General features: G+C 41.0%; 14 protein-coding genes, 1 long non-coding RNA gene and 1 pseudogene across 25 annotated transcripts; 8 read left to right on the top strand and 8 right to left on the bottom strand.

The window, feature by feature from the left end:
* Positions 1–5947: 5947 nt before the first annotated feature.
* Positions 5948–27320, top strand: LOC101169833 (atlastin-2). 2 transcript variants are annotated; one of them, XM_004065604.5, is made up of 14 exons: positions 5948–6493; positions 13290–13582; positions 17854–17988; positions 18089–18193; positions 18438–18488; positions 19690–19746; positions 19928–20020; positions 20181–20319; positions 20490–20617; positions 21133–21189; positions 22372–22443; positions 22522–22953; positions 24015–24029; positions 25218–27320. In XM_004065604.5, the coding sequence occupies exons 1-14, from the start codon at positions 6433–6435 to the stop codon at positions 25326–25328; spliced, it is 1749 nt and encodes a 582-aa protein (XP_004065652.1). In that variant the 5' UTR covers positions 5948–6432; the 3' UTR covers positions 25329–27320. The 2 variants fall into 2 exon arrangements, with proteins under 2 accessions (XP_004065652.1, XP_011478256.1); XM_011479954.4 differs by lacking the exon at positions 24015–24029.
* Positions 27321–28556: 1236 nt separating this feature from the next.
* On the top strand, positions 28557–53766 carry mark1 (MAP/microtubule affinity-regulating kinase 1). Its single transcript, XM_023954312.2, has 18 exons — positions 28557–28956; positions 39093–39296; positions 41912–41965; positions 42056–42104; positions 42213–42278; positions 43679–43749; positions 45674–45730; positions 46512–46646; positions 47084–47185; positions 48264–48383; positions 48548–48647; positions 49072–49184; positions 49579–49714; positions 49809–49942; positions 50751–50836; positions 50905–51054; positions 51133–51399; positions 53094–53766. Exons 1-18 carry the CDS (start codon positions 28912–28914, stop codon positions 53434–53436), a joined length of 2232 nt encoding a protein of 743 aa, XP_023810080.1. The 5' UTR covers positions 28557–28911; the 3' UTR covers positions 53437–53766.
* A 3530-nt stretch (positions 53767–57296) lies between these two features.
* On the top strand, positions 57297–61077 carry LOC144992213 (uncharacterized). The gene is made up of 6 exons (XM_078947707.1): positions 57297–57517; positions 58934–59248; positions 59370–59739; positions 59862–59946; positions 60018–60511; positions 60595–61077. The coding sequence occupies exons 1-6, from the start codon at positions 57429–57431 to the stop codon at positions 61003–61005; spliced, it is 1764 nt and encodes a 587-aa protein (XP_078803833.1). The 5' UTR covers positions 57297–57428; the 3' UTR covers positions 61006–61077.
* Positions 61078–61180: 103 nt separating this feature from the next.
* LOC111947362 (uncharacterized) lies at positions 61181–64852 on the top strand. The gene is made up of 6 exons (XM_023954253.2): positions 61181–61350; positions 61418–61754; positions 61871–62492; positions 62763–62951; positions 63034–63500; positions 63603–64852. The coding sequence occupies exons 1-6, from the start codon at positions 61196–61198 to the stop codon at positions 64806–64808; spliced, it is 2976 nt and encodes a 991-aa protein (XP_023810021.2). The 5' UTR covers positions 61181–61195; the 3' UTR covers positions 64809–64852.
* A 6668-nt stretch (positions 64853–71520) lies between these two features.
* Positions 71521–77891, bottom strand: LOC101169907 (creatine kinase M-type). Its single transcript, XM_004065526.4, has 9 exons — positions 77765–77891; positions 77428–77474; positions 76443–76641; positions 75551–75708; positions 75310–75442; positions 74467–74620; positions 74228–74351; positions 73065–73254; positions 71521–72325 (listed from the first exon to the last, which is right to left on the bottom strand). The coding sequence occupies exons 1-9, from the start codon at positions 77778–77780 to the stop codon at positions 72165–72167; spliced, it is 1182 nt and encodes a 393-aa protein (XP_004065574.1). The 5' UTR covers positions 77781–77891; the 3' UTR covers positions 71521–72164.
* A 1515-nt stretch (positions 77892–79406) lies between these two features.
* On the bottom strand, positions 79407–91228 carry traf5 (Tnf receptor-associated factor 5). 3 transcript variants are annotated; one of them, XM_004065606.5, is made up of 11 exons: positions 91020–91228; positions 88398–88688; positions 88132–88195; positions 87888–87989; positions 86989–87153; positions 85912–85989; positions 85754–85828; positions 85588–85680; positions 85378–85518; positions 82881–83046; positions 79407–80513 (listed from the first exon to the last, which is right to left on the bottom strand). In XM_004065606.5, exons 2-11 carry the CDS (start codon positions 88682–88684, stop codon positions 79930–79932), a joined length of 1755 nt encoding a protein of 584 aa, XP_004065654.2. In that variant the 5' UTR covers positions 88685–88688; positions 91020–91228; the 3' UTR covers positions 79407–79929. The 3 variants fall into 3 exon arrangements, with proteins under 3 accessions (XP_004065654.2, XP_020560866.2, XP_020560889.2); XM_020705207.3 differs by lacking the exon at positions 91020–91228 and adding an exon at positions 90769–90900; XM_020705230.3 differs by lacking the exon at positions 91020–91228 and adding an exon at positions 90164–90877.
* Positions 91229–93080: 1852 nt separating this feature from the next.
* Positions 93081–108615, bottom strand: rcor3 (REST corepressor 3). 2 transcript variants are annotated; one of them, XM_023954320.2, is made up of 12 exons: positions 108224–108615; positions 108040–108096; positions 104706–104783; positions 104566–104618; positions 101791–101952; positions 101449–101573; positions 99262–99340; positions 98853–99068; positions 97601–97678; positions 96894–96951; positions 95403–95647; positions 93081–94919 (listed from the first exon to the last, which is right to left on the bottom strand). In XM_023954320.2, the coding sequence occupies exons 1-12, from the start codon at positions 108504–108506 to the stop codon at positions 94533–94535; spliced, it is 1821 nt and encodes a 606-aa protein (XP_023810088.1). In that variant the 5' UTR covers positions 108507–108615; the 3' UTR covers positions 93081–94532. The 2 variants fall into 2 exon arrangements, with proteins under 2 accessions (XP_023810088.1, XP_023810090.1); XM_023954322.2 differs by having other exon boundaries at positions 104508–104618; positions 108224–108453.
* Positions 108616–111891: 3276 nt separating this feature from the next.
* On the top strand, positions 111892–190690 carry kcnh1b (potassium voltage-gated channel, subfamily H (eag-related), member 1b). 4 transcript variants are annotated; one of them, XM_078947686.1, is made up of 12 exons: positions 111918–112130; positions 113234–113357; positions 113724–113830; positions 115227–115355; positions 117334–117452; positions 130419–130811; positions 135065–135488; positions 150416–150615; positions 162841–163093; positions 169215–169411; positions 189518–189665; positions 190132–190690. In XM_078947686.1, the coding sequence occupies exons 1-12, from the start codon at positions 112058–112060 to the stop codon at positions 190299–190301; spliced, it is 2337 nt and encodes a 778-aa protein (XP_078803812.1). In that variant the 5' UTR covers positions 111918–112057; the 3' UTR covers positions 190302–190690. The 4 variants fall into 4 exon arrangements, with proteins under 4 accessions (XP_023810050.1, XP_078803812.1, XP_078803815.1 ...); XM_078947689.1 differs by having other exon boundaries at positions 189518–189658; positions 190132–190257; XM_023954282.2 differs by lacking the exons at positions 189518–189665; positions 190132–190690 and adding an exon at positions 172024–177150 and having other exon boundaries at positions 111892–112130.
* LOC111947367 (uncharacterized) lies at positions 151275–156446 on the top strand. 3 transcript variants are annotated; one of them, XM_023954349.2, is made up of 12 exons: positions 151304–151432; positions 152798–152858; positions 153184–153281; positions 153418–153552; positions 153843–153991; positions 154065–154201; positions 154288–154381; positions 154521–154644; positions 154896–155116; positions 155192–155369; positions 155730–155854; positions 156010–156446. In XM_023954349.2, exons 3-12 carry the CDS (start codon positions 153188–153190, stop codon positions 156349–156351), a joined length of 1599 nt encoding a protein of 532 aa, XP_023810117.1. In that variant the 5' UTR covers positions 151304–151432; positions 152798–152858; positions 153184–153187; the 3' UTR covers positions 156352–156446. The 3 variants fall into 3 exon arrangements, with proteins under 3 accessions (XP_078803868.1, XP_023810117.1, XP_023810122.1); XM_078947742.1 differs by lacking the exon at positions 153418–153552 and having other exon boundaries at positions 151275–151432; positions 156010–156444; XM_023954354.2 differs by lacking the exons at positions 151304–151432; positions 153418–153552 and having other exon boundaries at positions 152735–152858; positions 156010–156444.
* Positions 164096–168373, bottom strand: LOC144992235 (uncharacterized). Of its 2 annotated transcripts, none has more exons than XR_013656132.1 (4): positions 168296–168373; positions 166982–167029; positions 166801–166902; positions 164096–164228 (listed from the first exon to the last, which is right to left on the bottom strand). It is a non-coding gene; the product is annotated as an uncharacterized LOC144992235 (long non-coding RNA). The 2 variants fall into 2 exon arrangements; XR_013656131.1 differs by having other exon boundaries at positions 168242–168338.
* Positions 190691–192360: 1670 nt separating the features above from the next.
* LOC101170398 (histone H1 pseudogene) lies at positions 192361–193260 on the top strand (annotated as a pseudogene).
* A 1102-nt stretch (positions 193261–194362) lies between these two features.
* On the bottom strand, positions 194363–195090 carry LOC101170646 (histone H4). The gene has a single exon (XM_004065527.5). It carries the CDS (start codon positions 195045–195047, stop codon positions 194736–194738), a length of 312 nt encoding a protein of 103 aa, XP_004065575.1. The 5' UTR covers positions 195048–195090; the 3' UTR covers positions 194363–194735.
* A 3423-nt stretch (positions 195091–198513) lies between these two features.
* On the bottom strand, positions 198514–198978 carry LOC101170898 (histone H2B 1/2). The gene has a single exon (XM_023954407.2). The coding sequence runs from the start codon at positions 198937–198939 to the stop codon at positions 198565–198567; it is 375 nt and encodes a 124-aa protein (XP_023810175.1). The 5' UTR covers positions 198940–198978; the 3' UTR covers positions 198514–198564.
* Positions 198979–199988: 1010 nt separating this feature from the next.
* On the bottom strand, positions 199989–200495 carry LOC101171134 (histone H2A-like). The gene has a single exon (XM_011480632.4). It carries the CDS (start codon positions 200429–200431, stop codon positions 200045–200047), a length of 387 nt encoding a protein of 128 aa, XP_011478934.1. The 5' UTR covers positions 200432–200495; the 3' UTR covers positions 199989–200044.
* A 233-nt stretch (positions 200496–200728) lies between these two features.
* Positions 200729–201311, top strand: LOC101171054 (histone H3). The gene has a single exon (XM_020705953.3). It carries the CDS (start codon positions 200785–200787, stop codon positions 201193–201195), a length of 411 nt encoding a protein of 136 aa, XP_020561612.1. The 5' UTR covers positions 200729–200784; the 3' UTR covers positions 201196–201311.
* Positions 201312–205394: 4083 nt separating this feature from the next.
* LOC111947380 (histone H2B 1/2) lies at positions 205395–206122 on the bottom strand. Its single transcript, XM_023954411.2, has one exon. It carries the CDS (start codon positions 206031–206033, stop codon positions 205659–205661), a length of 375 nt encoding a protein of 124 aa, XP_023810179.1. The 5' UTR covers positions 206034–206122; the 3' UTR covers positions 205395–205658.
* Between the last annotated feature and the right edge of the window lie 10132 nt (positions 206123–216254).

The following is a 216254-nucleotide window of genomic DNA, read 5'->3' as shown; positions in this document are numbered from 1 at the left end:
TGTGCCTCTGGGCATTGGGGGGGCCCCTGTAGGGGGGCCCTCCTGTTTTCTTCCAATGTGCTTCTACAGAAACCAGACAACCTACTTGTTGCTGCCAAAGAAGCTACATTGGCGTACGACAGAGTTTTAGGGCCAGTTTAAAACTTCTTTTTTTTTTAATTACGACTTTTAAGTTGTAAATTTACGAGTTTATTTTTGTCATAAATTTACGACTTAAAATCTCGTAAATTTACGTGGAAAAATCCCCAAAGTTTTCTGTTTAAAAAACAAAAAACAAAGAGATTCAGAACCCTTTGGCGACTCAAAATCAGAAATATTGTCACTGAGTGTAGCCGGCTTTCCGGGGTTCAGTGTCAGTAAAGCTGAGTTTCATCTGTAAAATAAGGAGCTCAGAGACCCATTTGGGTGTAGAGGACCGCTGCAGCCTTTATTTTCCTTTTCATTCACAAACCCTGAAGTTCATGTGTCACCTTACGTCATGAACCTGTCATCCGAACACCAATGCGGTACGTTGAAAATGGCAGAAGTGCTGCTCCTCAGACGGAAGTATCACACAAACGTAGAGATCTGGGTTTATTGGAGGAAGAAAGGATTCAAGTGGACAGGTGGAGGGACACAATGGCTTCATCGGCTGCAGAGACCCTGCAAACCACCCATAGATAAATAAAAAATGTATAAACCGTAAAAAAAAAAAAAAATTGAGCTTCCAAACATTTGGAACGATCAATAAAAAATCAGCTCACCTCACCTGTTCAATTGAGTTTAGAAGAGCAGCTCTGGTGCTGTGCAGCGTTCACTTGCTGCTGCAGTGTATGCTCACTTCCACTTTAATTTCGTAAAATTACAAGTTTTTTTTCTCAGAAATTTACGACTTAAAATCTCGTAATTTTACCTTTTTTTTTGGTGGCCCTGAAACTCCGTCGTAACCGAGAGCCACCATTGCAGCAAAAAAAGAGCAGCTGCAAACAAAAAAAGCAACCCTTTAAAAGTACACACTTCAGGCTTCAGGCATGTCCAATAACAATAGACAAAGAGGACAGACTACTCGAGATTAGATATAAATCATTAATGGATGACAGCATTGAAGAAACAATTTCAATCTGTTTTATTTTTATTTGTAAAACTTTCAAAAACAAACAAGTCGACTCGGGAAATCTGAGAGTTCTTTAACAATTTCTCACAGTCTGACCTTTCATTAGATCTTTTAGTAACTCACATATCTTCACAATGCGGACTCGTACCTTCATAATATGTATCACATGACATTTTAGGTACCGAGTTTTGCCATGGCTCGACATGCAAACCTTTATTCACTTCAGCTTCGATTAATTGTTGTTATCTTGTGTTTTTTTACTGCCACATCTTTTAGCTTTTGGTACATTTCCTGTACTGGTTCTCTTTTTTATCTGTCACTCAGGGAAGATTAGTGCAAAGTCAAAATAAAACGATCATAATAAAGCTGATGTGTGTTCTCATCAGTTTCTGTCATATGCAAAACAGAGCTCAAGTGTCTGAAACTACCAGGTTTTATCTTGTAAAATAAAACAATTTCACCTCATAACATATTAGAATTTCAGGATAATTTGTTCCTGCTTTTTTCTGCATTTAGCTAATAACCCTCTGCACTGCCGTCTGATTTATTTTCCAAATATTTATGACAAAAAGTCCCAAACATTTAAGACAGAGGCATCTAATTTCCTCAATTTCTAAAATGCTTAGATTATTTATTATGACTTATCAATAGAAAAACAGATAATTCGTCCAGTTTCTTCAAACTTCATTCTTACCAGAACCAGACTAGAGTATTATGACAATTTGTGAATCAGCTATAAAAAAATAAAATAAAAACAGCAAATATAACTTGACTGCACGGCTAGCGCTCTTGCCTCACAGCAAGAAGGCCCCCAGTTCAAGTCCTGGCTGGGGGACCTGAAACAGAACATCAATGGGGGACCTTTCTGTGTGGACTTTGCATGTTCTCCCCGCGCATGTGTGGGTTCTCTCTGGGGTCTCTGGCTTCCTCCCACTGTCCAAAAACATGCACAACGTAGGTTAATTGGCGTGGGATTGTGACCCTGTGACAGGAAACAGTGTGTCCCCTGCCTTCGCCCATAAGTGGCCGGGATAGGCTCCAGCAGCCCCGTGATCCAAAATGGAAGAAGACGAATGAATGAAAAACTTGACATGTGATTTCTTTTCTCCTTTAAAAAATGTGTAAACAACCATTTTTAGTGCTTACAAAATAGTAAAAACCAAAAGAAATCCTTCTTATTTCATTAAAGTTTTTCACATGTACAGTATTTAAAAAAAAGATTCTTGATGAAAACCTATGGATAGAATTAGTTGAATTACTTGAAAAATTTTCACTGACAACCATTTCTTTAAAAAACGTTTTAGAGTTGCATTTTGTACACAGTCTGCAGACGCCACACCTACATTACACACATTACACAAGATATGCTGATGCAGTCACAAAGACAAAACAGGTTTCAATAAGTAAAAGAGGAAGTGGCAGTTGAAATAGTTTTGTTTGTTCAATTATTTTTAACTGTTTGGATGATGGTAAATGCAGCTCATGTTATCAGGCTGCAGTGCTTCACTGCAGGCAGGAAACCAGCACAGAGGCTGTCTGACTGGACTACCATCAGCCGCACTGACTAACAGGTGTTTGTGCAGATTAGCATCTGAACTGTGGTTGATGCACACAAGAAAGGAGATCGGAGCTTAAAGCTGTTGCAAACTCTTCTTCTACATGACAAGAACCGACTCTGCTGTTTCCAAAAGCATGAAAAACACTGAAGTCAACTGAGGACGAAGTCAGGATGATTGAGGACGAAGTCAGGATGATTCCACTTTCACATGGGGATAATTTGTATCTACATTTTCACTGAGAGAAACCAAAGGACTGCAAAGTCTTTTTTATGAACTAAACTGGACATATAGGCAGAACCTTTGTGGTTTTGAATTGACATACATCCTTCTCTGTTAAGAAATTGTTTAACAATTATTAATAAAAAATAAAGACTAAACTAAAACTGCTCAGTTTTAGTTTTGAACCCTCAACCACAACCATGGGAGAAACACCATGTACAAGAAATGAACAAACAAAGATTCTTTTTACTTTGTGTTTACTCTTAAAAACAGTAGCTGTCCTTTCAGCGCTCAGCTGTCCATTTGGACTGTCCCTTTAAAACAGTTGTTTTCTTTGCTGCTGCTTCTTAGCAGCAAGTACTTTATGGGTTGGGATCGCATGACCATGACGATGCTACGTGACCATCCTCACCACATTGGAGACAATACCGCAGCTTTGGTGTGACAGTCAGTGTACAACCCTCAGATGGGTTCAAAAATGGCTCAAAATAAATGTTAGCGAAACCCCAAAATGAGCGTAACTCCTTTAGGTTCTTAAAAGTTAGCCGGGTTTTAAGGGCCTCCACTTTCTCTGGATCAGTTTCAACAATGCTGAGACACAATGTGTGTCTTTTACTGACTTTGGAAACAAATTTACATTTTTCCAGAGTTAACCTTAACCCATCTTCCTATAGGCGGTTCACCGCTCTTAAAGTTGCTCTCCAATCATTTTGAATGTTTTGTAAAAGTTTCTAGTGGTCTTTTAATTATGATTATGGCATTTAAAGCCTTGTTTTTCTTTTTTTAAAGTGTCGTTTTCTATGTCATAGTTTCTGCCGAGCGGCAGGAGTGTGGTGAGCCTGTACTCACTTCCCATCATCCTTTCTCTCCTTCTAGCTTACAGACCCTCACACCCCAACCTAACGTTAGCGGTGTAACAAAAATGACAAGCATTATAGGAGCTGTCCAGTTTTCCAGCTGAGACGAGGAAAACAAGGACATCCATGGATCTGTTTGTCTTCAAGTGGATGCATCAGAATGGAGCAGAGCAGGGAGCTTGTGGCCCTACATACTTTTCCCATGCAGATTCAGACTTCTGGCTGGGAGCTTATTCCATAAAAACAGGGGCTTGGTGGTTAAAGGCTCTACCTCCAACTGTAGCTTTAGAAAGTACGCCAAATATGACACCATCTGTTTACTACAGTAAAAACCTAATAACTGAACATTTTAAAAAGACTATTTATGAATCAGTGACGTGCAGTCAGGAGAGGCAGGTGAGGCTGTGCCTCACCTGTCATTATGGGAAGAAAAGAGAAAAAATAAATTCAATTATTATATTTAATCAGTAATTTGTGCTTTGCAGTCATTTTCCATTTTAAATGTACCATTTTTTGGTGTTTTTCCTTTTCAAAATCGCTGAATTTCCGCATCTGCCATTCAGATACTAAGTGACGTGCGATGAGGCACCAGCCCGCTGAGCCTCACCTTGGATTGCGCAATACCTATGCAGTCAGACGGTACTGCTGTCTCTCTGTATGTCGGTTCAATCACTTGTACTATATCAGCTGAGTTTACATAATTTAGCAGCTGTATATGATGTACAGTGTTTGTTTTTATAAATAACTGTATGTGAGGGACGTGTTTCTTGTGCTGAGCGCTAAACGCCGGCGAAAAAGCCGCTGGGTGAGGCCCGACATTATCGTGCCTCATGTTAGGGGGCGCCGGTGAGCCCTGAGATTATGAAGAAAAAAAAATAATGGAACAAGTGATAGCAAGCGGCAAGTCATTTTCTTCAGAAGGAGCGGCGTATGGACTTTATTTACAAGTAAAGGTAAGACGATAATAAGGTTTGTGCTTTTTTCTATGCTGCAGTTTATATATGAAAAAAACACATGTTGAAATGATATTTTAAACAAAACACGTTAACTGTTGTCAATCAAATGGTGAATAAGTTACTCAGTATGGTTCCTATGTTTGTAAATCTGACTGATGACGTCAGTGCCTCACCAGCCATTAACCTCACCGCACGTCACTGTTATGAATCCACTTTGTAGTGCGATTCAATGCAGTCTATATTCATTACCTTTTGCAAAAAGTAGTCTATTTAAATGTACAAGTAAGCATACTTGAAGTTTACTTTTTAGATATTATCTATATTTTGTAAACTTCAAACACTAATCTGAGGAAATATTCAGTTAGTTTACTTCCTGCATAACATGTACATGGTCAAGTGCATGGGTCTGCTATAGATCATGAGTAGCAACCTTTAGACCACTTTCTTACTCACCAAAACCCAGCGACAGCCACAAAGTCCCAAAAAAATACACTTTATCTGTTTTTTTCTGGCCATTAACCAACCATTTGCATTAAATGGCTTTTAAATATTACAATAATTGAATAATAACACTGTTATATTGTTCTTTAGTTAATCATTTTAACTTCCTTTACTTTGGCAGCAGCACATTTGAGTTCCTTTCTAAATAAAGTACACCCCGTGTCAAATAGGATCCTCCCACTGAACTAAAACTGTAAGAGAGCAAAGTCAAACATGGGGTTTTCTGTCATTATGACTTTGATGAGCTGTCATCCTCTCTCGAATTTTGCTATGAATTATAAGTATGATAAAATAATTCACATTTTAAAAACCTCATGAACATAAAACAAAATGTGTGTTAAAAACAATAGTAAACCACTCTGAAACTAATTTCAATCTTTTCAGTTATCTTTAATGTGAAATATCTAAACAGAAGTAAAAATTAAACGAATTGAATCACAGCAAAATAACCAACATTACAAACCTATTTTTTAATTCAATTCATTTGTCTTTATATCCAACAAGCCACAATAGAGGGATAAAAAAGCAGCACATGGCTCCATGTTTCATGGTCTAAAGTGTACTTGCTATAGTGATACGTATACTCTTGTGTATTAAATTAAAATAACCTTCAAGTATATCACTCGTTTTTCATACTTTTGGGAAAGTTCTAGCAAAAAGCACTGGATTACAGAATTGTATATTTGGACACCCCGAAACACTGGGAAACACCCTATACACTGTAATAAAAAGTATTTAGGGAGTAAATTCAGGCGCAGCCTCAGTAAACAAATACAAATAAATGTATTATAAATTTAGGGTTCAACTCAACTCAAATCTTATGTAATTTTGCCACCACTTTTTAAAAATTAATTTTGTAAATATGCTGCAAAGCATAGTGACACAGTTTCTCTTCCTTATTAATATTATAATTATTTTTATTATTAATTCATAAGGATTTTTCTGCACACAAAGCATATTTTGAGCAGTTTCTACCACTTCCCGTTACAGGACAGTTCTGTTTGTTCTTTTGGGTGCCCTAACCTTTATTCTCACTGCACAACTTTAGAAAAAAAAAAGTTGAACTAAAAAGAGCTTCATGTCTTTTTTTAAATAATTATTATTTTTTAAAAGATGCCATTGTTACAGTCGGCGAAAACCATGCCCAGGGGCGGGGCATCACCTGGCCTTTTAAAGTCACGTGGTACGTGTCTTCGTTTGGTCACGTCATCGGGGGGCTGCGTGCTGCTAGCAGCGGGTAAGGAAAGATGGCTGCAGAGGAGAGCAGGTTGAAGCAGCGGCATCACAAAAGCAGCGTCTTCAGAGGAGGTACTTCAGCTTTTATCTTGACGGGTTTTTTTTTTTTTTTTTTCCGAGGTCACGTTTAACATTTTGGTTCTTTGTGATTGACATTGTATTGTAGTCACATTGTTTCTGGATTTTAGACGGTACCCTATAATAATAACACTCCGCCTCGCCATCGTTTTGCTGCGATGCGAAGCGGGTCAGAAGCCGAATTGGTAAAAAATGTCAATAAAAACTGGTCTAAAAAAGCAGTGGGAGGTCACGTGCCCTCACGTGGACTCATATCGTGCGTTGGGTATCGTTTTCCTTTTTAAAAAAAAATATATTTTCTATTTTTTAATGGTCTCTGACTTGTGACTCCAGCTGTCCACACATGCAGCTGAATGTTTGTTGTTAGCGGTTTAGCTAACATGGCTAACAGCCTAATCAAGGTAATTCCTCCCTAATGAAATTACATTGTGCTGTGACAATAAACACTGCTATTGAATTGTTCTCGCATATACATGTCCATTGTGTTTTAATACAAATGGGGGGGGGGGGGGTACACGTGGGTACAAAATTATGAAGGTAACGTTTTTACCAAATTATTTGCTTTTTCATGCCTCAAATGTTAGCTTGAGTGTTTTTTTTTTGTATGAAACTTTATTTAAAAGCATTTTAGCTTTTCTTAGATGTTTCTTGTTGAGTTTTTAAATTTGCCTCCTTAAACGTTCAAAACAATTTCTTTAAACCTAAATGAAGTTTTCCTGAATTAAGCGTATGCTTTGAGTTCATTATATGGATGTAGGCATGTGTCTTTTTCTAGATGTAAACTACTACTACCTAACTGCATATCTGTTTATGTGGTAGAATGTCTAGTATTACTTGTGGACTAGGAACATAGAAAATCTGCAAGTGGCCTAAATATCTTTTCCCCCTAGGAAACACGACGCAGAAGTAATGTGGATCTGAATATTTAAAACCTTTTCAAACTAGCTTTCTGAATCAGAATACCTTTATTTGGGGGGTAGTTGCTGTGTCTCAGTCTTTTTTTATTCTTGTCCGTAATGACCTTTATTGCCTCCGAGAGGGCAACAGGTCGAAGGACATTTGATGCTTCACCTCTGTTTTTGCGCCTGTCCAAAAATGTTCTGATTGATTTTAGCCATAACAATTTAGTAACCCGAGAAAATGAGCTCAACACCATAACACTGCTTTTGCCTTTAGACACACCACTATATCTGTAGTGGGACATTCAGATGGCTGCTTTTGGGTTTCGAAGGTGTCAGTTGGGCAAAACCTTTTTTCAGGAGTTTAACTCATTCATACGACTCTTCCCGTCCTCTGCCAACAAACGACTGCAGGAGGCCTGTGCACAACTTGGCATAAGATCATTAGCTAAACTCCTTGACTCTATCATCATCACTGTTATGAGCTGTTCAACTTTACACTTGCACCGGAAATTCAAACAAAATCCTATAGACTAGGCTCATTTAACCCTTGTGCTATCCTAGGCACTTTAACATTGGGAGTCGGGTCATCTAGACCCACTAGACAGAGCTCTGAACCTTTTTTCTTCAGTGATTTTTGATCTTCACTGGTGTCCATGGATTACATGAAATCTTTCCACCTTTATCCACCTTTGTCATGGTAGGGAGAACACGTCAATGGAAGGGTGGGGTCATAGGATAGCACAAGGGTTAAAGCTTCCAGTGCACAGAAAGGACAAGCTAACAAACAACAAAGTATTCAAAGTATATTTAAAGTAATCCTGATTTAAAGAATTTCTGTACTTTCTCCTTGATATTACTTATGGCCAAGACAGGTGTTAAGTAGGTCAGTTGTGTTTGTTATATGCAGCCTTTGTACGTTTCTGTGGACAAATATTTGCTAGAAGTGAATGTAACTCTATCCACCAGAGAACGTCATCAGTGTATCTAAGAGTCATTTATGATAATATAATTTGTAAGGAGGGAATAACTAAAACATCAGTACTTCTACACTTTGTACACTGTAAGAATTCATTCATTGTATCCCAAAAGTCTCACAACTCAGTTCAAATGTGTGACTCCTAATGAGTCTTAGTTGTGTGATATATTAGTACAAACTAGATTAGGGAGAGAACATTTAGGGGTATTAAAAAAAGAGGAAAACAAATCAACATGGTGCAGACGAGGAACTATGGGAAATCGAGTCTTGGAATTGTGTCTTTCGTGTTTAACCTCAACGGATTCCTTGGAAGGCAGATGAGATGATGTAGAAACTTTACTCAGTAGACGGTAATTTAGTATTTAAGGAGAGCCATTCATGTATCCTTCTGTTTAATTACATTTTTGTCAATCCTAATTCAGTTTAAAATAAAAAAAATAGATAACAATTAATATAAAGTAGCTATAAATATTGAAATTGGTTAATAGTTTTCTTTTTTACGCTGCGTTCTAGTGTTGCTTATTTTCTGTAAGTGATGCATTTGCTATGAACAGAACTGTGGATAAATGCATTTTCTGGATCATTGGTTCTTGTAAGGGCTCCAGTCCACTACAGTCTCTACATGCACTCATGCATTTTTAACATTTTTCCCAGTGATGACGTACGATCGTGTCTCTTAGTGGTACAGTTTGTTACACTGATGCGGGGTCATCCTCTTCTTCATCACTTGCTTGTATGAGGACGTCGCCTCCTGTGAGGCTGCATGCTGCTCACTCTTTCTGCCAGAAAGATCTCACTCCAAACAGCACAATTATTAAATAAAACTGACACTAGTTTGTGTTCTTGGCATTTAAAATTTCCAAATTTTTAGTAACTTTGTTTTACAGCACTTGTTAAAGTTGAGTTGGTATCATACTTAGTATCTTTCCATAAAAAGTGTTTTTCCTTCCAAAACTGTTACCCGTTTTATGACACAATAAATAAATGAACTAATATATTTCTAATATTCTATTTCTGGAAAGTAGACTTTACACGCATGACTGTAGCAGCCTACTTTTTAAATGTGCCATGTCCACTTTTTTTTGTGTGTGTGTGTGTCTGTGTGTGCTTGTTGTGCCAATATTGCTAATTGGATAAAATCTTTTAATAAAACTTAGTGACTTGTGCTCTTCTAACTGTTCATATTTCAAGGAAAAAAACAACTTTTTCCCTTTTTTCTTTGTCTTTCATAAAGTATGATGGGAATAAATCCAGATTTAGAGGAATGCTTGAAGCGTGAACATTTCCTTTCAAGGAGGGTTAAAACCGACTCAACAGTTCAACTGTGTTTACTGTAAATCTTAATGTTACTGTGTCGTCCTGCAATTTGAAGGCTTTTTCTTTTCTTTTTCCAGGCTTCTCTAACTTAAAACTGTCACGGTCAAATCCCATCTGCTTGTGGGTCTGCAACAGTAGTGCTCTAGTGTAGAAATAAGGTCTCCTGACTGGCTACAAGCAGAATTCTTTGCACTGAAAGTTGTTGAGGTTTCTTTAAAAAATGTCATCCTTTCTAGCTGTCTTTTGTGGCGTCTTCTCTCTCTGTGGTATCTTCCTTCTTCCTCATTTTCTGCGTGAAGCGACCTCACAACAGAGCGCTTTCTTTGTGTCTCTTACTCAGTTGAAGATGTTTGTATAGAGTAAGGAACCGTGTGTTGCTTCGGCTGTATATGTCCAGCAAATGAAACGTTTGTTACTGACCTACATAAAATACATGAAGTAAATCTGAACAATGCCTTTGGAGATGGTCTGTAGCTTTCCTGTTTTTCTCTGCATGCAGGCGTTCCTGTATGTCAACTACAAATGTAAGAGACACAGATGGAAGTAACAGCAGTATTGGTTAAAAACCACACATATAAACAAGAATATGTTGGTAAAAAGGTTAATAACCCGTTTCTGACAACCTCTGTCATTTTCTCTTCTTGTTGTCTCTCTACTGTTTTTGCCTTTTTATGTACGTGATGTAAACAAAAAGACGCCCAATCACAAGCTTGCTCCTACCACACACTTTGGTCACATGTCTTTGCAAAATTCAAAGTGTTTCCACACATTGGAGTGTCATGATGGCTTGATCATCATGCTGTTTTTACATTATAGTAAAATAAACCAACTGTGTCTCAATCCAAATGGTATCTTCCAATATCCATTGCAAACGATTTATTTTATTTTAAAACATTTTTTAATCGTATGGTAAATGGCGTATACTTATATAGCGCTTTCTACCCTCTTTTGAAGGCTCAAAGCGCTTTACAGTCACAGTCCCATTTACCCAGTCACACACTGATGGCGGCTCTGCTGCCGAACACTGGCGCCAACCACCCACTAGAGGCAATGTGGGGTTCAGTGTCTTGCCCACTTCGACACATGGGCGTGCAAGGCGGGACTCAAATCTGCAATATTACGATCGTGGGTCGACCGCCCTGCCGCTGCACCACGGCTGCCCATTCTATTCAATTAACAACTTGCTTCAGACGGATCAATCTGGTTGGATCGTAAGAATATAAATCCAGTCATTGATTAAGCTGATTCATAGTTATACCCCAACAACTTTCCTTTTCTCTCTTCATGGAAGAGATTCTGCCTAAAGCAGTGACCAGTCACGATAAAAACGACACAAACAATTGAGTACGTGTTTACCACAAACACATGGTGTTCTAGAAGTCTGCCGCACGCCTGAAGGCCGACGCAAAGATCCCTTTTATTTTAAAGTACACATAATTTAATTTTAAGTAAAAGGTTTTGGGTAATGTTGGCAAACTGGAACAGTAAAGATGTTATATTCTTCTGTTATAAGGGCTTACTCTCTATATTCTATTTTCCTAATGATGTTCCCAAAGGAATTGTGGTAAAATGTGTATAAAATTAAACTCTTCTTAAACAAACATTGTCATCACAAAGAAAGGAAGCGCTGACATTTAAGTTCACATTTTGTGAATTTTTAAATCCAAAATAGTTCAAAACTAATCCCCCAAACAAAATGAGCAATTTAATGAGCCACTCCAATCATATTCTGATCTATTTTGAAGGTGTAAAATGTAAAAAATGTTGTTTTCTGGTTCTTCAGAGCGGCAGTAGTTTATAAGAAATTCACATCTGAGTTGTTGGTGTTGTGTAAGCCTACCCACTCTTCCCATCCCTTTGTTTACACCTTCTCCCACTATCTTACAGCCCCCTCACACCCTCAACCTAACATTAGCGGTGCAACAAAAATGGTCAGCAATATCGTAGCTATCCAGCCGTACAGTTTGGAACCAGATGTCAGCTCAGACGAGGACAACAAAGACGTACACAAATCTATATGTCTGCAAGTGTATATGCATCAGAATGGAGCAGAACAGGAAGCTTGTGGCCCGCTGATTCTACATCACTGAACAAACCTTTTCCACACTGAATTTGTGTTTTTCTGATTCACAAGGATTCAGTCACAGATACACAATTTTTAATCTTAACTTTTTTTATACATGTCCTCCATTGTGGTACAAGAACAGGTTAAAAACACAATTTTCATTGAAGCGTGTCTTTAGCTGTAATATCTCTTCCACATTTGTGCACACGGTTACAATTATTTTCATTCATAGCCGCTCTTGGCCTGCTCCACTGTTTACCATCACTGAGATGAATGAAAATTGTTCTCTGTGAATCCCTCTCCTCCATTAGCGTTGAAAGGCGGCTGTTACTGAGGCTTTTGCTGCTTTCATTCAGTCTTTCATGGTGTTCACTTCCAGTAATGTAACCAGAATCGTCTTCAACACATGTTCTCCTCTCTGATCCAAATATAGGAATGGAATCTCTGTTTTCTCCTTAGGGCATAGGACATTTCACTATCTATTGCTTTGATTTGATTCCAGTTGCATTTTATCAGAAATTTTTGTACTTGGAGGTTAGAACGGTCGACCTCTGATCAGAAGATTGAAGGTTCCGTTCTCGCCTTTCCTGTCCATGCACACAGACACACTGGACCTCACTTTGCTCTTGGTGGTTGTAGGTTGGTGCCATTATTTGTATCGGAGAACTGGACTGAGTGTGACGTCATCATAGAAAATGGTTTTAACAAAATAAAGTTAATTTGGTCGCATTTTTTTCGCGATAGACCATTCCATGTTGGAACAAGACATTGTCAGGAAGCAGTGTTTGGTCGGTGGGTTTAAGTCCATGTTTCACTCTCACCAATCAGGAGTGAGCATAGTTGGAAGACCACACGCCTACCGAATTAAAATGGGCTACATGATGAAGTCTGTCAAATGTTTTGACCATTGGACGTGGGGGCCAGCGGGCTCCACTTACTTTTATTGAGGCATCTCTTTGGTCAGTTTATAACTTGAACTATTGAAAAGAAAAAGATTATTAAGAACACAGGAGAAAAAAAAAGAACAATGGTTATTCTGACAAATAGAGTAACAGCTGTTTATTTCTCTATAACAAGTCTATGGGATTTTGACTTCTTGGAGCCAGGAGGTACTTCCTGTTTGGAACACAAGGAGGGAGGAGTCACTCAGTCCAGTTCTCTGTCAACGGTTGGCACCAGTGTTAGTCAGCAGAGCTTCCATCCATGTGTTAATTTGTGTGCGTGTTCATGGGTGTATGGGACTGTAAACGGCTTTGGGCCTTAAAGCAAGCAAGAAAAGTGTCATATAAATATACATAATCGACAATTTGTGGCATATTTCTTGCCGACTTATAAGTCAGGATATTTTCTTTAGAGATTGAGATTTCACAAGTCTTTAAGTTAGATAAAGATAAATTTTATTACATAGATTTTTCACTCACAAGAAATTATGTTGATCCAATAAATGTTTTTCATTCGATTTTGAATCAAATCAAACTCATGAATCTAAATCAAATCGATTCATAAAATGTTTTGTTCCTGTTGTCGCAGGTGATGATGGATTCAAATTGGACAAATCTCACCTAAGACACAAAGAGGACGAGGATGATCTGCTAGATGAAGAGGAAGAAGAGGAGGAGGATGTGGGCACAGCTCGGCCGCTGCAGATTGTGGTGGCGAATGAGGAGGAGCACTCCTTCTCCCTGCAGGAGGCGGCGCTGGAGCAGCTGCTGCTGCAGAAGGAGGTGCAGGACCTCCACGTGGTCGTGGTCTCGGTGGCCGGAGCTTTCCGCAAGGGCAAGTCCTTCCTGCTGGACTTCATGCTACGCTACATGTACAAAAAGGTACTGTTCAGGTGGATAGATGTTAAGTCAGTTGATCGGGGAATAACTTTTCTATTTCTATGGGGCTTTTTTTTTCATCATCACTGATGTTTTTATTTTTTAATCTTTTGTACTATTCTTTTAACTGTTCCAAATGAAGAAAAAACTTAATAAATTTCTTTGCATCAGAAACAAAAAGTAGTATTTAGACTGTAGCAGCATAGGAGATTATACTGTTAGGGCTGTAATGAGTATCCGAATTAGGGCTGCAGCTATCGATTCTTTTTGTAATCGATTAATCTAGCACTTAATCGATCGATTAATCGAGTAATCGGATAAAACGACTTGTGTGTGTTTTTGAACGACCAAAACAAATAATGCATAACGAAAATGATGTGGCTGTAAAATGAACAATCATTTGATTTCAAAGATCCGCTCTGATGCAAATGTTACTTTTGGTGTTTTTAAGTTGGTCTTGAGAAGTGGCGGAGCTAGAACATTTTGCATGGGGGGGGGGGGGGGGGGGGGGGCACAGAAGACTGTGAAAGGGTGGCACAACACCAAAATGGAAGGCCATTAAAAATAAAAGAATCAGAAAAACATATGATCATTATCATTGTTTATATTTTGTGTAAAAATAATGCTTTTGTTATTTTTGCAATGCTTAAAGAAGCCTCGCGGTCCTCCGAAAGGCGAGCTACCGCCTGTCCCAGCCCCTGCCTCTCGGCGCCCCCTCCGCGGCCCGCGCTGGTCGGGGTTCCAGCGGCGCGCAGATGTCTTCTGTTCAGATGCTGAATAGAAGATGTGCTGTTGTGGTGTGCCAGCTCCATTTTTCCGTAGAGACACTGCACCTTGTTCTCTTCTTTATTAAGTGTGTAATGATCCCACACTTTAGACAATTTCTGCCGTTTATTTATAGATCTGTTCTCCGCCATCGCGCCAACTAAATTCAAAAGGTCCATGTGAATAAAAGGTCTGTGTGACACAATCAAATCCCTGCGCCGCGCGTATAGTGCGCGTCACAGGAATTTAACGAGGCTTCGAGGCAGAGTTTTTGCCTCGAGGAATTTTTGTAATCGAGAAACTCGAGTAACTCGAGGAATCGTTTCAGCCCTAATCCGAATATTCGTAAATTCGCAAACTGTTCTTCAAAAATTGAGTATGAATATTTGTGATGTCAAAGATCAGGATACACAATCTTTACATGATCTTCTGAACTCATTTTGTGCCTTCCGGGGCCGCTGCTGCCGCCGCCTACCCGGGCCAATCTTTACAGATATGATATAGTAAAACATACGCTTCAGACAATGTAATCATCAGGGATGCATCAATTCACTTTCCCTACAATTTGGTTCAAACCTAAAAAAAATTTTGTCACAGTTTTGTGTTGGTTATATATGTCTAAAAAAACAACAACAACAAAAACTCAAACTTTTATTCCCTAGTAACTATTACTCTGAACTTAAATGTGCTCCACGTTGGACCACATTGCAAGTCCTTCATCTAATAAAACTGAGTAGAACTTTGTTTGAAGCAGTAGTAACATTGCCAACAGGATTGTTAAGCAGGGTTTTATTTGTGAGATGTTAGACTGTTCACTAATCTTCTTTTCAATCAAAAAACAAATTTTATTTCTTCTTTTAATGGGACGATTTTGGTTTTAATATAGATGTTTGTATGAAAATGACCTAACTTGAGTCAGATCATTTAGAAAAGGGAGTCAGTCCTCGTTCACTCTAGTACAGTGATTTAAATTTACCACAAAAATAAACAGACTTACAGTCTGCATTTTCACCTCTGTGGGGAGATTTAATATCTGTCATAATTGTTTTTTTTTGTATTATTAATTTGATCATTTTTCTTTTTTAATTGACATTAAAATGTAGAAAAACAGAAGCCTTGTCTCGAGCCTTTTTGTATCCGATGTCTTTAAATTTCAGGTTGAGGTAAGATAGAGAAGCTGAAAAACCTGGTTTTAAATCAATCTAATACAAATTATCTACTCACTGCAGCTATTATATTTTATATATTGTTTTTTATTGTTGACATTTTAGAGTTCTCACTACTTATTCTTTTGTCAAACCTAAGCTAACGTGAATTTGTGAGGAACTGTTATGAGGTGTTATGTTGTTGTTAGGCTTTCCTTTTTATTAAAGCAAAACAAAAAAAACAGTCCTCTGTTTTCTTCACCATTAGTGTTTCATTTGTGATTTAAAAAACGACAAAGTTCTGCTTTAGGTTTGTTCATTTCCGCTTAATGAACTGGATCCCTGCTCCGTTTAGCTGCATGTCAGATCATGTTATCAGTGGGAGGGAGAGTTGTGTGTGGAACAGCCTTTAACCATGTTAATGTCCAACGAGCACCGAGGAACAATCTGGAGGGTTTGGTGAGGCTTTAAAGAGGATTTTAGTCTGGCACAATGCTGGCTGTGTGGCTGGGCCTCTGAAGCTCTCTGCTGCTTATCCCACACATAAAAGCTATCTTTGTGTGTTGAAAAGGCCTGATCTGACCATGCCAGGTCATGCTAAGGTTGCTGTTAGCTCTACCTCCACAGATCTGATCCAAAAAAAACAGCAACATTACAGTCATTTCTCTTATCTTAACTAACAACATAAATGGATTTTATTACATTTGAGCGATTTTCTTCAAAGATTCATCTCTGCTGTTGTCTCTCCGTGTTGCTCATTGTAACAGAAAGGAGACCAGCTGTCATGTTCATGTGGTCCTCTCACCCGCCTTTATTTTTGGCAAAGAAGTGTCACGTCTTAGGTTTTCAACTGTGTGGTCACACATTCATTCTAGTTATTTTCAGCCTAGTCTCAAATCAAGAATAGCAGAAAATACAAGGCAGCATTTGGTACATTGAATCTGTTTTTTTAAACTGGCTTCAAACTGGCTCTGACATAACTAGACTTAATTTATGACTGAAGTAGCTGTAAATGTGTTTTATTCTTTATTGAAGTCACTAAAACTTGACACCTTAAGGATGATGATGTTGAGGGGGGTTTGACAAGGAAAATGTCCACGATGAGGGCTAAGCTCCGGCTTCTCAGTCCAAACTTCTGCCTCGCTGCACAGTATTTCTTTCCTTCGTCTGCAGGTTTCCCAGGCCAAACAAAGGATAAATCAAATACTCTAGCAGTGACAAACTTCCAATTGCACACAAATGACGCCGTCAACAACTTATGTGACCACGGCGGGCTCACCCCCCCTCCCTCCTCATCCGTTCGTTTTACGTCACCAGTGAGCACCTTTCACAGTGACACGCCCACAGGTGATGACGCCGCGCTTCACCTGTGCCACCTCCATTATGGCTCCGTCAGTCCAGATCATTTCTGGCTTTTTACGTTTGCGTTCTTGTTTTTGGAGTTTCTGACTTCCAAAAGTTCGGGGTTTGTGCGATCAGGGGTTTCTCAGTCTAACTTTATGGTCTCCGACCTTTTTCAGGCCACAGGTCGGTTTAATGTCGGACAATATTTTCAGGTCCCGGTGGATGTCTGATTTTTATTCATTTGTTTATTTGTAGCCTCCAGTTTCCCTTAACTTTTATCTCCAATTCGTCTTCTGTAAAATATCTGCAGCTGGTTTAAACTTTATTTGTACACTAGATTTTGGCGTAGAAACCCTTAAAACATGAAAGTTTTCCCTTAACCCCAAAATGGAAGCTTAGAAAAAGGGTCAGGGTTTTAAGGTGCAATGATCACAAAAAAAAAAAAAAAAACAGTCCACAAGCCTGATATTTTTTAAATATAATATTAAATTTGTGAACATCTTTATTGGCAGCATTCGTGTAACAGCCGGCTGCTCCATTGTTATTATTATTATGGTCTGTGGGAACGACAGTCACGATAAATCCATATTTGGATTGGTGGGGGGTTTTCATTTGGTGGTCAATGCAGCCGCTTAAAGAAAGTCGTGGATGCATTTTTGATACAAGCGACTGAGAATGAGTTGGGTGTTGCGGATGGAATCCAATCGTTTTCCTAAATAAAACTTGAATCTGAATCCAATTGTTTAAAAAAAAACATTTTTTTCTTTGCCCTCTGCGGACCGGTACCAAGTGTCCCTCAGACCAGTACCCGTCCGCAGCCTGGGAGTTGATGACCACTGGCCTCAAAATGACGGCAGATCTCATCCAGATGTTTGTCATGTTGCCTGGATCACGCATGAAGCTCAAGTTTGTTCAAACTGCTGCAACCATGAGTCCAATCCAGTGCATTGACTTTTACCTCTTTTGATGAAATGTATATATTTTTTTTTAGTTGACAAATCTGTTTCCTCCATATTCTAGTCGGAGGACTGGTGGATCGGTGGGGAGAATGACCCTCTGACTGGGTTTACCTGGCGGGGCGGCTGTGAGCGGGAGACCACGGGCATCCTGGCCTGGAGCGAGGTGTTCGTGGTGGAGAAACCAGACGGTCAAAAGGTTAGAGCTCCAGCCAATGTTCAGAGTATCTCTTGACGTTATTTTGAGTTTGAAGGTTAAAGTTCTGCTTTTTAAATAATTGGAAAAAACAATGTTGTAGGTTGCAGTTCTACTGATTGACACACAGGGGGCGTTTGACAGCCAATCCACCATTAAAGACTGCGCCACACTGTTTGCCCTGAGCACCATGACCAGCTCTGTTCAGGTAAGACGTTACAGAGAAGAACAAGGGTTGATGCCTCCTTCACTTATTTTGAAGCTGATGTTTCTTCATCTCATCTCTCGAAATGATAAAATCTCTTTAGGAACAGGAAAAACAAACCTACAAATAATACACTTTTTGTTCTTTCTTGTAGTTTCTACAGAAAAATAAAACGCATTATTGAGTGTTTTAGGTGTACCGGTAATAAGCAGGTTGACGGGTTGATTGGTTTGTTTTTTCTTCCCAGGTGTACAACCTCTCCCAGAATGTGCAGGAAGATGATCTGCAGCATCTTCAGGTCAGTTGATGTTTTGACCCACATTTAATTAAAAAGTAGAATAACGAGACAAGTCTAAGGTTTATTGCTCATTAAAGGCTAAATGAGTTTCTGAGTTTAGCTCTTTTCACACTAGACCTGCTTTACAAAGGTTTCAGCTCAAATGAAAAATAGATGCTGACAATAAAATTGCATTTGTTTATTTCAAGCAATATAACAAAAAATGAAATAAAAAGATTTATTGGACCTGTTACAGATGTTAATTCATGAATTAATTGGAAAATAAATGAAGTGGATGCTGTCTTCTATACCTCATAATTACTCTTAATCATAGACGTATTTGGACTTGCAGAACAGTATATGAAACATTTGAATCCATTCTTTATAATGATTATCAAAATAGGTTAATTTATTGTTTGAAAGAGAGTGGGACCTAATTAATTTGAACAAAGACGGCAGAAAAGACTGTTGAGTTTTGTCTTAAATGCAGCTTTATCCTTTCTGGTTCAGACTCGGTTCTACCAGCTAATAGCTTCCAGCAGATCCAAAGAGTTCTGTTGGGTTTGTGAACCACATATAGATCAGAAAATGAGTTCTACACCGTTTAGGGAATTTGTGTGCACAGCTTCTCCACTAAACATTACAAAAACATGACAAACGTTGTAGCCTTTTTAAAGCAATCGTCTGCTGGGAGTTTCTCCAAAACAGATGTGTGGTTTGGCTCCCAAACTGAACCCAACAGGCAAAAGTAGAAGAAAAAAAGATGCAATTGAGAAAATGGAACTTGTATTTTCTGTCCTAATAATTTACAGCATATTCAAAATTAAATAAAAGAAACTGAAAGGAATCAACACTCCAATAATAGGAGAGGACACTCACACTACAGGCAGATTACAAGAAAACAGTCAAATCTGCTTTCCATCTGGATCGGTTTATTTAGTTTATTTAATTGTTTATTTCATTCATAATTTTAAGTTTTGTTTAGAAAAGAAAAAGTTAAAGCCTACATCTTTTAAAAATAAATGTGTTTGTTTGGCTCAAACAAATGAAGCAATAACAGAAAAAAGCTGTATGGGATTTGAAATGCATTTTAATTTTGTTCTCAGTAACGTTTATCAGTAGAATTTTTTTTTTCTTTTCTTTTTTTTTTAACTAAGTCAGTATTTGGAATCGTGCATCAACTGTAACGATTAAAAAATGTGATTTGTTTGCTGCCCTTCAGCTCTTCACTGAATATGGAAGGCTTGCCATGGAGGAAGTCTACGAGAAACCCTTCCAGGTCTGCAGAACTCTCTGTTACCTTCAAACTGGGACATGGAAAGGCCAGTTTGACTAACTAAAGAGAGCTGCTCAGTGAATTTCTTTATTTTCACTTTAAAGAAATCTAAAACCGTTTTTTTTTAAACAGATGAAGCTAGAGAGGACAATAAAATGTCCGTGTCATTATTTTCTCCTTTCAGACTCTGATGTTTCTGATCCGAGACTGGTGTTACCCCTACGAGCACCAGTACGGTTTGGAGGGAGGCCAAAGTTTCCTAGAGAAGCGGCTGCAGGTGAGTTTTACCCCAGAAGGTTTTCTGGAAGACACTTCCCAGATTCCACTCATTTTTTCCACAAGACTTAGGAACTAACAGCCCTCCAAACTAATCCACATGGAAATAAAATGTCTGCACACCAAACATTAACGAGGTTTTCTTGCGTTGAAATGATCAGGTGAAACAGAATCAACACGAGGAACTGCAAAATGTCCGCAAACACATTCACTCCTGCTTCTCCAACATCAGCTGCTTCTTGCTCCCACATCCAGGCCTCAAGGTGGCCACCAACCCTCACTTTGACGGCCGGCTCAGAGGTAAAACCTTAATGAAAGCTCAGCAGCTAGGGAGACTTTTAAATGCAGCTTGCTATTAAAATATAATTCACGTTTCTGAAGCCTTTTGGGGCATTTTCCCTGAATGTTAGTTTAAAAACTAGCAGAAGTTGAAAGATGCTGCTTCTTCTGATGCACTGACTGCCTCACAGATATTGATGATGAATTTAAGAGGGCGCTGCAGGATCTCATCCCGACGCTCCTTTCTCCTGAAAACCTGGTGGAAAAGGAAATTGGAGGAGTCAAAATCACATGCAGAGACTTGCTGCACTACTTCAAGGTGAATTATAGTTTACTCTCTAGGAAGAAGTACTTTATACTGTTAACCTGCTAAATATTGGATCTAAAATCCAATATTTTGATGAAGAAAAAGTAATTTGTGTGCAAAAATAGAAAAAATCCAGAGTGGGAAAAAATAATTTGAAGTTTTGTTTTTCTAGGGGTATCTGCATTGAAATGTTTAGTTTCTAAGGTAGTAGATGTGTCACATTTAGGAGCCATTAACAGTTTATAATTACAATTGAAAGTTTTTCTCAGCTGTTTTATCTTTTTTTTCTTTTTTTTGGAACGAAAAAAAAAGATTTTAAATTAAATAATTCTCTTGTTTTTAAGCAAAGCCTGTCTGCCCACTGATTTTCTTATTTTAATAAGTCAAAATAAAGCTCACACAGCCCTCTGCAGCACACGATCAAGTGTTTTGTTTGTTTTGTAGGCTTTCCTCTAAGCTTCTTATCTATCTTGTTTTTGGTTTAAAAAAAAAAAGTGTCCCATCAATGGTTGTTTGTTCATCTCCAGGCCTACATGAAGATCTACCAGGGAGAGGAACTTCCTCACCCTAAGTCAATGCTGCAGGTCAGTTCATACAACCTTACTGTTGGTGCGACAAGTTCAGAACCAGACCATGAAAATCCCTTTTAGTAAATCTGATGTGATTGTTTTTGCGCAAATCAACGTCTGTAAATATTCACAAAAGACTATTTATACTTCGTTGTTGAGTAAAATATTGGGCTGAATAGATTCTGTTTTGAAACATAAGCAGTATCTGTAGGGTTAAAGTGTTTAATTTGCTTTTAGATGGTATTATAATTTTTTTTCTATAATTCCATTTAAGAGTAATGAGCCTCATTTCCACGGAGCGTGATGATCGGGTCCAGTCCGGTCCTGTATTTTGAGTGTTTCCATTATGAAATACACCAATTTAGCCAGATTAAACCCTATTATTTATTGGCTCCTGTTGTAGGTACATAGAAAAATGGAACGGACCGGTTAGGGCGGAGCTTCTGTCGTCACACGTGGAAATCGGCGGAAGGTCGTCACGACAGTAGAAAGCGCCAAACCAGCTACAACATTTCCAAACATTCACTAGTCGTTTTTGAGTAAAAGATGAGGAAAAAGACGTATTTGACGTTGTTCGCTTTGGCTGTAGCCGACGAAATGCCTGAATATGAAAAATGGACTGAGTGACCCCCCCCCCCCCCCCCCCCCCCCCCGACGTTCCAAACAGGAAGTACCCAGTGTCTTCAAGAAGACAAAATCCCATAGACTTCTGTATAGAAACAAACAGCTTTCATTCTATTGGTCAGAATAACCATTCTTGCTCCAATACCGTCTTCTAACGTGTTCTTGATAATACTCGTGTTTTTTTCATATTTTTTTCTGTAGTTCAAGTCATTCAAGTTGTAAACTGACCAATCAGGTCAGTTTACAATGTAAGTAGGCGGAGCCTCTGGCCCGGGTGTCCATTGTTCAAAGCGTTTGACAGATTTTGTGTAGCCCAGTTTCAAGTTGTAGTGATGTCGTCTTCCAGTAAGCTCATTTGGTTGGAGCCAGAGGTGAACCATTTTCTATGTATGGGTGACATCAGACACTCAGTCCAGTTCTCACGTACAGTCAATGGTTCTCAATGCCCTTCAGAAAAACAATGGCGTCATAAATCTGAGTACAAATTGAGGATTCATTGTGGTTTACGTTGTTACTTTCATATATTTTTTTAATTTTACTCAATTTGGGATTTTCTGTTTCTGTCTTTTTAAGGCAACAGCAGAAGCTAATAACCTTGCTGCTGTGGCAGGAGCCAAAGATTTATATAACAAAAGCATGGAGCAGGTAAGAGCAGCTCTATTTGACGCCCAGACTTTTCCCAAAAACATTTTTACCTCACTTCCCCCCCCCTCCTTTTCTCAGATCTGTGGTGGAGACAAACCCTACATTTCTCCAGCAGAGCTGGAGCGCCGACACACGGAGTTGCTGCAAACATCCGTGCGACATTTCCGCTCGGTCAAGAAGATGGGCGGCGAGGATTTCTGCCGGCGCTACCAGGAGCAGCTGGAGGCGGAGCTCAATGAGAGCTACACCAATTTCACCAAGCACAACGACGGCAAAAACATCTTCTTTGCCGCACGGACCCCGGCCATGCTGTTCGCCGTCATGTTCGTCATGTACGTGGTGTCGCTGGTCACCGGCTTTGTGGGCATCAGTTACGTGGCCGTGCTGTGTAATCTGGTGATGGGCGTGGCTCTGACCGCCCTCTGCATCTGGGCGTATGTCAAATACTCCGGAAAGTTTCGCGACGTTGGAAGAGTCATCGACATCGTGGCTGAAACTCTCTGGGAACAGGTGAGATGGAACGTGAAGTCCTTGATCTGCTTTATCGTTGCACTCAACGTTAAACCAACGGCATTTACAGGTAACCTGGCAGAGGATCGCCTCAGTTTAGCACCCAAACGTCCTCAGTGTTTTAGATGTAAAATTACTCGAGTAGTTCAGCTCTTTGAGCAGGTTTTGCCAGTAGCTGCTTGAAAGGGTGGATCTTTAGGCGGCGATCCAATTCTGCTCCTGAATCAGACCAACAATTTTCACAGATCAAACCACGGTTCTTACTATTTCGGTTGTTTCTAAATGTTTGTCAATATTTAAAATATGTTATTTCATCACAATCATTTAAACCTTTATTTAGAACAGGAGATCAGAATCAACAAAACATAAAAACACAAAGATTTAGAAGGAAAAATGGACGCACTGAAACGTTTTTCTGTCTACTTTCTGGTAACTTCAGCCGCAAACAAAACAGAGACATCACTGAAAATGTTCGCCACTGTTTTTCCATCCTAAAAGTTCCAGTAAAAAGATGACAAGAAGACGGTAAAAAACAATGGAACAGCTAGAAAACTCTCACATTCCTGTCATCAAAACTGACAACAGGGTTTCCAATAGAAACATGTTGTACCAACTGACTTTTTTCATCTTTAGTGGAAATACCTAAAAAAAACGTCGCCATTCTAACAGAAAAGCACAGGATTTTGTCCTTTTTTTCATTTTCATTATATTTTATTCACATTTTTGAGAATGCAACTTATTTCACTAAACTACAAAAACCACTTTACTTTGAAAATGTATTTACTTCCTATGACGATGGCACAAAAATTTAGTTTATGTACTTAAAATCCAACATTCTGCAATTTTACAGTGATAATTCCATCACCTGAAGTGTTTTTTATTTTTTTACTATATTCTATTTATAAAGAGCACAAATTGGCAATCTCTGACATCACCAACATTCATACTTGCTTTTTCTGGAACAGATGGAATATCCGAGTATTCCGATACTTGTTCCTAGCAGCTGAATAACTTTAACGTCATGTCTCTAATGGTTTCTACTTTTCATTAAATGCTTTCAGAGGACTCCTCGAAAGGTGAGCATGACTCCAAACAGACACCTTTAAACATCTTAAAGAAGTTTTGTCTTATGTTTTGTAAAACTTTATTCCGCTTTGCTCTGACGTTGAGTCTGTTTACATGCACACAAAATCAGTTAAAGTGACTGTAGAAATGTGATCATTAGGATGTCCTGATCTTTTGCTTAAGCTCCCATCTATTTATGAATGGACATAATTTTCAGTCTAGGCTTCACGGTGCTGTACTGGTTACCACTGTTGTCTCACAGTGAGAAGGCCCTGGTTCAAATCCCTTCTGTGTGTCCAGTCCAGTTTCCCCCTACCGTCCATAATCAGGGTTTATAGGTGATTCTTAATTGTTCTTAGGTGTATATGTGAGAGTGTGTGGCCCTGCAACAGACCGGAAGGATTCAGGGTGAACCCCGCCATCGCCTAGTAGTTGCTAGGATAGGCTCCAGCAACTCTGAAAGGGATTCAGTGGGTTCAGATGATGAATAGATGGCATAAATTTCTTGTCGTTCAAAAACGACAAAAAAAACCAACCCACTAACCTGTTTTTGGTGAAAATTGTTGTGGTACCTTACTCTCGTAAGGTAGAAGTTACGCACTATATAGACATATATACACAAGGTAAAGGTGGAGACATGTCTAGAAGTGTCTGCTTTTGGGATAAATAATCTCATTTTAGGATAACTCCTGTTATGGCAGTTAGGACATCTTGACTGATATTTGAGGAATTGCACATCTGAAGAAATGATCAGATATGGATGCGTGCATATAAGCTAGCTTTTAATATTTATGGTGAAAGTTCATTGTTTGCTGTGACCCTTTAACACTGACCCTTTAGCTCCCGCGTTGACTGTCTTTGGCTGCCAGAACTCTTCAACAGTTTACACAGTTAAGCTAATACCAGTGAATTCTCACACGGAGAAAAAGCAGCTTTTTGCTGATATTCAGCAATTTACAGTTGTAAATTGCTCACGATATCCGGGTAACTCAACTAATTCTATCGCAAATCCTGTATGAAAAGCTGCCTTTTTGCACATCGGAATCGGCAGTTTCACGTTGATGGCATGAACGGTTGAAAGAGTTGCAGTGTGTCAAAGAGCATAGAAGCTTCTTCCAGCTCTGTATTTTAAAATACTCTCTTGTAGCGGTTCCTGGCCTTTGTCACTGTTCACCCCCGGTTAACCTTTCTTCTTCCAGGTTTTCTCCAAACTCTTCGAGGTGGCTCGAAGTCGGATTCCGTTGGGTAGCCTGATTCCAGTACCGCGACCCCGGCTCGCCTCAAACAACAACGTCAAGAAGAAAAACTAGCGGAGCGCCGACTCGACTCCTTGTTCATTCTCTTCCCCTTCTGACCAGTTTCGGAACACTTTGCGAGACACACAGTTCTTTTTGACTGTAAATCATGGCTCCTCATCATGCAGCCGGTTGGTTTGGAGGGACCTGCTTCCAATCCGGGCGTAGCGGTTTGTCGTCTAAAAATGTATCACGAGTTCAGCTATTTACGAAAGATAAGAGATATTAGTCTGTCACTGTCATTCCAGATGTGATTATCTGCCGGACAATGTCGCATTGATTCCCGTTCATGTGAATGTACAAATGAGCGCATGACCTCTGACCCTCTCTCATGGCTCCTCCCCTTCCTCTGGAGATCACTTTCTCAATCCCTGGATGGCATCATGAGGAGCCGCAGCCAAAGTTTACAGCTTTACGTGTAGATGCTCACTTGCCAGGAGGACTGATGTGGAAAATTTCTGGACTTTTAAGGAAAGTTTGACTCGGATGAAGGGTTTTTGTTGTTGTTCACTTTTCTCGGGGTTTTAAACTGTCAAATGCCTTTTTTGCAGATGGAAGCGATGCTTGAAAAGTCCACTTTAGCTCAGTCACCAGATGCTGTGACTGTGACACCTTCGCTCCATCTGGTGTTTCAAACTTCTCTTTTCTTTTTCTTTCCTTTTTTGGTTTGCATTCCACTTAGTTTACATGTGACGGACACGAACGTAGCACTTAAATCTAACGCTTGCACAGATTTCCGTGGTCTTGTTCTGCATCCCGCCGGCTCAGAGCAAACGGTCAACTGAAGGTCCGACATCCAGCAAAACTCACAACGCCTCCGGGTTTTTAAAAATCCATTTTGTCATCTTTTTATCTAAATATTTTGATAGTTAGTTATGACTTGTCGTGTCACTAGAGAATTTTAAAGTTTAGTTTTGCATGATTTCAAACTACTGTAGGTTGATGCTGGATTTGGCAGGAATTAAACACACACATTTTTTTATTTTAATATGACGAGGAATAGGAAGAGACCAAATGAGATTTTGGGAGTTTTGACCCCGTAAAGAAGACAAAAGTGGTGGTTTAATATCTGAAAAACATTTATGTATTAATTAATGCCAGTTTCCTCTTTGAATCAGAGCTAGCTTGTTTATTTTGATTCACTTCATTGTCTACCCTCCTTCTTTCTCTCTCAACAGTGAATTTCAACACTGGTTTGTCATAAAAGCTGATGTTCCTTTAAGTTTCAACAGTCTTAAATGCAAACAGCTGGAATTAAATGTGACCTGGAGGCTGTTTATAGAGAAATGATGCACTTACAAGTAGTTTTTAGATTTTTTTTTGTCTAAAATCTGACTTTTAAAGATCTCTACCATAAAGACAGTGTTTGTTCATTTAAATATATTTAAAAAAAAATCCAGCTCACCTCAGGTGTAGATGATCTAGAGCTTTCAAAAGTAAATAATTCCCGTTTTTAAACGCACTAGATGTCTCATAAAACACAGAGAATATTTAACTGTTGTGTTCTTGCTGTGATTTCTGTTGTGGCGTCACTCATCCGATCACTAGAAGACTCCGGGTCATAGCTGTGAAGTTTACTGAATCCTTCCCTTCCCTTATGTAATCATTCCATCCACATCACCACAATGTGCTCTTTGCTTTGTACAGTTTTTTTTTTTCTTCTTACAGCCTCATCCACACTTAATGCATGGGTATGAAAACTATTCATATATAAATATACACTTTTCTAGACCTTTTTGTAGCTGGAAGACCAGTTGGTTTGCAGACCAGACTCGGTGAAGGAATGCGTTTGTGACTTTCTGCATATGTTCAATCTTTTAATTTTTTTTTCTTTTACTTTTTATTTTAAAGCATAAATATATATGTAAATTTAATCTTAAACACTGCTGTTCCACCTTCTGCTGGCAAAGAATGTTTATAATCAGTTTTGTTTCCTTCCTCCTGTTGCATTTTAAAGTTATTTTCATTAATTTATTTTCAATATAATATTAAAGAAACTCAATGAAAGAGGGAGCATTGTATGTCTTTATTTTCACATGGGCAGCTTCTATCGCGTCCTCTGGAGGGTAAAACTTACCCGTGAGAAATCTAAAAGCGGCGTTTCTGTTAGGATCCTCAATACTTTCTTCAATAAGTAGTCGAGAAGAATTAAAAAATAAATAAAAGGTGGAAATTAAGGCACTGAAAACAAATGTTAAAGCTCTTGTGAAGAAACAACCTTTGATTTTAGTATCAAACTTCACCAAACATTTATTTCTTGCAAATGTTACTCGTCACCTGGACTCCAAGGTGCCCCTGCAGGATGGCAGTTAAGCCATGGGGTGGCAGTAAAACAGTACCAGAGATTCGGTCTCAAGCTTTCAATAATACCAGGGCAGATCTAAAAAATGCATGGAAAGGATATTTAAACTTCTCTAACCCTTGTGCTATCTTAGATGACCCCACCCTTACATTGACGTCTTCTCCCTACCATGACAAAGGTGGATAAAGGTGGAAAGATTTCATGTAATCCATGGACACCAGTGAAGATCACAAACCATTGAAGAAAAAAGGTTCAAAGCACTGTCTAGTGGGTCTAGATGACCCAACTCCCAATGTTAAAGTGCCTAGGATAGCACAGGATATATCCCTTATGTGAAAATAAAAAAACAGTTGCTGAAGCCACTAAGACCTGCTCAGTCTGGCCAAAAGCACTAGAAAAACATTGCAAATGAATGAAACTTTTCAATAAATATTAGAAAGAAGAGGTTTAGTTTGGAGGACAGAAGGTGCCATCTGTTTTTGACATGCGTATATAGTTTATATTTGTAGAAAATAGGATAAAGGTAAATACAAAAACAGTTATTGAGTCTAAATATTTAAGTGCATTATAGGTACATAATTTCCATGCAGCGGTGTACCAATTTATTTTGACGATTTGACATTTTAGTATACATTTTATTTTTTAATAAACATATTTTAAATGTGTGTAAAATCTTTATTTTTGTATTAAAATAAAGTTTGCAGTCTCAACAGAAACATTTACTTCAAATTAGGCTGATTTCACCCAAAAAGTTCAAGTTGAAGACACTATTAATAGCAATCGGGGTTTATTTATTATTAATTTACAATTTATTTGAAGTTGGCTCATTAAGGCTCAGTGTTGATAAGAAAAAGGGCGGCTGCTGAGGATGATGGGATATTTGGAGGATGACGCGCAGTGAGATGAAGATGAGGAGGAGGAGGAGCTCTGACGCTGTCCTTTCCTCCTGAACTCCGCAGTGTGCTCCCGTCTGACCTGATAAACGACAGGAAGCCGCGAGGAATTGGACTTTTCCCTCACTCTCCTCTTCTTCCTCCTCCTCCTCTTCGTCGCTCCTCTCTGTCTTTGTTTCATTCCGTCTTTCTGTGCGGCTCAGACGCCCGGCCCCTCCCTGGCCGCCGCCCCGGAGCCCCCCCCCCTCCCATCATCAGCCGGTGAGGCTCCGCAGCTGATCCCCTCCTCGGCGACCTCCATCCAGGCAGAGATGCTGTAGAGCGGCCCGGCCGGCCGGCGCGCGCGCGGGATGCTGGTCCCGGTCTGAAGGCAGCGGAGAGGCGCGCGGGCAGACGGAAGATCATGTCGGGCAGGACGCCTCTGACCCCCGTCAACGAGTCTGAGCAGGTGAGGCCGCTTCCCGCTCTCCAGGTTCAGAGGAAACGCAAGTTTTAGGCGCTGATGCTTCAGGTTTTCACGTCAGTCTGAACTTATCTACCGATGATTCACCAAAAGTTCTTTTCTGACACTGTAATCATCCTCTACTATTAATCATTGGGGCAGATTTGAACTATCAGTTGCTTTTAGGCTGGACTTCTGTTATTGGATGAGACGAGATGATCCATCAAATCTACCGGTACATGTGACTCCCATATGGTGTCCAGGTCCAGACCGGTCTGCTTACGGACCCTGGCAGCATTACAACACTGTCGAAGCTCTTTTTCTTTTTTCTATTTATTTATTTATTTATTTATTTATTTATTTATTTATTTATTTATTTAACTCCTGTCCAACAGCTGATCAAGCAGATGAGAGCTCTTGTGTTGGAGATATTTTATGGTTACAGCATGGGGTTATGAATCTTCTGACACACTAGGTGTATATTTGAATAAACTCCTTTTGTAATTTAGACTAAACTTTATTCATATTCATCATGTGTGTACGAGTTTTTTGTTGGACCGGACGGATAAGGAAAAGGAGGGAAGAAGAGAGAGGGGGGGGTGTTAGGAGGGTGATTAGTTATGGAGGGGGGGGGGGGGGTAAAATCATAAAGCATACTAAATCATTGCGGTCAGGTTTAGATGTGTAACATATCTAAAAGGGGCGGGGCCATACCTTTTGGCTCCAATAATGTTTACACACAAACAGGTAAACATGGACATAGCGTAACTCATGTTCACACACACATACTTATGCCTTCAGACTAACACACCTGAAACATTTCATTCCGTCACGCAAACACCATCAAAGCTCTTGACGAGAAATTATAATATAATAATAATAAAGTCCTTTTTCATGTGGTGAACTGATGACTTCATTGATATTTTCTTCTTACACCTTACCATAGAGCTCTCAGTTATGGGCGATGGGAAGGGGGAGTGGGGTTGCTCTGCACCAGTGATCCCGCCCCCCAACTCAGCGGTGAATTTCTGATGCACTCCTGCTGCTCTGCAGAAACTGATAGAAAACGACGACACCTTTTGATTTGGGATAAAAACGGCATAATCATGATATAGTCATAGTGCGTCTTTAAGAAGATGACGTCCGATGCCAATTGCTTGATTTTCAGAATTGTATTTTTCTAATTGCTTTTGTGATTTATTCTGGTGTCCGTTGTGTTTTGTTGAGCGGTAATGTCAACTATTTTGTTGACCCGTGTTTGTAGTTCAGCCTGGTTTCTGTTTGACTTTGTAGTTTTTCCTTCCGACAGAGTCGAAAGGTAACGGTGGATGAAAGTGTTGGTGCAGGTCAAAGTGCTAAAAATAAGTTTACAAGGGTAACCACATCTCTGTGGCCTCAGAGTTCCCACAATCCTTCACTCTGCATCAGATGAGAGCTATGTAGGTGAATACGAACACCTACATAGCTTTACAGGGACGCTCTCCTTCAGGTCAAGCTTCTTTAAACAAATAAAAAAGATTCAGTGAGTTGTTGTAATTGCTGTTCTGGAGATTCTAAGGGCTTTTTTTTTTATAAGTCTATGGTAACCGTCTGAGGTGACCTCCTCTGTGTGTGTCTGCATGTATTAGTGGCTCCTACATGTGAGAATATACTGCTATGTATTTTTTTTACACTGAGGTTAAATTACTCAATGTAACCTCAATACTCTTAAAATACACTAAATCCAATTTTTAGGGAAATTGTCCCAAAAATGTTAGCAGTCCTCTACTTGGTTGGGACTCCCACCTTTTCCTTTTATTTTTATTTGGTTATTTCCAGCATTTATTAATCATCAAGTAACATCAGACAAATACAGTTAAGCTTCATTTTATGCATGTATATACACAGTACACTAGGCGTGTAACGATTCATTTTAGCAATTCAGATCATAATTTCTGGTTGCTGATACAATTCAATGTTGGTTCTTTTTGAACGATCCGATTCACTGAACTAAAATCATCCCAGGACATCTTTAGCCAAAAACTCCAGTTTAAAAATTATACTTCAAATGACCCTCGTCGACATAGGAGGCGAACATCTAACACAACGACGTGAAGGTGACAAGGCAGAACACAGGACTGGACTCAGATGCAGAGCTTAAGGGTTTAATTTCTTGAATCAAGAGAGAAGCTAGCTTTGGCAGGTGAAAGCACATGACAAACAGGCACAGGACAAAGGGAAACACAGGCTATAAATACATGAGGAGGGGAGGCACAGGTGGGAATGATCAGGGATGATGAGGCAGACACAGGTGTGGGGAGCAGACACAGCAGGAAGGGGAAGGTCTGGAACGAGAGGTAGGTTAGACTTTCAAAACAAAACAGGAACCCCACACGAGACAACAGGAAACTTGACGAGACATGACAGAACCCCCCCCTTAAGGACCGACTCCTGACGGTCCAGGAGCCCCAGACCTAAAGAAATCCGTCAGGAGCGACTTGTCCACAATAAAGCGTTCCGGAATCCACTGTCGCTCCTCCGGCCCGTATCCCTTCCAGTCCACCAGAAACTGGCGACCCCGGCCCCGCTTCCGGACAGCCAGAATCTTCTCCACCGTGTACACCGGACCACCCCCCACCATTCTGGGCGGAGGGGGTGGCTCCGAGGGAGGCATCAGGGAACTGTCCACCACCGGCTTCACCTTGCTGACATGGAATGTGGGATGGACCCGGAGGGACCGGGGCAGCCGAAGACGGACCGCTGCTGGGTTGATGACCTTGGAGACAGGAAACGGACCCACGAACCTTGGAGCCAATTTCCGACTTGGAACGTGCAGGTTGAGGTCCTTGGTCGAGAGCCAGACCTTCTGACCGGGACGGTAGGTGGGAGCGGGACGCCTTCGGCGGTCAGCGGCTGCCTTGACCCTGTCCTGTTGCCGAACCAGGACCTGCCGGGCAGCCTCCCAGATGCGACGGCAGCGGCGGACCAGGGCGTGGACCGACGGAACTGCAACATCGGGTTCCAAGGCTGCAAACAGGGGTGGCTCGTAACCGAAGACACACTTGAAGGGCGAGATGCCGGTAGCTGAGGTGGGCAGGGTGTTGTGCGCATACTCAACCCAGATCAAGTGCCTGCTCCATGTTGAGGGGTTCTGAGAGACCAAGCACCGGAGGCCGGTTTCCAGCTGTTGATTGAGACGTTCAGTCTGGCCATTGGATTCGGGATGGTAACCCGAGGTCAAGCTGACCGTGGCACCGATGAGCCGGCAGAACTCCTTCCAGAACCGGGACACGAATTGAGGTCCCCGGTCTGACACAATGTCCTTCGGGAAACCGTGGTACCTCACAATTTGGTTCATGATGATCTCTGCCGTGCCTTTAGCTGAAGGCAGTCTAGGCAGGGCGATGAACCTGACCATCTTTGAGAACCTGTCCACGACCGTAAGAACAGTTGTGTGACCACGTGAGACAGGAAGGCCGGTGACGAAGTCCATGGAGATGTCCGCCCACGGTCTGGAAGGTACAGGAAGGGGTTGTAGGAGCCCCATGCGACGACTGGTGGAAGACTTGTTCCTGGCACAGACTGAACAGGCAGAAACGTACTCCCGGACCTCCGGCTCCATGCGAGGCCACCAGAACCTCCGAGAGATGGCGTGCATGGTCCGCCTAACTCCCGGATGACAGGAAAGCAGTGAGGTGTGGGCCCAGTGGATCACCCTAGAGCGCAGTGTCGGGGGTACAAATAGGCGATTCCTTGGGCAACCACTGGGCGTTTGCACCCCACTGTTAGCCTGCATTACCTCAGATTCTATCTGCCAAGACACCGCTCCAACCACACAAGTCAGTGGAAGAATAGGTTCAGGTTCTTTGGCAACAGGCGCGGGGTCGAACTGACGAGACAGGGCATCCGGCTTCACGTTCTTGGACCCCGGCCTGTAAGAAAGGGAAAAAGAAAAACGATCAAAAAAGAGTCTCCATCGGGCCTGGCGAGCATTAAGTCTCTTGGCAGTCCTGATATACTCAAGGTTTCTATGATCGGTCCAGACAATGAAAGGGTGCTCCGCACCCTCCAGCCAGTGCCGCCACTCCTCCAGAGCCACCTTGACCACCAACAGCTCCCGGTTGCCGATGTCGTAGTTGCGTTCAGCCTGCGAGAGGCGCCGGGACAGGAACAAACAGGGATGGACCTTCCCATCCAGCTCCGACCGCTGTGATAGGACGGCCCCCAACCCTTCATTGGAGGCGTCAACCTCCACGATGAACTGACGGTGTGGATCAGGCATAATGAGCAGTGGAGCTGATGTGAAGCGGCGTTTCAACGCCCGGAAAGCGGTCTCAGCCGCAGGCGTCCACCGGTACTGCACCCGTGGGGACGTGAGGGCATGGAGGGGTGCTGCAATGGAGCTAAAACCCCGGATAAAGCGTCTATAAAAGTTCGCAAAGCCTAGGAACTGCTGCAGCTTCTTTCGGCTGTCAGGTGTCGGCCAGTCCCTGACTGCGCTGACCTTGGCTGGATCCATCTTTACCGCCCCTGCTGACACAACAAAACCTAGGAAGGTGACGGTGGAAACGTGGAACTCACTCTTTTCGGCTTTGACGTAAAGGTGGTTATCTAGAAGTCGCTGGAGGACTGCGGAGACATGGGAGACATGAGAGTCCAGGTCCGGGGAGTAAATCAAGATGTCATCCAAATAAACATACACAAAATGATCCAAGAAGTCCCTGAGGACATCATTGATCATGGCCTGGAAAATGGCGGGGGCGTTAGTGAGTCCAAAGGGCATGACCAGGTATTCATAGTGGCCTCTTGGGGTGTTGAACCCTGTTTTCCACTCGTCCCCCTCTCTGATCCTGACCAAATGATAGGCGTTACGGAGATCGAGCTTAGTAAACACCCTGGCCTGCTGGAGCTGGTCGAAAACAGAGGACATGAGCGGCAACGGATATCTGTTTTTGACGGTTATGTTGTTGAGCGCGCTGTAATCTATGCAGGGTCGAAGGGTCCCATCCTTCTTTCCGACAAAGAAGAACCCGGCACCAGCTGCGGATGAGGATGGACGAATGAGACCCGCTGCCAGAGATTCGTCAATGTATTTATTAAGCGCCTGGCGTTCCGAAGCTGAGATTGAATACAGGTGTCCTTTAGGAATGATGGATCCCGGAACCAGGTCGATGGCGCAGTCGTAGGGGCGATGGGGTGGAAGGCTCAGAGCCCGGGATTTATTGAAGACCTCAGACAGATGATGGTAACATGAGGGTATTGTGCTCAGGTCAGGGGCCTCTGGACCTGGAGCAGAACGAACAGGAACAGGGTTATTGTCTATGATTGTTCGTTTACCTGCAGCATGGGGACTTTTGTGTCCGTCACATCCTGGCCCCCATTCTAGTATTTTCCCGGTCGCCCAGTCCACCCGGGGATTGTGCTCGCGCAGCCAAGGAAATCCCAGAACCAGCTTCCTAGAGGAGCCCTCAAACAGGTGGAAAGACATGATTTCTGAATGGTTTCCTATGGACAGTTTGAGGGGTTCTGAGACATGAGTGATATTAAAAAGACCCCTCCCATGGAGGCCCCGGGCCTGGATGGGTCTGTCCAGAGGCTGTGGCTTAAGACCTAAGCTGACTGCCAGCTTCCAGTCCATTAGGCTGACATCAGCCCCGGAGTCAATGAGAGCTACGAGAGCTGTGGAGGAGCCGTGGTGGGTCACCACTAATGACGTGAGGCTCCGTGTGCGTCCGTCCATAGCGGAGATCTGACTCACCGTTGCTGTTTTTTTTACGGGGCAGGAGAAAACGGGATGACCAATCTCCCCACAGTAGAAGCACCGGCCCTCCTGCAGGCGTCGCTGTCGTTCCTCCGCCGAAAGTCGTGTCCTTCCCACCTGCATGGGCTCTTCACAGCTGTCCGCCGTGACGGAGGGATGCGGGTCGGCTGAGAATCGGCGGTGGTTTCGTCTTTCCGCGGATTCAGCCCCGCGAGAAGACCCGCCTCCTGATGATCCGCTGCCGCGTCGGGAGACGAGTTCACGGAGTCGGTTATCCGTGCGGATGGCGAGAGCGATCAGAGAGTCGAGACCCTGAGGTAAATCCAACGGAATGAGCTGCTCCTGAATGCGCGGAGCCAGCCCTTTCATGAAGACATCATACAGCGCCACCGAGTTCCACCCGCTCTCGGCTGCTAGGGTGCGGAATCGGATGGCGTAATCGCAGACAGAGTCCCCCCCTTGGCGTATGATGGTGAGCTCACGGGCTTTATCCCGGCTGGTTGACACCGGGACGAAAGTGTTCTGAAGCGCCTCCTGGAAGGCGATGAGAGATGAGCAGAGCGGGGAGTCACGAGCCCACTCAGCCATGGCCCATGCACGAGCCCTCCCCGCTAGATGGGAGATCATGAAGGCGATTCTGGCTCTGTCAGAAACGAAGGCATGGGGTGAATGTTCATAATGAATAGAACAATCAGTGAGGAAGGGCTTACACAGTCCAGGTTCTCCAGAGTAACGATCGGGAGGGGCGAGCTTGATTTCCTGGCTCCTGACAGGCATGGAGGTAGGAGGGACTGGGATGGAAGCAGAGGGTCCTGGAGGAGGGATTGTCCAGGGGGAACTTGAACGGAGGTCTTGAACTTGGGTAGAGACCTGAACCATATGAGACGCCAGGGCCTTCTGGAAGTCCTCCTGTTGAGAAAGGCGGGCTTCCAGGCGTTGCAGGATGGATGTTAAACTACTGCTCTCTGCTGAGTCCATTCTGGCCTGTTTGTACTGACAAGGCAGAACACAGGACTGGACTCAGATGCAGAGCTTAAGGGTTTAATTTCTTGAATCAAGAGAGAAGCTAGCTTTGGCAGGTGAAAGCACATGACAAACAGGCACAGGACAAAGGGAAACACAGGCTATAAATACATGAGGAGGGGAGGCACAGGTGGGAATGATCAGGGATGATGAGGCAGACACAGGTGTGGGGAGCAGACACAGCAGGAAGGGGAAGGTCTGGAACGAGAGGTAGGTTAGACTTTCAAAACAAAACAGGAACCCCACACGAGACAACAGGAAACTTGACGAGACATGACAGAAGGGATCCATCCGATTGGTCAAATGCATAAGGGGATTTATTTGATTCGTCAAATGCTTCAAGTTTGTTTTAGCACATTTGAGGTAACTATTTATTGGAGTTTTCGCTGTATATTGTGCAGGTCTAGTTTTAAGTCAGACTTACAGATATTCACACTAACTTTAGGTCTAAAATCGTTGCAGAGGCAGTAGAGGACAATTACTCCTTACTGGCAACATCTGGCTCCAACATGGCAGCGTCCATGTCATGAAAAAAAAATGGCGACTGAATTGACTTCATGCGGTTGGAGGTGGAAGGTCACCATTTTCTATGGGTCATGTCAAACTCACGCAGTCCATTTCTCAGAAACGGACAATGGTAACAACAGATGCTCTTTTTTCCGTCGTATTGGTTGAAGGCGTTGATGTCGGACACGGCTCAACCAAATGGAAAACGGCTCCAGCTCGTTGGACGGGGTTTGCTGCAGTCTTGTCAGGTTGTGTCTCTTTCGTGGAAATGCAGGTTGATGTTGTGTTTGTGCTTTTCCACTTCTCCTGTGAATGTTGTTTGGGTTTTTTGGATGTTCTCCAGGCTCCTGAACCCTGAAGGAATTCAGGGCAAATGCATTGTCATGCTAATTGTTGGAATACTCTCATTGAGCTGCTCTCTGCTCGAGCTGCACTCACACTCAAAGGATCCTTAAATTCTGTTTTTATAAACCGGGGTCTCGATGGATCGGCATGGAAAATGTTTCAGCCAAAATCTGCAAAAGGAAGAACTGTGGTTAAAACATGAGCGTAGCTGATTAAATGTGAGGGTCAAAGATCTGCTGGCATGTTTTCATCTCAGAGAAAAAAAGCTCCAACACAAAAAGAAATAAAAATGTTTTCGCTACTACATTGTCCTTAGTTTCCAGATTCTCAGCAGTTTTGATTACTTTTAGCATCTGTCAGGCAGACGGCAGCTACAGCTGCCTCCTCCTGTCTGTTTAGTATTGATTTTTCTCCAAATACACTGCAGGGCTTCAAGGAGCTCTATGGTGTGTGTGTATTAGCATCAGTGCTCTCTGAAAGTCACAGTCAGAATTCTCCAACACCAGGATTGCTGTCACAGTTTTGAAATGTGTCATTTGGTTGTTGGTTCATGTCAAACGACAGAGACAGTCACTCCAGAACCGTCATGGACTTCCTCTGAAAAGCAGGTTGTGGTAGATTTTGATATGCCTCCTTACAGATGACATGGTATTTCATCTTACCTCTTTTTACGGTTTATCGGATTGATTTGACATCAGTAATGCTCTATTACTCCACAAACCAACTCCTAACCTTAACTTGAAGGTGTTTGGTGTAGTTATGCAAATTCTCTTCTTCTTTGCTACAGTTTCTTTTAATTAAAAAGTGAGACATCAAAACAGAACCACAGGACCCAACACCCTTCTGTGAGGTTTATTTGGTTCCATTCCCACTGTTTTATTGGAGGTGATTGCCTTTGTCTGAGGCTCCATAAGTTGGTGATCCACCTCGTTTCCATCCCATGAACCTTTGCTGCGCCACATTCAGATTAGATCCTAAACAGACGTTGGGTGATTCATCGCATCCCTTTTGTCCCTTTGGTTTTGCTGAGCTGTGAAATCAGCTGCTGAGGGTCTCTGGTCACCATGGCAACCCCTGTTTACAATGAAATTCGCCCTCTCTGAATGGATATCCCTCCAGCTCTCCGGTGAATGAGACGGGAAGTCACAGAACTGATAAGTGCATCAATGCTGATGAGGTGAAGTTCACACCAAATGTTCCCATCATGCCCTGGAGTCTGACCTTCTAATATCTTTTCCTTTTAAATCTTTAACGAGTTGTTAGATGTTGTAAAATATGTATTTGGAAAGTGTCTTTTCATGTCCAACTTGAGCGACTATCGTTATGACAACCAATGACCTACTGTGGCCTAATGTGATAAATGACACTGTGCCTTCATTAATTCACTTGAACTCCATATCTGCGCTGATTTTTTTATCATTATCATGAATTTTGATACGTTTCAGTTGTTGTCTGTATCTAAGAAACTGGACTGAGTGAGTGTGACATCACCCATAGGAAATGTTTACTTCCAGCTCCAACCAAATGAAGTAAAATCACTCACCATTTTATTCATGACATGGAGGCCGCCATGTAGGAGCCAGACGCCGTCATTTAGCAGGCGCTCGGTCGGAATAATTGTTTCTATGGTAACCACTATCACCAATCAGGAGTGAGCATTTTGAAAGTCCACACCCTACCGCTTGAAAGCTATCCATCAAACATTTCGTACCTTGGCTAGGGGGGGCCACCATGCTCCACTTACCTTTATTGAGGCATCTGATTTGTCAGTTTATAACTTAAATAATTTGCACTGTAGGAAAAAGAATCATGAAAAAAAAATGAGTATCTTAAAAAGGGATCGAGAATGATTATTTTGACCAATAGAATGACTGGGTAACAGCTGCTTATTTCTCATTTCTCTTTTTGGAACCAGCAGGTACTTCCTGTTTGGAATGCAGGGGGGGGGGGGGGGGGGGTCACTCAATCCAGTTCTCTTATACGGTCAATGAGTCTAAGCCAGATCCTACATATGGATTAACATGTTAACTGACAAACTGCTACACGTCTGCAGGTTCCTCATGAACATATACAGAGCAACAAGTTGTTGCAATTGTTGCTACCTAAAATGAGAAGAACCATTACGTCTATACGGTCTGCTGCTATTTAGATGTCGGCTTATGCTATTGACAGAATGTTTTCCTGGAACTATAGAAGGATAATTCAATTAAAATGTGTTTCAAAATGGAGTTCTAACTTAAAAATGCTTATCAGGTGATTGAATGAAGGTTGGCACACTGTGATGATCAAAATGAGAGATTTGAGCTGGGCTAAAAATGGTCTTATGGTTGCAGTCTTGTGGTTATCAGAGCACCCTGACAGCTTGACCCTGTTACATGTCTTTACATTTTAAATAAAGCATCCATATTTAAATTTTCCGAGCCGTCACAACCTTTTTGTTGTGGATGAGTTGACCCTCAAAGACGGATTTCACTTCTACATGTCTCAGATCGAGGCGTTTTGTAATTGCTGTAATTTTTTCCTCCAGCCAAAATCTTCGGACGGTCTTCCAGAACCTCCAGCTCCGCCCGTCAAGTCTTCAAGTTGCCACAGTTTGGTGCCGTGCCGTAGCTCTTTGGCAGCCATCACAGATGAGCAGCCGCACGTAGGAAACTACCGGCTGCTGAAGACCATCGGCAAGGGGAACTTTGCCAAAGTCAAACTGGCCAAACACACCCTGACTGGCAGAGAGGTGAGGACAGAAATGTAGTGTTGATCTAATTATGCACTCCAACTGTAAACTCTCAAAATACAGAAAAAAATACCAAACTTTTTAAATCTTATTTCTGATCAAAAGTCTACCATTTTCATTGCACTGAATGAATGCAGGCCATTACGACCTAAAGCCTCAGTCACAACTACCTCTATGGGTGGAAACGGGTAAAAAGGTCGTAGAGCGCTTGATAAATCCATAGAATGAAAATATTCATGCACTTTTTTTCTACAGGTATGCTGTGAGCGAACACTTATACCACACGCAGTGGTAAATAAGGGTTACTGTTTTTTCAGCCCCCACAAATCCTTTGTAAGGAGTCTGTTGGCGCTGTTCAAGTGATAAGTGTGTGCTCCTTGTGTGCATCCTGACTATTAGAGGAAAGTAGACGGGGTGTAGTTTGTGTGGACATCCTACGGGCACTTACGTATCACGTGGAGACCCTGTGCGTGTGACGTTGGCATGCAGTCAGTAAGGAGCCAGTACTCGCTCCTTAACCCTTGTGCTATCCTAGGCACTTTAACATTGGGAGTTGGGTCATCTAGACCCACTAGACAGTGCTCTGAACCTTTTTTCTTCAATGATTTGTGATCTTCACTGGTGTCCATGGATTACATGAAATCTTTCCACCTTTATCCACCTTTGTCATGGTAGGGAGAACAAGTCAATGGAAGGGTGGGGTCATCTAAGGAAGCACGAGGGTTACGAAGGACTAGAGCAATGGTGTCAAACTCCAGGCGTTGAGGGCCGGTCTCCTGCCGGTTTTCCAAAAATTCTGCCTTATCAGCTGCTGATTACCTGGATCAGGTGTGTTTAGCCAATAAGGAGTTTCATTGGCAGGTTGGTTGGAAAACATGTTGGACACCGGCCCCCGGCTTGGATTCTGACTCCCCTGGACCAGAGTGTCTCGACAGCATCAACCCTACGTCATAAGTTTGTCTAACTTTTTTGTCCTTATCAAATACTTCACGATACCCTTACCACACGCACAATAATTTATGCCGTCTCTTGAAGCGGCCATACAAGCTTCAAGGGAACTACAAGACACACCTGTGCTCCCTTTAGGATGCAGCTGCTCCTCCCTACGACCCTCCACGGACACTTGTACGGGTCAACTCCCTGCATGGGTGCATGTGAATAGGGCTTAAAAAGAAGGTAATGGAGTTTGACTTCAGACTTGGTACTCAGAAAATGAGCAGTTTACATTTCCCTCCATTTGCTTTTAATGCTCCTAAATTCTTTATCAGAGAACAATAAACAGTTTCGGATTGGATCCTTGAGGGTTGTTGAGGTTATCCTTGAGGGTAGTCGGTAGTCATCTCTGCATCTTCTTAGAGGATGGCAGTGACTGTCAGTGCCAGTTCTTGGGAAGTTCTCTGGACCATCACCTTCATTTCAATACAGTCCTGGATTTGGACGTTAAAATTAAATGTAGCTTGAAGAACAAAAGTGCCACTCTGTTGTGCTTCAGTTCATACTGAGTTTTGCTAAAAGGATCGTGTTGTTGGCTGAAGCTGCGGTTGTTGGATCAATTATTTATGTAGCTGACGTCAGCAGCTCAACGCCGGTTGGCCAGAGCGTCATAGGGAGTGTGACGCTATCCTTCCCTGTGCTTATTTTAAGGTCCATTTCTGAGTGGAGGCGTTGCATTTGTCCAATCAGCTGCTCTGTTCATCTCTGAAGATGACACACTTGAAACAGAGAAGGACGGGTGAAGTAAAACAGAAAACAGAAGGAGCACTTATCTCTTAAAATCTTGTCATCACCTGTGAACGGTGGTGTTGTGGAGGAAATCTGCCATCCTGCTGTTGTTGCTTCAGTTCATCGAGTTTTATGAGTGTTTGTTTGTTTTGTTTTTTGACGTTTGTGTGTTAATAGTGACGCTTTCAGATATTTATTTTACCTCCTGGCTCAGTGTCTTCTCTAAACTAGGTTTCATATTTATTTATTGCACTTTAGGATTTCTGTCTGTGACTGCATGATGCTCTGACCAAACAATTGCAAACCATAAGTTCTCCACCTCCGTGCTTAACAGTTGGTGTGTTTGTACCCAGTTTTTCTCAGATGTTTCTGAATAATGTCTGTAGGACTGAGTCAATGCAATCCTTTCCTTTTTGTTCTCTTCTTTTGAGGCTGAATGTCCCCCCCCCCCCCCCCCCATTTTCTTGATCTCTCCTATAACTGAGGAGTGGATGATTGAACTTTTTAAAGTATTTCCTTTTTTTAAAGCTGAAAAAAAATCTATTCATCGTCAAAGTTTAATAGGGTATTTTTATGCTTCAAAGAAAGAGACATTAAGTTCTCCACAATAAAAATGTGGCCACATTTGAGATACACGCCTTACTTAATCAGTGCGCAAACAACTAAAAGATCTGATTTAATAAAGCAAAGTCTTAGTTGAATATTTTTTTTATATGTACAATTTAACATATTTCATATAACTTATTTATTCTGTACAACAGTTGGTAATTGGGCTTTTTTTTAGGATGACCTGGCTGTCCAATCATAAATATATCATTATTATTATTTTTTAATCTTTCTGGAACATTAAGCTGCTGGTTTGACCTGTTTTCTCCCTTTGTTTTCTCCTTTAGGTTGCAATCAAAATCATTGACAAAACTCAGCTGAATCCCACCAGCATGCAGAAGGTAAAACTTTAACCCTGAAGTATACCCCCCCCCCCCCTTTTATTCCTACAAGCTTTGTGTTGATGTTTATAATTCCATTTGTCTCGTTAGCTTTTCCGAGAAGTCAGTGTGATGAAGATGCTGAATCACCCAAACATCGGTGAGTTCTCTCCCCACAGGGAAGCACAAACCCGTCTGTCTTCCTGCGTTTGGATCAGCAGTTTACCCGAGGATTCAGCTGCTATAACCTCTGCTGCACCTTTTTCAGTCAAGCTGTTTGAAGTGATCGAGACCGAGAAGACTCTGTACCTGGTGATGGAGTACGCCAGCGGAGGTAAGAGACACCAGCTTCATAAATAATGAAGAGGTCTGCTCAAGGCCTGCTGACCCTGTCTGTGTTTTACAAAGTGCTTTCAAAGCATATTCTCACTCATGCATCTTTTCATAAATCTTCTCGGTTGGCTTTTTCTCTGCAGTCAAAGGTCATATTGCCAAGGTCATATTTCAGATCTTGCATTTTTATTATTTTGAACTTGTCCTATCTAACAGCTGACCAAACCGATGAGAGCTGAAGGCCTCTTGTGTTGGACATATTTTACTGTTACAACATGGGGTTATGAATGAATCTTCAGACACATGAGGTGTATATTTGAATAAACCCCTTTTGTAATTTAGCCTAAACTTTATTTAATACCGTTTTTTGTGGGACTGGACAGAAAAGAAGAACAGGGAAGAAGAAAGAGGGATGTTGGGGGGGGGGGTTGACAAAAGAAAGGGGGGGTTAGGAAATAGAAGGATGATTATAGAAGTGAAGGGGGGAGGATCATAAAGCAACAAGCAACAAGCTGCTGGAAGTTTATAGTCATTACTGTCAGCTGTAAATGTTAGTCTAAAAGGGGCGGGGCCTGTCCACACACACTCAAATGTTACAAACATACCTGTTGACTCCAAAAATGTTCCCATACAAACAACAGCGATGGGTCGTTGTGAACACTTACACAATAAATAAAGATGAAGCAGGAGAGGCGTGTCTTAGGGGTTGTGCAAGGCTCCCGTTAGTGCTGTTCACATGACAAGTGTGCGCTCCTTGTTCTCATCCTGACTGTTAGAAATGAGGAGATTAAACAAACATATTGTAGTTTGTGTGGACATCCTACAGGCTCCTATGCGTCACGTGCACACCCCGCGCATGCTGCATTCAGGCGCAGTCAGCAAGGAAACAGTACTCGCACTTTACTAACGACTGGAGTGTGGCGTAAGGACACTGGACGACATCTCTGTAGGTCACAAGTGCCTTCAACTTATATGAATATTTCATGATACACTTACCACACGCACGATAATGGTACGTTCCATTTTCATGACGCTGTAGGAGCCTCAAGGGCACGTATGGGTGTATGTGACCAAGCCTTTAGTGGCGGTTGTGGTTTATAATGCCAGTGAAGGTGGTTGTTGGTTCTGGTGGGTTTTAGCCATTTTTCTGTCCGTAATTGGGTTTCTTTAAGCTCCTCTATATTCTATCTCATTTACCTGTTTTTCTGGGAGTTTGCAGGGTGGAAAGGTGAAGAGGAAATGTAAACTCATAGCTTTGAAACATGTAAAGGACTTTGTGCTCTGAGTGATTTGACATGAAAAAAAGCTCAAAAGTGCGACATTTCAGTTGATCACTAGGTAACTTTGTCTTCCAATCAGAGACTGGGGATGGATGGTCTCACCTGTGGGTTTGCTTCTCAGGTGAAGTTTTCGACTACCTGGTGGCTCATGGACGAATGAAGGAGAAGGAGGCCCGAGCTAAGTTCCGTCAGGTGAGGTCTGGGTTCTGTTATGCAACCGCGGAGAGGCATTCAAACCTCTGTTGGCTTCTGGTTCTTGTGTTTTTCAGCACATAAAATATCAACTTCGATTCAAAACACTGAACTCCTTCAGTATGCGCTAAGACCTTTGATTTTATTTGTATCTAGCACAAATGAGAAGTTTAATGTCTTTGAAAAACCTTTGTGTTCTTTAAGTTCTAAGAACATTATTAGGCTTTCAGGAGAAGCAAGAAATCTTTACTATTCATCTTTTATCATTTACACTTAGACATTTTTTGCAGTTTTGACCGGTAATATCACCTTTTTAATTAATTGTTTTAATAAATTGCATTCCACTTTTTCCGCTATATAAACATGAAGATATTTTAAAGTTTAGGCTATCATTGCTTCTTTTTCTTTAGTTTGTAAACACCCTTCATCATCCTTAGTGCCGGGCTTGAGTCGTCGGCATTCACACATGCATTTATTTCACTAAAATGTTTATTGGCTTAACCAACACAAAATGAGAGCAAAGTTCTAAAAGCATTTTGACATTTATTCCTAAATTCATCCATGAATTTACCAAAATAAAGCTTTTCGATGAGCCATTCGTCGTAATAAACTTGACTGATTTGTCATTTTTTGGGAACAAAGTGACATTTTCGTCACAGATCAGGGAACAGATGTGAAGGAAAGGATCCTGTCATCCACATCTGTTAGCTCAGAGACATTTTTAAAGCTTTTTAAAAAAAAAAGTTTTTGTATATCATTAAAAATGTTTCGGGAAGCGAGAAGCAGCTCTCCAAATTCTCGGAGAATAAACGGTTAAAAGGCTAAAGAGCAAACATCAGCTGATTAGATTTGATTTATTTCCTGTTGTTTTTGTGAAGTGCTGTCATTATTCATGAAACTTAGCATCAGTTTGCACAAAAAACCATGAATATAAACCACAAAAGGACATGCAGTCTTACGTTTGGATTGTCCTGAATGCATCTGGAAGCAAGTCAGAAACCACCACGTTCACAGTAGACCACAGCTTGTCCCCTTAGGATGACTCAGACGCTTTTCCTGGAACCACAAATAAACAGGTCAATAAAGCCGTTGAAGGATCTGTTTAAAGAGAAGTTCTCCTCTGTTCTAAACATGCAGCTCTGACTTGCACTATCTAAGCTGCGTCTCTAATATTTAGTCAGATTTTTAGGGAGGAATTTAAATAAACATAGTTTATTGCTCAATCAAGAACTATAAATATATTTTCCGTCTTCTCATGCCGTTTTTTTAGGCAAAATCCAAAAATCTGTTGTTTTCTAGGACATATTTGCAGGAGTGCAATAGGACTCACCTCCGGGTTGTGGGGCAGGACTGTTGGGATGGAATAAGTCTGCCCTGACTTCCCATCATCCATTTGTTTACACCTTCTCCCGCTAGCTTACAGCCCCCAGACCTCCAACCTAATGTTAGCAGTGCAACAAAAATGGCGAGTAATATCAGCGCTGCTCAGCCGTGCAGTTTGGATCCAGATGCCAGCTCAAATGAGGAAAACAAAGACCTTCATGGATCCATTTGTCTGCAAGTTGATGCATCCGAATGGAGCGGGGCAGGAAGCTATTGGCCTGCCGACTTTAGCACCCACACGGCCCCTACAGGCCTTTTTCAACCGCATTTAGATTCAGAACAATAGGAATAAATAAATTATATATACAGTAAATGCAATTTTGAGCTTAATTTTCTTTTTTTTTTCATTGGAGTGGGTCTCAAAAGGGGATGTATTTTGGATTTATGGTCATGTGACGTTACTCTAGCATATAACAGTTGGGAGTTAAGCCCCCAATCTTCCTTTTTTTTCCTCTCATCAACTTAAAAAAGTCTCTCAACTGTTGTTTTCATAATTATTGTTTTTTTGGTTTTTTTTATAATTCTTTTCTGTGTTTGTCAGATTGTGTCGGCAGTGGAATACTGTCACCAGAAGAGGATCGTTCACCGGGATCTAAAGGTAAAACAAAATCCCAGTAAAATACTCTGGATTTCTGTGTTTCCTCTCTGTTTCCTTTTCTAGAAAAAGTATTTTAAACAAAGAATACACAAATAAAACGCAGAAGCAGTTGAAACACCTCAATTAAACTAATATTCTCTTTTTTTATGTAAACAAATATTTAAACAGGTTTTTTAACTTTTGGTTCCCAAAGTTCATGAATTTCTTCCTATTTTTTTGTCAAACACAATTTATTGGATTTTACTATCTTCGACTTGAAATAATGACTTGGATTATTCTAAAACTTTGGACTGATGGTCTTCATCTTTTTTTGTTTGGTTACATTTTTTTTTTTGGTAACAGAATGATTTATATTTAAAACTTTGCATCTTTGATGGCAGCAAAACTGCTGTAGCTCCTTGGGCAAGACCGTCATGCTTGTTTCAGGAAGGGCATCCGGCATAAAAATCTCTGCCGGACCAATATGTGCGTCCATTCAACGTGCATTTAAATGAAAACCAGGTTAAACTTTGACCAATAAAGGACTCTCCTGACGTATGGACGGTGTCCCTTTAACTCGTACCAAGCCTCTTCCAACTGTAGGTAGTGGACATTCGCTAGCAAACAATAGAAAAAGAAGAAGAAGCCGCTCCCTGCTTTTCCAGTGTGAACACCATGGGCTAAACGTGTGGTTTTGAACACACGTCACATGCCCAGTGTGTCCATAGATTTAGTTTTTGGTGTTGTTTTGACTGTTTCTAAGCAACATCGGGTTTTTCTTTTTACAAATGTTCTCTTTCAGGCAGAGAACCTCCTGCTGGACGCTGACATGAACATCAAAATCGCTGACTTTGGCTTCAGTAACGAGTTCACCTTGGGCAGTAAGCTGGACACGTTCTGCGGATCTCCTCCTTACGCTGCACCTGAGCTCTTCCAGGTAAGTTGGCTCCTCCCTCCTGATCTCCATAGCAACGCTCCGTTTCTCAAACGCCGTCGTCTCTGTCTTTAGATCTGCGTTACTATTTAGGAGGCAAAGGACATTTTTAAAATTAATCCAAAAGTGTATTAAAGCAAACTGTTTTCTCTCACAAAAGTCAGAGAAAAATAGGCGATACATTTCAAGCCTGTTTGAGCATTGAATTAAAAAAGTTCTAAGAGGAAGCCGCCAAATTAAACTGGGTGATTTCACACAGTTAAATCTTAAATCATAATTCTTGTCTACTCTTTGTTTAACTTCGAAGTCTCTGCTTAGTGAGACAATTCTGTCATTCTTTTTTTAATGCTAAGGAGTATGGATTATTAGGTAAAAACAAAACAAATGATGTTTGCTGATAGCAGTTGGCCTCTGGGTAATGTAGTTCTGGACTCTTGCAGGGTAAAAAGTACGATGGGCCGGAGGTGGACATCTGGAGTTTGGGAGTGATCCTGTACACGCTGGTCAGTGGCTCGCTGCCCTTCGATGGACAGAACCTCAAGGTTTGAACAAACAAGTCACAGTTAAAGTGGCTCATGTATATTTACCCTCAATGATCTTTTCCCACATAAACTACTGGACCACTACTTGATGGTTTGCTGGTTCCTCTGTTCTTGAATTTTGCTACAAAAGAGCTCTTAAGGTCCTGGAGTTTTTAGTTTTTAAAGTTAAAGGCCCATTAGCTGCCCCATCCACTGAGGGAGAGGTGAGCTGCAGACACAGCCACGTTCGGGAACCCCCAATAATGCTGAGTGTCAAGCAGGGAGGCATTAGGTCCCATTTTTAGAGTCTTTGGTATGACTCAGCCTGGATTTGAACTCACGACCAGTCACAAGGTGGACACTCTCCCACAAGGCCACTGAGCCGGTTTTTACCAGCAGTCTTCACAAACACTTGTCTAAAAACTTGTCTATAAAGTCATACATGGTTCACCCCCCCCCACCACCACCACCACTGACGTCACTCAGCGGTTCCTCCAGAGGAACTCGGGCTGTTATTAGAAGTGACTGTGAGGTCCCATTTAGACAAACGTCTTACTCACAAAATCCATCATCATTCTAGGGCTCAACTTTGGAACAGAAGACCAATAAAAATAAAAAAGAGTGCAAAATCTGTCATAAAAAAAAAACAGCTAAAACTGTGGCTTTTGGAATATCAAATGTGCAATGACAAATGGCAAGAAAGAAGGTAAAAAAATGTATTATAAAACAGGCACTGACTTTAAAAATGATTTATCTGTTCAAAATGTATCCAGTGTTTCATTTTGTATACTGTCCTTTACCTGTGTTTTATTAATTGTATGTGTGCTCTCTGTTTCTTAAACAGTTTCTTTTAACATCAATGGACTCCAGATGGAAATTGGCCTGTGACTATAATCTGGCATATTTATATTTGTTTTAATGTTCATTAATATGCATTGTCCCTTTCTCAATAAAGTCACTTAAGTCGCAGTTTTTCTGCTTGACAAAAGTATTTTTAAGTGATGTTTATGTCATAAAAGCAGTGTTCAAACATCCACAGTCCTCCAGCGAGAACCAACCTTTATAGAGCAGCGACATCTATCCATGTTTGTGCGTGCAGGAACTGAGGGAGCGTGTTCTCAGAGGAAAGTACCGAATCCCCTTCTACATGTCAACCGACTGTGAAAATCTACTGAAGAAGCTGCTGGTTCTAAACCCAGGAAAACGGGGCAGCATGCCGGTAAAACTACTAAAGGAGTGTAACTAACAGTCTGCAAAGTTCACCCTCTTCCCCTCTTTTTAAAAGTTGCATTTAAATAGATTAAGATGAATCTAGATTTTATTTTTTATTGTAAAAGTAAAATTTGTTACATAGATTGGATCTGAGTTTGTTTTTCTTCTCAGCAAATCATGAAGGATCCATGGATGAATGCGGGTTATGAGGACGCAGAGCTGAAGCCCTTCTCTGAACCAGAACAAGACTATGGTGACCTCAAGCGCATAGGTCAGACACGGGCACTCATTCTCTGAAGCAGATGTTCGCAGCTGTTTGCGCTCCTTCCACCTGTAAACATTTGTATTATTCCAATAAAAGTGCTACAATTAGATTACAATATTATTTTGTGTAAATGCAAATACATTTTCATGAGGACAGATTATTGCAGTTGTTTTCACCAAAGGAGCGGTAAAGCTGAATGTCATCAGCATACAAATGATATATAAATGTGACTAAATGTGCTGATGAATCTCCCAAGAGGGATCATATAAGGACTGAATAAAATGGGGCCCAGAACAGAACTTTGAGGAACACCACTGTTTTGGCTACACCATCTACAACTATCCTCTCTAATGTGTGGCCTTGTTGCTGTAGAGGCTGTGAGCTTCTGTTGTGTTTTGTCAAACAAATTTGAGTGTTTGTGTGTCTTCAGAGCTGATGGAGACCATGGGCTTCTCCCAGAATGAAGTGAAGAAGGCGCTGGATGGTCAGAAATACAACGAAGCCACTGCAATTTATCTGCTGTTGGGGATGAAGTCTTCAGAGGTTTTTGATGTTTTTATGTTGGAATTTTTTTCAACAGTTTGGTCAGGAGTTCAAAACCCGGCCAGAACACTGCTTGAGCAATAGGATCAAATTGGTCCACATAATAATGTCTGTCTTGGAGTTGAGTCATAGCAACTGGACTTAATTCTTCCTTCAAACGTTTCGCCGAGCTGCAAAATGTTTCAAGGAAGAAGTAAATATACAACTTTTTTCTTGTAAATTTATGACTTTAAAGTTTTAAATAAATAAACCTCTTTTGTGAACTGGTCCTAGTACTCCGTTGTAGTTTAGGAAAGTAAAGAGGAGAAAAAAAGAATTGATTAAAACCAGAATATTTTTATTCTATATGACCCAGCCCTACAATAATTTGATTCTGTTTGTGTCTCACTACAAGTTTGAAGTCTCCAGTGAGCCTTTGTGTAACATCCAGAGGACCCGGCCCATCAGTGACTTTAATGGCTCCAGCCATTCACCTGCGCACCTCCGCAGTGTGACGACCGCTCAGAAACAGCGCCGTTTCAGCGACCATGGTGACTGAATGATCTGACATTTAATGCTTGTGAATTTTTCTCAAAACTGCAGTAAAATATTTCCAAAACTTGTATTTTAACTTGCTTTTTCTAGTGGCCCCCTCTATCCCCCCACCCGTATCGCACACCAAGCGCTCTCATGCTAACAGCGTTGACAGCGAGAAGAAGGACGATCCGGCGTCGCCTATGGGAGCTCAGGACCGCAGGAAGTCAGCCACAGCCTCAGGGGTGAGATGGTCTGATGACCAGATTCAGGAGTGAAGTCGCAAAACCATAAAAATCTAAGAAATGGAAAAATATAAAACCTCCATCCATAATCTTTCAACCATCCATCATCCAGGACAGGGGTCGCAGAGACAAAAATGCCCAGACTTCCATCACTACAGTCACTTTCTCCAGCTCCTCTGGGGGGACCCCCGAGACGTTCTCGGGCCAGCCGAGAGACATGGTCTCTCAAGCGTGTCCTGGGTCTTCCCCGGGACCTCCGCCCAGTGGGACATCCCAAAAACACCTCCCCAGGGAGGTGTCCAGGAGGCATCCAGACCAGATGCTGATCTTTCCGTTTCTTCTCATAAATGGATTCAGAACCGCTCTTGGTCTGGCTGGTCATTCAGGACCTGCTTGCCATGGGAGACCCTGCCAGGGGCATAAGCCCCCGAATAGCCCAACTCCTGGGATCACTTAAGCTTCTTGAAGCACTCCATCATGTTAAGGTGGCAGTTCACAAGCAGCTTCCTCTGCAGGGCGGCTGGCCACCTTGGGAAGGTGTTTTTGGGATGTCCCACTGGGCTGAGGCCCCAGGGAAGACCCAGGACACGCTTGAGAGACTACGTCTCTTGACTCGCCTGGGAACGTCTCGGGGGTCCCCCCAGAGGAGCTGGAGAAAGTGACTATAGAGATGGAAGTCTGGGCATATTTGTTTAGACTACTGCCTCTGCGACCCCGGTCCTGGATGAGCGGAAGAAGATGGATGGATGGATGTTTTGATTAGTGCAGCCCATAGGGGGCGATGCAAACTTCTGTCTTCATGTTGCAGAGCATAATTCGGAGAAATACTTATGTTTATGAGAGGAACAGCTCGGATCGACACTCAGCTGTTATACCAAGCGTGAAGGACAACAGGTGAGAAGCATTCTGGGAGTTTCTGTTTCTGTTTTAGACAGTCTCTTAATTTTCTTGTTGTGTTTCAGTCTACCTGAAGTACCTGCTGCATCCCCTGTCCCATCGCCAGGGGGAGCCGTCTCCTCCATACGGCCTCGACACGTCAAGTCCATGTCAGCTTCTGGACATCCCATAAAGTCCAGCCTGCCTCCTATTGACGACAACGCTGAGTATCAGAGGTAACCGGGCTCCTTGCTGGTAACCAAACCAGTTATTTTTGTCACTATGCTAACCAATCTCTGTCCGGCTACACCTAGTTCCCAACATCCGGCCCCGTCGTCGCCCTCAGCCTTCAGCGTCACGAGTAGCAGCAGCACAACCCCAGACCGAGGCCGCTTCTCCCGTGGCTCTTCCAGTCGCTCCACCTTCCACGGAGCCCAGCTCAGAGAGCGACGACCTGCCACGTACAACGGGCCGCCGGCCTCGCCCAGCCTGCTACAGCACACCCCTGCCTCGGGGGCCACGCCCCATCGTGGTAACTCCTCCTCCATCATCGGCAAGTTCACCTCAAAGTTTGCACGAAGGTCAGTAACAGCTGTGAAACATCTGACCTCCGACCTTACCGCATACTGTCTCGTATGAGTTTGTTTTTAACCCTTTAACACTGGAAATGTCACCGGCGACGGAAAAATAAAAAACGCTCTTCAAATGTCATCTTGGCGCCAACATGCAACACTTTACGTTAGTAAAGTCGTTAGTGTTGGAAAAAGTCGCAAAACGTCTGGAATTAACTGATTCACATTGATTGCATAAATTGCCTATACCCGCTTTTCTACCTTCCTCGAAGGCCCAAAGCACTTTACAGTCACAGTCCCACCTACACAGTCACACACACACAGCCACACACTGATGGCTGCCGAACACCGGCGCCAACCTCCCACCAGAGGGAAGGTGGGATTCAGTGTCTTCCCCAAGGACACTTCGACACATGGGCGCGCAAAGGCGGGAATCTAACCTGCAATTTACGACAGAGGTTGACTGCCCTACCACTGCACCACGGCCGCCCAAAGAAGAGCGTAAAGAAGAGTTACGGTACGTCACAGAGTGTGTGTTATTTCGGTTTCTCCGGTGACATCTCTGGTGTTAAAGGGCAAGAAACGGATTCTTCTATCCATCTTTTAGGATACTTTTAAGTTCTTTTACTTATTTGAAAGAGGTCTTATCTCATAAAACAGCTTGTTTCTATTAGGCCTGCACAATAAATCGCAAATTTATCGTTATCGCAATATCAAGCGTATCGCAAAAGACGGCGAAAATCGCAATAAATGGTTACCTTGAATATGCTTAAACAATCTTATGCAGCTTGAAGTATTTAACGAACCAAACAAATCCCTTTTTGTATTTGACCAATCGAATGGACTCCTTTACATCGTAGACCAATCGGATTGAGCCCTTTTATGTTAGATGTTTGTCTCCTATGTAGATGTGGGTCATTTGAAATGTGATTTTTAAACTGTTGCAGTGAAATGGAAATTATGTTCTTGATTGTTTTGCTATATGTTCATGTACCGCAAGTTATATTGTCATCGCAATATTAATCACTAATATCGCATATCGCAAGTTTTCCCTCATATCCTGCAGCCCTAGTATAAAATAGTTTTGCTCCAAAGGTAAAAGTCAAAGTCTCATTAGCTGTCACGCACCTAGGTGTGTGAAATTTGTACTCAGCATTTGACCTTTGGGGAACATTGAGCTGCAGACACCGTGGCGATCAGGAACCATTTGGTGGTTCAATTCCCCAATTCAACTCCTTAATGCTGAGTGTCAAGCAGGGAAGCAGTAGGTCGCATTTTTAGTCTTTTGTATGGCTCGGCCTGGGTCTCAAGGCGGACACTCTACTACTGAGCGCCTTGTGTCATTATACAATGCCTCTTTAACCAATATATAGTCTGTTATACTGTATTTGTAGATTTTTTTTTTGTTTTTTTTACAATTTATTCTAAAATAAGGTGAAATTTATGATGTAAACTGCTACTCATAAAATGTATTTTCTAAATGAAATGGAGTTCATTTCTTTACAGCCCATTTTAACTTTATGATTTTTTTGTTCTAAATCATTAAAACTGTCTTAGACTGATTTCTTTGTTATTTCTGAGCAAAGCTGCACATCTTGCGTTAAAAGCTCACTGTGGGGTGGGGGTGGGGGGGCCGGGGGATATGTTAATCTAACTGAACATGTCATTCCTCCTCCTAACACTGTGGGAGTTTCTTCCTGCAGGAGTTCCACAGGCGAGCCCAAAGACGAGGGTCGGGAGTCCAAACCTCGGTCTCTGCGCTTCACCTGGAGCATGAAGACCACGTCCTCCATGGAGGCCGGGGACATGATGAAGGAGATCCGAAGGGTTCTGGACGCCAACAACTGCGACTATGAGCAGCGCGAGCGCTATCTGCTGTTCTGCGTGCACGGAGATGCTCGTCAGGAAAGTCTGGTCCAATGGGAAATGGAGGTGTGCAAACTGCCCCGCCTGTCACTCAACGGCGTGCGCTTCAAAAGAATCTCTGGAACGTCCATAGCCTTCAAAAACATTGCCTCCAAAGTAGCCAACGAGCTCAGACTGTAAGCAATCTCCTGCTATGAACATGTCCTTCTTTACCTCGACAAAGGGGAAAGCTCCAGTGGAGAGCGGCGGTTAGACCCAGAGGAGCTTCAGCTTCTTATACCCAACTAGACTTGTTTCTTGTTGATGCAGCGGAAACCAAATCCGGCTATGGCTGGGTCGCACAGATATGCAGCTGATTCTTAATTCATCAGAACTCCTATCCCTCTTCACCTTTATGCTTAAAGATCCGCTCTGATCCTCATCTGATCTATTTTTAAGGCGTTACCAGTGATCTTTTAATTACAATAATGCCTTTTTTAGCCAAAATCCAAACAACGTTTTTTTTTTTTTTAGGACATACAGAAGTTTCTGTTTGTAGAGCTGCTGTAGATCATCAAAAATTCACCTCTAAGTTGTGGGCTGGACCATTGGCCCCAAGTAAGCCTGCCTCTACATCCCTAGATCCATCTGTTTACATTCTCTTCAGCTAGCTTCCAGCCCCTCACTCCCCCAACCTAACATAACTACGGCGGGCAAAATTGGAGCAATGCAGCCGGACAGTTTTGAGCCCAGACGTGGAAAACAAAGACTGTCGTATTTCCCAAAAACAGGACAATTGGGTGCTTCCGCCCATGTGCCCACAGCTTTCTGACACTCCAAATGCTCAATATCTTTAGCCAAAAAAAGTCATCTATGAATTTAGTCAGGCTTAGCCAACCAAAGACCATTTCAATCCAAACTGTTATGCTTTAATTCTCTAGTAGCAGCTTCACAAAAACATTTGCTTATGACAATAATCCATTATCATTGTCTCATAATCATTCATTTACACAAACTTTTACTTACTTTGCTTAAGAAATAGGAACAAAGCAGTGCAACTTAGCATGACAAATGCAAACAGATGTAGCTGAGTAAATATTCTGGGTTCTGAAGTTAATAATACAGAGGCTGACCATGTGAACGTGCATGAAGACGTTTTTCACTGCCGTCCCCTAATAACTCCACTCATTTTTTTTGGGGGGGGGGGGATTGGTGGATTGTTCGTTATTGGTTTTTTAATGTATTCTCCACATTGCAGTCAATCATTTAGAAACCACTAAAAATGTTTGTTTTGTCGTCCCCAGGCGCTTCAGGCAGATAATTCCTGATTAGAAAAGTCAGTACATGTTATATTATTAATGCTACAAAATAACATTTGTACCAGCTGCCACTGACGTTTGATGGACAGTTTTTTAATCTCCCTTAAAATTTTCTTTTTTCTTAATTTCAGAACATCTTTATCTCATTTTTACATTTGCTTCTAAAACTGAAGCTGCAACATTTAAGAACCTTTAAGGAAACTAAAACAAAAACTTGTAAATAATAGTCAAATTAACACTTGACAGACGAGTATTTGTTTATTATTTTTGCTGCTGATCTAACACAGGATCCATATGACTTTTGTTGAAATTCTTTTGTTTTTCCATCTTTTTCCGTTCTTAATGACATATTTGGTCGGCCATACTTAAAGGAAAATTTGTTTCTTAGACTTTCAGTCTTATTTTTTATCTTGTAATAATAAGATCCTTCTGTGTAGATGAACTGCATCCATCAGTTAGAACAGGACATAAAGATGGAGGAAAATATCACCTTCAATATGTAACTCGTCAAAATTCAGTTTTTTCTGCACTAATCTGAGGAATTACAAAGCAGCGCTTCTTTTAATGATTGGTAGTTATACTCATTCTTTATGTAACTTTTGCTGACACAATGGAGATCCATGAATATAGTTACTAAAGATTTTTCGGTGTCCTACCTGCAGCCGATGGTGAAAATCCTTCTTTAGGCTAAGAAAATAATATATTTCTGCTGAAAGCATCGGCACAAATACTAAGACAATAGTAGAATCTTGTCGTAGTGGTTTTGGTTGAGATGCTTTTTATTTAGGAGAACATTTACAAAACATGCTTTAATCGTAACTCATATTTTTTTTTATGTTTTTTTTTTTTTAAATCCTTTCGTCTTCCTTCATCTGTGGTGCTGCTTCTAAGAGAAACTCCTGCTTGCTCGTGCAAACTAGTACGCCAAGCTTTCAAAACTGTAGAAGCGGCTACCAGTCGATCGCAGCACTGAAACATTTCTGTTGCATCTTTTTTCTGTGTCTTCATTGCTTTAGTCCCTTAAGCAGATCTGAACCGACAACCCTCAGGTCTCTTAATGAAAGACGGTAGATTCTGGACAGAAGAAGTGGATTGTTTTGAAACACCAGCTTGTTGTAGCTTTTAATTGAACCTTACAGGATGACACGGATGCACTCGTTCAGTTTCATTTAAAATGCTAAAGGTGCTAAATTTGGTTTTCCAGTTTTTTGTCGTAGATTCTTGCAACTCTGTGACCCCCCCCCCCCTCCAGGTTTCTCTGCGTTCAGTTGCACTATAACTTATTAAAATGGTCATTTTCTTTTTTATATTTCTCCTGGTCTTGTTGATTCTTGTGTGTACACGGATTGTGCAGCAGCCAGATGTTTGCCTCTGTAGTGGTTCATGGTGCAATGCCTCTTCAGCGTTTCTGCATTCAGAAAATGTTCGTACTGTTGTGCTTTTTCACCCAGTATGTGGACAGGAGCAAAGAGAAGTGTTTGTCAGGATGTATATTTGTCACCATGTGCAGTTTGTGTCCAACTGTAACTCTGAGCCTCTAACTTTAATGTAGCGTTCACCTGAGTTTAGAGATGAAGCTGCCAGGCGACTGACTCACCGTCAGACCCGGCAGCAGCTGGACTGTAGCAGAAGTGAAGTCGTCATTGGTTTCATTTGGAATAAAGACGAACAGTGGGAAACATTTTACAGCACGAGTTATCATTACTGTGGTTTGACCGCTTCATTAGCAGGTCATCGCCCTTCTCAGGAGCCCAGACTGCAGCACAGGAGGTCATTTAGATTCAGTTATCACAATAATGTTTAAAAATCTATCAAGACGATGCTTTCAGTCTGCAGGTAAGAACAAACAAAAGCTCCTCCCGTCGCCTGGGGTGCTCCCGGCCTGCCCCCCCCCCCCCCCCCCCCCCGGTCTGGCTGGGGAGGATCTGGTTCCCTTATGAACACACGGTTTACTTCAGCAGGGTGCATGTATCTCCACCCCCACGTGCACACTATCACACTGCTCCCTCTCTGCTTCATCCCTCCTCCTAACCCACAGTGTATTGATGGACAGACATTTTCTGCTCATCTTCATGTCAGAATTTCACCTTTGATGTAATATTTGTCGTCTCAGCAGATCTGGTATAATTGTTATACAGCTTAAAATATTAACTTATGAACTTCCGGTTATGGCGGCCATGTGAAAAGTCGTGTTTTCTGCCGCTCTGCAGCTCGTGCTATACCAAGAACTTTACTTGCTGCTATCCAAAACTAAATTACAAGAGGAATGAAGGAATAATGCATAAAAAACCTAAAACTGGAAAAGAAACAACTGAAAATTCTAAGCAACCCAAGTTAACGGAGTTTCGTCTTCGAGGGGAAGCGCAGAAGGCTAACGCTGCCACTGTCCAAATGGCGGAGACGCGCGAGGAGGAAAGCAGCAAGGTGGATAAAATACTGTCTGTTGTGACCTCCATGAAGACAGACTTTTCTACAAGATTTGACAAACTTTTATTGGCAGTCGAAGACATAAAACAGGAACTGAATGATTGCGCTGAACGAGTGACACAAACGGAGGTGCGCATTTCCAACACGGAGGACGACATCAGCGTTTTGCAGGCCAAGGTGAGCGCACTGGAAGCAAAAGGAAAAGTTCTGGAGGACAAAGTCTTAGATTTGGAATCAAGATCAAGGCGGAACAATTTAAGACTTGTCAATTTGCCAGAAGGAGCTGAACAGGACCCGTGCCTGTTCTTGGAAAAGTGGCTTCCGCAGAGGATGGGGCCAGAGTAGTGCAACAGTCCACGTTCAACGTAGACGATCTCCGCTCCCATTGGTCGAGTCTGCGTCCAACATGGACAATTCTCGACGCTCATTGTTCCAGACTTGACGCCCATGGATGTGAACGAGCAATCAGAGGCGCGTTGTGCCCAACCTAGAGAAGCAATCAGATCGCGAGCATTGACACGCTGCACGCGGACCAGGTGAGCCACTTTCCCAGCAATACCTGCTTCATCAAAAATGGCCTTTGATTTAGTTAGGACAAGTTTTTTTCTTTATTCAAGCATTTACTATCCCTAATTACGTGTTTTCATTGTTGTCTGAGCTGCCATTCGCACGCACAGTTTACATTGTTTTGCAAAAAAGGAATGATCGCTTCCACCTAGCAGTCCCTGTACTACTAGCATTTTTCCGACATTTTGAAAGGTGCTTTGTTTTATTCTTCTTCATATTAAATGTTGTCATTGTTCAAATCGCTCCGATCGCTAAGATTTGACGTTTTTCCTGGTCTGCAAACAGGTCCGAGCGAGCTAGCTAGCTAGCGATCTTTTCAAATTAGCGTTCGTTGTACTAACGTCCCTTTTACGGACGATTTTGAGAATAGTGCTTTGTTTTTCCTCTTCAAATTAAACGTTTTGATCGTTCAAATCGCCCCGATCGCTGAGATTTGACGGTTTTCCTGGTCTGCCAACAGGTCCTCCTAGCTAGCTAGCTAGCGAACTTTTCAAATTAGCGTTCGTTGTAAAAGCATGCCTTTTACGGACGATTTTGCGAATAGCACTTTGTTTTTCCTCTTCAGATTAAACGTTTAACTGGTCAAACTGCTCCGATCGCTGAGATTTGACCTTTATTCTGGTCTGTAAACAGGTCCTAGCTAGCTAGCTAGCGATTTTTTCGAATTAGCATTCGTTTTTAGTAGCATACATTTTAGGGAGTAAATAAACACAAACATCTTTTTTTCCTAACTAGACAACGTCATTGTGGGTTTTAGCTTTTTAAGTGAACAAGTCTCTCTGCAACGTTGGATTTTTCTAACAGTCAATTTTTAAAACTATGTTGAGTGATGCATGCACATGCGTGTGCATGTGCACATGCATCATTGTATCTGCACGTCATTGTATGTGCATGTACGTACATGCATGCACATGCACATACAATGACGTGCAGATATACGTACATGCATGCCCATGCACATACAATGACGTGCAGATGTACGTACATGCATGCACATACAATGACGTGCACATGCACGTACATGCATGCCCATGCACATACAATGACGTGCACATGCACGTACATGCATGCACATGCACGTACATGCATGCACATGCACGTACATGCATGCACATACAATGACGTGCACATACAATGATGCACGTCATCGTATGCATCATGACATGCACATACAATGATGCATGTGGACGTGCATGCATGCACGTGCACATGCGTGTACGTCATTGTATATTCATGTGCATGCTTTTAAAGGCCTAGATGAGGATTTAAAAAAGAATACTAACATTGAATATACAATATAGATTTTGCCAAGATATTTGAATTAAACACACTTTGAAGTCTTGCCAGCACTCTGTGTAACCACCTATTACTCTTCTATGACACAGACTATCACAAGCAAAGATGGCAACTTTCATCCGGGTCACAAACCCAAACGCCCCAGCGCATCGCCAGCAGGCCATTATTGTGGCTTCAAAAGAGGCCCGCTTGTATCGGGAGAACAAAAAAATCTTCCCTCAACCTCCACCAGAGCTGCTCCATCAGTTCACCGCCCTAGGCCATGCAGAAAAACTGCTGCGGGCTGAAGGGATCTCTTCACCATCCCATCAGCAGTGTCTGGGAAGGCTGGTGTTGCCTTTTGGGCAGTACAAGAACGCCCCTTTCCACTGGCTTGTGGCCAATGATGTTGGATACCTGAAATTGTAAGTATTTAACATAAAAATGACCTTTTATGTACTACACAACCTAACGCATGCAATGCTAAATATGAATGACACAAATATGTCTGCATTAAACTAAACTGATCAAAATATCCACCTGCAGCCTAGTTGACAAACACAGAGCGGAGGTGATTAACCCGGCTCGAAAAGGTGAAATTGGGAACCAGTGGATAAAAGACTGCCTGACGGAATACGCAGAGAGCTTCCCTCAAGTCTCCATTCTCCTCGAGGCCAACATAGATCGGTGCATCTATGGCCAGAAAGGGTTTGAAGACCATACCTTTCAGGAGATGTGGGAGCTCCACCGGCAGTATGCAGCCCAAAAAGACAGGCCAGAGACATTTAGCATGAAGGAGAGGGAGATGATTCAAAAAGCAAACAGCTCGGTGAGGAGATGGTTGAACACACCGCTGACCCACATCACCAGCGTGCAGATGAAGAGGTTCCGAAAATACATATCAGAAAAGGAACAAGTAAGTGTTGTGGCCATAAACACCCCAAAAGCAAAGAGCGTGTTTGATTTGCACATTGATAATGTTTCATGACTGAACTTTACAGAATTTAATGAATTAAAACGTTTTCTTTCCTACTGCAGCAACAGCTGAAAATGGGCAATCCATCTTCAATGTCTGCTGCTGCTGATGATGCTGAGCTGATGGCTGCATGTCAGGCTGTGGAAGGTAAGAGACTAACAGAGTTAATTAAAAATACGTACATGTCTTTCTTAATCCCAAAATTTTTACTTTCTTAGATTTAGTGACGTCTCAGGAGTCCGCTAGTGCAAGCCAAGGCAGTAGTCGGCTTACTGAGATTGTTTCTAAAGAATCCCAGCCTACAAAAAAGAAGTCAGCCAGCCGGGTCAAGTCATCCTCATTTTCCCCTCGGAAAGAGATGACTGCCTCAACCGCATCTTCCTCCCAGCCTCAGATATCCTCATCTGCCCCCCTTCATCCAGAGAGGACCTCCCCATCTGCATCCTCCCAGCCTCAGATATCCTCATCTGCCCCCCTTCATCCAGAGAGGACCTCACCATCTGCATCCTCCCAGCCTCAGATATCCTTATCTGCCCCCCTTCATCCAGAGAGGACCTCCCCATCTGCATCCTCCCAGCCTAAAATCAGTAAGAGGCCCGTTCTGTCTGGAACCATTGCACAGCACTCTGCATCTGTTCTTCAGACCAGTGCGTTGGCCTCCACATCCCAGAGTCGCGTCACTCCTGTGGAACTGCCTCAGAGTGACTCACCTGTAAGTTAGTAAATATGACTACTTTAAATCTCTTACATTTAATTAAAACTCATCACATGTTCTGTATATAATTTGCAATGCAGGTGGAATTAGAGGGTTGGGTGCGTCTGTGGGAAGACCCCAATGGCATCCCGCCTGCTGACGTCAATTGGCTGAAGGAGGACACAGAGAGAGGACTCTTCACAGCTGTTCAAACATATAAAGATGTTTCTGGCCATCTCAAGAGGAGGCGAGTGATGAAATCAGACCGGATGTGGTTTTACCCTCCGGAGCCTCCTGGTTTCATCAGCGCTGGTCTACCGGCTCCACACCTCTTTTTCCGGAGCCGCGTCTTTGTCTGGCGTCCTGTGGGAGTTTGGAGGTACTCTCTCAAGTGTCCTCGGGGTGACACCTGTGCAGGTGCAGGGCGAGATGTGCACCTCTACAAGTCTGGCTACCATCATCGGGTACGACTCACCTTTTTTTTCTTCTTTTTTTGTAAATTTCTTTTTTAAGCAGAAGTGTTCAGGACAGAAGATCCAATACTAATGTCTTTTAGAGGCTTTCCATACAGCTTTAATTTTGTTCTGTTTAGTAGTTAAATATAGCCTCAGAGATGAACACATCACACGTTGCTCAGCTTTGCTTCACTGTTTCTGATCTCTGCAGGTACGGCACATATGTGACGTGCCCAGCTGGTACACAATGCTGACTGAGGTTTTGTGTTGTGGACCATGCACGAAGGCAGCCAGAAACAAGGAGGGGGGCACAGTGGGGCGCTGGCTTGCATGGGATCGTGTCATTCTGTCTCAGCTCAGTGAGGCCCATCAAGCCATGTTCCCTGCAGTTCTCACCTGCAAGTGAGTGTTACCAGCAGCATGTGGATGAATTTTAAATGAATCATCTGATGACTCTCTCTTCTCCAAGGCGCGGCGTGGACAAGAATGTTGTTCGCCTTCTGCGGGACAGAACAGAGGGCAACACCATGGTGAAGGTGTGGCGGCAGGTCCAGGAAAACCACCATGAAGAATATCTTCATCGTAAGGACCTGTACACCACCCTTCTGATGGGCACCCTGGAGCCGGGTGGCATTGTTTCCGCTTTGGGGCACACCTTCCGCCCTCCCCCCCCCTCCAGAGAGTTACCCTCCGCGCGACTGCTGCGGCACGCCTTTCTGCTGGCAGAGGCCGACAATGTGCAGGACTACAGGAACCAGATCCTCTCCAACTTTGGCACTGTGCTGAAAATGGATTCCACCAAAAAAGTATTTCAAAGTTTCATTGTATTATCATTTCAGACATATTGCAGTCATTTTCACAACTTGAGATGAAATGCACCTCATATTGCTGGGGTTTGATGACAAATGATGGTATGTTTCAGGTGGTTAAGAAGCTGTCTGGAGAGGCTCATGGGTCAGCCGAGTGGTTCACCAGTGTTGGAAACGAGCACTCCCAAATTGTGACCTTCGTGCTGACCTGCGAGGAATCCACAGACAAGCTTCGGCCCATGTGTCAAGGACTGATGGAGAGGTTTGAGCAGGCCAATCAACCGGCTCCGAAGATCCTGTACGTTGATCGGGGGTGCTGCCGCGCTCAAGGCCCAACAGCGGTGGAGACTTTGTTTCAGCCTTGGGTTGACCGTGGGATGGTGGTTCGGCTGGACATCTTCCATTGGATCCACCGGTTCGACGCAGCCATCCGGACTGATAGCCACTCCAAATGCGCTGCATTCAAGTCTGCACTGGCTGGGGCAGTGCTGGCTTACAATAAAGGCGACCTGGATCTGCTGATAAAGGCTGTCAGGGCTAAGGGGGAAGCCTTGAAGTCTTTGTCGGATGACTGCGTCATCCAGCAGCACATCTCCAGGGAGCAGCTGAAGCACCACGTGCGGAGGGTGACTCTGGGACCACAGGAAACATTCCAGCTCATCCAGGGGGCGATCGAGGAGCTGAAAGGTCCAGCTGGTCTGGATGAAAGTGGAGTGAGCCTCTTCAAGACACCAGGTAAACGGAAAGCTTTCTTAGTGAACTATCCAATTACTATATAACTAAGTGTTGAATGTTTGTCAGCAGTTAAAAGATTCTCTGAGAACCAAACAACTAAACACACTGAGGATCATTAACTCAAAGGAAAGGCAGCTATTTGGACTGACAACCTGAAAACAGAGCTTAAATTAAAACAAACTAAAACAAAAAGTTCACAATCATCCCTGTATGTGTCAAAAATGTGTTGACTGAACTGCCTTATTTCTGAATTCCTTTATTTATTTATAGAAGCCATCGATGAGGTGTGGGCGTGCCAGCAGCGGCATCTGGGCTGCATTCAGGATCCACCTGACATGTGCATGTACAGGGTGGCTCGTGTTACCAACATCAACGGTGTGGATGTGCCTTTTTATAAATGCCTTCGAGGAAGCAACAGCTTGGAGGGTTTCCACAAAGTGCTGCCACACATGATTCCAGGTAGAACACTCTGGCGTGCACAGAAGCAGCACATGAAAGGTTATTAAAAATGAGGTTTCTGAAAAATCTTGTCACCACACAGGGCCACACTGTGCTGCACGTCCATATCAGGTTTACCTGATAAGCGGTATTGCTCGCTGGAACTCCGACAGGAGCGCAGATGCCGTGTTTGGAGGCAGAGGGCGGAGACACCGGACGTACTCTGCTCCGCTGATTGACAGGCTCAACAGACGCTGTCAGCAGCTGTTTGGAGAGACTGTGGAAGAAAACTTCCAAACTCCCGCTGATGTGGCCTCAAAGGAGCTCCTGGGTTTGGAGTACCTCTTCAGCCAGAGCACAGGGGAATCTGGACCTTTTTCCCTTCAGGACATCATGTCAGATGGACCTGGTCCAGAAGAGGAGGTGGTTCCACCTGAGCAGCTGGATCCAGAAGTGGAAGATGAGGCCTACCACAGCGACAGCGAGGAGCAGAGTGATGTTCTCCACGCCACCCCAGCCCACATCAACATCACCAGCCACGACACCTCCACTCCTCACCCGCCAGCCTTTGTGAGTAGCCTCTTTTTAAATATTTCAAACGGCACAGACAGTCTCCTGTGTGCAAGTCTTTTTATTCTCTGAAACCTTTTTAACTTTTGTTCTTTAAAACAGGAGGATGTCTGTAGTCCGAATCCTCTTCCTGGATTCCAGAGGCTGGAGAGATTCTGCTCTCTGCTCGTGGAGATTGGCGTGAGGGAGAACAAGCTGTCCCTCACCACAGAGCAGAGGAGCCAGGTTGTGGAAGCCTGGAACGCCGTGGAGGAACATGATAAGCAGCCGCAGAAGTTTCACCAGCTGTACAGGACACACTGGGGCAACACCTTGTACTGCAGGACCAAAAGGGATGATCTTGTTGAAGCTGCCGTTATCCAGAAGGTGAAAATGGCTAAACGGTACGCTCCAGCTCAGCAAGACATCACCGCCCAAAACAACAGGCTGATGTACACGCTGGTGAAACTGTTGTGGCTGCGGACTCCTCACGGCTCTCAAAGCAGCCCGGAGAAGACCAACATTCTTAAAGCGTATGAACGCATCCAGCATTGTCTTCTGGTGGAGGACCCAATCCTGTCCAGGGCGGGGATCCCTCTACCAAAGATAAACAGCAAGACGGTGAGAGACTTTATTCGCTTTCAGGAGAGGCTGCTGAACCTCCGTGCCACCAAGCAGCCGTCCACCATCACAAAGACCACCTCCATCTCCTCCTCGGAGCTACCTCCAGCACCACATCAGCCAGCTGTGCTGCCCCCACAAGACTACCCTGTGCTTACATATGTACCAATACCAAGCACTGCTGGAACAAAAAAGCTGAAAAAGAGAACAGACATCCCTCTGCCCTCTTCCACCTCCTTCCCAAAACCACCAAGCAGAACTCTGATTAAACCTGTCATCCATAGCCAAACGCAGCCTGCAGCTGCTTCCTCATCCATCCAGGGCGTCTATTTCGTTCCCATACGACCTGCCCCTGACAACACCAGCACTACTTCCAGCATCAGCACCGCTTCCAGCATCAGCACCGCTTCCAGCATCAGCGCCGCCTCCATGCAAAGCACACACACCAGCATCAGCACACCCTCCTGGGCAAAAGCTACCATCTATAAAAGGAAGCTCCAAGGACAAAGCTCAGGAGGGGACAGTAAAGTGTCAAGAGTGCACAATCTCCCCGTTTGTAGTCTCTGTGGCCAAGCTCTCCAGGGACACAAAAAATACAAAAAGAAAACTTTTTGCCCAGTGACCAAGATGTCAACTTCAAAGGGTCTTCAAAACAGAGTTTTTGAGAGCTTTGAACATTTTAGCTCTGTTGTCGATGACATTTGTTGACAGATATGTTTGTGTTACAATAAAAAAGAATTTGTGTTTTTACAGATTTGCATCATTCATTTTCTTCAGAAATCAGGTCACAAGGGCAGCAGTCTGAGCAAAGAAGGTCAGATTTTCCTCTTCAAAGGCCACTTCCTCAGGGGGAATCCCAAGGCATTCCAGACAGTCACTGCAGTGTTTTCTGAGCCTTCCCTCATCACACGCAATCTTGATCTGTTCTTTGATTTGTAAGCACCTAACAGATCATATCATTAAAAAGGGAGACAGCAAATACTAAAAAGTAAATAAGACACAACAAAAACTTAGATTTACCTGAATGTTTATTCAAAATAATCTCAAATACATTCTTAAGTGAAAATTAGAATTTCACTACAACATGTGTGGGAAAAAAAGTAAAGCTGGCTTAGTCTTTATTTTGTCAGCTTGTCATCTAATGGGAGTTCCTCCAGAGTAAGGAAGCAAATGCTGGTCAACTCCTTGACCACACTGTTGTCCATCTGGAGTGTTGTCTAACGGAGTATATCCAAATACCTTCTTTGCAACTCCAATAAAAAGACCTCGTATGTTCAAGAGTTGAGTATAAGGAGCTCTGCAGTTCACTTTTCAGGTCAGATCACCTGGATCATTTGGCACAGCTTCCAGCTTGGTTCTATGGACACATGACAGGAAATGTATCAGAGGAGATTTTCTATAATTCAAATCAAATTTAAGACATGACAAGAATTAACTTGAAACTACTGTCATTACTGTAAGGTTTTCAATAACTTGTTTACATAAACATGTGGATTTAGCAATTTGATCAACTGAACACTAGATGGCGCCAATTAGTGCCATACAGGCAACAGGACACTTTAGTGGAGGTTTTGCTTCATTCAAATAAACTTCAAGATATCAATAGATTTACTTCCAAATGAACCATCTTCATAAGTCAGCCGTCTCAAGAATTTAGGGGTACTTTTGGGTTGGACAATTTAATGGGAAGGTTAACATGGATTATTAATGTTTTCTGCATTTATTTACAATGACTGGGTAGCAGCGACCATTTTTCTCTGCAATTTCATCCATCTACCACAAGATGGCTCCACTGGGAGAAAACGTCAACACCTGTACGTCAAGGGTTGGCCAATCCTAACACATCTCAATTGCACTTCTGTCCAGCGCATCGCCCTTCCGCAGAGGCGCTCGGCACCGAAATGCTTCAGACTCCGCTGACCATAGAAAGAGCGCACCGAATCGGACCGCGGAGAGACGGCAACGCTCCACCTCGCACTCTCATCATGAGATTCCTTAACTATAAGGATAAGCTGGCTGTTGTCTCTGCGGCGCGGGCCAAAAAGGATCTTCGCTACAAGGAGCAGCGGATCCGATTCTACCCGGACCTCGCGGCGGGAGTGCACCAGCTTCAGAAAAAGTTCGACTCGGTTCGAGAGGGTCTGCGCAGATTGGGGATAAAGCACGGAGTGCTTATAACGCGGCCCAACAGCCATCCAACTCAGTCCGCGACAATATGTTTAAAACTAAATATACAAGTGAATGTGTGCATTTGATGTAATTTCAACATTTTTAAAGTACAATAAGTCTGTGGATTATTTTTAATAACATTGTTATTCTGTTTCTAATAAATGATGAGTATTTCTCGTGGTAGTTTTGCTGATGGTCTAGTCTGGTTGATCCGTGGTGAGTTTCTGCTTCATGCAGGCGTTGAGACTTTAACGTGATCGTAGGTCTGAATGTTCTGTAGATGTGAGAGACTGCTCACATGCAGACGGGGAGCCAAACACACACTCACACGCTGCAGTGAGTGACGGGCATTGGGTTTTACGTTTTTACAATCCCTGCGCGATTCACCTGCTGCCTGTCCCCACAACACCTCAGCCCCACCCTCTGCTTTCTCCCTCACACATCCCATCCCCGCAACTGCGCGCTCTTTCTCAGAGACGGGAGCGCGCACTTTTAGGCACGGCAATTCACAGGTTACCAGTTGGTACAAACTCTGTGAAATTATAGATAATTGTAAACTTATAGCGCTGGCGCAGATTTTTCTCTCCAAGCACTGCTACTACTGCGCGCCTCTGGCATCGCATCGCGCCCGAGAAGGACTGGACTAATGATAAAAAAAACTATAATTAAAGATTTGTCTGCGAGCCACATGTGACCATCAAAAGAGCCATATATGGCTCGCGAGCCATAGGTTCCCGACCCCTGTTCTAGAGGAAGACGAAAAAAGAATTAGAAGAGCAAGAGGAGTGATGACTCTTATTCATGAATCTGTACCATTCCATGTCAGTAATGTGATTAAAGACAAGAGGGGTAGATATTTAATAATACAAGGATCATTATTGTTGGAAACATTAAATTTGGTTAATATTTACGGTCCTAATTCTGATGATTTTAAGTTTTATGAAGACCTGTTCCTTACACTTTCAGCGCTGCCCGGGCAATTTATAATAGCTGGGGACTTTAACTGTACCTTAAATCCAAGCCAGGATAGATCCACAGGAACCAACCAAACTCATAACAACTGTAGACTGAGTATTCTGAGATCAATGAAAGAACTAAAACTGCTAGATATTTGGAGGGAATTAAATCAGCAAACCAAGGCCTATTCATGCTATTCTGCAACATTTCAAACCTACTCACGTATAGATTATTTCCTAATTTCTTCTGAATTGATGTCCAAAATCCAAAAATGTACATATGACAATATTGTAATTTCGGACCATGCTCCATGTTGCCTAGTATACAGGGATGAAAAAATATCCAGCGACCCTCCTAGATGGCGATTCCAACACAAATGGCTGCAGGACGGAGAGTTTGTTAAATACATAGGAAAACAAATAGATGACTTTTTCTACTTCAACACAGATCAAACTTCAGCCTGCATTAGATGGGATGCCTTTAAGGCATTTCTTAGAGGAAAAATAATTAGTTACACAAGCTATAAAAATAAGAAAGACAAACAAAATTTTGCACAACTAGAGAACAAAATAAAACACACACAACAAAAAATTTATGAAAATGGGGATCTGGAAGCAAAAAAAGAGTTATTACTCCTAAGAGCAGAATATGACAAACAGTCCAGTAACAGGGCTGCATCAAGCCTTTTAAGGTTAAAACAAACATTTTATGAACAAGGTGACAAGGCTGGAAAATTATTGGCATGGCAAATAAAACAACTGGAAACTAAAACCTCTATCACATGTATCACAAAAAATGAACAAAACTTAGTCAATCCAAAAGATATCAACGACGCCTTTAGAGAGTATTACCAGAAACTGTATGACGCTCAAGGGAACTGTAATCCTACTGACATTAATAGTTTCCTAAATAGGCTGAATATTCCAGTTATCTCAAATGAGAATAAGATCAATTTGAATTTAAAGTTTAATAACATAAAAGTCGCACAAACTATTGAAAACATGAAATCAGGAAAAAGTCCAGGTCCAGATGGTATTCCGATTGAAATATATAAAAAATTTAAGGATAAATTGCTAACACCCCTACTGGAAATGTTTACTGAGGCATTTGAAAAAGAATGTCTTCCACTCTCCATGAATCAAGCCCTTATCACATTACTGCCAAAACCAGGTAAACCACCTAACAAATGCGAGAATATGAGGCCTATTAGTTTACTGAATTCTGATCTTAAAATTATTTGCAAATTGTTAGCAAGGCGTCTCCAAAACGTTCTGCCACATATAATAGAGATCAGAATGGCTTTGTTGCTGGAAGACTAGGATCTCATAATGTGAGAAGAGTTTTAAATATCATTCATCATAAAAAAGAAAACAGAGATACTGCTCTCCTGTCATTAGATGCAGAAAAAGCATTTGATAGGGTTGAGTGGCCCTATCTTTTCAGTATCTTGGAAAGATTTGGATGTGGATCCAACTTTATAAAATGGATCATGATATTGTATAAAGACCCGACAGCGGAAGTTTTAACAAATAGAAATTTCTCTAAGCCAATTAAAATTAAGAGAGGATGTCGGCAAGGATGTCCTCTCTCTCCTTTGCTTTTTACTTTAGCAATAGAACCATTTGCAGCAGCGATTCGTGCACATACACAGATAACTGGAATCACAATAGGACCCACTGAACACAAAATTTCTTTGTTTGCAGAGGATGTCATTTTATATTTGAGTAACCTTACTTCATCAATCCCAGCAGTGCTGGAAGTGATTCAAATATTTGGAAGTATTTCAGGATATAAAGTGAATAATGCAAAATCCTCAATTTTAATGCTAAATTCTATGGAAAGGCAAAACCCCACTTCCAAAACATCTCACTTTAAAGTAGTTGAACATTTTGAATACTTAGGAGTGGTAATTGTACCAAAGCTGGATCAAGTTGTCCAACGTAACTATGATTACTTAAAAGAAAAAATCAAAGATTCAATAGACAGATGGATGAAGCTGCCCATAACTATAATGGGAAGAATAAATATCCTAAAAATGAACGTATTGCCAAAACTGCTATACTTGTTCCAAAATATCCCTCTGGCACCCCCTCTAGAATTATTTGCTTGGTTAAAGAAAATCACAGTAGCCTTTATATGGAACAACAGAAAACCTAAACTCCGTCTTACTTTACTATACTTACCATTTGATGGAGGGGGGCTAAAATGCCCTAATTTTAAGCATTACTTCTGGGCTACACATCTGCGCTCCATTATGTTTTACTTCTCTAATGAGAATAATCCACATTGGGTGGAAATGGAGTCCCACAATTTAAAAATACCTTTACCGTCGTTCTTATACTCCGATAAAATAAGAAAGTTACAAAGACAAATCAAAAATCCTTTCTTGAAACACATGATAAAGGTCTGGTTTGAGGTCAAAAACTATTTAAAAGAAGTAAATTCTTTATCACAATTCAGCCCAATCTGGGGTCACCAGTGTTTTGTACCAGGAAGAATGGATACAACGTTTAAAACGTGGGCATCCAAAGGACTTAGAACAATTAGAGATTTGTACCCCTCACAGTCTGATACCTTTATGTCCTTTGAGGAGCTGCTAAAATCTATGTACGACCTGGATAAAAAACACTACTTTAAATATCTTCAGTTAAGAAGCTTTGTGAATGCAAACCAAAAGAGTCTTAACAAAATTCCTTTTTCACAGCTGGAAACCCAGATGATGAAAAACAAATTAAGAAAAGGCATAATTTCGGACCTCTATAACTTATTGACATCTAATACATCAGAGAACTCAAATGGTAAATTAAAATCATGGAATGATGACTTATCACTCAATATTAATGAAAATGATTGGACAAGGGCATGTTGTAAGATTCATTCTATGTCTATTAACAGTCGACTGAGAATACTACAATTTAAATGGTTAATGCGTTTATATACGACACCAGTGCAACTAAATAAATATAATAAGAACATACCAGATGTTTGTGCAAAATGTGGATTTAAAGGCACATTGAAGCATTGCATGTGGGAATGTCACCAAATACAAATCTTTTTGGAAGAAGTTAAAATTACAATAGAAAAAATAATCTCTAAACAACTTACATTGAGCCCTACCCTATTTCTTTTGACTATATATCCAGTGAAACATAATTTTAGTAATACAGAGAGTACATTTATTGATATCAGTTTCTTAACGGCTAAAAGGTGTATTGCACAGGCTTGGAAAAACATGAGCAGACCTAGCATAAATCAGTGGCTAAAACAAATGTTGTATTGCCTTCCTTTGGAAAGAATAATGTATATCCATAAAAGCAAACAACACCTATTTGAGGAAATTTGGGGACCCTTTATTAATTATATTCAAAAATTAGAACTAATAGATGATTCAACAGATTTTTGATCTCAACCGCACGGAATTTTGCAACCTCAGTTTAAAAGCTTTTGAAAAGGAGAGCTGTGATGGTATCATGTAAGAGAAGCAATGTTCGTTGTTAAGTTTTGTTTTATGTAATTATAATTTTTATTTGTTTAAGTGCAGATATTTGTTTTGAGTGAAATGTCATACAATACAGTTTAGTTTTTTTTGTTTGTTTTTTTTTTTGTTTTTTTTTTAATTATTTTATTTCCTTTTTGCTTTTTGTCTTTTTATAAGGAAAACGTAACTGGTATTATTGAAGTTGCTGTGTTGTCATGACTAATTCTTTAAATAAAAAGTTGTGGGAAAAAAAAAAATATTAACTTATTCAAATCAGCGCTTGTATCCTCCACTTTCTCCACCTCTCTCCCTTCTATTCTCTTCCAGCCCCCCTCACATAACAATTATTTATGACTCCGCTGTCTTCTGAAGATTAAAACGTTAATGGTTTATTAAAAAAATACATTATAATACATTGTTTTGGATAAAAATGTTCCAGCACAATGCATTGTGGTCTATATTCGCCGATCTAGTGATCATCGATGCACACTGATGTTTCGCAGAGATTTCTGGGAAATTTCTAGGGCACTGGATTTTGGAATTGTAGATTCAGACAGCACTACAAAATAGTGAACGCACTTTATAGTGCACTATGTAGTGAGTAGGGAAGGAATTCGGAAACAAAACATTTTTTATAAGCTTTTTTCTCAAAATGGCATGTTTCTGTTGGGTTTATCTCCATTGCAACCATTTCATTTTTTTCGTCGCCTGGATCTGACGGACAGATTTGTGCAAATTTTTGAAGAATCAGCAAAACTAAATTTTTGGATTTCCTTGGCAACAGAGGTTGTTTAGTCAACCATACCCTCATTCCTATTAAAGTTATATTATATGTCATATGATTTATTATAGCTTGAGTCAACAATTCATGTATTACATTTCTTACAAATGTGCGAGCAACTGGAAAAAGCCACTTCTGAGAGCTCACCATGCAAATGAGCACAATTTTCTCATTTACAGAGTTTGCAGCAACAGTTCAAATCTAAAACTACAAAGACCAACATTAGTAGCTTCCCAATGATGCTTGAGAGATCATGTGGTGATTAATCGAAACGAGGAGTTTCAATTTAGAAAAGGTTCTTAAAGTGAATATTATTATTTTTATTTTTTGAAAATTCAAGATAGCAGACCTAAAAAGACCGGGTTCACATTAAACTGTCACAGTAGTTCAGCTGTAAACATAAAAAAAAAAAAACACTTGAAACTGAATGAAGGATTCAAATAAAAGCTTAAAAGTGAAGAAAACTGCTTTAACCAATGAGGAAAAGACTGGTTTTTCATCAAAAACTGGAAAAAAAGGGTGCAAACTCTCACAAATGTGGTTTTTATTTGTAAAATTTCTAATTGATTTTCATATTCGTGAGTAACCGTGTGATTCTTTTGCTACAAAACGACGAGTAAAACACAAATGATATTTGGGAATTTCAGTCCTTTCAGAGTCGCTCATTAATCCTCCAGATCTACTTGTGTGAGGGAAGGAGCTCGTGGATGTCTGCGCTGGCCTGCAGCCGCTTCTCCATGGCGATGAGCAGTTTGACCCCGTCCACCACCAGCTGAGTCAGCTCCACCTCAGTCTGCCCAAAGGTCGCAATGTTTCTCACGCTGTAGACCTCTGGGGATTCTTTTTTATAAAAAAAGAAGAAGAAAAGTGAGGTTTCAACTGTTTCTTTGGCCTTTCGATGCTTCTGTTGGGGGATATGAAGAAAGGTCCGTCTCCAACCTCCTAAAACATTAAAGTCTGCCGGAGTTTCCCCAGAGCTCATGACCATAGGTGAGGATTGGAACGAAGATCAACCGGTAAATTGAGAGCTTTGCTTTTTGGCTCAGATCTCTCTTCACCACAACGGACCGATATAGCGACCGCAAAACTATGGATGCTGCTCTTGATGCCTGTCAATCTCACGCTCCGGTCTTCCTTCAGTCGTGAACAAGACTCCAAGATATTTAAACTTCTCCATCTGGAGCAGGGACGCTCCACCCACCGAGAGATGGCAAACTACCTTTCTCCGGTCGAGAACCATGGCCTCAGATTTGTGCCGACCCTCATCCCAGCCGCTTCACACATTCGGGTTTTTACCATCTATATTACCAGAACATTTACCATTGTGGTGAAGGAAGATTTTAATAAATGAGGCTTTACCTAAAAAACAATTTAAATGATTGAATTCTGCCATTTTCAACGATTGAATCAAGAATTAAAGCCAAATATTTATTTAGATTTGTCTGATTAAACTGTTCAGGCTTCAACAACTATGTTACCCCAAAATGGATTCAGTGGCTATGGATGGATGGATGGATGGATGGATGGATGGATGGATGGAACGATCACATTTATATCACATGCTGAGGAATTTTTGCACCTGTTTTTTCCATGCAGATCTTCAGTCTCGTCAGGACGTCAGGGAGACGTTTGTGCTGGGGAAGAAGCTGCAGCTTCAGATGGATGCTGACTTTCAGACCTGTTCCCACATCAGCTGGGGAGCTGGTGACCCATCCCAGCTGCTGCTTCCAGATGAACGGGTGTTTCAGCGCTCTGTAGTGGTCCTCCAGCTGGGCAAAGAGAAGACAGATCGTATCAAAGTTAGAAACTCCAGTTTGACTTTCCTCCAAGATAAATGGTGTTTTTTGGTGTTTTTAACTTGTTCTTGTGGACCTTTTCTGATGATGGACGTTTATAAAGAAAATTGAGTTGAAATTTTTATCTCTGAATATTTCCTTAATCACATTGTTATGAATCAGGAGCAGACGAAAAAATGCTGTAGGAAAAAGCCTGTAGCAGTGATGTAGGTGCTACAATTGACAGGCCACAAGCTCCCTGCTCTGCTCTATTCTGATGGATACACTTGTAGAATAGATCCATGTCTTTGTTTTCCTCGTCTGAGCTGGAATCTGGCTCAAAACTACGGCTGGAAAGCTCCGATATTGTTATATTGACATTTTTGTTTCACCGCTAATGCTAAGTTGCGGGAGCGAGGGGCCGTAAGCTAGCGGGAGAGCATGTAAACAGATGAATGGTGGGAAATCGAGGTGGGCTTGCTCTACAACAACCGTTCCGCCCGCAACAATAGAGGTGAACTTCTGATGAACTACTGCCACTCTGCAGAAACTATGTCCTAGAAAACAACACAGGTTTTTAGGTGTTGGCTAAAAACAGCATAAGTATGATTGAAAGACACCTGGGAACACTTTAAAAAACAGATCTAAAGACTGTTAGAGGAATATTTTTTCTCCATTATTTTAATTTTGAAACATACGTTTTTGTATCATCCTGTATCTAGATTCTGCTCTATGACAAAAGATTTGGTCAAAGTGTTTTCAAAGGCAGGATTTGATCATAATGAAATCCCAAGAAGTTTCATTTAAAACACAACAAACGTGCCACTAAGTATTCTACCTTCAAATGGTCACATTTGTTTTTATTTCTCGAAAGGTGTGAGCATAGATGGAACGACTAAATGGTGCCAACTGTTTATTCTCCTTTGCGAGTAAATGGGAAAAAAGCAGCTTCCCGCCATTTGCTGACCTTCTGCAGGTTTATGAAGACTCTTTTAAAAGCTTCAGCCACGTTGGCGTCGTCCCGATGTGACACCAGTCTGAGATGATCGTCTATGTTGACCCAGATCACCAACCTGCCATCTTGACTTAACCTGCATGAAGGTTCAACACACATCCTTAAACGCGCAGATAAGCACATGCAAACGTTTCTGATGGGCTCCTGCCTTTTCTGCTTCTTCTTCTTCATCTGCATTAAATCAGACTGACCAGACTGCTCTGGCGTCAGGCCAGTCCCGCGCCACTCCACAACGGAGCTGCAAGGAGGTTGGAGACGCCGCCTTCATCTCCGCCTGCTGCTGCCGGCTCAGCTCCTCCAATAGGAAGAGTTGTCCTGGAAGTTCAGCCTCGAGTTTCTGCAGAGCTGAGACCATAAGATGATTCCTGCAGTCCTGATACTTAACTTTAGGAAATATCCCAAGCGTTTTTTTGGAAGGAGCAGAGACAGCTGCAGGTTTCTGATTGGAAAAAGCTGCAGTCTGATTAGGAGTTTAACCCTGTAAAGCCCACTACACACAATAATTGACAGAAATGTTTCTGTAATTAAGATTGTTTTTGAACCCCTTTGATGAAATCCACATTAAAAAATTGCAATATCATTGTTTTAAATGAAATATAAATGGTGTCAATTATAATTCATTGGGTGATTAGGTAAAAAGCACCTTATTTACTGACTGTCTCAGATCTGATCCCCACATATTTAACGTGGTGTATTTGTATTAAAATAATTATCAACTAATTCTGAATTATTTAATTACAAGTAGTCATTTATAAAAAATGAATAACTATAAATTGGCAAAAACTTTCCCGCCAAAAGCAGCCATTTTGAATGAGCAGGAAAAGCCCTTCTACTGCCCCTAGTTGTAGATGATGATCTATGGGGCAGAAAACACGGACCAAATTCTTCACAATGGGTTTCTAAGGAAAGTTTGGATCAAGTTAAGGATATAGGATATAAATCCAAGTATCAAATATGATATCAATGGTTCAATAGGGTTAAGCTGCTGCAGAGATTACTTCAATCCACAAGTGTTGAAAAGCAAGGAGCAGTACCTCTCCTGGCCAGTGAGAGGAGGTGTCTGCGCTCTCCCCGGCTGCAGTGTGACGGAAAACAGAAGTCCTCGACTGCTCGTGTGACGCTAACCTCACAGTAGACCGCGAAGGATCTGTCTAGATCATCACCTCCCTATAAATAAACACACGGCCCCTTCAGACGTTCAAACCTCACAGTAACGGTTTTTCACCTACGGGCCAGACTTTGGACATGCCTGCAATTGTATCTTGTGTTTGTTACCTTCAAGTTGTCATAGTTGGAGTCACTCTCTGGGGTCTTGCTGGTGACTTTGTGCTCATGATAGGCTTCAATGATTCGATCAAAGAAGTCGCAGAACAGAATGTAGGACTGGGCGTCGCCTGCCAGACACCCGACCGTCACAGGACCGCACCATTCACCTACGGAAAACAGACGCTCAGTCAAGAGGACCTATTATGAATTTCACATGTTTTAGCTTAATACCTGCTAAAAGCACTTGATACTTAATTTTCAACATTGTCCTAATAGAAAATTTTAAATGTGCGATGTTCCTGAATATAACTTTCCCTGAATTTGTTTCCCCATCCTCTGAAATTCCCTTGTTTTAATTTGCCACGTTTCATTTTTCTTGGACAGTTTCTCTCTCAGTAAATCATGGGCTGCAATGAACCAAGCAGGCCCCAGGGGGCAGTATAGCACACAGCAGAAGGGTTGGCATTTTTCTGCTAAGCTAACGAGAACCACCAAGACTTCTTAGATCTATCAACTTGCTGTAAAGGAAAGTCATTTTTATTTTTCATTATGCTGAATAGCAGTGGATGCAGTTTATTATTCTCAGAGGATGTAGATGATGAGTTGATATGAAAGTTAGCCCACATTTTTTGTCATATTTGTAAATGCTAACCAATCAAAACCACGTAGCTTCAATGTGGGTTGGGCATCACCTGAAACTTTTGCACATGGAGGAGTTTGGGGGATTTGGGTTACCAAAATAAGAGTTCACGCAACCAAAATAAAAGTCGTTGCAACTTTAAAATGTTAATAATTGGCATTGATGTTTTTCATTTGGCAACCTCTGCTCATAGATAAGTTTTTGTTTAACGGTCAACATTTCCTCTATGATTTTTCTTTTCAGTGTCAGCAGTGACATTACCTGGTTCCTCGATGCCAAGACGGATGACATCATCAAACATGACTCCACTGGGGGTGCAGCGGTCGAACTGTCGGCGGTACATGGCAGGCGTGAGGATCCGCCCCATCCAGGTAAAGTTTCTGCACAGGTCAGGAAACTCTTCTTCTGGAGAACCCCTCCTCAGGTGGAATTGGGACATGGGGTCAGGGGGAACCAAGTTCTGAGTCCAAGTTTTTAGAGGACAAAATGTAGAAGTTATTGTGCCAACAAGAAATAAAATAATGTCAAAAATATTCATAAGAAGAAAATGCGCTAAAAATGCGAACTGTTAGATAGAATTACTTCAAACTGAATGTCATGCAGCCCAATAATAGATGTTTGGTGCCAGTTCTAAGCAAATGGTTAGTGTTCTTTGAGTTCTTGTGAACCTAGTTGTGGTTCATTTTGATTAGAGTGACAAAAAATTACACATTTTGAACAAAACGTAAAACAAAATGAGAATACCATCTTCAGTACAAGTTGACTCATCTTAAGAAATCCTCGCCAGATTTTTTTAATTTCTAGATCTGAGGTCTTAGTGAGACAAAAAACTTCTCGACTTGATTTTTAAGCAAAGCTTGTAAAGGTGTGAAGCAAAGATGAATGAAAACAACTTAAAACCTGGTAAAATATCTTAAATATATAAAAACAAATCTTTGCGAGTGTCAAATAGTTTGCAGTGTGATCATTAGTTGACCCCAATAAGAAACAACAAGCAGCGTTATTTCGCTTGCAAACTCACATTTGTGCCCCACACTCAAAAATAATTCACACTTTGTAACTGTTGTAAGAACGTTGGCAGGTCTAAAAGTGCAGTGGTTGTGGCCTCCACTGCGAAAGTTCTCATCCACTAAATTCTTGCATTTCTGCTGCTGTTTTAGCTGTTATTATGTGTAGTAATACCTAATTAAACAGGAACAGAATTCCGTTTGGTAAAGCTGAACCTATAAATGACAGAGATGTTTACCTCCAAGATGCACCGGTACCTCGTCTCCATGGGAAACACAACAGGAGCTGCATAAAACCACAGCAGTTTGTCCAGGGATTCAAATATTTTCTTAATTATTTGTTGCATTGCCAACACATTAGGAAAGTTTTAAGACATTAAGTAAAGTAAAGACGTCAGAAATCAAACCAGTAGAGATTTCTACAGAAGTGACGTCTGAGGGAGGAAGCTACAAGCTGTGAACACCTTTATGATCCCACTGACACAATTAATCAAATACAACAAAACCTAAAGGTTATTTTTTTTTTTTAAATAAATAAATGACAGAGGCATGCAGTAAAAATGATGGGACACTCACGTTTGACCTTCCACATGTCGTCAGCTTGATCTGGGACTGCAGACCACTGACAACGCAACAAAAGGTCTAAGAATAGTCATAATAGGCCTGAGTGATTCCTGCTGCAGCCTGCAGGGCTCCGGTTACAGCCCCAACAATGTCAGTCTTTTTATAACTAAAGCTTTAAAGAGCTGTTTGGAAGAAAGGAGGCTCCGCCTCCAGACTGTACGCCATCATCTTTAAATTGACGCCAAAAATACACTACGGTTCACAAAAGTCACATTCCAGGTTTTCCCATGGAGGATGACTCTCCTATGTGTTGAATTTACAGCGTGTTAAAATGACGGCCTCTTGACGGCAAACGGAGAAATTACTGTGGTTCATATGTTAAAAAAAAAAGTTATAATATACACCACAGAAATCTGAATGGCAATTAAAACTACTTAGCTTAGATGTTCAATAAAAGACTTCACGTATGTCATGTGATGTGCACCTCGTCTTTCATTGGCTGCACCTGAAAACTGTGAGAAAATAGTTTGAGGAGCACACGTGTTAATTCTGTTGACCTCAGGCTCCATGTCTTGTGAATTCACAGAGATTAAAAAAAAAAATCTGAAAACTCTTTCAGAAGATTATTGTTGTGACGTTTGACATAACTGTCTCTGATGCTCAGGGGGTCAAACAGGCGACTTCATGTAGTTTTTCTTCAAGCTAAAGGTTTTGCTATGGCCCAAAGGTCATCTTTATTGTTGTTCTCTACAACAACTTGTAGCTTTAAAGATTTAAAGTCCACTTGATCATCTTTTAAACAATTTTTAAAGCCTTCACGGTGGTCTTCATTGTAATTAAGTCGTTTTTTCAAAAACCTGTGTTGTTTTCTAGGACATAGTTTCTGCAGAGCGTTAGTGGTTCATGAGAAATTCATCTCTGAGTTGACCGATGGCGTGGATAAACTCATGAATACAATCTTCAGCTCAGTGGCCTTGTGGTAGAGTGTCCGCCCTGTGACTGGAAGGTCATGAGTTCAAATCCAGGCCGAGTCATACCAGAGACTCTAAAAATGCCTCCCTGCTTGAGGGGTTGGTTTGGGGGGGTTCAACCACCAAATGGTTCCTGAGTGCTGGCTGTGTCTGCAGCTCACTGCTCCCCCAGGGGATGGGTCAAGTGCAGAAAACAAATGCCACACACCTAGGTGTGTGACAGATGGTGGGACTTTAACTTTTACAAATTTCTAGAACAAATTGTAATGATTTTAAGACTATTTTTCATTATATTTGTCCTCCATCATCAGGAAAATGCCCCAAGAACATGTTAAAAACACGCAATACATGATGCATCCTCTCTACAAAGTGGTGGACAAACTGAGAAGCAGCTTTAGCAGTAGACTCATTCACCCCGTGTGTGTACATGCACACGTAAATAAGAGTTTTTCTTCCCTGTATATTTCGTATTTATTTTATGGTGCTGCTACTAAAACTGAATTTCCCTACAGGGATTACTAAAATTAATCTTAATCTTAATATCCATCTGTGCTTCATCCTTCATCTTGCGGTTACAAAGCAATGCCAGTAGGAGGCGCAGCAGCCCAACATCACCAGGAGTTTCCATCTCGGTGTAACAAAATGTGTTTGAACTTTGTGCTGTTGAAAACTACACTAAAGGATAAGATAATTTAAATTTATTAATAACATTTTGTTTTTAACAAAGAAGGCTGATTTAAACTGTTTTCAGGATAGCAAAATATGCTCAATTTATCAAAAAATGTCTTCACTCCAGTACAAATTTCTATTAAAAGTATCTGTATCTGTTCAAAACTAGTGCTAACACATGAGTTCCTCTTATTTAATACAGTCAGACACACTTTTGTACATTTTATAAAATTGTTTATTTTTATTAATGTTTGTAATTCAGGCAATAATTTATTCGTGCATAAATTACTGAAATAATAAAAAATATAATCTTTAAAAAAATGACACTACAGTCAGCAACGGAATGACGATTGAAAATATACGTGGAGTCAGCAGATGGGATGAAGATAGAATAAATGCTTGAATATACCTTAAACTGTTCATTCAAAGGGACTTTTTACTAAAATACATTTATGCAAATGGTTTTAGCTGCAAACTCAGTGAAAAAGGATGTTTTACATCCAGGTCACATCAAAGTGAAATATGACTGAAACGTTCTCAGAGCTCCAAGCCCGTCGTGTCCACCTTCACCTTGACAAACAGCGTGTCGTCTTTGACGTACACAGCATTTCCTGGAGCTTCCAGCGCATCCAGAGAAATGAAGCACGGAAAGCCGACGGCCACGTTGCTCGCCGACTCTGCAGCCGGCTGATGGAAGCATGTGTTTGTGGGGTCAGGCCTGAAATTAAAACTCTGGTGGTTCCTGGCGCCGCTTTGGTCCAGAACAGACAGAGACACGGTCTGTTTGAAAGGCCACGGCAGAAGAGCATCGAAGTCTCCGGGCATCAGAACGACATAAAGGGACAGGTGAGTTCCTCGTCCTTCCCCGTCTCCGTTGAGGTAGGCCTTCATGGCCATCTTGTAGCCGCAGCGTCCGGTGTGGAAGGGCACGCTGCTCAGACACGGATGCTGACCCGTGGCTTCGGCTTCCCTTCTTTTCTGGAAATCTTTGATCTTCCAGATGAGTCTGCCGTCGTAGGAGGTCAGCTCAAGCTCCTGCAGGTGCTGCTTGTTGAGAGCGAGCTGAGCGACGTGGAGCTCCAAGAGACCCGAGTGACGCTTCCTATTCTCCTCCAGAGTTGCTGATTGGAGAAAAATTATGTAAATAAAAGTTCCACTGACCTATAAATAAGTCGATCTAAATGAACTGAAATAGTATAATATTTTATATAAACAGAATCTTTAGAATTTAAATTTTCTATTAGACTTTCTGCTCAGATGTGACTCATTTGTGATTTGTCTAAAAGGACAAAGAAAAGGAAGGTCTGACCAACAGGCAGTCTTCTCCAACCCTTTTTCTCTAAATTAAAGGCAAAACTCCAGATAAAAATAAATAAATAAATACATAAAATCCACAGAGACCCATGTTAAAACTTCAACTGTAAATTGAGACAAACTCTACAATCTGCTTTATGTTTTTTTTTTTTTTTTGTTAACCCTTGTGCTATCTTAGATGACCCCACCCTTACATTGACGTGTTCTCCCTACCATGACAAAGGTGGATAAAGGTGGAAACATTTCATGTAATCCATGGACACCAGTGAAGATCACAAATCATTGATGAAGAAAGGTTCAGAGTTCTGTCTAGTGGGTCTAGATGACCCAACTCCCAATTTTAAAGTGCCTAGGATAGCACAAGGGTTACAAATCACATTTATGAATAATTGAAAAGCTAAAGGTGTTTCTTTAGATTGCTGGACAGACTCAACAGGATTCCCATTTTACTTGCTTCTGTCCAATTTCCTTCTGAATATAGGTGAAGTGGGCGGAGCAAATTCCAGACAACGTGTCTGACTAGGCCCGCACAATAAGTTGCAGATTTATCGTTATCGCGATACCAAGCTGTGTAATATGCATATCACAAAACACTGCAGAAAATTGCAATAAATGGTTACCGTAACCCTTGTGCTATCCTAGGCACAGTTGGGTCATCTAGACCCACTAGACAGTGTTCTGAACCTTTTTTCTTCAATGATTTGTGATCTTCACTGGTGCCCATGGATTACATGAAATCTTTCCACCTTTATCCATATTTGTCATGGTAGGAATAACATGTCAATGTAAAGGCCCGTACACACCGGGACGAATATTCGCCAGGCGTTATTCGCCAGCGTTTTTCGCCACGTTTTTTGTGTTCACACCCAGGCGATTTTCGCTGACGATGAGCTGAGTGAAAATGCAATTTCATTCCCTGACATTAGATGGCACTTAATGTAAAACAGAAATACTCCTGTGCACAAGGTGGCGCTGCGCAACTTTACGCTTCTTAAAGTCGCTTTTCACTCAGAAGAAGAGAGCAAGTATTTACGCGCTTGTTAGAATAATACAAAGAAAACATGAATATTTCAAACACCAGTTGCTCCAACTGGTGTTTGGTTCGGGGATATTTTAGAATGTCCGTCAATATTTCTTCGCGGCTGTGTAGATGCAACTTGGCGATTATCTTCTTCGCTGGTATGTGTGCTCAGAAAGGCAGTTTAGTGTTTGAGCGCCCCCAAGTTGTGTGTTTACTGTAACTTCAGAAGCTCCAGAGACGTGTACAAAAGCGCCATTCTCATTGGTCGAACAGATTTCGACGCGACGCGTCAAAAAAAAAAAACGAACCCGAGGCGGTTTTTTTTTGACGCTTTGTCGCGTGGCGTTTTTTTTTTTGACGCTTTGACGCATGGCGTTTTTTCGCGTCGGTGTGCACACTCTCATTGGTGCCCTCTGTTTAGTCACGAGGCGTTAAACGTCGGCGAAAATCGCGCGCGAAATTCGTCCCGGTGTGTACGGGCCTTAAGGGTGGGGTCATCTTAACAGCACAAGGGTTAAATGTGCTAAAACAATCTTACGGCAGCTTGAATTATTAAACAAATCAAATAAATCCATTTATGCATTTGACCAATCGGATGGAGCCCTTTTATGTTAGATGTCCCCCCCCCCCCTTTGTAGACTAGGGTCATTTGGAGTATAATTTAAGTTATTTTGACTCTTATTTAAATTAAACTGTTGCAATGAAAGGGAAATTATCGTTTCGCTATTTATTTATGTATCATCATCGCAATGTTGATCATTAATATCGCATATCGCACGTTTTCCTAATACCATGCAGCATTATGTCAGACCCACTTCCAACTTCACTTTTGAAGCTAAGAATCCAAAGGGTGAAGCTGGAGAACATCCACCCAGTGCTTGTTTGACAAACATTCAGGGGAGAAATCCCCCAAAATTGTCCCCTAGAGATACTTCAAAAGATACTCAAAAATGTAACCATTTTTTTTCCACAAATAAAAAAAAATGAATGAAGAGTTAAGAAAAATACTGTAAAAACTCAAAATCTTCAAGTTTTGACCTTTAGGGGATAAAGTACCAATTGTAAATTTACTAACATCTGAGTTGGACTTCTAGAGTTTCGTAATAGAGTAGTTCACGATAAAGATGCCGACTTGAGTTTCCAGTCTGGTTACCTATGTGCTCTCTGAGTGTCTCGGCTGCCAACAGTTCCTGCATCACTCCATCCAGAGATGTCTTGAACCGCCTCAGCTCGTCCAGACCAGAACCCATCCCACAGGACACCTGCTGGAGGTCCAGCTGGACAGAAGACAGGGCGTCCTCCTGCCTGCTTAGAGTCCTCTGACCACACACAGACACATACTATCACAATGCTGCTGTGACACTGTTGACCAAAATAAAATCACTTAGTTTGACTAAATGAGGACGTGAATGTCGTAGTCACATGTATCCGTACGGGGATGACCCGTATGGGAGCTGCAGGTTTCTGGGTAGTCCGGCTCTGAGGGGGGGTCAAAAAGAGACGCAGCTGTATCTTAGAGGGAGCACAGGCGTGTCTTACACTTCCCTTAGACCAGTGTTTTTCAACACTGTGTGCCGTGGGAAATTCCCCATTTTCACTGATCTAAAAACATTTTCCATCTCCAGGATATCAGCTCTGTGTTCATCCAAACAGGCCATGATAAAACACTGAGTAGTTAGGAATATGAAAGATGGTAAAATACTTTTTTCTTTGTGTTTATTTGATTCTATTAAAGACATTTTAATAAGAATGACGGTACCGCGATTTAGCCACAGCTTCAGCTGTTTTTGTGGAAAAGTCCCGCCCCTTTAACTGTCTCCACCAATCATTCTTGGAGGCTTAATCACACGTCATCAGTCTGACCAATCAGAAGTGGTTAAAGTCTTCACTTCTTTGTTCTGATTCTGCTCATAAAGTCGCTCAGTTCCAACAAAAATAACAACTAAAGCTCGTCTTTAGCGGTGTAGCTTTCCAGAGAAACTGGTGTCAGACCGTGGAACAAGTGAACAAAACAACGAAGCTCAGAGAAGCAAGTCTGTCTGCGTTCGGTGGCTGTTTGTACTACATCTCCCATGATGCATTGTGTTAAAGTGACAGCGTCTCAGTGTACAATGAGTCTTCCTGCTAAACATCCTGAAACCACAACAAACACACATCAAAGAGTTTTTAAATCTTCTTGATGAAGTCAGAGGTTCAACAGTTTAGTTCTCCTTCAAGGTTTGTGTTAGTTTGGTCCAAGTCATCTTTCTACCTGAAACACTTTTCTAAGAACCTCTGGATTATTTTAGATGTTAAACTTAAGAAGAAATAATAACAACATTTAAGAAACAGGATTAAGGTGAAGTGGCCAACAGACACAGTTAAACTAAACTGAAACAATTTAATCATCTAAAAAGAAATAAAACATTTTTGTTAAAGTTTTTAAAGACTTCATCTTTGATTAAGACAAAAGAAAAACTAGTAAAATTTCAACATGTTCCCTTTTTGTGTAGCTGCAGAAAACATAAAAATAATGTTATTTTTTTTGTGTAAATTTTATCAAACATATTCTGATCTTATAATTGTTCAAAAATTACAGTTGCCTTTGAACAAACATTGAAAAAAAAATGCAAATAAATAAATCATTATTTAGAAAGAATATATTTGTTTTTTTTGTGAGGTTACATAAAATTGCATTTTGATAAACTGAAGGGAAAAACCACTACCAAGGTACAATGTCAAATAATTTAGTTGAAAATTATTACTGAAAACTAACTTAACTTTTATTACAACTTATAGACAAAACATTGCAGAGGGACTGTACATCAATGCAGACGATGGAGTTTCTCCTTTTTTAATATTTGGATGCTGTTGTGCAGCTGGATTTTTGTCAAAGATGAAGTGTGCCTTGGCTCAAAAATGTGTGCATTTCCAAATGTATATTGCACATTTACATACAATTACAGTTGTGAATTTCTGATTATTCAGACTAAACTCTCCAAAATGTGTCCGTACGGAGTAAGTTGCGAGTACTAGCTCCTCACTAACCGCAGGTGAATGCCGATGGACGTATCGCCATCGGATTTCCACACAAACTACACTCTGATTGTCTAATTCCCTCGCACGCTGTCGGTTTCTAGGAAACCGTTTTTGCAGAAGGGCAGGAGTTCATAGAAATGTGAGTTGTGGACTGGACCGTTGTCACCTGTGCTCATTTCCCATGATGCCTTTGGGTATCCTTTCTCCCACTAGCTTACAGCTTCTCACAACCCTAGGCTAAAGTTAGCGGTGGAGCTTTCCATCCGTACAGTTTAGATCCAGATTCCAGCTCAGAGGAGGAACACTAATCGGTCTATTTGTCTACAAGGGGATGCATTGGAATGGGTGGAGTGGTTAAAACCGCCACAAACAACATTTTTATTGGAGTGGGTCTTTAAATCCGCCTTGTAGTGCAGAAAATGTGTGTGTGTTTTTTGCATGAAATGAATAGTTATTCAAATTAATGAATGATCCATTTTTTTATGAATGACTTCACAACCCATTTATTTACTTAATGTTGCATTCATGTATTTGAATTTGTCACCTTTGGTCCTTTATAATAGCCATGTATCCTGTTTAAACACATTTTTCCCTCTAAAAAATTTTGCTTTTCAAATAAAACGTGGACAAACCTGAGCAGTGGCGACGATGTGTTCCTGACTTCTGCTCTGCTGCAGCACAGACCCCAGCTGCTCCTGCAGGTCACTCAGAAGCAGGGTGTCCGTCTGAACCTCCTGCTGCCTCAACAGCGCCTCCTTCTGGACAAACACCACCTGACACCGGGACAGCAAAGGTCAACAGAAGAACGCCGACCGAAGGTGGCTGTCAGCCGGAGGTCATGCCTGTTGTTCCAGGTGAGCGCTGCTCTTCAGGACGAGCAGCACGTGGTGACAAACAGCCGCTTCTTCGTGCAGCTTCACTTTCCTTCTTTTACCCTGCAGGACAACAACAATCCCATGATTCCTGGGGATTCAGGTGAGTCTTCTCTGTGCTGTCAAACACACCCACCTTCACAGAGCAGCCAAACATCTTGAAGGAACAGTCGGTGTGAACCTCAGGACAAGACTCGCCATGCTCCGTCAGCTGGAAGACACAAACATTTTTTTTTTTTTTTACTATAGAAAATCCTATTTTCCAGCATTTCAAGGTGTCGATTTGGAGCTCACCCTGTTTCTGGGGACCAGAGTGGAGCAGCCATCAGGACAGCCCACCTTCACCTCTGGACAGGAGCTTTGCACATGATCCTAAAAGTATGTGCAAAAAAAAAGAAGCATAAATGCATACTGTGCACGCTTCCTCATCTGCTAAACAAATTGTTTATGTAACAGCTTTCAACAAGAGGAAAACGTTTTTTTTTTTTAAAGGTGACCCAGTATGGACCAGCCAGACCTCTCCAGTCATCTGGGCCTGGACCGGGTCTTTGTCAGTTCCCAGATTCAAAACCAAACATGGGAGTAGCTGCATTCAGCTTCTCCACTAAAAACCAGCAGTTTATCTACAATCATCCTAATTTTCAGATGGACCAGTGTTTGCTTTTTTTTGGTCCACCAGAGTTTATTAGATGAACTTTCACATCTTCCCAAAGGCAGCCGACTACCCAAAGAAAGCTCTGATCAAAAACCAGACACCAGTGATGGAAATGATGTCCCAGTATGTGAGAAGTATCTAACATTGCATTCTAAAAATGTCTCCTTTGCCCCACATTTGCTAATAAATACGAGGAAACTTTTGCACAGCTTCATAATTTTGGGGGTAAGAAATGTTGATAATTTTCTTTTAAAGTTTTTGGTTAAAAAAAATGACAGCAGCCTGAAAATTGCGATTTTCAGAAACGATGATCCCATAATAGATCGACTGATGTGGTTTATTTCACCTTAGACACAAAAATTCACATTGATACCAGTTGGTTCTTGTGGGACTCATCCGTCCCTCAAACTCTTATCGTGTGAGCACGATGACGGGTAACCATGGCAACCAGGGAAAGGCTCGGCTAACTCTGCTGTTATTCTAAAAGCTGTTCAGAGTTCAAATGACCTTCAGCTTTTATACCGTAGGATTAAAACGATGTGTAACTACACACAAAATGAGAGAAAACCGGTATGGTGGTTCCATTCCAACCCATTTCAAGTGTGTTTTTAAATTATTAAGTCTGCTTCCAAAGTACAAAACTGTCCTCCATCCTTGGACTGTAATCTGCTGCCATCCAGCATAACAGGAAGTTGAGAGTTTGGAGTGAATTTCACCTGGATGACGCTGAGCTGGAACGGCTGCAGGCAGTGGGGGCAGGACTCCCGGCGGTGAGGACAGGTGGCGTTCAGGTGCTCCTGCAGGAGCCTCCTCTGAAGAAGCTCCGTGCAGCCCGGGTTGCTGCACAGCAGCTGCTCGTACTGACAGGACTTCAGATGCTCCTGAGGAGGAAGAAACGACTGAGAAACCCACTTCACACCTGACTTTTTGTTGTTGGATTTTTCATTTGATTTCCTTTCTTTTTGTTCGTGTCAGAAAACAATTGAAAATGTCGATTCTGTATTAAACCTACATCATTTAAAATGTTTAACACATTAACACACAAAACAGAGATAACAGCCACTATGACATGAATGAAATATAACTCAACCAGGAAAAAAATTCATGAGGCCAAATGTCTTTTTTATCTACCGTACTTTAAAAACTATTAAAATCCAAAAACATTTTATTTTAATGGAATTCGTTTGCCATTTTATTAGATTATAAGTTTAATATTTACCACAGGGAAGTGTAATATTTTCTTAATTGTTAAAATGTTCATAATTTTAATCTCTATTTTTCGTAGAGATTAATCTGCAAATTCTTTTTTCTTGATTTTTATTATTTACTATACAATATATTGTTGGTAATTGTTAGTATTTATAGATTTTTTTTGTTTCTTCTTTTCATCGACATCCTCAGCCTCTTTAGCCCAACCTTTAGGTTTTTAACTCCAATCTTTTTCAGTTTAACCTTTACTTTGAGATTCCTATCAAGATATTCTGTCCAAAAGAAAACACACTTTTATTGGAAATGTCAAAATACGCTACAAGAATTCAAGCTTGTTGAGAAAAGTGGGGATGCAGGAAGACAAATGTAAGAATTTTGAGACGGAGTTTTGGATTTTAGAGTCTACCTGTAGCTGGTTCAACGCCAGGACAGACGTGCACAGTGGGGAGTTGGTGCAGTAGACCTCTAAGCTGGAGATTTCACGTTTACAGCAGTTATCCTGGAAAACCTGCAGAAGAAACAAAACCAAAAATAAAACAAAAAGGATTTGCAGTTAACAAAGACTGTTTCCTAATGTCTCTGTATCTTATTCTGCTTTGTGAGCCGTCACTATGGCGCCCTGGAGCTGGAATCTGGGCTGACGCACTGACCTCTGAGGGGGTGATGGCAGCTTTCTCCACCGGACAAACAGGACCGGACAGCAAAGAGCTCTCTCTAAAAAAAGTCAGACACAGTTAGTCAGTCTTTCAAACGCCTAAATGACAGTTAGCAGTCAGGTTTAATAAACAAGTAGATGACAGAGTTCAATGAGGATAAAATGAGGAGAAAAACCTTCCCTTGGGAACATTCTGTTGCTGCAGTAGAATTAAAGATATTTTTGAAACCTGGGCGTTTTGGTAAATGGGGAGGGGCTTACAGAAGTCCCTGGAGACAGTGGAAGCAGTAGATGTGTCCACAGGAATTCTGTTGGGGATTGAGAACGACTCCTTTGCAGATGGGACAGATGAACTCCTCCTTCAGCTTCATCACAAACTTCAAGGAGTGCTGGAGAGAGGCCAGCTCGGATTCCCAGGAGGCCATGGAACCTGCCGATCTCATCGGGGATTCCCCGGACTCCAGCCTGGACCCCAAAGACCGCCTCGCGTCGTCAGAGTGTAAACTGGACTCCTGAGATTTCCCCCCGGTGGTTTCTGACGACGCCATGAGTCTGCAGACGACCAGCAAGACGGTGTCATAAAAGACAAAATAGAGTAAAAATAACTTTAAACTTGGTAAGATCCCGGTGAGTTTTGAGGATATGAGGCTTGTATTTATTTACTTGTTTGTTTCAGAAGGGACAGTGCACATCAAGAACATTACTGCAATGCGCCAGAATTTATGAAAAAAAATAATAACAAAAACACATTTGCTAGACAATCAGTTAAAACACATATAACTAAAAATAAGATGTGCAGCCAGAAAAATTCAAATTAATATAAAAAAACGAAAAAAAATGGCATAACTCCAAAGATCAGACAAGGAGGAAGCAGGCAAATAACATGATTCAATATAGACATGTTTGTTGCAGTATGATGAGCGTTTTCAAACGGTGTATGTATGTGGCGAGTTCTCTGATAACACGAGGAGCAGATCTGTGCTGCTGTTACAGAAAACGTTTTAGGGCCAGTTTACAAACCAAAAATTGTTTTTTAAATTACAACTTTAAAGTCGTAAATTGTAGAGACAAAAACGTCATAACTGTTAAATTAAACGCGTAAATTTACAACTTAAAATCTCGTAAATTGATGAGTAAAAAGTTGTAAAATTTTACGAGAAAAAAAACTCGTAACTATACGAGAAAAAAAGTCATAACTGTTAAATTTACGAGAAAAAATCTTGCAAATCTACAAATTTAAATCTCGTAATTTTAACTTTTTTTTTTTTTGGGTGGCCCTAAAACTCTGTCATAGGTTTGTGTACAAACATGATATTTAAAAAAAATAATCTTCATACTTTATTGATATAATCAAACCGTTTCAGTTGAAAATCTATAAAAAGGTTTTTTTCCAAAAGGGTTTCCTTATCAAGCGACCCATTCTTCATTTAGTAATAAGAAATTCTAACACAGTTTTTTTTATTTTTTATTGTTATTGGTTTTATTTTATGTAAAAATGTTGCTTCTGTTATTTTTGCAATGCTTAAAAAGAGCTTGTATTGACGATTTTTTTATTGTTTGTCAAAAAAGATACTAATATGACTCTTTTGCCCCCCTTGTAGCTCCGCCCCTTAACTGGGGTGGGGAGGGAGAGTGGCAAAGCTTTTGCCCCCCTTGTAGCTCCGCTCCTGCTTTGTGACGGCAAGATTCCCAAACCAAATTTGGTTAAATAAATGCTCAGAAATGCAATTTGGGCTTCATTTTCTTTATAAATGTCCTCCATCATCATAAAAATGGTCCAGGAACATTTTAAAAACACCAAAAATACGATTTTATATCAGAGTGGATCTTTAAAGTCCCACTCTGACCATCTTTTGATCAATTCTAAAAGTGGTCTTTCAGTTAGATTATGACATTTTTAGCCAAATTTAAAGAATCTTTTGTTTTTTTTGGACAATAGTATCTGCAGAGCGGCAGGAGTTCTCTATAGATTTGCCTCTGAGATGTGGGCGGGGATATTGATATGGAGCAACCTTCCAATCACCTACCTTTGAGAGCTTTCTGTTTACATCCCCAGCCTAACATGAGTGATGCAGCAAAAATCCAGCCGTATGGTTTGGAGCCATATACTCAGACAAGGAAAGCGAAGAATGGAGTAGTCTACAAGTGGATGCATCAGAATGGGGGGGGGGGGGGCATGGAGCTTGTGGCCTTGCTCAGCGTATTTTCAACGTCACAAATGCGACTTTTTCAAAAGATTTTTTTTTTTTTGCGTCTGCTCTTAGTTCACAACGATTTTAATAAAGAAATACTCAGAAATGCAATTTGAGCTTCATTTCCTTCACATATATCCCTCCATCATCAGAAAAATGCCACGAGAACACGTTAAAACTCCAAAAACACAATTTTCATCTGGTCTTTGAAGATTTAAGGCTTTTCAAAATAAAAGTCGACTGTTGACAACATGGGTTTTTGTCTTTTCAGTCATTCCTTCATGCGGAACTTCAGGCTTCAGTCAGACGAGACCCCTGACGTTTCTGCCACGCGGTGTGACTGCTGTCAGCCGCCGCGTGGGTGACAGTCAGACCGGCGCTCTGCACGCACCGACGACGGTTTATGAAGGACATTAATGAGGAAAATCTGTCAAACATACGGGGGGAGCGGGAGTGGGTTTGAAGATCATTCTGCGCGGGGAATCCCCGCAGCTCCCGCCTCTCCTGCGTTCCGCTCCATTTCAGGTCGGTTTCGCGTTCAAAAGGCCCGTTAACGGCTCCCTCAAGCCCCACCCCCCTCCCCGCTCTCCGTCCGTAGGGGGGTCACGCGATCCCCCCTTATACGGTTTCGCTTTCCTTATTTCTGCAGTCACACAAAGTGAGCGCTGCTTTTCAAGGCGCGTTTTCTCACCTCAGACAGTCAGTCCGTCAGGTCCCTCTAAAGAGAAAAACAATAACAAACACACAAAAAAACTCCTCAAATGGGACTGAATAACCCGAGTGGGTCGATCTGATCGATCGGAATTGATTGCAACGGGTTCGCCACAGCAGCAAAGGAGGAAATAAGCACAGGAAGTAGAATAACACCGACAACCTGCTCCTGCCGGCGCGCGTGAACGCAGCAGACAGCACATGTATGGAACTCCCTACGAGTCAAAATGCGCCGTCATTTTTACCGCGAGTGGAAAACAATTGACATTTAAATATTTGTAAATATATATTTCTTTTACAGTGGAGGTTAATAGTTTAGTATGTGATGCCTCACATATTGGATGACAAACACATTTATGTAATTTTGTTCAATTTAATTTATATCTGTGACAATTCTCATCCATCCAGGAAGCTTCCATTGCAGAAAAACCTTTTTTTTTTTGGGGGGGGGATCTGAACTTGTTTTTGTTTTTTTATGCTTTTTTTTTAGTTTAAGCCATTTGGCCTCTTATGCCTTCTCAATTGTGAATTCTGAATTTATTTGTTTGTTTCAAGAATGTTATTTTGTAGATGTACATGTATAAGCGTGAGTGACTGTGTCCCTGCAACAGACTGGTGACCTGTTTAGGGTGGGTTTCCGACAGTAGATGGTTTGGCTCCAGCAACCTTGTGATCCCATGAAGGGATTTGTCAGGTTCAGAAAATAGATGGATTTTTTTATTTTACAGCAGTCACTGACTACATCACAGTTCCATTTTCTCATTGTTTTTTCAATTTTGTATGTTTTTTTTCTTTCTTTTTTTTTTCTAGAATGTGTTCAGTTTGCAAAAATACAAAAATCTTCGCTCTTAGCTTTTTTTCCATTCTATCATAGTGGACTAATTTTTCTATTAACTTTGAGAGATTAGACAAAAGAGAAAAGTGTGAAAATGTTTAATTCTGTCTAAAATAAATTTATAAAATGTGTAGTAAGGAGATTTCAGCATTTAAAAAAGTATAATCCTACTTGGTGGATTACAACGATCATGAGTTATTTTTAGAATGTAACTCCCACATCAAATGAGGGAATAGTTTGTTAATTTATTTATTTTAATTTATTTTATTTAGAAAGTACCTGTTCCCATTTTAAATTGTCTTAAGGCATACAAAAACAGAATCAAACCAAGCTTTAATAGTTAAAGTTAATAGCTTTAATAGTTATCCCAGATTATTGTAATCCACTTCAGTCCCGATAATTCCCATTGAGCTAAATTATTATTTTTTAGATTTATAGCCTCTAAAAGTGACCAACAGATATTATAGAGTTTTCAATGTAATCTACCAACTAAGCACGGAATCTATGGGACTATACAAGGATGAATTAGGCAATACTAAAATACTAAATATGCATGCATAACTTTAAACTTTGTCTTACTTACTTTTTCTGTAAAAACTGAATTTGTTAAATCTAAAACATCCTGTTTTCTGTTTCAGCATCTGGAAAACTACTGCAGCTCATGTGCAAAACAAGGTAGTGCCTCAAGGAAACTCATTATTTTCCTTTAATGAGCTTTTTTTTAATGAAATAATTACAACTCCGTCTTCATGTCCATATTCACTGTGATGGGTCATAGGATGGAGGGCAAAGAGGAGGATTTTTAGTAAAATTTTGGTGGCTGCCTTTTTTTTCCCGTTTAACTTGAAAGCATGTTGAGCTGCTAAAAATGGAAAAAGCATTTTTTTTAAATACAGTTTAAATTTGATATAAATGGATGTCTACATCTAAGCTAATTGTATTTTAATAATTTAGTTTTGAAATTAAGTATGTCAATTATTTGTTTCTCTGCTTCTTAGTAGCAAAGTACGGTAAAGTTTGCATCTGTGTGCATGAATTATTGATTCATAATTGATCTGAAATTCTAATATTGTCTGTAACTGCAAATGTTTTTTTTTAAAAAAAGCTTCTATTTCTGACATAAAACAGAAAAAGAGCTCAAACGTGTGAAAAAAAAGTGCATCCGCTACACAGTTTGTATCCGGAAAATCTTATGCATGAAATCCGTTTTAGTACAAATGTCGTTTTTTAATGAGAACAGCCAAAAACCTTCGACACACTCGAGCAGTTTCAGGTTCACATCAGTACTTTACAAGTTTTACTGAAACTCCAAGGACAAGATGTAAGACTCCAGTTACATTAAACACTGATACATGTCCATCTGAAAAAGCATTAAGAGCACTTCCACAGTATACGTTATCTAACACCAAGTCCAAACTGGTAGCACCCATGAGGAAATAAATAACAGCAAAGGACAATGACATGGCTCTTCTGTTTGTTAAGCGAGTAAAAAAAAAAAAAAAAATCTGGAACTTCAACAACAAACCAGTAAAACAACAATGAAGTTTGAAAGGTCTCTATACAAAACTTGGGTAAAACTTTGGTGTTTTTTCATTTTATTTTTATTTGAATGGAGAGCAGAGATGACATTTGGGATGATGGGAGGGGGGCGGGGGGGGGGGGGGGGGGGGGCAGAGTTGTAATGTAAAGAGTCAGGCTTTTGGTTGAAACATCATTATCCCTGTGAGGGAGGTTATGTTGCCATAGAAACGCTGTCATGACACGATGCGGAGCAGCATTACCCAAACATAACTGCAACTGAAGCCGCTTTGAAATGTCAACGTGGTGATACTTTCAACATTATGACAAAGAAATGTTTACAAAAACCCTTTGAGAAACAATGGCAACAGGAATATTATTAGATAAACAATGTTCTTCAAGTCCCGTTGAGGCTTCCGTATAAAATTATTGTAATGTAAACGAACATTCTGATCTGTAACTGAAGTGTTTTCTGACGACGCCACTTTGTGCTGAGAAAGAAAAGTATTTGTGACACCTCCGACTTTTGGTTAAGACACAAGATTGAACAAAAGGTGGAGAGCTGAAGGATAAACACATTTTTCCTGATCATCTACAAAGTCAAAACACCCTCAACACTAGTGAGCGTTAGCATGCCAACAAACCAAATCAAAATGGTGGGAGGGCGGTGGAAAAACGAAACACAACAAAGTCTGACATTAAAAAAACGAGCTGAGCGCCTCTAGTGTGGACCGACCTTTAGACGCTTCCAATGTTTGAATGTTTGTGCAGAACCAGCCGACAGCTGTGAGTTCTGCTCCTTAAGGCACGAGCACCACGGACTGCGAATGCATGCGAGCATCTGTTCACGAGCCTACGGGCAAAATGGAAACCAGGAACCGAAGTGTAAGGGAAGCGTTACTACCCCACCACAACATTCAGCTTTACTGTTTGTACATTTCCTGTTCCGGATCTCCACATCCTTTGAAAACCAAGTCCTCCAAGTCCTCCATCGAGTGTTCTGGAAAATGCAGACTTCACCCGTTTTTCGGGTTGTTTGCTGGGTTTGTGATGAAGGAGGGGATCAGAGTGACGATGTCTTCACCGGAGCCGGATGCAGGAACTCTGCTGACAGCTTTGAGGGTCTGTAACCAACGTTGGTTAGTGCAGGGAGGAGGAGGAGGAGGAGGAAGATGTGTCCGACTGGTGAGCAGCCAGGCCAGACGGCTGCTGGGCGGAGCTCGGACCTGACCCCCCAGGGTTGCTACCGAGGGTTACCGGAGCGGGGCGCGGGTTGAGGCGGGGCGGCATTGGGTTGGAGGGGCGGATGAGAGGCGGAGGCTGTTGCAGTGTGGGGCGGGGCTGTAAAAAGCGGGCCTGCTGTTGCAGGGGAGGGGGCTGGCGGTGTAGGGAAGGTGTCGCCGGCAGGGAGGGCCTCAGGAGCGGAGGGGGCTGGTGGAGGGAGGAAGATAAGGCGTTGGAGGCGACAGGAGTCTGAGCTGAGGAAGAGGAGGCAGCAGGAGACGCACCTGAGGAGGTGACCTGGCCCTGCGGAGAGAAGAAGGTCATCGAGTTACCTCACAAGAGATCCAAATGAACATCTGACTGACCACCAGCTGAGCTGCAAGTAGGTTTTTTATGTTTCATCCATGTACAAAAAAAGGATATGTTCATTTTTTAATGAGGTCTAAATATGGATTTCTGGAGATGCCAGTAAATCACTTAGAATATTTAAATTTTAGGGGATTTTTTTTACAAGTTTAATGGAATAGCAGAACTAAAAAACAGGCGGTTAGCAAAAAGACCTTTCAGAATTTTTGTTTCTGATCTTTACTCAACTTTAAGTAAAACATTTTTAGGTAAAAATGGACAAAAATCTTTAGATAATAAACTGAAATGAAGTTTGAACTAAATTAAGTTATTTTTAGGGAGGAAAACTGGTCTAAAATGGATTAGAAGATGTCATCGTGTGTTCTTGAAATAAATAAAAAAACATTTTTTCAATCAAAGCGCTCAGGCTAAATGTCTCGCCTCTTCGTCCTCCTCGTCGGTGCTTTTTCCCGACGCAGTGGTGGAGCTGGTTTTGCCGTCTTCTCCAGACGTGATGCTGTCGCCGTTTGGAGCTTGGGTGCCCTGCTCCGCCTCCCACTCCTGCAGCACCTCCTCCAGGTTGAAGCGCCGCCGGTAGTTCACGAAGAAGTTCTTCACCTGTCCCACCGTCTTGTTGCCGATGACGTCGGCGATGGCCTGAAAGTCTTTGCCGTACTTTCGGACCCCTGGAAGACGGTGATGAATATAGGACACCATTTTCAAAAACAACAGACTTAGTTATTGTTTCTGTAGAAACATATATCTGTTATCGGAAGAGGAGGAGCAGAAACAGACAAGCTAACTGCTAAAGAGCTAATGAATGCCTTCCTGGTCTAGTTGGGGAGTTTGCCTGATTTTGCTCAGGCTGCTAAAACAAGTCAGCTCCATTAATTGATGAATTTAAGGCCAAAACGTACTATTTTCAGAGTAATGCTGGCATATATTTTTGACACTGTTCTGGGCAAAAGTGTCTCCACACAAATGTTTATCCAATAAACACATGAAGTTACAGTTTCCAACGATGTTTAAACTCACTTTTGTTTTGACTAAGAAGGAGGTTTTTGTCTGTGTTTACGGAGGATAAAGCTACGATGTATTCTTGCGTTTTTGTCGACTGCAACCAGCATCTTAGCAGCTTCTTCAGCTGCATCAGTTTAGCAGACATCTGCCGGCAGAACGGCGGAAATGTCAGCAGCCACAAAGATGAGGCCAGCTGCCCTGCAAACCTGCCTGAACCCTCCTGAAGTGCAAAGTGGTTTAGAACTTCCTTTCTAAAAAACAAAACCAAAAAAAAAAAGGCAGCCAGCTGTGGTTAGAAATGGAAAGGTATACTTAACACAAGACTGTGCTGTTCTCTGATACAAGATAAAACCTTTATTGGTTCCATCACAGTAGTGGGTTTAGAAGTTGTCATCTGGACTTGGCCTTTAAAGTTGAAGACGATTCACTACTTATCCAAAAGGCTTTTTCAATTCTGAAATAGCTGGTATATATGTGCTCAAGGGGGAGGAGTCAGACCAGGTATGACTCCTCCCCCTTGAGCACATATAAACCAGCTATTTCAGAATTTTTTTAGGTAAGAGGTGAAACGTTTTCACCTCAAAAACCAAGTCCAGATGACAACTTCTAAACCCACTACTGTGATGGAATCAACCTGGATGAATGAGACTTTACTGGTTCTAGCTATCGAATAAACAAAATGATTGTTGACATATTGATGTCCAAACAGTGACTGTCACGAACTGATCACGGTTTAAATACTGAAGCAAAGAATCTTTGTTTTCCTCCCATCAAACTATTCTTCAGATTCAAAATTTGCAGTCAGCAATGCTGCAATTAATCCGAGGAAGTGATAGGATCCGTTTTAGGAGTTGCCCAGCACTTGAGTTTGAATGACTTTAAACTTTGGTCTCTGAGAGCGGTGAAGCTCACCTTGAACAGCCAGGAGCTGCTCGTCTGTGGTCCAGCGTGCGTTCACCTTCTGATTACCCTGCAACAGTAGAGGTAGCGTCAGTTTTTGTACAGGAGCACAACAGTTTTAGCAGGTTTTACTCTGTTTTTCAGGACACTGCAATGAAAAACGCAAGCTGTTGAGGGAACACGGGATGGGTTTCAAGTATTAACTGTATATGAGAACTGGACTGAGTGACTCCTCCCCCTGGCGTTCCAAACAGGAAGTATCCACTGGCTCCAAGAAGCAACAATTCCATAGACTTCTTGCTGTAATTGGTCAGAATGTCCATTCTTGCTCTGTTGATCAAGTTAGACACTGACCAATCAGATGCCTCAATAAAAGAGGCTGCTGGTCCCCAGGTCCAACATTCAAAACGTTTGATTGACAGATTTGGTGTAGCCCGCTTCAAGTGGTAGCGCTGTGGCCCTCCAACAAGCTCACACCTGATGGGCGAGAATGGTTGCCATAGTAACAATGACTCAGGCGAATTGGTCCGCTCAATGCCAAGTGACAGTTTCCGGCTCCAACATTTCGGCGTCCGTATCACGAGAAAATAATCCATTGAATGGACTTCCTGTTGTTGGAACCCTTTTTCCATGGGTGACGTCACACTCTCTCGCTGCAGTTCTCAGACACAGCTGATGATTTTAAGGTGGAATTTTAAAGGTTTTAAGTTTGCTTGTACCTCTGACAGTCTGAGCTCATCGATTCCTGACTCCAACACGTGTTTCAGTCCACTGTTCATCTGTTTGGCATTCTGGACCTGAGAAAAAAGACCATGAAAAGATTCTGGTGAGGTTCCACAAAAGACTCAGAGAAGACTTTCAGTTTGATTAACATGAAAGGAGGACACTTCATAACAGAAGAGTCTATAATGTGTTTGTTGAGATTGGAGTCATTTCTCAGAATGACACAATATGATTATATATTTATTTAAATCCTAATAATGTAACGGATGATGATCAACCATTGTCCAAAAATGGTCAAATAATGATTTTGTCCAGGATAACCTTAGCGCGTTTAATGATCATTAAATTGCTCCTTAAAGGCGGCCGCTGATGCCAAACATCTGCATCCTCCTCACTCACATCTGCCATGTCCTCCTTCTCTACATCAATGAAACCCCACTCTGGTCTTCCTCTTTGGTAGCTCCTGTCTCATCATCCTCACTGTTCCTCCTCATCGTGGTCAACATAGATTTCCGTCTCATCTCAGCCTCATCTGTTAGTCTGTCCCTCTCCCCTCGGTGCAGTCCCACCTCCACCTTGAACTCACACCCATCTCATCATTGTCTTTCAGCTCTCATCCATGTCCTGAACAACTCCAACGCTCTTCTCTGGATCCTGTCATAGACTTTCTCTAAATCTACAAAGACTCGATGCAGATCCTGTTCTTCTCCAGAAACATCCTCAAGGCAAATATTACATCAGTGGTTCTCTTTCTCTGTTTTAAATCATACGGTTGTTCTGCTCACGTCTGACATCCGTCTAGCTTCTTCTACTCTTTCCCATAACTTTATTGCGACTCATCGGCTTCATTCTTCAGTGGTTTCCACTACTCTGCACGTCTCCGCTCATAAGAAATGGATTTCTCCTTTATTCCTCAGGTCTCCTCTCACTCGCCAAGATCTTGGTAAACAGTGAGAAACTCTGTTGCTACCTCACCCAAAAACGTCCCCATCTTCACCGAACCAACTGTCTTTCCACTCTTCATCCTCTTCTGTGGTACTGATCCTTGATACTTCCTGCTCCACGACAGCCTCCTCTTCTCCTCTGTGCCCTCCAACATGCTCCTCCTTCATCAGCTTTTTAGTTCTCCTTTCATCTTTCCATCACACTTATAAAGAATTATTTGGTTTCGTGGCTTAAAACCAAAACAAGACACGGTAATTTGTCCTCCAGACCCATTTAAGGGAGGTGGGGTTTAGCGCCTCCTACCTGTCTCTTGAGGGACACCAGCTCCATGTCCAGCTGGCGGAGGAGCGTGTTGGCGGAGGAGGAGCTGCAGGACACGGCCACCACGTCCTCCTGGGTGAGGTACATGCCTTTTGGGGGACGGCAGCGGGAGCGTTGGTGGTGTCGATGTTGCAGAGTCTGGTGCTCTCGACGACCCAAAGCCACTTTGGAGCCTGGAGGGGGCGGTTCCACTTGGTTCTGAAGGGAACAGGAAGCAGAGAGAAGATGGATACAGATTTCTCTCAAATAGAAAAAGAAATCAAGTCACTTGTGCTCAAAGACATAAAAAAAATGTAGCGACAGTGTATTTTGAGTGAGTAGATTCGCATTATCTGTGCAGATTCTGGGGGCCGTAGGTGTGTCATCATCTGTGGGTCAAGTGATGCCTCACCTCCTTCTTGGCCTCCTTGTTGGGATCATAGTCACTGTCGTTTGCTTCAATGGGCGTGGCCTCCTCCATCTCCTCATCACTATGGGAATCCCAAACAACAACACACTTCACTGACACCACAGTTCAATCGAAAAGTATTTCATTCATCCCCCAAGAGGGAATTGTACAGCAGGGGTGAAGCCCTGCTCTGACCTTAAAGGCACACTGACACTAAAAAGAAACCAAGACACGCTTTTTTCTGTATTTATTAAATCTCCTGCAGTCATTTTTAGCTGTAAAAGTTTAAATATATGCTATGTTGTTCTTAAACTGGAGATAAAACTATTGAAACTTTGTCTAATTCTGCATTCACACCTCTTTTTTGATGCGCCTCAAATTTACTGCTCAGTGTCTTCAGCAACCGCCAAGATTTTTCTGTACTTCTTTCGTTTGCACATCATGGAAAACATGGAAGATGTTGAGCGAGTAGCCTGGGTTTATATGCTTTGGAGAGCTCTACAGAGGGCTCAGAGTGTCTGGGTTCACCAGATCCTGAACCAGTTTGAGCATAAACCAGAGAGGAGAAAAGTAAACGGGGGGGGGGGGGGGGGTCTTTTTAACGTTGTCTCGATCAAAATAAGATGAACATCATAAGCCCATGGAGCCGAGCCCGCTCTCCGTCTGCCGGGCAGCTAACCGCCCGCGTGCCAGCAGGTCCTCTTCTTCTGCTTGTTCGCTTGCTACGCAGAGTTGATGGAGGCCGTCCCGGTTACAGTTGGGCGAAGGTGGGACAGGTCGCCAGCCTGTTAAAGAGTCCATGGAGCTTGAGCTGGTTAACGCCGCAGCCCAGGGTTCGGCCAGACCGCAGGTGCCGTCGTGGCAGGCTCGATCACTGGCGACCTGTCCAGGGTGTAATCCCGCCTTTGCCCACCAGTAACCGGGACAGCCTCCGGCAACCCTGCAGCCCCAGCGATTTAAGAAAATGGATGGAATTTCAGGACGAATATCCTCGCAACGAGCTGCCAAATTGGATTTACTTATCTATTGTCACTGAAAACGCCAAGTGCCCAAATCTGAGTCCCTGATTGCTCGCTGCTTGGCGCCCGAGATCGCGTCTGAACATTGACTTAAGTTTGAAACTCAATGCTCCTGACGCGCAAATTGCATCCGGTGTGAATGCGACATTAAGATAGAACTTTGGTTCTAAATTTAGATTTCTGCATTATCATTATATAACCGTATAGATTCTTATTCTTCCAGGCCGATTCAATCAAAGTAGTGGGTAAAAACAGTTAACTACGCTTAGTTTGTTTAGCACTATTAAAGAACTTGATTACTGCTGTACATTTGAGTGCTACACAAACTGCCCAAGGAAAACAGTTAGGAGCTGAAGCCATGTTTTGGGAAAACCTGACATGGGAGCATAGACTGTATTTGAAAACTGGACTGAATGACCACTGAGTGACTCCTCCCCTCCTGGCGTTCCAAACAGGAAGTACACAGTGGCTCCAAGAAGACAAAATTCTACAGAAGTCTATAGAGAACTAAACAGCTATTACTCAGTAATTCTATTGGTCACAATAACCATTCTTGCTATATTTTGTAGTAAAAATATAAACTGACCAATCAGATGTCTCAATAAAAGTAAGTAGTGCCTGTTGGCCCTCATGTCCAATAATCCAGACATTTAACAGATTTTGTGCAGCCAGCTATCAAGGGATAGGGGTGCGGACTTCCAACAAGTTCGATCCTGATTGGCCAGAGTGGTTGGTATAGAAACGATAACTCAGACCAATCACTGCTTACTGATGACATCTGGCTCCAACATGGTGGTGTCTGTATCGTGAAAAAATGGCGACTGAATCGACTTAATTTCCTTTGAGCTGGAGGGAAACCATTTTCTATGGGTGATGTCACATTTACTCGCTCCAGTTTTCATATGCAGTCAATGGATGGAAGTCAATAAGTCTGTGAGCTTATGGCGTTAATGAACCGGCGCCTCACAAACCAAGCAGTGTCCAGTTTTATACTCAGCAACTCAAATTTGGTAGCAGATCTTCATGAATCAAGTTAGTTACCCGCTGACACTTTTAAAAGCGATAATGTGAAGCATTGTGAAACATAATCTAAAACAACCCAAACGGGTTCTGACTAAACACAGTAGGAGTCTCTGCTTCAGCAGAGGAGCAGACCAGGAGGCCGCTGTACCTGTCGTCCTGGTTGCTCCTGCTGGCCATTTTGCGGGCCTGTCGGTCCATCAGACTTGTTCTGGAGCGAGTCTTCTTCCAGGAGTAGTAATACTTCACCAGACTGGAGATGGATTTATCTGGTAGCTGAATGAACACACAGAGAAATCACATAATTCAGAGCCTACTGAGAAGAATAAGTCATTTGGAGTCTTGTGAACGCCACAGTTCTGAATCTGAATGAGTCAGGACATAAACATGTCTTGTGGTATTTTAAAAGTTTAGAAAGCTAACTCAGATGACTGAGAGAGCAGGAATCAGCTGCAGACACACTGTCGGTGCAGCAGTTCTGCCGCATGTTTACCATCTGCTGGATGCGGTGGAAGCTCTTGCCGTGGAAGCTGAAGGCCTGTTCGAACAGCACCTTGTCCTCCACTGTCCACTCGTCAGGGAAAGGGGTGAAGTTGGGCAGGTCGGCCAGAGACTTCTCGATGTTGTGTTTGTGCCAGAACAGCATGCCGAGAGCCTGGACAGACAAACACAACCATGATGAGAGCTGCACAAACCCAGATGCTCCACTACGTCCTTTCAATCAAACACCTTAACTGAAGAGCGTAACGCATCGTCTTGTTCTAGCGTCACTAACGTGAAAAAATGTATTTTATTTTCTCTAAGTTGTTAAACAGATGGATAGAGCTAGTCACTCCAAATGTGCCTTTACCCAATTAAAAACAGTATTCCCTCTCTATATCATGGTTCACTTTTGCAGTCTCATGGAAATTTAGTGCTTTTTTTTGTACAGTGCATTGTGTTCGGTGTCCTGATTGGCTGTTGACTATTGTCAGTCAACCTCCTCCATGTCTCCTGTACAGAATTGGTTAAGTTTGTCAAACTTACATATAACTGCCATCGCGATCAGATCTCTGGTTTTATTCTTTGATACCAGATTTATTTCAAGGTTTGAGAGTTTAAACAAGCGAGAGAAAAATGTTAAAAATGTCCACGTCTGCCAGAGAAAAGTGTAAAAAGTGCGCAGAGAGGTGTTTAAAGCCTGAAAATATCTATAACAGTGGATTTTTAGAATGCAACTCACACAATCAACAAGGGAACACTGTATTTTTACACAATTCAATCAGTTGAAATCCCTCTGAGGCACATATCTAGTATGTTAAAACAGGAAGCTGCTTTAACAGAATTAAGCTCTTAAATTTGGAATGACAGACTTTGACAACACTAAACCCTCCCAGGTTCACTCTAAGTAGCCCCCCCCCTCTTCAATATTTTTGTCCCAGTAACAGAGACTGTCCTTCCAAAAAGCTTCTGCTCCACCACTGACACCTCTGGAAGCTCAAAACCTTTATACTGATAAAAACTTATTTCCATATTGATTTTATTTCTCTCTATATATAATTGATAGTAAAACCTGTAACACAACAAACAACGAGTTTTTTTCTTTAAGTTGCTGTTCATTTCAAACAGAAGTTTGAGTAAAAAAAGTCGACAGTTTTCACAGTAACTCTGCGATACGAACTGGTATTATACAGCGTCTAACAGCTGACCTGGTGTGTTATATTTAAAGGCACATATATGTTACAGCGTCTGACATGCCAAACTGTACATGTATCCTTTACACAGCGCCTGTATTTATGTCCGAGGTGCAAACTGATCTCATGACTTCCATATGGAGGTTTCACGGTTCAGAGGGAAATAGTTTTACTGGACTGTCCGTGTTCAAAACTCTTGCTTTAAGGTGTCACTACGCACATTTTAAAGACCGTTTTTGGGCTCTACGTAGAAAGAGCACAGCCTTTGAACTTTAACCAATCAGGGACTCTGATTTGATGGTGACAGACGGGTAGCGTCCTTTTCGAAACATGGAAGTACCAACCATATGGAAATCGATCAGGGAGGAGAAATTAATAATTGAGGTTTCTGCCCGGCTGGAATGAAAGCCGGGTTTGTACCGTTCCGACATTTTGCACCAAGCCTTTTCCAACTGGGAGCACATGCGCTAGTATGAGTAGCAACAGTCCAGTGTGAACACCCAATGCTAAAAGCACATTCAAGAACCTTCAGCAGCATCACAAGCCCGGTGTGTACGTAGCATTATCACTGGGCTTCTAATTATTTGTTTTCATTTACTCTGTGATGTAAACCCGGGCTTTCAAATTTGATTTACTTTTTTCAGAATGAAAAAAATAACTTTTTTATTTTTATAAAAGCCAAAGTAATCAAAAAACTTAGCTGTTTTATTTAAAAAAGTTAATTTTCCTGGTGAACTAAAGTGCTTCAAGCAGAGACGCCTTAAAATGACTAATAATTAATGAAAAAACTACCAAAGATGTTGTGCTAACATGACTAAAAAGGTTATGTTTTAGCATCTGTAAGAACTAAACCTGGATTTTTATTTCTTCATTATGTACGGGGTATGGTGTAGTTCTACAACCACCTCAATGTACATGATGTAAATGGAACATACCATTGTTGTGCGTGTGGTAAGTGTATCGTAGAGTATTCGTAAGGCTAAGGGAAGTTGCACGCCACTTTGATGTATATATGATGCTGTTTTACGGTGCTCTGGCGCCACACTCTGGTCTTTTGTGGGTGTGCATGTGTTACATAAGCGCCTGTAGGACACCAACATCAGGCTGTGTGCAAGAAGCACACACTTATCACACTAACCGCATTAAATTGAGCAGAGGGGGACATAAGTGAGACATGTGTGTCTTTGTCTCACCTACTTCACTGCTTTTTCAAGGGAGTCCTGGCCCAGATTAGAATAGTCTATCAGTTTCCAAATTTAGCTTTAGTAATGATAACTGATTTGGATTTAGTGAAACTAATATTACCATTTTTACCAGACTGCAGCCACTGCTGGGTTTTTTTTTTACATAAAAATTTCACATTTATGTTTAGAACATAATGTGTTGCAAGCAAACAGACGGATAAATATTAACATTTCTCCCACGTACTCTCAACTTCTCTTTTCTGTCTTAAAAATCCTCGCTTACAATCTCTCATTCATTATTTCATAAAACACAATGGCTTAGTTGCACAAAACATAGAAAATCATTATCTGACGAGCCGGCTTCTGTATTTTGGAAACATCTGGTAGCAGAGTTGAACCGGATTGAGCGACCTGCTCCACGTTGTAGCCGTGTTTCTCCTTGGCGATGGCGATGTATTCATCCACTGTGGAGGAAAAGCACTTGCTGTTAGTTCAAAGTGGAGCCGTGGCCTGAAGAGGACGGAGACTTGAAGCCGAGCCGCTTCACTTACATTTAGAGTCGACAATAGTGTGATATGGGGACCAGACCAGCATCCCTCCGCTGTCTTTGTCTGTGTACTTGGTGGAACCTGCATGTACACAATCATGGTCAATGGCGTATACTTATATAGCGCTTTTCTACCTTCCCTCTACAGTCACAGTCCCATTCACCCACCGCTGCCGAACACTGGGACCAACCAAGAGGCAAGGTGGGGTTCAGTGTCTTGCCCAAGGACACTTTTATGGGCGGGAATCGAACCTGAATCTTCCGATCAGAGGTCGACCGCCCTACGGCAGTCAACCAAGTCATCTGACTGCACCATCACTAAATCACAAACAAGACTTCCTTTAGCCGCATCCATGAAACTGTTACAACGATAAAGTATCAATCCTCATCTCAGATTGTTTTCTATCGTGAATTTAGTCTTTAGTGATCAGCATTTTTTTCATAAAATAATGCCAAACAAATTGAAAATGATTAATATTTCTCATTTGCCTAAACATTAAGGTAAATGTCTTCTTGTTTGACGTCTCTCCTGTAGAAAAGCTGAGCTGATTCAGTCTGTCCTGTAATTCCTGACTTACTGGGGAGATTGAGGCCTCCTCCCAGAGAGATTTCTGAATTCTAACGGGAATATTTCCAGGAAGCATCCTGACCATTGGCCAACCACCTCGGTCTGCTTAGTGCAGAGGTACAGTGACTGCAAACTGCTTGTATTACAGCTTTGTTCTTTAACCGATTCTAGACGCTCATTTCATCGACATTGTTCACTCGCTGTTGAGCTCAGGACACAAAGGAAAGCACAGATACAATTACAGACCTTAGTTATTCATACTCTTTAGTAGGCATGCAATAATTCGCTTTCCCCACAGTTCAGTTCAAATCTCAATTTTTCGGTCACGGTTTTTTTTTCGGTTCGATATATGATTTATGCAATGCAAAGCAACAACGAAGAGCTAAAAATTCTGAAAAATACATTGAAAAAGACAACAACAACTAAGCAAGTTAGCCAATAACAATTAAGAAAAGCTTTCAGTTGGGTCATACTAATCCTGGTCTAATGTAATATATCGAAATTAAATATATTAAATTCAGCACGTGTGTTTGACACTTTCAATGTAAACATTTGCAAAACATGTAGGGATGCAACGATTCACTATCCCCAAAATTGAGTACAATGGTGTAGCATACGGATTGGTTTTAAATAGAGATATGGTTGCATCCTACTACTTAGTGATCCATGTTTATTTATTCATCTTCTAAACCTGTTTTGTCCCTTTCGGGGTCACGGGGGTGCTGGAGCCTATCCCGGCCACTCGTGGGCGAAGGCTGGGGACATCCAGGACAGGCCGCCAGTCTGTCGCTGGGCCAAAAAAACACACCCATGCACACTCACATTCACACCTATGGACAATTTAGAGTGACCAATTAACCAATTAAGCATGTTTTTGGACCCTGGGAGGGATCCGGAGAAAACACACGCATGCAAACTCCACACAGAAATGTCCCCCATTGGTGTTCTGTTTAAGGTCACCGTGCTCCGGGGCCTTCTTGCTGTGAGGCAAGAGCGCTATATTGTTTTTGCTTTTTTGTTGTTGTTGTCTTATACACAAATCATATGTAAAACTGAAACCAAACCGTGACCCAGAATCGAGATTTGGACTGAATCATAACAAACGTTGACCAACTGATTTTGGACCAATTGCTGCTTACCATACTGACTGGCTCCAACATGGCAGTGTCCATATCGCGAAAAATGGTGGCTGAATTGACTTCATTTCATTGGAGCCTGAATTAAGTCATTTCCTGTGATGTGAGTGATGTCACACTCACTCGCTCCAAGAGCGCTAACCACTGCGCCATCATGCAGCCCGTTTATTTCTACCTAACTGAGAAAGGTCCCACTCTTATCATTATTTAAACTATTTTCTAAGCGTTCCAAGTGGTCTTTTAACTAGGATTGCACTGTTTTTAGCCACCAAAAAAAGTCGTTTTCTAGGACTTTCTTGTGGCCAGTCTAAGGCACACCTGTGCAATAATCATGCTGTCTAATCAGCATCTTGATATGGCACACCTGTGCTCACTATCACAGATTTAGACAGATTTGTGAACAATATTTTGGTTGTTTGGTTATTTTGTGTATGTGGAAAATGTTTCACATCTTTGAGTTCATACCATAAAAAATGGGACCAATAACAAAAGTGTTGCGTTTATATTTTTGGTCAGTGTATGTCCTCCAACATTAGAAAAAACACAATTCTAACAGTTTAAGTCTCGTCCGTTGTCACACACATGGGTTTGTAAATTACTTTCTCCTTGACCATCCAAATCCAAGCCCTTCATGCTGAGTGTCAAGCATTGACCGTATAAAAGGGAACTGGACGGATCGCGTGTGACGTCGCCCGTACAAAATGCGCTACCTTCAGATTCTGTCGCCATTTTCTGCGATGCGGACGTCGCCATGTTGGAGCCAGTCGACGTTCCTATGGTAACTAATGTTGCCAATCAGGACTGAGCATGTTTGAAGTCCACATCTTTTCCCCAAAAGTGGGCTCAGGAGAATCTGTCAATCAAACCTTCGAGGTGGGGGCCAGCGGGCACCACATGCTTTTACTCTGATATCTAATTGGTCAGTTTATGACTTGAATAACTTAAAAAAAATCACATGAAAAAAACATAGAAAGAAGATATTATTCTGACTGAGTGGCAGCTGTTTATTTCTCTATTGAAGTCTATTGGATTTTGGCTTCTAGAGTCGGCGGGGTTCTTCCTCTTTGGAAGGCAAAAAGGAGGGATCCTTCATCCAGTTTTATTTACAGTCAATGGTGTCAAGCAGGGGCACGCTGGGCTGGACACTCTTCCACTAGGCCACTGTGGTGGTCTTTCATTTACACGAAAAGACAAAAAATGAAATAAAATCAGTTTGTAACAGATGAGTGTTTGAGTGAAGCAGCTTGATCTGCAGGAGGAGTGTGCATGACTTTACAACAAGTACAAGCCTGCTCAACATTTTTTAGCCTCTCTTTTTGACAATGTGCTTATTACAGATTTATGTATGAAACCGAAGATCAAAAAATCCAATACAATTTGGTTTTTTTGTGCTTATGCAGTAAACGCATTTAAATCATCTTTTCGGTGTGTAGTTTGGGTGTTTGGAAGGAGTTTGTGTTAGTTTGTGGGTCTTTTGGGTTTGTGACAGGACTGGGGAGCCCCCGGCGCCTCCGCGCGAGCGTCCCCGTCGCTCCGCAGCCCCCGCGCGGCAGCAGACGCAGACGCTCCCCGTGTTCGTGCTCATGAGCGCGGCGACCGCCGGCCGTCGCTCCGCTAACCCAGCGAAGCCTCACCTGGCTCATACTCGGGGATGGTCGCCTGGTAGTCAGCCCCGACCCGCATCCCCACATCTGGAAGACACACGCGACGGACAGGACACAAAAAAATAATAAAAAAGCTTTAACATGTAGAAAATTTGAAATAAAAATGCAGACGCTGGAGGGAGATGAGCGTTGTTCGAGCCGAGGCGATACCCACCGTGTTCGTCGTCGCTGCCGCTCTCGTCGGAAAAATGTCCGTTAGAGGCGTTGGACGGACTCTTGGTCCCGTTTGTGCGGCCTTTCCCCAAATATTCCGATCCTTTGTCCATCATCCCTGGCATCTCTACGATCGAATTCACGGTTTCGGTGCGCTGTGTCGGGATAGAAAATGTCAGCAACGGGGACGTCCTGTGCTGCCGATCGCTGACCCGCCGCAGTTCTGCCCGTGTCGCTGTGGCGCTTTTCCCTTCATTCCCGCCGTGTTTACAAACTATCATCATGTTCTGATATGTACTAAACCATAAACAAACAGACAATTATAAATCAGAAAATGCGAATTACATGGAATATTTTTCCTAATGTGCCCTTTTCTCTTCCTATTCGTGTTTTAAGTGGGTCTAACCATCGCGGCGGAAGGCTTTTTACGCAACCTGTGGTGGCAGTGCACCTCCTGGTGATGAGGATCCAATGGTTTGAGATCCCTCCGCCGATCCAAGCACGAAAGAAACTCCACACATTTTTATATTCAGTAAAATACTAAAAAAAACATATAGTCACAGGTCATTAAAAAGAAAGACATGGGTTTGAATAAAAATGAAAACAGCACAAAACCATAAAAACTTCTATTTTGAGGATCTTTTTTCAATACACTAATACAAGCAATTATCCTATATTTTAACTTCAATATAACTTTTATTTCCATCACTGAAAAAATGTATGACTTTGTGCTAGAATCAACAAATAGTTTGTCAAAAATACAAATTTTTTAATCATTTGTTGTTTTACTTTTTTGTAAGTTTTTGTGCAGTAGCTCGTGTTAACCAGAAGAGGGCGACACAATACAACATTGACATGATTGAACCAAAATAATAAATACATGAAAACACGATTCTTTTTCTTATAAAAGAAAACTTAAGTAGCACAAAACATCACTTCATATGAGCTTTTTTGATAAGGTAAACTCATAATATATAACAGACTAGGATTTCTGGGTATTGCTACATGTCAGATTGTCAGCTTTACAGTTTGGGATAAGTATTTAACCACATATACAAAATTATAGAAAGACATTTTGTACTTCACAGTTCCAACATTTTAATTACTCAGTAGTTATTTTACGTTTCTTTCACGTTTTCAACAGGTGCCTTTCTTGTGGCCTTAATGTGAAAGGAGTTGGCAGTAAATTATCACTGTAAAAACATATCAAAGTAATTTCAAGCTTGAGCAAATAGAAATATTTGTTTGTTTTTAACGATTTTACGTCTGAATGATAAAAAGCATGTGATCAATGTTTTCCATTTATTCTTAGATTTTAACTTTCAAATTTGACACTGTTTTATGATTATTAACAGACAAAACCTAAACATGTTGAGAGAGAAAACTCTTTTTTTTTTTTTTTAGAATGTCACCTTTAGGCATCACACATAAAAAAGATGAGCGTATTCAAGACTGGTGCTTTCTTTTGCCACCAGAACTATTTTTAATCATCGCTGTCATTTCAGAACTATAAATGTCACGAATTATACTGTTTATTCTGTCTATTTTTATTACTTTTGATGTTGACTTCCTAAAGTCTTTACTATAACTTTGTAAAACAGTGGTTCACATCCTTCAATTTCTTTTATAAAAATTAACACAAGCTTGAAATTTTGGTACACATATTTACTAGTTGTGGAAAAAATTAATCAACATAATCAACGAATTGACTCTTATTTCTACGATCCAACCAGATTGAGCTGTCCGAGGCAAGTTGTTAATCAAATCGACCTAAACCATAATAAAACCTTTTCAAAATAAAATAAAACAGTTGTAATCCATATTGCAAAATAGCATTTGGATTGAGGCACATGCAGTAGGTTTATTTTACTATAACGTAAAAATGATCAGGTTCATCACAGCGGAGAGGTGATGGCAGAAAAAACAGGATCAACTATAATTATAGTCCAATAGGTGGAAACACGTTGAAGTTGGCAAAGACTCGTGACCATAGCGTGTTGAAGGATGTTGTAATAATGTTCCATTTGTATTAATGTATTTGGATGTGGAAAAACAACAGTGGGCTGAACTTTAGGAAACTAAAATGTGAATTGATTTGAAATTCTTTCTTCTTTACTTGTTTGTTTGTACACATATTTAATTTAAATTTGTTCATCTTGCAAGAATATAAGGAATCTGGAAAATTTTACCTGCACTGTTCAGTACCAGGTATTTGTATCTGAGTCACACTGGTTGAATATTAAACTGACGAGTGAATGGGACCAAGTCCGGAAATTCTCACTCTGATTTCCTCTTGATCTGTTGTAAAAGTGTTCCCAGTGTTCTTTTAATTAGGATTATGCTGTTTTTAGTCAAAAACAAAGAAGCTGTGCTGATTTCTACAGGACATAGTTTCTGCAGAGCAGCAGTAGTTTGTGTTAAATTCACCTCTGAGTTGTGGGTGGGACTGTTGGCGAAGAGTAAGCCTGCTCCATTTCCCATCATCTCTTTTTTTTATGTTCTCTCCCGCTAGCTTACAGCCCCTCAAAACCAACAAGCTAACCTTATCGGAGCAACAAAAATGTTGAGCAATATCAGAGCAATCCAGCCGTACAGTTTTGAACAAGTTCGGACGAGGAAAACCATGACGTACACGGATCTTATCGTCTGCAGTGGATGCATCAAAATGAAACAGAGGGGATCTTGTGGCCTGTTGACTGGATGTCCTGGGCTTTTTCAAACAGCATTCTCAATCTGCTCCTGATTCACAAGGATTAGAATATAAAGATGCTCAGAAATACAATTTTAACTTAATTTTCTTTATACATGTCCTCCTTTGGAAGTAAATGCTACAAGAACATGTTAAAAACACCAAAAACACTATTTTTATTGGAGTGGGACTTTATTGACTTTATTTATTTTGAGATTTTGCTAATATGCCCTAATTTAAATGTTAAAAGAAAACATTAAATTGCCAAATGTGAGTATAGTAGGTTTTAGAATTTTTGTAAGAATCCATTGTTTACTACAAAAAAACAAGAATGAAAACATTTGAGATCGATTTCTTAAACTTTAATTTTAGAAACTATACGACTTATTCTGTGGAGTAATATTTACGCCACGACATTGCAAACAAAACTTTCTATGTTGCAAATGAAAATACTAAACCATTGCCCTTAAATATTTTTTCTTTGCTTTCAACCTGTTTTTTACTTTCAAAAACTTTTGTGTTGTTTAAAAAAGTTTTTTTAATGCTTTTAAACATTATTTAATGCTTTCAAAAACATCTTTGTGTTTGCAACACTAATATTTCAAGTGCATTGTATGGAGTAATATTTATGCCACCACAATACAAACAAAACTTTCTAAATTGCAAATGAAAATATAAAATATTTGCTCTCAATTTTTTTGTGCTTTTCAAACATTTTTTGCTTTAAATTTTTTTTGGGGGTTTTGCTTTAAAAGTGTAGCAAAAAATTGAATATTTTCATCTGCAACTTAGAAAGTTTTGTTTGCAATGTGGTGACATTTGTATCACTCCATATTCCAATCAACGGGGTGACGTCATGACTGTGTATCTATGTCTCTCACTAACTGTACCAGTGAAGCTCACTCCACCACACATAACCTCCCCATGTCTCATCTCACAGCTCGTGCAGTAACCATCTGCTGCCGGCCATCCCGCTGAAAGGGAGACAGCGGGAGGGGAGAGAAGAGGGATACAGACAGACAGACAGGTGGCTGGTTACACATAGAGCGCGCGCGCAGGTGCTCCCTCTCTCCACTACGGACGCGTGCCTCCTCAGATGTCAGAGGCGGGAAGCTGCTGTGCCTCGCGCTGCAGGACAACGGCAGGATGGCGGGAGGACGACGAGGTCTGGTGGCTCCTCAGAACACCTTCCTGGAAAACATCGTCCGCCGCTCCAACGGTAGGACTTGATTTGTTCATTTTAATTCCTTCCTCGTTCGAGTTCGGTTCGGAGGGACTTGTACACTAAAAACCAGCATCTAGAGTTCAGGGTGACGGTGAACAGAACCTAAATAAATCTGACGAAGCAAATAAAAAACTGTGCCCATTGTAAAAATAAATGAACACAAATCAGAGGAATTGCCTTATTGTTAGAGGCGGAGTCGCAATCTTGTTGACTATATTTTGGATTTAAAGTATATATTTGTTTATTTAATATGTAAAAAAATATATATAAATGTAACACAAATAAAACAAACTAACAAATAAAGCCAAATTTGCCTAAATTCGTACAGAAAAACTACTCTTAAAGTGTTTTTCTTAACCTTTAACTTAATACTCATGAGCATAATCATAGTGAATAACTATGTTGTTTTTAGCCAAAATAATATTAATGAAATTAAACTTGTGCCGTTTGATAGTTTCTGCAGAGCGCCATGTTTTTAACATGCATTTTTGAATAAGAAGCACATATTGGTGATGAAATATCTTTTAAAATAGGTTTTATAGTTTGGTTCAAGGTAGGACCATACCAATTATAAGCATTAATTGTAAGATTTTGATTTCCTGGCATTCGATCCTCTAAATTATCCCATTTCGAACAACTGAAGCAGCTAGGATAACCCATGTTAGTGAAACATAAGACCTTTTTTGTGATTTACATGTTCTTGCTTTAGGTTAATTTTTCTTTGCTGCTTGTAATTCTGATCTGATGTCATTTACTTCCTTTGGTTTGTTTCTGCTTTCTGGTCCTGGCAAAGTTAATCTGCGTTCCCACTAAAGTGAACAGCATCAGAATGCATTCAGAAGGGAACTCCTTCTGACTACTGATTCCCTTGTTTGGCCTTCCTCAGAGTTCAGTTGAGCTTTAACACCTGCCAAACTAGGTGTGAGTTAAACGTGCCAGCGTGAAAGTGCCTTTTGATTTGCAGATTTTTATTTCTAGAAAACATCTCAAGTTTTTGTGTTTATTTTCTTTTTGCATTTCACCAAAGACTAAAGAGTTGGTTTATAAAAGAGGGGAAAAAAAGGGGGAAATGTCAATAACCTGTTCTCTGTGATCAGATACAAATTTTGTGCTGGGGAATGCTCAGATTGTGGACTGGCCAATTGTCTACAGCAACGATGGCTTCTGCAAGCTCTCTGGTTACCATCGAGCTGAGGTCATGCAGAAGAGCAGCACATGCAGGTACATCAGCCCACTGTCTATGATTCAGAGCTTTTGGTTGCTGTGAAAGTTTATGTTTCAATAAACGACGGTGGCTCAGGCGGTTGAGCTGGTCGTCCAATGATCGAAGGGTCGGCGGTTTGATCCCTGCTCCCCCCAGCCCGGTGTGTGAAAATGTGAATGATCCCGGTGATGGTCAGAGGGGCCGTAGGCGCGAACTGGCAGCCACTCCTCTGTCAGTCTGCCCCAGGGCAGCTGGGGCTACAACTGTAGCTTACCATCACCAAGTGTGATTGAATAATGGACACACTGTAAGCGCTTTGCACGTCTGGAAAAGCGCAGATAAATCCAATCCATTTTTATCAATATGTTTTTTTCTCTCTGCAGTTTTATGTATGGAGAGCTGACAGACAAGGAGACAACGGAAAAAGTGCGGCTGACTTTTGAGAATTATGAGATGAACTCTTTTGAGGTTCTGATGTACAAGAAGAACAGTAAGTAATGTTATGTCCTTTAGGTTACTCTGCTGACTATAAAAAATATGGGTTTGCTTAAATCTGATAATTAAGCCCGTATAATCAAAGCCTTAGTCACAACTGTCCTTACAGGTGGATACGGGTTGGGTCAAAGATTGGCAAACCAGTATGGGGCCACCAGGTGGCGCAGGAAATATCCTGGTCATGCTGTAGCAAACACTTATACAACACATAAGGATGAGGTAGTGATGCAGGCACATTGTACCAATTTTGCCTTTTTTCAACTCCTTTAAATCCTGTGCAAGGAACCCGTTAGTGCTGTTCAGGTGATAAGTATGTACCCTGTGTGTGCAGTTTGTGTGGACGTCCTACGTTCACTAAGGTATCACATGTACACCCTGTCAGTAAGGGGGCTAGTATGCACACTTTACTAATGACCAGAGTATGGTGCAAAAGCACTAAAATACATCATCACCCGTATTTCACAAGTGTAAGCAACTTTCAATAGCCTTACAAATACTTCACAATACACTTACTCCATGCTAAGCAATCCATTTTCATGACGTCTGTTGAGGTGGCCGTATGAGCCGTAAGGGACTTACAAGACACACCTGCGCTCCTCTCTATGACTGGATAACCCAAACCCCCTGTACAGGTGCATGTGACTAAAGGCCCGTACACACCGGGACGAATATTCGCCAGGCGTTATTCGCCAGCGTTTTTCGACACGTTTTTTGTGTTCACACCCAGGCGATTTTCGCTGACGGTGAGCCGAGCGAACATGCAATTTCATTCCCTGACATTAGATGGCGCTTAATGTAAACAGAAATACTCCTGTACACAAGGTGGCGCTGCGCAACTTTACGCTTCTTAAAGTCGCTTTTCACTCAGAAGAAGAGAGCAAGTATTTACGCGCTTGTCAGAATTATACAAAGAAAACATAAATATTTCAAGCATCAGTAGCTCCAACTGGTACTTGGTTCGGGGATATTTAAGAATGTCCGTCATTATTTCTTTGCGGCAGTGTTGACGCTACTTGGCGTCTATCTTCTTCGCTGGTATGTGTGCTCAGCAAGGCAGTTTTGTGTTTGAGCGCCCCCAAGTTGTGTTTTACTGTAACTTCAGAAGCTCCAGACACGTGTGCAAAAGCGCCATTCTCATTGGTCGAATAGATTTCGACGCGACGCGTCGAAAAAAAAAAACGAACCCGAGGCATTTTTTTTTTTGAAGCTTTGTCGCGTGGCGTTTTTTCGCGTCGGTGTGCACACTCTCATTGGTGCCCTTTGTTTAGTCACGAGGCGTTAAACGTTGGCGAAAATCGCCGGCGAAATTCGTCCCGGTGTGAACAGGCCTTAAGGCTTAAAACGGGAAACTTTTGGAAACTCAATTCCGATTCCCTTTTTTCATCTTTCAGGAATGCCAGTCTGGTTTTTTGTCAAGATTGCTCCCATCAGGAACGAGCAGGACAAAGTTGTGCTTTTTCTCTGCACCTTCAGTGATATCACCGCCTTCAAGCAGCCAATAGAGGATGAGTCATCAAAAGGTCGGTCACGTTCATGAATGCCGAGTGTTGCACTTCATTACACTTCTGTCAGGGAGTGAGTTATTGTTCCTGAAGTGTGGGCGATTCAGCTAGAGAATAAAGAAGTCTGAATCACTCATTTAATGTTCAGACTTATTAAGAAGAAACAGACATAGAAATAATTATGTAATTATCTGGGGTATCAAACAGAAAATTGATGTGGTGATGATGTGTTTTGAAGAACAAAATTCATTGTGCTGTGACCAAAAAATAAATAAATCAACATTTCTATTTCTATTATATATTTTCTAAGACGCAGACAAGGTGATAAACCTCCTTTTTCTTATTGTAAAATCCTTGTTCAGGCTCCAGGAGCTCTCATTATTGACTTTGATCACACCTAAAACCTCAGCTGCCAGTATGGGATGCTTATTGATCTGAACCTCTGTGAGGGTAATTGATAGATAGCTGAGAGAAGGGCATGTGTAACAGTTGTATCACTGTTCTAGATTTCATCTCCTCAGTACTTCAGGGGCTGTTTTGTATCTTTTTTTTAAGTTTTTAGAGTTACAAGTTTGGTCAAACTTCATGTATATTATTTCATTCAAATTCTAAATCCGTTTTGTCCCTTTCGGGGTCGGGGGGGTTGCTGGAGCCTATTCTGGCCACTCGTGGGCAAAGGCAGGGGACATCCTGGACAGGCCGCCAGTCTGTCATAGGGCTACGAATCATACGCCAATGCACTCTCACAGTCACACCTTGGGACAATTTAGAGTAACCAATTAACCTATGAAGCATGTTTTTGGAGGGTTGGAGGAAGCCGGAGAAAACCCACGCGTGCACGGGGAGAACATGCAAACTCCACACAGAAAGGTCCCCCATTGATGTTCTGATTCAAGTCCCACAGCTGGGACTTGAACTGGGGCTGTTTTGCTGTGAGACAAAAGCGCTTACCACTGGTTATTTCTTTTAAAATAACCAGATATTGTCTTTGCTTAACTCTCTGATGTTAAGATTTTGTTACACCTACATACATTTCTTTTTATACTTTTTGGGTGTTTTTGACTAATTAAACCCAGGAGAACATGAGAAAGTCTATGAATGGAAGATGTCAATTTGTCAACTCCAAGGGGCAAAGGAAAATAGGACATGCTACTGTCTCACATTTTCTAGGATTTGAGATTCAGGGGCACGCACAGCTTGGGTCCATTTGACCCGAATAAACTGCTGGATGTGCACTCACTATCTCTTCCAGGCCCGGTAACCTACCGTTTCAAGAATGTTCTTGCTTATGAGTTTGAGCACAACCAGAGCAAACCCCCCATTTAAAAAAAATAAATAAATAAATAAAATACAAAAGCTGTTAAAACTTTGCAAAGTAGGCAGTAACTGTAATCAAAACAGTAATAAAATACTCTTTACTATCTAACAAATACTAGTGACTGGTTATTTAAAGCTGAATGCAAAGCCAATATTCTAAGGATCAGCTAGACGTTTTGCTCACCACCTGTATTAGGAATGAGGGAAACTGATTTTAATTTAAAAAAAACAAAACGCTGTTGAGATGTGGTAGATGTCTAGTAAATGTCCAATGGGCAACAAGTATTCAATACAATGCTGTAATCTAACAAATAAGGAGCATCAAAGCCATGTGGGGAGAAACAGCTTTTCTGTATTGTTTCATACCATATAAGAATTTTACTTGTAAACTGGTAGTCAGGTAGATCTAGAATTAAAAAATGTAGGTCAATGAAATTATGTAATAATTGCTTATAATTTTGCTTATCCAGGTTCAGGTTATTGTGGCAGGAAAAAATCCCAGACATCTGTCTTCTAATCAATAGTTCCCATTTTCTCCTGTGGAACTCGAAGGTGTTATGTACACTCCATCGAGTCTTCCATCTCCTCTGTGATCCCTCCTCATGTTTTGTTTGCATATTAAAAAAGGCCTGATGTGAAAGATTTGGTGTTTGACTCCATCCTTGTCTCTCAATGGCAGGCTGGGGTAAATTTGCCCGTCTGACCCGGGCGCTAACCAGCAGTCGTGGAGTTCTTCAGCAGCTCGCTCCAGCCGTCCACAAGGGAGAGAGCATTCACAAACACTCCCGGCTTGCAGAGGTAACGCTCTGTTTTTGTATCTGCAAGATGTTTTTTTTATTTATCTCTCTGAAATTAACACACATAAGCTCATCATAATGTTTCAAAAATATACATTTAGAAAAAAATGTGAAAAGTAAGTCTATCTATTCCATGAAAAGACCCACTCTGATCATCTTTTGAGCTATTTTCAAAGTGTTGCCAGTGGTCTTTTAATTATGATTATCCAGTTTTTAGCCATTAAAAAACAACAACAAAAAAGCTGTATTGTTTTCCACGACACAGTTTCTGCATAACAGCAATATTTCTTTAGAAATTCACCTATGAGTTGTGGGGGGGTCCATTTCGCAGAGCAACCCCGCTCCCTCCTTCCCACCCCTGTTGCTGAGAGCTCTCTGTTTACACTTTCTCCTGCTAACTTACAGGCCCTCACACCCCCATCCTAACTTAACCAAACCCACCCTAAACCTCACACATCAGCTGTGCAACATAAATTAGGAAAACAAAGACGTACGAGGATCTATTCGTCTACAAGTGGATGCATGAGAATGGATCAGGGAGCTTGTGGCCCTCCCAGTGGATTTTCTGCATCACAAATACTTTTTTCAACTGCATTTCTTCATCTGCTCCTGATTCACAATGATTTGAATAAAGAAACACTCAGAAAAACATTTTGAGCTTAATTTTCTTATTAATTATAGAAAAAAAATGCCACGAGAACATGTTAAAAACACCTAAAACACATTTGTCATGGAAGTGGGTCTTTAACAGAATAAACAAAAGGGATTAGATTAACAAGCTAAATGAAAAAATACAACAAAATTTTAAAGAGTGTCCTTCTCTCTGTGAATGCGGTCAGGACTGTAGTTGGCCACACCTCCATTAAGGGGTTGCTGTGTGCTATCAGGAAAGCTTTCTGCTTGTTGAAGAGATGATCCTCTCCAGCCTCTCGTCTGAGTGGGAGAAGCTGATGAATCATGAATGACTGCACTTTACATCAGAATAAACCATGAGACTAACGACAGTATTAGCGTTTAACCCAATTGGACACTAAAAAGAAACGGTAGTGCAACACATGCTGCCGTAAACATTTGATTCTGTGACAGCCGAGTAGCTGAAAGTGCAGCTGACATCCTCTTCTTAGGTGTAAGTGAGCGCTAAAATGGACTGATAGATTTAGGTGTGTCTTGCACGCCAGCTGTTAAACTGAAATAGACATCTTTTTATTCAGATACTCAAGGTAGGCAGTGTTTATGTGGAGGCTTAACCTCAGACGCTCCGAAATGAAAGGTTGTGGGTGAAATCACATTTGCATGAGATGCATGTTGCTTAATAAAACATGAAGGATCAGACTTGTTTTTTTTTTCTTCTGTTGTTGGAATGCTGGGTAATGAGATTCAAACATTCCAACCAAGACACACTAAGAGAGGTGAGGATCATGCATCTGCTGCTGGGCCTGCTCTGCTTTAATCTGTTACACCACGGTCATTCCTGCACACTCTTTAGTCTCTGAGCTCCTTTGTTTTACGTCAGCATACATTCAGGTATGGTGATTACTGGGAGACGTGTTTCATCTGTTTATTTGGTTATCATTAGGCCTTTTATCTGAGCTGAATTCCAATGGGCATCATCAATTCCTGCAATTATCTTTGATGATATTTTGTTTAAGCATTAAAGTTATGGTTTCATTCATATTTATCTCTTCACTCCTACTGCAGTTTTAGTACTACAGACTAACCAGTGACTTTAGTGCCTCGAAGTAAAAAAAAAAAAGAGATTGTTTTTGATTGTTGTTTTTTTTAAAATGTACATTTAGGGTCACAATCTTTGTCAAAAATACTTCAGATTTTCTAAAAATTATGGTCACGGTTAAAACAGTTTACTGAATGTTTTCTACAGTTTTGTTTTGTTCTTTTACTTTTTTCAAATATTCCGCTCAGAGCGTGATTTGCTGTTTGCTGTCAATATCAAAATCTCAAAGAGTAGATTTTTGAAATTATCTCTGCTGACAGATTTATTCCACTTGGCACAGTCATCGTGCTGGCACATCCAGCATTTGTTACTTCTGGATAGGAAGCATATCTTACTGTTTTTTTTTTTTTGTGCCTGCGGTTTGTACAAAAGCTGCTGCGCTGAGGATACTCGGTTGATAGGACTGTGGAGTAAAAAGAGAAAAGGTGTTTTTCACCTGAGCTCACTAGAAAAGTGTAGTTATGCTCAACAAACCAAGCATTGGTTTGTATACTTTTTAAATTTTAAGCATCAATCAGACAGTTTTAGCTGCCTTTCCCCACATTTTTAACCACTAAAGAACATGATTTTAACAAATGTCCAAAAGACAACGCAGCAGAATTATGTTAACAAGCTGCTCTGCGCAGCTTTTCATTCAATCCTTTGACTCTGTGTTAAGGCATAATGGAAGCAGTTGTGTCACGATAGCTGGATTGCAAATGTTAGATATAAAATAAAATGGTTTCCATGTGTTTTGCTCTTATGGTTTTGTATTTGACAACACTTTCAATTAAGTTAATAAGAAACTATGTAATTTTGTCTATTTAGAGACTGATAAATTGATTCACTTTTTTATTTTATTTCATTTGTTTGTTCCTTTAAAGTCAAACAATGACTATCAGAAACCAACAATTTAAATAATTAAACTGCAAATGGAAAATGTCAGTAATCTATGTTCATATAGTTTATTTAAGCATTAAGCTGGAGCATCCACTAGGGCAAGGTTATCATGGAAAATGTAATTGGATTTTAAAATGCAGTCTTTTTATGATTATTTTTCAAAATTCTAATTTTTTGTTTATGTGCTCAAACATTTTTACTAAATACAGTATCTCTTATATCAGTACAATTGAATTTAAATGAAGCTGTTAATCTGTTGTTTCCATTAAAAAAACAAAAACAAAGCAAAATTTGTCCAAAACCAAATTAGCTTTTATTTTTCACAATCACAATACACAATCAAACAATAAATCTCTCATAAATATATAAAAAGATCATGAAATGGTGAAAAAGCTGCACACAGATTTTAAATTAGCCATTATATCATTCAATATATTTCATTTTGCTTTAAAAACCTGTTCAATATTTTAAAACAGCATTTTAAAATATTCATTTTATTCATGTGAAATATTATTATAATTCTACTTCTTTTTTCAGAACCTTGGATTTCAAAATGAATATTTTCCTAAGTAGCTTTGTTTTTATTTCATGTTGCTGTTTTTCACAATGGCTGATTTATTTCGTGAAGAGCTTTTTCAGGAGACTGTCTCTGTCTGTCAATCAAACCAGACAAGGCGGAGACACTTTTGTGATTGGCTATTCCTTTACTCAGACATGAGCAGCAGCACCCTGACTACATTGATCGAAGATGCTTCAGCGAACGTGACGGCGCAATGCACTCTCTTCAACACTAGGGGGAGTATGCACCTCAACACATCCACAGTGTTACCATAAATTGGGCAGTTTTGGTTCTAAATTTCCGGATAAAAGTGGCTTTGGGCGAGTGTGCATAATTCGGGTGATTTTGTGGTCGGTTTGGCAATTTTCATCTTCTCATTAACATCTAGTAGTGGTCTAAGTTAGGCTGGGTGGCTGTTGGAGTTCCACAAAACTTCTATGAACTGGAGTTCCATAAACGCAACATGCCGCTTGTGGGAGGGGCTACCAGCTAATGTTTTTAGCCTGATAGCCACTTGGAGCGGTTGCCTGTGCTTATCTTAGTAAAAATGCATGGATGCACAATGTACATAGAGTGTTAAAAGATCAGGTTTATTTATTTTGAATAGTTTCACATGATAACAATGTTTCCATGTTTGAGTTCATGAGATCATCCCAGAGAGAGGCTCTGCTTCAGGTCCTGCAGTCAAACTACGTCTTAAATTACGTGTAAATCAGAGAGCCCGGCACATAAGTGTGTTTGATTTTTTTGATTTGATTTGAAATGGTTTATTTCAAGCAATTAAGTAGAAATAATACACAACAGCAAAATAAACATCAGTTATACATTCATACAGTAACTAATCAAACTTAGGATAATTAGACATATTAATAAATATTGCTTGAAAGGGAGTGGAAGGAAGCGAACTTATATAATCCCACCCCGTTATACTATAACCATTTTATTACATGATTTATCAATATCCGGTTCCCAGTTTTTATCAGACAGAATTAAAAATCATAAGATATCGATAAAGCACATGACAAAGATGAATTACTTAAGTATTACGTCAAAAATAACTATTTTAGAAATCAACATGGCAAATGCAGATCAGTCATCTGAAATATATGCAGATTATGTTACTTATAAAAGCCATTCATATGAATAAAACATAATACTATATCAGTAAAGTAGACACACTGTTTCAGGAATTTTCATAGCAAAATTTCATCAAGTATCAAAAGTTAAAAACATGTGCAAAATTATGCTACATTAGGAAAGATTTTTGAATCAATTTATCAATTTTTGGAGAAAGTGAAGTAATATCATTAAAAGTCAATCAATTTAACAATTTTCAATAAGTGATTAATCATTTGTTTTACTTTTTTAAATATTTTTTTTGTATTTTTTTATTTATAATAAAGTAATGCTGTAGGGGAAAAGTAAAAAGGGTCCATAACTGTCGATTGTCCAAGGTTGGTATTTCTTCTTTTACTGATAACAGCCGTTCTTCTGGGTTCAAAACAGTTAATAGTTCTCTTCGATGTTATGTCTGCAGACATTAGATTCAGGTCCATATCCTTCTTCAGCTGATATCAGCGGCGGTGAAAGTTAACGTCAAGTTTTCTGCAGGTCAGAGCTCTGCTGTTATTCAGGTTACGTCAGACATACAGAGAAAGTGATGAATCCACGTGTCATATTCCTTGAAATTATTTGGCTCTTAGGTTTATTACTCCATGTTGTTTCAGACGACCGTGATCAAATACTTCTCAAAGTCCTTCATGGTGCTCACAACCAAAACCTTGGACCGGTCCTCTGGACCGAGCGGTTTGACGTAAATCCTGCAGCCTTTAACCCAAGTGTTCTCAATCTGTTTACGCTTCCTGAGAAGCCGTGCCTGTTTTGAGATTTCAGCATTCCTTCTGGTCAGATGGTCGTTCAGATAAGCAGCCGAACCTTTCAGGTGTTTCCTTTGGGTCATCAAAGCTAGCTTGTGTTTGTGATTCACAAACCTGATGAGGATCGCTGGTTTATCCGTCTCCTTTCTCCTGGGGAGCAGGTGGCAGGTCTCGATGGTATTGAGATCCAGGGAAATCCCTTTAAATGTGAGAAATGAATGTATTTGCTGCTCCAGAGACTCTGCACCGATCTCCGTGGCGGAGCGGATATAGGTGCGGGCGTGCGGACGGACGGACAGACGTACTAATTGTCCACTGGGGAAAGTTGTTTTCATAGTAAAACATTTCTTCATAAGCTTCATAAGCTACTGAATTATTGTATTCATGCATATGCCTTTAGTTTGTTTTATTTTTGATAAAACAATGTATGGTGTATGTCTCAACCATTCACAAAGCAACAAGAAATTACATTTGCGCTGATCAATTTCCCATTTCCACGTCGATTATTACCGACATCTGCAGCTTGTCAGATGTAATTAAATGGAGGGAAATAAAATGCCCCATCACAATGCGTAATGACGCACAATGGCTGATCTTGCGCTCTTAGAAGATGTGGCAAATGGAAGAATTCGGAGTTAACGCATCTTTAGACAGCAAGAAGACTTGCTGGCAAACGAGGACGAGTGGCTTATGAGCCGGTTCCGACTTCCTCGAGCCGTCCTCTTGGACCTCTGCGGGCTTTTGGGCCCGGCGTTACAGAAGAGCACTCGGAGGAACCACGCCTGTCACCCGGTGCATCTGGCGCTCCGGTGCCCCCCCCCCTGTGGCAGAGACACTCTGGCAATGGAGCGCTAGACGTTATTTTGCCTCGACTTTGATGTCCGACCGTTACTTCTTTATTTCAGTCAGACAACTCTTGCAGAAGAACATTTATTTCACGACATCTTTAGGTTTTCACAACATCTTTAGGATGACATTCACAATTTGATTCACAACTTCGTTTTGGCATAAGGCTCCGTTCAATTCCTTGAGACAATTATTTTTCCATACACTTTCGGGTAACAACCCCCGTAACGGAGCCCACAGGTGGAAGCCGGGGAGGAGGGAGGGGCAAAGAATGAGCGCTGAAGGTAAGAGAGAATGAACAATTGTACACCTGACTTAAATAGGACGCTAAGCAGGTGGGTTAATTAACAGACCCGCCCTAGGGGAGTAACCTGCAATTCTGCCGAGTGTCTGCCCGAAATGCGACGAGTCGCTTATTTCAGTCAGACAACTCTTGCAGAAGAACATTTATTTCACGACATCTTTAGGTTTTCACAACATCTTTAGGATGACATTCACAATTTGATTCACAACTTCGTTTTGGCATAAGGCTCCGTTCAATTCCTTGAGACAATTATTTTTCCATACACTTTCGGGTAACAACCCCCAACACCAAGATCATCCAGAAGAAGAAGAAAATGTAAATGTATAATGTATAATCAGTGTGTAAATAAGATGAGGTGTGTTTTCGGCAGCATTCCATTTTCACTTCATTTCATTTCATTTCATTTCATTTTCCAGTATGACTGCTATGTGTTTACCCGGCACCATTGACCGTTTGGCCGCTCCCTTCGAGAACCACTCTACGAAGGGAACATGCTATCTAGTGTATCTGCTATGTGTTTACCCGGCACCATTAACCGTTTGGCCGCTCCCTTCGAGAACCACTCTACGAAGGGAACATACTATCTAGTGTATCTGCTATGTGTTTACCCGGCACCATTGACCGTTTGGCCGCTCCCTTCGAGAACCACTCTACGAAGGGAACATGCTATCTAGTGTATCTGCTATGTGTTTACCCGGCACCATTGACCGTTTGGCCGCTCCCTTCGAGAACCACTCTACGAAGGGAACATGCTATCTAGTGTATCTGCTATGTGTTTACCCGGCACCATTGACCGTTTGGCCGCTCCCTTCGAGAACCACTCTACGAAGGGAACATTCTATCTAGTGTATCTGCTATGTGTTTACCCGGCACCATTGACCGTTTGGCCGCTCCCTTCGAGAACCACTCTACGAAGGGAACATGCTATCTAGTGTATCTGCTATGTGTTTACCCGGCACCATTGACCGTTTGGCCGCTCCCTTCGAGAACCACTCTACGAAGGGAACATGCTATCTAGTGTATCTGCTATGTGTTTACCCGGCACCATTGACCGTTGGGCCGCTCCCGTTCACCAGGGGAGCATACTATCTGAAGAGAGAGAGAAAAAGAAGACTGGAGGGGAGCCAACAAGATTACACAACCTGATTCAATTTAAACACCATGCATTTTATACTCATCATTCGCGGCTTCTACTTGAGGGAGGACTTCTCTTAAGATAATTATTTTCCTTACGCTTTAGGGTAACAAAAACCCCCAACGCCAAGATCATCCAGAAGAGAAAATGTGAATGTATAATCAGTGTGTAAATAAGATGAGGTGTGTTTTCGGCTGCATTCCATTTTCACTTCACTTCATTTCATTTTCCAGTATGACTGCTATGTGTTTACCCGGCACCATTGACCGTTTGGCCGCTCCCTTCGAGAACCACTCTACGAAGGGAACATGCTATCTAGTGTATCTGCTATGTGTTTACCCGGCACCATTGACCGTTGGGCCGCTCCCATTCACCAGGGGAGCATACTACCTCAAAGAGAGAGGGAAAGAAATGAAATGGGAGCCGACATAAGAAGTACTCCTACCTGATCTTAGAACGTAAAGCCCACGTCCGCAAAACGCTGGCGGAACTATAATTTTAGCCGCCATGGACGACCCTAGGATGACACAAACTTACATCCAATACAATGCTCCCGATGACATCCTATGCCATGAATGAAATAACCCCATATTTGAAGCTTCCATCACATACTATGACGGGGTTAACGGCCATAAACATTTCATCTGGCATAATATTCACACAAGCTTAGTAAAATCCATTATTCTAAGCTGCCATCACACTATGACGGGCTCGACGCCATTATATACACATCATGCATGCTACTCACGCAGGCTTAATAACTGCCATTATTACGAACTCCAACGACAATACCACAACGAGCTTAACGGCCACAAAGTTTTCTCCCATTTGGCATACCAATTAAAATGATTGAATTGATACAACTTAGAGCAACCTAAATTTTGAGGCTTCCACCTGACAAATAATTTTCTTTCAACATTTATAATCCAAGAATTTCACACTCATTCTGCAGCTGACATAGATTGATTCAAGCCAGAAGTGTCCTTGGAACGCAGAGGAGGTCCACCACCCCTTCACTTTCAGTGCAGCAATAGGTACGTTGAGCAGTCATCGTTGCAGCACCAGATCAGGGAATGCATGGGTGACATCATTTCCTGGAAACGGAGAAGCTGATCGGGGCGTGAGGGTTCGCAGGCTCAGGATGCGATGCATAGATAAAAAAAACAAAGCAGTATTAGTCTTGACAAGAATATATAAATAACCCAGAAATTGATCAGTTTCAAAATGATTGAGATAAATTAAATAACAGTGCTTTTAAAAACAAATCTGAGAAAGTGAAATTTAGTAGATAGTTAAGGTAAAGACCCATTGTGGATTTATCGCACCCTAGAAACCACCATAATTACAAATTCCAACAGTGAAATAATAGTGAAATATATGACCTGCACGGAATCTTAACACCAATTTTTTGTTTTATATATTCCAATGATAAAAGTAACCTTTGACAGTTTCAGAGGGACGCACCTTCAGGAGGCCATCGAGGAGTAGGAGTAGTAGATGGGAAGAGTAGCCAAGGAGATTTGTAGATGAGGAAGGTCAACATCCCACGTAGCAGAGGATTACAGCTCGGCTGGATTTGATGCCTTGTATATGATATTAATGGTTCTCAAATTTTTTATTTAGCCAAGGGCGACTGGATACTGCAAAAGAGAACTTGAGAGCCATGAGGGATCATGGTTTTGATATTATTTTTGCTAGACTGAACCTTAAGCATTCAGAGGCGGAGTATAACAAGCCTCCAAATGGGGATGCATCTAGCAGAGTGCCATCTGCTTAGAAAAGGCAGACCGAAGACTGACTTGTGGACACAAGATTTAACTCTTGAACTAAGCTTGAGAGCGCAAGTGATATATTTCCTATGGTCAGGGTAGAAGTTGCTCAAAGTGTTAATTAACCAAGTCAACCGATGACACAATACTATCATTCAATATTGAAACAGCCTTAATATAATCTCCAAGGATGAAATAACCGGACGACCCCTTAAGAACCATCAGAGCTGTAGATTCTGGCGGCCGGTCAAACACAAACCACTCTTCTTAAATCCTTTTCCCCCAAACCAGAAGGCGCAGACACAGGAGAACAAGTGGAGGAAGCCTGAAGACACAACAGTCATCACAAAACCACTCCAGGCATAGAGAGGGAAAGATCAAACGCAAAACACGAAAATCCAGAACAGGAACACGCGGCCCAGGATCGAACTACCCCCAGCCGAGAAAACAAGGCCGCGACGAGACCGACACACTCACTAATGCGGCCGACGCAAGTCCCTGAGGACAGGGCAGGACCCACTGGGGTACACAGAGCAGGGAAAAAACAGGCGGAGCAGAACGTGCGGGGCAATGAATGAGGATCGCTGAGTGAATAAAATGAGCCATAGACGCTGCATAAGAGAGACCAATCATAAGGGAAAATGTCCATAGAGCAGAGACGGGTCCAAGAAACACTGATTCACATTCCAACTAACCAGCAGCTACAACAACGAAGAAAACAAACAGAAGAACCGCCATAATAATAAAGCCAGCATCAAATTAAAGACAATCAAGATTTACACACAGCTCCCAAAGAACAAAACAGCAATAGAAAACAAATGCTAAAAGCCACGATAAATTCAGCCAGCATGAGAAACCTGTCCAAACAAGGACTGCCAGCCTTCACAACCACAGAAAGGACCCCACGACCCCTGAAAAAAAAAAAAATAAAACAACCGGACGACGCAGAACTACGCAGCAGAAAAAGAATCAGAAGTGCATCATAAAGGACCCGGAAAAAACTACAATTCCCAGGGTCCTTAGGGGCGTGACGTCACCGAAGTAAACAGGAAGTGAGACGCAGCCATAGAAAACTACATGGGAACAGTACCGCACGACGCTCACCGTGGATAATTGGGGTGACCACGGCAGACGAGAAGACCCGACTACTCCTGATCGGGGGGCACGGACATCCCGAACATTGCGGAAAGCACACCCCCTGCAGATGCACGCGACCGCGGCGAAACGAACGCGCCGTGCGCCGTCAGCCGCCCGCGGATCGGCAGCCGCCCGCGGATCGGAGGAGAAATTAAGGAGAGCAGACGCGGCGAAACCAAAACCCCACATCAGAAAGATGGGGATCATCCTTCCCAAGGACGGGGGAACACGGCAAGACGCCGAAAGAGAAGGAGACCCGCGGGCTCGGAGACCGGCGAAGAATGAGCGCTGAAGGTAAGAGAGAATGAACAATTGTACACCTGACTTAAATAGGACGCTAAGCAGGTGGGTTAATTAACAGACCCGCCCTAGGGGAGTAACCTGCAATTCTGCCGAGTGTCTGCCCGAAATGCGACGAGTCGCTTATTTCGGCCACGGTCCGAGGTTGTGAGGCTGCAGCATTTACGCCGTCTGCCACCGTTTGCCACTCACGTGCCTTTTTGGCATTAGTAATGCCCACACTGTGCCCTCCAAACAACATTATTCTCCTCTTTTCCACATCGCCAACGATAACTTCTACTTCACATTGAGTGAAGTTACGTTTTTTTGATTTCCTCTCTGTGTTTGCCTTGATTTCGCAAGCCATGAATATTAATTTGTGGGCGTTTCGCGGACTATTTATGTGCAACTATGGGTGTGTCATGAAGCCGCAAAAGCTGCGCTGCATTTAGAATCGGTTGTGATTTATTAAGGGAAAGATGCGTAGGATGTGCGTGCGCACGGTTTAATAAATCCAAATATTTCTGTGCGTACGCACGTCCTATGTTTCATCCGTACGCCACTTCTGATGGAAATCCTACGCAAAGTTTTATAAATGAGGCCCCTGATTTATAATCATTGTCTCAATGAAAATAGAAAACATATCATAAGGTTCAGGAGGCCCGAGCAGGCTTGTTCATAAATATGCCATCTATCTGACTGGCACACCGCAGAGCGGGTATCGAGGAATATGAGTCGATTTCCATGGATCAGCAAATGAGCGTTTAGATCCGGCCCACATTCACTGATTGACAGATAGACTCATTCTCCTGAAAAAGCTCTTCATGAAATAATTAAGCCATTGTGAAAAACAGCAACATGAAATAAAAACAAAGCTACTTAGGAAAATATTGATTTTGAAATCGGAGGTTCTGAAAAAAGAAGTAGAATTATAATAATATTCCACATGATTAAAAATGAATATTTTAAAATGCTGTTTAAAATAATGAACAGGTTTTTAACGCAAAATGAAATATATTGAATAATGTAATAGCTAATTTAAAATCTGTGTGCAGCTTTTTCACCATTTCATGATCTTTTTATATATTTATGAGAGATTTATTGGTTGATTGTGCATTTGCATGAGGTCATATTTATTTATTTAAATATGAACAGTATAGGACTCCAAATTCAATGGGCTTCACACCATCAATTGTATAGTAAAGATGAAATCATAAAGAACATAAATTCATTCAATTTAATCGGTAATGGCTCAACTAAACTAAACAGACTAAACTAAACTGGGCATCCCTGTCCTTAGACCCTCCTTCTCGGTAAGGAAAAACCGCTCCTCTGTAGTGGAACCACTTTCTTTCTAACTTACGGGTTACTTGTTCAAGAGAACATGTTTCAGCGTTAAACCACGGTGCTACTCGGTTTTGTCTAACAAACTTAGCTTTCAGGGGGGCAACAACATGGAGTGTACTCCTGAGGGCTTGTAAGGCATCAGTAACAAACTGGTCGTTTATACTAGGACTGATGGTATGGGGGCTGGTCTATTTGCTCAGCATGTTACTAAGTTTTGGTTGAACTGTGAGTTCAAACTCAGACACAGAACAGTAGATAAGGTTATTCTAAGCTCTTTTTTATTCACTGGAGCAGTAGCATGTTCTAATGTAAACTGGAAGGTAATCAGAAAGTGATCAGAAATGATGGGGTTATGAGGAAGGACACTCAGCTGGCTGATCTCTATACCATAGGTTAAAACAAGGTCCAGAGTGTGCCTGTGACAGTGAATGGGTTCATTTACATTTTGGGTGAAACCAACATCATCTAATAAAGCTGCAAAAGCATTTCCTAGACTGTCACTGGGGTCATCAACATGAATCTTACAATCCCCAATATTATAATTTGATCAGAATCTAAAACAGTAGTCGATAGCTTCAATCAGTCTAACATAGTCATCCTTGTTGGAGCCAAGTTTCTGTTAAGGCTAGTAGACTGAGATTGTTATCATGAATTAACTCATTTACTAAGAGGGACTTAGAGGAAATGGATCTAACGTTTAAGAAACCGCATTTAATTAAATCATAATTCTGCTATTACTTGCTGATACATCTAATGTATTGAACCATTTCATTTTAAGGATGATTGGATAAAAAAAAACATACCGGAAATTACATTTTTGTAAAAGCCAAGCTTTGGGCGGCAGTGGCATAGGCGGTTGAGCAGGTTGTCCAATGATCGAAGGGTCGGCAGTTTGATCCCCACTCCCCCCAGCCAACTGTCGTTGTTTCCTGGGGTAAGACACTTCACCCTCCTTGTGGTTCCTTGTGGCTACAACAGTAGCTTACCATCACCAAGTATGAATGAGGAGTGAATGAATAATGGACACTTGAGCATCTGGAAAAGCGCAGATAAATCTAATCCATTCTTGTTATTAACTCAAGAGTATGTTCTGTGTTTTTTAGGTTCTCCAGCTTGGTTCAGACATTTTGCCTCAATACAAGCAGGAAACTCCAAAGACACCACCGCACATCATCCTGCACTATTGCCTCTTCAAAACCACCTGGGATTGGGTCATCCTCATCCTCACCTTCTACACCGCCATCATGGTGCCCTACAATGTCTCATTCAAAACAAAGCAGAACAATGTCACCTGGCTGGTGGTGGACAGCATTGTGGATGTCATTTTCCTTGTGGACATCGTTCTCAACTTCCACACCACCTTTGTTGGTCCAGCCGGGGAAGTCATCTCAGATCCAAAGCTCATCCGCATGAACTACGTGAAGACCTGGTTCGTCATTGACCTGCTGTCCTGTCTGCCTTACGACGTCATTAATGCCTTTGAGAACGTCGACGAGGTGAGTGAGCTTTGGTTTTAGTTGTCACAAAAATGCAGCCGCTGGAAACAAAGGCTTTGATTTGTTTTAAAAGATGCAAGAGTGCAGAGTTTAGCATAGATGCTAAATATTTGTTGTTTGCACACCCGTTGGGTCATTTTTGCAGAATCAACTGGAAAAAGTTGGTTTGTTTGGCCTGATTCATCATCTAGATATATAGCTGGAACTTTGCCCCTTTTATTTCAAACTTGGTTTGTTTTTATTTTTTTTTAAAAACAGAATTTTTTCTATAAAATATATACCCAAAAAAGAGTTGCAGCATTTGAATTATTTTAAGCTTGTTGTTGGAAAATGTGTTCTATTTTTTTAAATTAAAGCATAATTATAGATCCACTAAGTTTTCACTAAAGTCAGGTCAGCTTGAGTGCTACAAGGGCTGAAATGTGACTGCTGACAGCGGCACAATTTGAATAATAAAACTTTGATGGTGGATACGTCAACGTTGCCTGAAGTGACGTTTGTTACACATGTGACTTCTCACTTCTTCTCAGCAAATACGATAAATATTGTTACTAAAATGTGCATTTAGGGTCACAATCTTTGTCAAAATACTTCAGATTTTCTAAAAATAATGGTCATGGTTAAAACAGTTTACTGAATGTTTTCTACAGTAAATTAATGTACAGTGAAATTATATTGGGTTTATTTAATGTTTGTCAAGAGAGTTCATAAGAACACCTGTATGATTTAAAGCAGATCAGTCTCTTTTATTTTTGACTATCAGTTTGTTTATTCAAATATTTCACCTATAAGTGGTGCAGAGACTAAAATATGAGGACACAACATTCACTTCTCAGTTTATTAACAGAAAGCTTTTGATGGAAATTAACTAAAGACATTTTCCCCATTAACCTTTTTACTTTCTGATCCCTTAAAGACACATTTTTTCCAGGTGATGTTGCTTCAGTAACTCCTTTAGAAAACAGGGTTTTCTAAAGCTGTGCACGCTCTGCAGACAAGCAATTATTGTCAGGCAGGCAGAACTTTCCATAACTCCAGGAACTGATGGTGAATCCTGGCAATAAAGGTCGGCTTCCTGTGGAGCGTAAAAGGCAGTGATAGTGAAGGATGTAATAATTTAAAGTAAAAACAAAAAAAGACAGTTTGTCAACTTGGCCGTGTTATTGAAGACTTTATAGCTATAATAATGTGTTCATCATCTCGGCTGTAAAGTTGAAATTTACTGGTGGGACTTATCGGCAGTAATATTCATAGCTGCCAATTCCAATAATTATGGTTTTTTTGCAGTTATCTGACAATAACAATATGTATTCAAGTTGTTTACATCAAAAGCAACCAGAAATTCTATAAAGATGGCAAAAAAAAGTACAAACCCCGTAAGAATAAAATAGGAAATGACAGAAGCCCAGAGGATGCTTAAAGTAAACCAAACACAGAGTTAATGTCAATCGGAAATTAACTTTAACTTTTGAATTGAAAATAAAAGAAACAAAGATATGCCTGTGCTGAAAGCTGCTGGTTAAAATGCATCTAATGTGTCCTGAGTGTTTTCATATCTGCATTGATTCTGTCTGCTCCCGATTGGATCACTCAGAGTGAATTGTAATCCTGGCTCTGTGCAGCTGTTTAGTGCAGTGAAGCAGTCATGCTGTGTGGCTAGTACAACACACGACTTCTGTCTGCACAAAAGGCTGTTAAAACATCTTCAGTGAAGTAAAACTTCTATTTTTCTTTATTACTATTGTTCATAACATAAAATACAAGAATCATAGAATAAAAGTTTGCAATCTGAAATTATTGTTTTTGTAGTATGCAAACGTATGTTTGAAGAAAATAATATATCATATAGGAGGTTTTTATTGGTGATTTGATGCCATATGTTGGCAAAAACAAAACAAATACAATAAACCATTTGCAAACTTACAAAAATCTCTGTATATGTTGTTTCATGTACAGAGATGGACACAACTGTACGTTGGAGATTTCAAAATGTTTTGATTTTAATTTTTATTATATGTTTGACTTTGATGAATGATTCTATTTAGAGACATTTGAAATCTTTGCTCTGCGGTTCAAGTCCCTGCGTGAAAGAAAAGGTCCTTTTTTCCCCCCCCTCATGTGTTTTTTAAAACAGGGGACCTCAGTGCTGCACGTTAGAAACCGTGGCGTGTCCGGTTGTGTGCAGTCATGTTACCAGCAGCAATCACAGTCCATCTTGCTGAGGTGTGAAATGAAAGAAGATAGCCGTGACTGCAGGGTGTAGATGCTGTGAGTCTAATCAGGGTGATGGAGTGGACTATTTTACTTTTATTTCCTGCCTTAACAGCATGTAATTACTTCCCATAGACAAAGAGAAAGGTCACTAAAAAAACTATCAACTTGCAAATAAATAAACACATACTTTTCTGCTTGAATGCAGTAATGCTCTGACAACCTGCCTTGCCATTTCAATGATTTATTCAGAATGTATGAGAGAAAAGATCCTCTTTTAGAAAATGTTTTAACGTAAGCTGCTAAAAACTGCTCTGAACAGCAGGTCTGCCAAGACACCGCTTCATCTGACAGCATTTGGCTGCATGAAGGAAAAGCTTCAGGGACTGAAATCACATGACATTTTCTTTGCATAAAAGGAAGAAACACTTCTGTTTTCTATTAGAGATTTCTGAACCTTTTTTAGATTGCCGTTTGTGTGATTTCACCCCCTTATCAGAGCAATTTGACTTAGATGGTAAACTACAAAACTGAAATATATATTTTTTCACTTTCTGTTAGTTTTAAATGTGCAAAACTAGGAAGACGCACAAAACAGTTCTCATGTGTTTTAACCATTTCAATTCAAAATCTGTCTGTTTGTTGATCAGAAATTTGAAACTGCTTACAATATCTGTAGTTTCAAACATTTGAAACATGAATAAGGCCTTATAGTCACATGAGGCTCGTACAGCCACCTCAGGGAATGTCATAAAAATGGAATGTACCATTGTTGTGTCCACTTATGACGCACAGGTGATGCCGTGGTACAGTGCCACACTCCAGTTGTTGGTAAGGTGCGCGTACTGCCTCCTTACTGACTGTGCAAGTATCGCACATACGGGGTACGCATGTAATATGGAAGTGCTCGTCCACGCAAACTACGATTGTTCCATTTCCTCATTTCTAACAGTCAGGCTGCACGCATTGATCAGGTGAACAGCACTAACAGGCTCATGCTCAGCCTGCAGGACTTAGGGGGATTGAACTCACTACTTTACTGTTACTTGGACTTAGTGCCATGCCAGGAAGAAAAACGCCTGTATCCACCCTATCAGGGCAGTTGTGACTAAGGCATTAAGGAGTACGGTGTTTTGGTTTGCCCCTTTTGTTTTTGTTTCCATGTTCACTTTCGATTTGCTCTGTGCAGGTTGGATTTGACTTCTCCTTAATGCCCCCTCCCCGGGTTCTCTTGAAGATGTTCACAGTTACCTGGAATTATCTGATTAGGATTTGTTTTTTTAAGGAGGGTTCTGCCCTGTTCTTCTCATGGGAGTGTCTTCTGCACATTCTAGAATTCTTCCAAGTATTATTCTAAGAATCTGTTCTTTGTTTGTCCATTTCTTTCTGACTTACGCTGCTCGTTTTGTTATCAAACCCTTGAACTTTCTGGATTTGTTAGAATCCGTCCTGCTCCTTGTACTTGCCAGTTGTAACCTACAGTTGGGTTTTCCGAGTGTTTTAATCAACGAAGCAGCTGTTGTTGACCTGAAGAGCTTCTGAGATAAATGTCGAGTTAGACAAGAAGAGGCTCTGAAGGGGGGTGCATTAGCCAAGATGCCTTCTCTAACAGGCAGCTTGTGGATAAATGTTTCATAAACTCCCTTCATGTTTCAGACCCGTTTATACATCTTTCATTCCAAGTGTATCCATGCAGATTTGAATAACCTTAATGTGGAGCCCAGCAGAGTCGTTTGTTCTTGCCAGACTGTCACTTAACATGCCTCGGTTTCTGGCAGGTTATTTCTTTTTTTTTAAAAACAGCTTTAAGTCTACCATGTGGATCTACACTACACATTTTTAGATAAATCTTTTAAGGCCCCAAATTGTCTTTCAAATAAAGCAGCTGGAGATTCTTTAATAGTACTTTTATTTAAACGTATTAGTGAAAGTGTAAATCATATATCTTTACTGTTTTAGTTAAAAACATGATTAAAACTTACATATTAAACAAAAATAAGGGACACTAAATTCCTAAAATACTCTCCCTTTTACCTCCTCAGGGAATCAGCAGCCTCTTCAGTTCACTCAAAGTGGTCCGACTGCTGCGTTTAGGCCGTGTTGCTCGGAAGCTTGACCACTACATAGAGTACGGTGCCGCCGTACTGGTTCTGCTGGTCTGCGTGTTTGGCCTGGCAGCCCACTGGCTGGCGTGTATCTGGTACAGCATCGGAGACTACGAAGTGATCGATGAGGAGACCAACAGTGTGAGGATGGACAGCTGGTTGTACCTGCTGGGGGAGACGGTGGGGAGACCGTACAGACTCAACTCCTCCGGACGCTGGGAGGGCGGACCCAGTAAAGACTCAGTCTATATCACCTCGCTGTACTTTACCATGACCAGTCTGACCAGCATTGGCTTCGGGAACATTGCACCAAACACTGATGGGGAGAAGATCTTTGCTGTGGCCATGATGATGATCGGATGTAAGTCAGCTTTCTTCTTCTTTATTTTTACTTGAAATCTTCATTAAGTTGGCTAAAAGTAAAATTTGAAGCATTTGTGAAAATCTTTAGGAATTTAAAATAAATTGTATCTGTCACACATAGACATACATAGTACTACATGCTGTGATATTTATTGTACAACTGTTACCTAAATATTTGCAAACATTGTATTGGTAATAGTTTGTCTCAGGCTGGAGTTGCATTTTATTTCTTTTTTCATTTCAGCACACCAGTTGAAATGATTCAACAGAGGATGTCTGCTTTTCTTTTAAACTTCTAAAAGAAACAAAACACCGCAAATTCCCCGGACCCAACGATTTTTCTACCTTTTTAAGTTTTTCTTTTTTTTAAATGTAATCTAAAAAATTTCTCAAGATTATACTGTGTTAGGGTTTGATAATTTAACTTTTCAACACGAGAGCTGTAGCTCCAGTGTTGATATTCTTTATTGTCAGACAGTCAACAATCGACTGTTTTCGCAATTAACGTAATTCCAGCGGATTCGGAAGTGGAGAAAAAGCAGCTTTGCGCCTTTATGAAACACTTTACATTAGCAATGTGTTGCCCAACGCTACAAAGCTGATATGAAAAGCTGCTTTTCTCTGCATCAGAATCAGCTGTTTCACGATGATTGGTTGAACATTTCAAAGAGCGTGTGTTGTTTTGATGTCGCCAGCGACATCTCCGTTATTAATGGGTGAGCTGTACTTGCAGTGCAGATACCGTATTTTCCGGACTATAAATCGCTCTGGAGTATAAGTCGCACCAGCCCAAAAATGCATTATAAAGTAGAAAAAAACACAGATAAGTCGCATTTTGACGGGAAATTTATTTGACAAAATCTGAGACCAAGAACTAATAAGTTCCACAACCTCATATGACACAATCATAGCAGACTGTTTATCTCATAATTTCACAGTAATTCTTTCTCATACTTATTTATTTATTCCTTTCATGAAGCATCATTGGCCAACTAATACTCTGTTTTCATCCTGTATTTGTAGAAACAGTTGTCATTTTGATTGCATTTCTGAATCTATGAAATCATTGGAAAATAGAATATTATGTTGTTAGCCTTCAAGATCTTACTGTAAAAAAAAGTTTGCTGATTCTCTGAGTCACTTAACATACTCTTAACACTTAACATACCTCATACATCAAATTGACCCAGGAACATCATCTCTGTTCCTCACAAATGAACATAACAGGAGGGTTAACAATGTATTTATTTCAATTTATTTCTAATATAAGTCGCTGCGGAGTATAAGTCGCACCCTTTGCCAAACTATGAAAAAAAGGCCGACTTATAGTCCGGAAAATACTGTATTAAGTGTATTGCAGTTTTCCTTAATTGCTATTTTCTGAAAAATTAGACCGGTTTCACCAAACACGATTCTCAAAACATTGACTAAACATACAAAATAGTTGAGGTACAAAACGTACAAACGTACAAAATACTCAGGCTCTGTTCTCAAAACTAACAAACATACAGCAACCACAATACACTACCCCACAAAACACTTGACACTGTACCCAAAGTGGTTTATAAAGAATGGTAAAGCCAGAACTGTCCCTATATTTACTGCAGTTGATTTGCAACAAGTGCGTTCAGCTTTGATCAGTTGTGTAATGATGTTGGCTCCTGTGTTGAAGCAGAGTTTGATTGTTGCCTCTTTATGTCAACTTTTTTCTTGTGTGTCGTGAATGTGTTTTAAAAGTGAGTATGCGTGGGGTGGTTTGCAAATTGTGTGTTAATTGCGCTTTAATAAATTTGTGCTCTAGGTTTAGACCAGAGAGAGATACCTTTGATAAAAGAGTTAAAGCAATAGTTCGCTGGTTTGGAGAATGGGATGCAGTGTTTAAGCGTTTGGAAAACACTGTAATAGTGGAGACTAATAAAGTTTGAGCCAGTAAAAAGGTTAAAGCCTTGATTTACTAAAACCACAGTATTTTCTTGTATTGTTAAAGAGCCACAAACATTAGTGATTAACAACCACACAACTGAAAGTTAGGAACAGTTAGAATAACCATCTTTTTTTAAGTGGTTGGTTAGCAACACACCTTAAAATCACTTACAGAGTGACATGTGAAAACTGAAAATGGCTAAAGGAAACTACTTTGCTTTTAAAATAACCAAAAAATATGACAAAACTAATACTAAAAATTGATGTCATTTCATGTCAAAAGTTCAAATAGAAACACCAGTGGACAACAGATAGTCTTAAATGCATTTTTATAGCAACCGTTACAAAAATAAGCAAAAGGCGACAGCAGAGTACGGAAGCTGAAAACGGCCTCCCTGACTTTTTTTGGGGCTGTTTTCTCGTGATAATGAGATAAGGAAGAATATATTTATTTGATGTTTTAGTGAATCTACGCTTCTCAGACGCCTTAATTCCGTCTCATGCAACAGCCTCTCCCTTTATATCCGTTATCACAAGGAAACGGTAAAAAAAAACAAAGCAAAACCAGTACTGCAGGCCGTTTTCGGCTTTCATAGGGGAATGAAAATCTCCATTTATATTTAGGGACAGGTAGAAATGTCCAACGGGGCCAGAAATTGTTATATGTCTAATACAAAATAAAGTACCGTAAATTCCAGAATAGCCGCACCCACCCATTCTCACATGTTTATCTACTTTTTATACATACACAAGCCGCGCCGGAGTACAAGCCGCATGTATCAGGCAATATTGTCATCCTGACAAATCACGTCTTGACTCCCAGAGTAAGTGTGATTCATTAGCTCACAGTGGGTGGAGTCAGCTATGCCTCAGGCTCATGAATTTGTGTTTATCTACATCTGCCAAACAGCATGCACCTCTATTCTGTTCACAAGTTCCTCAGTTATGTTTTTTTTATTTTTTATTTTTATTTATTTATTTTTAACTTATTGACAATCTAGGTATCATACATAAAATTACAAACAGTAACCATATAATCAACATTACATCCCTCAGTTATGATGAGGAAATTTACATCCGCGATCCCCCATTTCCCATGAGTCTTAGGGGCTAAAGGCGGGGCCAATGCCCGGCTCGCCATACTGTTGTACATGTTTAAGAATGAGCAAGTATCAGCAGTGCATGGAGGGGTGAACGGGTAAAGCTCTCCTTCCGCTTGTGTCGCGGCAGCGTTATGGGAGTAACAGGGCTGGTTAAAAAATATACTAGTAAAATAAAGCAGCGACGACTGAAAAGCGCGCGCCTCAGCGCGATACGCGCCTCAGCGCGATACGCGCGCCTCCTCGCGGCGCATGGGTCAGAAGTTTCCTTCCACAACAAACACTTGCTCCGCGGACGCCTCGAGTAAGCCCTGGCTGCAGCCTGCAGAATGGCTCGACGCCTCATGGCTCCCGCGCACTCCTTGTCTCCCCTTCCTATCTACTCCGACAGCTCTGGCCAGGGCGGCTTCAAGGAGGAGCGCTTCGTCCCCATTGCACCGGTGAACGGAGCAAATCGTGTCTGTGCAGAGCAATCGGACTTAATACTGTACGTTTTGTGTATGAGGGGCGGATGCGTTGTTACGTGTGGGAGCCTTCAGACTGCCATCGGCCCCGCAGCTCACACGACACGCAGTCTCCAGCTCACACGGAGGCTGTGAGCGTTTCAATGCAAAACTCCGCTCAGTCCTTAGAAACCGTTAACACGACCACGTCAATTTGTGTTTCCAGTCGTGTCCCGACAAAATAAAGGCTGATGTTATTCTCACATATTTACGTGCAGCCAGCTGAGTCACTATGACTCAGAGGTAAATTCACTCCTGAGCATGCGCTGTTCTCTCCGTCACGCAGCTGACCGGCTTTTCCAAACCCGATGGTGATGGTGGATTTTTTCACGCTGTTTTTAACGATTGCTTTTAACTTGAAAGCTTCATGATATTGTAGTGGCGATCACGTGCACGTTGGGTCTAATGGCACCAAAGGATTCTGGGATGCGGCCGGGCATGCGTGTTTCGTTTTGTTGAACCATGACTGAAGTGTCTAAGACCTGAAGTCAAGTCCATGCTGTTTGGCTGCTTAGAGGTGCGTTGAAAAACAAATGACTTGTGCTTGGTGTTAGATGGAGAATACAAACCATTCACTGTGTCCGAAAATGCGTACATGGCGGCCGCCAATTATAACCGCGTCACTGAATAAGCCGCACGACTGTAAGCGCAGGAAAAAAGTAGCGGGTTATAGTCCGGAAATTACTGTATATCGGTCTAGGCTGGTTGTCGTGAACCAAATAATGTTGTGGACATTTACAAGACTTTCCAGTATTTTAGAGTCTTAGATCACAAAACCAGACTGAGGATTTGGATGTAAATACATCTTTTTTTTTTTTTTTTTTTTTTTTTTTTTGGTTCTTCATGAAAATGATTTTGACCCCACATGATGAGACATTTTTATTTTTTTATAAGAGGTCTATTATGTACGACGGTACGACGGAGTATTAGGGCCACCAAAAAAAAAAAAATTAGAGCCACCAAAAAAAAAAAAAAGTAAAATTACGAGATTTTATCTCGTAAATTTAGGAGATAAAAACTCGTCAATTTACGACTTTTTATCTCATAAATTTACGACTTTTTATCTCATAAATTTACAAGAAAAAAGTCGTAGATTAAGGAAAAAACACCGAAGTTGTCCGTTTATCGGAGCCTAGCTTGAAGATGAAGTATGTGGAGCCTTTTGTGAAGCTTCATTTCCGGATTATTATAGGTTTAAAACAGAGAGATTCTGAACCTTTTGGCGACTCAAAATCAGATTATTTTCCGTGTAGCAGTCTTTCCGGGGTTCAGTGTCAGTAAAGCGGAGTTTAATATGTAAAATAAGGAGCTCAGAGACACGTTTGGGTGTAGACAATCGCTGCAGCCTTTATTCTCCTTTTCATTCACATATCCTGAAGTTCATTTGTCTCATTACGTCATGAACCTGTCATCCGAACACCAATGCGGAAGTAAACAGTGTTACAAACGCCCCCTCCTGCAGATGAAATGTCCCGTTTCAGCATAAAACAATAAAGAGGAATGAAAATAGTGTTTTATATTAGCTTTGGAACGTTGAAAATGCCAAAAAAAAAGTGCTCCTCCTTTTGTGTGACGGAAGCGTCACACAGACGTAGAGTCTTGTCTTTGGTGGAGGAAGAAAGGATTCAAGCGAACAGCTGCAGGGACACCGACGACGGCTTCATCGGGCTGCAGAGATCCTGCAAACCAACCATCAATAAATAAAACTTTAATGAATCGTAAATCAAACAAATGACCTTCCAGACATTTGGAACGTTATCAATAAACATTCAGCTCACCTGTTCAACAAAGTTTAGTCGGTCTGCTCTGCTGCTGCACGGCGTTCACCTGCTGCTCTGCATGCTAACTTCCACTGTAATCTCCTAAAATTACGACTTTTTTTCTCCTAAATTTACGAGTTTTTATCTCCTAAATTTACGAGTTTTTATCTCCTAAATTTACGAGATAAAATCTCGTAATTTTACTTTTTTTTTTTTTTGGTGGCTCTAATTTTTTTTTTTTTTTTGGTGGCCCTAATACTCCGTCGGACGGAGTATTAGGGCCACCAAAAAAAAAAAAAAAAGTAAAATTACGAAAAAAACTCGTAAATTTACGAGTTTTTTTCTCGTAAATTTACGAGAAAAAAGTCATAGATTAACAAGGAGAAAACACCGAAGTTGTCCGTTTATCGGAGCATCGCTTGAAGATGAAAGATGTGGAGCCTTTTGTGAAGCTTTATTTCCAGGTTTATTATCGGTTTAAAACAAAGAGATTCTGAACTTTTGGCGACTCAAAATCAGATTATTGTCAGTGGAGCCGGTTTTCCGGGGTTCAGTGTCAGTAAAGCGGAGTTTCAAATGTAAAATGAGGAGCTCAGAGACCCGTTTGGGTGCAGAGGATCGTTGCAGCTTTTATTCTCCTTTTCATTCACAAACCCTGAAGTTCATCTGTCACCTTACGTCATGAACCTGTCATCAGATCCGAACACCAATGCGGAAGTAAACGTCCCGTTATATCATTAAACAACAAAGATGAATGAAAATAGTCTATATATATTATATAGTCTATATATATTATATTAGCATTAAAACGTTGAAAATGCCAAAAAAAGTGATCCTCCTCCTCAGTCGGAAGCGTCACACAAACGTAGAGATCTTGTTTTGGGTGGAGGAAGAAAGGATTGAAGTGGAAAGCTGCAGGGACACCGATGGCTTCATCGGGCTGCAGGGATCCTGCAAACCAACCATCAATAAATAAAACTTTAATAAATTGTAAATCAAACAAATGAGGTTCCAGATATTTGGAACGTTCAAGCTCATTCAGCTCACCTGTTCAACAAAGTTTAGTCGGTCTGCTCTGTTGCTGCACGGCGTTCACCTGCTGCTCTGCATACTCACTTCCACTTAATATCGTAAATTTATGAGAAAAACACTCGTAAATTTACGATATTAAGTGGAAGTGAGTATGCAGAGACTTAAAATCTTGTGAAATTACGAGTTTTTTCTCATAAATTTACGAGTTTTTATCTCCTAAATTTACGAGATAAAAACTCGTAATTTTACTTTTTTTTTTTTTGGTGGCTTTTTTTTTTTTTTTTTTTTTTTTTTTTTTGGTGGCCCTAATACTCCGTCGTAATTATGGTCAGAGCCCCAATCATTTTTTTAAAGAAAAACGTAATCTTTTAACTATTTTTCTGTTTATTAGTCAATGTCATTGCTTGTACCTCCAGTCAGGTTACTAACCTGTTATTTTACCCTAAATTCAAATCTTTAGTGGAAATCTCACTACGGCTGCTTCTGTGTAAATCTTTGTGTCGATAGCTTGCTTTAAAAAAAAAAAAAAAGCCGTAACGGCTTCTCTTTAAGATTTCTTTAATTGCCAGTGATTAATCTTTTAGATACTTCCAGATTCATGACATCAAAGTAACGGCCTTTTTCCTTTGTGATGTGATGAAACCTGACAGCCCGTGTCATGCAGTGGAGTTATTCTCTCCATATCTGCTGGCGTCTCAGTCTTCCCTGTTCTCTTCTGTTGTTTGTAAACATCCAGTCGCACAGGAGAGAGCCGGATCGAGCTGGGAAGCTGGAGGCAACGGCACTGATCATTCAAACCTGAACAAAAGTGACTCAACATCACAGATTGTGATACTTCTCTGAAGCATTAGCGGTACTTTTTGGATGTCTTATTTTTGTACTTCCAGGGAGCCATACTGTCATAAATAACGTCGTTTTGGATACCATTTCCAAGCTGTCTGAACAACTTGTACGAATTATTTTGGATGTTGACCATCTTAAGGGGATTTTAATAAACCTTTTCTTTAGTTTTGTTGCCTTTTAACTCTTACCAACAGAGTAAAAGGCAACAATAATTAATTAATTTCAATAACTACTAACGTTTTTTACAAAAACGTAGTGAAATTAGATTGAACAAATCTACTGCAATAAATTCATATTTCATCTTCTCTAGTAATTTTAAACAAACAGTTATTTTTCTAGGATTGAAACACCACATCTTGATCAGAGTTGAATAATTACAGCAAATAATATCAGAAAAATGCCCCCAAAAACATGAAGAATAATATTTTTATGACAAAAATTTGGATACAGCCCCTTAAAATGAGGGGTTTTCTGAAAATGTTTAATGGAGTCTTTTTAAATGTTGCATTTTTTATGAAAAGGAATGAACTGATGGATGAAGGAGGCAAAATCCAGTAGACCTGGGGGGTATTCCAGGAAGCATGTTTAAACTACCCTGACCGCGGCGTCCCCGGAGCAACAGTGTGTCACTGTTGTAGAAGGAAACTTCTGGCGTGCGCTTTTAAGTCACCGCTGCTCTTTTTTTCGGGTATGTTTTTTTTAACCAGCCCTGTTACTACCATATTGCTGTCGGAGAGGAGAGCTGCTCTCTCGTTCTCCCCTCCTTCCGCTGCCAATCCCTGCTCCTTCTTAAACAGGCACGCGGTTTCAGCACATATATTATACTTCCTCAATCTACAACACAGTGTGGCGACCTGGGGGTTAGCCCCGCCTTAAGCCCCTAAGACTCATGGGAAGTGGGGAATCTATCTATCTTCCCCTAAAATCTGGAGGAGCGGAGGCTCTCGACAGATTGCAGAACTGCTTAGCAGACATCAAGTCCTGGATGGAGCTGAACTTCCTCTGTCTCAACAAAAACAAGACAGAGGTGTTCGTTTTTGGAAAGTCTGACCTGCTGACAGGCTGCTGTAGTGCTGTTGGCCCCCTGGACCCTTCAGATGCTCCGTTCATTAGAAATCTTGGGGTAAACCTTGACAGGCATTTTAAATTTGACAAACAGGTCAGTCTTGTAGTCCAGTCTAGTTTTTATCACTTGAGGCTAATTAGCAAAGTCAAGCCATATCTTCCTCCTCACGCTTTGCAACAAGTGATGCATGCTTTGATCTTTTCCAGACTGGACTACTGTAACTCTCTGTACAGTGGTATAGATCAGTCTCTGCTCCGCCGTCTCCAGCTGGTTCAAAATTCAGCGGCCCGCCTGTTAACGGGGACCAGACGATGTGAGCACATAACACCGATATTACGCTCACTTCATTGGCTGCCTGTGTCTTTTAGAATTACTTTTAAGATTCTACTTTTGGTTTTTAAATGTCTGAATGGTCTGGCACCTCAGTATCTTTCTGAGTTTTTGCATGTTTATCGTCCATGTCGAGTCCTAAGATCTGAAGATCAAATGCTTTTAGTGGTTCCCAGGACTCGGCTTGTGACTCGGGGAGACAGAGCCTTTTCAGTTGCAGGTCCTGAACTCTGGAATGCTCTTCCCTATTCTGTGAGGTTTGCTAGAACTGTCAGTAATTTTAAGACTCTTTTAAAAACACATCTTTTTACTCAGGCTTTTAACTCCAGTGAGCGTATCTAGTGGGACTTGTTCATTTTATTAATTTTATTCTTTTATTGTTTTGTTGCTTTTATTGTTCAATTGATTTTATTGTTTTATTGTTATTGTTTTTTTTATTGCATCATATTGTTTGTGATTTTATTGGATTTTATGTTAAGCACTTTGGTTGCCTTGGCTTTTATAAGTTCTATACAAATAATAAATTGATTGATTGAATCGCGGGGGTAAATTTCCCGACTGAGGAACCTGTGAACAGAAGTGAGCTGCATGCTGTTTGGGAGATGTGGATGTGTTCAAATGAAAGAGTCGACGCTCTGTTAACTCCTCCCTCAGTGAGACAGAAGCCAGAAGTACAGTCTGCGGGTCAGGCTAAACAATGACGGCCGAAAGTGGCGGTAACAACATGCGGCTTGTATACTGGTGCGGCTTGTGTGTGTAAATGGTCACGTAACTTCATTAAATTGGGTAGTTGCGGCTTTTAATCAGGTGCGCTCTATAACCCGTAAATTACGGTAGTTTTGTGTTGGTTTCTTTATGTGTTCTCTCACAAGAATAGTATATTTCATAGCTACATCTGCACAGCTGCACAGTGGTTAGCTTTCTCGCCTCACAGCAAGAAGACCTGCATGTTCTCCATGTGCACGTGTGGGTTTTCTTGGGAACTCCAGTTCCTCTTACAGTCCAAATTGCCCATAGGTGTGCATGTGACACTGCAGCAGACTTGTTCAAGGTGTACCCCGCATTCGCCGAACAATTGCTGGGTTGACTCCAGAGATTTAGTTGGTCCCGCAGATGGATGGATGAATTCTATGGTTTTAGTTTCTCAGTTTTTTCCCCTTTTATTTTCTGCATAATTGTGATGTTGTAGTCTAGTAATGTTAATAAAACATTCTAATTGATATAAATCTGTTCATGTAATGAGTACTATAGGCTGTCACGTCTTCACGACCTTTTCTTCTGTGCCATCCACATGTTACATAACTGCTGACAGTGAAGGGAGACAGACAGTATGTGGAAGTCTTCCAGAGCTCAGAGCACATGTATAGAAAAAGTCATTTCCTCACAGAGTCTAAGCATGAAGAGCCTTAATGTTGACAATGTGTCTCCTTGATCGGAATCCACAGTCACATCGGGTTCCATCATGACCTGCAGTCTGTTGGTTTGGATCACAGTCAGACATCCAACCTCTCAGGAGACGCAGAAATCAAAAAGGAGGCTTACATTTCTATTTTAATGCCTCAATTTTTTTTTAAAGATGTAAATCAATGTTATTTTTTATTTCAAAAATGCACTGTTATTTTCTAACTTCTGTGGTTAAATGTACCTTCAAAGTAGATCAGGGGGGCACAGAGAGGCTTTTGAAAGTAAACTTCTGACCTAGTTTCAGTGAAGCTAAACCGGACAGGGATTTCTCTCAACAGTTTATCCCTGCGGAGCTCCTATTAGAAACCTTCTCTGAGACAGTTTAAGGGCTGCAGTGCAGGCCTGATAAAAGCCTCTCCTTACTATTTAGATTTAGGAGGACACTCAAAGGAGGCTGAGTTTTGGTCCAAGCCCTCCTCACACACAGCCTCATCTTCTTGGCTCTCAAAGTGGCTGTGAGCGGCTGGGGGCTGACAGGAATCTGTTGCCATGACAGCCAGCATCTGGGACCCGGGAAGAGAGTTTGGGTTATTAGCATACTGTAGTGTGTGTAAGTGTTGTAATACTTGTTGTGACATTGGGATGGGCTCACATTAGGAAAATGTGGAAAATTAGGAATACATGGACAATTTTGCTCCTGAAACAAAAGCTTGTAAAACAAAATGCCTTAGTGGACCTAAAGTGTTCATCAGGATCTGCATTTAATATTTATCAAAACAATAAGAAATAAGGGTTGCATACATTGACTATATATGAAAACTGGACTGAGTGACCCCTTTCAAACTGGAAGTACCCGCGGCCTCAGGAAGACTTCTATAGAGAAATTAACAGCTGTTACTTAGTCATTTTATTGCTCAGGATAACAATTCTTGCTCTTATACCTTTTTCAACATGTTCTGCATAATCCTCTGTTTTTTCGTGATATTTTTTCTGCACATTAATCAATTTAAAAACTGACCAATCAGATGCCCCTATAAAAAGAGGTGGTCTTGCATTGAATATTCTAAACATTTGATTGACAGATTCTCCTGATTCTGCTTTCAAGATCTAGCCTTTTGTTTTTATACTTATTTTATATTTTACTGTTGTTGCCTTCTGCACTTGGAAAACGGGATAGCTTTTTAATTTCATTCAATTCAATTCCATACAATTTTATTTGTGTAGCCCAAAATCACAACAACAGTCGTCTCAATGGGCTTCGTACCGGTAATTGTTAAGTAAACATAAAATCATAAGGATGATGAATGTAAAGAATTCAATAGGAAAAGTTCTAAACTGAATTAACTAAACAGACTAAACTAAACTGGACATCCCTGCCCTTAGAAACCTCAGGGGTGTCCACCTGAAGGAGGGATCCTCCCCCAGGACGGACAGGCGATGTACCAGAACTCTTAGAGAAGAATTAACTTATCAAACTCTACAACTACACGTTTAAAAACAGCAGATGGCTTCATCCAGAGGGAGTTGGGGGACGGCCGGTCATTCTGTCATTGTACAAGTGTGCAATGACAAATAAAGATAATTCCATTCTAATCTATTCTATTGCATTTTCTCATCTGCTTCAGATTCACAACTATTTGAATAAAGAAATACTCAGAAATGTAATTTTTAATCTGAATTTTCTTTATATTTGTCCTCCATCATGAGAAAAATGAATCAAGAACATATTAAAAACATCATGATTTCCTTTGGAGTGTGTTTTTAAACAATAAACATGTCTGGATTATTTAGAAATAATTAAAAAAAAGCAGGTTTAAAAGATAAAAAACATTTAATAATAAATCACTTGCCTAAAAATCATGTTGAGGGTGTAAAAACTAACAGGGAAAAGTGAGAAAAAAAACCGCGAAAATAATGTTTTTATTGTTTTGATGAAAAGAACAAGATCAAAGCAAGCCACTCGCCTCTCAGCAGTGGAGATTCAGACTTGGCTGTGCTTCTGGTCCTGCTGCTGCTGGTTCAGCACCAGCTTGGCTCCACTGCTGTGCTGAGCGAGTGCAATACCTTTCTGAAGGTCACTCTTGGTCTTTTGTAACGACTGTGACATCTGCAATCAGCGCCACAATCTGAGCTGCTGTGTCTGCGCTCAGAGTACATGACAGCAGTGTTCTGCTGCTGATGGAGCGGCAGATATCGATTCATTGTCCCCGTCTCCGTTGAGCTTCCAGGCTGTGATGGAGGTGGAGGCTTGTCAGTGACGGACTGCACTATTCTGTATTGATGCGCTGAGCTGGGGCTGTGAGGAGTAACGGTTAATCCGTCAATACTGACAAGGACACGGCGTGCACATTCATTAAACCTGCAACCAGAGATCTCTTACTATCAAACTCCTGAGAACAAAAGTGGCTGAGGGCTGTGAAAAATGACACTTTCTTGGAGTCAAGGGTTAACAGATAATCTAATCTATTGTACTCCAGTCAAGTTCTTGAATTAGGAATAATTTAGTCAGATTGTGTGTAGTGCAAAATAAGCTTTTTTAGAGCGAAAAAACAAATTAGAAAAACTAAAAACAATTTTCAAATGATCTACTGAATAAAGCATTACACTGTTGTTAAAAATAGCTATTATACAAGTGGCGGCTGGTTTAGCTCGTGCTGGTTTGCAGCGCCTTCTGTCTATGAAACCTGGGTTCGATTCCGGGCTGCTCCCTATTCCCTTCTCTGCTGCTGTGCCGGTCCCAAGTCCAGTTGGATTGAGAGGGTTGCCAAAAGTGAAAGAAAGATTCTAGTATTATTTGAGAGATTATTTTGCTAGCATGCAAAAGTAATGGTGGTTTAAAATTGTAATAAGAGCTATAGTAATAACAGTTACTGTAGCTATAATATATATATATATATATATATATATATATATATATTGCTGTTTTGTTGGATATGTTGTGTCTAATGAATGTAACTCACACCAGCAAAGTGTAAGAAATGTTCACGAGAGCTTGTATCCACCCATAGGGGCAGTTATGACTAAGGCTTGGTGTACTGTTTACTTGTGTCCTGGGAAAAAATATATTTTTGTCATCGTAACATGAAACTGATGCCCAATATTTTCAAAACATACAAAAATAAAAGCGTAGCCTTTGCCAGCGCAATCTGCTTTCAATGAAATCTGAAGACTCTGGATGAGAAAATAGCCTCTTTCATTTGGTTTTCTTTTCTTCTCCCCCTGCAACATCAGAGATTAACCTTTGTTCTGCACCAAAACAAAAAAAATTAAAAATATATCAAAAAATGGAAATGGCCTTTGCCACATAACTACAGATTGAATATTTTGTGGAAACTGTCAAAATCTATGCTTTTGAATTGTCGGGAGATTGTGTCGTCATGGAAAAGTGTGGCGTTGTAGACTGATTGCAGGAGGAAGCCCTGCTTTTAGAGGGTCTGCTTTCTGTAGGTTTTTTTGGCAGCTAAGAGGTTGGAATGGGTCCATCGTAAGTGTAAGGTTCAAGACCTCCAAGAGATTTCATGTTCAAATAGAGGCAAAGCGGGTTTTATCTGCACAGCACCTGACATTAGAAAGCTTTGCTGCATTCAGAAAAAAAAAAAGAAACTACAATGCAATCAAGGCACATTAAGAGTGCAGTGCTTTTAACAAAGGACTAAACTTAATCTAAATGCATGTAGTGAAAATTTGCGCTCATCAGGCTGTTGTACGCTGGATAGAGCTACGTACAGACCGGGCATGTGATGCGCGTTCAAGAATGCATTGAAAGTGGGTTTTTCAAGATTCAAGATTCAAAGATTCAAAAGTTTATTCTCATATGAAGAAACAGGTTTCCCTGCACGATGAAATTCTTACTTTGCTGTCTGCCCCGAATGCCAAAAAAGTATACAGGAAATTGAAAATTCACACAAAACATACACACACAAAAAAACACACAAGATGTCGTGCAAATTCTAAATGTGCAAAAACGGTGATGATAAACAGTAGCGAACAATGAGGATGTGCAAGCTGCAGTTTATTCTTCCAGACTCCTGTCAGCTGTTACGGAGTCTGATTGCTGAGGGAAAGCAAGAGTTCCTGAGTCTGGTGGTCCTGCACTTCACACTCCTGTACCTCCGTCCCGAGGGGAGGAGAGTGAACAGACCTCGTTGCGAGTGGGTGGGGTCCTTGATGATGGAGGTAGCTCTCCTGCGGATCTTACGTTTGTAGATGCTCTCCAGTGAGAACAAAGGAGTCCTGGTGATCTCTGACGCAGTGTTCACCACTCTCTGCAGGCCGTACTTCGCAGCTTTGTACTCGGACTCATTGCCAGATGTAAATGCAGTGGAGTGAGCACGCAGCATGTGAAGTACGTGGCCGTTTATCCAGGGCTTCTGGTTAGGAAACTTCCTGACTTGGATGGTGGGCATGATGTTCTCCATCCACACAAGTGCTGATGTACCCGGTCACATAACCAGCATAATCCTGTATGCTGACAGAAGAGTCCTCCAGAGTGGCTGCAGCTTTAAACACATCCCAGTCTGTTGTCATGAAACAGTCCAGCAACGTGGTCTCAGTCTCAGGTGTCCAGAGCTGAACCTGTTTGGTGACTGGATTAGATCGTTTGAGTCTTTGTCTGTAGGCTGAAAGCTGTAGCAGCAGTCCAGCCAGCTTGAAATGAAGGCATGAATCAGATCTTGGAGTCTCCCGTTTGTTTGAAACAGTTCAAAGCTGATTTAGTTTTGGTCTGGGTCCACTAAAATTTCAAGTGATCCTGTCTAAAGCCTAAGTGAAATCTGTTTAAGGCTAAATTCAGCAAAACAAAAAAAATCATCTTATGTCCGCAAAACTATCTGTCTAATCCTGGCTAATTTTTTTTTTAAGCTGTAATCCATTTTCTTTCTCTGTCTTCTTTCGAATTTATTAAATTGGCAGAAATACATGCAACAAATGAACTAAACCGCTGTTCATTCTCGTCTTGCTTGCAGCGTTGCTTTATGCGACTATCTTTGGTAACGTCACCACCATCTTCCAGCAGATGTACGCCAACACCAACCGCTACCACGAGATGCTCAACAGTGTGAGAGACTTCCTCAAACTCTATCAGGTTCCCAAAGGCCTCAGTGAGCGAGTGATGGACTACATCGTATCCACCTGGTCCATGACCAGAGGCATCGACACTGACAAGGTTTGTGTGTGGAGGGAAAGTGTTTGAAACTCTTTGTGTGACTGCTCATGGATGATCCTTGAGAGCTTCTTGATTAACTTTGTTTTCCTCCTGAGCCTAGAAATGAAAGAACTACTTTAAAGCTGAAGAACCAGAAAATACAGAAGTAAAGCTTCAAAACTGGGATTTACTTTTGTGGCTTTGTCCGAATTCTCTCATAACTCCCTAACCCTAGGGAAACTATAGAGTTTGGGACTATCCAGTGCCCTGGATTTTAAGACAATACGAACACCATGCCTCCAATTTTTTTCTAACAGCAAATACCACGTCACCCATTTGTCAAAGTAAAAACAAAAAACGAACATTTTTATATATATTTTTAAATCCACTGTGTGCTGCTGATGAAAACACGTACACAGCAAAAACTGGAGAGTTGAAATTTCGGTGTTAAACAAACCAGAGTTGATTTCCACTCTTGAAGTGTTATTTTAACACATTGCGATTCAAATGGTGTTCAGTGTTGGGGTTATTTATCAGTGTTACCCAAATTAGGCTAATTTAACACTACAGAGAGTCAATGCCCCTGGGCTTCTGCCTCGGAAACCCTGTGCAAGAAAGTACAAGGTGCTGACACTCTTGAAGTGTTATTTTAACACATTGCGATTCAAATGATGTTCAGTGTTGGAGTTATTTTGGCCAAGTGAAGTTCATTTGACACTATAGAGAGTCAAGGCCCCTGGGCTTTTGCCTCGGAAACCCTGTGCAAGAAAGTGCAACGTGGTAATTTTCCATGAGCTGCGGCAATTTCATCAGTGCTGGAAAAAGTTCTTCACAAGCGGTAAGTTAAACTAATTTATGGGGAAAAAATACTGTTAAATGGCCCTTAGTATATACAATAATGTATCTAGAGAGAATTGTATAACTTTTCTACGCTTTTTTGTTGCTGTTAAGCTGCTTTCACGCAGCGGTTTCATCCAACCCGTCCGTGGCCTTCTGTAATGCACTACACGCACAAATGTTGTAAATGCAGCTTTACCTTAACAGCTAATGCTACACACACAGACTTCGAGTTTCAATGTTAAGTTAATGTAGAGGATCTGTGGCGCGATTTGAGCGCAGTGTGTTTTCAGCGGCGCGGCCTGAGTTTAAAAAAAAAAAAAAAAAAAGACCGTTGGCGAGGTTGTGGCTTTTAAACAATCTGGGACTCGTCTCTGGGACTTGACGTTTTCGGGGACTCGATTAGCAGGTGAAGTACAAATCCAAAATGGCGACTCAACGTCACAATTCCATCCATCCGTCCATCCATCTTCTTAACCCGCTTTATCCCTTTCGGAGCAGCGGGGTTGCCGGAGCACGTCAGATTACTGTTAAGGAAAGGTGGGGGAAACCTTGGACAGGTCGCCAGTTTGTTCCACAGGGCCCATGGGGCTGGAGCGCTCCACATCCACCTTGGCGGACAGACAGACATGATAAAGCCACCTGTTTGCTTAGGCCTACTCCCTTTCGAACTAATACAGGAACAGCAAGCCTTAACTTGGTCACAGACACACGAAATTACGTTCTGTGTGAATGCAGTTAGGGGTTTTAGATAACTATTTTACATTTTAGGAAAATGTGTTTTCCTGCATTTATATAATTTTATTTATTTACTATTTAGCAAGTTTCATGTATGCTTGAATCATGTAAAAAACTATTTTTGACTTTTAACCAGTTGTGGCATCCCTTAAAAAAACGTACTCAAAATTGCATCTGTCCTGTGGAAGGAAGGAATTTTTTAGTGTCACTTTGCAAAAAGTTACTACATACTAAAAAACAAATTTTTACAGGTGGGACAAAATTTTAAGACAGACACAACAGACACCCTTTCCTGCTCGCTGGATGTCATGTGAACGTAGATTATCCCAGAAATTAAATAGGGAATGTCGTTTTATTATACTCTGTATGTGTTGCAAAATGCATTTTACAAGCAAAATGTATACAAGTTTTTTTTTTTGTATTTTAATTGTTTTATTTAGAGCTATGGACAATGATTTAACCTAATATTTATGAAGTCTATCTTTGTGGGCTGGTAAGGGCTGTCAAATTTTTTTGTGTGGGTGGGGGGTTACTTAAGTATAATTGAATTTTATAACCCAACCTTGCTTTAATCAATATTTACACCACATTGTAAATGTAACTAAATTTTATAATCTAATTCTTGTAGGTCAATTGGTGTTGCTCTTCGGCTTCAGAGGGTCTCAGCTGGTAAACCCTAAGTGAAGGAGGTAAGTCTTGATAGTCATGTTAGCAGTGTCAGCATGCCCCCCCTCCCTATTTTTTTGTTCTTTTATGGAAAGCTCACCCTAACATATACCAGACTTGGTGATTAGATAATTGACTTTGCATATTACATGGCTCACACACACACACCTCATTCTGGAACCCACTGCATGGGTTTTAAAAGTTTCAAAACTCTGTAGTGGATAACATAGTTGACAGGTTTATTACTGTGTCCATATGACTGTTTTTAATTTTAGCTTGAATTGTTTAAGTTGTATGCTAAAAAAATGCTTATTTCTGTCATGTTCTTTTCTTTTTGGTATGGTTCAGTAAAATGCTGGTGCAGGTTTGCTACCGCCAACAGCAGAAATATGTAAAGCTGGATGAAGTTGATGGACAGTTTGATTTCATGCAACTGCATGAAAAAGGTTTGTTTTTAAATTTCGTTTGAAGAGGAAATACATTTTGTGTAGGTGATTTTGTATCCAAATTAGTTTATTCATTTGTGAAGTGAGAATAGTGCTGGCTTAAAAGGTGCTCTCAGAAATATCTCATCTTTTCCAGTCATCGAGAGGTTTTGCCTGCCACCTGACGCAAAAGTAGTATACAAAGATGCAACAGGGACAGAAGTTGACGAAGACATTTTCAATGACCTTGTCAGCCAAGGCAGCGTTGTTTTAACAGTTTTCCCAAGTGATGGTGAGAAATGTAAAGGGTCAGTTACATGAAGCAATTCAGTGTCAAATGGTGGAACCTGAACTCTCAAATCAGTCTACAGAAAAAAAAAACAATTTGTAGTATAATGTGGAATCCAACAAGATGCAATAAATGTTGCAACATTTGAACGAACCTGAACTCTCAAATCAGTCTACAGAAAAAAAAAACAATTTGTAGTATAATGTGGAATCCAACAAGATGCAATAAATGTTGCAACATTTGAACGAAGCTGTACATTTTTTTTTATTTCTGAAATTTATTTTTTCTCCTAGAGTTTACTGATTGCTCCTTGTCCTCTCCATCTGAATGGTCTGACTCAAGCTTCAGTTCAAGTGCAAGTGCATCAACTGTACTTCTAGATGAGATCCCAAGGAAAAAATCAAGAGTTGAAGGAACAATCAATGCAGTTTCTGCAAAAAAGGTTGGAACAAAGTTCAAATATCTCTGTCAACATTTTTTTTTGCCGTTTAATTACAATTTTTGTCTTCCCTAAGTTGATCGAAGCTGTACTTGGAGCCAGTTCAGGTGGTGAAGAGGTCCTTGAAGAATATCACGCATCACAGACTCTTAAAGATTCTACCAGAAGAAAGCTGGTCAATATAATAGTGGCCCACATGATTGATAAACATGGGTAATGTGCCCAGTTTTTGTAGACTTAAAAAAGAATCAAAACTGTTTATCTATTACTATAGTAATCCCAATTGACTCTCTTCCCAGACATCTCCCCACTAAAGCTGTTAGAGAAGAATATGCTCTTGGGATAGTGACACTTTTTCCATCCCTGAAAGACCCATACTCCGAGAAAGGCTACGTATGTATAATTATTATTGTAATATTCGTTGAGATAGTATTTATGTTTTGTGTTGTTAGGTTCTGGGTGGGCATTTTGATTTCTGATATTCTTAAAAATGACAGACAATGCACTAAGTGTTAATGTATTTCCATTTCAGGAACACTTCTATGATGCTGCAAGCAGTACAGGATACATTTCTTGGCGTCTTAAGACCATCCAGAGAAAGATTCGACGAGAATCTACCACTTCAAATAGCCTCACTGGCCTTTCTCAAGGAGGAGGTAATACATCTGCAAACTGGTCATCTTATGTCAGCTAGTGTAGTAGAAGAGAGCAAAGATGGTTTTAGGTTTGTATGCTGTCACCTCTTTCACAAAAGTAGTTTGTATGTCTGACATTAGAAAGCCACTTTCCTCTTACTAGATTGGTTGAACAATCTCTTGGACTGATTTTTATTATATAATTTTTTTTGCATTTACCTATTAGCAACTAGGGCCTAATTTATTTAAAGTGTGTGTGTTCCTTTCTTCAGGGGGCCCTAAATTCCAGAGATCTGTTGTAGTTGAGGAGCAGCAGCTGGATGGAGATGCTTGTCAGGAGGCAATGTCTTTGCTCAATTATGCCACAGACACTACGCAAATTTTTCGAAAGATGAGAGAGACGTTTCAGCATCGGCAAAAACTCATCAATGACTCAGACAAAATGCTTGACATCCTGTCAATCTTCCCAAGATTCCTGGATACCAAAGGATTGGTAAGTATGCAATGATATTTTGAGATCTACTTGAAATGTGCAGAATGTGGTGATAGTATATTTTCTTTCTCATAGGTAAATCAAGACTTCATTCTCTTGTTTAATGACGAGGTATCCAACCGGCTGCTTCAGAAATGGGACCCGATCTTTAGATGCAACGTTATCAAAGAGGCCAAGCAGCTCACTTCAACACCAGAGCTTCGTCAGTTGTTGCATTCAGTGGAGAGTCCACAAGGAAGTGATGAGGCAATGAGTGAGTTTTGCTCTCTTGTGTTTACAATTCAATACTTTATTAACATAACTTTTTTTGTACTTTGCTTTGTGTAAGTCTTTAAAAGTTCAATGACCTAAAAGATCATGAAGTACATGAATTTGCAGTACATTTGAATGTAGGTTTGTTAAATCAGATTATTTGGGGCATATCTAAGTTTCTCAGTTATTGCATCACCGCCAACTTATTTTAGCTGTCATTTTACTATTTATTGCGGCACATATCTACTTGAGACATGCAGAGTTTTAAATATATGCAACGTTTTCAACAGAGTAATTGGTTTTTGCCCTTTTAATGATCATTGTTTTAAGTCTTTGCTGTTCATTCATTCTTTGTCCATAGCTTATGATGCAGAGATGGCCTCGCTTTTGTTGCTGTTATATCTCCTTCCACCACCACCTGGGGGACCAAAGTTTCCAAAAATCAGCGCTTCTGATGCAGTTGAAAAAGTTATTGTCTTTCACAAGGTAATTTTACATTTGTTAATTTTGATCATGTGTAAAACTGGTAAAGAGTTAAATGAAACAAATTGTAGGCAAGTTTACTTTAACATAGAATGCTTGTGTTCACTTGTGCAGTGCTATTTCTGACTTGAGTGTCCAATGTCCTTTTAAAACCTCAGTCTTGCTGCAGTTTGGAAGAACATCTTCAGAACCAGCAGAACCATCAGCCATACCTCCTAGCCGTTGGTCGCGAAAAGAGGAACATCGACAGATTCTACATCTCCATTGACAAGCGTCTCATCCCATGCCAGGCAAACCGCTCCCTTGGGGCATTTGATGAACTTTTTAAAGCTCATTTTGTTTTCAGTGTGTCTTATGATGGTGCACTTCTGAATTTCTACACCTTTTTGCAGACAACAGTTTATAACATTGATATGGGTAAAATGAAGGTGTCACCAAGAATTCGAGACATGAGAGCCAAACTCCTTAACCAGGAGGTGCTTCTCACAACCCAGATTTAAAGCCAGGACAATTAAAGGCATTTTGAGCAAAATGCTCACATGTTTTCTGTGCAACAAAATTTTCCCCAGCAGTTGATTTCACATATAAGAGGTGAACATGGTTATTATCCTGGACCAAAGTTCAAGTTGTTTTGTTGTCAGCCAAGTTGTAGGCTTCAGTTTCAAACATATGCAGGCTTTAGAAAGCACCTTAACATTATTCATAGCAACGTTGAACAAATTGTTCATACTTCAGCTGTTACTAATTTGCCTAGTGATCCAGTTTCACATGATTTGGAAGACCAATTTCATTCAACAGATCTTTCTCAAAGTTCATCCAGTGTTATTCTAGAGTCTAGTTCGTCCCATGTTCCAGAAAGTAGAGAAACTAGTGTTTCAGATTTTAGCAGGGATTCATCCAAAAAAATGTGCGCATCCATTGTGGCCAAACTGCAGGGTAGTGGCATTTCTAACAGTTTAGTATCTTCACTTGTGGGTGATTTGGAGGAACTAACAAGCGAGCTTCGTTCAGAAGCAAAGCAAGCCATTATTTCTGCTTTACCTGCAACTGACCCCAACATATCTGTAATTAATGAATCTTTTGAAAAATTGAAAAACCCATTCACTCATCTAAATACAGAATGGAAACGAAATAAATTCTTCAACCTAAAATGGGGAGTGGTAGAGCCCAGAGAAATAACACTGGGAGTGAGATACGACACCAGACGTAATCAAAAATCGGGTACTTATGATCAGGTACCTGTTAAGGATACTTTCATTTATGTCCCTGTTCTGGAATCTCTGAAGTTCATGTGTAAGAATCCAGAGATTTGTGCTCTCCTGAAGAGGGAGTGTAGGTCAGAGCCAGATGCGTATCATGACTTTTGTGATGGAAGTTACTTTAATACTCACCCCCTGTTTTCAGCCAAAAAGCATGCTTTACAAATTCAGCTATTCTATGATGATTTTGAAACGGCCAATCCCCTTGGGTCAAAACGTGGAATTCACAAAATTGGCTGCATTTATTTCATTTTAAGAAATCTACCTCCAAAATTTAATTCCATCTTGATGAACATTCATTTAGTATCTCTTTTCCACACACCAGATCTGCACAAGTACGGTTTTGATGTTATACTGGAACCACTGATAAGTGATTTGAAACAACTTGAAAGTCGAGGGATAAGTCTTCCATTTTCTGATGAGCCAATATATGGAACAATTTCACAAATAACTGGAGATAATCTAGGGATGCATTCCATTCTTGGTTTTAACGAGTCATTCAACAGCCGACATTTTTGTCGCCTTTGTTTGGTTGAAAAAGATGATTGTCAAATAGTGTACACTGAGGATGATCCTAAAGTGGTCTTTCGTGAAAAGATGTGTTTACATGCATTGGCAGTCTCTTAAAGAAAATGTTAATTTAAAGTCACTGTATGGTATGAAAAGAAATTCTTCTCTAAATTCCTTGCAGTATTTCCATGTTTGCAGTAACTACTCTTTTGATATAATGCATGATCTTCTTGAAGGTGTCGCTCAGTATGAGATCAAATTGCTATTTGAATATCTCACAAAACACTACATATCAGAACAAAACTTGCTTTCAAGGATCTATGGTTTTGACTATGGTTTTTTAGAAAGAAAAAATCGTCCCACTAAAATTATTTTGGATAGTCCAGGTAATGGCATTGGCTTGAACTCCATCCAGACATTATGTCTCGTAAAAAACATTCCACTTATACTTATTCATTACCCGTCTTCAATTAGGAAAATTGGTCCCTTGTTGTTTTTCTGGTCTATGAGGTTTGAGGCTAAACATAAGTTGTTAAAAGATTGTTTCAAAAATTTCAAAAACATAACCAAATCACTCGCTAAAAAACATCAGATGGCCATTGCTTATCACTGGGAAACCTTAGCACTCAAACAGAAGGAATATGGGCCAATTAAATCATTTTCATTGAGAGAGGAAAATGTGGTAAACACTCAGATTCTTGAACAATCTAAAGATGTTTTCACAACAAGTTGGGTTAAAGTTAATGGTGTGGAGTACAGAGCTGGACTTGTTGTTTGCAGTTTGATGGAGGAAGAAATGCCTATCTTTATTCAAATACTTGACATTCTTTTAGTTAATGATGCCATTTTTTTATTGACTCAAAAATTATTTACGGAGTACTTTGATGAACATTACCATGCCTTTAAAGTGTCAAGTACTGAAGAAAAGTGTGTTATCAAAATAACAGAACTGAAATGTTACAAACCCTTTGATGTTCAAAGCTCATATGGAGCAACAGATGAAAGTTTTTTTGTTATTCCGTCATGTGTTATGTATTAATTGACTGCATGGGAGTAAAATATTAAATATGTTTGAAAATACATTTTTTGGGGAATTATTTCATTGCCGGTTATATAATTTCAACTATTGTATCGTATTGCAGTACTTGGTAAAACATTTTAGTTAATTGTTTAAAAAAACGCTTATTTGGGTAGTAGTTTTAGTGTCTAAATTTAGTGAGTTAAAAAGGAACTTTGACTCGGTGTTAATTTAACATATTTATTGAGTTAAACTATTGACTCTGACTCGGTGTTAATTTAACATATTTATTGAGTTAAACTATTGACTCTGACTCGGTGTTAATTTAACATATTTATTGAGTTAAACTATTGACTCTGACTCGGTGTTAATTTAACATATTTATTGAGTTAAACTATTGACTCTGACTCGGTGTTAATTTAACATATTTATTGAGTTAAACTATTGACTCTGACTTGGTGTTAATTTAACATATTTATTGAGTTAAACTATTGACTCTGACTCGGTGTTAATTTAACATATTTATTGAGTTAAACTATTGACTCTGACTCTGTGTTAATTTAACATATTTATTGAGTTAAACTATTGACTCTGACTCGGTGTTAATTTAACATATTTATTGAGTTAAACTATTGACTCTGACTCGGTGTTAATTTAACATATTTATTGAGTTAAACTATTGACTCTGAATCGGTGTTAAATGATTTAACTATTTTGAAAATGTTAATTTAACTCCGTAAAGTGTGGAGCTATATAAACCCTGAAAAAGTGTTGAAATTAACTCTGTGGGAGTTGAATCAACACTCCACTTTTTGCTGTGTATGATTTGAAGTATTTCCCCCTTATCAGGGACCAGAGACACCCGCGAATACAAATAACTACCTCCCACCCCCGCGGCCGAAAAATGTCCGCCACCAATCCTTCCTCATCAAAAACCCTACTGAAACATTTCCGATGCTCTGTAAAACATTGTGTAAAAGAACATCGCTCAGCATGAAGAGCTTTTCTTTTTTAATTCAGAACAATAGCCTGTTCCGTAGCATACTTTGTAACGCACATTAGAATTGTCACTCTGTGCCTTAAAACCAGGAGCCCGTGCTTCCTCCTTCATCAGTTAAGTGAGAGAGGGCATCTTGTTCCAGAATAGGCCATTTTCATCCATCATTCATTCATCCGGATAACAGTTATTCACCGCAGTTATCTTCCTCAGCGTTTCAGGATATTTTTCGGCTTCTTCTGAGTCAGCTGATGCCATTTCTCCCTGCAGGGGGACAAACTTCGGTTATAGGGATTCAGGAGCCGGTGGAAATAACTGAAATATTTCTTAGCAATGTGCTCTTCATCTCCGCTCCCCTCCTTCGGACGCAAAAGTCTCATACAAGCGTCTTGAGTTAAGTTTCTTCTGTTGGATACGCGGGGGAACACTGTATAAAAAATCAATTAAAATCAGTATTTTTTCAAATGACAACTCGTTCAAAGGCAGTGCATTGTGGTCTACTGAGCATAGATGCAGACTGGCTTTTGAAGGGTTGAGACTTTTGGGAATTTTTTAGAGCAGTAGATTTTGGAATTGTAGATTTGGACAGCCTCAAAAATCAGAGAATGTCCTAAATAGAGAGTAAATTTGGACACAAGCATTTTTAAATCTTACCGTGATTTTTTTCCTTAAAGTCTTTAAATGCATTTCATAACTATAGTAACATAGTTTGAATATATAAGTAAAAAGTACTGTAGAAGAGCAAAAAGGTACAATTTAAAAAACTTGTATGGAATATAGATTAAATGGAAGCATTTGTTTTCTATGGCTCTGGTGCAGTGGGCGCATTGGTCACTGCTGCAAGACTGATGCTGACCGGGCATCAGAATGTAAAGACTTCATTAAGTGAATGTCTGCTTCTTGGAAAGTGCGAGAAGGTTGAACATTTTATCACCTTTGAGTGACAGATCTTGACGCCCAGCCCAAACATAAAGTATTAACATGAAGTCACCTCAGCTGGGTGGGAGGAGAACATCCTTCAGTGTCAGCCAGGACATGTTTATGGAACAGTATGTTAAAGGAATTTTACCACATGACCACCCTTTGTGCCTCCTCAATCTGATCACAACAGTTTTGCAGCATTTGGTGAAAGGGAGACTTATTTGATTCTAGGGGTGTAACGGTCCACTAAAATGTCAATTCAGTTCGGTTCAGAATTTCATAGGGCTCGGTTCGATACATTTTTGGTATTATTTCGGTTAAAAAATGGCAAAAAAAAGATTACTTGCCAAATGCATTTATTGGTTTTATATAACAATGATAAAATTAACCTATGTAGCTGATCTGCTATACAAAAGAATACAACTGTTAGCTTTCAGGAACCAAAAACTTTGGATAATTAACACTGGCCTGAAAAAAAAAAGTAACTTGCACATTTTCTTTCTTGTAGACCCAATTTTTACAGCCGGGTGATGCCGGTTTAAGTTCGTTAACAGATTAGATGTGTAATCTGTGGCATACGCTATCTTGGTGTAACAATAAAATGTCAAAACACAGCATTTGACGTATCCATGTGTCTTTTCCTTTCATCCAAACAAATCCAAAGTGTTCCCACACAGGAGAGCCTAAGGAGAATGGGGGGGGGGGGTCCGCATGATACTGTTGACATGCTCACTGTCACTTCAGTCACCGAATAGCTGTTGAACCTCCTGCAATGACGTTTCTGTCCGTGGTCGGAAAACGCAGGGGAGATCCTCTCCAGGGCCGAAGGTGGATCTTCCTTCGGGGTTCACTTCCTCCTTCGGACCCTCAGAGCCTCCAGAGCGGGTTAATAAAAGAACCGGTCTCCATTCTTTTAGAGGAAACCGTTTTTATTACTTTTCCGGCAAACTGAGCAGCACACCTTGAACATGCGCTCTCGCACACACATTCTTGCGCTGCCACACTGTCCCCCCCCTCCTTCCTAAACGCGCGCGGGTGCAGACACCATTAAGCGTCTTGGCGGAAACTCGTGGTTAACATTAGTTCCGCCTCGGCGCAAAGTTAATACATTTGGGGGGGAAAACAAACAAACAAAAAAGAAAAACCGAAACGGTACAAAAGAGATCCGAACCGAAATTGTTGTACCGAAACGGTTCGGTCCAACGACATGTACCGTTACACTCCTATTCGATTCAGTTGCTTTTTTGTGAGATAAACCAGGGTCTGAATTAAAACACATTCAAAACCACAGAACACTTTTTAATTTAGGCTTTTTTGTCTTTATGTGACATTCTGACCTATAGTTACGAGAGCAAAAAGAACACAAAGTAATAGTCACAATAATTCTTACAGGTGTCTGCAGGTGAAAAACGTTCGAACATGTTGAGGGGAAGCAGGAAATTTTAAGATTAAAGACTGCTCGGTGAGCTTATAGAGAGAAAATGTTCACGCACGTTTCTACGGGCATAATGTGAGCGAAAGGTCGTCTTACTGTATCAACTGCAGCATTTGCGTGTAGCAGTGAGGAGCCAGTCCTCTGACCTTACTAACGACTAGAGGATGACCGCATCACCTGTACGTCACAAGTGGACAATTTTGCAGCTGCATCCCGAACAAGTGGAAGATTTTTTATGGAACTTTTAGGGCACGCTGCTAACAAAGAGTTACAGTAATCCAGTCTAGATGTGACAAATGCATGGATGAGTTTTTCCCCATTACTTTTAGAAAGTATATTTCTGATCTTAGCTATATTGCGCAGGTGAAAGCTGTCTCCCCCTCAAGCCTGTGATATTTGAGCCTTAAATAATAAATCCTGGTCAAATAAAAGCTCTAGGTTTCTAACTGCTGAATTGGAGGCAACACTTGCGCCATCCAGAGACCTGCGAAACAAACAAGATGTGACCACTCCTCTCTACGACCCTCTTCAGGGCCGGATGACCCAAAAACCCGCAGCACCCGTATAGGTCATGTGATTAAGGCTAAAACTACAGTCAGGCCAAGTGATGTTTTGACTTCTGTAGATAAATGACATACTTTTTTAGCTTAAGTTCTGTTTTAAAAATAGGATTGCACATGTTGTTTCTCATCCAGATTCATTATAAAAAGAAAATATATGCATTTATTAGCTGGAGGCTGCTGAACTTCATTATCCTTTCAAGGTCATACAGGCTAGATTCCTGCTTCAGGCAGAAAGGCTGCATTCCATTGGCTTGGTTTGATTTCTGTTCGTCTCGCCTGCCTGCAGGTGCTGCAGATTTGTCCCAAGGACATGCGGGCGGACATCTGTGTCCACCTCAACAGGAAGGTGTTCAAGGAGCACCCAGCGTTTCGGTTGGCCAGTGACGGCTGTTTGCGAGCCCTCGCCATGGAGTTCCAGACCATCCACAGTGCGCCGGGTGACCTCATCTACCACGCCGGAGAGAGCGTGGACAGCCTTTGCTTTGTGGTGTCGGGATCGCTGGAAGTCATCCAGGATGATGAGGTGGTGGCCATTTTAGGTGAGACATTTGTTAACATTTGACAAAAAGAAAATACTCAAAACAGAGTAAAAAGTACAGTGAACAAAACAAACAGACGAAAACCCAAAAGGCATTTCTTTAAAGACCCACTGATGAAAATCAGGTTTTGGGTGTTTTTAACATGTTCTTATGGCATTTTGTGATGACACATGTAAAGAAAATTAATTTTAAAAATCCATTTCTGAGTATTTCTATATACAAATTATTGTGAGTCAGGAGCAGATGAGAAATTGCCATTTGAAAAAGAGCTGATTTGTGAGGTTTGCTGAGCCTCAAACTCTCTGCTCTGAGCTCTCAGCAACAGGGAAGGGAAGGGGGGCGGGGTTGCTCCATTCCAACGATCCTGTCCACCATTAAGAGGGAAAATTCTGGTTTAAGATAGATTTAAGGGCAGGTATAGCTTAAACAGGTTTTTTTTTCTCCTTTTGGGTATAAATAAAGATATTTTTAGATAACTGAACTTAACTGACAGCTAGATAAAGTCACTGGAATCTCTGATGCTTTTATTTAACAGAAATTTTTTTGAGCTTTTAATGTCAACACAGACGCAACATTTACATTGAACGGAATCATAGAGAGCCCGTGGTCTTTGATGAGACCTGAAAAAAACAACAACATCAACGTTGATCTTGAACACAATCCAAAAGCTCTGTCAGCCACCCGTTAAACTGATGGAGTGTAAAAGCGCAAAAATGTATAAATATGTCACATCCAGTCGTGTTACGTGTCCTTCACCATGAGAGCAGAGATGTCTTTTCCAGAGGAGAAGGAATCGCATGTCAGTTCGGTTCTGCACAATATTCTGGAAGTTTTTCCATTAACATGTCTCTGAGATTTATAAAAACGGCCTCAGCAGGAACAGAGAGGAAATGTCGCACTCTCAGCCTGAGAGTGAAACTGAGAGCTGGACAAGATTTTTTTTTTAACTCCCACTACCACTTCTAAATCCAGGGTAACCACTTAGGCTCAAATAAATAAATCACTAAACCCTGCAGAGTCATCTGCTTCTCAGAAAAGTCCTGACTAAATGAGCTCATCCTTTTCATCGGTGGCGACGCCAACTATACTCAGCGGGAACAGAAGATTCCAGTAATGTGAAGGAAACTCTTGAATTCTGCATGACAAAAAAAATGAATAATAATCAGCCTCCTTATAATGCATGGAAGAAAGCGTGAAAGGTTGCCTCATATCTTGAAATCATTGATTCGGTGTAAATATAGAGTATAAAAATGCTTTTAGGAAATAAATTAGCTTTAGTTTTATTATTGATCTGTTATACTGCTAAATTTAGCTCAAAGAGCTCTTAACCAACTTTCAAACTAATGTATCTGATTTAATTATCATATCTGTCACATCTTATCAATTTGGTTTAAGCGTTATCAAACTTAATTTTCAGCAATTAAATGCTGCAGTGTTTTATTAACACCACTAGTCATTCCTATTATGTTTTTGAATAACTTGTGAATTATTTTAAAAAGAGCTTTGGTCAAAGTTCTGTACATAGCATAAGGCAAGGCAAGGCAAGTTTATTTGTATAGCACAATTCGTACTCAAAGTAATTCAAGGTGCTTCACAAAACAGGAAAAATGCATTAAAATCACAATACATCATAGAAATAATCAACGTAAAATTTACTTTAAAAGAAAAGAAACATTTTGAAAATTGATTTAAAAATCAAGGAAGGAAAGGAAGGAAAAGTGCAGATAGGACCTTCAGTCATATACACGGCTAAACAGAAATGTTTTAAGTCGAGATTTGAACATGAACACAGAAGAGGCCTGTCTTAACAAAGGAAATGAAATCAGAAAACAGACAACAAAAACCGGTAAAACCGTAAATCCAAACCCAAAAAGACTACAAGGAAAGTAACACCTGAGTAAATGTATCCATTTAAGTCAGGTTTGTAATAAGAATATATAAGAGCTGAATTGATAAATGGACGGCTGTATGTTCATTCAAAAACATGAGAATCACTGTTTTTTGGTGAAAATCCTGCAGGGGAATTAAGCCTTAAGGGAGTCGGAGGGAACTTTAAAGGGCCGTCCAGTCTTTTCTACTTAACTACCAACCTGTGGTCTGACCTGAGAGTAGGATCCACGTGCCATTTAGCTGTGATGCTATTTTGGTTCTTCTGAGGCTAAAAAGATTTATGGTCCATTTCAGTTCTCCGGAGAAAAATCAAGCAGAACCCACAAAGGCTGAAGGATTAATGCTCCACCCCATAATTACGCGCCCACAAGTTTTCACACAGGAATACTCAAATGAAAAGCAAACAAGAACATTGAAGTGAATTTAATGGCTAATCATGTGTTAATCTATGATGTGATACGACAACACAATAGATGACAGGCTTAGTGGCAAACATTAGACGTCTTCCTCTCTATTGATGTGATTAGTTTAAGGCATATTTAGTCCACTGGCTATGACTTTTATTTAGAAAACAGCTGTTTGGATTTGAGAGTTGAATGCTTACATCTGTGCAGTTGAATCAAATGTTTATGGGAGAGTAACTATTAAAACATTGAGTCCATTTAACAATTTCATAATTAATTTAATATCCATTTAATTTGTTTGTTTTAGATATGGGAACACACCTAGCAAAATTTTGGGTTTTTTTAAAGGTGGAAATTATTTCTATAGAATATGAAATCTTCCACAAAAAAACAAAAACGCTCCAAAAGCTGATTTTTGTGTTGAAAAATACAAATTACTTATAGAAACAGCCCTACTTAATGTTTAACTTTGAAACTAAAAGTGATAAATAACTCACCACAGGGAGAATTTTAATCAATTTCTTTGTTTTTTTATGTTGTTTTTCACATGTAACTAAATCTATAGTTTGTGTTGTTTACACACATAGAAAAACTCATTGGTACCTTTCAGCTAATTACAGCAAAACTCACAATAGTCAAAGAAATAACTAGATTCACAATAAATACAAATTCAATCAATTGTAACCAGTGAAAGTCTGACATTGCTTTTCAATCACGCTTCAATAGAATTATTTACACAAATAAAACAAATGCAGTAAAACACATAAAGTAACAGGTTAAAAGTGTTCTCTTATGTGAGTAAAGTCAGATTAAGTGAGAATCACATTCATGTTATGGAAAAACTTTTGATTGACACAATTATCTCCATTTTTCTTCTTCTTGTTAAAGCAGGAATTCATCCCTTAGGCTGTGACTGTAACTTGACATGGAACAAGTCCTGTAAAAACATTTAACTATCAATCAAAATTGTGTTAGCATATTCCACTCTGTCTCTATCTCAAAAACCTTTGGGAACTCAGAAGAAAGCAGAGATATCAAAACAAAGATTTTGAACCAGATTTGGTTCCATCAGTCCGTTAGCAGCAGCCGCTCAGGAGCTGTCAGCATTAGGGCAAATCGGGGGTGAACACTGTCCATACTCTCAGTATTAACACATTTTTTTGTGTCATTTCATGTCAAAAGAGAGATGTTTTTGTGCAACCTTTCAAATATTTTAGTGTTTTGTGGATCTACAGAAACTCTGGAATTGTTGTTTACATGAGAAGTGTGTCGGGTCATTTAGTCTGGAGAAGCGTGGATTTATCTCTCTTAGGATCTGTGATCCTGCTGTTTGCTGTCTCTGCGGACATCACAGCTCTTCATCCATCAAGAGCATTTTTTGAACACAAAAGGAGGATTTTTACAACCACCCACCCCCTGCACTGCTTTCCCTCCTCCTCTCCACCGAAGTCTCTGCCCGTGTTCAGATATGCTCTACTTCACTGCACAGGAGTTTTTATGCTCTCCGTTTCCCTGCTGTGTACAAATGTCAGTTTCAGTTTTCCTCCTTCACTCATTTCATTTTCTAACTTCTCATGGATTTTCACTTCCTCACATGGCAGATGTTGGCTTCCCTTTTCACCATTTTCCCCAACGGCAGTTCCTGAAATGATAACCTGTTGTTAGATATTCAGATATTTTTTGACTGTAGTTTCTAGTTTAAATTTACCACTAAAATTCCATCAGTATACAACTTGACACGTAGCTCGTTCAGCTGCAGTCTGCTGCAGCCCCTGAGCAAAAAGGAAAGCTACAGGAGCTCCTTTGTCCCAACAGCAGTTAGACTCTACAATGATACAGTGTAGGACTGCTGAAACTGCTGCTGTATTCACTTATTTACTTATGACATGTAATGTACTTTTACTACCATTTTTTATTTTTTACTACTATTTTTATTCTTACTCTTGGCATTTGTTTTTTCTAATTGTTATATTTCTCATTTGGCTGCTGTAACAACTCAATTTCCCCCGGGGATCAATAAAGTCCCACCCTACCCTACCCTACCCTACCCCACCCTACCCTACCCTAGCCTAGCCTATCCTATCCTACCCTACCCTACGCTATCCTACCCTATCCTACCCTACGCTATCCTACCCTACCCTACTCTACCCTACCCTACCCTACCCTACCCTACGCTACTCTATCCTACCCTACCCTACCCTACCCTACCCTACTCTATCCTACCCTACCCTACCCTACTCTATCCTACCCTACCCTACCCTACGCTACTCTATCCTACCCTACCCTACCCTACGCTACTCTATCCTACCCTACCCTACCCTACTCTATCCTACCCTACCCTACCCTACTCTATCCTACCCTACCCTACCCTACCCTACTCTATCCTACCCTACCCTACCCTACGCTACTCTATCCTACCCTACCCTACCCTACGCTACTCTATCCTACCCTACCCTACCCTACGCTACTCTATCCTACCCTACCCTACCCTACGCTACTCTATCCTACCCTACCCTACCCTACGCTACTCTATCCTATCCTACCCTACCCTACCCTACTCTATCCTACCCTACCCTACCCTACCCTACGCTACTCTATCCTACCCTACCCTACCCTACGCTACTCTATCCTACCCTACCCTACCCTACCCTACTCTATCCTACCCTACCCTACCCTACCCTACGCTACTCTATCCTACCCTACCCTACCCTACCCTACGCTACTCTATCCTACCCTACCCTACCCTACCCTACTCTATCCTACCCTACCCTAACAAAAACAATAAAAAATAGCTACTGCTGCGGGCCATAATAAAGCCGCGAGAGGCATGGTTTGTCCTGCAGGTACTACTCACCTTTGCTGCCCCCCTTTGACCCGCCCTCACTGGCAGAGGGGGTGCTACACTCACCTTAGTTCCCCCCCTCTGCCTCTGATACCCTGGTCAGAGCTGCACCAAATGAAAAAAAAAAAAAAGTTTGATTCAAAATGGTGGCTGTTCTGTTTGTTTTTATCTCCATAGCAACTATTTTATATTTTGGTCGCCTGGGGCTGACAAAGAGGTCTATGTAACTTTTAGAAGCATTTGCAAAGGTAAACTTTTGGATTTCCTTGGTAACTGAGGTTTTTTAGTTAACCACATCCACATTTTTTATGTTTATATTGTAAAAAATATTGTTTGATTCATCTTGAGCCAACGATCCATGTATTAAATTTTCACAATATTCTGGTAGAAATGTGCGAGCAACACATTCCCACATTGTGCAGAAATGTAAAAATTGCCAAATTTCAGACTTTGCCTGTCAAGCCGTAGGTCCTGTGGCCATCCCATAATAACTTTAAAAGTTCCTTTGATATCCCCCACATTTGTGTTTTGGTTTCATTAGTAAATTTTGAAATATATATTTCCGAGCCCCATAAGAGGTTTTGTTCCCTTTAATGATTTTTTAAAGGTTTCTCCTGCTGTGATGTCATCATTTTTTGCAGGGGTGGTTGTCACTACACCCGAAATTCATTTTCACCGGGTACTAGCAGATTTTAAATGTGTGGCAACATTTTTGTTCAAAGGTGCAGTAAGTAAAAATAAATTAAAAAACAATCTAGTCTATGCCTATATAGACTAGACAGGACGACATAGACAATAAAAAGGCTTTTGGTTACTGAGGTTCCTACATGGAAAACACAGCTTCATGCAAATGATGACACTGACCTCACTATGCCTCTGTTTCCTCCTAAAACCTTTTATTTGTGCTTGCTGAAGTTCATTTTGCAGATACGTTTGGCCTTGGTTACACAGTGACGTGTTTGTGTGTGTTTGTGTGTGTTTGCAGGGAAAGGTGACGTTTTCGGGGACGTGTTCTGGAAGGAGATGACGCTGGCTCAGTCCTGCGCGAACGTCAGAGCGCTGACCTACTGCGACCTCCACGTCATCAAGCGCGACGAGCTGCAGAAGGTTCTGGAGTTCTACTCCAACTTTGCAAACCACTTTGCCAGAAACCTGGTGCTGACCTATAACCTGAGGAAGAGGGTGAGTCAGAAAGCACTGACAACAGAGGGGGTCACCTCTTTCTTCATGGGGGGAAGCAAACACAAACAAGAACAGCTCTGGAATGTGCTTTACGATGCTAATGGTACCGATAGAGATATGATAGAGATAGAGTCCAGTTATCGCAGCAGCTCATCTGGCATTAACTGCTTTAGTTGTCCAGCTACTTCAGAGAGAAACTGTCTGTCTGCAAGACCCACAAACAACAGCCCATAATGTCTTCGCTCAGACATGATGTAAAGGACTTTTGTTGAAGCTAACAAAATAAACAAAACAAAAAATAATTAAAAAGCCGTTTTATAATTAAAAAATGTATGGCAGTGATGCAGCAGTACTGTGGTCGACCTATGATCTGGAGATTATTGGTCTCATTCATTTGAATGAGAAGGTGTGTCCAAACATTTGGTCTGTACTGTATATATATATATATATATATATATATATATATATATATATATATATATATATACAGTACAGTACAGTACAGATATTGTACTGTATATATATGACACTTAAGTCCATTTGCTGGACTTTAAACATCGCCTGTCCGTCCTGGGGGAGGATCCCTCCTTCATGTGGACACCCCTGAGGTTTCTCTGTTTTTTTAGGAGTTTTTCCTTACCGCGAAGGGGGGGTCTAAGGGCTGGGATGTCTAGTTTAGTTTAGTCAGTTTAGTTAAAGTTTTAGTATTATCCTCTTGAATTCTATGCATTTATGATCCTTTTTGTTTGTATGTTAACCTTACAATTATCCGCGAAAAGCCCATTGAGACGACTGTTGTTGTGAATTTGTTCTATACAAATAAAATTGAATTGAATTGAATTAGTGTGTGACCAGAACCAAGGTGTTAGCGTAACGTACTAGAGAGGTCATGCAGACATGACACCAACACGTTAGTTTCAGCCTGTATAATGATGGAGGCGTTTCTCTGAAGACAGCAGCAATTTTTGACAGATGAAAGGAATTAGATGAGTTGGGGGAAAAAGCTATTAAAAAATAATCTGTAATTCTGGCCACCAGCTTTTTCCCCTCTTTCTTCTGGATAGTTCATTGCCTTGGTCCATTCCCTCTGCTGTAAAATCGATTGGAAGGCCTCCGTGCCCTGTTCTGCTTGGCTGTGCACTGTAATGGTGGTGGAGAAAAGAAACGACCTGCCAGAGCAGCTCTCGCCTCCAAACCATCAGAGGGCTGTTTCTGCGCGGTCACGGCGCTCAGAGCCGCGTCAGGTCACACGTTACAGCAGCCGAATAAGAAGCAGCATCTGCCCTGACTTTAGACGCATAACATAGAAATACATTTCTAATTGTTTTGTAGTTTTAATTTTTTTGTAAGCATTCGCTGTTTTTGTTGATATTTTACAAATCCAGTCCATTGACTGTAGCTTAGATCTGAGCTGAGTGAATGTGACATCATTCATTGAAAATGGTGTATTTCTGGCTTCAACCAAATGAAGTCAACTCATTCAGCATTTTCTTGCTTTCTGACGCCGCCATCATAGAGCCAGATGTCATCAGTAATCAAATCAAATCAAATCAACCTTTATTTATATAGCACTTTTACAACAATATATGTCACTCAAAGTGCTGTGCATAAAATACAATATACAATAAAATACAATAAAATTTAAAAACAAGATGACAAGACAAACAGTGCCGACATCCCCCCAACACACACACACGCACACACACACACATATACGCACACCATGATAAAAAAGTGATAAAATGATGGAATGTGGAGACCTGGCTTCGTCCTGAAATGGGGAAACGATATTTTGGGGACCCCCCACCCAAGTAAACAGATTGGTCTGTGTCAGTCTGAGCCATCATTTCTATGGCAACCACTCTCACCAATCAGGAATGAGCCTGTTCGAAGTCCACACCCCTCCCACTTGAAAGCGGGTTACCTGAAATCTGTCAATCAAATGTTCTAAACGTTGGATGTTGGGAGGGGTCACTCAGTCCAGACATGCTAAAAGACATAGACCTATACACTGGATAATAATTTCTGATATCTTTCATTGGATTCTAAATTAAAAACTTAAACCCGAAATTCCACATTGATCAGAGTTAGCTCCGCCCACCTCTACCATGTGCCGTAATACGCTGATTGGGAGGGACAAACCAAAGTTAGAAGTTTGCTGAGCTTAACTGGCAATCAAAAACCACTTTTAGTACTTCTAATCAGATCCAAATGACCCCACCTACATTTGTCATCAATATAAAATGAATCAATCAACAGAAAAGGTCAATGAAGACAGGCTGTGTATGAGTTTAAATGAATTTTTTTTAAATAATAGTCAGTGGAGAGTTGTTCCTTTCTGACACCAGTGTTGGTGGTCTTTTGAGAACTAAAATATTAAGAACTTTCTTTCAGTTGGTAGGTCAAACTTGAAATCATAAGGTGCAGGCTTCGTGGTAACTGAATAAAGACCATTCAAACCCCGCCTCAGTTTGTTGACACTGAGGCTTACAGCAGGTTATTTTCTGTTTTTTTTTCATTGTGTTGCATATTTGTAGGAACTTGATGTTTTGTAACGTTTAGGTCACTTTCTTTAGGTTTTGCAATGTTCATTTGGTCATTTTTTTCAACAGATCATCTTCCGTAAAATCGTTGATGTGAAACGTGAAGAGGAGGAAAAGCTGAAAAGAAAGGATGAAGCTCTTCTGAATCTTCCTCCTGACCACCCGGTCCGTCGGCTCTTCCAGCGGTTTCGGCAGCAGAGGGAGGCTCGGCTCGCCGCTGAGCGTGTCTGTCTGAGTAGCGGGGATGTGGAGAAAGGTGTGGCTCACCCGGAGCCCAGAGGGCCACAAATACTAGCCTCCACCAGTATTACCATGGTAACTGAGAGCTCTGACACACCTACCACCTCCGCCTCATCTACAGCATCGCTCTCATGCAGGAGCGCCAACCGAGTCGTTCACCAAACTTCTGTGGTCCAAAACGGTAACATAGCCGGATGCAAGTCTGTGGAGCCGCCCAAAGCTAAAGGCTGGGGACGGTTCAAGGAGGCGGTGGTGAAAGCTGAATCGTGGAGCAGCGTCTCCAAGGCGGAGTCCATGGAAACGCTGCCCGATAGAACTAAGTCTCAGGATGGAATGTCCCTGAAAAAAACCGACTCCTGTGACAGCGGCATCACAAAGAGCGACCTCCGCTTGGACAATGTCGGCGATGCTCGGACTCCTCAGGAGAGGAGTCCAGTCCAGTCTGAGGAGAAGAAGGTTTTCTGTTCCATACCAGAGCAAAGCGTGCAAGCCTCTTTCCTCGAGCTAAAACAGGAATTAAGAGCAGACATCAAATCTCTGAATAGCCGCATGGCGACGTTGGAGACTCAGCTTGCTGAGCTGCTTGGACTTCTCAAATCCAGGAAGTCGTCTGGCTGCTTCTTTGAAGCGTCTCGACCTCCTTCCCCAGATTCCGACAAAGACAGCCTATCTTAACACGGATGGGCTCCACCTTCCATGTGTACAGGGCTTGTTGACTCAAAATGGACCTGAAATCTGAGGGAATCAAACGGAGTCTCCAGATGTCAACAAAGAACATCTGCTGATCACATGGAGGACAGCGACTCCTCTGATATTGTTGCACTCAACTGTTTGAACTGAAATGACTATTGTTATTTTTGCGTTAGGAGTCGCCTCAGTTCTGCTTGCACCTTTACTTCTCAGGAGAGTTTGAGACTGTCCGACCTCCCCCTCTTATCAGCAATAAGTGTTGGCTTTACCGTAGTTTAGCTGGACTCTGGCACTGTGATGAAGGGCATTTTGTCATGACCGTTTATCGGATGCCTTTTTTTCTCTGATGAAGCCTGCTTAACTGTTCTCAACCTTCTGCTACTGAAGCAATGAAGCCTCCATCGCTGGTCAAGGTTAGCATTGTCGGACTTTTCCTCTTCACATCGGGTCATCTCATTCACATTAGCGTCTCTTTGTGGTTTCCGTCCAAACCAACGTTATCTGAACATTTTGACTTCATACAAAGGATCACTGATGAATGTCCTTACTAGAGCTCAACACTGTGCACAGGCTTCAAAACCTTAACTTTTCACAGCGGTCTTGTTTTCTATTGCCAGTAAATGTGAAGGAACACACTGTGAGAAAGAAAAAAGCCAGTTCACGTCACTAAAGTGGAATTTGCGTTTCTTTTCAGAGCATTTGGGGAAGTTTAGCCTCGTACTGACTTTGCTGTTTGCTCTTTTCTTGCTCAGTCATGAAATCATGCAAATATCTGTGAAAACAGCAGCAGCATTACAGGGTTTTTGAACAATCTATTATCCATTGTTACTGATTATCTTACAATGTAGATACTCTTACACTCACATGTACTAACATCTGTTTGTTTTTTTTGTCAAAGGCAGCCACTCTGACATTTGTGGTTTTGGTCATGTTTCACGGTTCCTTGGACCTGGTTCTTCTGCTTCCATATCAGGTTGATTTTTATGGCACATTTCCCATCCTGCTACCACTTTTCTTGGGCTCATCCAGGACTGGGCTGTGGGGCCAGCAGTGTAACGCCTTAGACACATGCACACGTATTGGTGCTGTGGGTTTTTGGGTTTTCCAGGCCCGTGGACGGTCATAGAGTGGAGCAGCTGCATCTTAAGAGGCGCACAGGTGAGCCTGGTAGTTCGTTTGAGGCTCGTACGATCATCTGGAAGGAACGTTGTAAAACTGGAATGTCGTGTGTGGCAAATAACCGTGAAGTATTTGTAAGGATAATGTACGTTGCAGGCACTTATGCCACACTCTAGTGGTTAGTAAGATGCAAATACATGGCGTGTGCAATACATAAGTGCCCTCATTACTAATACTACGTCCATGTTCTTTATCGAGCTTTTAGCATATTGTGGACAAGCACTACTTGATCCTAGCGTATGTATCTACGGTTTGAGGAGGCTGGTGCGAAATGTCGTAGTGTCGCATATCTTTCTCAATGCTTTTAATTTCATTGATAGATGAAAAATTTCACGTCATAAAATTCCATCCGGGCACAAACTGCAATTTCTTCTCTATAATCAAATTTCAAAGGGGTGGCACTTTCCAACAAAGTCCAAGTTCCCGTAAAACCCGAAAAACAAACTTTTAAACTTAAGTAGCTACGCGTGAACGCTTGGGTTTTGAACATAGAAGCCCGAAATGGACGTATACACGTGTTTACATACCTTTCATTGGAAGTGGAGGCTTTAACGCCCGTTTCCAATCTGGTGTGAACGTAGTATAGCAGTCAGGCTGCCGGCAAGAAGCACGCTCTTATCACGTACACAGCACTAAGGGCTCCCTGCACAGTCGCTGGGTTTGGGACGTTAAAGTAAAATATAACCGTGCTACATACCTGCAATTCAACTACTTCACCCTTACTTACCCGTACATGCTGGATAAGTGTTGGCTTCGACTTGTCACCCACAGCATGCCTGTAGACAAAAAAATGTACACAAGCATTTTCTACTGTACGGGCTCAATGAGAGGTCTATAATCTTAAAATGTCATGCAGGCCACCTGTGTATCCTGCACAGGTTTGCCCACTTTTCACTCACAGACACTTGTGACTAACGCAAAAACAAAGATGCCCAGACTTCCCTCTTCCTGACCACTTCCTCCAGCTCCACAGGGTACTCCAAGCCGTTCCCAGGCCAGTAGAGACACGTAGTTTCTCCAGCGTGTTCTGGGTCTTCCCCGAGGTCTCCACCCAGTGGGACATGCCTAGGGGGCCGGCTTAACTGGCTCCTCTCGATGTGGCTACCACTTTGAAAGACTTGTTGAACAACCAATGAAGTTACTAAATATGGAACACACTTTATGATGAAGAAACCGTGACAAAAAACAGCACACCATCAGTTCCTCTGTTTATTTAACCCTTGTGCTATCTTAGATGACCCCACCCTTCCATTGACGTGTTCTCCCTACCAGGACAAAGGTGGATAAAGGTGGAAAGATTTCATGTAATCCATGGACACCAGTGAAGATCACAAATCATTGAAGAAAAAAGGTTCAGAGCACTGTCTAGTGGGTCTAGATGACCCAACTCCCAATGTTAAAGTGCCTAGGATAGCACAAGGGTTACAGCACACTTCTTCTGTAAAGAAACTGTTTTCATTGGATCCACTTCCCGGCTTTCCAAATGCCAATATTTCTGATCCACACTGGGAACTTTTAACGGGAGTGTGTGTCTGCACTTAGGGCTCTCATATTCTTCCATGTCAGTAAAGTAGATGAAGAGGAGACTCAGTTGACAGCCCCAAACCTTCTTGGTACCCACACCTGAAGGATGGAGGTGTTTGAAGCTGTGGGTGGAGTCACTAAAAAGCTGTTTGGGACAAAGTTAGTGTCATGATGACGCCGATGTGAGCAGATCGCCCCAGGAATTTCACTTCATATCTTCTCATTTATGGCATCCACGTGTTGCACATGGAAGAGCAGGGATTTTTTATCATTCTACACCTGTAGGTTACACCAACATGAACTTTAGACTTTGTTTTTTTTTTTCATGATGATCATTTATGGACCAAAATCTCCTTTAGTCAGAAAAAGGAAACTAAATTAATTAACATTTACACACAAACATATCACTTCATTCACAGCTTTTCTTTTTGGATTCTTTTTAAATAACATTTTATTTTTTTATTTAATAAAACAACAAAAAAGCCAACATGAGAACAGAGAAAAGCTTCCATAGAAACTGTAATGATCTAATGACATCACGCTGTATTTGTGTGAATAAGAGGAACTGTGCCCATGATTTCACATCTGTCTTTCCTGACACAGTTGTCATCTAGATGTGTGATAATGTGTTGTAATGATATGCAATTAATGCAACGAACCATCTCAGTGGAGAGCAGTTCTGGTTCAGCTGCATGACACTGAGGTTCAAAGACAGAAAACCTGCCTTGCCACTTCTTTTGCCCTCCTGCAGCCATTCAACCGTATGTCCTGAATGTTGTCTGCGCATGAAGAGCACTTCTGTGATATAACAGTATCCATGGTTACGACATATGCAGGGTTCAAATGTCTTGGCTTCAACCACTCTGATGTGCTTTCATTTTGAAATTACAGGAACAATTTTGACCACGTATTTGGAAAAGCATTATCCCTCTAAGTGAACATTTGTCTAACACAAAAAAGCAGCTCTACAATGAGTTTGAAACACCAGAAATGTTGGTGTGACCGCATCATCAACAAATCACAGACTTTCATCTCCGTCAGGAGAAGTTCTAGCGGTCAAAAGTTATCTCCTACTTCATTCTTTGCAAAAGAACTCACAAAAAGACACAACTTCCCTACTTTCAACAGTCTTAAAGCAGCTGCTTGAGCCACTTTTCAAAGCACTTATAACTGCAGGAATAATCTGCAAACTATGCTTCCAAATGAAGAGAGGAAAACCCATCGCTCATCTGGTAGACACCTCGCTCCACTCAGCTGCACAGAAACACACAATTGTCGTCGTCCACTAGCCATTTATGAAGCAAAAACAAAAGCTGCTCTGTGACTCAGTCTTTTCTTTTCATAAATCACATTTAAATGGATCCATTTCCAGAAACATGAACGTAACATAAACCTGGGAAGCGGTGTGAGCTTCAGGCTGTAACTTTAAAATGAGAACGCACCAGTGTGGATGAAGCTACTGCTTAAACGACGTTTGAATTCTCATTAGACAGGAAATCCGACTGTATCGAGATGAAGAAGATTTGCAAAAGAAAAATCAATAATAAACTTTTTATACTTTAACTTTTAGAACTTTTTTGACTCCTTCCCTTTGTTTCATTATTCCGCTTTCTAGAGAAACATTGCCTTCAGATCTGGAGATCAGGCTCACTACAGCGAGGAGTGGCATCAGTGAGGAAAAAATACAACAATCACTGGGAGATGTGGCAGGGACTCTAGCATCAACTACAAAACCAACCTCGGAGTCTCTGAAGGCGACACCACTACAATGGAAGAACGCCATCTTTTTGTTGCCTTTTTTAGCCTCTACTATTGGCTCTGACACACCTGAGGCTCACAGCAGCGTTCCTCTCACAGTCAGGAGAATGGGGTTAAGGCGTACGCTGAGGTCTATTGAACAAAGGAAGGCTACTAGACCAGATGGCAGAATGACAGCACAGAACATTTGGCATTGGTCGTGTCCTCTCTACCATCATTTACCACCATTTCGCTTTCTGCTGTCCAACAATACAATACAATAAGCTACAAATTAAGGACTTCTTATTCCTATGACTAAAGTCTGACACCATAGTGCCCCTGCCAAACAAATCCACCATCTCTAGCCTGAGTGTTTCTGTCACTCCAGCGGCGATGACGTGTTTTGAGAAACTTGTTTGGAGTCTCATTAAGTCCCTGCTGCCCCCAAAACCTTGGTTACAGAGGAGGGTGATCTAACCACCATCCTCCCTGACAAACTTAAGCCAAGACACATGCACCCAAATGGGGAGTTGACCTAAATGGGTGCTGTGGGATTGGGTGGTTTTTGAGGATTGTAGAGAGTAGAGGCCACACCTTTAGGTGAGCACAGCTATCTTATAGCTCCCTTGATGATTGTACGTTCACCTTAAGCAACGTCATGAAAATGAAACATACAGTTGTAGTGCGTGTGGTAAGTGTATTGTAAAGTATTCGTTAGGCTAATGTAAGTTACACACATTTAACCCTTGTGCTATCTTAGATGACCCCACCCTTACATTGACGTGTTCTCCCTACCATGACAAAGGTGGAAAGATTTCATGTAATCCATGGACACTAGTGAAGATCACAAATCATTGAAGAAAAAAGGTTCAGCGCACTGTCTAGTGGGTCTACATGACCCAACTCCCAATGTTATAGTGCCTAGGATAGCACAAGGGTTACAAGTACAGGTGATGCTGTTGTATGGTGTCCTTACGCCGCACTCTAGTCCAGTGTTTTTCAACACTAGTGTGCCGTGGGAAATTGCCTTCATTAACTGATCTTAAAACATTTCCCATCTCCAGGAAATCAGCTCTTTGTTCATCCAAACAGGCCCTGATAAAACACTGAGTAGTTAGGAATATAAAAATCATAAAATTATTTTTACTTTGTCTTTATTTGATTCTATTTAAGACATTTTGATGAGAATGACGGTACCGCGATTTAGCTGCATCTAAAGCTGTTTGCGGAAAAGTCCCGCCCCTTTAACTGTCTCCACCAATCATTCTTGACGGCTTGATCACATGTCATCAGTCTGACCAATCAGAAGTAGTTAAAGTCTTCACTTCCTTGTTTCGATTTAGCTCAAAAAGTCGCTCATTTCTAACAAAAATACCAGCTAAAGCTCGTCTTTAGCGGTGTAGCTTTCCATAGAATCCGGTATCAGACCGTGGAATAAGTGAACAAAACAATGAAGCTCAGAGACGTTTGTCTGTCTACGGTCGGCGGATTTTCGGCACTACATCTCCCATGATGCATTGGGTTAAGTGACTGTCTTAGCTCACAATGAGTCTCTCCTCTTAACGTCTTAAAACAACAAACACACATCAAACAGTTTTTGAATATTTTAACTTAACTTTTAATACATCTTTTAGAAAAAAAACAGCTGCAACTTCCAGCTTTTTCTGCAACAATTATCACAAAAATGCATGTGAGATTGCAGACGGACTGTAGATCAAAACAGACTATGAGCCTTTTTTTTTTTTTTCTTTTTTTTTTATGGATGCTGATGTGCCGCCGGATTTTTTTCAAGGTTAAAGTGTGCCGTGGCTCAAAAAAGGTTGAAAAACACTGCTCTAGTCATTACTGACGGCACGCAAATGCACACACTCATGGTGTACAGGTGACAGCAGTTTAGCTCAGGCAGTCGTCCAACAACCGAAGGGTAGGCGCATTGATCCCCGCTCAGCTGTTGCACTCTGAGCGCGGCTAGTCTGCAGCTCACCGTTCCCCCAGGGATGGGTCAAAATGCGGAGAAGAATTTCCCTATTGTAGGATAAGTAAAGTATCAATAATTAATATTATTATTATTATTACTATATGTAAGTTCCCATAGGATTCCCATGCAAACTACAGTCTGATTGTCTAATTTCCTCATTTCTAACAGTCACACTGAATGCACGGAGGGCACATTTATCATGGGAACAGCACTAACTGGTTCCTTGTGCAGGCTCCAGGATTTTGGGGGTTAAAAAAAGAAATATCAGAACGACACACTTGTGTTTCACTTACTTCTGTAGTGCCTGTGGAAAAAATCTGTATTCATATTTTCTCTCTACCGGTTCACCAAGTGGTCTACGGTCTTGATATATCCTGAAGGCCACCTGCAGCTCGCATTCACCCATAAGGACAGTTGTTACTTAGTCTTTGCCGGTCTAAAGCTACGCACACACTGGGCATGTGATGCGCATTGTTGAACGTACATTTAGCCCACGGTGTTCACACTGAAGAGGCAGGGAGGGGCTTCTTCTTTTTTTTTTTACTGTTTACTGGCGCGTGCCCCCCATTTACAGCTAAAAGAGGCTTGGTGCAAAATGTTGAAGTGGTGCAAACCTCGCGAATTTTGCTCAGAGTTTTTCTTTCACGCCTCTATTCCAACATATGAAAGACTTGTTGTCATATAATGCCAGTTGGGCACAAACCAGAATTATTAATTTCTCCTCTATAATCAATTTTCATATGGTCGGCACTTCCGTATATTAAAGGGGGACTCCAATCCATACGTGACTACAAAATTGGAGTCCTTGTTTAGTCAAAGTTCAACTTGCAACACGTGCTCAGTGGCCGTGAAAACACTCATGGAAACTTGTGTCCTGAGAGTTTTGAATGAGGAAACCCAAAACGCGCATGTGCACACATTTACGTACATAGACTTCCAATCGAGCGCAAACCTGAACCAGTCTACCAGCTGATTGGAAGAATTTCTGACCAATTAGCATCAACCTTCATGTCTGTGATTGGCTGGCTTCCGTGGCACATTTGCAACGCGTTGCCCTGCTCTGTTTCGAGCGCAGAAGAGAGAGAATTTCTATCGAGTGAACATTGTTTTTATTGTAAGTATTTTTGAACTTCAAGTGCTTTTTTCTGTTTCAGATGCAAAATTACTTTTTAAGCTCACAAAATTTTTAACGTTTACAATCAAAACAGTGAATGTTGCGCTTAGAATAATGGCACAAAAATCACTCCCTAAAAAACTTCTTATGGACCATCGGCAGAGGGTGGAGGCAGCCGGACATTCAGTCAGTCCTTGTGCCCAAAAGAGGATGGACTAAAATTTCTAGTTTGTAAATCTTAAAGCATATTATTTGGACTTAAAAAAATAGATCCAATATTAACCTCTTTGATGGTTGAATAAAAGTAAAAGCTACACGTTTAGTCAAGACAGCATCAATCCAAACAGCACCATACATATCACAGATGCATCAAGCTGCAGCCTTCGTCTGTTTCCAGCTGCATCTCTCATGTTCACATCAGCTGCTTCTCCTCATTCTAGATCTTTTCCATCCATCAGGGAATCCCTGAAACCTCCCCTTGGGTTTTCTGCAGAGCTCTTTCTCCTCCTCCCCCTCTCTCTCCTTTCTTCCGCCTCCTCATTTGACGATCTGCATTGCGGTGCCAGCCGTTGCCCCCCCCCCTCTCTCTTTTCCTCCAGGTTGATCTCTGCGGCACTGAACAAACAGCAGCGCTTTCTCCTGTCAGAGAGGAAGCATGCCTCCTTCTGCCTCCTCCTCCTCCCTGCTCCTCCTCTGTGGTCCCCTGGTGCTACCACGCCCTCTACAGTGCAGAAAACAAAGCACACTGAGCTGCCTGACATCTCTGATGATTTCTTCCTCCTGGCTAAAAGGTCTCCATCGTCATCAGGCCCCACAATGAACCCGGTAAACATTTTTAATGTGAGAAATGAAGCAGAATTGAGTTTTATTGTAGCCTGCTGATGCACAGTTATGAAAGGGTCACGTCTCGGCAGAAAAGGTTGACTATGAAAATAAGACTCCATTACCAGAGTCATTTACTCTTGAACTAATTTGTGGGCTAAATTTAACAGTAAATCTAACAGCAGGAAGGTATAGAGGGAGGATTGAGGGCTGAGCAGTTACAGCAGAGACATAAACTATTTACACCTCAGGGTAGAATAACCAGCACTTTGGAAAAAGAAAGACTGTTGACAGTTTGTTCCCATATATGGAACTAAATATGAGAACAAAAGGTTAGATATATATCCTATGGATGGAAAAATGCATCAAACCACTAATATTCCAAACTCACATTCATTTAGCATCTACTCAAAAGCAACAACATATTTTTTTCATCATTGAAAATAATTGCACCGTGGCGCAGTGGTTAGCGCTCTTGCCTCACAGCAAGAAGGTTATAGGTTTTTGAACTCTTGATGGGCTGCGCTTAAAGCTCAAATCGTTCCTCTGAAACCATCTGTACATTAACTTAACATTGAAACTGGATGCCCCGCTGACATTTGTAGGACATAAGTTGGTGCAACTTTCCTTTGCCTCACAAATACTACATTCGTTCCCCAGGGTTCGGTATACGGACCTCTGTTATTTTCAATTTACATGCTACCACAGAAGGGAGATAATACGCTGACATAGCCTCAATTTTCATTTTTATGCTGATGACACTCAACTATACTTATCTTTTAAACCTGATGACATTGGTCTTCTAAAGAATCTCAATAGCTGCATTGCAGAAATTAAAACCTGGATGGTCAAAATTATCTGCAGTTGAATGTGGACAAAACTAATGTAATTACTTTTGGATCAGTTGAGGCCCAAAGCGGTGTGGCTCAGAAATTGAAGTCTCTGTCTAAGAATGCTTTTACAAACTGGGGGTGATTTTTGATACTGATTTGAATTTGGAGACACATGTCAAAGCGGTGTTTCTGGTAAATAATCAGATTATACAGGATAACCCCTCTCCTATCTAAAGGAATTCTTAAGATGGTGATTCCGTTTGGACTATTGTAACACTCTACACATGCCTTTCAAAGCTGAGTGTGTATGAAAATCCAGTTAGTCCAAAATGCTGCCGCCAGACTCCTAGCCAAAACCAGAATGAGAGATTGTATTACTCCAGTTTTAGTATCTCTGCACTGGCTCCCAGTCCATTTTAGAATAGATTTTAAGATTTCAATGATTGCTTTTAACCCTTGTCCTGTCCTAGGCACTTTAACATTGGGAGTTGGGTCAACTAGACCCACTAGACAGTGTGCTGAACCTTTTTTCTTCAATGATTTGTGATCTTCACTGGTGTCCATGGATTACATGAAATCCTCTCCACCTTTATCATGGTAGGGGGGAACACGTCAATGGTCATCTTGACCCCATTGCATAGCACAAGGGTTAAAGCACGCTGTGGTCTGGCCCCTAAATATATCGCCGATCTCCTCGTTCCTTATGTACCTGGTCGCAATCTTAGATCTTCGGTAAAGGGCCTTTTAACAATCCCACAATCCAGATTGAAGACCAAGGGAGACAGAGGCCTTTGCTGTAAGAACCCCAACACTCTGGAACAGTCTCCCTGAAGAGATCAGACTCGCTGAGTCCCGACCAGTTTTTAAATTTCTTTATAGGAGTGCTTTTAATGATTTTACTGGGTCTTAAATTTAAACTTATGATGTCATTGATTTTAGTGATTTGATTGATTTTAACTGCTATCGCTGTTTTGTGTGCATGTTGTGTTTTATTTTGTTGTACTGTCAAACACCTCGATACTGTTTTTAATCCTGGTCTTTGTCTTATGTTAATTGCACAGCACTTTGTAATCTTGATTTTGAAAAGTGCTATATAAAGTATATTATTATTATTATTATTATTATATTTATTATTATTATTATTACATGAACAATTAGATTTGGCCGAAACCATGTCGGTGCAAACACCTATACACACACATAAACACGTGCCCTCAGTAGGTTTAATACAATAATGGTCAAAATGTACATTACAGATGAAAAAAAAGGATTAAAATTCAATTCAATTCAATTTTATTTGTATAGCCCAAAATCACAACAACAGTCGTCTCGATGGGCTTCGAAGTAAAACATGAAATCAAAAGGATCACGAATACAAAGAGTTCAATAGAAAAATACTAAAATGAACTAACAAACTGACTAAGCTATACTGGCATCCCTGCCCTTAGACCCCCCTTCGCGGTAAGGAAAAACTCCCAAAAAAAACGGATTCCGGAAAAAACGAAGAAACCTCAGGGGTGCCCACATGAAGGAGGGATCCTCCCCCAGGACGGACAGGCGATTTACCAGAAATCTTAGAGAAGAATTAACTTATCTAAATCTACAACTACATATATAAAAGTCCAGCAGACGAGCTTCATCCAGCCGTGGTTATCGGGACAGTCAAAGGCGCGAGTCGAGCCGGAGACAGGAACCACAGCCAGGTGTAGGAGCAGGAGCAGAGACGAGGTACTCGGTCAGGCACAGAGCAGAGACGAGCCAGAGATGAGCCAGAGGCAGGATCCACAGCCAGGTGTAGGAGCAGGAGCAAAGGCGAGGTAAACGGTCAGGAACTGGAGCACGGATGAGCCAACTGGAGTCTGGAAGCACTCCCACTCCCCAGGAGGGGAGAGGAAAAGAGGGACAATACATGAATCGCACTGCACCAAACAGAGGCATGGAGAACTAAATAATAAATTATGATCAAGAATAGAGGAGAGGAAGGGTAGAAGTAAAAACAGGAAAGAGGACAGAACCCCAGTGCACCATAGTTACCCCAGCTTCAACTTATAGCAGCCTTTTAAAAGAAATAGTTATTATTAAGTTTAATTTAAACAAATTAACATTAAGTTAAATAATCTCTGAATACCAACTAGTCTGACAATAAGCCTGTCCAAAGAGGAATGTTTTCAGTCTAGCTTTGAATGTAGAAACTGAGTCGGCCTCTCTTACATAAGCTGGGAGTTTATTCCATAAGACAGGGGCTTGGTGGCTAAACGCTCTACCTCCAACCGTACTTTTACTAATTCTAGGAACCACAAGCAGTCCTGCATTTTGCGAGCGAAGTGTTCTCATTGGATGGTAAGGGACTACGAGGTCCTTAATATAGGACGGGGCCATTCCATGTAAGGCCTTATAGGTTAACAGGAGGAACTTGAACTTGATTCTGGAATCAACTGGGAGCCAATGGAGCGAAACTAACACAGGAGTGATGTGATCTCTTCTGCTGGTTCCAGCTAACAATCTAGCTGCTGCGTTCTGAACAAGCTGGAGACTTCTTAAGGAACTCTTAGGACACGCTGCTAACAAGGAGTTACAGTAATCCAGCCTCGACGTAACAAATGCATGGATGAGTTTTTCAGCATCACTCTTAGAAAGTATATTTCTGATCTTAGCAATATTCCGCAGGTGAAAAAAGGCAGTTCTGCACGCCTGAGATATGTGAGCCTTAAATGATAAATCCTGGTCAAGTAAAACCCCAAGGTTTCTAACTGTGGAATTGGGGGCTATACTTATGCCATCCAGGGAGACTATCTGAGCAGACAGAGTATCTCTGAGGTTTTTAGGACCAAGTATAATGACCTCAGTTTTTTCTGGGTTCAAGAGGAGGTAATTAATTGTCATCCAGGTCTTGATGTCACTGATGCAGGCGTTCAGTTTCTCTATCTGGTCATTCTGGTCAGGCTTCATGGATAAATACAACTGCGTATCGTCGGCATAACAATGAAAATTAATGCTGTGTTTCCTGATTATGTTTCCTAGGGGTAGCATATAAAGCGTAAACAGGATCGGTCCCAAGACTGAGCCCTGTGGGACTCCATAGTTGACTCGAGTGCACTGAGAGGAATGGCCATTTACATTAACGAACTGATACCTATCGGACAGATAGGATTTAAACCACTGGAGAGCAGATCCTCTGATCCCTATGTCCTGCTCTAATATATGGAGTAAAATACCGTGGTCGATAGTGTCAAAGGCTGCACTGAGGTCCAACAGGACCAGAATAGAAAGTAGTCCCTTTTCTGAGGCCAATAACAAGTCATTAGAGACTCTAACTAGTGCAGTTTCCGTACTGTGGTGAGGTCTAAACCCCGACTGAAAGTCTTCAAAGTGGCTGTTGTCCTGTAGGTGGCAGTAAAGCTGCTTAACTACAACTCTTTCTAGGATTTTAGAAATAAAGGGCAGGTTTGATATCGGTCTATAGTTGGCCAAGATGCTAGGATCCAAACTGGGCTTTTTCAGAAGAGGTTTAACAACTGCATATTTAAAAGACTGTGGCACGTAACCCGTTTCCAGAGAGGCATTTATCATTGTTAATATGGGATCATTAATTAGGGGAAAAGTTTCTTTAAAAAGTCTAGTGGGAATTGGGTCTAACAGAGAAGTTGAGGATTTGGAGGACGTAATAATTGATGTTATTTCCGCTTGATCCACAGCAGTGAAGCAGTCCAATGTTACAGAGGTTTCTATGGATGCCTCCATTTCTACCGCTTCAGCCTGTTCTGGGCTGATAGTAGGAATAACTTGATTTAACTTATGTCTAATATTTGAGATTTTACTATCAAAAAATGTAAGAAAATCATCAGAGCTGAGAGAAACAGGAACATGTGGTTCTACTGAGCTCTGACTGCGAGTTAATTTAGCAATAGTGCCAAAAAGAAATCTTGGATTATTTCCATTCTCTGATATTAAGGTTGAATAGTACTGGCTTCTAGCTCTACGCAGGGCTTTTTTATAATTTAAAAGGCTATGTTTCCAGGTATTCAGAGACTGCTCTGAACCGGAGCGGCGCCATTCCCTTTCCAACTTACGGGTTTCTTGTTTAAGAGAACGAGTTTCAGCGTTAAACCACGGTGCTACTCGGTTTTGTTGATTTAATTGAAAATAAATTGAAGTTAAATAAATAAATACACAAATAAACATGATATGAATATTTTAAAAATAGATTTCCACAAACATGTCTTTAGATCACGGGTCCAAATTATCCACTCTACCAAACCCCCAAAATAGGAAAAGTATTTGAATTTTCATCTAAAATCTATTGTGTCACACAATACAAAAAGATGGTCACTGGTGAACATTATTACCCTTTTTTTCAACACAAACCAACTGTTATTATAGTTTTATTTCACACAATAAAGGCTCATTATCGCTAGTACATGTGATTACTTCTGTTAATTACAATAAAACAGAAAAAAACTGTCAATCTGGATTTTATATTTGTTATCAATTTATTCTTATTGCAGAAAAGTATTTTAAGGCTAAAACTTCTTATTTTAATTTTAAAATATAGGCACCAAGGTTAAAAAAAAAATCCACATTTGTGTACCGGCAAAAATACTTATTAAAATAAGCAGAAAGATTGATCTTTTAACATCTCTCCTTCAGAAAGTCATTTTAATGGACAATTTGACCAACAGCTGTTTTCATTTATGTTTTCTCCTCCTTTTTTTCTGTTAAAATTGTATCAAAATATGATGTTTATACTTTTTAGATAGATTTCTTGAAACTAAACACCTTTCTTTAAAGTTGACTCTTTCTCTGCATTTTTGGGGGCAAAACATTGATTTTGTGAGTTGTAGAAGTGCTGGACTGTACATGTTCTTCAGCTGGGTTTGAACTTTTCCTCAGTAATTCTGAGTGAGGGGTTCAAACAGGACGGGCCGTTGCTGTGCAGTGGGGGCCTGAAGTGGCAGAGTTGGCTGTTTGTGCCGGGACGGCTCTCTGCGGCGGTCAGAACTGCTGAGTGGACCCTCTCTTTTTAAAAGGTCTGGCCCCGCCCTTCCTCTCCCCACCCGAACGCTTCATGGCCTCCTATTATTTAGCAGATTTGTTTTTGCATCCTGGCTGAACTTTCTAGCGCTCGGGGAAAAAATTGCAGTGGGGATCATATATGTGCCTCTGCAGGGACGACGGGGGCATAACCTAACAAATGTGTGGGGTCAATTGGTAAGGACTGCTTTCTGTTGTGTTCCTTGGGCAGAGATAGGGAGTACTGCTAAGTTGTGCGCTGAGGTGAAGAGTGGAGGAGACAGGAAAATGGATTTGGAAACATCTATCGGGACTCCTCCTTTAAACCGCTAACTTTTAAACTCGATGTATTTCAGAGCCTCACAGTGAGAACTTGGACTCCTGATGAATTTGGGGCAAGTGTTTTTTGTTTTTTTTATATTTATAGATCTGATTTGACCCACTTGAACAACTTAGTAGTACCTCTACTCTCCGATATTTGAGAGTGGCTGTAAAAATAAACTTCTCCCCTGGATTACTACGTTTTGGGATGAATGGTTATTTTGATGCTGGAGCAAACGTCACATTGCTGATGATGGACTGCCAGGTTGTTTATTAGGCCACTGGCTTATTAAGAATGCTGCTGCAGGGCGGACTGACGAGGAGAATGTCAAAGTTAGCTGGTTCCTCTGAAGCTTTGGAGATCCGACATCGGTCAGTACAAGAAGAAATCAGCAGGGGTCCATCAGGGAGATGTTGGTTTCTCTTAGAGAAGAATAAAAATATAAATATAAATATATATAGAAAGGAAAATAATTGAAAATGCAAAAAAAAAAAATTCCTTTATCAAACTGGTAGAAGGTAAGGCGCCGGTTTTGTTTGATGGATCGTTTCAAGAAGCTAAAGCTCAAGAATATGAAGTGGAATAAAAAACCAAGGGATGGTTTTTGGATTCTGGACTGAGGAGGATTTGAAGCTGGGATCTGATAGCCACATCCGACATAAAGCAAACAAAAATCAAGATGTAGAGTTTGAACCCCGAGGAAAAGTTCAAGTGGAAGCCCCTCCAGTGAGGCCAATGAAAGGGAAGGGGAGGGAGTGTGCTGGGGGGTTCAGGTTCAGCTACGCAAACAATGTTACCCTCGGTACATTTAACATGGAGCCCAGCGGGCGACAACAATAGCATCAGCAAAGGCCCTTCCACCTCTGCACAGTGCTAGATTGCTCTCTGGCTGGTTTCAGTTTGTTGGAACAGCACTGAGTCCAAACAATTGAGAGGTTCTCCCGTTTCCATCGGGCCCAGAAGGTCTTGTAGAGAGACGAAGCGGTCGCTGCTTCTCAAAAGCTGCTGCCGGTTGAGGAGTTTGTGTTCGAAGGAGGCGGAGAGCGAGATGACACTCCGATTTTCTCTGTCAAACTTGGGAATGACTATTGTCAGAGGCTGAGTGTCTTGGTGCGTAGAAAGGAGTTTACTGGAAGTAGAGTTAAGTAAACTCCTAGGGCATGTCAGAGGTATGGTGATGTAAACCTCTTTGTCTTTAAAGTTAGTCTGTCTTGTTATTTATACATTTGTGAAGAAAATAACAGAAAAGCAAATCCAGAAAGGGAACAAAGGACTGCAAAGAACTTTAACATCTCTGATGAGAGGATGGATGGATGGATGGATGGATGGATGGATGGATGGATGATGGATGGATGGATGGATGGATGGAGGATGGATGGATGGATGGATGATGGATGGATGGATGGATGGATGGACCATTCTTCCTCCATTCTGAGGTTGAACTGTGTGAAACCTTTGTATCATGAATGAGCTGTAGGTAACAGAATAAAATCTTTGAAACACAATTTATTGTTAAAAACGTTTTAAAATCCTCTTTCAGAAATTTCGCTGATGTTTAGCTTCCGATGTTTATTAGGTTGTTTTCTGTCTATTTTCCCAGACCAACCAAACAGATGGATTGGTGGTTCCTGTTCTTATTAATTCAACTCTTATTTTGAAAATATTGCTTTACTAATGCCTAGCAAAGCACTGTTTATATTCCAGTCTAAAATAAAAGTAATACATTTTTATGAATCACACATCTGTCACTCTATTAAGAGACAATGCCACCATGAACTGCCAGCAGTCTGCATGTAGATTCAACCATTTTAATATCATTGTTGTAGATGGTAGTTTCGATGATTTCTTGTCCTTATTTCCCTTAGGTTAAGCTTGGTAATGGTATTATTACTTTTCTTTTTTCTTTATTTTTGAAATAAACATTTTGAAATAATGATATTAAAATGTCTTCAGCTAAGTACGCTTCACGCTACGAGCTACTGTAACGTACATTTTTAGCTGTTTTTTCTAAAGAAAAGAATCTCAAACTGGTTTTGAGTTCAAACTGTGCCTTCCTGGTTTTTGTCACAAGTTGCGTAAGAAACATTTAAACGTTTCCTTCTGTCTGCTTGCAGGTTTCCCAAGGGGACGCTACTGAGAAGCTGGCTCACCAAGTCGCGGCCCAGGTTGCTGCTGCTGATCGCGGGGTTGAAGAGGCCTCAGGTGACCCTCATGAGGAGGAAAAGGATGAAGCGCACAAAAGTAGCAAAGGCCACGTAAGCGGTAAATATGGCTTATGTTGCATGGATGGATGCTGAACCCCCCCATCAATGAAAACAATGGGCTTGTATGACCAAAAAACAACTTTCCTTTCCATATTATCCGTTCATAAAGTCTGCTGAATTACACATTTTTTTAATCACAGAAAATTTTCAGAAGAATTTGTCTTTTATTAATTATACTATTTCTCAATACATTTAAATGTTACTGTGCAGTAAATGTAAAGCGACATTTGCACAGACGTGTTTCTAAGTGACTGAAACACATTGAATGAAGTAAGGTGCAGATTTCTTCTACTGGACATCAGTACACTGAAGCTGATGGGGGTTTGTGCTCAGCGAGCGCTTGTGGATCACTAAACTGTCCAAACAACGCCGCCTCTTCGTCAGTGTGGATGCTTTTCCTCGCTCAGAGTGAAAAGACGAACTGTAATGTGGTCCATCCGATGTCCCCTCTCCTCCTCCTACAGAACCTGCAGCCGAATGCCCCACTTCACTTGAGTCGATTGCACAGACGACCTGCTCATTAGGAATGGAAGAGGACCTGTGTGCACCACCTCTGCTCCGACAAAGAACTACACTCCAACAAAAGAAAATGAAGCTGGAAAATGAACCACAGAGATTAAAACCTCCAGATTAACCCCGGATCGCATCCAGACCTGCACAACCAGATCCAGCCTTGCCTTCAGCTCCATCTGTCATGACTGTGGCCTGTACATGATTCCTATCCAAAGACAAAGTGTTGAAAACGGCTCCCACTGTCTCCTTGTTCTCAGTTTGAGAATTTTCAGGTTTGAGGAGAGCTCAAACCAGCTGCTGATTAAACTCTCTGCATCTGCCGCCTGCTGCTGCTGGATTTTCTGCCACATCCAAGCTTCTGAAAGAGCACTTCCACCAAAACCAAAGCTTTACATGACACACGCAAAATGTAAACCAAAGCACATTAAAGACAACAAGAACTTGTAATGTCATGGTATGCATATAGACAAAGAATAAAGTTGCCAGTTATGGCGATATGTGCAATAAAAACTGATTTAGCTTTCTTTTGTGTGATGCTGCTGTGGGGGGAAAAAAATTGCACCTTAAACTTTTTAAATGTCTTTTTTTTCATAAATATTTTAAATATATTTACACATAACTGAAAACAAAAACAAAAAATGAATGAAATGAAAAGCAAGGTGCTTATTTCTGAAATCATTTTTTCAATAAAATGTATTGTTCTGAAATTATAATTGGCTACATTAAAGCTCAACCCTTGTGCTATCCTATGACCCCACCTTTACATTGACGTGTTCTCCCTACCATGACAAAGGTGGATAAAGGTGGAAAGATTTCATGTAATCCATGGACACCAATGAAGATCACAAATCATTGTCTAGTGTGTACATGTTGACATGTGGACATTTTTGCAGCTAGCAGGTATGTTGATAACATTTCAGTGTGTGTGTGGACAGGCCCCGCCCTTTTTGTACTACATTTTAACCTTACCGTAATGATAAACAACCAGTAAACCTGTCTATGCTGCTTCATGGTCCCCCCCCCCCTCACTGTCATCCCCCCCTTTCTCTAACATCCCTCTCTTCTTCCCTTCTTTCCTTTTCCGTCCAGTCCAACACCCGACATTTTCAAACATGGTTGAAATTTTTTATTCAGACATACCTTTGGTTTGTCTGAAGATTAATAACCCCTCTTGTTAAAGTAAAATATGTCCAACACAATAGGCCCTCAGCTCTCATCTGCCTGCCTAGCTGTTGGACAGGACAAGTTAAAAAAAATAAAAAAAAACGTGGCAAATAACTCTGGGGAATAACGCCTGGCGAATATTCGTCCCGGTGTGTACGGGCCTGAAGGGTAGAAGTAGATGAGAAAAGAGGACAGAACCCCGGAGCACCATAGTTACCCCAGCTTCAACTTCTAGCAGCCTTTTAAAACAAAAAGTTATTGTTATTAAGTTTAATTTAAACACATTAACATTAAGTTAAATAATCTCTGAATACTAGCTAGTCTGACAATAAGCCTGTCCAAAGAGGAATGTTTTCAGTCTAACTTTGAATGTAGAAACTGAGTCGGCCTCTCTTCCATGAGCTGGGAGCTTTTTCCATAAAACGGGCTTGGTGGCTAAACGCTCTACCTCCAACCGTACTTTTACTAATTCTAGGAACCACAAGCAGTCCTGCATTTTGTGAGCGAAGTGTTCTTATCGGATGGTAAGGGACTATGAGGTCCTTAATATAGGACGGGGCCAGTCCATGTAAGGGCTTATAGGTTAACAGGGGGATCTGCAGGATTCTGCATCTCTTTCTGTGTATCAAAAGATTAGTGACACAGTGGCCTGGTGACAGCAGGCTTGTGCTAATCTTTCATTTCTTTTGACCTTTTTCTTTTTTTGTTGAAATTCGGTTTTTTAATCAGCTGCCATCTTTGTGTTAGTTGTAACATTCAATTCTATTTTTTACAGAATGAAAAACAGGAAATCTCTCATATCAGTTTAAGCAAAATTAAGAACATGTTCACCAATTATAAACATATTTTTGACAAAGTTTGAATGTTTTTTAAACATCCAAGGACATAAAATAGTAGCTAAAGTCGCTCAGCAGCGCTCAGCTTTCGGAGGTTTGGGTGACCTTTGAAGGCTCCATTAGGAAACTACAGATGGATTCAGAGCTGGACATGAGCTGAAACTCAAGAGAATCTTGTCCGCTGTCGGTTTGTTCATCCAGAGTTTTTGGTGTTGCTCCAAAACCGATTATTTACTCTTTTATCTCGAGGAAGAAAACTCAAGTTCCGCAATTCCTCCTGCACGCGCGCGCCGCCTCTGCTTGAGTCTCCGCGGTTCTCATGGTGTGTTTAAATACAGCGTCAGCGTTGATCAGCGACAAACTAGACAGCAAAACAAACATGGCAGAAGTAGCTCCAGCTCCCGCCGCCGCTCCGGTCAAAGTCGCCAAGAAGAGGACTTCCAGGCCGAAGAAGGCCGGTCCCAGCCTCAGCGAGCTGATCGTCAAATCAGTGGCCGCTTCCAAGGAGCGCAGCGGCGTGTCTGCCGCCGCCCTGAAGAAGGCTCTGGCGGCCGGAGGCTACGATGTGGACAAGAACAAAGCCCGCGTCAACACCGTCATCAAGGGCCTGCTGACCAAGGGGACTCTGGTCCACACCAAAGGCACCGGCGCTGCCGGCTCCTTCAAGGTGAGCAAGACGAGCGAAAGCACGAAGCCCAAGAAGCCTGCAGCAAAGAAAGCCGCTCCTAAAGCCAAGAAACCCGCAGCGGCTAAGAAGTCTCCCAAGAAGGTCAAGAAACCCGCAGCAGCGCCCAAGAAAGCAGCCATGAGCCCCAAGAAGGCCACGAAGAGCCCCAAGAAGGCGGTGAAGAAGCCCCCGCAGCCAAGAAAGCTCCTGCTAAGAAGGCAGCCAAGCCCAAAGTGAAGAAGACAGCAGCCAAGAAGAAGTGAAGAAACATCATCAGAATCCTGTAGAACCAAAGGCTCTTTTAAGAGCCAACACTTATTCTGTCAGCAACTCATTCCTCTGATCAGATTTGGAATAAATCACTTCAAACTGCTTCATTAGCAGATGGATACGTGAGGGGAACAAATGCTGAGGGGTGAATTCCTAAAGTAACTTAAGAAATCTGAACATCAACACGTACAAAATCTCAACTCCAAAAGAATAAAACGTTTCAGAAAGCACGACAGACCAACGTCATAATCCCAGTCACAAAAATGCAAATTTAGTGTCCAGATATCAAATCTTTTTAGAACTTCTCTTAAAAGTTTAGATTTATAAAAAGTTTTGCTTTTTTTAATTGACGTTTATGTTACGTTAATGCATAGAGGGATTTGTACATTCAGGGCCACCGTAAGAAAATGTAACTGCAGCAGGACGTGTTCACACCTAAGATGCCAAGCAACGAATTATATTTCACAAATTAGACAGCGTTTCATTTCCAACTCCGTCGAGATCACAAGGTGTTGCAATCTTATCTATCCTCCTGAAAACCGAGGAAAAGTCTTACATTTTGTTTTTGCGTATCTAAAAAACCTTACAATTTCATTTTTTGTGGATATTTTATTTTAAGTTACAACAGGTCCTTTGTAGAGGACAACAGGACAATATTCCTTTGAAAACAGAACTCAATTTGGGAAAGCAGAAAAAAAAGGATCAGATATTTAGATCTTTAGAGTGATATTCACCCAAAAAAACATTAAATGTGTTCTCAAACTCTAACCATCCTTTTACTTGGACCATCTGCCACAGAGGAAGATCGACCGGAAAATTGAGAGCTTTTATTGGCTGAGCTCTCTTCACCGCAACAGACCAGTAGAATCCTCTGCTTCACTTTTTTCTCCTAAAGATAATGCGCAGACATTAAACTGGTTCTGGTGTCTACTACAGTTGACATTCATTAAATGTCTGTCATCACGTGACACATCACTGGAAAGCCCATATATCCTCTATAGCAAGTGTCAAACTCAAGGCCTGGGGGCCAAATGTGGCCCTCCATGTCATTTTATGTGGCCCGCGAGAGCATACAATTTTTAATTTCTTAAAATAAAGAATCAAAATTGGTGTGTATTCATATCTAGGGAGAATCAGACTTGAAATATCAGATTGGGCAACTTTACATTGGGACTTAAACACTGTCCATATAACCTGACTGAATCAAATGTAAACGGATTTATTCTAGAGAAACAAACTTTTTCTATGCAGCTGTATTTGTCATTTAAGACGTTACAATAAATAATGAGTTAACATTGAGAGGTTACGTTTGTTTTTCATTACATTCAGTTACATGTTTAAGTTATGTCTGGCCCTTTGAGGACAACCACTATACTGATGTGGCCCTCAGTGAAAAGGAGTTTGACACCCCTGCTCTACAGAGTAGAGTAGGATCTGGAAAAGTATCCATTAATTCTTTACAAGTACACTGGTGAAATAAAACATTTCACGTATAATGGACATAAAACGCATGGGCCGAGTCTCAGGAGATTTTCAGTAATTTCAAGTCAACTTTTCTTCAGAACTTTGGGTGGTCCTTAGAAGGACCTTTGGTTACTTGGACACTCATGACAATATTCTAACCGCCGAAGCCGTACAGGGTGCGTCCCTGTCTCTTCAAAGCGTACACCACATCCATGGCGGTGACGGTCTTCCTCTTGGCGTGCTCTGTATAGGTGACGGCATCACGGATCACGTTCTCCAGGAAAACCTTCAGCACTCCGCGAGTCTCCTCGTAGATCAGACCGGAGATCCGCTTGACTCCACCACGACGAGCCAGGCGGCGGATCGCTGGTTTGGTGATTCCCTGGATGTTATCACGGAGGACTTTACGATGACGCTTAGCGCCTCCTTTACCGAGTCCTTTCCCGCCCTTGCCTCTTCCGCTCATTGCTTTGTCGATTTGTTCAAGACTATTTGAAGCTCAATCTGGAGAGTTCTGCTTTTTATCCGTAGTTCGAGGACGTGTTTGAAGACAGAGGCGGGAGTTTTCTTCTTCGATTTTATGTTCGCTCTGAAGTTTTGTATTACGAAAACCGGCACTTTGACGCCACCATGTGACCAATAATAAAAATGCGGTTCAATTCCAAAGCTGCGTTATACTGCAAATAAAATACCCGTTAGATTTCAGTTCTATCATTGGTAACTTGACGACTGAAACGCAGTCCATACAGACATTTAAAGGAAATCTGCTGCAGATCTGAACCGACAGTGTTTTTATTATTTTAAAGGTGCTTACTGTTTAAACTAAAATGTTGACATTGATACATATATGCTGTAATTTTGTTGTGAAATAATTTCCTGAATTAATGGCCATTCATTTTTAAGCACTAAAGTAGGGTTTTATCACTCTCCTTGGACTCTAATGTATGATGTTGCAGACCCTCGATAGGCACAGAGTCTAATTAAACCGCTTTAGATGAAAAATACAAAAAAGGCATTTAGGATTTATTTGTATTTATTTGTTTTTTTTTATTTTACAACAATTAATACGAAGTTCTGTATGGTGTCAATTTAGCATCTAAAGAATTGCGCATCAAAACCATAAAACCGCACATCAAAACCCCAAATCTGCGAATCAAAATGCATAAATTGAGAACCAAAACCTATAACTTGCAACCCTAAGCTATAACTCAAAGCACAATTATATTTCTCTGTTGCCGATTTGTTTTCTTGCCATTCTGAAATCCTGATTTTGAGTTGCAGTTTTATTTTGACACCGTCTTTTTGAGTTGTGCTTTTATATTTTGCGGTTTTGATTCTAAAACCTGTCGACAAGTAAAAACACTGTGAAGTCAGTCAAGGGGAGGGGAGGGTAGGCGAGACATTCCCAACATCCAGAAGCTCATTGGCTACCGAATAACTCCAAGTCTTATGTCAACATACCAGTTTCTTAGGCTGAGTCCTTCATGTTTTTCAAATCTTTTATGATATTAAACGATCAAACGTGTACTTTATGTAACCAGAGGACGTCAGCACAGTCAGACGAGGAGCTCCACCAGTAGCTGCTCGTGAAAAAAGATGTTAGAAAGTAAGGCGTAGTAGTAGTAAAAGCTATCGCCATTCATTGTTCATACCCATAGTTCTGCAACAAAGGACAGAAACATCATTCCTCGCTGGAAAGCCAGATATTCCAGCTGAATTACGGAATCCAAATTTGCCAACTACAATGAGTTACTTTTATTGGTAACAAGTAATTGAGTTACATTTATTCAACCTAATTTCTTCCGTCCATCAAACTCATTTAGTGTTTATACAAGTCAAATTTACATAGTTAACTAAATGTCACATTAATCAAATTCAATTACATGATTTTCCATCTTAATTTATTGTACTTCTTGAACTTTTATATGTCTGAGTTTGAGCCTGTAGATATACTCATTTTTATAACAATAAAAAAAAGAAAACAATATAGACTTATAGAATGAAAACATTTACCATTTCTCCAACTTTATCAGTACACCGCTACACAGTATGGGTGCTACATAAACTCATCATCCTCTCCCTCACTCTCACTCAAACCTCATATTGGCTGTAATAACTTTTTAAATAGAGTAAGGTGTGAAATAAAAAATGGCGATATTTAGGTGTACTTTTGAAGTGTTATTCCTGGTGTAATTGCATGAAATGCTGCATAGTGTACAGAACCAATCTGGGGGAAAATGCATTTAACATTGATAATGTTTAGAGGACTTTTTTGTTAACCTTCCCCTCTTGCAAACGTTGGTCGGTTTAATATTAATACATGCAATTGTGTTTTTCAAAGGGAACTTTTGTCTACCCTTGTATTGATCAAGTGGTATAGGTTTATATGGGATTAAGAAAGTAAGCAGTACTAGCAAATTGTGTTTCCAAAAAGTAATTGTTCCATTAATTTGATTCAATGTCCCTGATTTCATTTTCATGTAGATGCAATCCTGCAGGAATTAAAAGAACATGGCAGCAGCTAAAAATGAAGTATAAAAACATAATTCAATCAGGTCAAATTAGAGCATGTCATGGATGTAGGCTTTGTTGACAATATTTGACATATGAAACATCTACATAGCAATACCTAATGTTGTTTTCATTTTGTATATGTAATTGACTGCAACGAAAAACGGTAACGCTCAAACAAAAACGTATGGGGAAATGACAATAAATCGAGTATAGTTCTCAAAATCCTCGCACGACGTAAATGTAATTCTCTACGAATTAATGCAGCCTCCTCATCTATTGGGTCCTCCAAAAAAGGACAAGCCATTCTTGTCACTTAGACCGTCTCTGTGTGACGGAAATGTGGGCAATGAAGGTTAAAGCGAAAAATACCGCTTCGTCTTTAAAAAGGGGAGGGGACCGGCAGAAACCTTGAGTTTAGAGAATAAAACCTGCTCCCGACCAAGTTAGGTTCACAGCATAAGTAACCATGGACACTGACTCCGAGTATAAGTTACCTCTCTTTCAGAAACGGGTTTGACTTACTCTGCTTTCTCTGGTTTAACAAACCTCCCATTCTGAAACGGAAAACCCAGGGTTTCCCTGATTTCAGGGTTAACGCACTCAGAGTTTACACTTAACCTCCTTTCTGAAACAGGCCCCTGGATTTCTCCTTCGGGAGATTAATAAAGTTTATATCTATCTAGCAAATAATTAAGTTAGATCAATGTAAAATGTTTATTTTTCCAACATCTATTTGTGGTCTTATCACCCTCTCACAGTGGAAAAAGTATTATTTGAGCTTCTTCATAAACTAAATATTCAAATGGACACACCATGCTGCTTCACCTCTTCACCTCAACATACCCTGAAACATACCTCCAATTCTGGAACCAAAAGCTGAGGTTATAATCTTCCTTAACCTCAAACTCACCGTGGTTACTAGCATATCCTACTTTCTGGAATTCGCCCCTGGACTCTGTTTAATTGTTTTTGTTGTGTACTTTAGTACTTGCTTTTATATATATATATATATATATATATATATATATATATATATATATACATATACACATACACACACAAAGTTTTACATGTTTTTTACAGTTAAAATGTTTGTTTTTTACACTTTTGCAGCTGCATTTAACATTCAATGAATGTAATTGGTCTCTTTTTGCAGTCATTTCTGAATGTCGTTGCCACAGATAAATCAATTTCCCCATCGTGGCATCAAAGTGATCCAATTTAACGAATGAACCACTTGATTCAAATCACAACCATTTGGTGTATATATATATATTCTTTAGATCCACAAAACTTATTCATGTCTCAGACATGTTCACTTGTGACAGAAGGTTTATAGCTTAATGCAGTCAAAGCCTCAAATCAGAATTTGTATCCAACCTATATAATCCAGAGAATTGACCAGCTCCTTAGATAAATTGTGTGGCTCTGAAAAGAGCCGTTTGTTTGTGTGGATCACATCAGTCCGTTTACTTGGAGCTGGTGTACTTGGTGACGGCCTTGGTGCCCTCGGACACGGCGTGCTTGGCCAGCTCCCCGGGCAGCAGGAGGCGCACGGCGGTCTGGATCTCCCTGGAGGTGATGGTGGAGCGCTTGTTGTAGTGAGCCAGACGAGACGCCTCGGAGGCGATGCGCTCGAAGATGTCGTTGACGAACGAGTTCATGATGCTCATGGCCTTGGAGGAGATGCCGGTGTCGGGGTGGACCTGCTTCAGCACCTTGTACACGTAGATGGCGTAGCTCTCCTTCCTGGTCTTTCTCTTCTTCTTGCCTCCTTTGCCGGCGGTCTTGGTCACGGCTTTCTTGGAGCCCTTCTTGGGCGCAGACTTGGCGGGTTCAGGCATGATTCCCTTAGAATTTACTTCGAGATAATCTGACAAGTGACGGGCGGAGCTGTATTTAAATATTTTCCATACAAATGTAACTGTGCCATCTCTTGCTTATAATTGGCCGATCGTCTCGGCTGCATAATAGGGTCCTGCTTCTTTGTTGGAAACAGCAGATGACAGCAGAGAAGTGCCTAAAATTATCTTTTTAAATGCATTTTAACTGTAATGTTCTCTGCTTAAAATAGCTTTATTGCGTTTAAAATAGTGGTTACATGTGTCCAATACATTTAAACTACTGTAATGATTATTCTAAATTAATAAACAAATACAATCATAGTGGAGTAAATAAAAAAGGAAGATCAATACATTTCAACGGAGAATTTATTTAATTTCACAATGAAAACTTCTGACAAACTATACCAAGCTGAGAGTCATCCTGTATCTAAAATACACAATTTCCATCACATATTTCACATTTTAACATGCATATCATTATCAACTGAACCAGGGGTTGGCAACCTGGGGCACACAGACGGTTGGCATGCAGAGGGAAAGACAGTGGTAAAGGAACAGTTAAGGAGAAAATTTGGAATTAGCACCTAGATGTAATTTTTGGACAACTTCTGCTTCTTAAGTGCTGCGACTAATAAAGTTTTGCTAAATGCTTTGATACTTAAATTAAGTCTAGATATGACTGTCGTGAATTAGAGTCAAAAAGATGGAATGTGAGGCTAAAACTAGTCTTTGTTGCACGTAGATGTAGAACAATCAGAAAGTGTTTTCAGGAGCTATGGAATAGAATGTAATTTATCTTGACTTGCATTTCATGCTTTGTACTTTAGAACAAACCGTTCTATGCTGGTTATCAAAAATGTATCTAGATTATAAATCTTCAGTGTGGGCCTTTGAGCGTGGAATGGTCAGGTAATGACAAATGGAGGGATTGTAAAGAGGCCATGCTCTTATATTTGCCGTTGCCCACAAACCAACCTAAAAATGTATGCACATTTATCATCTTGACAGAAGAACATTTATTCTAATTTTTAATAGAGAAAATGATCTGAATGAGAGACGTGTGTGGCTCTTAAAAGAGCCGTTGTGTTGTTGGTGGATCGTTGATCTACTTGGTCTTGGCGGGCTTCTCGGTCTTCTTGGGCAGCAGCACCGCCTGGATGTTGGGCAGCACGCCGCCCTGAGCGATGGTGACTCCGCCCAGCAGCTTGTTGAGCTCCTCGTCGTTGCGGACAGCCAGCTGCAGGTGACGGGGGATGATCCTCGTCTTCTTGTTGTCGCGGGCGGCGTTTCCGGCCAGCTCCAGGATCTCAGCGGTCAGATACTCCAGCACGGCGGCCAGGTACACGGGGGCTCCGGCTCCCACACGCTCCGCATAGTTGCCTTTGCGCAGCAGTCTGTGGACACGACCCACGGGGAACTGCAGACCAGCGCGGGAGGAGCGGGTCTTTGCCTTGGCACGGGCTTTTCCGCCGGTCTTTCCACGTCCAGACATGTTTAAGGTTCTTATCTGATTCTACAGAGAAGAGAAAGTGAGCTGCAGAGTCGCTCTGCCTGCTTTAAATGGTCGCGAGCGCGGGTCGGTTTCCTGCCAGACCAATCAGAGGACAGGCTTCCAGCAGAGCAGCGGGAGGAGACCGCTCTGTAAATCAGCGGTCTTTTTGAACGGATCTGGGTCCAATCAGCGGCTCTCATTCGGGCGCGAGGCGTCTCGTTGAGCTGCAGGAGGAGCCGCTGTCCAATCAGGATCCAGATCTGTTAAGCTGCGTCAGTTTCTCGGCGGCTTTAAGAGCAGCGAGACTCCGCTACTGAAGCAGATGATTCTGTAAAGACAGACGAGTCAGTAAAATGGCCAGAACCAAGCAGACCGCCCGTAAATCTACTGGAGGCAAAGCTCCGAGGAAGCAGCTGGCCACCAAGGCTGCCCGTAAGAGCGCCCCGGCCACCGGAGGAGTGAAGAAGCCTCACCGTTACCGTCCCGGTACCGTGGCTCTCCGTGAGATCCGTCGCTACCAGAAATCCACCGAGCTGCTGATCCGCAAGCTGCCCTTCCAGCGGCTGGTGAGAGAAATCGCTCAGGACTTCAAGACCGACCTGCGCTTCCAGAGCTCTGCTGTCATGGCTCTGCAGGAGGCCAGCGAGGCTTACCTGGTGGGGCTCTTCGAGGACACCAACCTGTGCGCCATCCACGCCAAGAGGGTCACCATCATGCCCAAAGACATCCAGCTGGCCCGCCGCATCCGTGGGGAGAGAGCTTAAACACCCCGTAACTCGAAGTAACACAACGGCTCTTTTAAGAGCCACTAACGCATCTCCTGACGAGCTTGAGTCCAATACACCCACATTGAAATGCATAAGTATCGCAAGTGTTGTAAAACAGTTACTCCAGTTCAAATGTCTAATTATTTTCTCTAATAAAATGTCCAAAAGGCAAAGTCTTTCCACAACACTTTAGCTTTGAATTGAGCTTTTGGAGCAAGTTAAAATTGAAATACCGGTACAGTTTGTGATTTGATTTGAAATGGGTTTATTTAAAGTCATCAAATAATGGTACACAAAAACATTAATCAGTCATAGATTCAGACAACGATTTATCAGACTTAAGATAATTAGACAAAATTAAATATTGCTTGAAAGTAAGTGAATTTCTATAATCCCACCCAGTTATACTGTGACCATTTTATGACATGATTTATCCACATGGCAGATGCAGATCAGTTATCTAAAATGTATGCAAATGATGTTATCAAAATCATGCATATGATAAAAAAAAAAAAAAAAAAACTAATACTATATCAGTAAAATAGACAACACTGTTTGAAAAATCTTCATAGCAATAACTGTTCAAGTATCGAAAGTTAAAAATATGTGCAAATTATGTTTCAATAGGAAAAATCATGAATATATTTTAGGGCAAGTGAAGTAATATTAAAAATCAATCAATTTAGTCATCAATAAATGATTAAGAATTTATGTTTTAATAAAAAGGTAATGCTGAAATATAAAAAGGGTCCATATTCTGTCCAAAGTCCAAGGTGGTGTTCCCTTTCTGCTGATTAACAGCCGTTCCTCTGGGTTTAAACAGAGTTTATAGTTCTTTTCACTGTTATGTCTGCAGACAATAGATGAAGGTCCGTATCCTTCTTCGGCTTTTAACATTGGTTGAAATTCTTGATGAAAACGGATGAGTTCCTATGGGGAAAAAAAGACTACAGTCCCTGACAAAAGTCTTGTCGCTTATCCATTTTGTAGAAACAAAAGCGTATAACCTCACTATTAATGAATCCATTGGTTTAGGAACTGTCTCATATGAAAGCTAAAACCCTCCCAAATTATGTTCAACATAGTAAAATAAAATTGCTTCACTGAAGAAAGATTGATCATTTAATGAACACTGAAAGGTCACATTTTGGCAAGACAAAAGTTTTGTCGCCTACAGAGAGTAATGTGAAAATTTAACAAATAATTTACTTCAAAAACAAAAACATGTTGCATAACATCAGTGAAATAAGTAGTGCTACTGTGAGATCCATATTTAATATCTTGTATGACTTCCATGAGCTTGAAGGACAGCATCCATGCGGTTTGACAATGATTCTTACAATTTATCAATGAAGTCATCAGGAATAGCAAAGAAAGCAGTCTTCCATGCCTCCCAGAGTTCATCAAGATTCTTTGGTTTGGTCTTCCATGCTTCCTCTTTCATTCTACCCCAGACATGCTCAATGATGTTCATGTCTGGTGACTGGGCTGGCCAGTCCTGGAGCACCTTGATCTACTTCGCCTTGAGGAACTTTGATGTAGAGATGGAAGTATGCGATGGAACACCATCCTGCTGCAGAATTTGACCCCTTTTATGGATGGGAATGTAAGAGGTAGCTAATACTTCATGATATTTAAGGCTATTGATATTGCCTTCCACCCTGCAAATGTTTCACACACCCCCATACTGGATGTAACCCCAGACCATGATTTTTCCACCACCGAACGTAACTGTTTTCTGGGTTAATCTTGGGTCCATGCGGGCTCCAGTTGGTCTCCTGCAATATTTGTGGCGGCTGGGATGTAATTCAACTGAAGACTCATCTGAGAAATCCACCTTCTGCCACTTTTCCAGCGTCCATCCTTTAAGCAGGCTGTGGACCTTGGCAAATGCCACACGTTTTTTCAATTGCCTTTTGTTTATTAAACACCTGTTCACAATGACATTAACACTTCGGGACAATTTAGAGTAACCCTTGTGTTATCCTAGGCACTTTACCATTGGGAGTTGGGTCATCTAGACCCACTAGACAGTGCTCTGAACCTTTTTTCGTCAATGATTTGTGATCTTCACTGGTGTCCATGGATTACATGAAATCTTTCCACCTTTCCACCTTTATCCACCTTTGTCATTGTTGAGTGAACACGTCAAAATAAGAGTGGGGTCATCGAAGGCCGCCTTTACACTGCATGGTTCAAGTGACCCAATTCCGATTTTTTCCTCTCCTGTGGCACAGATCGGATATGATCGGTGAATGTGTAAGCAGGACAAAAGCGCATGGATTCAGTTTTTCTCAAATAGGATACAGGCCTCTCTCATATGTGGAAATAAACCGGAAACGAATCGGATACGTGCATTTGTGTTTGCCATGTAAGCAAACCAATCGGATATTCCCCAGTAAATGCGAGTCGTACCTCAGTGACATCAATTCAGGACACCACCAACTGAGATCACATGACTAAGGTGCTTTTGTGCTGATTTTGCTGTCAGCGTGTTACCTTTCAGCCTCAGGCTTCACACCGTAGTTGGAAACCGCTGTTATGTCCGGTCCGGTCCCGGTCGGGACGCAAACAGTAACTAATGAAGCGGGACACCGTTGCTATGGAACAGGCTAGAAGCCGTTTATTTCTTTGGGGGGCGTGTATGGGGACCGTGTGTGTGAGCGCGTGTACTTGCGTGTGTGTGTAACGAGAGCGGGTGTGACCGCGGAGCGGGGGACTGTCGGAGAACCGTAAATTAAAAATAAGGTGTCTCCCCCAAAAGTTTTGGAGTCTTTCTTAACCCCCTCTGGAGGCTGAGGGTTCAGAATGGAAAAGTGAACACTGAGGAAATCTCCCGTGCGTTTCTGACTACGGTCGGCAAAGAGAAGTCATCGCGCAGGAAAGGTTCAACACTTGGATCAAACTGTTAGTACAGCACTTCTGCAAACACTTCTTCATTCAAAACTCAGAGAGAGCCGAGCAGCCCTCCCTTTTCCTCTCCCGTGCATCCCCTCAGGAGCGCCCAAGGCAACGCCTCCTTCTGTCGCCGCCTTGCCTCCATGACAACCGCAATCACAAAAGTCCGTAAAAGGTCCACGGAAGGTGGAAATACTGCTACGTAGTCCTCAGAACGTTTACGTTTGATAGTTCAGCATTGTATAGTGTAAATGCAGTAAATGATATGGGTCACTTTTAAAAGATGATGTAAGCGGGTCGTCAAAAAAATTGGATATAGTCAGAAAATGGGATTTGTAGGCATAAAGACCTGCAGTGTAAATGCGGCCTAAGATAGCACAGGGGTTTTAAAACACCCGTTCACACTCACATTCACACCTAGGGACAATTTAGATAAACCAATGTCCGCTAATGCCCCATCATCCCATCAACATTGGAGCTCTTCAGTCGTACAGTTCTGAACCAGATGCCAGCTTGGATGAGGAAAACAAAAATGTAAATGAATCTATTGTCTGCAAGTTGATGAGTCAGAACAGAGTAGAGAGATACTCGGAAACAGTTATGATCCTAAATAATTTTATGTCCTCCATCATTAGAAAAGTGCTACAAGAACACGTTAAAACCACCAAAAACGTGATTTTCATTGGAGTTGGTCCTTAAGAGATTTAAAAACGAAACTGGAGAAAAGTCAGTACACAACCTAACCACTATAGGGGACAAAAAACCCAATATACAATTTAAAGTCTGTAACTTGCCTGGGAATATCACAAGTTTTATTTCTAAAAGTTTTCATATTAGTTGAAGATGTACCCAGGTAGTTATTTTACCGCCAGTTTATTACAATGACATTTGATGCAACACATTTACACACAATTTAAAAAATATTTTCTTTCCCCAAAAAGTGATTTATAGAAATTTTTGTTTATGCCAAAGCAACTGCAATTATTGAAAAACAATGCAATGACCCGCCTAAACAATTTTACACAAAAGATTGACATGTTCCAAGTTTGTTCTTAAGTTTTAAAAGAAAAAAATTGTTAAATGTACCAATGTTTTGATTTGATAAATTATTTTCAACTTTGTTTAAATGCATCTGTTGGCCACTTAACTATAATCTGGTTTATTACTTTTATTCAAACCTGACTTCAGAGCTCGCTTAAAGTCTGTACCATGTTTGTGCTTGTGCTAAACAGCAACGCTGTAACAGACGCTTTAACCCGATGCATCATGGGAAGTATAGTGCACCGAAGCAGAACGACTCACATCTCCCAAGTTTTATTTCAATTCCAGTTGATTTAGGGTAATTAGGAGACAAGTCAAAACAATTCGACAGACCCACTAGAATGATCATTTTTGCTTTCAACATATTCTTGCAGCATGGTTTAGTGTATATATACAGAAGAAATACTACTGTATATTGAGAACATTTAACAGTTTCTATTCTTCCACATAGAGGAATGAGACTCGTCAGATCAGGTGTGTGGCTCTGAAAAGAGCCGTTTGTGTGGATCACATCAGTCCGTTTACTTGGAGCTGGTGTATTTGGTGACGGCCTTGGTGCCCTCGGACACGGCGTGCTTGGCCAGCTCCCCGGGCAGCAGGAGGCGCACGGCGGTCTGGATCTCCCTGGAGGTGATGGTGGAGCGCTTGTTGTAGTGAGCCAGACGAGACGCCTCGGAGGCGATGCGCTCGAAGATGTCGTTGACGAACGAGTTCATGATGCTCATGGCCTTGGAGGAGATGCCGGTGTCGGGGTGGACCTGCTTCAGCACCTTGTACACGTAGATGGCGTAGCTCTCCTTCCTGGTCTTTCTCTTCTTCTTGCCTCCTTTGCCGGCGGTCTTGGTCACGGCTTTCTTGGAGCCCTTCTTGGGCGCAGACTTGGCTGGTTCAGGCATGTTGTCTTTCCGCTTCGACACAGATGACTGCTGGTTCTACCGAGATTCCTTATTTATCCCCTTTGTAAGCAAAGCCAACTGTGCTGTTGCAGCGTCCTGATTGGCCACTGTGCGTCGTTGCTCGTATTTAATTGGCCGGTCTTGGTAGTTCGGTCCTGTCGAACTGCTGAATTCGTTACCTTGTGAGTTGATCAAATGCCACAATTTAACCGAAACGTATCTTTGTTGCATTGAAGTAGCAACAATATATATCCACGTTAATCCACCAAGAGGGGTAAAAATGAGTCCCGAGACCGAAAAAGGGTAAAATAAAGGCCTCAGACCACTCTCTCCGAGGACGTGACAGAAAACAGGGGCAGAGCATTCGCTTTTTCGTTTAGGTTTTAGAGCTGGACAGCTCCCTAGCGCCCTCAAGGTCACGTGAAGTGAGGAACAAATAACATATTTTTGTATCAAAACATGCAGCGCATAATAGAAAAATACGTTACTGAAAAAAACAAATGTTTCACGTTAAGTGAGGTGTATAAAATATATTAGTGACTGGCACTTCAATTCCCTCTCAGCAGCTGATACTTTCTATTCGACTCCTGGGAAAGAACAGTCTCTTTCGACTCTATACTCTGCAAAGGAATGCCTTTGCGGCCTTTATTTTGCCATATCTTAGCAAATGTTTGCACGTTTTGTTAAGATTAATTTTTGTTGCTCAAATTAAAATAATCATTAAAATAATCAGATGATGGGGCAGATACCTTAAGTTTTTTCTCTGCTCCTCTTGATTCATAAAATATAATTTTTTTAATTGTTTTGATGTAAACAAATAAAATAAAGTAAATGCTATTTTTTTTTTTAACAAATGAACCAGTTTAACCCTTGTGCTGTCTTAGATGACCCCACCCTTACTTTGACGTGTTCTCCCTACCATGACAAAGGTGGAAAGATTTCATGTAATCCATGGACACCAGAGAAGATCACAAATCATTGAAGAAAAAAAGGTTCAGCGCACTGTCTAGTGGGTCTAGATGACCCAACTCCCAATGTTAAAGTGCCTAGATAGCACAAGGGTTAAATACTTATTGTCCCGCAAGAATCCGAGAGGGGAAAAATGAAAACAAATTTAAAGTTAAAGGATCTTTTTTATTATTATTATGAAAATAAGAAAAAGTTGATGAAGTTTTGGAGGCCTTAGCCTCTCCACGCCGCAGTGGTTCTCTGTCTGTCCAACAGTCAGCCTCCCGGGGGCCACCATAGCGGACACGCTCACTCCAACCCCATGACCTTACCGAAACAAGTTTTGTAAGGTCAACCAAATTATGACTGTGGCCAATAAGCAAATAAAAGGTGTACTTTGTACAAAAAGTGTCTGTGTTTTTTGTTTTGTTTTATAAAAAAAACGATAATGCACAATTAAGTGACTCTGCGTAATGTAACTACCAAAAAGTTCAGTTTCAATTCAGGAAGTCGTGAAGCTTTTACACAGATGCATTAAGTCCAGTGGATGTGCTCTAATGTGGATCTTTACAGAAAAAACAAAAAACTGTTGATTTATCCTCATCCAGTAAAAGCTGAAGCATGAAACTCCTCATTAAAAACGTTTATTAAGCAGTTTATGAAAGCTATGAAGCACTGCTAAATACGCTGTCATCCAGTTTATAGGCGGTTCTGGAGCTGTGATGCAACGATGGCTCCATTGATGACAGAGCATTCAAAAGCTGCACAGAAAAGAGTCAAATCAATTTGGTAGTAAAGTCTCTGGAAGTCTGCAGAATTAAAAAGAAGAATTCTGTCCTTATTTATATTCAGTGGGTGTTTAACCCAGACTAAAATGAGCCATTTATGGACATAAAATGTCCCATTTAACCTGAGTGCTCATTAAAAGTTCATGCAGTCTCTTCACTGCCCTCCAGTCAGGACTTATAAATATTTATGACCCTCACAAAAAGTCACACTCCTCCCTGAAAGCTGACTTTGTCCTTGTTTGGCTTCTTTTTTTGGTCTTTTTTTTTTTTTAAATTCAGTCCACACGCTTCCATGTCTTTGTCTTTTTTGTTTTTTTGTTTTTTAAGTCAAAAAGGTTTTCTCATGACTTTTTTATTAAAGCTGTCCTCTAAAAATCTGAAAAAAGGTTCCCATTTCCCAATTACAACTTGTTTGGTTGATTTTGTTTGATGAAAAAAAGACAATAAATCAAATACATAAGTATAGTAAATCTATTTGAGATATTCTTTCAAAAATTGAAAGGAAAACAAATCAAAGTAAATGATGCATTCTTCTTGACATTACAATTTCTCCAAATCATAACTAGTTATATTTGCATGTATACATACAGTACTCACATATGGAATCCGTATTTTAAATCAATTAAATATCATAATTGTCAAATATGGTATGATTAATAGCTTGAAACGGAGTAGGAAAAAGTAAATTTGCATAATCCCACCCATAATTTGATTTTTTTTACTTGTTGCCACAATCTGGTTCTTGAAGTTGAATTTAACCATTCTGATGAAAATGGCGTTTTTGGTGTTTTTAAAGTGTTCTTCTGATGATGGAGGACATATGTAAATACAATTTAACAGTTTAACATTGCATTTTGAAAGTATTTCTTAATTAAAATTGGTGCAACATTTGAAAAAGGTTGTAGTTGTTATGTAGAAAATAAAATGGGTGGGCCACAAGCTTCCTGCTGCTTGCAAACAAACAGATCCACGTCTTTGTTTTCTTTGTTTTCCTCGTTTGAGCTGGCAACCGGATTCGGGGCAGGATAGCTACACTGAAAAAAATGACTTGTTCAATGAACAGAAAAATCATGGAAAATATTTCCAGGAAATGTATTTTGTGTCTTTTAACACAGTTGCCTCGTGTTAAAAGACACAGTTTAATCTATTTTTGGTCAAACAACTTGACTAAAGTGTGTTCAACTCAATGTCTTAACTTCATGTAAACCAAATTCTAAAATGTTTGTTTAAACTTCTGTTACATTAGTTTTTGTGACAAGAAAATGTAAAGTCAATTCTACTTTGATTCTCATTTTCACTCTTTGATTTTACTTAACTCACATATGACAAAGTTTAAATGACTAGTAGAGTAAAACAGTCAGACAACAAAACACAACACCCCAACAGGCAAAAGGGAATGGTATCCCACAATTCCTTGCACTGCCAGATCTTTCGAGATGTCGACACGTGTTGTTTGAACTTATTACAGTGAAGTTGACTCAATATATAAAAATTGAGTAAAAAACACTTTGTAAGGTTTTAAGTCATATTTACTAAACAGAGTTATGTACATCTTAGAAACTTGTTTTCTTTGAGTAAGAGCCACATATTATGGTTGGGGAACTTGTTCACACAGCCTGTTTCATTTTTTTACAGTGTACAATATTGCTCGCCATTGTTGTTGCACTGATAATGTCAGGTTTGGGGTGTGAGGGGCTGTTAAGTGGGGGATGATATAAAACTCAATTGAGGGTGATGGAAAATGTGGGCTGGGTTGTCTGCACCAACAACTCAGAGACGGATTTGCAGTGGAACTCCGCCTGCTCTGTAGAAACGGTCCTAAAAAACCTGCAGGGGTCACTGTGGCTCCAGGCAGCATCCGCATGAGTGCTCTGAGCTGACATCACAGTGAAAGCACTCAGTAAAGTCAGTGTTTGCTCTGAGAAGAAGGAGTGCGCTCAAAGCTCGGTCAACAAAAACAGACTCTTCTCTCTTTGGCGTGTTTACATGAGGTGAACATTGCGGCTCTCGTGCACAGCTCCAGCCTGTTTACATCCATCGGAGGAGCCCAGTCATTTTTCATTCCCAACATAAGCCACCTTTTCCTCCTGTGAGAATGACCAACACTGTGCAGCACATGTAAACTGGAAAAAATACATTCGGCTAACAGGCTTCAACATTTAGCTAAAACGTTGTTGTTTTTTTAATTGACCTTATTTAAACTTTCTCGCCTCACATGCGAAGAAACCGTTTTTATATGGATGTCAGTGACTTTGTATGAATGTTTCAGGGAGTTTTTACTAAATTCTGTGTACATTTATGTTAAATTTGAGTTTATAAACTTAGTTTGGGTCCAACTTTGTCCTTGTCCTTTGCACGCTCCCGTGCTTGCGTGAGTTTTCTGCAGGCGCTCCAGCTTCCTCCCAGACTTCAAAAACAAGCTTCAGAAGTGGTTTGGTGACTCTATGTTGCCTCGAAGGATGGAATCTGTTTGTGTGGCCCATAATGCATCTTGCTTTCGCCCCGAAGAGGCAGAGATAGGCTCCAACAACCGGTGTGACCCTGCAGAGGACTGAGCAGGAACAGAAGATGGATGTAATGCTGTTGAGACAGTGGAGATTCTGGCAGTTAAAGATGAACCACGGCTAAAATATTTTTTTCTACTTTATTGTTTTTCTGAGTTCTTCAAAAGATATAGAATGAGAAGAGAATTCCAAGGAATTGACAAACAACCCTGTTTATGGATTTCCCTCATGAGAAACTTACTTTGTTGGTTTTTTTATTGTACGGTAATCCTATTCACAGCCTGGTTCGTCTCTCCATGTACATTCATGCTTTAGAACCGTATTGTGACAAAACTGTTATAGAAGCAGTTCATGGAGCAGCGTTTAAGACCCGGGTTCTCAGAGAAGATCAAATGTTTTGGTTCTGCAGCAGCTCAGTCTGTGTCAAATTTCCCTTAAAAGAATCTTCATTTAAATTAAAACATAGAAAATGTAAACAAAAAAAAGTTTTTAAAAAAAACTTAATTTGACATAAATGCCCAAAAAAATTGGCAGACATTGGCAAATAAATTTTAATTTTGTTTTTGCATTTCTGAGTGTTTCTTCTTCATTAAAACCTTTGTGAATCAGGAGCAGATGAAAAAATGCACTAACCTCCTGCTCCGCTCCGTTCTGATGCATCCACCTGCAGACAAACAGATCATGAACGTTTTTGTTTTCCTCGTCTGAGCTGCAATCTGGATCTAAACTGAATGGCTGGATAGCTCAGACATTGCTAGCCATTCTTGTTGCACCGCTAATACGATAAGATAAGGATACTTTTTTGATCCCAGCTTGGGAAATTGGGTCCGCCGCATACAGGTTCACGACAAACAAACAAACAACAGGTGACAATCAGAAAAAAAACAATCGGTTTGCATAATAGCTCTAGAAAAACAGACATCATAATGTTAGGTTGGTGATGTGAGGAGCTGTAGGTTAGTGGGAAAGAGTGTTAACAAAGGATAACAGGAAGTAGAGTGGCCTTACTCCACGCCAGTGGTCCCGCCCACATCTCAGAAGCAAAGTTTTAATAAACTACTGCCACAGCAGAAAGTATATCCTAAAAACAACACTTTTTAAGATTTTTAGTTTGGCCTAAAACAACATAATCATAGTCAAAAGACAAACTGGAACACTTGGTATTAAATATATAAATAATGTCTCATTTTTTTCCACAATGAACTATTTATAATACATCTACATCAAGTTAAAATATGTGGATCAAATTAGAGACAGTGGGTAAATACAGTGCTTTTTTTCGGAACCATATTTTTGCATTTGAAACTAACATTGTTGTGATCAAAACTAACCAAATCACCCCACATATCCTAATTGGTACATTTATATGTCATAAAAATATTATGTTGTCATTTTTTGTGGATTTCATTAATTTGAAATTCAAGGGGAAAAAATCAGTTAATTCTTTAATGTTGTGCCTCTCAGTGGGTTAAAAGAAATATCAATCGGGGGAGTTTAGACTAGATTTGTCTCATTGTTTAACCACATGTGAACTCACAGACTATTGAACTTTACATATCAGTGTGTTGATTTTTGATAAACCATAAATGACATTTAGGGAGAAGAAAACCCAAAATGCCGAATTCAATTCCTGTGTCATGACTAATCTGCTCATTTAAAAGACTAAAAGATTTTTGTCAGTTTATCCATCATCATAATCTTTGTCTTCCTAAATTGCTGTTCATGCTGAAAACTGCAAGATTTCCTGTGAGGTCAGACATTTCTCCGGTGTTTTGGGCTTTAGCGTGCATTCAGCTGACATCTATTCATCTGTGTTCAAAAGGTTTCCTTTGATGGCGCTTCGAGGCTCCCCGCCCACGATGATCTCAGCTCGCAAACCGCGCTGAGCCGACTGGATCTGCACATCTTTGAGCGTCAGCGTTTGCCGTGCGGGCGTCTGAGTTCAGAGGGAGTCTCTGCAGCGGTGAGTCACTGCTGCTTCAGCCACATTTTCACTGTTGGCAAACAAACAGCAGAACCTGCTCGGGCTGATGTCGCAACACCCGTGTTTCCTCTGAAAGAGTGGTGTCTGCAGCTTTTTTCCCTGCGAAAGCGCAAATAACGCCGGCTTGAACGGCAAGAAATGTTCTGAGCTTTCAATCGTCACCTGCCATGATGATGCACTTCTACTAAAACACAAACACCCTGACGTCAAAGCAGCAGTTACTAGAAAAAGTGCAGGAATGTTGTTTAATGATAAAAAGTGCAAAAGGAAAGTAAAAGTAAGAAAAAGAAACTGTCATTATGAAGGTGGGGTGCATTTTGAGCAAAACCCCAAACTCTACTTGTTACCTTCTCAAGGTTTCCATTAACACTAAATTAACACACTGATACTGAATCTGAATAAGGCTACATTAATTATAATATTATGATGTTGCATAACATTAACTAATCATGTGTTATGTTTTTTTTTCTTCAGTAAACAGAATCTTCTCGTACCAATTGAATGTTTTCACTACATCCCAACACCAGAGTCTTGTTTGTTCACATTTTGAAATCTTTGCCTCATTTACCTCATGCTGTCCTCATTACAAACACCGTCATTACAAAAGCTGAATGAGTCAAAAGGAAACTAAGGATAAAAGCTGCGGAAAACATCTAGCAACTTTATTTTGTCACAAATTTTCCCCTTCAAAGTCCCACTCCCATCATCTTTTGATCTTTTTTTCGAAAGTTTTTTCAGAGGTCTTTTAATTATAATTATGCCGTTTTTAGCTAAAAAAAAAAAAAAAAAAAAAAAAAGCTGTCATTTTCTAGGCCATAGTTTCTGCAGAGCAGCAGGAGTTCAATAGAAATTCGCCTCTGAGTTGTGGATGGGGATCCATTGGCATGGAGCCGAGAGCTCTCTGTTTACATGTATCCTGCAAGCTTACAGCTCCTCACAACCCCAACCTAACATTAGCAGTGCAACAAAAATGGTGAGCAATATCAGCGTAATCCAGCCGTGCAGTTTTGATCCAGATTCCAGCTCAGACGAGGAAAACAAAGACGTTCATGGATCTGTTTGTCTAAAGGATGATGCATAGGAATGGAGCGGAGCAGGGAGCTTGTGGCCTCTATTATTTTCGTTACAAATAGGATCTTTTTCAAATGACACTTTTTCGTTTGCTTCTGCATATTTTTGAAGGCACAATTTTAATCGGCTTCCATCTGGTCCTGTTTCACAACAATTTGAATAAAGAAATACTCAGAAATGAAAATTTAAGCTTAATTTTCTTCATCTATGTCAGGGGTGTCAAACTTATTTTCATAGAGGGCCACATCAACATAGTGGCTGTCCTCATAGGGCCAGATATAACTTATACATGTAACCAAATGTAATGAAAAATGAATGTAACTATTCCTCCCGTTACATAACTAATTATTTACTCATTATAACTTTTTAAAGTGACAATTACAGTTGCATAGAAAACATATGTTTACTTGTTACTCCAGCATAAATCCTTTTAAATTTGATTCTGTGAGGTTAGGTTAGATGGACAGTGTTTAAGTCCTAATGTATAGTTGCCCAATCAGATATTTCAAGTCAGATTCCCCCTAGATATGATTAAATACACACCAATTTTTATTTTTTATTTTAAGAAAAATTAAAAACTTGTATGCTTTCGCGGGCCACATAAAATGACATGGAGGGCCACATTTGGCCCGCGGGCCTTGAGTTTGACACATGTGGATCTATGCCCTCGATTATAAGAAAAATGCAAAACTGAAATTGAAAAACTTTTTTCGAATTAAGTGCATTTCTTGGTGGGAACTGGCTGCTTTGGTCGCTGCCCTGCACAGCGGCGCCACAAGAGGTGAAAAGTTCATCAAAGGTGGATCGGGTCATGTGGAATTGTTGGCTCCTCTGTAAAATCACCAACCACCATTTCCCAGAATTGCTTCATCTGTAGCCGCTCCCACGTGAAAGAAGCTCGCCGCTCCATGACCTGAATAAGACGCCGATGTCTCCTTTGATTGACGATGAAGAGCGCTACTGCCGTGGCAGAAATTTGAATGTATCTGCTTTGAATCAAAGAATTGTTCACATCCGTTGCCATTGTTTTTAATTGACTGATCGCGTGTGTTGGTTTGTGTTTATTCGCATAATTATGATTTCATGGAAACAGTGTAATTGCAAAATTGTGTTGTTTCGACTTTTCTAGAATTTTGATCAAGTTTTGTGCACAGTATGTGTAACGGAAACGCAGCTAGTGTTGTTCTTTTGTTGTCTATTTATGTGTTCATTTTTTTAACCTTAGTATCTTTCTTATGAATAATAATTACTTTTATTCTTTTTTTTTTAATTTATTTTCAATCACCAATGTTTTTAATTAATTACTATTTGTCCACACAACCCACATGATAGTTTTATGTGTTGTTTTTGCACTGATGATGGCTTTTAATATCAAGGCAATTTATTTTATTCCTTTACTTTCCTGCACCACGGATCATTTTTGGGGTCAAGTTGATCTAATTTCCTCTTTGATTTCTAACAAAGCCCTCATGATTGCAAACACCTCGGAAAAGCTTCATTCATCAGCTTTTATTGATGTCTTCAAGGAGATCTTCCAAACCCCAGAAGTTTCTACCGTTCAGGCTCTGAAAGCCCTAGTTTCTGACGTCTTCAAGATCTCTCTAACCTTCCCACCTGATCTTTGCTGACTCGTCAGCCGGCATTCTTCTGAAAGCGCTGGCCCCGCTTGCGTCAAAGTGTGGTCATTGTGAAACCGGCTCTTCAAAGGAATGAAGCAGAGCAGCAGCTTTACTGCAGGGATGTTTGGTTATGTGTCAGATGGTGATGGGCCGTCTGCGTGCGAGGGGTTCCTGGGTCTGAGCGTGCTCCGGCGTTCAGTTTCAAATGAGCAATGACTCTTCATGAAGAGGTTGAAGCCCCTCTAGGTTTCAGTGTGTAGGAGCCTCAGTGTCTCAGAAAAATTGTGCATTTTGGTGGTACAAGCAACAAATTTGGCATGGATGTACCGTAGGATCCCCTCTTTCAGAAAAGCAACAAGAAAAATCCAAATTGGCGGCCAGTTGTAAAGATGGCGGCCAAACACTCAAATTATTATGAAAATATTTAAATGTCTGCTTGTCCCAGTATCAACAGTATATGGGCTGTTCATGCACAAAATGTTAAACTTGAGGGGAATCTACAGAATACTATTAAATGTCTATTATATAAACATTTTATAAACTAAGATTTTCTCATGGCTAACGTTCTTTTCTGAAAGAAGGGATCCTAGGGTAGATCCATGTCAAATTTGGTGCTTGTACCACACAGTCATTTTAATAACCGGCTCCTCTGTGAGTTTGCCTTTAAGTCCTCCCCAATTTTGGTTGAGTCCCTCTGACGTTTTGGCCTCGGTGAAATGTAAAGCAGAGCTGCAGTGAGGACGTGTTAAGGGTTGGCGGGCTACGTCCCAACAACACCTGTGACAGTAAATGGACTGTCTCGGAGTCAGGAGGATAGCAAGCAGACATGCTCAGTTGGCAGCAGATTATTGATAAGCTGTTGGAAAAGGGTTTATCCCTCCAGCAAAACACCCCTTCCATATGTCCATGGAACATCCCCTCCTAGCAGCCGACGTAGCCATGACGACGTAGCAGCACACTTCGTCAAGTGTTTGGATTAGGGTGTTGGAGAGACAGAAGACCTGACCATTGCCAGCAGCTCCTCCTCACACAGCTGCTCTAAAATTAAGAAAGCCCTGGAAGATGAGAATATTTTACATCATTTTAGTTGGTAAACAAGTGTGTAAAAACTTTTCAAATATTCATCTGGTCTCACTTCAGAATTGAACTTTCAATCTTTGTTATAGAAAAAAAAAAAAAAACACAAGGAAACATCCAAGTTTTTCAACCTTTGTTTTCCTTTGGTGGAGATGAAACACAATGTCTTTTCTCACTTGAAGTTCATAAAAAGTTTGTTTAACCCCCTACTCAAATGAACCACTAAATAA

The sequence above is a fragment of the Oryzias latipes genome, chromosome 1 (genome assembly GCF_053564925.1).
Source record: "Oryzias latipes strain Hd-rR chromosome 1, Olatipes_Hd-rR_3.1".
In the NCBI taxonomy this organism is placed as follows: domain Eukaryota; kingdom Metazoa; phylum Chordata; class Actinopteri; order Beloniformes; family Adrianichthyidae; genus Oryzias; species Oryzias latipes.
The sequence above is the reverse complement of the archived record's forward strand: the minus strand, read 5'-3'. Positions and strand labels throughout refer to the sequence as shown.

Coding starts and splice junctions, on each gene's coding strand:
- LOC101169833 (XM_004065604.5), top strand. CDS start 6,433: ATGGCTGCAGAGGAGAGCAGGTTGAAGCAGCGGCATCACAAAAGCAGC. Junction 19,747..19,927: donor TCTACGAGAAACCCTTCCAG/GTCTGCAGAACT, acceptor TTCTCCTTTCAG/ACTCTGATGTTTCTGATCCG. Junction 22,444..22,521: donor ATAACAAAAGCATGGAGCAG/GTAAGAGCAGCT, acceptor TCCTTTTCTCAG/ATCTGTGGTGGAGACAAACC.
- mark1 (XM_023954312.2), top strand. CDS start 28,912: ATGTCGGGCAGGACGCCTCTGACCCCCGTCAACGAGTCTGAGCAG. Junction 43,750..45,673: donor CCCGAGCTAAGTTCCGTCAG/GTGAGGTCTGGG, acceptor TGTGTTTGTCAG/ATTGTGTCGGCAGTGGAATA. Junction 51,400..53,093: donor ACCTCAAAGTTTGCACGAAG/GTCAGTAACAGC, acceptor TTCTTCCTGCAG/GAGTTCCACAGGCGAGCCCA.
- LOC144992213 (XM_078947707.1), top strand. CDS start 57,429: ATGGATGTGAACGAGCAATCAGAGGCGCGTTGTGCCCAACCTAGAGAA. Junction 59,947..60,017: donor TGCATGTCAGGCTGTGGAAG/GTAAGAGACTAA, acceptor TTACTTTCTTAG/ATTTAGTGACGTCTCAGGAG. Junction 60,512..60,594: donor TGCCTCAGAGTGACTCACCT/GTAAGTTAGTAA, acceptor TTTGCAATGCAG/GTGGAATTAGAGGGTTGGGT.
- LOC111947362 (XM_023954253.2), top strand. CDS start 61,196: ATGCTGACTGAGGTTTTGTGTTGTGGACCATGCACGAAGGCAGCCAGA. Junction 61,755..61,870: donor AAATGGATTCCACCAAAAAA/GTATTTCAAAGT, acceptor GGTATGTTTCAG/GTGGTTAAGAAGCTGTCTGG. Junction 63,501..63,602: donor CTCCTCACCCGCCAGCCTTT/GTGAGTAGCCTC, acceptor TCTTTAAAACAG/GAGGATGTCTGTAGTCCGAA.
- LOC101169907 (XM_004065526.4), bottom strand. Junction 75,709..76,442: donor TCTTGGCATCGAGGAACCAG/GTAATGTCACTG, acceptor TGTTTTCCGTAG/GTGAATGGTGCGGTCCTGTG. Junction 72,326..73,064: donor GATCTGCATGGAAAAAACAG/GTGCAAAAATTC, acceptor TTTATAAAAAAG/AATCCCCAGAGGTCTACAGC.
- traf5 (XM_004065606.5), bottom strand. CDS start 88,684: ATGGCGTCGTCAGAAACCACCGGGGGGAAATCTCAGGAGTCCAGTTTA. Junction 87,154..87,887: donor TGGCGTTGAACCAGCTACAG/GTAGACTCTAAA, acceptor CTTCCTCCTCAG/GAGCATCTGAAGTCCTGTCA. Junction 85,519..85,587: donor GCGCTCACCTGGAACAACAG/GCATGACCTCCG, acceptor TCCCGGTGTCAG/GTGGTGTTTGTCCAGAAGGA.
- rcor3 (XM_023954320.2), bottom strand. CDS start 108,506: ATGATGATAGTTTGTAAACACGGCGGGAATGAAGGGAAAAGCGCCACA. Junction 104,784..108,039: donor CATCCCCGAGTATGAGCCAG/GTGAGGCTTCGC, acceptor GTGTACATGCAG/GTTCCACCAAGTACACAGAC. Junction 101,953..104,565: donor ACGGCTACAACGTGGAGCAG/GTCGCTCAATCC, acceptor TTGTCTGTCCAG/GCTCTCGGCATGCTGTTCTG.
- kcnh1b (XM_023954282.2), top strand. CDS start 112,058: ATGGCGGGAGGACGACGAGGTCTGGTGGCTCCTCAGAACACCTTCCTG. Junction 113,358..113,723: donor CAGAAGAGCAGCACATGCAG/GTACATCAGCCC, acceptor TTCTCTCTGCAG/TTTTATGTATGGAGAGCTGA. Junction 113,831..115,226: donor TCTGATGTACAAGAAGAACA/GTAAGTAATGTT, acceptor TTCATCTTTCAG/GAATGCCAGTCTGGTTTTTT.
- LOC111947367 (XM_023954349.2), top strand. CDS start 153,188: ATGCTGGTGCAGGTTTGCTACCGCCAACAGCAGAAATATGTAAAGCTG. Junction 153,553..153,842: donor AACAGTTTTCCCAAGTGATG/GTGAGAAATGTA, acceptor TTTTTCTCCTAG/AGTTTACTGATTGCTCCTTG. Junction 153,992..154,064: donor ATGCAGTTTCTGCAAAAAAG/GTTGGAACAAAG, acceptor GTCTTCCCTAAG/TTGATCGAAGCTGTACTTGG.
- LOC101170646 (XM_004065527.5), bottom strand. CDS start 195,047: ATGAGCGGAAGAGGCAAGGGCGGGAAAGGACTCGGTAAAGGAGGCGCT.
- LOC101170898 (XM_023954407.2), bottom strand. CDS start 198,939: ATGCCTGAACCCGCCAAGTCTGCGCCCAAGAAGGGCTCCAAGAAAGCC.
- LOC101171134 (XM_011480632.4), bottom strand. CDS start 200,431: ATGTCTGGACGTGGAAAGACCGGCGGAAAAGCCCGTGCCAAGGCAAAG.
- LOC101171054 (XM_020705953.3), top strand. CDS start 200,785: ATGGCCAGAACCAAGCAGACCGCCCGTAAATCTACTGGAGGCAAAGCT.
- LOC111947380 (XM_023954411.2), bottom strand. CDS start 206,033: ATGCCTGAACCAGCCAAGTCTGCGCCCAAGAAGGGCTCCAAGAAAGCC.